Source organism: Amphiura filiformis, chromosome 15, assembly GCF_039555335.1.
Source record: "Amphiura filiformis chromosome 15, Afil_fr2py, whole genome shotgun sequence".
Lineage (NCBI taxonomy): Eukaryota > Metazoa > Echinodermata > Ophiuroidea > Amphilepidida > Amphiuridae > Amphiura > Amphiura filiformis.
The window spans coordinates 61,372,943-61,661,300 of NC_092642.1; the positions used below are offsets into that span (position 1 = coordinate 61,372,943).

Consider the following 288,358-nt stretch of genomic DNA (forward strand, 5'->3'; position numbering starts at 1 on the left):
TTCTAGTGCAGGGCGATCTATTCAAAATTGTATTCATCTATTGCTGTGGTAGTTAATCCTGTGACATCATCACTTCGACGGCAAATTGCTAACCACCGACTTTTTTTTTGTTATTTTGCCGCAAAGAAAAAAATGTGCAAATCATTACTCGTTGACTGCCGATAAACGTCCCAATAAATCGGACTTAGTCACCGGTCAGTTCTCATGATAGATATCCATGGCTAACGATGGTTAACTATGAAAACATGTTAAAGGACATCAAGAAAATTTTCTAAGTTATTTATTTTGAGCTCTTTCGAGTATCGACGAGTAATGGATATATTCTGTAGATTTAGGTTTTGTCTGTGACTGCTAATGTGAGGCCGTCGTAGGTCGTACGGGGCTCAAACTCGGTGGGTGGGTGTAGCTCTGTCCTGGCAAGAAGAAGTTTATGTTCGTTAAGTCATCCGACCCCGGGGCCCCCTCCCAGGGGTCATTTGAGGTCAAATGACTAAAAACTGTCATATGGGCATGAAACTAGGTCGTACGGGACTCAAACTCGGTGGGTGGGTGACGTTCTGTCCTGGCAAGAAGATGTTTATGTTCGTTAAGTCATCCGACCCAGGGCCCCTCCCAGGGGTCATTTGAGGTCAAATGACTAAAAACTGTCATATGGGCATGAAACTAGGTCGTACGGGACTCAAACTCGGTGGGTGGGTGACGTTCTGTCCTGGCAAGAAGATGTTTATGTTCGTTAAGTCATCCGACCCCGGGGCCCCTCCCAGGGGTCATTTGAGGTCAAATGACTACAAACTGTCATATGGGCATGAAACTAGGTCGTACGGGACTCAAACTCGGTGGGTGGGTGACGTTCTGTCCTGGCAAGAAGATGTTTATGTTCGTTAAGTCATCCGACCCCGGGCCCCCTCCCAGGGGTCATTTGAGGTCAAATGACTAAAAACTGTCATATGGGCATGAAACTAGGTCCTACGGGGCTCAAACTCGGTGGGTGGGTGTAGTTCTGTCCTGGCAAGAATATGTCTATGTTCGTTAAGTCATCCGACCACGGGGTCCCCTCCCAGGGGTCATCTAAGGTCAAATTACTAAAAAGTGTCGTATGGGCATGAAACTTGGTAGGTACAGTCAACATTTAAAGCAGCATTTTTTGAAGGTCATTTTGGGGTCATCCAAGGTCACCACGGGTCATCTGAGGTCAAATTAGTAAAAGCTCATATATGGGCATGAAACTTGGTAGGTACAGTCAACATTTAGAGTAAAAGTTTAGGTCATTTTGGGGTCATCCAATGTCACCCTGGGGTCATCTGAGGTCAAATTAGTAAAAATTGTCATATGGGCATGTCACCATCAGCCTGGTAATCGCGCCCAGACGAGAACCGCCAAATATGGGTAACCGCCTAGTCTATTTTAAAACTGATGCATCAATGACTATGTTCATCATGTCATATAGACGAATCCAAGTAGCCAAGTCATGATCAGGATTTGGTCGGACATCTTTGGGTAGCCGCTAGCACCAACCTGGTGCTTTGAGCATCCAATTGTGCAAATAAAAGCCGCCTAACACCTAGAGAAGATGCAAGGACGAGGAGGGTTAATAGAATAATAGCTAATAATATATATAATGGAGATAATACCGCAGGTAATCCCGTCGCATCTATTCATACATGTAGCCCTTTTGTTCGCAAGTACATCAATGCATAGATACCGCGTGTATTAATCCGATTATTATGTCACTTCAACAGCGAATAGACCATGCTGTGTGTTTTGTCGAAGGGAACTGTATTGTGTTATTCTTTTGTCTGCCTGTGTTTTCGCGGAAGGTGTAAAACGGGTGATGGAATGCAGTTTAAAATTTCCGCCAAGGCCGAATCATTTCACATTTTGAGTGCATTGTAGCCGACGGCTACCCAACTAAAGGCTGCTAGTCAGGTGTAGGAATGCGTGTATTTGGATTCGTCTATAGACGAATCCAACGAGCCAAGTCATGGTCAGGATTTGGTCGGCCATCTTTGGTTTCCCGCTAGCACCAACCTGGGGTATTGAGCGCCCGATTGTGCAAATAAAAGCCGCCTAACACCTGGAGAAGATGCAAAGACAAGGAGGGTTAATATAATAATATATAGGCCTACAATAGAGGTAATCCTGTCGCATCTATTCAAACATAGTCCTTCTGTTCATCCATTTGTACATCTGTGAATACATGCGACGGGATTACCTGCGGAATTATCTCTATTGTATTATTCTATTAACCCTCCTCGACCTTATCTAGGTGTAAGGCGGCTTTTACTCATGATTTGCACAACTGTTGGAACTGTATTGTGTTGTAAACTTAAATCAATCTTTTGTCTACCTGTGTTTTCGCGGAAGGTGTAGAACGGGTGGTGGAATGCAGTTTAAAATTTCCACCAAGGCCGAATCATTTCACATTTTGGATGCATTGTAGCCGGCGGGGACCCAACTAAAGGCTGCTAGTCAGGTGTAGGGATGCGTGTATTTGGATTCGTCTATAGAGGCCTTGCATGCGACGTATCATCCCGTAAATATGGCGGACTACTCAAATGCATTCAACAAAAGCATGATTGCAATCTACCGTGACAGTTCGTCTCACACACATAATCCTGCACTACGATCAAATAGGTTGATGACAACATTTGGTTGAATGGACTGCACTCCGCCATAACTACGGTGAAGGACACCGGTTGAAAACCTTTGTTTGGAGCATCAATAATTTCATGCAGGGCCTCTATTGTATCATTCTCACATAGATATAGAAATACTAAATTCGTTCACTATCTATATTTTTACTTCTAGTAGAGCTCCAATCTAAGGGTTAAAGTTATGTTTTAGGTTAGGTTAGGATTTTTTAAAGTACCCAGTACAGTGAACCTTATGGTACAAATGCGCGCGAAAATTTTAGCATAGGCCTATTGAAACTAAACTGGTGAAATATGGGACAAAAGTGGAATAAATTCGCACAAAGCGCTAAAAATGGCATTCTGTGGCTATAAAATGGCCAAATATGAGGTTAATTTCGACACAAACCAATACACAGGCGTCAATATTGGGGGTGATTATATTGACCATCCCCCTTGCAAAATATTGTGGCATTTATCCCCCCGATCTACGCCTATGTAATTTAGAGCCCTGTGACTCCATCGGTCTCCCTCTCCTCTCTCTCCTTCCCCCCCCTCCTTCCTTTTTTCTTCCTCCCCTATGCGATACGTAATCTATTTCCTCTTCTTTCTATATCTAACCTCCTTGGGCCTACATATTAGTACTGATATATCATACGCTGGCGAAATTACGTAATTAATCGGATTAATTAACATACTGAGAAATAGGTGAAAACAATTTTGACAAAAGGAGTTGTCCTTGTCAATTTGTAGACATGTACTTTTGATTATTTACATAGCTTCTTCTCCAATCACTGTGTAAAACATCCATCCAAAAATCTGATTGCTATTATTATATGGATGAATGGACATATCACAAAAGGATTGCTTATCTCAATAGGGCATGTACTTAAGCATTTTTTTTAACTGACCGGCGTTATTGGGCGTTTTATCGGAGGTCACCGAGTAATGCCGAAGATCAAAATCGATTTTATGTATTGTGTAGGGGCCTATGTATCATAGGACGCTCGTATTAATTGTCTCTATGCGCTTGAGAATTCAACAATATAAATAATGGTAGCTCTATTATAATACACATTAATGTTTTAAGCAGATAAAATTCCAAAATATAATACGTTTTCTGCCTTTGCTTGTCACGTGGTAGGCCTATGTTGAAGTTGCGATTATATTTTTAAATAAGTTTCAGCTGAATAACAAGAAGACAAGTGGCCTAGTGGTCTAAGGCGCTAGGCTCATAGAGTACTAAGCGTTGCGCCGTGAGTTCGAACCCCGCCTCTGCCAAACTTTAAAAGAAGTAAATTAAAATTTGACTTTTTTTAATTTCATATTTGGGAAATGTGACTGGGAGAATTTATGTATGGTGTGGAGTGGTGTGATAGGGCATGTACTTTAACTGGCCGGCGCGGTCCGGTGACTAAGTCTTTATTGGGCGTTTTATCGGCAGTCAACGAGTAATGTTAACCCTGAAAAATCACTCAATTTTCGAAACCCGGACATTGTTCAAATTCGCGCCGCTTAAGGGAGGTGTAATGAGCGTGAACCTGGTTTGGATGCAGAGGGAGTGTGCCTGTAACAGACACAGCCACCAGAAAAGGACCAGCTCAGATCGCGCGCCAAATAAGTTTGCAGTCCAGAAATTTCATTTTTTTTCTCAGCCTTGCAAAAAATAGGCAGAGGTGGGAATCGAACCCGGGACCTCGGTGTTGTAAAACCTACTGCGTTACCACTGAGCCAACTGACAATCAGCTATGAGAAGTTTGATAGTAATCCTTGATATTGCTGAATAGAATAAATCAATACTGATAGGTCTATTTATCTAATGTACGATGTTATTCAAATTGGCCTATTAACTAGGAATATAATGTGAAATGACTATCAATCGATCAATCAATCAAGTTGTCAAGTTATCAACAATCAATAATAAACCGACGTAGGCCTATCATGGAATATTACTAACTAGGCCTACTAACTAATATACCAAATAAATAAAATAAATAAATAAGTCAGTAAATAAATAAATAGGCATAGGCCTAAATAAATGTGGCTGGACGCGGCGAATGAGCCGTAAACTCGGCAAACTTCATTTCGAGCTCGAGGTGAAAATATATGCAAATCTCGTATTTTGGCGAAGTTAAGATTTTTGCAGATTTGAAATGTTTAAGCTTTCTTCTAAACACATACAAAGTTTTATTTTAAAGAAATAAGTGGAAATATGAAATAATCAACATTTTCTGAATCTTGTAAGAGAAATAGATAAGTTTGGAAGGTTGTCTGGTTTGAAGATAAATTTGGAGAAAACAGAATTGATGAAGATAGGAAGTCTTAGACACTGTAATGATTATGTTTATGGTATTAAACCAACTAAGGAACCTGTAAAAATATTGGGCTTATTTGTTGGTTATGATAGTAAAAAATGTAATGAGTATAATATTCAACCAAGACTCACAAAATTAAAGGACAAATTAGATATTTGGAGACAAAGAGATCTAACACTTAGAGGAAAGGTCTTATTAGTAAAAAGTATTGGTATTTCACAAATGACTTATTTAATGTCCACAGATTATGTGAGTGGAAATGTGTTATCTGATGTTCAAAAGATACTGTATAACTTCTTATGGAGTGGAAAACCAGAAAAAATCAAACGTTCTGTTTTAATTGCACCAAAAGAAAGCGGAGGAATAGAGATGGTAAATATATTCAATACAGACAAAGCATTAAAGATAATGTGGCTAAAAAGATTTTTGAGTGAAGGTTATGCACCGTGGAAAGATGTCCCAAATTATGTCTTTAATAGAATGGGAGGTCTGGAGTTCCTGTTACAATGTAATGTTGATGATTCTGTTTTTCCTGCAAATTTCCCCAGTTTTACAAAGAAGTCATTTTAAGCTGGCAAAGTTTTAAACAATGTAATAACAAAGAAACAATCAATTTGGAAGATGTATTGCATATGCCACTAAGTTATAACAAGTTGTTTTCAAAAGATGTAAACAAGTCTCTTAATAGAGCTCGAACAAGACTAATAAAGATTAAAGATATATTAGATGATAAAGGTTCATTTTATTCATACGAAAAGCTTTGTGAAAAATATGGACGATGTATTGATTTTGTAACATATTACGGTGTTATAAATAGTTTACCAAGGGAATGGAAATTAGAAATAAAGAAACTTTCTGAAACAGATATGGGAAAACTTAAAAGTATTGAAAAAAATATTTCGTTAGAAGTAAAGAAGTTAACAACTCGTGATGTATCTAAACAATTTAACATGTCACAATCAACAAAACCAGTAAATCAGAATTATTATGATCGTTTGTTTGATCATTTGGGTAATCTAAATTGGGAATACATTTGGACATTACCTTTTCAAATTACCACTGAAGAAAGAATGAGATTTTTCAATATAAAATCCTTCATCGAATAATTCCAAGCAATAGTTATTTAAAGCTTATTAATCTGAAAGAGAACGAAAATTGTCATTTATGTCAAAATAAAGAAACAATTGATCACATGTTCTGGGAATGCCATCAAATAAACTCTTTTTGGATGGAGATAGAGACATGGTTAAATGGAAAGATACAGACTCGAATACATCTATGTTATAAAGATATAATTTTGGGACTGGAAGGACATTCAAGGTTCAAAGTGCTTAACTATATTATTCTGAGTGCTAAGTATTATTTATTTAGGAACAGGTTTTCAAATGAGAAACCATATATCGCCACGTTCTCACATTTTTAAAAAAAAAAATTGAAGAAGAAAAAGCTTGTTTTCAGAGAATAAATAGATTGAATATCTTTCGTATGAAATGGGAAGGTTTTGTGTAAGAAAATAATGTAACAACAAAGTAATTATATATAAATATAACATATTAATTATTATTGTCTTTCTCATGTGCCCACGGACAAACAAAGTATTTAAACGAATTAAAAAATATGCATAATATTGTATTGTACTAGTGATATAAGAGATGCTTTTGTATTTTGTGTGTGTTGTTTTTATTCTTTCTATCTTTTGTTTATTTTTTCTCAAGTTATTTGTCTTTTGTCCTGTTTAATCTAAAAGCAAAATGAATAAAAAAAACAAACAAAAAAAAACAAAAAAAACAAAAAACATTTTCTGAAGCCCATCTGATGAAAGAAAATCCCAAATAGATAAAACAAACATACAACAGAGCTCATTAAATGTGCAAAACAATAAAATATCAGTCTCAATCTTGTTGTATTATTGTAATAATACCCATAACGTGTCTGTGTAAAATTTGAAGCAATTAGGATGTAAGAAACATACTGGTTACTACGGAAATATGCTGGTTTTCATTTCAAAAATGGTCATTTTGCTTCCCTAACTTTGAACGCGGTTTTCTTGGTTTCGCGTTTTGATTCATGACAACCTATAACAAGCCATAACTTTGCTTCTGATTGTCATATGAAGTTCATTGAGGTGTCATTTTAATCCCTGAAACATGCTCTTTGCAAATATGTAAAAAAGTAAAAATGACCAGAGGGGGACTTTACGGCTTATTCGAGGTGTCCAGGCACAAATAAATAAATACATAATGCAGAATGCAGTTAGTATTTTAGTTGCAAAATTCCAAACATTCTATTCACACATTCTATTTTAATTTTCTGCTATACACGCAAAGGACCTGTGCCTTTAATATGTCCGCGCCTAATCAATAATGAGTCTTTCACCATGCTCACACACCATGTTAAACTATTGTACCCCTGCAAGTATTATCTATACTGACCAAGTCCTAACACCTCAATGAAATGGATGCTATAACGTACCCAATCAAGCGAACATATCAAGGTCATATCAGGGCGTTATACAAAGAATGGTCAAAGGTCAACGTTTCCAAAGAAGTATAGTAATAGATGTAGACACAAGCTTTCGTGCGGGAAACATAAACACATAGTCGTCAGTCGTGTGGTTTTTATGAGATTTGATACGGCGCTGAAGTATATTGGCTGTCCCAAAATCAGTACCAGACCCGGTTTCCAGACGGCAATGTGTGTGTTGTTACAAGGAATGCAAACTCATTTTATCAATGAGTGAACCACATAGAGGAATACGACATCTATCGTGAGCCAATCTGCATTCTGTTGCCTGCAAAAGCCGACGATCAGGTAAAAATTCTAAAAGCAGCGTGACTAGATATTTGCGTTAATTTCATGATACGTGTAAAACGCATTGAAAACGCCAAATTGCAGTCATAAAATATATAATATTAGTAAATCACCCAATCGAATGTTAACGTAGGTATGTGGAAAAGAACTGCAATAACAATAACAAACTATGTGCCCAAAGAGTTGTCTTTGGCATGTCGCTTTTTTTGAAATATGACCAAAATATCAAATTTTGGAAAAACGCCCCAAAATTTAAAACAAACACGAACCTTCCAAAAAAAAAATATATATATTAGCACTCGGCGGCCCAGTCACTACCTGCCGCTGTGATTTGGGGTAACTCATTGCTTCCCCTCTCCAGATACCGGAACTTCAAGGTCGCTCATACCCCAGCCCTTAATCTCGGAAATTAAAAATGGGGCCCTTTTCTCAGATTTCATGTGTACACTTGTCGGAAGCAAATGCTGAAAACGGGCAAATTTTGACGATACGTTTAGAACCCAGGGGGGCCACTGGTCATTGACCAGGGGGTATCATGCGTGGCCAAAGATTCAAGTAAAAAGGGTCTTTTTTCATGATCAGGCACTGTACTTGCGTATCGTGAATAGGGTATCTAAAACAAGGAAATTTGAGAAAAAGGGTATACCTTGTACAATAAATCAGTGTTTAGGGTCCTTTGAGACAAATGTTGTATGTAATAAAGGTTAAAAATTATGAACTTTTGAATTTGTGTTTTCCCAGTTCTCATGAAGGATTTTAGAGTCAAAATATGACTGATTTACTTGCTTCTAATGGGGGCAAAAATAATGTCAATACTTATTTAGGGTATGAAATTGCACTTGTCATACTTGTTCAGGGGTGCATTTTCAGACCTCGTAAATACTTGTTTAGGGTGCTATTTGAAACTTCGTGGCCACGCATGATACCCCCTTGTCAATGACCAGTGCCCCCCCGGTTTAGAAAATAAAATCATAACAAGCTCAGTTAAGCTGTGTCTATTTCAACCGAATTTTACTGGTATATAAACTGGCCTCAAAAAGAAACTTATAATTTTTCACAAGGTCATATCTTAAAATTCTCTCCATAAAAATGAACAAAAATTGTACACAGGATTACTTCAATACTCTACTCTAAACACATGTCAGTAACCAAGCAATTGGTCAACTGACACAACAGCAAAATGCACTGACATGGAACACCTTTCTGGACCAAAATTCACATCCCAACAGATGTCTTTTGTTGGGTTGCAGTTATTCGCCTGTGAATGTGGTCCCGGAAGCTGTTCCACATTGCATGTTGTGTCAGTTGGACAACTGCTTGGTTACTGACATGTGCTTAGAGTAGAGTATTGAAATTATCCTGTGTGTAATTTTTGTTCATGTACAGGCGAATAATTGGAACCCAACAAAAAAAATCTGTTGGGATGTGAATTTTGGTCCAGGAAGGTGCTCCATGTCAGTGTATTTGGCTGTTGTGTCAGTTGGACAACTGCTTGGTTACTGACATGTGTTTAGAGTAGAGTATTGAAGTAATCCTGTGTGCAATTTTAAGATATGACCTTGTGAAAAAATATGAGTGGTATCACTCGTATTGAACAGTTAGCAAAACTAACGGCGTCGTTATTTGCCAACCTTAAAGGATGGTGACCTGATTATTTGGAAAATCAAATTCTTTAAAACTAATTCATAACATAAAATGTCGTCCCTTTCAAACATGCATGCAAAAAGAACACGTAAATGCAGGGGCTATTTTAACGTGTCTCACTGTCACGTTCGTGCAATGAGATAAAAGTGTTGATGAAGTAGAGTGCGTTTCAAAATAAAAAAATTGACATTTTTACCTGAATGTGACCGTATGAAAGGCTCTACCATTGTCTACTATTAAAGCATATCTACACGGATTGTTAATTGTCACTGCACAAATATTTTATCTCGTGACGAACGTGACAGTGAGACACGTTAAAATAGCCCCTGCGTAAATGTACCTTGTAAATGTGACTACTTCCTTGTGGAATTAGGCTACAGATGATACAGCGTGATGCTGGTACGGTCTACAGAGTTTTTACATAATGATAACCATGCTGTAATAAACTTTATCAAATGAAGGATCCTGTTTTCTAAATTAACATATTGAAATTTGGAGTTCCAATTCGGAGTATTTCCGAAGATATCATCAAAAAAAATTCGCAGGTTTCTGATGATTTCTTCGGAAGTATACAGATATGGAACGCCTAATTTCAATATGTTAATGAGAAAAATATGAGCTTTCACCTGATACCAAAATCTGCATTTCGATAGGGTAAAGTGGGGGATGAGGTTATTAATCAGGGTACCCACTTTTAATTAACATGTTCAAGGCCAGGGGTCGATAGCTGGCCTCATTTTCTAGCTATACGTTTAAGGGACCTCAGGACTTTGTTTGCATAGAAGGCTGGCTTTGAGGTGCATGTGCTTGGTTCAGAATGGTATTAACATGATTAAAGGGCATGTCTATTGCAAAAACAACATCATATCATTGGCAAGCTAATATTATGAGGACAACGAAAATTACTCCTTTTTTGATAAAATAAGACGTTTGATATTCAGCAAAAACCAACTTAAGCGGTGAGTTCCTTCGAACGAGACAGATTTGTTCGTCATGAAATGAGATGTGCCCGCTGTGAGAAAAGGAACTATAAACGCTCTCAATGGACAGAACGCATACTGTTGTTGTTCACAGAAAAAAAACCTCCAAATTAAGTATTACAAATTTAATGGTTTTTAAACATATGGATAAAATCAGCCGCTTCTTTTTTATTAGTAAATTACATCTGAGACTAGCATATAAACCGTGTTAAGTCCACAAACTCATGTATCTGATAGCTATTATAGTTTCAGTTGGATGAAATATTACAAAGCAAACTCATAGTAACAATACTGTGTGAGCTTTGTTCCCGAAATGAGAACAATAGTCTGCATATTGTTATGCAACATTGTTATGGTTAATGATAGTACAACTCATTGTTGCTAATGTGAAACTTGTCAAAGTGATTGTGATTGTATGATGATAGTGCCCGCTTCATTTACCTACGTCATCAGCCAAACGGGAGGAGAACATGTACGCTTCAAAGTTCAAACGGGGGAAGAACACGTTCGAGGCTGAACTTTACCCACACAATATCTCCTTTTCAGGAGAAATACGCATAAAAAATTGCAACAAGTGTCAACTTGTAATGTAATAATTATTCTCTTCGAATAGGCCTAGCGATCAACTTGTTTTTGCAATACACCTGCCCTTTAAGCGGGCCTTCAAGAAAATCAAATGAAAGTTCATACTACGTGTACCAGCACCTATAATGGGTATCTGCAGCCCGGGATCTGCAGACGTGTAACGATGTTAACCTTTCGTGCATGCTCGAAAGTCTAGCATCGGGCGGCGACGTAACCATTCAAGTACAGTATATATTATAACGGGAAGTTCATTGCCAGTTCGTTATATTTATCATAATTTATCATAAACCAAATTAGGCCAACAAATTCTTCAGTCCCAAGGTATTTCATTTAGATCATGTATTTTCTCACGGAAATAGAAGTTTAAAACTTTGGTTAAAAACACCTAACAATAGGTACATATTTTCTACCAGAGTTTCCGTGTTCATAATAATAGAAGACTATTATGATAGTAACCCGATTTAGGGCAATTCAAACGGATAAGCCATGTTACTGTGTGTTAAGATTACTAATTATGATTATGGTTCATATAATTTAACAAGATAATCTACGGGTGATATCAGGAATCAAATTGTTTTGAAGGTACTAAATATATAAGCTCCACGTCATCAAATTTCATAACTATAAGTTTTGCTGAGTAATGGTTTCGTAACCAACATTTCTGCTGACATGGCAGCCTCCAAAAACAGATAAATAGCTAGGTCCCAAACTCAAGAAGAGTCAGTCAGATCCTAGACTGGAGTCAGACCGTTGGTCTTAACCGAGAGAGTAGCTCTCGATAGCCTTACCGATTCATGATATTCAGGTGAATATCAGTAATACTTGGAGAAAACGTAGTGCATAGGCCTGCGTGCCGAAGAGTTACAACATTAAAAGGAGCTGTGGGTATTAACGTAAAATACTTGCGTGTATTTTTGTCTGATTAATTGTACTTTGCAATTAATTCCCGTAACCCAGTTGTGAGCCCCGCACAGGGGCGGATCCAGGAATTTTCAATAGAGGGGGCGCCGAGCCACCGCCACCGCCGCCGCGGCTCGGCGCCCACACAAAGTCAGGCGCCACTCTGCAAAAATACACAGAGTCAGGCGCCGATCTGCACAAAATAGAGGGGGCGCGCGCCGCGTGCGCCCCCCTCTAAATCCGCCACTGCCGCACGACCGGCGTTATAATATGTTATAAAAATTTATTTTTTTATTTATTTTAAATAAAATAAATAAATGAGTAAAATAAATGTTTATACTGATTTCATTATATCTCGATGTATCATTATTTTGTGATTATTTCGTTTCTACTGTAAAGCGCATTGAGGAAGCTGCGATTTACAATGCGCTATATAGGCCTAAATGCTGATTTATTATTATTAGTATTATTATTATTAAATATTATTAAAACGAATGAGTAGGCCTACACATTATCTAAACACTAGATAAAAAGATTTTCCACAGACCTTTTGTTCGGGCCACACACACAGATTATTCTGTTACTCCCCGACGCGACGTAAGCATCACAAATGCACAAATTGTTAAACACAATAACGAATTCGAAAAATCCCCAAAGTAACACTTATTTCATTGTACGACATTAGGCCGTATAAAATTAATGTTTTGGTTCTCGTCCAGAGGATTTTCATGAATTGATGAGGGAGGGAGGTGTTTTTTTTTTTTTTTCCAATGTAAAATTAGCATTGTCAGTAGTTTTCGATTTTTTTCAACAGTGCTCGAGGAAACGATGAGGCCCTTTTTTTTTTTTTCAAATGTGAGATTCTGAGGATAAACCCCTAGAGTACCACAAAAGACTTGGAAGTGATGCTTGTTCTCTAATAAACTTATTTATATGTATGAAGATTTCATAAATCATTCCAAAGTCTAAAAAATTGAAAAATCTAAAAAAAAAAAAAAAATCTGACAAATCCCAGAAATTGAGGAGGGAGGGACGAGAACCAAAATATTAATTTTACACGGCCTTATATTAGTAATTAGTAATATTATTACATTATGTGTGAAGGAAACAAGAAGGTAGGCCCATAATATCAAATTCAAGAATAATTTCAAACAAATCCTCTTATTCGCACATTTCTGATTCAAGCCTGTAGCCTAATAGGTAAAAATGCTTGAAGAGAATCCCGAGAAGAGAATCAATTTAAAAATACTGGAAGTAAAAATATGGTAAAAATACTTAAGGGATCTAGAATGAGCGTTTATGGCGTTTCGACAGTATTTTTTGGGACATGAGAGCACCTCAGACGTATCGAATTGCATTCTGAATACGAAGCATGTCTTTCTGATATCAAATAATTTTCATTTTTGAAATTCACGATATAATACAAATTTTATGACAAATTATTAAAATTTGATATTTTTCAAATTTTTGATATATAACAGTCCTCGAAATAAATTTTATAAATCTAATGATATATTCTTAAAGTGTATGTAGCTGGGAGGAAAAGCCGACGATCAATTGAAAATGTTGACCTTTTATATTGAAGATATGGATTTTTTCCCCAAAAATACCTATTTTTTGTTTGTTTTTGGTGTTTTGGGGAAAAAATCCATATCTTCAATACGAAAGGTCAAAATTTTCAATTGATCGTCGGCTTTTCATCCCACCTACATACACTTTAAGTATAAATCATCAGATTTATAAAGTTTACTTCAAGTACAGTTAAATATCAAAAATATCAATTTTTAATGATTTGCCATAAAATGTGTATTACATTGCGAATTTAAAAAAATCTAAATTATTTGATATCAGAATGACATTCTTCGTATTCAGAATGCAATTCGATATGTCTGATGTGCTCTAATGTCCCACAATAAATACTGTTCAAACATTCATACCCCTTTACTTCCCTTAAGAGAATCAATATGCTAGTTGTGCTAAACAAGAAACTTTTTGTGCTTGGCTGATCATCACTGAAGCGAGTCGCCTCCTCTTCAGACCAATGGTACCAAGTCAGTAAGTCACCATGGTCACCCTTAAAAGCAGTGAAGGAAGTTTTCACTTGGTCAACGGGTACAGTGGTCAACGGGCGCAGGCGAATCGTGTTGGTAGATCGAGATTCCATATACACTTTGGAGCGTTAGAAAGCAGGTTCAAGATCATCAGTCCATTGTCTGATACCGGAATTAACTGTTATTGGTCTCGTCCTAACTACACGTACAGTTTGGGGTAAGTGAGCTGTCATTATAACATTATCATACAAAATAGATTAGCAATTCTTTGACATAAAATGTTAGTTTTTACTGTCAGATACACAGCCGTTTCGCGCATCCAGTTGCCCACCAGATGTCACGACATCCGGTGGGCAACTAGGTGCACCACTAGTCGGGATTATGCACTTTCAGTTTCTCACGCGTTTGAACGGGAATTGGATTGCGTACTTTTTCGATGTCTAGTGAGCAAATTTCTTCAATATTTTGAGAAAATGATGTCAAATTTTCTATTCTATATTGTTTGGTAATAATGTCTTTTGCCAATAGTATGTTTAAAGTTGTAATTTTGTGTTTTTGATCGCAAAGATCGGATATTTTCGTTCCCGATTCGAATTCTGAACCCTTCGCAAGGGTGCCGATTTCGGCAGAACTTTGACGATAATTTTGCCTTTTTGGACACTAAAATGCATTCGATCCTTAATTTTGTTTCAACCGAGTCTTAAATTAGCAAGCACAATAAGGTTGGCACCACTTTTATATACATTGATAAAATTTTAAAGATTTTTTTTCAAGTTTCTAACCGGCGCAAATCGTTAAGTGTGTATTTCCCATTGACATCCAAAATGGGAAATACGAGTCTGATGGACATAGGAACGGCGTCCATGAGACTCAGCGAGTCTAGTGCACCACTAGTTGCCCACCGGTTGCGGCAACATCTAGTGGGCAACTGGATGCAGCTACACCAGGTGGACATGAGGATGTGGTGACATCTGGTGGCCTACCTGATGTGGACAACAGGTATGCTGACAGATGTTCACATGTAGTTAGAATTCAGATGTAGACATCTGCTAGCATTATGATTGCATACATGCGATTGCACTGCAGATGTAGACATACCGTGCACATCTACATGCAGTCATCAAAAATATTTTGGCATGATATATATTTTTTAAGTTTTTGGCCGATTTAATTTCCAGATGGCTCCTGTGGTGGTTCCCATTTTCTTTTCTTTTCTAACACTGTGTTGTTTGGATAGTACGTATATGCGTTGGTGGATCTTTTGTTTTCATGGGTTTTGTTATTTTGAATGTTACAAATTATTTTTTAAACAAAAATCTACTTTTTGATGGTTTCCACTTTCCATTCGTGGTTCGCGGTTTTATTGGCTCCAAGTTGTTTAGCTATTACTAATGCATTGCTTGATCTTTTTTTTCATGGATTTTTGTTATTTTGGATGTTGCAATTTTTTTTTATCAATAATTATACTTTTTGACAGTTTCCACGTTTCAGTAGCGGTTCCCAGTGTTATTGGCTCCGTGTTGTTTAGCTGGTACTATAATGCGTTGCTTCAAGATCTTTTTCATGAATTTTGTTATTTTTGATGTTGCAAATTATTTTTGATGTTGCAAATTATTTTTGGAACAAAAAAATCATCTTTTTGATGGTTTCCACGTTCCAGTGATGGTTCCCGGTGTTATTGGCTCCATGTTGTTTAACTGGTAGGCCTATACTAATGCATAATTGCTAGATCTTTGTTTTAATGGATTTTGTTATTCTCGATGTTGCAAATTATTTTTTTGAACAAATATTAATAATATAGGGGTGGTTCCCAGTGTTGTTGGCTCCAGCTGGTACTATTTTTAAATGCATTGATTGATCTTTATTTTCATGGATTGTTATTTTGGAAATTTTAATAATTTTGATGTTTTTGCTCTCCAAGTCTCCAGGGGTTGTTCCCTGTGTTATAAAAGCTATATGTTGTTTAGCTAGTACTAAGGGGCTATCATTTTCTTCGGAAGGGGGTCTCAAATATACAGAGGGGTCATACATTTTGAAAAGTAAAATAGGGGCGCCATACAATTTTTGATGACCAAAATGTAGGAAGTCACAAGATGACCACAGATAGTTTAGGGGCTGTGCAATAATGTTGAGTAAAATTTCCAAACGGCTTGCCAAAAATCGCTTGCCCCCCCCTCTCGGCCCGCCAAAAATCGCTTGCCCCCCCCCTCTTGCCATGCCAAATAATTCCCCCCCCCCTGAACATGCCAAATCCCAAATCCCCATCCCAAATTGCAAACTTTAAATGATCTAGATGTACGAGGGGCGGTCAAAAAGTTCGTAGAACTCGGTATGCTACTTTGTCGCACGGTATTGAGTTTGGTCTTATTTGAAAGCTTGTTCCTTCAAAACATTACTGTATAGTTATTAGATTTTTGCATCACTGTATGTGGACAGGACACTCTTCAGAGGAAGCCAACCTCCATGAATTCACAGGTACTACCAGAAGTGAATACAGGGTCATTATGGAACAATGTACCGTTGCTGTAAATGGTAATGAAGTCCTTGATATTCAAAAGCAACGAAATAGTTCTTAGAGTTCAAGAATGGAATGAGCGTCCTTGAAGATCATCCAAGGTCCAAAAGACTTGCTGACGTTACCACTAACGATATACGTGCTGGTACAGTGGTATTGTTAATGAATACAGAGCAAAAAAAGAAATATGAGATAGCCACAAAATATGACAACTCTGTTGAATGTGTTTTCAACATTAATCCATTAACATTGGGTATTCCAGGGTGTCTTCTAGATGGGGTCTCAGAATCTTCATGTACAAATTTGATACCAATTGACATATTGAGGATTTGAGGTCCACACCTTCTATACACTTAGAATGAGGACCGAGGCAAGTTTAATCTATATGTGGCTAAAGGTGATAAAACATACATTAATCACTGGAATTACGAGAGCATTTAGTGGAAGCACCTGGATCTCCCACACCTAAGAAGATCATCACTCGGTCACCAACTCACCATAGTGCAAGGTCTTCATCGCCGTTTCTGAGATCCAGGGAGAGTCTTGATGGCAGATCATTTGCCGAATGAAAGTACAATCATAGGCATATATCATACAATTTTGATAGCAAAATTGAGGCAAGCCATCATGTGAAGAAGGTTGATAGTAGGAATGTGACTGTTCTCGGATTGTGTCCTGTACGCTATTCTTAGTTTGTCAAGCCGCCATTCACGACAGAGGGGTCAGTTAATTAAAGTAACCATATTGTGGTTCAGGCATGGCCTCCAGTTAGTGAAACCTATTTTAGAATTTTAAGTCCTAGCTTCATAATATCAGGTTTGCTGGTGATCAATGCTGGTGAGCCTTCACTGAAGAGTGCTCAAGGAGCTATCGGAAGACTTCCATTTTTGACATAGAAGGCTTCCAGAAAAATTGCGACAGGTGCATTAAGGTTTGCAGTGATCATGCTCAAGAGTGAGATAGAAATAATTTGGTTAGTACTCTTTCAAGTACCTTGTTCTACGAACTTATTGACCGTCCCTCGTATGTTGCGAGCGCAGCCTCTCCTCTCCTCTGCGATTTGCCGAGAACGGAACGATTTTGCTGACAGATTTGACAAGGGAGGTCTCAGCCCCCCCTCTCCCCTCTTATCTCCCCTCTAGCTGCGGCCATGAGGCCTATTGTTAAAAAAAAAGGATAAAGTTTTAGTAAATTAATTATTTCTAATCCTCGAAAAGCTACAGAGTGCATCTTATTGTAATGCATAGATAAAGGATGTTATGAACAGATATGCCGAATCCTACTTTTGCCACAAAATGAAAATGCTGCTATGTGTGTATCATGTTGAAAATAGGTCAAGAAATGTCACACTTTTAACTAACATTCCACGACAATAACAATGTACACTTTACAGTGTGGTCCAAAAACAACTTTACCCAATTTCATAGGTTGATTTCTCACAGTTTAAAAAATCTGTTTCATTTTTTTTCTGTGTTACCTGGGTAACAAAACATCTTCTTAGATGGTGCAATCCTATCCTTATTTGAATTGTTTTATCAAAACGAACAATTTGCTTAATCAGGAAGCTCCCTTGGGCCAGTGGTTAAGGCACAGATCCCGTAAACCTAAGGTCGTGGGTTCGATCCCGGCCGGTATCACCTTTTCTACCTGGTAAAAAATTATGTTTATTTATGAGCATTCTCATCAAAATGACCAGAAACTCAAGTTTAATATTTGACATGTCAATTAATTGTCAGCTTAAAAATTAATAGGATTCTTGTCAAAATGATCCAACTTATCAAATAGGCCTATGACCAAAAAAGAAATCAAATTAGAATAATTCTTGCCAGAGGGGAACATAACAGAATCTTGTCAAAGTAAAATGGATGATCTTGTCAAGTAATAAGGTCAACATCTTATTAATTTGAATACTTGTTGAAATAAAACGGACATTATAATAAGATTGTTTTTTGTTGTTGTTGGCATCGGTCAGTCTTCGCAGGCAGACTATGGAGTAGCGTTGTCTGAGGTGGTTGAAAAGCATCGTCTTGTGTGGCTGAATAGACCAATGGCAGATTTTATTGCAGACCTGACATATGAAGACTGGTTCATCTGGTAGGGTTGGTTTGAATGTGCCTCACTGACTGGCTTTGCGCCTTGCTCGTTTGTCATCAGCAGCAGCAGCATTCTGGATGAGGTCTTCTCCCCTTTTCAGGCCATCAGAGAGATGTTGCTTCCAAGTTTTCCGATCCCGACACTACCAATAGATTCCCAGTTGACCCAGTTCATGTCAAGTGCTTATCCTTGAAGCGGAGTAGCGATCGACCTTATCTTCTGTGTCCTGATGACAGTTCCGTAGAGGAGATCCTTGGGAATGCGACCATCTTCCATTCGACTCACATGTCCTAGCCTTTGAAGGCGACGTTGACATAGTAGCAATGATGGGATACCCGCATTGATGGGATACCCGCCTTGTGCATGACTTCATTGTTTGTGACCTTGTCTTTCCAGGAGATTTCAAGAATGCGGCGTAGACATCTCAAGTGAAATACTTGCAGCTTCCGTTCTTCTAGGTCGTCCATGATTCACTACCATAGAGGAGCGTGCTGATTACACATGCCTTGTAGACCTCCATTTTTATTGTATTGGTGAGCTGTTCTCCCATACTTTCTTAGATAACCTGGAGAGAGTAGAGACCTCCTTGCTGATCCTTTTGTTGAGCTCATCATCCAGAGATAGATCATTGTCTGTGGCAGTAGAGCCTATAGGTAGGTGAATTGATGAACTACCTCAAGTTGCTGATCACTGATGATGTGGATTGATGGTGGAGCTATTATCCCATGGCGATATTAGTCCGATGGTGGCCCGATGTATGTTCAATAATGGCCCAATATCATTTGCTCATGGGCCCAAGATTGGGCTTGGACCAAATATTGGGCCTATATTGGACCAACTTAGGCTGCCACTGTGATGCCAATATAAATAAATAAAATAAAAAATCAGTTACTGTAGCTCAACTTCAGAGTGGGCAGCTATCGCAGCATCATCAGCAAATAGCATGTCTCTAATCAGTACTTCCCTTATTTTGGTCTTGGCCTTCAGACGTGTAATGTTAAAGAGTTTACCGTCAGATCGTGAGTGACGATACACTCCCTCTGTGGATGACTTGAAGGCGTGATTGAGTAGTTGGAAAGAAAATGCCAAACAGTGTTGGTGCGAGTACGCAGCCTTGCTTTACTCCACTTTTGACACCAAATTCTTCAGACATTGAGCCATCAAACTGGACTGTATCATCATCCCATCATGGAAAGAACGAGTTATGCTGAGTAGTTTGGGTGGACAGCCAATCTGAGGAAGCATCTTGAATATACCATCCCTGCTAACAAGAACAAACGCCTTGGTCAAATCAATGAATGCCAGGTAAAGGGGTTGTTGCTGCTCTCTGCATTTTTCTTGCAGTTGCCGTAGCGAGACGATCATGTCAATTGTTGATCTCTTGGAGCGGAACCCGCACTGTGATTGTTGGTTCACAGCAAAATCACAAATGACCTATTCCAATTGAGGAAATATGATGGAAAGAGCCACCAAATGTCCATTTAGGGAGTGGTAAAATCCAAATTTTACACCAAATTTGAGCTGTTTTTGTTTTGTTTTGGGTTGTTTTTTGTCACATACATGCGCATATTTATGGGGCTTTGGGGGCGTGAGCAGGGCGGCAAAAAAGAAGGGGCGTTGGAAGAAGGAGCGGTAAAAAAGAATCATTAAACAAAAAAGGGTGTAGAAATTATGAAAAATGTTTTAAAAATGTGAACAATACATACAATTTTGGGCTTTTAGCTAGCGAATGCCTATAACCCCCCCTTTTTTTTTTTTTTGCTCTTCACTTTTTCAAACCACCGATAAAATGGGTCAACCTTTTCGGGATGTTGATGAAGCGGGCGTCAAAGTTTATCTTTTCCGCAGCCCCCCGTTTAGGATCGGCCGCGGAACGCCACTGAAATAGGCCTAGGTCTAAATTTCAGAAAATGCAAACGTATGGATGCCATTAATTTCAGCTGGCCACCCAGTAAATTATTTTCCCTAATCGCCCACCCAATAAATTATCCTTATTTACCTCCCTACTTGCCCCCCCTCAACCTGCCAAAAATCGTTTGTCCCTTCCCCTACCGACCTGCCAAAATATCCCCCCCATTCCCCTGCCAAAATATCTTGGCCCCCACCTATAGTGCATCACCCCGGGGTAGGCCTATGATCGTAAAAATGATCAAAATTCAAATCTTGGTATACCTTTGTCATTACCCACAGTCATTGCCATAGATGTACTAACATAGCCTGTTAGTGGTTCAGCCGAAAGCCGTGTAGGCCTAGGCCCTACTTATAAAAAAATATAGCTACATGTATTTGAATGAGGCTTCAATTTCGTCAATCACTACTGGTCGATTACGATGACATTTCGGTTCAGCGGTTCTAAGAACTTGGAAACTTTTCTGATGAGCGTTTTGATCTTGTTCCTCTTTTAGACTTATTTTTTACCAAATCTGTGGATTTTAAACACGTTACCATGGCACAGCGTCATCATCCCTATATCTTCATGTCAAAAATTGCCGTGATAGTACGGCGAATCCTCTCGTTTTTCAATAGCTACGCATGGCGATTTTGTTCCAGATAGGCCGAGCGACTCAGGCTAAGCATCATACGTCTTATCATATGAGATACCACCAAGTTTCTATTCTACATATTATTACGATTTGCGTACATGCTCTAGTACCACATGTAGTGTTGCTATTACAAGGAAATTCGATTTCTTTTCAGGTAAAACCCAGGTTTTGTTTTTAATACACTAACTTGAAATTAAATACACTAATAGCGGCCATTGTTGTTGGCTCTGGAAATATTTTTACTGCATTTTATGCGTAACAATTTTTAAATCGCAGGTTGAAATTGTGATATATTTCATTTTGAGAATTACAATTATATAAAGGAACATTTAGCCCATTCACCTAAGATCCAGGTGTTGTATAGAATATATTCAATCACAAGTCTATGTCACAATGCATATGTAAACTTTCTTTATCCATGTCAACAATAGAATATTGATCACCAATGGGGTATGGAGCTGTATGAAAAAAATATTTATAATATAGGGTGTTGACATTGTGCATGGCATCAGAAGGTAGCGAAAATATAGGTTTCACTTTTTTAAAAACTATATATGTATAGCTTTTATCAACCTTGCACCTGCAAAGTTTCAGGTTCGAATTCCTAAAAATAATGGAGTTAGACTCATTTTTTTACCAAATCTCAGGATTTTAAACACGTTACCATGGCAACAGAAGAGAGCGAAAATATATGTTTCACTTTATTTTACTATATATGGTTATAAAATCCCTAGTCACTTTTGACTAGAAACTAGTCAAATTTGACTAGATTGCGGGTGCAATAGGATCTTACTAGACTCTAGTCATTTTGACTAGGATAATCTAGTCGACAGGAACGACTAGGGAGTCTTGTCAAAACATGACCAGAATATCTAGTCATTTTTTTTTCACTTCTGACTAGAAACTAGTCAAATTTGACTAGATTGCGGGGTGCAATAGGATCTTACTAGATTCTAGTCATTTTAAATTCTAGTCATGTTAATTTGGGAAATGCATCATCTACGCTAAGAGAGGAACACTACGCCTCACTGTGGTGTTAAATAGCCATCAAGTGTATTTGATAGCATGGTGACACGTATTACAGAAATTATCTATAAAATTACGGTCTTAAAAGAGGATGGCAGAAAATTATAATGTATTTGCTTGAAAATATAAAATCTATGGTGTTAAATAGCGTTTGCCCTGTGTTCTTCATCCGTGGTTTTGTTTCCTATTATTTCAACTGAGTATAATATTTATGATTTAGAGAAGGTCCTCCAAACACTAGCACTCATCACAATAATCATTTGTTACAAAATTGTTACCCAATTTGTTACCGAAATTGGTGTGAAAACTCACACCAAATTCTGCATCCTCGACTTGGAATTGACTAGAATTTCTTGACTAGAATTTATGACCAGACGTAAATGACTAGATATGCGTTGACCAGGCATAAATGACTAGATCAGCGTTGAAATGATTAGAAAATGACCAGAATCTCGTCAAATTATTTTGACTAGGATTTCTAGTCGAAAAAACGACTAGGTATTTTTAAGAGTGTAGCTTTTATCAACCTTGACACACCTACAAAGTTTCAGGTTCGAATTTCTAAAAATAACGGAGTTAGACTAATTTTTTACCAACTCTGTGGATTTTAAACACGTTACCATGGCAACAGGAAATCATGAAAACATGTGTTTCACTTTATTCTACTGTTTATGGTTAGATTTTATCAACCTTGACATATTTGCAAAGTTTCAGGTTCGAGTTTCTTAAAATAACGAAGTTATGACTCATTTTTACCAAATCTGTGGATTTTAAACACGTTACCATGGCAACAGGAAATCACGAAAACACATGTTTCACTTTATTCTACTGTTTATGGTTAGATTTTATTAACCTTGACATATTTGCAAAGTTTCAGGTTCGAGGTTCTAAAAATAACGGTGTTAGACTCATTTTTTAGCAAATCTGTGGATTTTAAACACGTTACCATGGCAACAGAAGATAGCGAAAATATATGTTTCACTTTATTTTACTATATATGGTTAGCTTTTATCAACCTTGACACACCTGCAAAGTTTCAGGTTCGAGTTTCTTAAAATAACGACGTTAGACTCATTTTTTACCAAATCTGTGGATTTTAAACACGTTACCATGGCAACAGAAGATAGCGAAAATATATGTTTCACTATATTTTACTATATATGGTTAGTTTTTATCAACCTTGACACACCTGCAAAGTTTCAGGTTCGAGGTTCTAAAAATAACGACGTTAGACTCATTTTTACCAAATCTGTGGATTTTAAACATGTTACCATGACAACAGAAGATAGTGAAAATATAAGATTCACTTTATGTTACTTTATATGGTAAGTTTTTATCAACCTTGATATATCTGCAAAGTTTCAGATCCAAGATTAAAAAAATAACGGAGTTAGACTTATTTAAAACCTTTTTTCCCCATTGATTTTCATCAAAATCACAAAAATCATGGTTTTTTGACGTTTTAGCTAAGATTTTGGTCACGTGACTTGTAAATGAGAATTGGTATGCCCAAATATGGCATCATTGTTGTGTTAGCTTTCCAAATAACCACATCAAGCAGGCCACCTAATGTATGCAAACAGCAGACAACATGATGCACACTTTTGGTGGTCCGCTTGATTTCAAATACTAGCAGTCCACCACATATTGACATCTAGTGTCACACCAGATGTCAACATCTGGTTGTCAACTGGATGTGCCTAAACCGGAGTGACACCGGATGTCACATCCAGTGGACCACCAGTGGGCATCCAGTGGGCATCTGGATGCGCGAAACGCCTGTGTATATATCCCCTTTTATTTTTTGAGCCGAACAACTACGGCAAAGCAAAGTAAATTGGAATTTACTACCAGCGCGTATGTCGCCAATACGTACCACTCCTTCGGTCATGTTATGGTACGACCCTTTGTTGTGTAGATCACCGTCCTGCACGCCGTGTGTACTGTGTGTTATGAACATCGTGTATGCGTTCGACTAATAATTCCATCGTAATAATAAGACGCCGGTTCCGGCGCTTTATTCAAAATCTCGGATTTTGACAAAACTACAGCACCTAGAGTCTTGAATTTTGCAGGGTATATTGGTTTAATAAAGTACAATATAATCGTGTAAAAAAGTGAATTTAAAAAAATCAGTGAGGGCGTCCTCCTCAGCAAATGTTATAATATGGCTTTAAGAATTATAACAAAAGTTCCGCTGGACATATTATATTATTCTTATTCATCCTAAAGTACGGCGTATATAGGACTGGCAAGCGAGTCTATGTAGGCCTATAATAATATATTTATTATCAATCCAGGAAGTTAATTATTATTATTATTAAAATATCAGCTCTTCCATTATATGTTATTGTATTTATCGTCAGTTCAACAAATATTTAAAAGAAGGGCCTACATAAAAAGGCAGAAAACGATCGTGTAGTTTACACTTTCCGATACATTAAAAAAAAAAAAAAAAAGAATTATGTATGTATTTGATGGGATGGGGTCAAATTTGCAAAAGCGTACAAAAAAGTTGCGAGCGTAGCAAAAATACAGTTTTTTTTAATGCTTTTTGGATCAAAAGAACAAAACCGCCCCCTGGAAAAAAGGTCAAATTTTCAAAATTCACACCCCCAAGAAAAAAAACCAAAATCCTGCGTATGGGCCTGACTATGTCCTTTTATGAAAGGGTCACATATGAGTAATAATAATGTCCTTGTATGTACCGGTAATATTAAAAGCACTTACGTTTATTTTTGCATTGAAATGTACAGGAAAACTATAAATCCTTGCCTATGGCCACTTAAGGGCTGGGGTATGAACGTTTGGACAGTATTTATTTTGGGACATCAGAGCACATCAGACATATCGAATTGCATTCTGAATACGAAGAATGTCATTCTGATATCAAATAATTTTGATTTTTGAAATTCGCAATTTAATACACATTTTATGGCAAATCATTAAAATTGATATTTTTGATATTTAACAGTACTTGAAGTAAACTTTACAAATCTGATGATTTATACTTAAAGTGTATGTAGGTGGGATGAAAAGCCGACGATCAATTGAAAATTTTGACCTTTCGTATTGAAGATATGGATTTTTTCCCCAAAACACCAAAAAAATTAGGTCTTTTTGGGAAAAAAATCCATATCTTCAATATGAAAGGTCAAAATTTTCAATTGACCGTCGGCTTTTCCCTCCTGCTACATACACTTTAAGAATATATCATTACATTTATATAATTTACTTCGAAGACTGTTATATATCAAAAATTTGAAAAATATCAAATTTTTATAATTTGTCATAAAATTTGTATTATATTGTGATTTTCAAAGAATGAAAATTATTTGATATCAGAAAGACATGCTTCGTATTCAGAATGCAATTCGATAGGTCCGAGGTGCTCTCATGTCCCACAAAACAATACTGTCGAAACGCAATAAACGCTCATTTTAGATCCCTTAATATACCGATTATTTCTATTTAATCATCCTCCGTACAATTACAAAGAAGGGTATGTAGACTCATCATGCTCATTGTCCTTGTGCATAACTGCGTTTTATAAGTTTTTAATGCCTTCATAATCACTTTTCATTTCATTCATTGTCAACAATTGACGCGATTCCAAATACAGCGCGCCACCTACGATCACGCCCTGCTGATCTACTTCGCGCAGAGCATCATGGGTAAAAGTCGACATCCATGACGCGTCGACGATGAACCATCGACCAAGGAAACGGAAACGAGTGTTGCTATCGATTAGGCCTACTCATTACTCAACCACTTTTGTTTATTTACGTTGATGATGATCAGCTGTTGATTCAACCCTCCGACGATTTTTTTTCATTCCTGCCCCCTTTTTAAAGTTAATTTCGACAGTCATGGTTTAGGCCTACCTCTGTGAATGTTCAGAGTGTTAGGCTTATTCCCACATAAAATAATGGGCATCAATTAAACCCTTATTAATTTTCAAACTTTTCCGAACTTTCCGAGGCGCTTGGGAAAATACTTTAGGCTCTCGTTTACAAGAAAAGAAAACACTTTCAGGTCTTTAAGCTTTGTTGTAAGTAGGGCTATAATAGACTTGATTTAAAAAAAATAATATGATTGGGGATAGGCCTACTTAGATCCTCATGCATATAGGCCTATCCTTAAAAAATCCCAATTTTAAAACCTTGTTTGTTTTTAGTAAAGTAGGCCTAATTCTCAATATTTAGAATATCGAAATATTTAATACATATTTTAACAGCATGGACATCGTAAAGCATTTTTTTTTAATGTGTTTTCTGCCTCCTTTTTAAAGTAAATTTCGACAGTCATGGTTTAGGCCTAGCTCTGTGAATGTTCAGAGTGTTAGGCCTATACCCACACAAAATAATGGGCATCAATTAAACCCTTATTTTCAAACTTTTCCGAGCCCGATCCGAGGCGCTTAATTGGGAAAATACTTTAGTTTAGGCTCTCGTTTACAAAAAAAGAAAACACTGAAAAATATGATTGGGGATAGGCCTACTTTATATATATCCTTTAAAAAAAACCCAATTTAAAAAAAACAACCTGTTAGTTTTAAGTAAAGCAGGCCTAATTCTCAATAGGCCTATTTAGAATAACGAAATATTCAATACATATTTTAACAGCATGGACAGCGTAAAGCATTTTTTTAATATGATTAAGGGAACGTTCATAAATACTTTGGTAGGGGGGGCTGGAAAATTTTGATTTCGGTATGTCAAAACTTTTTTGACCCCCCCTCTGTCTGTATGTTAAACTTTTAGAACCCCCCCTCTTTATGGACTGAAAACTTTTTGACCCCCCCTTTGTAAACACCCAAACTTTTTACCCCCCACACACACACACATAATGAAAGTATACTAGTACTTAAAATACTCCACTCTTGTTTCCACTATAGGTAATGCTTTATTTTACTAGTACAGTGGATTAAACTATACAGTTTCAACCTTGTTACAAATTCAAGCAAACAGATCCGCAATAAATTAATCATTTATCAGTGTCACTCTTACAGGCCTTATTAGGCCTAAATTGTCAGGACATCATAAAATATAAATAAATTGCTTTCAAATAAGGTCTCAAAAGTTATTGCATGGATGTATCAGGGGTGTATCCAGCTTTCTTGGTGTGGGGGGATGACATTTTGCGGCACAGACGAAAAACAATTGCAGTTGCTTTACATACATATATACCGGAGCTTTAAAAAAATGCTTTACTGCGCGCGTAAAGTGCAAAAATTTTGTATTTTACTCTATTTACGCCTATGATCGGGATGAAAAGAGCTTTATTGTGACAATGTGCGCGCGTAGCGCGCACAAATTTGTATTTAACTTTTTGGACCCCCCCTTTATGGGTGTCAAAACTTTCTTGACCCCCCCTTTTGCCATGTCAAAACTTTTTTGACCCCCTTTTTGGAAGGTCAAAACTTTTTTGCCCCCCCTACAAATTTTCCAGCCCCCCCACCAAGGTATTTATGAACGTTCCCTAAAACGTTTTCGAATTTCAAATGTACTCTATTCCTATTCAACCATCTACGGTTAAAACTCGATGTCAAAAATGTTGATGTCTCTGATCGACCATCTAGGCCTATAAACCCGATGTCATGTCAATTTTCGAGTTGATAATAGCAAATGCTTTTGATGCAAGACAATTTCAAACAGGTAATTTAATCTAAAACTCAAATTCGTGCCTTTTTTATTTCTTGATTGGATAACTTTTCCCATAATTATTACCATAGGCCTACATATGATTAAGATAAAAGCGTTTGGTTTTCATAAATGTTTTGAACGCTTGTCTTATTTTTATTTTTATTATTTTTTCTTTCTAACCTAGGCCTATCGAGATGTTTTACATTTATAACCTTTTTAACAAACTTGAATAGATATTATAAGCATTTTCGTGTGACGTTTTGAAACGCTCTGTGTAGCATGATGTAGGCCTACTGTATGATCATGAAAGGTCGTAAATTTAGAAGCCATTTCCTTCTAGGCCTATATAGCCCTATAAACAAAACACTTCGGCCCCAATGTATAATGTCGGGAGAAAATACTTGCACTAAACAAATAAACCTGTTAATTTTTAAAATAAACTCTCGTGGTGCAATTCTGTCAACAAAATTACATAGGCTTATGAACCAGGGGCTGGGGACTCAGCCCCCTCAATAAATTTGGTGCGGGAGCTCGAATAGGCCTACCCTTCTGTATGAATAGGCACGTTTTCATTTTCAAAGTCCACAATGCCGTAAAGGTTGGACTACACTACAGTTCAGTTCTTTTCACAGTGTTGACTTATAATTTCATGAGAAAGAAAAAGAAAATGGAAAAATTAAAATCTTTCCCATTTTCTTTTTCTTTAAAAAAAAACATGTATAGGCATAGGCCTAGGTGTTTAAAATTGTCCAATTGAATACGCTCGTATTTAGTCGAAAAAGTTTTTGATTTTTCAATGTTGTGCCGACCGATAATATGACTAAAAAGAAACTCATTCCAACCAACGTGTGCTATTTGGGAGTAGGTCTAGGCCTATACATTAAGAGCAAATTTCCTTGGGTTATGAATTATTAAAGGGGAAAGATGAAATAAAGATGGTATGACATGCAAGAAAGCGGAAGTAAAAATAAATATGAAAAAGAAACATGAATTAATATTAAAATCGGGCATGACAATTGTCAAATTTAAACCTTAATTGTGACACGATCTGGTTCATGGGGGCCAAAGGAGGCATTTTTGAAAATTGTGTTACTGTAATTAGGCTATCATTTTAAATTGAAAACACCAAAGGTCTAGCATAGGGCCTACTTGGTTCTAAAGTTATAAAGTTTTTTCATGCAGATTTTCTTGATATGCCTTAAAATAATGATCTTTTAAAATTCATGTACTCTTTTGCAGTTTGAAACTTTCTTCATCTTTATTATAATGCTAGAACTCTATGAGGTATTGTTGAACTTATGCATTAAAGTCTCAAATTGAAATATTAACAAAAAATAAATGCTATTTTTATGCGGTAAGCTATGCCTACAAAGTGTTTTTATTGCGATCGTAATTTTTTTGAATGTTTGATAGTAATATAATTAAAAATACAAATTTAGGCTAAACATAAAATAAGGACAAATCAAACAATTACAAGAATAACAAAAGCGGTAAACCAATGTGATGCATGTTTATAAGTAATGAGTATTAAGAATCTTTTTAAAATTTACTTGAATTTCTTTGCTGTAGGCCTATGCCGCGCGGCGGGCCGCTATAAGCGCCTTCGTGCAAAAAAACCCCCACATTTTTAGTAAATGTAGGCCGATTAAAAAAACGCAACACCTATAGTATGGATGTTGGTGTTATATTATTATCGTATTGAACAAACAATAAATTCAGAAAGAATTAAAACAATTTATTCTAATAACCAAAATAAAACCTATGCGTTTTCCATTTAAAAAAAGGACAGGCCTAGGGCTACTTCGCATTGACTAGGCTCGCGCGTATCGGGCTGAAAAGCATCGTAAAGTTTAAAAACAAAAAAGGGCGGTTTTAGAAAATGGGATAACAAAAAGTTAACACCTAGTATCAACATCAAGTTTGCGGGTTTTAGAAAAGGACATCTATGAATATCAAACTGCAATATTTCACTTCAACACAGAAAGTCTCAAAAAATTTCAAAAAGTACTACAAAACATTGTGTTTTTAGAGTAATAATCACAAACATGGTCAGCTATGGTTGATGAAAAAGGATGTCGACCCCAGATACGGGAAATGCCAATTTTCACTGCCGTCGTTGGTGGCGCGCTGTATTTGGAATCGCGAGAATTGAAGACCTGAGCGCAAGAAGACCGTAAGTCCACTTGGCCCCTCAATATGTATACACTAAAGTTACGTATAGTTTCTTAGGGTTTTATAATGTTTAATACATGTTCCAGGGTGAAAACATCATGAAAGGTTGTGAAAGATTTGTTTTGGCCCTGAACATGTATAAAACGTTATCAAACTATATGAAACCATACGCAACTTGAGTGTATACATGTTGAGGGGCCAAGTGAACTTACGGTCTTCTTGCGCTCAGGTCTTCAATTGAATCCAAAAGAAGACATGGGCGTTGAACAATAAGCGCATGTCCGCATAAATTTGACCGGTATTGCATAGTCTTGCCCCTGGTACGCCAGCAACAGAAAGGAAAACCCTTGAGGAAAAGGAGGGCTACCAGGAGCCTGAGGAAAAAGACGGAAGTAAAAAGATTGAAGAAAGTAAGGGACCGTTCATAAATACTTTGGTGGGGGGACTGGGCAAAGTGTGGGGGACACAAAAGTTTTGAGTTGCACAAAGGGGGGGGATCAAAAAGTTTTGGGTACTAAAGGAGGGGGGTCAAAAAAGTTTTAACAAGAAATACCAAAAGAACAAGAGCATACAATTTTTTTGCGCGCTACGCGCGCATATGTACCAATTAAGCCTCTTTTTACCCCGATTATGGCCAAAAATAGTGTAAAATACATTTTTTGCTCATTACCGATACGGATATCCCATAAAAGCCTTTTTGGAATATCAAAGACTTTACATGTATTCTACAGTCGCTACAAATAAAAAGGTATATGTATGTATCCCACTGATAATACTGGGTCAAAATGATGCAACCATTTTTTTTTTTTTTTTGCCACGAAATTTATATTTTGCCCCCCTGACCAACAAAGCTGGCTACGCCCCCTGATAAACAAGTCTTATGTATTAAAAATCTTGAGTATGTGCCCGGATGTTGCTCTCAATTTTCAGTGGCATAAAGACGGGCGGGGCAGGTGGGGGCATGTGCCCTGGGAGCCACTCTTAGGGGACGCTGAATTGGCCAATTTAGCATCCATTCTGCGCCCCTCTAAGCGATGAAAGTCAAAATTTTCGCGCGCTTCGCGCATTCCAGGGCAAAGTCATTTGAAAGATCAATTTAAGACCGATATTCAACTTTATTATAAATTATATGCTCCGTGCGCAATAATTATTTCAACAATCGGGATCGACACCTATCCTTAGCCCTGTGCGCCACAAGCCCTATTAGCTACGCCATTGTCAATTTCCCTTTCTTGTGTAACTTTTATTTATTTAATTATTGGTTATAAGAATTATTGGTTATAAAAATTGAATGCATAAATTGAAATTAAACTTCATACAAGTCACAGCATGTGAAAAACACCTTCAATTTTCATGTTTTTAGGAAACAGGCTATTCTAAATAAATGTGTGAACAAACTTGTAGGCCTATAATTTGCACAAATGGAGTAGCCCCCTCCCCAGACTGTTTTTAACCTCTTGGAAAGGGGGGGGTCAAAAAGTTTTGTATGTCTAAAGAGGGGGTCAAAAAGTTTTAGGTTCTCTGGAGGGGGGTCAAAAAAGTTTGACTCCAAAAATTTCCAAGTGCCCAGCCCCCCCCCCACCAAAGTATTTATGAACGGTCCCTAAACAAGACGCAGATAACATTATCTGTTATATTCATATGTGTCTATTCAAACGTATTCAAATATTGACTTATTAAACACAAAATAATATTAAATGACATAATTATGAGCTATTATTATGTTGCATTTATTTTGCACTGTAAATTGCAGTGGTTTTACACCTCTGATATCGATCACACTTATTTTACCTTTCGATTGCTTTTGTTTATGAATTAATAGGAACTGCCATCACATACAACTTTCTTATAAATGATGATTACCTCCAACAGCACCCCAATTATATATTATCGAAACCATCATGATAACATTGATAATATGGCATTTCATTGCATAAAGGCCTACCTATGTAAATAGGTATCATGAAAAATAAATAATAAATAATGATCAAAATGTATGAACTTTATCACAAAAATAAATGATATATTTCAGTCAAGTAAAACCTAGACAACACATTTATGGAGGTGTCCATGACTCATCCTTACCATATGTTTTAACCACGTTTTGTCTTAGGCCGTATAAAATTAATGTTTTGGTTCTCGTCCAGAGGATTTTCATGAATTGATGAGGGAGGAGGTGTTTTTTTTTTTTTTTTTTTTTCAATGTAAAATTAGCATTGTCAGTAGTTTTCGGTCTTCTCCAACAGTGCTCGAGAAACGATGAGGCCCTTTTTTTTTTTTTTTCAAATGTGAGATTCTGAGGGATAAACCCCCTAGAGTACCACAAAAAGACTTGGAAGTGATGCTTGTTCTCTAATAAACTTATTTATATGTATGAAGATTTCATAAATCATTCCAAAGTCTAAAAAAATTGAAAAATCTAAAAAAATCAAAAAAAATCTGACAAATCCCAGAAATTGATGAGGGAGGGGACGAGAACCAAAATATTAATTTTACACGGCCTTATACCGAACTATAGTAGGCATATCCCTACTTCTGATGCTGTTTATCATGCTTTGCAGGTATTCACTTCTCAGCAGCACGGTCCAAAGGGAGGTCTCAGCATTCAGAATGCCGGCTGAAGAAAAGGTAGGAATGACTGTGTTACGTGTATTTCAATCTGTTCAACCTACACTAGCGTTGCTAACACAATTCAGCCCAAAATCGCGGGTCAAATGCGACGCGATCAAGCAAAATCAGTCGGAAATCTTAAATTTTCAGTTTCTTATAGGATTGTAACAAGCATTTACAAAGCTGGATTTTGCAGAAAACCCCATTGAAATTTAACAACCAATTCCAAAGATATGAGTAATTAAAGAATTTCCAAAATAATAGGAAACAAAAAGAAATATTTTCTTAACTGTTTGTTTCTATAGGCCCTATGGGACAGGGAACTATCTGAAGTCACGGGAGCCAACGTTAAAAAGTTGCCCAATTTGTTTTCTTAACCATTGGTTTCTGTGGGACAGGAAATTATCAAAAGACATGAAAAATAAACATGAAAAAAAAAAAGAACATGAAAATTAAAAGCTAAAATAGTTAAATATTAGATTAATTTTAAACTGGGACAAATATTGTTCACCCTTGACCCTTTTTTTGGTCCGATTTGGATCAAATTTTTGTTGTTGCTCATAATAGCGAGACATCTACCAACCTTGAAAGGCCCTTTAATTATGCTTAATTTGCTCTACTCTGCTATACTTATTATAGGCCTCACTAGGATCCACAACATGCTCATCTATCAGGGGAACCGTTCTTAAACCCCAATACATTTGTACATTCATTGAATGACCTTTGAATATTTGGGTACAAAAACTCATACTCTGCAACTTGAGGTCAAATTTTGCACTATGATTATGTAATTGAAATTATTGGACTTTGCCATTGAGATGAGGCTCTTGTGGTCCATAGTGCCTACATGGTCTGATGAACCTCAGCAATTTAGCAGTGATTATCAGAGCATATCCCTGATTAGGCCAAGGCCTATGATCAATGAAAATGGATATTATTGAGTTATGACAAAAAAGGAAACATAAAGGACCGACAAATCTAATCATTTTGCAAGCTTTTTGATGCATTTTATTCCATGACGTCAAAATCAGACTATAAGTATAACGAAGCTAAACAATACAATTGAAGACCTGAGCGCAAGAAGACCGTAAGTCCACTTGGCCCCTCAACATGTATACACTAAAGTTGCGTATAGTTTCGTATAGTTTGGTAATGTTTTATACATGTTCAGAGGCCAAAACAAATCTTTCACAACCTTTCATGATGTTTTCACCCTGGAACATGTATTAAACATTCTAAAACCCTAAGAAACTATACGTAACTTTAGTGTATACATGTTGAGGGGCCAAGTGGACTTACGGTCTTCTTGCGCTCAGGTCTTCAATTGCATTTTTGTTTTACATTTTAAAACTAGAGCGACCGCACCGTACCATAGCTGAACCACGGGGCTTCGGCAGTAGGCCTACATTGTGGTAATGTTATACCACTGTCAGGAAATTAATTTTGCACTTTTTTCTTTTTTCTTTGACATCACTCGGGGTCATACCTTCTTGTCATTTCAGGATATAAAAGGGACCCACAAATATGAATAATGACTCAGGTGTTATGAGGAGTGTCGCCTCGATATGGAAATTGTTTTTTATTATATTAACTTTTTTCACTCTCATTTGACACCACTCGGGGGAGGGGGGCATACCTTCTTGAGATTTCGAAAAGGACCCAACATAGGGATAATCGACGCGAATCTTATGAGGAGTATCACCCCCGGTGGGGGAAATAATTTTGATACGTTCTATAATACTTCTTTATTGTTCATTTGACACCAGTCGGGGGATCATACCTTCTTGGCATTTCGAAATATGAAAATGACCCGAAATTTTAATATTGACCCACAATGCTGGCCATAAGTGTTGGGACGGTTTTGATATAGGGTTGGTCAATGTTGAATCGTACTCATTTGGTCACGCGCCCTTAGTGGCACCCAACATTGATTGGTGGGGAAGGGAGAGGAGTGGGGTATTAGGAAAATTTATAGGCTTGACACCACAGAAACTACCATTTCATCATGTTACAAATTACGGGAAAAGGCCATGATAAAGTGTACGTTTTCCATAAGTGTCCAACACATTTTAGCCAGCATTGTCTCTGTAATCTGTCAAAATATGACCCATTCATATAGTGGCCTCGATCAAAATGGCAAATTTCTGACTTTCACCGAAGTGCTAGTAACCAAATTTAAACCAAAAACTACCCAATTTTAGTCAAATTGACAAAAATGACACCTTGTTTTGTAGTAAGAGGTGAAAATGCGGCACATACCGGTGGCACACACCGACATCGCCTGGTTAATAATTACATTGTACAGTAGAGACACTAAAATGAATACACGGGATCGATACACGTGAATAGCACATGATGCACGATTTTATATTCAGACGATAAATCTTTGGATACCGGGGTAGAAAATGATGAATATCTCCCGTAATTTGTTTATTCTAAAGAAGCCATATTTTTTTCCTTACACTTGAACATATGTGTTGAAAGGATATGATAGTCGTTAGCTTGCGTATTGAGAAAGAAGCGTGCGTATTGAGCTCAAAAACTGACACAAATTCTGATTTTATAATGTGCCGAACTATAGCGCAGCGTAGGCTATAGCTACACTCACTCGTGGAAGCAGTCTAAATGAAGATGACCTCATGGCGTATAATTCTCACTCACACAGAGAGAGGTCAGTTACCAGGCTATTGTCAGTAGCCTTAGTCGGATGTCCCTCGGCTCATTATGCGTCTCAAAACTATTAAACAGGTCGGAACAAAATGGCCATGCGTGGCTGTGGATTCAACCTACCATGGCGATTTCTGCCATGAAGATATCAGGGGCGATGACACTGTGTGGCACATCATGTACCTACCCTTTTCTATATACAGAGGGTACCCCCTCTGAATCTTTTAACTTCTTCTTATTCCCGGTTGTTACTTTTTCATCATATCCAGAATAGAATACGTCAATCCAAAACTGGTTATGGTTCCATGAAAGGAAGATATGACACCGCGCAGACTGGGAGGACTGGTTCTACTGTGTCTTTTCATGATGTAGACTATGTGATCCAGGTGAAAGAAAGCAGGAAGACAACAGTGAACAAGTATATCTTGCGTGATGTCAAGTAAGGCTAATTTATTGATTAATTAATTAATTAATTTTATATAAATTAATTAATATAATATTAGTGAATTTCACTATACATATATATACAAATTTGAGCACTGTACCCAGTGATGTTTTCATTGTAATTTTCACTATAGGCCTACTTTGATCTGCTCGTAATAGGCGGGAATTGTTAGGCTTTTACCACTACGCCGAAAAATAGACTCACGTTAAGGGCTGGGGTATGAACGTTTGGACAGTATTTATTTTGGGACATTTAGAGCACATCAGACATATCGAATTGCATTCTGAATACGAAGAATGTCATTCTGATATCAAATAATTTTGATTTTTTGAAATTAGCAATTTAATACACATTTTATGGCAAATCATTAAAATTGATATTTTGATATTTAACAGTACTTGAAGTAAACTTTATAAATCTGATGATTTATACTTAAAGTGTATGTAGGTGGGATGAAAAGCCGACGATCAATTGAAAATTTTGACCTTTCGTATTGAAGATACGGATTTTTTTCCCAAAACACCTAATTTTTTTTTGTCTTTTTTGGAAAAAATCCATATCTTCAATATGAAAGGTCAAAATTTTCAATTGACCGTCGGCTTTTCCTCCCTGCTACATACACTTTAAGAATATATCATTAGATTTATATAATTTACTTCGAGGACTGTTATATATCAAAAATGTGAAAAATATCAAATTTTTATAATTTGTCATAAAATTTGTATTATATTGTGATTTTCAAAAATGAAAATTATTTGATATCAGAAAGACATGCTTCGTATTCAGAATGCAATTCGATAGGTCTGAGGTGCTCTCATGTCCCACAAAAAATACTGTCGAAACCCAATAAACGCTCATTTTAGATCCCTTAAGAGAGCTATTTGTTGACCGGTCCGGTCTTTATTTTGTGTGTTAAAGAAAGTAGACAAAGTATAGGACTTGCATTAATTATTCGTGATGCTTCTGGAGAAGTGTGACAAGAAAATTCTCAAAATAAAATATTTTGATATCAATCCGCGATGTTATAAGACCCGCCGATTACGAGCTGATCAAAGTATATGTAAGTAATATTAATTAATTGATAATTATTTATCTATTTATTTTACGCAAATCATCATATTGTCACAAACCCCTCACGGAAATATCCTGAGCCTCCTCTAGCCACTTCTGGTCCTGCCGCGACTCGAACCCACGACCCTGGAATTAAGAGGCGAGCGCGCTAGTGTATAGACCAAAAGAGGACTTCCCGTCAGGTCTATAACAACGCACTTATACCTCCGTGACAATATAATGAATAAATTAAGGCTACATGCTCTTTTTGGTTGAAATTTGTGGTGGGAAATAATCCCGCCAAAACATTAAAGTAATCTTTTCCCACAACTAAATATCATAGTCAGGAAATTAATGATGCATCTGGTAGCTTAGATCATAACTTTCATTATACTTAGTTGCAATTATCCCAGAAAATTCTTGATTTGTTTTTACAGAGTCTTGAATTGTCGATGTTTTTGATCAAAAAACATCACTCGGTGTATTTTGAAACTCGAGGCATTAACTCTTCTCAAATTAGCCCCAAATCATAATTTAGTATATGCACGGTAGCAAACACCAATGGGAATAATTGGACGTTTTTGCGGAGCCTAAATTTGGTTTGATTTTATTTCACAATAATTCTAAGGTGAGAATTTTGACCTGACATTTCCTTTTTGGATTTCAAATTTAAATTCATTGATATGTGATATTTTGAATAAATAAAGAGTACGCTTACCTTTCTGCAACACTTCTCGGTATCATTAAGCATCTGCTGATAACCAACATTTTAGCTGAAAACAGTCCCTTCCTATCATTTTTGAACAAAATATGGTTCAAAAGTGCGTACACTACGCGTATAAACTAGCACAGCGAGGTAATGAACAGAGCTATTTACGGTGGGGTATCTATTGTAAGCTATTAGGGTAGGCCTATAGTATATCTTCCCGCAAGTGACAAGATGTGTCAAGCACGGCGGTATATTCAAACGCTATTGTCTGGATCATTGAGTATCGATTGCGCACGTATACATGCAGCACGGATGTGTGTGGTCCTCCCCAGGTTTTGACATAAATTACAAATGACGTCGTGAATGACCCGGCGTTTTCATTTTATTATTACTAAATTAATCGTCGTTTATCACGAGTGCTAAGAGTCGTACCAGTTCAATTCATCAAAATTAATTTGTATTAAATGAAAAACAAACAGACAAGTAGAGTCATATGTCTTTCTATGACCCTATTCCTACCAAAATCTGATTTTCAATACACTAGAAACGTGTTGATATGTATATCTTTGAAAATCGCCGAATGTTAACCACAGTCACCGTGGCACAGTATAGGCATCTTTAGCATTCATAGTGCAGTTGGCAGTGGTTCGAACCCCGGTGAAAATTTTAGTATTTTTTATTCTTTTAACTAATGCGCTGTGCCGTTTTTCAAACACGCCCCTGAATGAAACTCATGGGCAAGTACCCTTAAGGTTATTACTAATTCTATAATTGGTATTGACTAATAAATTGATTACCATGTAGACAGAAGAAATTAAGGGTAGACGATGTATTGTTGGTCGAAGCAACAAAAAATATCGATTTTCATTATCTAAATTTGCTGTAAAATTGCTATTAATTATTATTAATTTATTTATTATTGTCATAATGTTATCATTAAAAATATTTAAATAATTAATTTATTCAATGATAATGTTTTTTTGGGTTGTTTTCAATTTTGTAAAACATTTTAGATTATATTTTGTACGCACAAAAACAAACTTGTCTGAATTTTGTCATTAGGTCAGAGGGCAAAGTGTCCCAAAACTGCAATAACGATCCCACAATGCATTGCAAACTTCCAATGCAGATTTCGCTTATTGCTGTCTGTCCAACAGTTGATAAGGTTCAAGTTGATTTTTCACATTGTTTTTTCCTCATTACAGCGGCTTTTTCAGTCCTGGTATGAATGCTATCATGGGACCAACAGGAAGTGGTAAATCATCGTAAGTATTCAACCTCAAAGGAGCATAATGGGTACAACTTGGGACTACTCGATGTTCACTTGTGAGACGGGGAAAAATACCTCACTGATGAGTTAAAAAGACCCCAACTCGGTATGAAGTATATTTAAAAATTGGAAAAAAAACATCCGCCTGAACCAAACTCTCATGCACCCCTGAGGATCAAATGGTGCGTCCCTAATAGATGTCGATTGCATGACTTCATATTGATTGGCAACATTTTCCACTATGTCAGAGCTCAAATCGGACACAATAGATGAATAAAAGCTTCAGTCGTTGTGGGGGAAATGCCTGTAGCTCTGTGGGACTAAGAAATAATTCGTCTTAATCTGATGTAACTATGTGATGTCAATGAGTATCACTTCAAAATATACTCATCGATTTTTCTATTAACCCTAACACGCCCGTATATACTACAAAATACTACTTGATATAATTATGCGCTGTTCGTGCGTGCATCCCACGTGGTGTGATGATGCAATCGCCCAGATATATAGGTACGGTTAACGGTTTCGCTGGCCAGCGAAACCCAAGACCTGTGGTAAAGTGTCGCCGACCCAGTGCTTGGCATGCGAGGGGTCTCGGGTTCGAACCCCACCCAGAGCAAACAACTTCTTTCTTTGTTTTCTCTCTTTTTTCCTTCCTTATTTTCCTTCCCGTCGCCAAAAAGCCCCTGGCGGGTTAGGGTTAGGTGACCACTATCGAAACTCAATATAGGTTTATAGCAGTGGTTAGTCTTACATTTTCAATATTTAGTAACATTGTTCTTAAATTTTGATCATTACCATCATGACCATTATCTAAGTAATTATTATATTACTAATAGTATTTGTGACATTACTTTTGTAACTTATCTGATCTTTGTTATAATAATAATGATATACTGCGCTATATTACCTATTTTGATGTGTGGCGAAATAAACAACTGAACTGAACTGAACTAAGAGATACAATTAATTTTGCTTCAGATTACTTGATGTTCTTGCAGCCCGTAAAGACCCCAAGGGTCTCAGAGGGATGGTGCTCATTGATGGCCAGTCACAACCAGCGGATTTCAAACTCATATCTGGATATGTGGTACAGGTAGGTTCCGTGTAAATGTCTGGACCCCAACATGCCCAAGGGTCTCGGAGGGATAGTGCTCATAACCATATGATATCGGCCAGTCACAACCAGGGGATTTCAAACTCATATTTCAAGCATTTTAAAATTTCAAAATAATCCCATTCAATTACACGGTTGTACTGAATTTAGAGAATTTGTGGCGCTCACCACCTGATCAGTCATTTGAATTATGGCAAAATATCCATTTTCATGACTGCCAATCTTTTATTTCTCATAGTTATTTCGCTTTTATCTTCTGTCATAGGATGATGTTGTCATGGGAACCCTCACTGTACGTGAGAATCTGGCATTCTCTGCTGCCGTGCGGCTACCAAGAAGTGTGAGTGCGGAAGAGAAAGCTGATAGAGTGGATGATGTTATCTCAGAGCTTGGTCTCAAATCATGCGCTGATACAAAGGTAAGACCTTAGATTAATAAATACACAGATTGGAAATTTCCATGCCTATGCCCTCTAAGCGTACTTGAATTCAGCTTGTCATCTTACAACGAAAATGGCGTAAAAGATAGCCTACATATATAGAGGGTTTTGAGGAAGGGAGAAATTGCCAACCTTGTAACTTGGAAACGATAAAAAAAACCCAACACTACTTTGCTAGGAGTATAAGGAGGAAAGAAAAATTGGTCCTTCCTATGTCTATGGCTAAGAAAATGGGTTCTCCCTATGTCTAACCCATAGTTAGACCAGGTCTAACGTTAGAAATGGTCTAACTTGTCTGTAGACTATGCCATAGTCGAATTTTGAGAAATTTAGAAATAGGCCTATGTTATCAATCTCGATATTATAATGTAATAAATAGTCTATAAACAAATCTAGTTGCCCTAGATGTAGGCATTCTAAGTGATCATTTGTGTCCTGCCTTACTTTTGTTTTTTAATATTTTTTGAAAGAGGGCTCCCTTCATGCCTACCAGTGATTTTCTATAGCAGTCTGTTTTATTTTGGAGAATTGATCACGTTTCTCACTTGGGTATCAAGCTAACAGAGGGCGTACGGTGACTGAATAGATCAGGAAAATCTATCAATTGTGCACACAATCGGAGTTTTTAAAAATGCAAAGGTAATTCTGAATATGCACAATGGCAAGTGGACTACGGAGAAGTCTAACTTGTCTGGTACATACGGACTTTTAGAGTATACAAGATACATGCATGTACAATGTTTCTTAGAATCCTCTTGAATGAGTACACAGGGACATCAGATATTAGAACATAATGTCCACTCCTTCACAGTCACTGAAGCATCTGATACTCAATCTGATGGCCCTTAAAAGACCATTTGTTCCCACTGGGTGTAATTTTATTTTGAAATGAGAATTTTTAAAAACTGATCCTAATTGGTTTTGCGGTTTTCCAAAATACAACTTTAGATTGGAGATGAGTTTACCCGAGGTGTTTCTGGAGGAGAGAGGAAGCGAACTAACATTGGTATGGAATTGATCATTAAACCCAGCATCTTATTCTTGGATGAACCCACAACAGGGTTAGATGCTAGCACAGCTAATGCTGTAATGCTGCTGCTATCAAGGTAAGCACAGAATGATCTTCAAGCCTAGGATACTATTCTTGGACGAGCCTACAACAGGGTTAGATGCAAGCGCAGCTAATGCTGTAATGCTGCTGCTATCAAGGTAAGCACAGAATGATCGTCAAGCCTAGGATACTATTCTTGGACGAGTCTACAACAGGGTTAGATGCTAGCACAACTAATGCTGTAATGCTGCTGCTATCAAGGTAAGCACAGAATGATCTGATCTTCAAGCCTAGTATACTATTCTTGGACGAGCCTACAACAGGGTTAGATGCTAACACAGCACGGTTGTTTGAAGTGATCATTTATTCTAACAAAACATTACATAATTTGCAATTCTAGACTTTTACAATACCAACAGCTATCACACTCATACACATAGGTCTATAGCTATTTTTAACTCAGATATTCTTTTCTTCATCAAAATTTTCATCTTTTTCTGCCTTTTTGTGGTAATCTCTAAACTGTATATTTGTGTGCAAATTGAGGGCGCTATTTACATATATTTTAAATTTAATTTAGCCCACTAATATGTGATAAAAATAGTATAAAAATTTCCTTGCTATATGTTACTAATATTTCTATGATGTTTTAATGTCATTATACAAGTGTCTACCACTTGTAAACATGCAAATAAAATTTTAGAAAAATAGCGCCATCAGCGTTCAACTGCTTAGGCCGTATAAGATTAATGTTTTGGTTCACGTCCGCAATTTCTGGGATTTGTAATTTAAAAAAAAAATTGTTTAAGACTTTGGAATGATTTATGAAATAAGTTTATTAGAGAACACGGAACATTTCCAAGTCTTTGTGGGGTACTCTACGGGCTTTATCCCTCAAAATCTCACATTAGAAAAAAAGGGCCTTATCCTTTCCCGTGCACTGTTGGAAAAGACCGAAAACTACTGACAATGCTCATTTTACATTGGAAAAAAAACTCCCTCCTTCATCAATTCATGAAATCCTCTGGACGAGAACCAAAACATTCATTTTATACGGCCTTAGTATGATAGGCATAGGTATAATAATTATTCTCATGAACCTTAACAGATTGTCACAAAGAGGGCGCTGCATCATCTTCTCCATTCATCAACCTCGTTATTCCATCTTTCGTCTGTTTGACAAGTTACATATGCTGTCTCAAGGAGAGACGGTCTACCATGGCCCTTCAGACAAGGCATTAGAACATTTTTCAAATTTGGGTAAGTGAGCAGTTGACATTTTAAAGCACTTTGAGGGGATTTACCGAAGGTTCAAACTGTGTAGACTCTCATTCATCTGGGTATGTTGAAATTCATATCTATTTTTGACGGACGGACCGACGTTGCGATTGAAACCTTCAGTCTTCAGCTGGGTTGTGATGCAAATGACCTTGAGTACCGGACACGTCCGGTATACATGACAATCGGCGAGGAGTGTCCTTTATGATTCTGTCCCAGCCGTGTGAAAGTTTTTCTTCATCTGAAAGCAAGCGGACACCATTTTGACACCAAAGGACGTCCGGATTTGAGATCGGGAGCAGCGTTGGTTTGAGCGTGGCGTGAAAGAGGCCATCTGGGTGAGGGCCGAGCAACCATCACGCAACCGTGGAAGAGGCGTCCGGGCCAAACTTTCACACGGCTGGAACAGAATCATAAAGGACATTCCTCGCCGATTGTCATCTATACCGGAAGTGTCCGGTACTCAAGGTCATTTGCATCACAACCCAACTGAAGACTGAAGGTTTCAGTCGCAACGTCGGTTCGTCCGTCAAAATAGGTATGTCTGGTTGACTAGATTTAAATTAAATCGAAGGGTATTTTCGAAATTTATATTTTACAGTAAGAAATTGAAAAATGCTGCAAACCATTTTAACCATTTATGTTTTCTCGCTTTAATTGATAATTATTATTTGTTAATCTGGTTTCATTTCAGGTTATATATGCGAGGAACACAACAACCCTGCAGATTTCTTCTTGGATGTTCTCAACGAGGACTCTTCAGCGGTACAAAGTGTCACTGATATAGCGGACGAAGCACGTAAGTTTGTAATTATTATATGGCTCTTTCGAATCATACTATGGAGGACGTATCTGGCAGGGGCGTAGCAAGAGCATTAGGGGCCCATGGACAAGGATCAGTACGGGCCCTTTTAACCAGGGCGGGATTTACCTTATGGGGCCCTGGGCCAGGCCAAAATTGGGAGGCCCGAACTCACGTGCTGAAGAAGGCATGTGCACTCAAGTCAGTGGCCAAGTTTTGGTTTGCGTATTATATCCTAACATATCTTGTTCTGATGTTACTAGGACATTTGCGCGCAAAGCTCGCGAACAAATTCAATTTCATACTATTAGCCCCAGATCAACATGAATCTAAATGCGCGAGAGGCGCGGAAAATGTTACAATTTTCACCAAAATCATGCTGTTATTGGGGTTAAAAGAAAGATGCATAGGGGAATTTGGGGGGCCCTGGACCCAGGCCCATCTGGCCCAATGGTAAATCCGGCCCTACTCTCCATTATCATGATTATCAGCCATTATTTAATTTTCGCTTTTGTGCTCGGGGCCTCTGAATCCTCAAGGCCTTCGTTCACCCTGTCCCCCCGTTTGCTACGCCCCTGGTATCTGGTACGTCTAACACCTAATAGCGGTTTCTCGAGTGGCTTAACATAAATATCATACACGGAATAAAGCACAGCTCATAGACCCCTGACGATGTATTAAAATGTATGGTACCTTCAGGGTCTTATGATAGTTCGAGCCATCAATTATATTTCGGGGCACCGATATCATTATAGGACAAAATTATAATGTAAATAACTTTAAACTTCAACACTACTTGTTTATTTCGCTTACCGGGAGCGCTTTCGAGGAACTTCCTCGTCACCAGGGCTATTCTAACGTGCTTCCTGGCACGTTTGTGCAGTGAGATTAAAATTCCGTGCAGTGAGAATAAAAAACCGTGCCCCTGTCATCAGGCGATGTTGTAACTTTCCCCAGGAACAAAGGAACGAGGGGGGGGGGGTGAGCAAATTTGGGAGCAGTACCCCCATGCCGCCATTGGCACCACCATTTCTCTATTTTCACTCATGTATGTAGAAGTGCAGGCAAAAAAACCCTCAAAACCTTCAATTTTACAGAGGAAAATGAAGATACTATGGAAAGAGGGTTCCGCAAAGAAAGTGGCTTTGGTATCGATAATCTGAAGGATTCACTGGTAGAGCAGTACAAGAAATCATATCATTACAGTGACATGCAGACATCCCTGAGTAAGCTGTATGATAACTATAGAGGAACTGAGGACCCTATGATTAATCAGGCTGTTTATCCTACGTCGTTATTTTTCCAGGTAGGTCACAGGGTGAAAGGTCAAAGCATTTTGTCAGAGGTCACAAAATTGCTCTAGTTAGCATTTTACAGGAGCAGGATTTTTGTGTTTTTCCTGACACTAGCAGTCAAAGGCACTTGACACAAACATGACAAATGATCTACCGCGTACCGGGTATGCACCCCAGATAGACGGACCTCTGTCATTGGGCAGAAATTGGAATGAATTTTACCAAAACAAGAGTGCTGAAAGACCCTTGATGGTGATAATTTTAGCTCTAAAAGACTCCCAAATTCAGGCGATTTTGTGCTACAAAGCCAAGAAAGATCCCAGTTCGCACCTCTGAAATACCTCCAAGCCAAAAAATATAAATAAATAGTAATAAATATTATTGTTTGCTTGTCCATAGATGGGTCGGTCGGTCGGAGAATATTTTCTTCTTATATCTTTACCAAAAGTATTATGTTAAGTAGCCCTCTTGTTTCTATGTAAAACACTCACTGACCACAGATTTTTCACCAAAAAACTTAAAGTACTGCATTTTTTAGTTCAACAAGCAATGTTTTACGAGTAGACGCCGATGATGATAATACGATGAAAATTCCTGACTTTTTTGGTAAAATTGTAAAAAAAACAACTTAAAAAGTACTACGGTCGGGACTGCCGAGACGGCCGGTTGGACTAGCACAAGCAAACAATCTCTTTGGCCTTATACCGGTTTGCCGTCAGCTCCAAAATACCCACCATTTCAGAAAATTGACCATGTGCTCCATTCATCATTTTTATTTTTCAGTTTCTGTACTTATGTGGTAGAAATGCAAGAAATATTTGGCGTAACCCACGGGTATCAACGGGACAGGTATGTGAAATTATTTCCAAAATCATTTCCCAAATATTTAGGGAAAAGCTGTAAAAACTGTGACAATTTGTGTTCAATTTGGCCGAAAATTTTGTATACCGATGGGTTCACTAGTTGGCCTCAAAAATTTGCATTACAACGACTATAATGACTATTTTGAAAATCAAAATTTTAATCAAGCCTATAAGTGCCAAAATACACAAATGAAGTTTGTACTAAGAATGAACATATTATACAAAAGCACCCAAAACACTGTTAAATTATGCTGTGACCCGCCATAACGAAATGAGTATAAAGTCGCAAGTTGGTAGTTTCGAGACATCCTGGCTGACTGAGTTGATGGCTTTGTTTGTGGCCGCGCACTTGTTCAAGCCAATAGTATGTCTGTATGTCCTTTGTGAATTGGGGGCGCACAATGGGTCATTCACGAAGGAAACAAAGACCACCAACGCAATAGCCAGGGCGTTTCGAAACTACCAACTTGCGACTTTACGCTCATGTCGTGATGGCAAGTCACAAAATAATGAGCTTATATTTGACATAATAAACTTTCATCAACATTTACAAAGAAGCATGACATCATTTCAAACATATATTGCAGTCTACATGCATACTGAATTACACGGCCCAGCTAGCGCCCCGGGGCTAGAGCACACAAGAATATACTGTTCAACTTGACATTCTTGTTTTTCTCATGATCAATGATGAGATGAGATGAGAGAGATGAGATGAGATTTCTTCATATCTAAATTTTTTGAAGTACTTCTAAGTACTTCTAAGTAGCTAAGTTTTTAAGTTTTTATATATTTTTTTGTAATGTCTTTGATTTTTATGGAAATAAAATATGAAATGAAATGAAATATGAAATAAGTACTTCAGTGATTAAAGGTACGAACTCCCCGGGGGCACTTAACACAAATGACCATACGGGTATGTTCCCCCTATTTGGGTTTTGCAGCTCCGAAAGTCCCCCTATATTTGACCAAAATAGAGCTCCGAAAGACTCTTGATTTTGATCATTTCATCTCTAAAAGACCTAAAACTTGCTCATTCCTCATATTTCTGGTTTTTCAGGCGATTTTCAACCAGAAAGCCAAGAAAGACCCTTGATTTTGACTGTTGGCAGCTCCAAAAGTCCTCATTTTACTTGTTCGCAGGTTGGGCGTAAGACCATCCTCTCTAAATGTAGCAGGTCACGCTAAGGTAGTTCTGACATTGGACGGAAAGGTTGCACAGTGAGCAACTCTGTACTAAGTGTTGCTGAGTGTGAATGACCATTTGACTACTTATTCTAAACCATTGAAATGGAAAACTGTGCATTGTGTTCAATAGAATAAGTTTCTTATGTAGCATTTATGTAAAATATTCCCTTTTTTGCCAACATAATCGAAAGTCACAGTAGTGGACCAGAGATAATGGATAATGTGATAAGACACCTATACCGATTTTGAGGACCGGTGTGCGGTTTGCCGAGACGTCATTGTGACTCTTAAAGCCATAGTGTACGATCTTATAATATGAAATTGGTTAATTTTTTTCAAACCTGATTTTGTTTGCATATTTGTAATGTTTACACATGTCCCAACTTGCACCTAAATGGAATCGGCCAAATTTGTTGTCTTTGTAGGTCAACAGAGCAAAGTTCGACATATTATCATAATTTAAAAATTATGATAATAATTATGTCCTCCCATAGAACTGAATGTTAAATGGTCAAAATAACCAGTTGGGTTTTATTATTAATATAATTTCAACATTTTGAATAAAGAATAACAAAATTAAAATTTGACGGAAATCGTACATTAAGGCTTTAATTAATTATAAGTATCCAATCGTCACATAATGGCGGCTCGGTAAACCGTACACCGGTCAGGTCCTACTACGTACCGTGTAATAAAACGATACCGTAGAGCCCTCTACAGAGCTCTGCTGAAGAGATGATTTCGATGGATAAGTTATTATAAATTATTTAACTTTATAACTTATTAAGAGTCACAAAAATGGCGACCCGTGCTAGTTGTCCTCCAACTAACGATCGAGTGTCGTAGGCCTGAGTCGTGTAACCCTAATATTTACTATGGTTTTTCGTTTTATAGATTTTTGTTTCATCCGTGTTTGCTCTAATAGTAGGTGCTATCTACTTCCAACTTGACAAGACAGCTACTGCTGGAGTTCAAAATAGGTGAGCATGTCCAGAGACTCTAGAGAAGCTATCCTGAGCTAGCTGATTATATTATCCCCATCCCGGATGTATTCGTGTTCCATTTTTTAGGTTTTTTCTAAATATCTGGAAATCCCCTTTGCAAGAGTTGGCGCGTAAAGACATTTTGGGATTCCCTCAAATCACTATAAACAAAGTCTGGACTAGTTATGGATTGGGTATTCCCCATAGATTGTAAAGTGAATATGACATCATATTGGATTTCCCCTGGGAAAGGATGTGATATGAAAGGTTAATATTTATAATCTTTGTTTCCCGATTACATCATTATGTTATGAAAAAGTAGTAATTGGCTATTAATATGATGGGATTTTTTTGTGCTTGGTATATAAGAAAATGTAAACACAAATTGCGAATCAGACATATCTAATGTAGACAATGTATTACTTACTATCCAGTAATATCGGAGAAGAATACGTCAAAGTGCGTACTTCTTTCAAGAAAGGAATTTATACTATTTTTATTCTTCTGTCCACTTGCTGAAGTCTGGTTTATGAATCAACACATCTGTCAATATTAGTGGAAACAGAGCGGATAAGGAGGCAGGCCTGTTTTCCTGATGAAATTGTGTGAAAGGTAAAAATAGCACCATTTTGGAGATAGTCAGCTGTGCGAGGATTTTATGCAAAGGATATAAAAGTCGTCAGTGGACTTCGTTGAACAGTGATCATCGCAGGACAAGTGAATCAGGATAATACATCAGAACATTGAAATTAACAAGAAGAAGAAGGCTGCGGGCTAGTGACGGGGACTTATTTTTCGCACCGCGTAAAGCTAAATTTATACTCCATCGCTAAGCGATAGCGATTGGTTTTCAACCAAATGAGGTAGAGCGCTTTTTGTTGGGTTGAGAAAAGCACGCTACCTCATTGGTCAAATACCAATCGCTCGTCGCGCAGCGATGGAGTATAAATTCAGCTTTATTTACTAATCTACTTGTTTACCTTGATTTTGTTTATCCAATGTGTTTATTACTTTATTTGCAGAGTCGGTGCATTTTTCTTCATCGCAATGAACATGCTATTTGCAAACACCAGTGCAGTAGAACCATTTATTGCAGAGCGAATCGTCTTTCTGTAAGTAAACAATATTGCAATATGGATATTTCAAAATATGACACTGGAATTAAAGTAATAGGCAGGGCCGTCGCTAGACCATTTTCTCAGGTGGTGTATAGAAATAATATTATAACATTATAGAACTCATACAAAGATTCTTATCATTTGATTGGTCAATTACTATTGATTATTCTTGCTATTGCACTCCGCGCCCGCGCAATAGTCCTTTTTTCACTGCACTCACTCGCAGCTTCCATGGCAACGCTGACAGACGCGAGCGTATATCTCGCACAGAGACTACCCCGATTTGCCTGTCTGTAAATATGCGATTTCTTGATTGGCACACCACACGCTGCTCTACAGCTAAAGGTCAAATACAGTGTGGTATTCACATCAATTTTACACTATCGGAGGGAGGGGGTTAGGGGGTTGAAAATTTCTTTTGGGGTTGGTTTTAAGGGGGGTGAAGATATTCTATAGGGAGATTGAGTTAGCAAGCCAACTCCCTAACCCTACCGCCACCCCGCAAAGACCACACTGGTCAAAGGTCAGCCGACGTGAAAGGTCTTACTTTTCGTATTTGACGGTGTTTTGGGATTCGCCAGTGAAGACTCGTTGGTAACTGGATCACGCACCTTTTGGAATTGGCAGTTCATGCCATAGACTTTGTGTTGCGATCATTTCGATCGTGGTGCAGAACTCATTCGCTGGCGAATTGCTAATGATCCATTTTTGTGTTATCTTCAGACATGAGTCTGCGAGTGGATTTTACAGAGTATCGGCTTATTTCCTAGCCAAGATAACAGCAGATTTGATACCAGTTCGATTCTTACCAACCGCAATATTTGCTACCATATCATACTGGATGCTTGGTAAGTGAACATCCCACAGCAGATAATGATTCCTTTAATTTTACCCTCTCCACGCATGCCGGGGGGCACTAACACAAATGACCATACAGGTATGTCCCCCCCATTTTTGGATTTCGCAGCTCCAAAAGACTCCCTATATTTGATCAAAATAGAGCGCAGAAAGACCCTTGATTTTTATAATTTTAGGTCTAAAAGACCCCAAAATCGCTCATTCCTCATATTTCTGGTTTTTTCAGTCAATTTTCAACCAGAAAGCCAAGAAAGACCCTTGATTTTGACTGTTCGCTGCTCCAAAAGTCCTCATTTTTTACTTGTTCGCAGCTCCGAAAGACCCCCCATTAACCAGTTTGCCGTCAGCTCCCAAAGACCTACCACCTCAAAATTCCGGGGGAACATACCCACCAAAAGTTTTTGATGTGCTCCCTCCGGGCACGCAACTGCAACTTCATATTCCGTATACAAACCGCTGCCTAAGGGATCAGGCTTTCCATATTGCTGGCCCACGGATATGGAATACTCTTCCACAGCATATTCGTGAGGCCCCTACCCTAAACAGGTTCAAAGAACTCCTCAAATCACATTTATTTCCTGTTTCATAATACTGTTTTTGTTTATATTCATTTGCATATGCATGTTTTTGTAGCGTAAGTCTATTGTAGTTTAAGTCCTTTGTAATGCGCTTTGGTATTTTATGATAATGATAATACAAGAAACTAACGATGAAGGTAAAAACTTTGCTGGGTATGAAGCTGATGAAAATGGTATCATCATAAAAAATATTCAGACTTGCTTGAGCAAGTCAGCCTGGGTTGAGTTAAACGAGATCTGCTCAAAATTAGCCATCGAGTTGGTTAAATCAAACAACGAAAACTTTGCGTATGCCATAAAGGCAGGTGAAACTGTTATGGTTTGTAACAAAGTATATAATTTATCATTTTATCATAAAGAAACTTACTGAAACTGAACTAAGCAACTGGAAAAATCTTGAATCACAGGGAAGACTTGCGGACCTCGAGAAAGCAGATTATGCATGTTCATGGAGCATTTAAAGAATGGTGATTTAAGTGTCGACCTGATTAAGTTTATCACCAAAGCTAGACTCCAAATCGCTGAATCAAATTCATTGCTCCATGTAATGTTTCCTCAGGTCAGCAAGTCGTGCCCTCTTTGCAGAAATCCATTTGATACAATTTCACATGTAGCAAACGGCTGCATGAAATTTCGTTACAATTACATTTCAAGACACAACCGGATCATGAATATCCTTGAAAAGGAAATTAAAAAATACAACAGGTGTGATATCTACCGTGAAAAGATCATCTCGGGTGCCCTGATCACGAATGACGATGATGAAATTGAATTCGCAAACATCTTTCAGGACATTCAAGCAAGAAAACCAGACTTATTTCTCATTGATCACGAAAACATGAAGTGTTTCATCTTGGAAGTAACTTGTCCTTTCGATGCTTTCATTGAGGAAAGTTACAACACAAAGTTCCAAAAGTATACTCCTCTTTGTAACTTGCTCACATTGTGCGGATTTGATTGCACAATCCTTGTCTTCGTGATTGGGTCACTCGGCCATATTCATCACCGTTTCCGAAGTGGGTTGAAGAAACTTGGCTTCCCCAAACGTGTTGCCAAGGCTGTTGCCAAGTATGCTTCTGTCAGTTCCATGATTGGAACCAACATCATTTGGAGACTGCGATACAGGCTAACCAAAATCAATTAATTCTTCCTGTTCAATTTCATGTTGTTTGTAATTTATTCATGTAATGATTTATAATGCCGCTTTGGTGGCCCAAATGTATTTGTTCATTATTGAATAAAAAATTCGTATATGTATGTATGTATGTAACGATAAGTTTCAAATTTTCTTTAAAAATTCAAAAAGTCTACATTTACATATATGACCATATTTTGAATCGGCATGAAAAATGCATTAAAATGAGTACAAACAAAATATCGCAAGACTTATGTTGAAGCATATGGTAGCTCGAGATACCCCTATCTAAAATACAAGTATACATTTACTATCTAACATTATCTTGCTATGACCGATGGCTAGCCGAATAGTCCTTGCTCAGATGATAATTCCCAAAGAGTAAATAGAATAGTGTGGAACAAGACCTGTTTCTTAAAGAAAGTGCGTGAAAACCAGAAAGCAGCACCGTTTTGTAAGTTATCTTCTGTTCAACGATTCTCACAGATTTCTAGTGCTGGGTGCCAATTATTTGGCTGTGAATGTGATCCAGAAAGCTATTCCATATCAGTGTATTTTGCTGTTGTGTCAGTTGGACAACTGATTGGTTACTGATATGTGTTTAAGAGTAGAGTATTGAAATAATCTTGTGTGTAATTTTGGTTCATTTTGATGGACAGGATTTTAAGATATGACCTTGTGAAAAATTACGAGTTTCTTTTTTGGCTTAGTGTATAATGATAGTCTGTTGATCTGGGTACCTCAGTGACAGATACTAAACTGAGGAGGGAATTCAAGCTGGGATCAATTCTTTAAGGAACTGGCACCTTATGTGGTTTTTTTTTGCATAATATCTGACACATAATGTATTTTATATCATGATACAGGTTTGAAATCAGAAGCCGCTTCGTTCTTCATCTTTTTCCTCAATCTCCAGACGAGTACCTTTGCTGCATGTGGCATTGCTTTCTTTATTGGAGCTAGCACAAGGAATATAGGTGTAGCAAATCTTGGAATAGCTATTGCCTATGTCTTGATGATAGTAAGTAGACTTATACGTTTAATCTCGATTGACATGCTTGAGGAATTACCAGTAACATACTGGGTAAACTTAAAACCTATTTTATATTATATTATCGCGTATCGCTCCTGGGCATCGCCATTCACATTCCGAGGGGTATATATGCTACACGTAAAAGGCAGTATATTTATAAGCGAAGGGCCAAATCTCATGAGTCCCATTGCAGCATACAAACTAAGTGGGCTACACCTCGTTAATCCTCTTCCTTATTGCAAATGACCCAACATTTGCTTCATGTACTCTTGCGTATTTACTTCTGTCACCTCTAAATCCAAGATGGCGTCCAAAATTATCTCCTCTTCCACATACTGCAATATTTTGATCATAAATTGGACGGATACTTTCGCATGATACCTGAATTTATCGGTCTCGCTGGAGTTTTCAAATATCACGCTGAACTTTGTCTCGCATGATATTTGAAAACTTTAGCTCGACCAATAAATTCAAGTATCATGCTCAATCCGTCCAATTTTATATCAATACAGTATACAGCGTATTGGTACCAAATATGACCTTGGGCAGCTTGAAGGTCATGACCTAGTTTTACCATACTTCTGGTCTCTCCACTAAATCTAATCGCGGGGAGTAAATTAAACCAGCCTTTTGCATATTTGAATACGGTGACGCAATTATAAGCCTTTTTGAAATATGGCGGACACAAAAGAAGAGGGCGCACCTTTGATTTGGGTAATCTTTTCTCAGCTGAGAAGCATACAAAAGATTACCCAAACCAAAGCACGCCCTCTCCTTTTTTGCCCGCCATACTTCAAAAAGGCTAATTATAAGAGGGCGCAACACTAAATCACTCCGCATTTTATGTAACAACGAAATTCGGCTAATATAGTCCATATTGAATATAAGATTGTAGCGACCATATTTACCGACATGTTCACTTTAAATCACTCAATATCGGCTCATATGAATTCGATAAGTGTCTTTAATGATAACATGCAGAACAAAATGGACAATTGATCTCAAAAGCAATTCTCTGTGGCGGATTAAGAGAAAACCCGATTTTGAAATGTGAGTGTAGTATATTTTTAGCTCTTTTTTTGCACCGCAAAATAGCGAAAAAAGTCAATGGTCATCGATATATGCCGACAAAAGTTTTGGAATCTAAAGAAACAGAGCTTTAATTTGATACCAAATTTATTTTGCCAAGTATTGCAGGGACTCCAGAAATGGCGCTTGAAGTAGGTCGAATTCACACGTTATCCTATGGGACGCTGAATTAGTGTTGTGCCCCCATAAGCGTGGTGATGTGAGGTGTGCAATTCAAATATGTTCCTTGTAATATTATTGTTTGTTTTTCTACAGATATTTGGTGGTTTATTGGTTAACATAGCCTCCTTAGGGGCGTGGATACGTTGGGTCCAGTATCTCAGTGTAGCCAGATACTGTGTGAATGTGAGTAGTGATTTAATGAGAGTAAATTAGGCTCATCTCGGCAGGTACAAAAATTGTGATTTTATTATTATCTTGTTCTACATGAAACAACGAACATTTTAATACCAATATTCTATAGTAATGAGTAATTAGAATATATTGTATACTGCTACAATAAATACACTTTCTAGTTATGACCAATTTACACTAGCAAGTTCCATTTTGTAACAATCAGTGGTAAAAATATAAAAACCGGAAATAAAATACAATTGTCAGAAAACAAAGTTATCATGGTCTGAGTAACATTTTCAAAAGATCGCCGGCCTGTCCTTCCAGCTATATACATATCAGTATACAGTAGATTTATAAATTTTACTTGGAGGACTGTTAAGGGGTGGGGTATTGACAGTATATATTGTGGGACATTAGAGCACATCAGACATATCGAATTGCATTCTGAATACGAAGAATGTCCTTCTGATATCAAATACTTTTGATTTTTTGAAATTCACGATATAATACAAATTTTATGGCAAATTATTAAAAATTGATATTTTTGATATTTAACAATCCTCAGAAGTAATTGTAACGGGATTTCCCCCCTATAAATAGCTTGTTTTTCCATTATTTTGCAAGCCAAATAATCACGTGTTTTGCGGCTACATCAAGGTATTTCTGTTGTGTACAACTCCTGCTCGTGTACGGTACTTTTTTTAGAAGTTTCCATTGTATTCAGCGCGAATAAGCACCGTCAATCAGGAAGCGGCAAGTCCTTTGTGAAGATTTACCAAACGCGGACGCTGATTGGTTAAAGGTCAGCTGATCCAAACTTTGGCGTGGGTTTTGAGTGCGCGGATTGAGAAACTTGTCAGACCGAGAGACCGACCGACTGAGTGCAGACCGTGTGACATGATGGACAGGGGAGTGGAGGACGACCTAGATGAAGACAATTTCGACGGGTGGACAGATAATATTTACCTTTGTGTGCTTTTCTGAAAGAAAGACGAGAGTTTAGAAGAGATGGAAATTACTGGCAATATTTTCGTATGGAATTGGAAAAGACCGAGCAAAATTGACAGCAGCGAATGGACGATACAAATTTACCAAGTTGACGAGTTTTAATAAATTAATTGTGACGACATTTTTTACTTCGTAATGTGCTGAGAAATGGGGAAAGATTCGCATTATTTGAGTGGATATTATCGCCTAGATTGGAGTTATATCTTCAATGGAGTTTTGGCAGCTCATGACGTACGCAATGGACATGATATTTTCAAGTGATTTAGCGAAGACGACATTTTCTTGCATCATCGCATGTATTTCTGCAATTGACATTTCGCAATTAAAAAGCTGGCCAGCAAAATGTCGGATTTATAATTTCTTCGATAAGTGCACCTCGCGACAACGTTAACGACGGACAAGCATCATCGACAGGCGAGGACATGGGACATTGGACATTGTGTGTATATTTTTAATGTGAGTTTATGATTTTGATATGCAAATGTAAACAAACAATTTGTGCTTCTTGAGGGGGGATGAGTGAAACAAAATGTTTGCCAAATTGGGATGTGTTTGTTTGTAGCAATGTTTTGGCTTGTATTGTTTTGAACATTGTTTTGAGAGTCAAAATATCTGAAATTGGGACAGAGTTCAAGTTCAGGTCATTGTTTGGCAGGGATTGGGTCAAAACCTTGTGGAAAGTAAACTGGGTTAAAATATTATGTTTTGTAAAACAAGCAGCACAGATGATTGGAAATTGTCATGACATTTTGTGTACAGAAAGTCAAACTTTGTGTAAATAAGCTATTTCATCATGTTGATTGACATTTTGTAGCAAAAGTATGGTGCGCCAAAAGTGTCATAATTGCGATTGTGAGCATGGTTCAGATATTGTGCACTTTGCGTAAAAGTAGGCCAGGTTAAAATAATGTGTGACTTTTGATAAGTAGTTGCATAATGTACCAAATTTGTGCATGCTGATTGCGTAATTATATTTTGGTTTAGGATAAATGCTTTGTGTAGAATTATATAGTGCACCATTTGATTCAAGATTTGTAGGCCTATAAAAATGTTTTGATAAAAGAATGTGTATTCATGCTTTGTAAATAACTTTTGTAGAAGTAGCAAACTATGTTGTGTACTTTGGCAAAACACTGGTAAATACAATTGTGTATTTATAACTTGAGTATGGCAAGCCATTGTTGACAAAATTAGCATTGAAATTGTTGATTGGTGTGTGACAAAAATAGATCATTAAAGATGTGATAAATGACGCAGCCATCGTTGAAATGTTGTACAAGTGTGTGTTGTAATATGTCAAGTTGAGCATTGGATAAAATCACACGGGATTTGTGTATCAACTGAAAAATGTGTGTTATATTAAAAGATTGTCTTTCAAGTGGAAATCTGCGCAGTGGTGCAGAATGTGTTGATGTGGCTCTCAGCATCAACTCCCGAAGGTTGTGTGCAACATAGATTTCCATGAGGACATTCGTTAAACATGTGTTCAGTGTGTAGGCGTAATATGGTTTCAAAAATAATGCTTGCAGTGTGCATTCATAATGTCATTTGTGTGAAATAATTGTAAAATGTAATATTAATGTTGGCAATTGCACTTTTGTGGCTTATGCATTTAGGAGTTGCAGATTAGGCGAGTTGTGAGAGAGCTTTAGTGAGAGTTTAGAGACGCGAAGGTTTGAGGCGCTCAAATTGCGAGTTAACATTGTGTACAGTGTTAGAGTCGTAATGGATTGTGTGGTATTAAAAGATTTTACATGTACGTGAAAGAGTCGTAATGTAAATGTATTGCATGGGATTGTGGATTAAAACAGTTATCGCGGGTACGGATTTAATAGTGAAAAATGGTTTGATTCATGTGTTTGGCAAACTTTCGGGTCATGTGACCATTAAAAATGATTCAACCTACGTGTTTTAATTAACTTTCAGGTGTGACATTAAACATGGTTCGACCCACGCATTTTTGCCAACTTTCGAGTGAGACCATTAAAATAGTTTAGGCCCAGGTGTTGCGGGTAAAATTATTAAAGGAAAGAAGGTGATGAAGTTTCGAAACAAGGGTTTCGGGCGAGAATATTGGGAAACGAGAAGTACAGTTGTAGTGAAGCCATATTGAGTATAAGAGTAAGGAAAAAATCAATTGTTGGAGGTTTGGCATTTTAAATAGTTTGTGCATGAAGTTAATAGTGCAGTGACCTTTGTTTATGTATTTACTTGTCATTGTGTAGGATGCTTTGATGAACCATATAAAAAGTATTCTTTGTAATGTAAATTGTGAAACCTTGTGTAAAATGATGTAATGTGTTAAAACAACATAAAGTATGGTAGGCCATTTGCGTCATAATACAGCAGATAAAACACACTGTTGCTAATTGTTTAATTAAACAGCTGTGCATTTTAAAATCAAATCATTCCTTTCAGCCAGGTATGGTAAGCCATTAGTGACATAACTGATGTTGTTCATGTAGTAGATTAAGATGTATTTTGTAGTGTAAGAACTTTAATAAAACGTGTTAACAAATTAATAATATTCATTGTTGTTGTGTTTTTAAGCCTAACCAGGATTCCTTTGACGGATAACTCGGTGTGTTCTGCCACACCAACTTACCCTGATGGTGGCAGTATTTCTGTTCGCATAAATCTGCGCTTTTAGAAACCAGTCTTCGCTACTTTTATATTTTACCCTAAAAGGAGGGGTGGCGCTGCTCCAATTAATTTGGCAAAACCGCTCGGCCATTCAAAAACAAATAGGGTCAGCCAGCGCCCGCCCCATCCCTTTTACATAATGATCATTTGACCATAACTTTGGAGCTTTCTAGCGTCGTTGTGAAAGCTATTAAAATATATTAAAAGTTGCTCGTCGTATGGCTATATAATAGTTGTTTTTATTATGTAATTGGTGCTTTTATTGTTCCTGGTTACTGTATCTGTGAGTGTATTGTTATTGTTCTAAATGATGTTTACGCATTGCATGCAACAACTTATTTTTCTTCCACTTTCATGTAGACATTATACATCACCGAGTTCAAAGACAAAACCTTTTGTGATCCACCCATCAATAATGGAACATCTCAGTTATGGTGAGTGTATTGTGTGATAGGGGTGAGTTTATTTTGTGTGATAGGGGTGTGTGTTGTGTGTGGGATTACCGTAGACCGTGAACACACACTCCTGAATAAAACTTCATTAATAGGGGACAATTGAAAACCGAGAACATTCCTTTGAAAAAAGTCTGATTTTCAATGTTTTTACAGAAAAAAGGACCCTTTTCGGGCTGGCTACGGCTTTGTGCATTACATAATTAACATAGCATAATTAACAACTGGTTTCCTTTGACTTTTTACTTTCTTTTCAGTATTGATGGCAATGAATTCCTAGAGTCTCAGGGCATAGACTATTCCGATTGGGGACTGTGGCAGAATCAAGTGGCATTGGTCGCCATTACCGTAGGCTTAATGTTTTTCACATACGTTAGGCTACTAAGAATGCCCAAGTTGAAGTAAACATGCGCCACAAAATAAAATTGTAGGCTTAATGATATGAGTAATGTCCATATCATACTGGCAAACGTAGCGTACAACAAACAAAAAAAATTTTGCCGACGACATTCACTTTTTGCCAACAAATCTATACATGGAGTAGACTACTGCCCTCTTTCGTCATCCTTCTGATTCACTACGAAGCACAACATAGCACATGCGCAGTGTAGACGGCTGGTGGAATTAGTCTATACAAGGTGTGTCTCACCCCATACTGCCAGAGATTGTACCTACTATGAGATAAGACACTCTGTACAAACGACCTATAAGTACCATGCATGCATAAGTTGAGGACAGTAAAAATGTGACTCTTTAATGAATCAATAATTAATAAATTATCCATAACGTGATTGAGCAGATGGACAGAACCAATCACAAAACAAGAGTTTTGCTTAGAGCTAGTCTCGGACCAGACTGTGTGTCAGGACCGGCACAACTGGTTGTGTAAAAGACTAGCACGGGTTTGCACGATAAATATTAAAAATCACATCCATTTTGTCGGAAAAAAAATTTAACTTAAAATGTCACCTAACCTAATTTGTTTCAATAGTAGCTATTACATTAACAATAGGACTATTGTATTATACAACAACGATATGCACAAGTTAATAATAGGCCTACATTTAATTTTATATGACTCTTGTATATTGCCGACGACCAAATGGTTTTGCCGACAACGGTCAACTTTAGCCGACAAAATTATGAAGGGGGGGTGGGAGATCACACCCATACCCCCCTCTAGCGGCGGCCCTGTATACGGTATTGTATTAATATCTATCATGTTTTTATTGTATGTAATTGATGGTATAGTGGGATTAAGCATAATGCTATAATAATAAAATTTAATAATGTTTGTACTTGCTGAGTACATAACACAATGTACAATATTGGTATCAGCAGGAACAGCTTCCTGGACAACGTTTACATGATAAAACATTTAAGAATAGCTTTTATCATTCAGATGTTACGTTTTTCGAAATTGCTTCACTGATGACGAGTACCTGACAACAGAATGAATAGCATTCCAAAGCTTTACACCTGCATATTTAATAGATTTTCTTAAGACTTTCTTAACTCGAGGTAAAATGAAAGTCTCTAAAATATCTATACATATAGCGTGATAATCAGAGTGCTTTGTAAAAATATCATCAACAACATTTGTATGTTTATTCAATGAATGTCGCACAAGACCTAGAGCGTATATATCTTTGATGCTTAAGGGATGGGGTATGAACGTTTGGGCAGTATTTATTGTGGAACATTAGAGCACATCAGACATATCGAATTGCATTCTGAATACGAAGAATGTCCTTCTGATATCAAATAATTTTGATTTTTGAAATTCGCACTGTAATACACATTTTATGGCAAATGATAAAAAAATTGATATTTTTGATATTTAACAGTACTCAAAGTAAACTTTAATCTGATGATTTATACTTAAAGTGTATGTAGGTGGGATGAAAAGCCGACGATCAATTGAAAATTTTGACCTTTTGTATTGAAGATATGGATTTTTTCCCAGAACACCAAAAAAAAAAAAGGTCTTTTTGGGGAAAAAATCCATATCTTCAATATGAAAGGTCAAAATTTTCAATTGATCGTCGGCTTTTTCTCCCAGCTACATACACTTTAAGAATACATCATTAGATTTATAAAATTTACTTCGAGGACTGTTATATATCAAAAAATGTGAAAAATATCAAGATTTAATAATTTGTCATAAAATGTGTATTACATTGCAAATTTCAAAAATCAAAATTATTTGATATCAGAAGGACATTCTTCGTATTCAGAATGCAATTCGATATGTCTGATGTGCTCTAATGTCCCACAATAAATACTGTCCAAACGTTCATACCCCATCCCTTAACTCGAGGTAAAATGAAACTCTCTATAATATCTATACAGTGTTTATAGCGTGAATATCAGAGTGCTTTGTAAAAAGATCATAAACAACATTTGTATGTTTATTCAATGAATGTCGCAAGACCTAGAGCGTATATATATTTGATGCTTAAGGGCTAGGTCACCCGCCGTTGCACATTATTGTTTTTAGGACCTGAGTGCACGTCAGACACACCAAATTGCATTTAGAATACGACGAATGTCCTGATGATATCAAATACTTTCGACTTTTCGAAATTCGCAATATGATACAGGGTGTCCCTGAAAGAACTGTATCGTCGGAAACTGAATCTTTTTGGGCATTTTAACGCGTAAACCAAACATAACTTAATAAATGATGTGGTTGAGGAATATATCAGCTATCACATACTTTTTGAATTTTGACAATTGACCGCTCGGTTTTGTATTAAAAGAATTCTACGAAAATACCTCATTTTCAGCCCGTTCCTCGGAGTCAAATATCTGGGAATTCCAAGCATCATTCCGCAACGCGAAATTTGCATATGCAAATTAGGGTCGTTTGGAAACGTTTCTCCCACCTTAATCTTTCACTTACCAAAAAAGGTTTCCATTATACTATTCACCTACCTAATTGGCTGCTGCATTAAAAAGAAATCATGTGCAAACTTCGCGTTGCGGAATGATGGCGCTTGGAATTGCCCAATGGCAATAGACTCCTCATGTGCTCATGATGCGCAGTGATTAGCACCCCGAATACAGACCATTGATTTGAAAACCGTGGAAAGGTTTGAAAATGAGGGAGTTTCGTAAAATTCTTATTCACAAACGGTGTGGTCAATTGTCAAAATTCATAAGTATGTAATCCGGGGGGGCACTTCAATATGAAATGGGTATAGGTTTAGGGCTGGCACTTTCGCACTAAGGGGAATTCGGTGAGATCAAAATGTAAAAAATATGGGGTCATTGGGTGAGAGCATGATTTTTGGTATTCGGTGAGAGCAAAATGTAAAAAATATGGGGTCATTGGGTGAGAACATGACCTTTTTTAAATGGAATCTATGGGTGAGAGCCAAAACAGCGCCACAAAAACCTCGAAAATCGAATTTCTAGTTCTAAATGGCTTCAAATTTCATTGTTTTTTCAAAATAAGTAACAAAATCAGTGAAAAATGAAAGTTGCTGTTCAAATTGAACTTGAAGTTGTAAGGGTCTTTGGGTGACAGATCAAATGGAAAAATAGGGGGGGTCTTCGGGTGACAGAGCATGTGTTCGTAAAAATATATGGGGTCTTTGGGTGCGATGCTGAAAAATGGGGTCTTAACAGCCCTACATACGCGTCACCTCCAAAGTTGGAGTGCCCCCCACCCCCCACCCCGGTATGTAATCTGATATGACGGTGGCGGACCTCTCCTAGATCATTCAAAAGGTTTAAATCATAATATGTATATGTGAGTGGGCGGGTTTATGATTGCATCAGTCATATCCACTAGGTGACACATTAGGGTGAATTGGAAATAATGTCCACGAAGAATTGCGTGAAAATTTTAGTCTTCAAGTCCAGTCGCTTGACAGCTGACTTCCCATAATTTCTTGGCCAATCCAGCATCCCGAGCAACTTCCGTCACTTTAGTTAAGCTACAATTGTCGAAATAACTTCCAGATAATTTAGTGAGGGATTCCTCTAGAGCACAGTATAAAGTTGTCTGCGCACCGGACTCTTCATCACTTCCAATCAAACTGCAATTAACAAGTAAGTAACGGGTAAAGCTGACTAATTGTTCGATCCATATTGCAGCATTTTATCAAAATAATATCTATATAATAATATTGATAGTCTGTATGTGTGTCTGTCTGTGACTCTGTCTGTCTGTGACTCTGTCTGTCCGCCTATTTTCTCGGAGGCTAGGGGTCGCACGTTCCTCAAACTTGGTGGGTATGTGCAGCTTGGTCCGAGCCAGACAAAGTTTGCATTTGTTAGTGGGTTAAGGTCACCCGAGGTCATCCAGGGGTCACCTGAGGTCAAATTACTAAAAACTGTCGTATGCGCATGAGACTTGGTGGGTACAGTCAACATTTATGAGCCAAAATTTTGGAAGGTCATTTTGGGGTCATCTGGGGTCACCCAGGGGTCATATGAGGTCACATTACTAAAAAATGTCGTATAGGCATGAAACTTGATGGGTGCAGTCAACATTTGGAGCCAAATTTTTGGAAGGTCATTTCGGGGTCATTAGAGGTCACCCATGGGTCATCAGAGGTCAAATTACTAAAAATTGTCGTATGGGCATGAAATTTGGTGGGTACAGTCAACATTTAGAGCCAAATTTTTTGAAGGTCATTTCGTGGTTATCCAGGGGTCAGTTGAGGTCAAATTAGTAAAAACTGTCGTATGGGCATGAAACTTTGCGGGTGCTGCCAACAATTGGAGCCAAATTTTTGGAAGGTCATTTCGGGGTCAGCTGAGGTCAAATTAGCGAAAACTGTCATATGGACATGAAACTTGGTGGGTATAGTCAACAATTAGACCCACATTTTTGGAAGGTCATTTTGGGGTCAACAAGGGTCATCTGGGGTCAAATTGTAAAACAAACATCAGCAACAATAAAAACCCACAAACAATTCATACTCACTTAAACAATGCCAAAGCGAAATACAGAGTCAATATTGACGATCCTGCGTTTTCCACAGATTTATTGATCAGCCTAGTTGTGATTGCTCCTGGATGCAATGCGAAAGCAGAGACTCCGGTCCCTTCAAGCCTCCGAGCCAGCTCTTTGGTGAACAAAATATTGGCCATTTTACTCCTTTCGTATTCACGTAAACCGGGATATACTCTTCCCTGACTATCTTTCTTCTCGAAGTACATATCCCCACGTTTGACCGTGGTATGAGCAATGGAGGAGACATTGATGATTCTGCTTGGTGACGATTTCTTGAGAAGATCCAGTAGTAGTAGGGTCAGAAGGAAATGTCCAAAATGATTGGTGGCGAAGACCATGTTGTAGCCTTCTGCTGTGCGATGACCTTTTGGTGATTTACCAATACCTGTATGAAGACATTATTAACCGTAAAATGGGATAACCTTTGAACTTCTACTTATAAATCTATGAGAAGTTGGTTTTCTTTCAATCTCGTTCTTCAAATCTATGCAGATGACCTGATGGATTTACCATGAGAGGTGATAACAGATAGGAGTTATATATTCTGTTTTTGATACGCTAATTGATAAGGCCGACATCTTTTGTTACTTCTCTCGTAAGCTGGGTCTGTGCCCAGGGGATATTGGATTCTAGAAGGGCATTCGTCAGTATACAGAAGATTAGTCTATTATCATTACAAATATGAATGGAGACAGAACACCACCCTGCAGAACTCCGGTGAAGACACAACAAGGATCGGATCGGATATAATATAAATACAACATGTTTTAGCGGAAGAAATGAAAACTACTGATCCAGAGGTATTGGCTAATTTTGACTACTTCCTGATGCGAGGGACCAGTAGTTTTCACTACATGTATTTCTCATGCCATCGCTGCACTAAATGTTCCCACATTGTTATTCTTTTTTATTTTGCCCCCCTCTTCCAAACTCCAACCACCTCCGCCATCTAATCCTCATAAATGCGGCCCTACGAGCAAAGTATGAACCTTGTACGTCACTTCCCCATTCTGCATACTGGATATTTTCACAGTAAAACATCGATAATCAGGTACCAAATAAAAAATTAATGACTCGTAACTTCTAGCAAAAATAAAGTACGATACATGTTGTTGGTATTGGTCAAAAGGTCAATACCCCAGCGATTGAAAAATTATTTATGTTTAGGGAGTAATATTTACCTGCATTGTTAATTAAATAATCCAATCTAGGCTCTTCTTTTAGGTATTCTTCAGCAAATCTTCTCACTGATCCTTGGTCAGAGAGTTCCAGATGTCTGTAGACTACATTGGAACTTCCAGATCGTCTTTGAATGTCTTTCACGGCTTCCTCTGCTTTCACGGGATTACGGCAAGCTATGATGACTCGTGCACCACGTCGAGCCAGGTCAATGGCAGTCTCTTTACCAATCCCAGCGTTACCACCTAATGGTAATTGAAAAACAATATTGAATGAAATAATTGAACGACCGGAATATTTTAAATACAAAGTCATTTGGTCGTCTGCTTTTTGGTTTACTTTTTCATACATACACCCACGTTTTATCGGCATTATTTCACTTTTATAGGTATTCATGATTTTGAGATAAAAATATAGGAATTTTCTGATACATCAATCAAAATATTACGAGAACAACAAGCATGACAAGACTTGCCGAAGTGAACCTAACATATCAATACCCCCAAAGAGATTTGAGGATTTCCGGGGACGAATTATTGAAATGAATTTACTGAATGCTCACTAGAAGTATTCATAATATTGATATTAATATAAGGAATACATTTTCTTATACTTGATGTGCGTGTACCAATCTGGTTTCCTTGAGTCTATGGCAAACTATCTCTCCTACTATACCCTGGCTTACTTAAAGTTTTTTGTTTTATTGTTTTTTTTTAAAACATTTAAGGTCTTATGGCCACAAATTTAAAGTTGTAACACTGATGCCACAATGTTACTGGTTCCGCGATATCATAAAGCTGTTGCAATGTTGGTCTCTGTTAATGTATATTACATTTTACATGTAAAAATCTTTGGATCCCTGAGGCCTACCGCTTGTACAACAAAAGCAGCACAATGTCAGTCGTTTTGTCTTCTATCGTTTTGTGATTAGCTTTATTAAAATAAAAGTAGGGGTCTGAAATCCAAATAGCAAGGGGACCTTCCCAGCAAACACAAAAACGTTTTAATAACGTTTTAAATACGTTATATTTTGGCTTTTGGTTTAGGTAAAAACGTTTCAATAACATTAAAATGTCGGGTTATATAAAGGTCATGATAACGTTTTAAAACGTTTTGTATGAAAACACACTACAGCAATATTTTTAAATGTTTTCAAAAAATGTTATTGTAAACTATTTTTGAAAACATTTTGCCAAATATTGTGTCAATACTTAAATAACATTATGTTAAAATGTTTGAACCCAGCAAACACAGAAATGTTCTTAAAATGTTTTTTCTAAAACCTTTTAATAACATTTAAATGTCGGGTTATATAAAGGTCATGAAAACGTTTTTAAAACGTTATTGAAAATATTTTGAGCAAACATTTTTAGCAAAATATTTTTTCAACCCCAAAATGACATTCTGTTTAGAATGTTTTGTATCAAGTTTTCAAGAATGTTTTTGGAATGTTATTAAAACGTTTTTATACCCTTTTGTTTTTTGTTTGCTGAGCAGTAGATTATCAAAAATTTTTTTTTAAGGTTATGAAAACGTTTTATACTGTTAATATACCCTTTATATAACCCGACATTTAAACGTTTTCTGACAACCTTTTATAACCTTTTGCGAATGATGTCGAAAACGTTTTGTGTTTGCTGGGTTGTCATCAACTGTTGACTTGCTGACAGTTTTTTACACTCATGGATATGGACGTTGAGAACCTGCAAATCTCCACTAATGAATTGGAAAAAGCATGCAGCAGCTGGGGAATGAAAATTAACCCAACCAAATGCAAGATCATGTCTGACGATCCAAGTGATCAACATCACTAGCTCCATCAATGATGTTATCTCCGGAGATGTTTGAAATGAGCTGGGCATATCGCCAGGATGCCTCTACACCAAGCCTACATTAATGACTTCAGAAAGAAAAGACCACAAGGTTGTCCACCAACCAGATAGAAGGACCAAATTCAAAGGGACTTGGGAATGACCCCACATGAAGCAAAGACACAAGCAACAGACAGAACTGAATGGACGAGGCTTACTCAGAGGGCAAAGGGCCACAACGGCCTGGGCATATAAGTCAAGTAAGTCAAGACTGCGAGTAACATGGAATTGCCCATATATGCACATTCAATAATTTTACCACGTGTGTTAACTTACCGGTAATAATGGCCGTTTTCCCATGTAACTTCACTTTTATATGCTTACAGTTCCTACGGTATAACCCACCATTTATGTAGTATCTCCCCAATAATATACAGATCACAAACAAACTTAATCCAACACCAAAAACGGTCATGAGAATTGCCATTGTGTGGAAACTGCATAAAATTCAACAAAATCCTATAATTCATGTAGTTGGACAATACAATTCTTTAGCTCACAGTTGATAGTTTAACTATGCCCGGTCCTGTTATCCTAGTGTGCAAACACTATTGTGCAAACTACACTAGTTAGGGATGCACTATTGGACTTCCAGGGGGAGTCAAATGGTATACAAATAATATTGACTGCTATGAGGGACATGGTTAAGATTATAGGCCCAAGGTGATCTCAAATCCATGCTCGGCGCAGCCGAGGGTCATAGCATGGTTTTGAGATCACCGCGGGCCTATAATCTTAACCATGTCCCGAATTTAAAGCAGTCAATATTTGTTTTATATACCGAATGGAAACGTGGATGTTGCGATTGCGCAGTTTGATCGGGACGCACGTGACCGGTCCATAGTTCATTTCCATTACCGGTCCATAGTTCAGTTTGAGGGCATAGTTAGTTAATTCAATGACTGCACTTTCAACCAATCAGATGACAGGAATCTATATATGAGGTATATACGTTATATATATGTTGTACTCTGCATTATTTACCATGTTTACTATGTAAACATTTTCAACTTTATTTCCGGACGCGCAATTTCTTTCTCCAACCATAATGGGCCACAACATATGAGTAATATATGTAATTTTTGTATATGATGAATATTCATTTATGCAAATTAGTATAAAATTAATACCGTATGATAATTATCACATCCTATTTTCACGGTTGTTTGATACCATGTAAAACTGAGTCATTTTAAAGAAAAGTTGAACAATGATGGCGCTATTTATCTAAAATCTTGTTTGCATCTTTACAAGGGGTAGACACCTGTAAAATGGTATTAGAACATCAGCAAACAGACTAACCAATGACAAGGGGATTTTCAAAATACTTTTCATTATAAAATGTAAAGTATAAGTCATATTAATTGGCTAATTAAAATTTAAAATATACGTAAATAGCGCCCTCAATTTGCACACAAATGTACGATTTATAGAATCAAAATTACCACAAAAAAGCAGAAAAAGCTTGAATAATTTGATATAGAAACGAAAATCTATGTTAAAAAATTGTTACAAAATATATGTGTATATACATTATTTATTAGTGTGATAGCTGTTGGTATTATTTAGGTCTAGAATTGAACAATATAATAATGTTTTGTTAAAAAAATTAATAAATGATCACATCAAACAACCGTGTTTTAAATCTATTATATATCCGCGTTATTTCTTTAAGCAACCATAATGGCTCGCTGCAAGCATATGGGCCGCAATACACCTAAACCATTAGGGTTAGAGTTTAGGGTTGGGGTTAGCGTATAGAGGTTATCCACTTCACTCATGTGTGACTTCTAACAAAAGGCGCTGGTTTCCGTAGTATTCCTCATTCAATTCAATGCACGACCTCGGAATTACCTGCATGACTTTGGCGGGCTATTTTGAAACAGTCATGGTTGCACATGAAGGTACTTCTTTTGAAAGTCCTAAACAAGGTATAGCAGTCGCTGATAGGATATGCATCTATAGAACACGGATAACCTCTATTGCGGCCCTTTACGGCCGAACTTGAGTTTCGGAGCGAACTTTCGACCTAACTTGTTACTCATTTGTGAGTTCACACGAGGCAATTCCCTAAGATGGTTCGTTCTACCATCAAGAACATTTCATTATCTCCATGATAAGTTGTGTCTAGCAGTAGCAGTGCCATAGCGCGGTTCATCATATGGGGGGGGGCACCGACCATGATGGGATGCACCGGGTCTGATTGGGGGAAGGGATACGCCACTGATCAGTAGGCGTTCAATCAAGTCAATTAATGAAGCATTTATTTTAATAGCAAGGGTCATACAATTATTTCTGACCCTAGAAAGATACCAACCCCTCATAATTAGAGTCACTCGGTAGCTGTGACCAGCAAGTTTTAAAAATAAACGACTGATAAAGAATACTAAACAGATATTCGGGGACTATATTTACACGAAACACTAAAAGTTCTATTGTTCCATGATTCTTTTCGCTAGGTACAAAATATATCTAATAGCATGCTAAAAATTCAAAGAACAGACCTTCCAGAATAGGTAGTCGTTACTCTGAGTTTCATGCCTAAAAAGCAATCGTCAGCATGCTAAATATTATTTACTGTCTCAAGTTTAATATTTAAAAAACCCATTGCTTCAAAAAGTGACACGAATCCTTCAGTCAATTATTGTTTGATAAAATACCAAAGATTCTCGTTTCATTCCACCCGTTATTTTTTAGCCACAATAGTTGAAATGATACTGATCATGCTGATATCCAGAGTTTTTGATGAGTGCTACAACCCTAGCTACGAATCACTTTCGCACTACTTTTTCATTTTAACTTTCAAATACACCCAAACATATTCTGAAATACCCTACATACAATTCTGAACTCCATTTGCCAAAGTCTTCGCAATTCTGTTATTCTTTCCGGACAATAGCATCCAGTCATATACCACACCACTCCACGCCATACATAAATTCTGCCAGTCACATTTCCCCAATATGAAATTTCTTAAAAGTAAAATTTCAATTTTAATTTTACTTCATTAAAGTTTGGCGGAGGCGGGGTTCGAACTCACGGCGGCGGCGGACTGCTTTGGATACACCATCAGTGAACCCAGCGCCTTAGACCACTCGGCCATTTGTCTTCTTGGAATTCATTTGAAACTTATTTGAAGGTATAATCGCAACTTCAACATAGGCCTACCACGTGACAAGCAAAGGCAGAAAACGTACCATATTTTGGAATTTTATTTGCCTAAAACATTTATGTGTATTATTAGCGCTCAATTAAGTTAACTGCGTGTTTTATACAAAAAAATCCAATAATAAACAGTGATAACTGGGCGTCTGTATGGACAATACATTATATCGATTTTGACACGTGCTTGTGTCTCAGTACATTTCCATGGTCAGTAAAATACTATAGAGGAAAACCTACCATTTTCTTGTATACACGTTCGATGTTTTTATCAATTACATAAAAATTCCATTTTAGACCCCAAATGTTTTTTCGGGAAATAAAAGATTAGATTACCATAAAAACGAAACAGTAATCTTTTGCCGGGTCTAATGTAATATTCACATAGGATTTTCAACGTTTTTTCTATCCTTATTTTTGCTCAATTAAAAAAATATTTTGGCGTATATAAAATTGAAATAAAATTCTCTGCTTCTTAAACGACATCAAATGTGCCACAATTGGGTATCACGAATCGTTATATATGATGTGCAGTTAATATTCATATTTTCTTTTATACAGAGGATGCTTCAGTTTTGACAGGAAAAATATTTTCTTGAAAACCCTCTCACTCGGTTATTTTAAAAGGTAACCACGCTTCCTAGAATGTGCAATAAATTAGCAATTAGCATTAAATTTTTCCTATTCTAACAGCAAGCGTTTCTAGAATGTATTATGGCGAAATGTGGTGTGGTCATATACACTCCACTTTCACACGGTGATCTATCACAATGACCCGTGGTCCAGTGGTTGGGGTGTTTTAGCAGTCAAGTTAGCTCAATCGATAAGGCGTTCGACTATGGTGCGAGAGGTTGCGAGTTCGAACCCTGGTGGTGCCTAGTACGCTCTCGTGGAAAAATTGAGTTAGCTTGAAATTCCCCTGGACAAGGAACTCACTGCTAATTTGTCTTGTTGTAACCCGTACGAAACTCAGGGAGCTAATCCTGGTTGCGAAGGTTATTTGTGGAATGTCTAGGGTGTGCGCACTTGAAGCAGCAAAGTCCCTGAATTGTTGTTAAATGGTTTGTGGAATGATGTGGGCCATAGTGGTCAGCGACAACCTGTAAAGTGTGGATCAACGTCTAGGCGTTGTGCCTGTGCGTAGCGCACTATAAATCACTGCGCTTTTTTTTCTTTTTTAAAACTTCTAAGCTTCTGATTTTGTCTCTCCAGTTCAAAACCGCGGACCACCTGATTTTTTTCCATGTTTTATCAAACAATTTATAATCATAAATTGCACGTTTCAATAATAGAGAGATTGCGATGCTACATACGCGCTGCGTGGACCGTACGTTTATACGGCGTTCAAAACGTCGTTCTATATTACTGGCTTCCGTTCCAAGCTGGATTGTGTTCATTCTTCACGAAGGAATAAGGTGGATGGAACAAAGACTAACATCTGATCTGCTCAAGCGATTTTTGGCAGGCCGAGAGGGGGGGGCAAGCAATTTTGGCGGGCCGTTCGAAAATTTTACCCGGGGGGGGGGGGCTCATAATTATTGCACAGCTCCTTATATAAAGGGTATAAAAAGGTATAAAACGTTTTCATAACATCAAAACATGTTTAATAACCTACTGCAAATATTAGAACATAATGTTTTTTTATTTAAGTGTTGACAAAATATTTGGCAAAAGATGTTTGCAAAAACTAGTTTACAATAATATTTTGAAAACATTTTTAAAATATTGTTGCAGTGTGTTTTCATACAAATTGTTTTAAAACGTTTTCAGAACCGTTATATAATCAGACATTTAATGTTATTAAAGCATTTTTACCTAAACCAAAACACAAAATATAACTTGTTTAAAACGTTTTAAAATATCTTTGTGTATGTTGGGTAGATAGAGAGCCTTAGACAAGGCTATGAAGTGGCAGACCTTTCTCAGATCATTCAGTTGATTTAAATCCCCATAGTATGTGGGCGGGTGGGTGGGGATGATTGCATCGGTCAGTCCGCGTTCACGAAAAGTTGAGTGAAAACTTCAAGTCTTCAAGCTGAGCGAGGATTTTTAGTCTTCAAGTCCAGTCGCCTGACAGCTGACATCCCACAGTTTCTTCGCCAATCCAGCATCCCGAGCAACCTCCGTTACTTTAGTCAAGATACAATTGTCGAAATAACTTCCAGATAATTTAGTGAGGGATTCCTCTAGAGCACAGTATAACGTTGTCTGAGCACCAGACAAAATTAATAAGTTTGAGAGTATAGGGGTGACTATTATTAGTTCCACCCAGCATGCAAGAATTTATCAAAAATAAAAAAGATGGTAAGTCATCAATATCACCATCATCATCATCATCATCATCATCATCATCAACATCATCATCATCATCATCATCATCATCATCATCATCATCATCATCATCATCATCATCATCATCATCAAAGCAAAAACAGCAACAATAAAAACTCACGAACAATTCATACTCACTTAAACATTCCTAAATATAAATAAAGCCTCAGTATTGACGATCCTGCGTTTTCCACAGATTTTTTGATCATATCAGTTGTGATTGATCCTGGATGCAATGCAAAAGCAGAGACTCCAGTCCCTTCAAGCCTCCGAGCCAGCTCTTTGGTGAACAAAATATTGGCCAGTTTACTCTTGCGGTATTCACGCAATCCCGGATATACTCTTCCCTGACTATCTTTCTTCTCGAAGTACATATCCCCACGTTTGACATGGACATGAGCGAAGGAAGAGACGTTGACGATTCTGCTTGGTGACGATTTTTTGAGAAGATCCAGTAGTAGTAGGGTTAGAAGGAAATGACCAAAATGATTGGTGGCGAAGACCATGTCGTAGCCTTCTGCTGTACGATGACCTTTTGGTGAATTGGCAAAACCTGATGACAGGTGATATACCATAAAATGTGGTAACTTTGGCACGTTACTTCTCATAAATACATCAGTTGATTTGTCGGTCACCCACCTTTGCACAGCATTTTTAGTTGGGCCTAGAAAACACATCAGACACACCAATTTGCATTCTGAATACGAAGAATGTTCTTTCGATATAAAATAATTTTAGATATTTTGAAATTCGTGATATAATTATACAAATTTTATGGCAAATTATTAAAATTTGATGCAGACAAGGGAAGAGGCTTACGCATCATACACTGGAAAATGGAAACATTCATACTTGTGTATGTATATGGGAGGAGTAGCCGTCCATCATAAGAAATTGTGACCTTTCGTATTGAAGATATACATAAAGTTTCCCAAAAGACCTAACATTTTATGTTATGTTTTATGAAAATTCACTTCGAGGACTGTTAAATGTCAAAAATATCATTTAAAAAGAAAACTAATTTGCCATAAAATTTGTATAATCGCAAATAAAAAATCAGTCATAAATCTATCAGAAGTTGGATTTCTTTCAATCTCTTTCTTCAAATCTATGCAGATGACCTGATGGATTTACCATGAATATATACTCTGTTTTTGATCGCCACTTATGAGGCCGATATGTTCTGCTGCTGCTCTGCTCCGCTGCACCTGTGACCAGGGAATAGTGGATTCCAGGAGAGCAATGTCAATAGCCACGTCATTAAAACATTGTATTTGGATTTACCATTAGTTATATACTCTGTTTTTGATCGCTAATTATAAGGCCGATATGTTCTGCTACTGCTCTGCTCCGCTGGACCTGTGACCGGGGAATAGTGGATTCCAGGAGGGCAATGTCAATAGCCACGTCATTAAAAACATTGTAGATGGAAAAACATTGTATATAGATTGAAACACAATGGGGTTCTTTGTAGAACCAAGAAAGGTTCTGTAGCCAAGAAAAAGGTTCTTTGTAGAACCTTAAGCTTGAAGAACATTTAAGGAATCTTAAAGAAAGAACCCTCAAATGATTTTTTAGTACCAAAAAGGGTTAACACTACGTTTTACTTTTCTTAACTTTGTGATGAGTCCCTGAATGAATGAATTAGAATGTCCCCAGGCCTATTTTTAAATCTTCAAGGTTCTTTATAGAACTTTTTAAGGTTCTTTTTAGAACCTTATTACTGCTTAGGGTTCTGCATACAGGACAAAAAAGGTTCTAAGTTGAACCTTTTTTTCTGAGAGTGTACGTCATTAAAAACATTGTAGATGGAAACCGTCAGCAGCCATGAGGACGTGTAAAAACTTCCCCCACCCGCTCGGAAGCTAGTGCCCTGGTCCAGGAGCCCCGGGCAGGAGCCACACCCTCATTAAGTCGACCCTAACTTGGGAGAATGGAAGTTTCCCCACTTGCCCTATTCTGTATTCTGGTTACAGTTAAAACACTATCGATAAAGGATTGATCAGTGACCAATGAAAAGACTCGTTGCTTCGAGTAAAAAATACCTACCAGCGTTGTTAATTAAATAATCCAATCTCGGCTCTTCTTTTAGGTATTCTTCAGCAAATTTTCTCACTGATCCTTGGTCAGACAATTCCAGATGTCTGTAGACTACATTGGAACTTCCAGATCGTCTTTGAATCTCTTTCACAGCTTCCTCTGCTTTCACGGGATTACGGCAAGCTATGATGACTCGTGCACCACGGCGAGCCAGGTCAATGGCAGTCTCTCTCCCTATTCCAGAGTTGCCGCCTAATGATTAATATTGAAACAAATATTGAATTAAACTATTGATCTACCGGAATTTAAATACAAAGTCAGTTGGTCTTTGCTTTTTTAAAAACATTTATAAAGCTTTTTATTTTATTTATTTTTTTATTTTATTCATCTGGCAATTAACAACAAAATTGAGACAAAACAACAAATTGGGTCTACTGAGCTTAAAGCTCTCTCGGTATTAATGACATGCTATCGACTTGTTAAAGTCTGGTTTTATGACAACCACTTTTGTCAATGTAATTAGTAGAAACATAGTGGGATATGGCCTGTTTTCTGAAGAAATTGAGTGCATGGCGAAAGCAATACCCTTTTGGAAATTATCATCTGTGCAAGGATATTGCACGCAGAGTATATATATTACGTAAGTCAACAGTGGTGTTACTGCGAGTAACATGAAATTGCCTAAGTGATATAAGGGCCTTTATGTTAACTAACCTGTGATAATGGCCGTTTTCCCATGTAACTTCACCTTTATATGCTTACAGTTCCTACGGTATAAACCACCATTTACGGAGTATCTCCCCAATAATATACAGATCGCAAACAAGCTTAATCCGACACCAACAACGGCCATAAGAATCGCCATTTTTGTGGAAACTGTGCATAAAATTCAAAAAATCCTATATATAATTCATGTATAGTTGGACAACCATGCCCCGTCCTGTTACCCAGTGTCCAAACACTATTGCGCAAACTCCGGGGGGCACTCACATGTTAAGGTGGTACGGGTATGTGCGGCGGTCAAGGGTCCCTTTTTCAGGCTCTCCGGCAGTTCCTTAAGCCCCACATTTGAATCTAATCCAGTTCTTTGAGCCTCAAACTCTGACAATTGTAGCTCTTTAAGCTCAAATTTGGAAAAAAATTGGAAATTTTTAGCTCGACAGCCTATAATTTGGCCCAAATTTCAGTTCTTCAAGCCCCTATTTTGCCCGAAAATCAGTTCTCAGTTCCCAAAGTTCGGCGCTCCGCGCCGCACACCCTACCAAAATTTAAGTTGAGTGCCCCCCCCCCCGGGCGCAAACTATTTGTACTATGCCCTATATACTATGTAAACATTTTCAACTTTGGCACTTATTCCTGGACAAAGATTACAGGGAGTGAATTTCCGCAATTTAAAAAATAATGGTTAATATGAAAGAAATCATTGTATTATTATAAAGGTCTGACATCAATTTAAACATTTTTTTCGCTTAAGCTCATGCTCTTTTTACAGATCGCCTGGAATTTCATATTCAGCGATTGCTGATCAAAAAAGTGATATGTTTTTGAAATGAATTTCCGCTTGGATTGTAGATACCTATTGTGGATCTTACTGTCCGTGATTTGAATTTATCAGTTCTTTCATCTAACAACTTGCAACGTCTTTTACACACCATAAGGGTCGCCTCACTCGCCTGCATTAATCCTAATATCTTTTGTTTAAAACAAAAAACTAGCAACATTACTTCCTTCCCTTGACTTTACTGAAACCATTCATTGTCAAATGTTAAACAGAGGTTGAAATTTTGGCAACATTTTAGCTCTTTTGAATGGGAAGGATATTATTTACTTACCCCCAAACTTCTCACGTATAGATATTCCTAATGTGTGTGCCAGTATATGTATTATATGATTTCAGATGAATACTGACATTTGAGTGAACAGAATCAAGAATGTATATCACATTTGAACACCGTATAGACCAACTCTTCGAAATTTGCGACACTAAATTCACGGTTTTTCTACTAGCAACGCAAACATATGACAAATTCGATGGTTTGTGAGCTAGAAAGTGAGCCACACCCTCATTAAGTCGACCCTAACTTGGGAGAATGGAAGTTTCCCCACTTGCCCTATTCTGTATTCTGGTTACAGTTAAAACACTATCGATAAAGGATTGATCAGTGACCAATGAAAAGACTCGTTGCTTCGAGTAAAAATACCTACCAGCGTTGTTAATTAAATAATCCAATCTCGGCTCTTCTTTTAGGTATTCTTCAGCAAATTTTCTCACTGATCCTTGGTCAGACAATTCCAGATGTCTGTAGACTACATTGGAACTTCCAGATCGTCTTTGAATCTCTTTCACAGCTTCCTCTGCTTTCACGGGATTACGGCAAGCTATGATGACTCGTGCACCACGGCGAGCCAGGTCAATGGCAGTCTCTCTCCCTATTCCAGAGTTGCCGCCTAATGATTAATATTGAAACAAATATTGAATTAAACTATTGATCTACCGGAATTTAAATACAAAGTCAGTTGGTCTTTGCTTTTTTAAAAACATTTATAAAGCTTTTTATTTTATTTAAATTCGATGGTTTGTGAGCTAGAAAGTGAGTCAAGGTCTGAGCAAGATATGGTGAGTGGAAGCGCCCTCAAACAAGGTCGAAAGATCGAATAATGGGTAGTCTCATGGCCTCTATGATTTGTTTTTGGAGAAAAAAACCCTAATCATTTGAGACGGGCATGCATTCTTGAAGTTTCGAAAGGGTCGAAAGACCAGGTGCTATTTTAACGTGCCTCCTGGCACGTTCGTGCAGTGAAAATAAAACTCCGTGCAGTGAGAATTAAGAATCTGTGCTTAAAATATTTCTATACTAGTTTCAGCCCGAAAAATGACCAGAAAATTAAATAAGTTCCTCCACAAAGTAAGACTGATCGACTGATCCTATATGCAAGAAGGGTATACTTGTGTAATCAGTCAAACATTCATTTGGCGGGGGAAAAGCGAGCAAATAATTGCCTCACAACGCCTCTGGCAACGCCCCTTCTGCCCAATTGTTCGGTCACTCGTGGAGGAAAGCCTCTGGGCGAGAAAATCCGCAACAGGGGTGGAAGGCAGTGGACCCAGACGGTTTTACCGGACTAGCCAGCTCCATCTAACGGACAGAAATTGACCAGAATTACCCTGTGTATCTTCCTTTATAGACCGTTAAACACCTTATTGTAACATTTCCGTAAAAATAGATTAGTATTTCTTGTCCATAAAATGTTATCCTTTACTATCAGATATGTCCCCTTTTAATTTTAAGCCGAACAGCTAAGGTCAAGCAAAGAATTTGGAAATTACTACCAGCGCCAATGCGTGTTACTGTTACTCCGTCTGTTGTTTTACGGTACGATCCTTTGATGTGTGTGTGTATATTTGCCCCATGTCAAAATTAACGTTCCACAATCAAGATATCGATAATGTAACAAAACGGTGTTTTGCGGTGCAAGATTCTCGTAAATTTTCCCCAAAATCGGGCTTCTAAAATGTAATCGGTACTGCAGTTGGTTCTGTTAAATGGCAACATTATTTCTTTGGTCGATTTGTAGTACAATACAAAAAAGGAGAAAACAATGACTCGGCGTGGTTTTATACGGGGCGCACATTTGAAGAAAAAAACAGCATGGAACGCGTTTTTGATCTTGTGAACATGGCGCGTAAAAGGATTTAAACGAATTATTTTCAAACGGATTCTAAACATTTGTATAAACAATGTTAAGCTACATCCATGCACCAACATTTGTCTCACTGCGATATTTGATTGCTGAGAAAACTCGGTTTTAGAGAACAACTTTATACGTCTTTTATACGTTTTTATACGTTTTTTTGTGTAACCTTAATAGCAATAGAAAGATTATCAACTCTTCATAATTATTGATTATTACAAATAGTTCTTTGTTAACATAATGGACATGGAATGGGTTAAATTACTCATTTTTCTGAACATTATCTAGCATGTGTGTACAGAGTGTATCAAAATGATTGGTACCTATTAGGTTCCAGTGATTTTGGACATGACTGCACATTAAAATGCAACATAAGATGTACCTAATTTGTAGATAACTGTTATACTATTATAAAAGGTTATAAAACTATAAATTCTGATCATTTCAAATAGGATCCAATGTTGCATTTGTTGTAAGCAGACTTGTCAATAAACTTCAATACTTTTGAAACATATTCATCAGGATCGTTCACAGTTCATTTGATTGATAAAGGTTCTTTTTCAGATCCATTTAAAATGATACTACTCACTCAGAAATATTTCTGAGTGAGTAGTATCACATTAATTGGATCTGATAAAGAACCTTTATCGATCAAATAAACTTCAATACTGATGGGTACCAATCATTTTGATACACTCTGTACAATTGCGCATTATTTAACAGGTCACTGTATTTGCAAGGCTGGTGTACGATCAAAATACCAACCAAGTATGAGAATTGTATTTCCACATCTTTATGATGTATTACCAAGTCTCTATAGATATAAATAGAACCCATACCTTTTTTTAAATATGTTGGATTTTACAGATCTATCTAGAATACAGAATAGTCGTGTTCAATGCATTTTATTTCTTTGAATCATTGTTACATGGATGCAGGTCACAGTTCTTTATAGTCCGACGAGTAGGACCGTTTTTTCTAAGTTACCATGATCACTATCTCACATGGCGCAAGAAAGACGAATCACGAAAGTCCAGTGACCGCGCTGCCCAATCGGGAGGGGCGGTTAGTGGATTTTTGTGGTTAATCTTTCTTGAGCGATCAGAGTTAGAGTATAGTTGGTAAACTAAGAAAAAAACAGGTCCTACTCGTCGGACTAGTTATTTATTATGCAATGAATTAGATCACAATCTGCATAGAAATGTTTGGTAAATATCACTGCAGGATCTACTATTAAGAGATACGCGAAATTTTAGTCTTCCATTCCAGTCGCTTGACAACTAACTTCCCATAATTTCTTAGCCAATCCAGCATCACGAGCAACTTCCGTCTCCTTAGTTAAGCGACAGTTGTCAAAATATCCTCCGGATAATTTCGAAAGAGATTCCTCGATAGCACAGTAAATAGTTGTCTGAGCCCCGCCCTCTTCATTTGTTCCAATCAATGTCAAAAGAGTACTGCAAAGAAAAAGATATTATGACAACCGCATCTATAATGTGTCTTCTAATCATAATGTTTAGTCAATGGGTGTGGTTTAGCTTGTAAGCGCAAAATGTCATTGGTTCCTATGTATCGTCTTTGACACGATAGAGGATTGTGACCATAGACATACTCGTTTGTCTGGGATTGTGACCATGACGTCGCGAAACACGCTTGCCGACGCGTGCGTATGTAGAACGTTGTAGAGCGTGTCAGCGTGATACGCAAACGCGATCGCAGGACTCGCAATTTTCTGACAACGAACAAACTGGTAATATGTGTGTTTCCAGCGCCTTACTTAGTTCAAGTTTTCTTGGTTTTATATATATAAATTTCGGGGGTTTATTCATTGATTAAAGTAAACAACAATGACGATAACATCAATTACTGCATTAACAATAACAACAACAACAACATTACCAACAACAACATTAACAATAACATTTAAAGGAAGAAGAACAACAATATCCAATACTCACTAAAACACTACCCAAAGGAAATAACGACCAAGTTTGGATGATCCTTGGACTTCCGCAAATTTGTTGACAACATCAGTGTTGACTGCTCCTGGGTGCAATGCAAAGGCAGACACTCCTGTACCTTCAAGCCTCCGAGCCAGCTCTTTGGTGAAAAGTATATTGGCAAGTTTACTTCTTTCATATTCACTTAAACCGGGATACACTCTTCCATGATCATCTTCCTTCACGAAATACATATCACCAGGTTTACATTTAGCATAAAGAGTAGAAGAGACATTTATGATTCTACTTGGTGACGATTTTTGAGAAGATCCAGTAGTAGTAGGGTTAGAAGGAAAGGTCCAAAATGATTGGTGGCGAAGACCATGTTGTAGCCTTCTGCTGTACGATGACCTTTTGGCACTTTAAGAACACCTGTATGGTAAAATCATCAAAAATATCTTTGTAGATAACGTGTTCATGCGCGTAATAAATAAGAATGACCAGCCTAAGAACAACGCCAAAATAATTTGAAAACTATGACCTTTGACCTTGACCATACATCAGCATGTGGTGATTATACAATGGGAAACTGTGCACATTTGCATAAAGCAGTCACATTTCTATCACATTGCTGCGAGCAATATCATTTGGATCTACATAAATTAATGATTACAGATTTGGTAAAAGCTTTAAAACATTGACAGAATCCGTTTCAGTTTTAAACAAACCAGAATGTTGTCTCCCACAGTAAAGTATATTGGTGCCGGGATTGGTGCATGTCCTTGATCCATACCCGGATACCTTGGCTTACCTTGCCTGGTTCAGCCAAACTGAACACATGCATGGGGAGAAAATGATAACTTAAATTAACATAACTTACAACAGTGTGGCTTTTCTAACGGCCTCAAAGCACAAAAAGCAACATACATAAAAAGAGCAGCAAAAATGATCAATGCAGTCAACAAAGGCAATAATATTTTAGAAAAAGATGTTTTGAGCATAGTTTAAAATGATTCTAGCCCGGGGATTCTAGAGTAGCAGCATTACTGACATCAACCGGTACGGTGTTCCACAACGTGGAGCTGCTACTGAAAATGCTCTATCCCCAGCTATACAGGACTAGTACGACGGCAACTTCGTGACCTCTTTTGTTCGACAGAAAATTTATACGTGTTGGTGAACACGAGTTACGTAACACAATGTTGAAATTTTAGCCGGCAAACACGTTTTATCAAAATAGCTCCAGAAATGGAAGACACGGGTCGTATATTGCTCCATTTATGTACCCTGACCACAGATAAGATATCAAACATTTGTGTAAAGCAACAAATAACTTGTAAAAGTTTAATTAAATGGAAAATAAAGAAGCTTGAACATGTCCAAAGTAGCTGGGAAAATGAGAAAAATTGCATGTCACGAACACAAAAATGTTCATATCATCAAGCAACAAAAAGCGCCGGAATCAAAAATGGGTGTCATGTTATAGAATAACTAAAGTTAGCTTGCCTGAAAATTTCGTGAATTTTGGTTGGGGTATATTCCCAGCAAACACAAAACGTTTTCGACATCATTCGCAAAAGGTTATAAAAGGTTGTCAGAAAACGTTTAAATGTCGGGTTATATAAAGGGTATATTAAGAGTATAAAATGTTTGCATAACCTGAAAAAAACATTTTTGATAATCTACTGCTCAGCAAACAAAAATGTTTTACAGAAAACGTTTAAATGTCGGGTTATACAAAGGGTATAAAAACGTTTCAATAACATTCCAAAAACATTCTTGAAAACTTGATACAAAACATTCTAAACAGAATGTTATTTTGGAGTTGAAAAAATAATTTGCGAAAAATGTTTGCCCAAAATATTTTCAATAACGTTTTAAAAACGTTTCCATGACCTTTATATAACCCGACATTTAAATGTTATTAAAAGGTTTTGAAAAAACATTTTAAGAACATTTCTGTGTTTGCTGGGTTCAAATATTTTAACATAATGTTATTTAAGTATTGACACAATATTTGGCAAAAATGTTTGCAAAAATAGTTTAAAATAACATTTTTGAAAACATTTAAAAATATTGTTGTAGTGTGTTTTCATACAAAACGTTTTAAAACGTTATCATGACCTTTATATAACCCGACATTTTAATGTTATTAAAACGTTTTTACCTAAACCAAAAGACAAAATATAACTTATTTAAAACGTTTTTAAAACGTTTTTGTGTTTGCTGGGTTCTTAGTCGTATATTGAACATGTTGAAATGTTTATCTTTGTGCGTGACTACTGTCACGCGATATATTGTACGGCCGATGTTTTTCCTGCAAAGAAACTTTCATTGTCATTTGTCCATTGTTGGTTATTTACCTTGAAAATAATACTCCCAACGTTCAAACAATTTTAAAGTCAGCATAAAGGTTTGTGTTACATTATTTGGACGGTGCTAATTCATTACAGAAATATAATACACGAGTGAGCCATGAGTGGGAATAACATTGCTATTATTACCGTATCTATCAAATCACTGGTATGGCTTTGTGGTAAATACCGGGGGTTAGGCCTAATATTTGGAAGTTCGGTCTTGGTTCGAACCCCGCTAGCACCTCTCTTTGATTTTTGATTTTATTTTATCTAATTTTTTTAAATCCCAGTTTTCATATTTTTATTAAAGCCATAATATACGATTTCGGGCAAATTTGAAGTTTTGTTATTCCAAAATTATAACAATATTTATAATATTAATAAATAACTGTCAGGAAGGTTTTCACATTACATTTGAAGCAGAAGTAGCGAGATATTATGAAAGAAAACACCTAATATCTTGACCGCTTAACTGTGGTGTTCTATGGGGGATTAAATAAGACATCAAAGTTAGTTGCTCTACCTAGAAAACGAACTTGGCTGATTCCAATTTAGATGTAATCCGAGATGTAAGTTGGACATTGTGTAAAAATGACAAATATGCCAAAATATTAGGTTTGAAATTCGTGCATCTCGTGATTTAATATGTATGCATAAAAGCTCATAAAATATGTTGCCGATAGGGGAGGGGTCTAGTCCAATTAAAAAAATCTGTGTTGACGTTCCTTTATTTGATAGGCCTGTAATAATCTTTTAAAAATTACTTAAGTTTGACATGCTTTATTTGAAATGATTTCATATTGAAAGCTACTGAACTTAAATGGAATTTTTAAAAAAAGATATCAAATCGAATGTAGGATTATGCCTAAATATGAAATACTTAGCAACAAGAAATAAATCATGAAAAAAGTGGGCCTTCAAGCTGACATTCATTAGGCTTATATTATTAAAGACAAAAGGAAGAGAAAAAAAGAAAGAAAAACGAACTGAAAAATTCTAAGAATAACATGGGAATCGAACTCCAAACCTTTCGCACTGCATACCGTCGCTCTGTCCACTAAGCCATCTCATCTTGTTCTTGCAAAGGGTATAATTTTGCTGTCTTATTTCTCGTTCAACATGTTCAAGTATCTCACTCAGCAACAATCTTTTCAAAACTGCTTGTACTTCAGTTAAATGAGATGATACTACCTTCTTTGACGACTACAATATTTTGTTACACAATAGAGTATTTGCATTAATAAAATATATAACAATAGACGTTTTTAATTGCTATATAATTGATCAATATAACATGTATAATAGACAGCGCCGGCTGGGATCCATTTCGTGAAGCATCGTGACACTTGCAACGTGTGCGTACGACACGAGGACTCAAAGAACGCAACTTTTCAACCTACGACTAGGTTATTCCACCGCTCATTTTCGCTGAAAATTTAATACAAGCTCTGGTTAATTAATGTTTATCATAACAGAAAAGCATTAGACCGGCGTTTCCTCAAAGCTGTAGATATAACCATTTTAGTGATCGTGACATGCATTTTTCTCATTTTTTAGGCTACTTCGCGCACCAAAAGCATTCATTTTTCCACAATAATTCAACTTTAACACGTTATTCTTTGCCTTATACTCATGTTTCATATCTTATCTATGGGCTCAATATGGAAATGAAGGAGAAACGACTCGTGTATTCCATTTTTTGATGTTTTCTGAAAAACCGTATTTGCCACCTGATTTTCAACATTGCGTTACGTAACAGCAGAGGTCACGCCGGTAAAAATTACCGGAAGTGAGCTAAGTTGCTGTCGTACTGTATAGACATGATAATAGAGTATACCTACCAGCGTTGTTAATTAAATAATCCAATCTCGGTTCTTCATTGAGGATTTCTTCAGCAAATCTTCTCACTGATCCTTGGTCAGACAATTCCAGATGTCTGTAGACTACATGGGAACTTCCAGATCGTCTTTGAATCTCTTTCACGGCTTCCTCTGCTTTCTTGGGATTACGGCAAGCTATGATGACTCGTGCACCACGGCGAGCCAGGTCGATTGCAGTCGCTCTGCCTATCCCAGAATTACCTCCTAATAAAATTAATACGACAATAATTGAGATGCAATCAAATATACCGAGTTCGTCGTGCAAATTCTAACCTACAACAATGTGTTGTGTGTGACGTATGTTATGGTCTAGAAAACACAAAACGTTTTCGACATTATTCGTAAAAGGTTAAAACAGAGAAGTCCTGGTTAAAAGGTTCCCAGAAAACGATTAAATGTCGGGTTATATGAAGGGTGTATAAAGAGCACAAAATATTGTTCAAATATTCAGAAAAATTGTTTTTGTTAAAAACTTACTGCAAAATAATTCTAACATAGTGTATTAATATTTGGCAAAATATTTACCAAAACTATTTTACAATAACATTTTGACAACATTTCAAAAATGCTATTGTAGTGTGTTTCATACAAAAGGTTTTGAAAATGACCTTTAAAAACCAGATTTAATGTTAATAAAACGTTTTTACCAAAACCCAAACCCACGATATAGCCCGTTAAGAACGTTTTGTGTTTGCTGGGTGGTGGATTAAATTGTAATTCGGCAAGATTTTAGAGTATGGTGACCTCATGTTCTATATAGTTCTGTGTTAAGTTATCATTTGCATGAATAATAATGAGCTTATTTGCATACTTTGCCTGAAATTCCATCAATCCACTGACGAAAATAAATATCTCTTTTGATTTGTTTGATTTGTTCGGGTTTTGACAACCCTGGATAACCCAAGAAAGCCTCTATTGAAGCTTATTTCCATTGGGGTCCATTTGAACACCGGGACGGGTTGGGAACAGTCAGGGGTTAACACCCTACTCTTTTCGAAACTGGCTGCGAGATACATGTACAGGTATGGCTCTCTGTACAAGGGACCGACGGCTTAACGTCCCCTCCGAAGGACGGAGTACTTTCATGATTCGTTTACCCAATTCTAAATGAACCATGGAGAGAGCGGAAGTCTGAATTTAATCTACAGAAGTTGCCAATTAATTTCAGACTGTTTTTTCCAAGTCAATATCCCAGCAAATCGCCACCGACGGGAATCGAACCCGGGACCTCATGCACTAAAGGCAAGTACCCTAACCATTGCGCCACGCTCTCCCTCTCATGCATGAAATAGATATTTACAAAAGTCTTACAAAATTCTGCTATCATCATGAACATTAGTCTGATAATAAAGACATGAACCACTATTTGTCACTTGCTGTTTTCAAATCAAGTTTCCTTGGTGTTCAGACACGAAGTGCCATTTCCATAACGTTAAATTGACTACAGTTTTTATCTTTTCTTTGTTAAATACGAAAGCTTTTTGTTGTGTTGAAGCAGTCCTTTTACATAATTTTCTATCCTTTCTTTTACGTCAGCTTTTAGCAATTTTAGCCGTCTGAATTGACCAAATAGTATTTTACGGTGATTTCAATTTGGTCAACGTATGCCTTCTTTGTAGGTACATGTAAAGATTTTCTCTATTTCCGCGACACCAGCTCCTGATTTCATTTTTTTACTTTCAAGATATAAAAAGATAATTTTCTCACAAGCGTGATACGACCCTAAGTTATAATCATGGGAAAAAATAAAAGGGCTACTATTTGCAGAAGCTGAGATATGTGGGTGGAGACAGAACTTTTTGAATGACCCTCGTATTTATAAGCGAGTTAATCAGTAAAAGTCTTCGATTTCGTCACGGTAAGATAACTATATAAAACCCCGGACAAAGACATAGCTGTTGAATAATTGAAAGGGATTTAATATGGATCAATTTTCCCTTTTACACTACATGCATGATAAAAATTGTCTCAGTAGATTGTCTACAGGATGTAAATGTTCCTTCTTCACTCGTACCTTACTCAAAATATATATACATATAAAAAATTGTGTGTTGTAGGCTCCAGCTACCGACGTGAAGTGATCTAACCCCGGAACAACCCTCCACAATCTCACTCCCGATGACGTAATCGTGAAGAAGTTTAATTTATTCTAATTCAACGAGGGCAGTATGAACCGAATAAATTTCCAATTCTCTAATAATGTTATGCAATTAGGACATGCTTTAAGCTTACCGGTTATAATAGCCGTTTTACCGTGTAACTTCACCTTGATGTGTGTGCAATATCTGCGATATAATCCACCATTCAGAGAGTATCTTACCCACATAATGCTGATTGCAAGGAAGCTTATTCCGACACCCAAAATTGCAGAGAGAAGCGACATTTTTTGTCAATGCATGTGCCGCATACAATTTTACACAGTCATTTGGCATTACTTTTATTTTTGCAAAAAAGAAACCCCGTGCAATTCGTGTTGACAGGGCGCATACTACATCACTAGCCCTTTATGATGGACATTAATTAAAATTAATAATTAATGTAGAGTGTCAAACGACGAGTCATATCCCTGGTATCACATGTATGCTGTAATATGGAGAAGCCGTATGGTCGTTCTGGATGACGGTACAGCAGCAGTGGCCGCGATCAGCAAGTGTTATCCACGACACTGAAATAAAGAAACCCTCACACCAATTTTGGACCTCTTGTCAGTCATTCAGAAAGAACGCATAATTTATTCGTGCAATGCTTTGAGAAAATTCATTGGAATCAGCCAGCTAATATTTATTGATTTATGGTCAACTTTTTCGCTCGCGGTAATTACCCGACCGAGCCTCCCAAACAATTACTTCGAAAGCCAGTTGCGCCTATAAACCAAAAGTTCCCTTAACCGGGAATGCACTATCTAACGATAGAGAAAATATAAAGACTCCATCTAACAATGGATAGAATATAAAGACTGCATCTAACGATGACAATATAAAAAGCCGCGGACTTACATATATCAAAAGAAATTAAATGGCTGACCCCTTTCTCATTTTCATATTATATTCATATTTAGATTACATGGTGGGCATCAGTAGAAACCAACGCCAAATCTTCTAGTAGGCAAATACCCCCGAAGATTGGAAAGACTAAATAGAATTTATTAATGTAATATATGTATAATTATGTACATTAAATTGATCATTTTAGAAAAATGATCCAAAAAACTGTCCCAGATTCCTTGACACACATTGTCATGCTTTGAAAGCTTATGATATCGTATACATCACTCGGTTATGATGCCTACTCTAAATACAATAGGACAGCCTACCCTAGAATTCAACGCGATAACTAGCCGGCTGCGCAACCTCATAAAAACTTGATTACAATATTTCCTTTTTATATTTTGTTGAACAAGAAAAATCTGAGGGCATAGTACTTGGCCCTGTCTAGCTACCCCATGCCAACCTGGTGTTGATTCCTTCCTTCCCGCTATACACAACATTCCTCAACCAAAATACCGCCCAAGACTGAAATGGCATAAATTTTAACAATTTTACTAATGCTTCTGAAGAAGAAGCAACTTAACCACTATTTTACAACGATATTTGAACATTTATAACTGCGCCACAGCATAAAAACGTGTTGCTGAATTAGAACTGAACCTGAAATGATCTATTAGCGCACTCTCACACCTTAGTCATATTATTACGCACGGAAAGAACATCAGTATATTCTAACCCGAGGGCTCTCAACCAATTATGTTTTCCTTTCTCCTTCCAGACTCAAAATGGTACAATTTAAAATTAATTGTACTAGTGCTTCTGAGGCAGAAGCAAACTTCACCACACTATTTCACTGAGAATAATATTACAGCTGCGCAACAGAATAGAACATGTTGCTGAGATAGAAACTGAAGCAGAAGTGAACTACTCACACACGTACATCCATGTAGTCACACTATTATGCAACACAAAGACCCGTGACATCCAACATATTCTGATTTCATTTCATTCTTAATTACATTTTGACTTAACGATGAAACCTTTATGTGATTTTTCTCACTCTTGCGATACTTATTTATGACGCCCAGTCCACTATTTTGATCAATTTTAATCCGATCAACCCTGACATAAAGGGAGTGGTGGGTGGGAAAATGTTACGCCCGCTCTGAATGCTTGACCGACAAAGAATGAATCCAAATAGCGACAACCCGTGCTGAAGTCCTGCCCGCGAAACTATCACGTGACTTCACTACGGAAGGCGATTCCAGCCACCGGGAAAATAGTGAAACTATCACGACTTCACTACGGAAGGCGATTTCAGCCGCATGGATAACTGTGTTTTCATTCGACAAGCGAATTAAACTGCATTATCCACGACACTGAAATAAAGAAACCCTCACACCAATTTTGGACCTCTTGTCAGTCATTCAGAAAGAACGCATAATTTATTCGTGCAATGCTTTGAGAAAATTCATTGGAATCAGCCAGCTAATATTTATTGATTTATGGTCAACTTTTTCGCTCGCGGTAATTACCCGACCGAGCCTCCCAAACAATTACTTCGAAAGCCAGTTGCGCCTATAAACCAAAAGTTCCCTTAACCGGGAATGCACTATCTAACGATAGAGAAAATATAAAGACTCCATCTAACAATGGATAGAATATAAAGACTGCATCTAACGATGACAATATAAAAAGCCGCGGACTTACATATATCAAAAGAAATTAAATGGCTGACCCCTTGCTCATTTTCATATTATATTCATATTTAGATTACATGGTGGGCATCAGTAGAAACCAACGCCAAATCTTCTAGTAGGCAAATACCCCGAAGATTGGAAAGACTAAATAGAATTTATTAATGTAATATATGTATAATTATGTACATTAAATTGATCATTTTAGAAAATGATCCAAAAACTACCAACCAAGTTCCTGGACAAGTCAAGGAACTTGCCAGACTCTCCGCCCCTCTGTTTGCAGTTTATGCTTTTCATGCCATCTACTCCTCCGCCGTGCTTTGCGGAGAAGAAAATGATTGACGGTTCATTCAACCAATGCATTAGCCATGTTATATTTGGAATACCCAAAAGTCTGACAGGTAAGTGCAATAAATACTACTAGGTGATAAAAGGTTTAGGCTTTAACTAGGTTGACGACATGACACTGGATCAACCGACATGAACATTCGTACTGTTGGAAATGAATTCCTGAATAATTTGTTTATTGGCTAATTCTTCCTATCTTTTGGGTAGATTTACGTATGCGAAAACCCAATGCCAAACAAAGCAAACAAACCCCATGATAATTACTTCATTATTGGAATTATTGGAATTTTCATCCCTCAGAGCCTACATGTGATGTTCACATGTAGGCCCTACATATGTCACTGTCGACTTCTCATAGCCATTGTTATATTTGCCTAGATTGGAATAACCCAACAAAAGAATATCTGAATAATTTGTTATTGGCTAATTCTTCTTATCTTTTGGGTAGATTTACGTATGAGAAAACCCAATGCCAAACAAAGAAAAAATGCCCCATGATTATTAGCCTAGTTCATTATTGGAATTATTTGATTTTTCATCCCTCAAGGCCTACATGTGATGTTCAAATGTAGGCCCTATATGCCACTGTCGACTTCACATCTTTTGACAAATACCCATACATGTTTCCTGCCCACTAAGGTGAATTTCCTTTTGTCTCTGGGGTCAACTAGGTGACCCTATTTAACATTCTGACGTAAATACACCGTAGAAGATCATACCGTAATTTGATTAATAAATAATATTTATTTCTTATATAGCGCAATTACATCAAAAGAACTCAAGGCGCTTTACAAAACATGGTATTAAATCCACATACATTTGTAAAAAATGAGAAGAATATTTGAGTTTACAATATTTAGAACATACAAAGAGTTCGAGCAAATATATTAAAGCCAGTTTAAAAAGACAATCAAAATATTGCACAGCGTAAGCCTAAATGGACATGATTAATCAAGATGCAATTAACTGTGAAATATACATTATAAACCACGCAAAATAGCAAACAATGCACATAGTACATATTGCACAACATAAATGCAACAGTAATTTCGAGATCAAAAAGCAAGAAGCCATGCAATATGCATTATGCAAAAATTTAATTTGTCTTCATTTAATAGACACAATTTAAAACCACAACTCTGTCTTACCAACTTGCGGTGAAGATTTCTGTTCTTTGTTTGATAGGTACAATAAGAGCATAAAATACCATAACTTGATAATAAGGATGAATTCTGGACTTAATTTGATAGATCCAACTAAACAAACTATTTACCTTCCATTTGTTGTGTAAAATCGCACTACTACATTTAGCCATTAACTATATATATGTAATATGTTACTATGACTTTTATGCTGCCTCTAAGTGAATACCTAAGTCTATATATAATAGCCCTTTTGATAGATACCATTAAGAAAGACCTGTAATACTATAAAATTGTTTAACTTAATGACCATGAAGAGATCTGGTCTTCGTTTGGTAGATACAGGTAAGAAAATATTTGCCTCCAATTTGTTAAATTTCCCAAAAGGTAAACATAATTCATCTTTTTTGTTTTATTCATCTGAACCCCGTCAATAATATATAGTAATAATAAAGAAACATTTATGAAGCGCTAAAACAGAAGTCGCTAAGCGCTTGCAAGGCATGCCCTAAATACCAAATTATACAACAAATTACAAGTACATCAACATCAACATGATAATTCAAATTCAAATTTACATATCAAAATAACATCAAACTACAGAAAGCATGATAAGCACACCAAAACAATATAAAGCAGGTAATATTGAAACAAAATTATAGCAATATCATCATAAAATCAATGTACATGAACATATGCCATAGAGTTAAAAAGAAAACCACCGGGTTTTTCGATAAAAGCAGAAGAAACATCCGTGGGCCCGTCACCAAGAAGCCACTTGCACGCTATTATTAAAAATGACGATGCGATAAAGAAGTAAGGGGAGAGGTTACTAGTACTTCACCCTTTATGGATACACAGATCCAAAATACACAAATGGCAAGGCATCAATATTTGCGCATAACGTCTGATTTGATGAGTAATATTCCAATCCCATTGTTTTCTGCCATAACGCTTGTCGCTATTTGTCCAACTCGCCAAAGTCAAGTTGTTCGATGTGGAATGACCCTTGTTTGTACCAATGTATCAAAGATAATTCATGCAATAACATAATTGGTTAGTCGAGGGCTTAATGTATGGAATTTTATTAATTGAATGATCCATTGATGGCACCAAAATTATTCTTCCATTCCCTCCAACTGTATCCTTACTATGCTTCCTGAATTGTTGAACCTGGATAGATTGCCAAAGATCTGTATAAGCTCCTTCCACTGATACCAACTTGATATTAAAGTGTTGACCTTTCCATCAAGCTATGAGCTGATCTTCGTCTATTGCTCACTGCCAATACCCATCCATAGCCATGTTAGAATTCAGTTCCATAATTGCTGATGCTATTTTACTAGCCCGAAGCACTGTATAATATGTTAATATTCGAGATGCAATAATACTCAATTTGAGGAAAACACTGTATTTTAATGAAGATGTAGTAGATCCTTTGTTATCTTTGCCTGTACTAAATATAGTTAGCTTGTTGTAGGCCTACATACTATAATTCTCCCCATATAGAAGTTCCCGTTCTTTCTTCTATCGTCCTTCCTTCTATCCCCCGTCTCATAGAATCCATACGACCTGCAATTAAAAGACAGAAGAAAAGGGAAGCAAATCCTGTCTGCAACTTTATAGCCTACACTGAATACTGTATGTCATATACATGTATGTATATTATGAACCTCATTATATATTCTACACTCCAACTCCTTTATTAATTTATACCACTTGCACTTTCAGACAACCTTTAACCTGCCAAATCTGTGATGAAAACAAATTCTAGTTGATGCCGAAGAATATCAAATTACATTTTTATTTAGTTTTGTTATTCGCCAAGACGGCTAAACTGTTTGAAATTGATAATAAAATTCGCTAAATAAAATAGCCCTTAGGCCTATATCCTCAGAGAAATTTTTCAATTCCGAACAGAAATTTTGAACATGATTTTTTAACCTCACCAGTATGGGATTCATAAACATCCATACGTATAACTGTGACAACCCATCATGATATGTTATAGAAAAGGCCACCCGCATGATTCATCAATCTTTAGTATTCATGAGTACCAATAATTTTGATAACACATTATAAGAGTGATCACTGTTCATGCTCCATCGGTTACGAGTTTATTACGTAGCGTGTAAAGATTGGTTACGCATTCATGAGGTTCTAATTTCTATTGTATTACTTTCTGATGTGACATACACGCATCTATTCAATTCTATGTCACTTCAATCATGCTTCAATGAACATGGTGCATAACATGATGACCATAGAGGTCATGATTAGATTACGTAGGCCTATTTGTATTGTTATAAGAAAATTAACCCAGGTTTTCTACCCATGGCCTCCGAGCTGAAATACAGCAAGATTATAACGTTAGATTGAAATGCAACCTTTTTTTTCGAATACTAAAGTAGTTATCTGGATCTATTCTCCATGGCTAATTTCTAAAGGTGGGCTAGAACCCAATTATTCACTGCTAATAAAACTGATTAACGGCAAAGTTTAACAAATTTATTGATGAAAGCAAATATCTCACCGATTTATCACCTGTTGTTAGTCATCGGTCGTTGCCATTATGTTCCAGCATAAAAAGGTCTCGTAACGCCTGGCCTCCTCAATATAGGCCTACTTGAATCGAGTAATTTACACAAATTTATGCAGACAACATCTTGATTATCTTTCGCCGTCACAGTTTATTCCATGTGAAGAAAGCTGTATTGTATACGCTTGCTGATTTAATACGGCCTCTTCGTTGTCCAATAAACATGATAAATAGAGAGAAAAAAATGTTACGCCCGCTCTGAATGCTTGACCGACAAAGAATGAATCCAAATAGCGACAACCCGTGCTGAAGTCCTGCCCGCGAAACTATCACGTGACTTCACTACGGAAGGCGATTCCAGCCACCGGGAAAATAGTGAAACTATCACGACTTCACTACGGAAGGCGATTTCAGCCGCATGGATAACTGTGTTTTCATTCGACAAGCGAATTAAACTGCATTTCTAAAAGGCTGCTAGAATAAGAAAAAAATTTAATGCTAATTTAATGCACATGCTGATGAAGCCTGATTACCTTTTTAAAATAGCCGAGTGGGAGGGTTTTTAATGAAATATTTTTTGTATAAAAACTGAATCATCATATGTATAAAAGAATATTTGAATATTAACTGTACATCATATCGTTATGAATTCGGCAGAGTGACGAATCGAGCATTTTGAGCAAAATGAGTTACTGTATGCTTGTGATTATGTATCACGCGGTCTTTCATTTCCACCAAAAATTAATGATAAATCTTGCTTCCCGACGTAGATATTGAAATTGTGATTTGGACGAATCGCGCCTAAGTGCGATTAATGAATTTGACCAAAAGACGAGTCGTATACTTAGCTGTACAAAACATGCTGATAAATTGTATAGTATAGCTGGAAACTCTGATTTTTTTGTATTACATGTCATATACGGTTATTTTTGATACCAATGGGTAGCTATAGGTATCTTCTAGCCAGTGATAGCAAAATAAGTACAAACATTCCCCACATGATATCGCTATAGCGTAATTATGTCAGAGCGCCGTCGCAAAATTGGGAAATCACAGAAAATTATACACAAAATATAGGCCAATATTGTTATATCTACTCTAAAATTCTTGATTTCAACTGGAGTTTTCACTAAATATTACGGGGATGACTAATTATAACTTATATACCAAGTTTAGGATCTATAGCCTTAGGACAACCAGCAATGTTAACATAAAATCCCCAAATCAAGGATGAGTGCTATAGTTTACACGTAGTTGAATGCGGATTCGTCCCCGTATACAACTTTTTGTGCAGCTTTTTGGATTTAGCATAAAGCCGAATAGCTGTAAATACCTGTTTTGAGGGAAATATCGATTGTTTCAGAACTTGCGAATATTGCAAATAATTAGGGTACATTCACTTCTATAATATACATTTCAAATGAATGCTCACGAATGTTCTCATATTTTAGAAGGGCCGATGGAATGGTACCAATATTTTCAAACGTCGTTTACTCAGAACAGCGATTTTACGTATTCGTCACTCTGCCGTATTCATAACGATATATAACGATTCGCGATACCCAATCGTACTCAAATTTACGTGGTTTAGGAGGCAGAGAATTTTATTTCAATTTTATATACGCCAAAATATTTTCTGTATTTAGTAAAAATTAACACTGAATTGATGGTGACGATTTTATGTAAATTTTACAAAGGTCCCAACTAAAGATTACTGTTTCGTCTTTATGGGAATCTAATCTTTTAATATCTGAAAGAAACCTTTGGGACCTATGTGGAGTTTTCCTATAAATTGCAAAAATTCAGACAGTCTTACAAGAAAAATGGTAGGCTGACTAGGCTCCCTACCTTGCAACCGACGCGATGTCTTGAGCACAGAGCACGAAATCAAAAGCGATTTATGTATTGTGTATGTATCATAGGCCCCTCGTATTGTCTGTATGCGCTTGAGAATTCAACAATTTAATGGTAGCTCTATTATAATACACATTAATGTTTTTAAGGGGGTACTACACCCCTGGCCAATTTTGTGCCTATTTTTGCATTTTTCTCAAACATTATAGCAAATTAGTGACAAGTAAGATATGTATATTATAGGGGAAATGACTACAACTACTGTACTGAAAATTCAGCAACTCAAAGCAAGTAGTTATTGATTTATTGATCAAATATTGGTTTTCCCTCATTTTTGACTGTAACTCCACAACTGTTGTCTGTGCTGAAATAAAATTTCCAGTGCAGTAGTTGTAGTCCTTGCCCCTATAATATACATATCTTACTTGTCCCCAATGCGCTATAATTTTTAAGAAAATGCAAAAATAGGCACAAAATTGCAGATGAAATTCCAAAATATAGTACGTTTTCTGTCTTTTCACGTGGTATGTTGAAGTAATGAAGTTGTGATTATATGTTCAAATTTTCTTGATTGCATCAACAAGTCAGGTGGCCGAACGGTCTAAGGCGCTGGTGATGATAAGGATAATGAACTGAGTGCAATGCATTAGTCAAGATAATCGCACGCGCCGTGGAGTTATTGCATTTAGCTCGAGAGCCGATAGGCTCGAGAGCTAAATGCAATAACTCCACGGCAAGTGCAATTATCTTGACGAATGCATTTGCACGTGTACATTATCCGTCATACACTTTGAGTGTATTAAAACAATAGGCAATATTAATTGCTGCATTCATTATATTAGTTTTAATATTAGGGAAAATATCTTACATTTTAAAAACACCGTCAGGTCATTGACCAGCTAGGTAAAATTTAACTGGTAAAGAAAATCAATCCCTGTATAAGTTAACTATCAATGGTATCGATTGCGTCATACGTCATACTTTAGTAACTTATTCACGCATGGTTTGTAACCAATGTTGTGATCATTTAATATCGTGGTTTTGAACACAGAGAGCACTGAACCAGTTCACCTGGAAACGATCAATTTAGATGTCCGACTAGTACTTCGGTGAATTGAGATGAAAAAAACCCCATATCAACTGGACTTTATAGCTCTATAATTTGAACTTTAAAAAATCTACTTATATTAAAACACACGACATTGGGATTTTACAATTTGTTCAGTATTATAAAGCATGATTATGATATTATGCGCTAGTGTGTTTTTCCCGGGCCCGGCCATGTTATTTTAGATATAGGCCTACATGTATTTCATTTATAAAATGCTGAATTTTTTGCAATGGTGTCATCTTGTATAATTATGATCCATCTGTTTTTGGCCCTTTTTAATTAATAGAAGCTCGATTATTCTCATTTGATGTTTGATTTATTTGAGGTCATTTATCATAATTTATGACAATGATATTTGCAAAATAGAACACCGTTTGTAACTATACCATTTTAACACCACAGAATGTATATTCGTACTTTTTTGATGGTATATATACCGAACAGACAATTATAAAGTTATGTGACCTCTGTGTCGAAAGCGCCACCTAACTCTGCTAATATAGTTATGTGAAAGTAGTATTTCTAGTATTTGAGCGTGCATGTATTATCTAGAATCTATTGTTTAGCGTGCGGGTTTTAGATAATGCATTGTTTAGCGTGCAGGTTTATATAATTTGGGCTATGAAGGGTAGTTCGCAAAAATAATGCACGGGAGAAGAATACATAACGATGAATAGAAACGGGCACTAGAAGTGTACATGTCGATACATGATAGCGGCGCAGCGTGGGTTCGAGCTTCACCTCTGTCAAACTAAATTTCCTTTTTTTTCCATATTATTATATTAGGGAAATGTGGCTGGAAGAATTTATGTATGACGAATAGAGGAGTGGGATGACGGTACATGATCTATGATAAACAACCACGTAAATCGCTGTGTGTAGGAAAACCGGCAGTCACGGACTTAAATCACTCATACAATTATATACCTTAGGTTCAAAGAATATGCGATAATTTACAAATGATTTAGGTTTATGAAGATACATATGATTGCTAAATTCATTTTCGTTATAATTTGAGTTGAGAGCTTTGAGCTCTCTACTTAATCATTGATCAAATCGGTGCACGTAATTTGAAATATGCACGTTATGACACGTTAGCTGGCATGATGCAGTCATGTCTACAGTAGAATTCATCTCGACCTTTGCAGGACTTAACCCCATTAAAAGCTATTAAACCAAGATAACACTCATTGAAACAGCTCAACTGATTAAATCGGATCTTCTCTGGCTGTGCACATGTGACTGTTTTCATGTGCGATATCGCAATATAGTTTGCGTATTATAGCTTCAGTTGGGTAACCGATTATAAAGGAAACGAAAGGAAACAATGGTATGTGTACTTGTGTTCACGAAATGAGACAAAGACCTGCTTTTTGTTAACCAGCATTCTTCAAAATGAGCAACATAATGATTGTTGACTTAACACGGTTTGGAAATAATTTCTTCATATTTTGGGTGTTATCTGTCGTTTACATATCCTTCCTAAAACACAAAAGTGCGACCCTCTCCAAACATCTAAATTAGCTAAAAATTTAGGACATGTTACAAAACTTTATTTTCTAGAACCTATTTAGAATAATTTAAATGTAGCTTTTACCGTTTTTTGTGGCATCCTTCAGAAGTGAGCGGTCCGATACCAATATTTTCGGTCAAATCTCCATTCAATTAACACGGGGAGTTGGCTAGCTATGCCTTGCCCTCACTCATATTTTACAAAAGTGCGACCATTTCTGAACATCTAACCTAGCTGTAATTTTAGGTCATGTTAGAGAAATATATTTGCTAGAAGTTTTGGAGAATAAATAAAATATTGGCTGGTTATTTTTCACACAGTGATGTTAACTAGGCAAGTGTCCATTCTCCCAACATACATCATTTGTACAGGTCACGGGTCAATGGTGAGAGCACTGTGTATTGTGTATAGGAAAACGGACAGTAACTGCAGTATGGTTCGTTTATTGCTGTATGCAACACATTTACGCTTCATAGTGATATCCGCCCTTAATATTCATTACACGAACTGCACCGCGCACACTGACATCGTCTGGTTAATAATTACATTGTACAGCAGAGAAACTAAAATCAATACCCGGGATCGATACACGCGTATGTGATATGCACGATTTGATATGATCTTCGGATACCGGGGTAGAAATTATGAATGATGAAATTTTTTTATTCAAAAGAAGCCAATTTCATGGCTTGCAGTTGAATATGTGTTGAAAGAATATGATAGTCTGATAGTGGCTAGCTTGCGTATTGAGAAAGAACCGTGTCAAAAACTTACAAAAATTCAGATTTTATATGTGCCTAACCAAAAAAAGACAGCGAGCGCCGTGACCCGAGTAAGCACTCGGGTCACGGAAGTATACACGGTACTATAGCGCAGCGTAGGCCACTGGTGGAGGCAGTCTAAAAGCAGATGACGTCATGAAGTATTATACCATGCTCACTGACATCTACAGCGGTCAGTCACCAGGCTATTGTCAATAGCCTTAGTCGGATGTCCCTCGGCCCATTATGCGTCTCAAAGCTATTAAACAGGTCGGAACAAAATGGTCATGCGTGGCTGTGGATTCAACCTACCATCATGGCGATTTCTGCCATGAAGATATCGGGGCGATGACACTGTGCCACGTGACGCAGCAAACTATGTAATTTTTCAGAGTGACCGGGTCGACCGTTGATACATGAAAAATTACATATTTTGCAAATTATTATTTTTTTTTTGAATTTTGCATAAAAGTATGCGGATTTCAATTTACATGCTGGCTGCACAGCAGGGTTCATTGATATTCACCTGAATATTTATCTTCAGATCATTCTACGGTTTCATGATATAATATGATGTAATACATGCACGGTCCGAGAAGGCATTGAGACAAACAGCATGCGCATGAAACGTATGAAATAGTATGTGGATATCCAACTAAATTGCCCCGCAGGGCTACAAAGAAGCACTAACCGCGAAATTATTGATATCCAACAAGCTTAAACTATAAATTAACCCCCGAAAGAGGGCAGGGCTTGAAGAATGAGGGAAATTATGGGGTAAAAAGTAAAAGAAAAAGTAGGGTTATGGTTAGGGGTTAGGGGTTAAGGTTTAGGGTTAGGGTTTAGGGTTTAGGGTTTAGGGTTAGTGTTAGGGTTTAGGGTTAGGGTTTAGGGTTAGGGTTTAGGGTTAGTGTTTAGGGGTTAGGGTTATTAATTATGTTACAATTTTAAAATACGTGCTACGTATTTTGACAACGGGGTACACCGTGCCTATACGTATGCTGTAATTACAGCATATCCATCCCAGCACGGTATTTACCGTGTCCATACGACATGTGTTACGTGTAGCCTACATATGTGTGTATCGGGTGTAATGAATGGATGATTAAAGATCTCGATGATTATAGGAAGTAATTTGCTGGTGATGTAATGTAAGTTAGTAGTTACATCGCTAGCAAATTAATACTTCCTTTACTATCATTTACATGTATTGAGATGAACTTCTTTATTTGACTCATGTGGCAAAATGTTGTAACATAAATAATGTTGCTGTATTTTGCATTTTTGACTGGTTTACTTTATAGCACATACTTTGGCAATCGAAAGCAACGTCGACTTATTGTCTTTACAAGTTACGTCCTGTCATCACGTGATGGTCATTGACAAAAAGCTGATCAAAGGAAGTATGTCCAATTTGGTTTAAGGAAGTACTAGGTAATATGTTAGTGAAGTAAATAAGATAAAGATATTAATCATAGCGCCGACAACATCCCGGGACAGCGGACAGTCAAACAGTCAAACACTAGACCTACATTTCTGAAAGGCAAATGTAGGCCTACATGGCATAATTTTATATATCGCTTTATTTTGTCTTCTGTTATGATTTATTGGGGGGGGGGGGGGGGGCGTCTTCGTTGCAAAAAGTTAGGGTAACGTCCGCCTTGCACAAATTTAGGGGGAATCCCCCTTGCACAAATTTAGGGGTACGTGTAGGCCTACCACTTACCTCGAATAGAATAACGCCTACTTGTAACGAACCGCTTTAAACTTACAACAGTCTTGAATTCTACACTCGTTTTAAGTTCAAGACTGGCTGTCGTAAGTGCAATATTGCACTGAAAAACAAATTAATTTGGAATACAAGACTACCTTAATGCTATGCATGCTAGCCGTATGCTTCAATCTTGAAATCAAGAACCACTGAACCAATACTAGGCTTGTTTGGACTCATTTTAATGCATTTTTCATGCCGATTCCAAATATGGGCATGAAAATTTACAATTTTTAATTTTTTTGACACTTGTCGTGTGCAATCGACACCAGCGTAGAGTTAAGTGCCACTTATGTTAGTCTTGCATTCTGCACTCATTTTGAATTTACTTGCAAGATTATCAGCATTTACGATAAGTTCAGCATTTACGATAATCTCGCACTCAACTTTGGAATAAGTCTGGAATGTAATACTATCGTAGTATTTCATGTAATAGCGAACATGAACTGCTAAAGCTGCACTTATGATATTGTTATTTATTTTTCTTCAATTATTATAATGTGAAAATTTTATTAAATAAACTATATAAAGAATTTTACTGACCCAAATAGTTCCCATTGTGTAACTCTTCACCTGAAAAAAGAAGAAAACTTCTCTTACGAAAGACTGGCATTCTACCGACGGTTTATGTGATTCAACGAATGGGTAATTAACTTTTGTGGTTAGCGAATAAAAGCGAGTAAAACGTATATTTTCTCGCAATTGGCGTAATGGTCTCATCAGAAACTATTGGTCGCAAATGCGGCATATTTAGTCGCAACCAAAATACAGAGTCTGGAATTTCTTTTCCATCATGCAAACCTCGATTAAATTTTTGAATTCCAGATTCAAATTGTGGTCAAATATTCAAAGAGAAGAATATACACTATGTTGGTGTGAAATCACTGATAATAAAGCACAGAGAGAGTAGCACAGTGTCGACAACCTGTATTATAAATTTTTCCCTGAAATGAATCACGTCTTAATACTCTGTTGGTGAGCGACGGGCGATTGGTATTTCACCGAACGCAAGAAAAGGAGTCCTACCTGATTGGCTAGAAACCGATCGCTAGATCGCTCAGTGATGAAGTATAAACTCAGAGATGTAGTGATGTATTCAATTCCATTTAAATCAATATTCTATCATTGACGCAGATAAAGAAAATTGTATATGTCTCACTATGGTGCATTGTATTATAGACTTGTGATTTAATATTCTATAGCCAGTGCTTGCGCACGTAGATCTGAGCTGAATGAGCTATGCCTGTTCTTTTGATATGATTATAATTCTCAAACAGTTGAATACGATTTAAAAACATTTCGGTGAAAATGCAGTAAAATATATGTGTTGAAAGAAAACGATAATCGTATCTTAGTTAATTGAAATTCCAGTGAGTTCATTGAAAACAAAACCTGGGTTTTACCTGACAACAAATCGAATTTTCTTGTAATGGCAACATCATATGGGGTACTGAGCATGCGCAGATCGTAAAAACGTGTATGAATGGAAACGCTACGGTATCTCACTGTGTAAGTGATATGCTTAGTCTGAATCGCTTGGCCTATCTCGAACAAAATCGTCATGCGTAGCTGTTGAAGAACGAGTGGATTCGCGGTACTATCACGGCAATTTTTGACACGAATATATAGGGATGATGACGCTGTGCGTAGTCTGCAGTCGAACGAGTTGCTCAAAATGTTATTCTTCAAGACCTGTCGCTTGACAGCTGACTTCCCACAATTTCTTTGCCAGTCCCGCATCACAAGCAACTTCCGTCTCTTTTGTCAAGCGACAGTTGTCGAAATACCCTCCCGATAACTCGGTAAGAGATTCTTCCAGAGCACAGTAAATAGTTGTCTGAGCCCCGGCCTCTTCATCCATTCCAATGAATAACATGCCAAATCTGCAAACAGAAAACAAACATGGTCAACCAAAATGTATCGTTAGATTTTCAGTTTCAATTGCTTTAGTGTGGTACTAGGCCTATTTATGATTTTTTTGTCCATCACCGTATTAACAAGAGCAAGAAAAACAACAACAATTATTGCAACAGGTGAATATAGCAGGTCAGCTTTGTCCAAATTTGGTTCAAAGCTGAATAGTCTAAATTATCGGGCAAAATGTAACCCAATTTGGTTACAATTTGCCAAACATTGTGTTAAGGGATCTAGAATGAGCGTTTATGGCGTTTCGACAGTATTTTTTGTGGGACATGAGAGCAACTCAGACGTATCGAATTGCATTATGAATACGAAGCATGTCTTTCTGATATTAAATAATTTTCATTTTTGAAATTCACGATATAATACAAATTTTATGACAAATTATTAAAATTTGATATTTGTCAAATTTTGATATATAACAGTCCTCGAAATAAATTTTATAAATCTAATGATATATTCTTAAAGTGTATGTAGCTGGGAGGAAAAGCCGACGATCAATTGAAAATTTTGACCTTTTATATTGAAGATATGGATTTTTTTCCCCAAAAGACCTATTTTTTTTTGGTGTTTTTTAAAAAAATTTCATATCTTCAATACGAAATGTCAAAATTGTCAATTGATCGTCGGCTTTTCATCCCACCTACATACACTTTAAGTATAAATCATCAGATTTATAAAGTTTATTTCAAGTACTGTTAAATATCAAAAATATCAATTTTTAATGATTTGCCATAAAATGTGTATTACATTGCGAATTTCAAAAAATCAAAATTATTTGATATTAGAAGGACATTCTTCGTATTCAGAATGCAATTCGATATGTCTGATGTGCGCTAATGTCCCACAATAAATACTGTCCAAACGTTCATACCCCTTCCCTTAAGTAAAACCAATTTAATATTGTTTTAAATATTTGCCAAATGGGTACATTGCAGCGTATTCAGAGTTTCATACTCACTTCATCATAAGTATAGAAAGAAAAGCACCAATTCTGGATGGTCCTATAAATTCCAAAGTGCTGTCAAGGATATTGCTATTGACTGCTCCTGGATGCAATGTGAAAGCAGTAATCCCTGTCCCTTCAAGCCTCCGAGCCAGTTCTTTGGTGAACAAAATATTGGCCAGTTTACTCCTGTCGTATTCACGTAAACCAGGATATACTCTTCCCTGACTATCTTTCTTCTCGAAGTACATATCCCCAGGTTTGACTGTGACATGAGCAATGGAAGAGACATTGATGATTCTGCTTGGTGACGATTTCTTGAGAAAATCCAGTAGTAGTAGAGTTAGAAGGAAAGATCCAAAATGATTGGTGGCGAAGACCATGTTGTAGCCTTCTGCTGTACGACAACCCTTTGGTGCTTTTTGAATACCTGTATATACAATATATGAAAATAAATATAATTGTATGCTTGAAAGGGCGAGATTAATCTTTTCAGATGACCAATTTACATTTTGGTCAGTTGGCCAAATCAAGAAGGGAAGATTGTGATCATTGACAATAGTCTGGTGACTGACCTCTGTATATGTCAGTGATCCTGGTACGTCATCTGCTTTAGAATGCCTCCACCAGTGGTCCCACTACGCAATAGTACAGTGATATGTTCCGTAACCCGAGTGTTTACGAATAAGGGCAGTTGTCATTTTTTGTTCTGTACATATAAAATCTGAATTTATGTCAGTTTTTGATTTCGACATTGTCGCTGTCGTCGGTAGTTTTCAACAAAACAAAATGCCCGCGGAAACTGCCGGGTAGATACTAACAAGAACTCCCGACCAACTGTTTGTTATGATGTCATATGTCACCAGGGGTTGGGGTCCGTGGCCCCCCCTAAAACTTGCTTTGTACATAAAGTGAGTGAGCCCGGGGGGGGGGGGGTCTGTATTGCTACCACAGTTGACATAATGGGCTACACAAAAATGCGTGATAGGAATTGAACATCGAATTTTGTACAGGGTCAAATTTCAAACTTTCGCAAATTGTGTTAAAAACCACACCAATGTATCCTCTAGTCATTAGGATTCAGAAAAGGTAATGCATCGAAATAGGTTAAGGTCAAAGGTCACAATGATTCTTCACCTATTTTGCTGTGTTACCTAGATTGTGCAATCTTATCTTTACTTGAAGTGTTAGGCCAATATTGAAAAGAACATTTTGACGAGCCAATGGCTTTAGTAACACGTTAATGGAAAACTGATATTTGGACGTCATCTTTAGTTATAGTTGATCTGAATTTTATACCTAAGCTTTTTGTGAATTTTTTGACACAATCATATAACGTGAAAATACAAAGTAAATTTCTAGAAGAGTCATGTACACGAAGTATTGTCTTCATGCTTTTATCATAGTGCATTTAGCTAAGATCATCGCACGAGTTATTGCATTTAAACAGGAGGATGAAACTGCACAGGGTTAAATGTAGAGATCCAGGTCACAGAGATGATATACCGCTACGACCATTTGAGGCAAAAAGCTACCCCCTGTGACCTGTACCATAGTCTGGCTATTCAGGAAGATGATTAATGTCCTGCATATTAAGCCTCATCAGTTACTTGTTATCAACGATTTATTCAAAACATTTTAATAAAATGTCGGGTTATATACAGATCATGAATACGTTTATAAAACGCAATTGTATGTTTATTAACAAAGGCAAGGGACTGGTATATCGATATGCTTGAGCAAACTGCATACAATCACTACATAATAACCCTTATTGTGATGTGGCGGGAGTTTTAAAACCACGAGCTCTGAACAAAATATACGCTGGCGAAGTGACGTAATAAATCGGATTAACTACTATAGCAATAAATGAAAACAATTTTGAATATATCGCACTGCACTACAAGCAGGTTGCATTCATCACCTGTGTATGTCTGCAATCACAGATTGAATACAATATCGGTCTTTTCAAAGATACTATTCTTACAATCCTTAATTCAGATAACGTAACTACATAATTAAAATGACAAACTGTAGTTCCATATAGTTTCCATAACTTATTCAGCACCTACCTGCATTGTTAATCAAATAATCCAATCTTGGCTCTTCTTGTAGGTATTCTTCAACAAATCCTCTCACTGATCCTTGGTCTGACAAATCCAGATGTCTGTAGACTACATGAGAACTTCCCGATCGTCTTTGAATCTCTTTCACAGCTTCCTCTGCTTTCACGGGATTACGGCAAGCTATGATGACTCGTGCACCACGGCGAGCCAGGTCGATAGCAGTCTCTTTTCCTATTCCAGAGTTGCCACCTGAAATGAGAAACAAGTATAGTTTTTTTTACTTTTCATGCAGCTGCAGAGACTAAGTGCACAACTGCTTTCGACAGATTAAAAACATCGGTCGATGTTTTGCCACAAGTTTAAAAAATAACGGTTAGTTCATGAAAAAAAAGAAGTGAAATTTAGCAAAACGCGACGAGGTTTATTTGCCCGTAAGAGAGCTCTATTGTTCCGCTATTGTATCCGCTATTGTATCCACTATTGTATTCTATTCATAAAAGCTACTGCAAGAATCGCGGCAATCCCTGATATTGCTGGTGTCTACCGACGGCGTTTCGCATTTATTAACATTCAAAATGATCCGATACTCTTACATTTATAGACTTATTACCGCTTTTTATATCATATTCAGAAATTGCAATTATGAAAACTACAAACTTTGAAAGTGAAATATATTTACCATCGAAAATATATCATACTTAAATTCTATAGAATCTATAGATACCCAACCCAGAAGTGCCAATTCATTTTCTAAATTTTTGAGTGAACACGATAATGCGATTGATTTTCTTACACGTAAAATACGGCCAATTCAGAGAGAAAATCTTGTTTCACGTATAGGGCCAGCTAAGGGCCTACTATAGACATTTTCTTTTTGTTGGCTGGCCGCTGAGCTACATCTTTTTACTAATTATAGATACGTCAAAACGTGTTCCCATGTTGAAAGTGTACAAGCTATTTCTACTTGCTTTAGAGAGAGCACAATTGAATGAAGACGATTTATTTATGCCAGGATTTCATTTAATATAACTATTTTTTTATTTTAATAATACCCGATACCTAACAAGAACATAAGGAAATATTGTAAAGGCCATAAATATACGCACTCATGCATAGGGAGACAAACATGATAAAGTTAATCTGTTCTTTTCATTCTCGTTCATTAACCTTTGGAACATTTCATATGCATGATGTTTGCATCAATCCTTCTCGGCAATCTAGGGCCATAGGCCTATAGTAATTTAAATCGTGAAACCGTAGAACGATTTGTTGGTTGGCATAGATATTGAATAAAATTGAATCCCATCACATCAATTCAAAGCTACACCCTTTTTTGAAATACTGGTTACCACTGGCTTAAAATGAATTGACAATAACTTTGGACATTTTGAGATAAATCCATATCATGGGTAATGTGAGGCCGCTCTTTTCATTGGTGACATCCTCAAATCACCACCATGCCACCAAATAATGAAAAGTAATTGAACAAAGTGGTGTTGTTCAACGATGTTTTAATATAAAATTATACACTGACGTTTCGTACAAAAGTACTTTATCAAAGTGAGCAAAATAGAGAATGTCTGCGAGCGCGGAAAATAAAAATGAGAAACGCGATGTTAAAAGGTGCGTACTAGAAATGGCGCAACACGCAAATTAAAGCAGCGCGAGCGAAAGCAGTCGCAGACAAACTCTAGATATTAAATGAAATGCAAAGAAAGAGGAAGAGAGACTGATGAAAATAAAGGAAGAAAGTAAAGAATGAACAAGAAAGAGAAAATAGAAAGAAAGAAAAAAAGAAAGGAGGAAAGAAAGAAAGGAAGGAAAAGAAATGAGAAGAAAGAAATAAAGAAAGGAAAAAGGAAAGGAAAGAATGAAAGTAGGCCTATGAAAGAAAGAAGGAAAGAAAGAAAAAAAGGAGAGGAAGAAAGAAAGAAAGAAAGAAAGAAAGAAGGAGAGAAAGAAAGGAAGGAAGAAAGAAAGAATGAAAGAAAGGAAAAAAGCAAGGAAGGAAAATGAAAAGAGAAGAAAGAAATAAAGAAAAGAAAAAGAACTAAAAAGGAAAGGAATAATGAAAGTAGGCCTATGATAGAAAGAAAGAAAAACGAAAGAAAGGAGGTAAGAAAGAAAGAGAGAAAGAAAGAAGGGAGAAAGAAAGAAAGAGAGAAAGAAAGAAAGAGAGAAAGAAATTAATACACAAAACTGCTATAATGGAGAGAATGAAGATCTACCAAATGGGCAGGGCGTGACCAAAAGGAAATTAAAGTTTGAATGCAGAAAATTGGACATTAAGTCCGATGCTATCAGGGCCAACAAGGGTGCCGTAATGGCATATAGTATGTATATGAATGGATGAAATAAATTGATTGATTGATTGATTGCATGTTGTTCCTTCAACCAACGCTAGTGATCTGAACCTGAGGTTTGGAGAAGGCCAGTGACTTTAAGATCAGACTGAATATGGGGAATCTCGTTGCAGTGGCGCGTGAGATAATAATGAGATTTATATATTTTCTAAGACATTAGATGTCTTTAATAATTTATTTTATTCAAAAAGAAAAACGTCAAGTGTAAAACGTAAAAAAAAGGGCCAAAGTTTAAAAATCTTTCCTGTGTGGCTTTTCTCCCTTTTTTAAACTTGGCCCCATTTATGAAAGTTTCTAAAGACCCATATGAAGTCATCTTTAGGCTACTTGTTTGTTTTCTTAGTTGTCATTGTTCATTTTGTAGAGTAAATGAATTAATGTTCGTGCGTGATTGAAGTTTTTCCGTAAAGACGTTATAATGTATTTTGATTTAAGCAAACGTAGCAAATACTCACTTTGTTAAATTCTTCATCGTCTTGTGCGATTGTGCGCCTCATGTACAGATGTAGGGCCTATATGCAAGTTGACAGACAGTCAATTTGCTAAGTATATATACTCTACTACTCTCTATGAACACGCAATATAATAAAACATAAACCTTCAAATGATTTTGATAATACATAGCCTATGCTTTTGAACAGTCTTAAACCTAATTGTAGAAATTACTACTATACTGAATGGGACCAACTTTAAAAAAGGGTGAAAAGCCACACAGGAAAGATTTTTTTAAACTTTGGCCCCTTTTTACGTTTTGAAACGTTTTTTGGTAGATATAGTAGACGTACAGGGTTCAAAAGAAATAACCACCCTAAAATTACAAAACATTTCTTTGCATAACTTGACATATATTTTGTTGATTTGAAAAATTCAAAAAGCTGTGAATAGAGGAATCGTTTTTCAACCCTCCCAAAGTTGTTTCATTTGCAAAAACATTTTCCAAAAATGATGCTTTCAGAAAAAGTTGCACTTAACCACATTATGTACAAAACATTCTCGATATTAATGTTAAGGTTGATTTAATTCTTGGTTTTTTCCTTCACCTTTCTTTCTCCGATCCTTCAGGCACCCATGCAATCATCATTCAGTCCAAAAACAGAGATTTGTTGAACTTAATTTCGGCGTAAAATGAGATTTTCTTTGAAGTTTTTAATCATCAGTTGTTTCAAAATGATAAAATCACTAGGAAGGAGAAATGAGCTCTCCACGCAAAAATTTGACCAAAAGGATGAACATTTACCTGTATTGGGTCAGTTGAAGCATCTTGCATTTTGATTTAAAAGGATGGCTTTCTTGGATAAAGGTGTAACACTCATGATGTGGCCACAAGAGATTGGCTGCATGCAGTTAATTGGCTGAATGCGGACTTCCAACCTCCAATCTTTGTTGGCCATTTCTTCTTTGTCATGTACACCTTTATTCAAGAGAGCCATTACTATAGATCTTTGCAACTGTTTCAGTCTACAATTTGCAAGTACAATTTTCATCTCTTCTAGCCAACGAAAGAAATAAGCATTACACGGGAAACCTTATTTCTACTCCTATAGTGATTTTAGCATTTTTGAAACACCAACTGAAAACCCCATTCATGTCAAATTCATGTTAATGAATATTGTTTTATACTGAAAGATGATTGCATGGGTGACTGAGTAATCGGATACATAAAATTTAAGACAAATTAACTAACAATTTACATTGATCACGTTGATATCGAGAACGTTTTTGTACATTACATGTATAGGATGTTGAAAAGTGCAACTTTTTCTGAAAGCATCTTTTTTGGAAAATGTGATAATTTTTGACCAACCAAAAATGATTTTCAAAAAGAAGAAAATTGGGAGGGTAGCAAAAAGATTAATCTATTCGCAGGTTTTTAAATTTTTCAAATCAATCAAATGTATGTCAAGTTATGCAAAGAAATGTTTTGTAATTTTAGGGGGGGGGGGGAGTTATTTCTTTTGAACCCTGTATATCACATTGTTATTGGTCAGTCTAATAATTATATAAACTCACCTGTTATAATAGCCGCTTTCCCATGCAACTTCACCTGAATGTGCTTACAATTTCTGCGGTAGAAACCACCATTTATGAAGTAGTTTGCCCCAAATTTGGCAATCACAAAGAAGCTAACTACACTTACGGCAAGTGTTATAAAAATCCCCATTTTGAAGTCTGGCAGTGACAGTTACGATATGCGCAAAATTATGCAAATAATTATCTGGAAGCTGTGTGCAGTTGCAAAGTTGTACCTAAGTTAATGTTATGTTTTTTTTCGCTTGGTTTTGCTTGATTTAGCTCAGTTCCTGTACATGTATAGCGTAGCGTAGCGCATACCAGTGTCATGGAACTGGATAGGGCACAGTAATGGTTGTGCTATGTCGCAATTCATACAGTTAAAGGCCCAAAGTGATCTAGATGCGAAAGTGTAAAAAAATTGGAATTGTGTATAAATGTCCTAAAAATAAAGGATAAGTCATTGAAATTGTCATTAGGTATTTTTGGTAAAAAATGGTAAAAACCCATGAATACAACATTAATGACAAAGCTGAATCCCCATTCAAATACATATAGCTACATTGTGTCTAGTAGAGAAATTAAAGATTCGCGTAAAATTTTGTCCTTACGGATTTCGGCGTAACCACAGGCAGGATAAATTTGAAATTTGATGGTCTTTACGGATCATAAGCAAATCACTGTATGGGCCTTTAACCCAGACGGCAATGAACGAATACAATAAACCGTAGTAACCTTGACCTTACATTGTTTCTGCACTGAACCATGTTCTGAATGCAGAACCCGGGCAGAATCATACTATAGTCCATACACTATAAGCATGATAAGATGGCACATGACCTTTGGAAAAGTACACGTATCCCCAGGGGAGACAAAGATCAAATGGTATACAAAACTTTGGGAAAATGTGTGGTATTAAATGCTGAAACATCTCGAACATCTCCTTTTCTGGGCTTTTCTGAAACAAAATTATTGACATTTAAGTGAAAAAAGAAATGGGTCATGTGTCATCTTGTACTGAATAGACTATAGAACAGCTGTGGCATTTTGGGCCGGAAACGATGATTTGAGTATAAAATGTATAATATAGAGGTATGCTGGTTATGGTTATTTATGTGACATGGAAATTAATTTGGTCCATGGGCCCTGTAGTTAGAAGACTCAGAATTTGTAACATTGCGTTGTTTAACGGTAAGAACATGTGACATGCAAAATGTTTGCCCCCTGGCCTGTCATAAATCGTTTGTTCCCCCCCTCTCGGACGGCCAAAAAGTCTCACGGCCCTCTTTGCAAAAGTTTTGGGATCCCAATTCGTAAACCTTAAAGTCATAATGTGTGATTTGCATATACCTCACATTATCCCCTTTTAATTTCGAGCCAAACAAATGAGGTAAAACGAAGAAAATTGCGATTTCATTCCAGCGCCTACAATGCGTGTACTAGCTCGCCGATACTGCACGGAGCATCGCCCTTGACGTGTTACACATAAGCTGACATCCGCGGGACATGCACCTTGGTCTGGGGCGGACATTTCAAAAATGAATTTAGAAGAGCAGCAACGACATCGCTTGCATTACATTCCAGATGTTAAATCTACATCATATGCAAAATGTGAGGAAATTCGCACGAGTCCGTTTTATTTTAGGGCCATTTGTCTATAACTTGTCTTTAGGAACAACAATGTGATTTAAAAAAAAACCGGACTCGTGCGAATTTTCTAAAATTTTCAGAGTATGTAGTATGAACATGTAGAAATATAATCAAGTAGTTGCCCTACCTGCTCTTCTCCGAAAAAATAAAAAGTCCTGTACCTCAATGATAATGAAACGTAGGTGAGCAAGTATTCGATTGGTGAACTCTGAATAAAACTGGGTATTTACGGTTTTAATATAAAAACTTAAATTTTACTGTTTTTAAAGCACTTCAGACTTAGTCTTTTACGTGGTATTTTAGCACACCACTGGGCATTCATATAATTATGCATAAAATAGAAATCCGAGTAAATAAGCCCAATCGGCATTGGAAGTTTGCAATGCATTGTGGGACAGTTTTTGCAGTTTTAGGACACTTTGTCCTTTGACCTATCGGGAAAATTGCTGTAATTATTAATAATTTATTTATTATTGTCATAATGTTATCATTAAAAATATTTAAATAATTAATCTATTTAATAATAATGTTTTTTAAGTTTGTTTTTATTCTAGTAACACGTTTTAAATTATATTTTGTACGCACAAAACCCGAATTTTTCTGAATTTTCCAGATAGGTCAAAGGGCAAAGTGTCCTAAAAAATTGATTGAGGGCGTCGCTCTCACACTTTGAAGCAAATCACACATTATGGCTTTGAAAGGAATATACGTGTATATTGCGAGCGCAGCGAGCAGGAAAATAGTAGTTTCCGTACTGTTTTCCAAAGTCTTTAAGAGCGTTTTATTAAAAGGCGCCCGTGAATCCCCCCCGGCTTTCCAAAAATTGCTTGCCCCACCACTTTCGACTAGCCAAACAATTCTTATATCGAAATAATGATACATTAAGGTGCATGCAGAAAGGAAAATATTTACTTATTGTCAAGTCAACAATCTGTTTTTCCATTTAAAATGTTCCAAAATACGGGCATATTTTAAAGATGTCGAATTTGTTCTTCAGTAGTGCTTCATCAGTACCTGAGCATAGGAGTGAATTTGCATATAATACCCATTGTTTAGATTGAAAACTCTATGTGGAAATGATTTCAATCTATATCCTCATCCAACTATATATAAATATAATGTTTTTACTCGAATGTCACTAATTAGTAAAGAAAGTGAAGAGCGATATTTATTTTCAATTTGACAGTTCTCAAGAAGAAACACATCCTTGTGAAAGATAAGATGCTGGGAAATAGTATTAAAGAGACAACTTTGGAGACAACTGTTTTGAAAACAAACTTTTAAAATAATATAAGTCAGTTACCTATCACCTGCTTCTTATACAGGGTGTCCCAAAAGTCTCGATACCTTTTTAAACCTTTGTATCTTTAGAAAGAAATGGTATACAGAAAATTTGAAAACATATTTGGAAAGAAAACACTTGGGCAATTTTTTTGGTACCAAACTTGTCCCCTTTTGTGCCTCCTAGTTAAAAATAATGTTAGATGAATGTACAGGTACATAACGCGTAGTACCATACAGCAGTTATTCTTTTTTTCTGAACATTCACAGATCTTCTTGGGCTTGCTAAGCAGGTCTTACTTTATCATGCACTGATCCTGTCTTCTAGAATTTGTTGACAATGTTTTTTATGCAGCATTTGGATGGTGCTTGAGCATGTCCAGTGAGTTGACAATATTATTTGAACTTCTTTTGAGTAAGTTTAACCGATTTCGTTTTGGCATAAAACCAAAGAATATGAATTCATTGTTGTATATTGTAAGTCATGTTGAAACAACGCCATTTATTATTTATTCATGCATACACAATGTCATCACTGCAAAAACAAACCGCTTAAATGCGCTTGAATGGAATGCCGGGGGGAGAACAATGATTTCAACAGGACGGTGCGACTCCACATACAGCGAAAGTGACTCTCGAGTGGCTTGAAAAACTTTTCCATGAGAAGATCATATCCCTCAAAACTGATCAACCTTGGCCACCTCTAGATTCTCTAGATTTAAGTCCACCTGATTTTTTTTCTGGTACCAAATCCCCCCCGGCTTTCCAAAAATTGCTTGCCCCACCACTTTCGACTAGCCAAACAATTCTTATATCGAAATAATGATACATTAAGGTGCATGCAGAAAGGAAAATATTTACTTATTGTCAAGTCAACAATCTGTTTTTCCATTTAAAATGTTCCAAAATACGGGCATATTTTAAAGATGTCGAATTTGTTCTTCAGTAGTGCTTCATCAGTACCTGAGCATAGGAGTGAATTTGCATATAATACCCATTGTTTAGATTGAAAACTCTATGTGGAAATGATTTCAATCTATATCCTCATCCAACTATATATAAATATAATGTTTTTACTCGAATGTCACTAATTAGTAAAGAAAGTGAAGAGCGATATTTATTTTCAATTTGACAGTTCTCAAGAAGAAACACATCCTTGTGAAAGATAAGATGCTGGGAAATAGTATTAAAGAGACAACTTTGGAGACAACTGTTTTGAAAACAAACTTTTAAAATAATATAAGTCAGTTACCTATCACCTGCTTCTTATACAGGGTGTCCCAAAATTCTCTATACCTTTTTAAACCTTTGTATCTTTAGAAAGAAATGGTACACAGAAACTTTGAACACATATTTGGAAAGAAAACACTTGGGCAATTTTTTGGTACCAAACTTGTCCCCTTTTGTGCCTCCTAGTTAAAAATAATGTTAGATGAATGTACAGGTACATAACGCGTAGTACCATACAGCAGTTATTCTTTTTTTCTGAACATTCACAGATCTTCTTGGGCTTGCTAAGCAGGTCTTACTTTATCATGCACTGATCCTGTCTTCTAGAATTTGTTGACAATGTTTTTTATGCAGCATTTGGATGGTGCTTGAGCATGTCCAGTGAGTTGACAATATTATTTGAACTTCTTTTGAGTAAGTTTAACCGATTTCGTTTTGGCATAAAACCAAAGAATATGAATTCATTGTTGTATATTGTAAGTCATGTTGAAACAACGCCATTTATTATTTATTCATGCATACACAATGTCATCACTGCAAAAACAAACCGCTTAAATGCGCTTGAATGGAATGCCGGGGGGAGAACAATGATTTCAACAGGACGGTGCGACTCCACATACAGCGAAAGTGACTCTCGAGTGGCTTGAAAAACTTTTCCATGAGAAGATCATATCCCTCAAAACTGATCAACCTTGGCCACCTCTAGATTCTCTAGATTTAAGTCCACCTGATTTTTTTTCTGTGGGGTTATCTCAAAGACCGAGTGTATAGCACAGAACCTCGCAGCATACATGACTTGAAGGAAACATAAAGAGTGAGATAAGAAAAATTGACAGAAACACTTGCAGAAGCGTCATTGCAGAACTTCACCGTCAGAGTATGCGAGTGTGCAAATTTAAATGGTGGACATCTGTAGTATATTCTGAAAGGCTAAACTACTTGAGGCAAAACATAAAAAACCCATACTACGGAAGAACAAAGTAAAATAATGTGAAGTTGTTGTGAATATTGTTTCAATTTGACAGTGTTCCTGGTTATTTATTGCTTTGCCATTAACCATTTTGCATATGCGCGACGCTGGTTCGTGCATAATGTCTTCTGACTGAGTATGAAAAAGGGAGTTTCAATGTGACAATTCAGTAATGATCGGGGTATCAACTCAATCAAAACATTATAAAATCCTTGAGATGAGGAAAATTACTTTACCAAGTTACTTTGTTAGATTGTGAGCAATTACAGAAGAGGGTGTTTTTTTGACAATTCGTTTGCATTTAATTAAGTGTTTTTGTTTATCCGCTTGAAAGAACAGTTTTTCAATATGATAAACATTCGCTCGTATCTTCGTATTAAAACATGCAAATATTAGCAAATTTGATACCAAAAAAATTGCCCAAGTGTCTTCTTTCCAAATATGTTTTCAAATTTTCTGTATACTATTTATTTTTTAAAGATACAGTGGTTTAAAAAGGTATCGAGACTTTTGGGACACCCTGTACTTGTTTAATACTTGCTTTAATATCAAGTTCCATTCCCAAAACTTGCTGTATATTAATATGCAATTTTGTCACCAGGTTCGCCGATAAGTATACGGTGACCGCTTATAGGTTCGAATTGACAAACATATCAATTTGTAAGCGCTCTTTTTTAAAAGTCATAGTTCATTGAATTTACAACCGTATGACAAAACAGGCGAAAATAGTTTTTGCAAGATTTGCAATTTAGAGAGAATTGACCATTGCTCATTCTAGTGACTCTAGTATATGGACAATATAAGTGTGCTTTTTCATTTATTGACATAAAATTTGAAAAATATTGTAAGGAACACTTGAGGTTTTGACTTTTAAAACCTACATTTTGGTCAAAAATGTGCTTGGATAGGTAGTTTTTCCACATTCGCCTTGCTATAACATTGAATTGTTGTACTAGTGACTAAAAGTGTTTTTAGGGGGAAGTGTTAGCTTTCGTTTGATATAAAAAAATCTGATTGGATGAAGGGAACACTTGAGGTTTCGACAAAACCAATCAAAGAGGCCCATTTTTAGCTAGAAGCTTCACAGCTCCTACATTGCTATGCACTCAACCGTGTAGTGAATCAAAGACTGTGGTGGAGACATTCGCTGCTTGCTGTTCTCTGCTTGGAAGCTCTTGGGACGAAAATATGTGCCCAGGTATATCGAGGTGGAAACTGTGCGCATGATAGTTTATAAGAGAATCGTTTTTGTATAGAAACCTTTCCATATGCTTAGGCCCATATCATGAACTGATATCCTCGCTAAAATTGCTGAGGGCTTCATCTCAAAATTGATTCTTGAGGATATTTCTGTCAATATTGACATTAACCAGTTTGGTAACATCAGTGGCATCTCTACTTCTCATTAACTGATTTATCTTATTCATACTATGTTCCTTGGTTCTGATTCACCTCAAAATATAGGCACTGTGGTCCTCACTGACTTCTCAAAGGTCTTTGACCTTGTTAATCATAATATTGCGATCGACAAGTTGTTGGCCTTGGGTGTCGGGGAGGATGGGGCTATAGTGCCTTAGGTCATCAATTTTCTCAGTGACCGTCGTCAATGTGTCAGATATAATAAAACATTGTCCGATTATGCTCAGCTTCATGCAGGTGTTCCTCATGGCACCAAAATTGGTCCTATCACCTTCCAGGGAGTCATCAATGATGCGGCTCAGGGCTGCTGATCTCATTACTAGAAATGTGTTGATGATCTTACCTTTGCGGAGAAACGCAACTATAATGAGGGCAGCCGTCTAAAGGTTGTCCTGGATTGGTTCTTCAGAAACCAACTTAAATTAAATCCTGGTAAATGCCAAGCTATCCACATCTGTTATATGAGAAATTCACCTCCACGCACTGTCCATAATATTGGTAACACTTCTCTGAAGTACTTGGTATTTACATCCAGGTTGATCTCAAATGAGATACTCAAGTTAATCATATTTGCCAAAATGCCAATAAAAGATTTTTTATTCTTAGTAAGTTAAAACGTTTAGGTTACAACACCGTTTAATTGATCACCATTTATTCTTGTTATGTTCACCCTCTCCTGGAATATGCCGATGTTATGGCATTCTTCTACAAACATGCTCTCAGTACTTGCATCTTGGAACCCCTTTCCACTGGGAGGGAAAGTCCTTGCCTTACATTTGCTCAGTCGCTTCCTTCTTGTGAATCATGTGTGTCCATGGTAGGAGTCTCAGGAATGATGATGAATTTACGAGGCTGACAATGCCCACAGAAAGATTCGCCAACCGGCCCGGTACCCTACTATATCCATCTTCTCAATAAGTAGGTTGACTCACCTCTGCTTTAGTCCAGTTTCTTCTCAGACACCTACAAAAGTTCTTTTTTTTGTTTTTTTGTTTTTTACTCACATTTTGACAGTTCTCATCTTGGTCTGTTTTTGCATAATATTGTATTTATGTATATTTATATTGTATTTTTGTATTATCATGATTATGGTACACAAATCAGCCTTTGGCTGCGATGTATTTGCTAATAAAACCTAAACCTAAACCAGAAGAATAGAGAATATGTTGGTGTGAAATCACTGATAATAAAGAACAGAGAGCGTAGCCTGCAGTCGAACGAGTTGCTCTAAATGTTATTCTTCAAGACCAATCGCTTGACAGCTGACTTCCCATAATTTCTTTGCCAGTCCCGCTGCTGCGTGCAAAACCACATACCTTTGCAAAATATGAAATTTTGCATATGCAAAATTACATACTTTCCAAAAGTATGTAGTTTTGCATATGCAAACTACCTACTTCGGCAAAATATGTAGTTTTGCATATGCAAAATATCATACTTTACGGTCACTATGAAAAAATACAAGTTTTGCTGGGAAACCCCGTGCAGTTCGTGTTTGTGAATAAGGGCGCATGTCACAATGATTGGTAACTTATATTTTAAAAGGCAACATATAGCGGACTGTGTATGTAACAAATGAATTAGCAATATCTGTATCTGTCTCCACAATCCTAGTATTAGGCTACATATAAATTATTCTTTGAAAGTAGAGAATATTAGAACAGTGACCGTAGGGATGGATCCATTCTGCCCCTCATCAAGCGGCCGATACCGAACAAGACATAGGGCCTACACGGCCTTGACCTGCGGTTGTTTAAATTCTGAGGTCAGGTAGAAGATAAATAACTGACTGTGACCTTCAGCTTCTCCGTGTTTGGTCAGACCTACCGTATAGGCGTAGGCTGCATGGGGTGTATCCTGCATAAATTAGTGTTCTTGTTCAAACCTGAGACTAGTATACCTCATGTTCAAACACATGTTTCACACTTACGTGTACGCTGCATGACTGTATGTTTCTGTTTTCAGGGATGATTATCCCAAAGTATTCTACTTTGATTATCCTAATGTCTAATAAATGATGAGGGACATTAATTTGGTGGTATGCACCCTTACAACACACATCGTGCGGTGTTTCTTTATGCAAAATAAAAGTTATGCAAAACATCATACTTTGTTAGTATGTAGATATGAATGCTATACCGCATCACGAGCAACTTTCGTCTCTTGAGTCAAGCAACAGTTATCGAAATATCCCCCTGATAACTCGGTAAGAGATTCCTCGAGAGCACAGTAAATAGTTGTCTGAGCCCCGGCCTCTTCATCGATTCCAATAAATAACAAACCAAATCTGCAAACAGAACATGAACATGGTTTATGTTTTCTTTCTATTCTCAGTTACAATTAATTGAGTGTGGAACTAGGCCTCATGATCTTTGTTTTTTCATTAATCACCGTATTAACAAGAGCACAAAAACAAACAAACAAAACCCCCAAAAACAACCCCCCTCATAAAAAACAAAACAAAAACAAAACACAAAAAAAACAAAAAAGGTGTAGAATTGCAGATTCATACGTAGTATTAATAAAATGAAAGTATTTTAAATTACACTTCAACACTACTTGTTTATTTTCGCCTACCGGGAGCGCTTTTGAGGAACTTCCTCGTCATTAGCCGATGTTGTTAGCTCTGATTTATTTCTTGGAAACGGCTAGAGAGCAACCTATTATCAATTGACATCACACTTGATGACGTCACCGAAGTCGGAAAGGTTCTGCCCCTAGTGCCGCTGGGTTTGTTCCAATTCTTAACAAAAAGAAACAAAAGACTTTCCCAGGAGGGTCCTGGAAGCCATCCAGATCAAGAAGCATGAACCTTCACCGAACCGAGACACAGAATTGGAACTAGATCCTGTTTGGGACAACCTGATCAAACCCAACGGCACCAGGGGTAGGACTTTTTCGACTTCGGTGACGTTATCAAGAGTGATGTCACCTGATCAGGTTGGTCTCTAGCCGCTTCCAAGAAATACATTAGAGCTAACAACATCGGCTGATGACGAAGAAGTTCCTGGTAAGCGAAAATACACAAGTAGTGTTGAAGTTTAATTTAAATTACTTTAAGGGGTTACTACACCCCTGACCAATTTTGTGCATATTTTTGCATTTTTCTCAAAATGATAGCACATTGGTGACAAGTAAGATATGTATATTATAGGGGCAAGGACTGCAACTACTGCACTGAAAATTCAGCAACTCAAGGCAAGTAGTTATTGATTTATTGATCCAATATTGGTTTTCCCTCATTTTTGACTGTAACTCCACAACTGTAGTATGTGTTGAAATAAAATTTCCAGTGCAGTAATTGTAGTCCTTGCCCCTATAATATACATATCTTACTTGTCACCAATGCACTATAATTTTTGAGAAAAATGCAAAAATAGGCACAAAAATGGGCAGGGGAGTAGTACCCCCTTAAAAACAACACCAATTGTTACAACAGGGTACTGCTGGTTAGCTTTGCCCAAGGTTCAAACACCAACAGTCTATCAATTTTTGGGTGAAATGTAACCAAATTTGATTAAAATTTGCCAAACATTTTGTTAAAGGAGTATTCCATGATCCTAGCATCCTCTTTTTTGACATTTTTCAGCAAAAAAAAAAAAAAAAAGCTTATTCCTAAAATTTCAGTTGATTCTTCATCCAGACAATGTACCAGACCAGGACGTAATTCAAATTTCAAGATATTTTTGCTAAAGGAATTACCTAATCAGCAAGAAATATTTTGTACATAAACATTATGTAGCCAGATGTTTCCAGTAGTATAAAAGTGGGCGGGGGACGATGCTGTGGATCACGAAATGCCCTTTTAAGTGAAAGCAAATGTTGGTTTGAATATTTGCCCAAATATTTCCAGTGTACACAGAGTTTTATACTCACTTATACATTAGCATAAGAAGAAAAACACCAATATTTGATGGTCCTGTAAATTCAAAAGTTCTGTTAACCATATTGCTATTGACAGCTCCTGGATGCAATGTGAAAGCAGATACTCTGGTTCCTTCAAGCCTCCGAGCCAGCTCTTTGGTGAACAAAATATTGGCGACTTTACTCCTTTCGTATTCACGTAATCCGGGATATATTCTTCCCTGACTGTCTTTCTTAACAAATTGCATTTCCGAATATTTAATTGTTGTATGGGCGATGGAAGAGACATTTATGATTCTGCTTGGGGAAGATTTCTTGAGAAGATCCAGTAGTAGTAGGGTTAGAAGGAAAGGTCCAAAATGATTGGTGGCGAAGACCATGTTGTAGCCTTCTGCTGTACGATAACCCTTTGGTGCATGAAGAATACCTGTATTAAAATAAATATATTTGCATGCATGTAGCCGGCTTTTGGCAAGAAAAGTATAGGGTCAAATGTCAAACTTTCGTAAATTGTGTTAAAAACCACACCAATGTATCCTCTAGTCATAAGGATTCAGAAAAGGTAATGCATCGAAATAGGTCAAGGTCAAAGGTCACAATGATTCTGGACCCATTTTGCTGTGTTAACTTTTTTGAAGTGTTAGGCCAATATCAAAACAAACTTTGTGACGAGCCAATAGCTTTAGTAACACTTTAATCATGTTAATGGAAAACTCTTATTTGGCGGCCATTTGAACGGCATCTTAAATTATAGGCTACTTGATCTGATTTCCCTACCCAAACTTTTTGTGCATGTTTTCACACATCTAACATGAAAATGCAAAGTAAATTTCTGGAAGAATCATGTTCCCGCCCCCCCCTTAGAACTTGTACTATTTTGAACTGAACCATTTAGTTAAGATCATCGCACGAGACCGAGTTAACCAGGAGAATGGAACTGTACAGGTTTAAATATAGGGAGGTCACAGTTCGAGAAGAGATGATATACCACCACGGCCATTTGCGAAAGCAAAAAGCTACCCCGTGTACCATAGTCTAGCTATTCAGGAAGATTATTAATTATGCCTCGTCTGTTGCTTGTTATCACCGATTTACTATAGAATAGTTCTAATACCATGTTTACTTTTTAAATATTTTATCATGTTGACACCCAGCAAACACAAAAATGTTATTAAAACGTTTATTCAAAACGTTTTAATAAAATGTTATATAAAGATTATGAATACGGTTTTGAAACGCTACTGTAAAATATGTTGGTCAAACATTTTTGCAAATGTTTATTAACAAAGGCAAGGGACTGGTAAATCGATATGCTTGAGCGAACTGCATACAACCACTAAACAATAACCTTATTGTGATGTGGCGGGAGTATTAAAATACTGCCAGGCAAAAAGCATACTGCCAGGCAAAAACTAATATTGTGATGATCAGTGATGATGCGTGCGCATACTGCCAGGCAATGACGTCACAAGTCAATCCATCTATAGATAACATCGTACGTATTGCACGTTTTATCGCATATTGTCCAATCATTATACTTCCGATAACGTAAATACATAAAATGATTAACTGCAGGTCCAAACTTTTTCACCACCTACCTGCATTGTTAATCAAATAATCCAATCTTGGCTCTTCTTTTAAGAATTCTTCAGCAAATCTCCTCACTGATCCTTGGTCAGACAAATCCAGATGTCTGTAGACTACATGGGAACTTCCAGATCGTCTTTGAATCTCTTTCACAGCTTCCTCTGCTTTCACAGGATTACGACAAGCTATGATGACTCGTGCACCACGGCGAGCCAGGTCAATGGCAGTCTCTTTCCCTATTCCAGAGTTGCCGCCTGAAATGAGACAATAATCAAATTCTAATTTTTTAAAATTGTCCTTGCAGCTGCAGAGACTAAGTGCACAATTGGATTCGACAGATCTAGTGGATATCACATTGTTGTTCTTCTCCTTATAAGTGCCTACCTCATATGTATGAGTATTATCGCACTGCGTACAGACAAGCTGTACTTATTTTTTTACTCTGGAACCTAGAGTAGATGAGTGTATTTTTGAAGTACAGTCAACAGTACCGGGATGATCCCCCTGTTCTTTTCGAATAGCCTGTGATGTTCTTTAACGTACACACTACATTAATGTGAGAAAATATGCATGTACACGGGACCGACAGCTTAAAGTGCCCTCCGAAGCACTAAGCAAGTAGAGTGAAGTGCCTTGCTCAAGGACACAAAGAGCCAGCCGAGCGCAGGCGGACCTGGGATTCGAACCCTTGACCCTTGGATTCACAGTCCAACGCCTTAACCGCTAGGCCACGCTCCCCTCTATGTTATTGGTCAGTCTATTATAAATAATTATATAAACTTACCCGTTATAATGGCCGCTTTCCCATGCAACTTCACCAGAATGTGCTTACAATTTCTGCGGTAGAAACCACCATTTATGAAGTAGTCTCCCGCAAATTTGGCAATCACAAGGAAGCTAATTACACTTACGACAAGTGTTATAAAAATCCCCATTTTGAAGTCTGACAGTGACAGTTACGGTATCCCTTACGAAAATGGCACGCAGTTTTTGAACGCATGCAGCATGCAAGCAGCACGCGTGCCGCACCGCATGCAGCACGCGTGCAGTTGGTAGCGTGCGGATGCGTATATTTGGAACAAGGCACGCATGCAGGAAAGCGTGCAGATGCTTGCTGCATGCGTGCAGGTCATGAGCGTGTGCAGTTTGCATGCAGCATGCAAATCCATGAGCGTGCACTGCATGCGTGCAGCACGTACTGGCCATATATATGCGAGACAAAATCATGAAAAAAAAAAATCAAAAATAATGGTTAACAGTGTATACTGTCCTTACAATTAGTCTTACATAACCTGGCTATCCATTTCACAATGAACCAAAATTGCCTAGCTTAATTTTATACAAGTCACTTATCTAACTTAACCTACCTGATTTTGAACCTGGGACCTTCTGCATGGGAGTCTGATGCTTTACCATTTGAGCTATTGGGGTATACACATTTGATTAAGTGTTTTAAGTTAATATAAGCAATATTTTGATGACTAAACCGGCCAAAGTGCATCATTTTATGAATATTGATCAAATTTACTGTGAATATTGATAACATTCACTATAAAAATGTTGAATTTTGTTTTGATTTTTTGCAGTGCCAATTAACTGTTGATTCATGAATGGCATACCAACATCGGCCCAATGTTGCAATGCCAACTATCGAAAAAAGAAATGGCATTCCAACATTGGGCCAATGATGCAATGCCTACTATTGAAACAGGAATGGAATTCCAACATTGGCCCAATGTTGCAATATCAACTTTCGAAACAGGAATGACATTCCAACATCGGCCTAATGTTGCAATGCCAACTATCGAAACAGGAATGGCATTCCAACATTGGGCCAGTGTTTCAATGCCAACTATCAAAACAGGAATGGCATTCCAACATTGGCCCAAAGTTGAAATGCCAACTATCGAAACAAGAATTTGCTTGCCCTCCCTCTAGACCTGCCAAAAATGCTTGCCCCTCCCTGTTGGCCTGCCAAAATTGCTTGCCCCCCCCCCTCCCTCTTGGTCTGCCAAAAAATCTTAGAAAATTTTGGTCCGAAGGCTAACTTATTTATTCATTGTAAACATTTAAATATTTTCACTTCTAGATCATTGCCAAATTGTGACTTGATGTCAGTTGTGTAAAGGTGAATTAGGCATTGAAAATCCTGCATGCATGCAGCATTTTACCTTCACTGCTTCTGGAAACCCTGTATGCGTGCAGCATTCTAACTTTGTGATCTGGAAATCCTGAAAAAGTGAAGGATAAGTCATTAAAATGGTAAAACACCATGAAAAAATACTATTAACAAAGCTGAATCCCCATTCAAATACATGTAGCTATATGGCCAAAAATAAGAAGATTGTTTGCTTGTCCTCCACCGACCGTATTTTATCGCCCGACTGAAAAACTTTTACCGACCGACCGACCCATGTTTGTAACTGTGTGTTTTTTTATATGTTTTTTAGTACTGCTTTTCAACAAAACCACAATGATAACAAACTCAAAAATTAAATAAGATGAATAAACGAATAAAATATTAAAAACAGTTTTCACCAATGGTTCTATATAGAACATCGCAAAAAATCGCTAAAACTCTCTCTCTCTCTCTCCAGGTAAAGCTTCGCTACAGCAAGTACTGGTTCAGCCCGTCGGACTGAGTAAGAGATAGTGGTTTCGATAAAAGAAAAATACTTGATGCAACATGCTATTTAAAAAAAATTCCAGACCGACTGATCCAACTCTGAAAAAGTTTTGTCTTTTATAGCTTTTGATATACGGATTTCGGCGTAACCACTAGCAGGATAAGTTTATGACACATTTATGACACTAACAAAGGTGCCCAAATTTGAAATTTGATGATTTTTACGGACCATGAGCAAATCACTGAATGGGCCTTTAACCCAGACGGCATTAAACGAATACAATAAACCGTAGTAACCTTGACCTCAACGTTACATTGTTTCTGTACTGAACCATGTTCTGAATGCAGAACCCCCGGGCAGAATCATACTATAGTCCATACACTATAAGATGGCACATGACTTTTGGAAAAGTATACGTGTCCCAAGGGGAGACAAAGATTAAATAGTATACAAAACTTTTGGAAAATGTGTGGTATTGAATGCTGCAACATCTTGAACATGTCCTTTTCTGGGCTTTTCTGAAACAAAATTATTGACATTTAAGTGAAAAAAGAAATGAGTCATTTGCAAGATTTGCAATTTAAAGAGAATTGACTATTGCTCTAGTGACTCTAGTATATGGACAATATAAGTGTGCTTTTTCATTTAATGACATAAAATTTGAAAAATATTGTAAGGAACACTTGAGGTTTTGACTTTTAAAACCTACATTTTGGTCAAAAAATGTGCTTGGATAGGTAGTTTTTCCACATTCGCTTTGCTATAACATTGAATTGTGTTATCTGTTGACCTAGTGACTAAAAGTGTTTTTAGGGGAAGTGTTAGCTTTCGTTTGATATAAAAAATCTGATTGGATGAAGGGAACACTTGAGGTTTCGACAAAACCAATCAAAGAGGCCCATTTTTTAGCTAGAAGCTTCACAGCTCCTACATTGCTATGCATTCAACCGTGTAGTGTAATCAAAGACTGTGGTGGAGACATTCGCTGCTTGTTGTTCTCTGCTTGGAAGCTCTTGGGACAAAAATGTGTGCCCAGGTGTATCGAGGTGGAAACTGTGCGCATGATAGTTTATAAGAGAATCGTTTTTTGTATAGAAACATTTCCATATGCTTAGGCCCATATCATGAACTGATATCTTCGCTAAAATTGTTGAGGGCTTCATCTCAAAATTGATTCTTGAGGATATTTCTGTCAATATTGACATTAACTAGTTTGGTAACATCAGTGGCATCTCTACTTCTCATTAACTGATTTATTTTATTCATACTATGTTCCTTGGTTCTGATTCACCTCAAAATATAGGCACTGTGGTCCTCACAGACTTCTCAAATGTCTTTGACCTTGTTAATCATAATATTGCGATCGACAAGTTGTTGGCCTTGGGTGTCGGGGGGATGTGGCTAGAGTGCCTTGGGTCATCAAATTTCTCAGTGACCGTCGTCAATGTGTCAGATATAATAAAACATTGTCCGATTATGCTCAGCTTCATGCAGGTGTTCCTCAGGGCACCAAAATTGGTCCTATCACCTTCCACGCAGTCATCAATGATGCGGCTCAGGGCTGCTGCTCTCATTACTAGAAATGTGTTGATGATCTTACCTTTGTGGAGAAACGCAACTATAATGAGGGCAGCTGTCTACACGTTGTCCTGGATTGGTCCTTGAGAAACCAACTTAAATTAAATCCTGATAAATGCCCAGCTATTCACATCTGTTACATGCAAAATTCACCTCCACGCACTGTCCATAATATTGGTAACACTTCTCTGACGTATGTTCATCAGGCCAAAGTTCATGGTATTTACATCCAGGTTGATCTCAAATGGAATACTCAAGTTAATCATATTTGCCAAAATGCCAATAAAAGATTTTTTATTTTTAGTAAGTTAAAACGTCTTGGTTACAACACCGTTTAATTGATTACCATTTATTCTTGTTATGTTCACCCTCTCCTGGAATATGCCGATGTTATGGCATTCTTATACAAACATGCTCTCAGTACTTGCATCTTGGAACCCCATTCCACTGGGAGGGAAAGTCATTGCCTTACATTTGCTCAGTCGCTTCCTTCTTGTGAATCATGTGTGTCTATGGTAGGAGTCTCAGGAATGATGATGAATTTACGAGGCTGACAATGCCCACAGAAAGATTCGCCAACCGGCCCGGTACCCTACTATATCCATCTTCTCAATAAGTAGGTTGACTCGCCTCTGCTTTAGTCCAGTTTTTTCTCAGACTCCTAAGTGTTTTTTTTTTGTTTGTTTTGTTTTGTTGTTTTTTTAGCTCACATTTTGACATTTCTCATCTTGGTCTGTTTTTGCATAATATTGTATTTATGTATATTTATATTGTATTTTTGTATTATGGTACACAATTCAGCCTTTGGCTGCGATGTATTCGCTAATAAAACCTAAACCTAAACCAGAAGAATAGACACTATGTTGGTGTGAAATCACTGATAATTAAGCACAGAGAACGCAGTTTGCAGTCGAACGAGTTGCTCGAAATGTTATTCATCAAGACCAGTCGCTTGACAGCTGACTTCCCATAATTTCGTTGCCAGTCCCGCATCACGAGCAACTTTCGTCTCTTCAGTCAAGCGACAGTTGTCGAAATATTCTCCCGATAACTCAGTAAGAGATTCCTCGAGAGCACAGTAAATAGTTGTCTGAGCCCCAGCTTCTTCATCGATTCCAATAAATAACAAGCCAAATCTGCAAACAGAACATGAACATGGTTTATGGTTTTTTTTCAATTCTCAGTTACAATTGGTTTTGCAAAGAACCTCATGATTTTTGTTTTTTCATTCATCACCATATTTACAAGAGCAAAAAAACCCAAAACCCAAAAAACAAAACAAAAACAAAACAAAAACAAACAAAACAAACCCCCCCAAAACCAAAAACACACACACACAAAAACGCCAACAACAACAATAATATAGAATTGCAGATTCATACGTAGTAGTAATAAAATGAAAGTATTTTAAATGAAACCTCAACACTACTTGTTTATTTTCGCCTACCGGGAGCACTTTTGAGGAACTTCTTTGTCATTAGCCGATGTTGTTAGCTCTGATGTATTTCTTGGAAACGGAGAGAGCAACCTAATCAGTTAACATCACACTTGATGACGTGACCGAAGTCGGAAAGGTTCTGCCCCTGGTGCCGCTGGGTTTGTTCCAATTCTTAAAAAAAAAGAAACAAAAGACTTTCCCAGGAGGGTCCTGGAAGCCATCCAGATCAAGAAGCAAGAACCTTCACCGAACCGAGACATAGAATTGGATCCTGTGTGGGACAACCTGATCAAACCCAACGGCACCAGGGGTCTCTAGCCGCTTCCAAGAAATACATTAGAGCTAACAACATCAGGTGATGACGAAGAAGTTCCTGGTAAGCGAAAATACACAAGTAGTGTTGAAGTTTAATTTAAATTACCTAAAAAACACACCAATTGTTACAACAGTTGCCAAACATTTTGTTAAAGGAGTGTTCCATGATCCTAGCATCCTCTTTTTTTGACATTTTTCAGCAGACATCCACAAAAAAGCTTATTCCTAAAATTTCAGTTGATTCTTCATCCAGACAATGTACCAGACCAGAACGTAATTCAAGATATTTTTGCTAAAGGAATTACCTAATCAGCAAGAAATATTTTGTACATAACCATTATGTAGCCAGAAGTTTCCAGTAGTATAAAAGTGGGCGGGGGGATGATGCTGTGGATCACGAAATGCCCTTTTAAGTGAAAGCAAATGTTGGTTTTAATATTTGCCCAAATACGTCCAGTGTACACAGAGTTTTATACTCACTTATACATTAGCATAAGAAGAAAAACACCAATATTTGATGGTCCTGTAAATTCAAAAGTGCTGTTAACCATATTGCTATTGACAGCTCCTGGATGCAATGTGAAAGCAGATACTCCGGTTCCTTCAAGCCTCCGAGCCAGCTCTTTGGTGAACAAAATATTGGCGACTTTACTCCTTTCGTATTCACGTAATCCGGGATATATTCTTCCCTGACTATCTTTCTTCTCGAAGTACATATCCCCAGGTTTGACCGTGGTATGAGCAATGGAGGAGACGTTGATGATTCTGCTTGGTGAAGATTTCTTGAGAAGATCCAGTAGTAGTAGAGTTAGAAGGAAAGGTCCAAAATGATTGGTGGCGAAGACCATGTTATAGCCTTCTGCTGTACGACGACCCTTTGGTGCATGAAGAACACCTGTATTAAAATAAATATAATTGCATGCATGTAGCCGGCTTTTGGCAAGAAAAGATCATCGAACTTTGTATAGGGTCAAATGTCAAACTTTCGTAAATTGTGTTAAAAACCACACCAATCCTCTAGTCATAAGGATTCAGAAAAGGTAATGCATCGAAATAGGTCAAGGTCAAAGGTCACAATGATTCTTGACCCATTTTGCTGTGTTACCAAGATTGTGCAAACCTATCTTTATTTGAAGTGTTAGGCCAATATTAAAACGAACATTGTGACGAGCCAATAGCTTTAGTAACACGTTAATCATGTTAATGGAAAACTCTTATTTGGCGGCTATTTGAATGGCATCTTAAAGTATAGGCTACTTGATCTGAATTCCCTACCCAAACATTTTGTGAATGTTTTCACACATATAACATGAAAATGCAAAGTAAATTTCTGGAAGAATCATGTTCACGACCCCCCTTAGAACTTGTACTATTTTGAACTGGACCAGTATTGTGTTCATGCGTTTAGATCATTGACCATTTCTTGCATTTAGTTAAGGGCTGGGTATGAACGTTTGGACAGTATTTATTTTGGGACATCAGAGCACATCAGACATATCGAATTGCATTCTGAATACGAAGAATGTCATTCTGATATCAAATAATTTTGATTTTTGAAATTCGCAATTTAATACACATTTTATGGCAAATCCTTAAAAATTGATATTTTTCATATTTAACAGTACTTGAAGTAAACTTTATAAATCTGATGATTTATGCTTAAAGTGTATGTAGGTAGGATGAAAAGCCGACGATCAATTGAAAATTTTGACCTTTCGTATTGAAGATATGGATTTTTCCCCAAAACACCAAAAAAATTAGGTCTTTTTGGGAAAAAATCCATATCTTCAATATGAAAGGTCAAAAAATTTTCAATTGACCGTCGGCTTTTCCTCCCTGCTACATACACTTTAAGAATATATCATTAGATTTATATAATTTACTTCGAGGACTGATATATATCAAAAATTTGAAATATATCAAATTTTTATAATTTGTGACTGGACGCGGCGAATCAGCCGTAAAGTCGGCCCGGTCAATTTTTTTTATTTCGTGTTTAGAAAATATATACCATAAGCTTTAAAATGGTATATCATTTGACTTCAAACGATTTCCAAAAGCGGGGTTATGATTTGTTGAACTCTGTTCCTTCGACAAAATTGTATTTTTTATCGGTTCTACGTGTGTCTCTTTTTCTACGTTTCTGGTAATAAATATCCAACAGTCATAATTGGCGGTCATTTCAAATCATCCCCAAGTTAACGAGGTTCAGAAATATCCTCTCATTGTTCATTGTTGATTATACATACCTAGACAAAATACAATGCTTTGTTATCTACCACTTGAACAGGATTTAGCCAAAGCAAACAAAGACAAGAACTAGTCTATAGAAATAGGTAGAAGCTTATTATCCTCTTCAGCAGTAGAATTATTGATTGATTTAAACTGCGTTTGATAAGATACTTGTCGCAACGAATTGATACACCTATGAATACGACCTTCACATACATTTTACACTTTAACTCAGAATACAATTTGCCGTAAAATTTGTCATAAAATGTGTATTATATTGTGATTTTCAAAAAATGAAAATTATTTGATATCAGAATGACATGCTTCGTATTCAGAATGCAATTCGATAGGTCTGAGGTGCTCTCATGTCCCACAAAAATACTGTCGAAACGCAATAAACGCTCATTTTAGATCCCTTAAGATCATCGCACGAGACCGAGTTAACAAGGAGGATGGAACTGCACAAGTTTAAATGTAGGGACCCAGGTCACAGTTCGAGAAGAGATGATATACCACCACGGCCATTTGCGGAAGTAAAAAGCTACCCCTCTGACCTGTGCCATAGTCTAGCTATTCAGGAAGATGATTAATATTCTGCATATTATGCCTCGCATGTTGCTTGTTAATATCACCGATTTACTATAGAATAGTTCTAATACAATGTTTACTTTTTAAATATTTTATCAGGTTGATACCCAGCAAACACAACAATGTTATTAAAACGTTTATTCAAAACGTTTTAACAAAATGTCGAGTTATATCATGAATACGTTTTTGAAACGCTACTGTAAAATATTTTGGTCAAACATTTTTGCAAATGTTTATTAACAAAGGCAATGGAGTGGTAAAATATCTGTAAGGGGCTCAGTGACAACAAATCTCATGACCGGGGACATTTTGCAGGGGTTAGGTCAAAGGTCATGCAGAGGTCAAATCTTAGAAATGTATTTTCTGGACATCTGTAATGGATACGGGCTCAAACTCGGTGCCAACAAACTTGATGACCAGGGGAACATTTTTGGAACATTTTGCAGGGGTCAGATACCTCCACAACACGAACACGCTCCAGATAGGTTTGTGGTCTATGACCACCACTTGCCACTATTTAAACTTCTGATAACGTAACTACATAAAATGATTAACTGCAGTTTTTCAGCACCTACCTGCATTGTTAATCAAATAATCCAATTTTGGCTCTTCTTTTAGGAATTCTTCAGCAAATCTTCTCACCGATCCTTGGTCAGACAAATCCAGATGTCTGTAGACTACATTGGAACTTCCAGATCGTCTTTGAATCTCTTTCACAGCTTCCTCTGCTTTCACGGGATTACGGCAAGCTATGATGACTCGGGCACCACGGCGAGCCAGGTCGATGGCAGTCTCTTTCCCTATTCCAGTGTTACCGCCTGAAATGAGACAATAATCAAATTCTATATTTTTAAATTTTCCTTGCAGCTGCAGAGACTATAAGTACACAACTGTTTTCAACAGATTTAGTGTATATCACATTGTTATTGGTCAGTTTAATAATTATATAAACTTACCGGTTATAATGGCCGTTTTCCCATGCAACTTCACCAGCATGTGCTTACAATTTCTGCGGTAGAAACCACCATTTACGTAGTAGCCTACCTCAAATTTGGCAATCACAAAGAAGCTAATTACGCTTACGACAACATAAAGTGTCATAAAAACCCCCATTTTGAAGTCTGACAGTGACAGTTACGATGTGCGCATAATTTTGCAAATAATTATCTGGAAGCTGTGTGCAGCAGCAAAGTTGGTTGTACCTAATGTTGATGTTACATACAGAAAATATTTTTTCGTTTGAGAAGTTAAAATGATTTAGCTCAGTTCGTGTATAATGTAGCCCAGGGCATACCGTGCCAGTGTAGAACTGGAGATATAGCAAAGTAATGGTTGTGCTATGGTGCATACAGTTAAAGGCCCATTCAGTGATCCCAGCGAAAGTCATGTAATTGAAATTGTGTATAAATTGCCTAAAAGTGAAGGATAAGTCAATAAAAAGTCATTAAAAATTAATTGTCATTAGGTATTTTTGAAATGAAAAAAATTGCAAAAAACAACGAAGACATCAGTATTGACAAAGTTGAAGCCCCATTCAAATACATGTAGCTAGCTAATGTCTCCACTTAAAGTAGAGAAATGACAGATTCGCGTAAAATGTTTGATTTTGTCTTTAATATACGGCTTTCGCGTAACCACTTGCAGGATAAGTTAGCACATCTATGACACTAACAAAGGTGCCCAAATTTGAAATTTGATGATTTTTACGGATCATGAGCAATGGGCCTTTAACCCAGACGGTATTAAACGAATACAATAAACCGTAGTAACCTTGACCTTACATTGTTTCTATACTGAACCATGTTCTGAATGCAGAACCCCCGGGCAGAATCATACTATAGTCCATATACTATAAGATAGCACATGACCTTTGGAAAAGTACACGTGTCCACAGGAGAGACAAAGATCAATTGGTATACAAAACTTGTGTGGTATTAAATGCTGAAACATCTTGAATATGTCCTTTTATGGGCTTTTCTGAAACAAAATTATTGACATTTAAGTGAAAAAGGAAATGGGGCATGTGCCATCTTATACTGAATAGACTATAGAGCAGTTGGGCCGGAAATGGCAGATTGTGGATGATTTGAGTATAAAATGTATAATATAGAGGGTATGCGGGTTGTGGTTATTTACGTAACATGGAAATTATTTAATTTCAGCCATGGACCCTGTAGTTAGAAGACGGGAACCTACTCTCTAAATTCCAGGGACTTATTAAAATGACAAAACTAACTATTACCTGTGAGAAGTTTGATAGTAATCCTTGATATTGCTGAATAGAATAAAATATACTGATAAAATACTGATATTTATTCAATGTACAATGCTATTCAAATAGACTTTCCATATAAACTAGGAATATATGAAATGGCTATCAATCGATCAATCAATCAAGTTTTCAAGTTTATCAACAATCAATAATAAACCGATGAATCATGGAATATTACGAATTACTTACTAATCTACCAAATAATAAGTCAGTAAATAAACAAATACATAAATAGGCATAAATATATAAATGCATAAGGCAGAATGCAGTTAGTATTTTAGTTACAAAATTCAAACATTCTATTAATAATTTTCTGTTATACATACAAAGGGGCTGTGCTTTTAATATCCGCGCCTAATCAATAATGGGTCTTTCACTTCATCAGTCACCATAGGCTATTTAATAAAAGGCGCTAAATTTAATGCCCACGTGACCCATGGGACTAAAAGAATTAAATTTTGATTTTTTTTACCCACGAAAACAGTTCTCGACGGATACTCTTACAATAATACTACAAAATTGCAAAAGAAATTTGCTAGTAAGGGAGTGTTGAGAAATACTCTGGTGGGGGGAGGGGGCTGGAAAATATGTAGGGGGGTCATAAAATTTTAGGAGCTCTGAATAGGGGGGGTTAAAAAGTTTTGGGTGTATGAAAAGGGGGGGTTAAAAAGTTTTTCGGCACGTAGGGGGGGGGGGGGGGGGGGGAAAAAAATTTCCCAAATGTTCAATTATTAAACCAGAACAAAAGTACATTTGCTCCAGTGTTAAAAATTGTCTTGTTTTAACTTAATTTTGAGGTTTGTGTCAGTTCTTTCTGGTCAGCTCTTTAAAACTGCAATATCTTTGCTCTTCTTTAGTATTAACAATTTTTACAATGTTTCATGTAGTACAGATTATTAATTTATTATCACTGATATACAACTTAATCATGTTGCATTACAATTATAGGCGGAGGAAGCTTGGAGATCCGGGGTAGGCCTACACATCCCCCACTAATTTATTCCATGGGGGACATAAAAATCCTAATAGAAGAAAAAATAAAGCATAATTGCCATGTGCAACTTTATAGCACATCCAAAAGCACCATGTTTTGGGCCCAAATAGGGTAAAATTGCAAAATTTTGCGCTTCGCGATCACGCGAACTGGCCCACCAATTAGCAAAACACACCATTTTGGCAGTAGCGTAGACAGGGGGCGGAAGGGCCCCCTGACAAAAAATGAAAGAAAAAAGTGCCCCTCTGACAAAAAATGAAAGAGAAAATCTGGAGGGCATAGAAAAGGAGCAAGGATCCCCTTTTCCATCCAAATTCACCCCGATCATGGGCCAAAATTGTGTAAAATACAAAATGTTTGCACGCTGTGTGCGCACATTGTCACAATTTAAAGGCATTTTCATCCCATCATGGGCGAAATACACACTTTTTGCACGCTTTTTGTCCCAATAAAGCCTTTTTTGAAAGCTCAAATACATGTACAGTCTCTCTAAAAAACAAAACCGGTATATGTATTTGCAACGGCAATTTCTTTTTTCGTCTGTGCCCCCGAAATTTTACCCCCCCCCCACGACCAAGAAAACTGGCTACGCCCATGTATTTTGGACTAAAATAGTCTAAGATTTGTGCGCGCTTCGCCGCAACAAAAAGTCCCAGTAAAACCAGAACAAAATATACTCGTCCCCCAACCCCCACCTAAATTGTAATGCTTCCGTCGCCACTGATTCCAATCATAAATGTATGGTTTATTAATACAGGGTTGCATAAACATACTTATGCTACTTTAAAACATTTCCTCAATTCCACATATTATTTTATATCAATGACATGGGTACACTTTCATTGCACATGAATACAAATTTTAGTATCATTTTAAAATATGTTTCCTCTGCCATTTGATGTAGAATGGTACATTATGATGGGGGGGGGGGGTCAAAATAGTTTTGAACCTATATGAGGGGGGTCAAAAAAGTTTTAGGTCCATTAAGAGGGGGGTCAAAAAGTTTTGGGTTCATGAAGAGGGGGTTAAAAAATTTCGACATGAAAAAAAAAATTCCAGCCCCCCACCAAAGTATTTCTGAACACTCCCTAAATTTGGGCTGTGCCGCTGTGCCAAAGGTCACTTTTCCAGACTTCAAGTCTAGAAGCTGTAATGTCAGCGCCCATCTGGTAACGTGAGCAATAAATTAAGTGCCTTCTACTGTGTTCCCTGTAGGATTATGTATTAACCAGGTCCTAAACAACTCAGTCGTAAACTGTATGCATTATAACAGATCAAAGTTCCCAATCAACCATACAACAAAGTCATTGCTGAATAGTAGCGCATTATACAACGAGATACCTTATGTAAGTGCCTATCACAACACAAGTTTGACATCAGTTTGGTATATCCTTAGTATAAATCAAAATAATTGTCAATAAACGTATCCAACGCAGTATAATATAGACGTAGACGCAAGCTTTCATGCCGGAAATATAAACACACTCGCTATAGCCGTGCTCTTTTGATGAGATATTGATACCGCACCGAAGACTCCAGCTGTTCCGTATTCACCTAGGAACCCTGTTTTCAGCCGAAAATGTTGATGTTGTCACAATGAATTCAAAGTATTTATATCGTCAAGAGACCCACATAGAGGAATGCGGCATATATCCTGAGCCAATCTGCATTTTGTTGCCTACAAAAGTCGACGATCAGACAATAAATTTTAAACGGAGCATGTCCAGATATCAGCGTTAATTTCATAATAAGCTTAAAATGCATTGAAAACGCCAAATTGTATTCATAAAATATATAGTACTAGTAAATCACCAAAGCGAATGGTAACATAAGTATGTGGAAAAAAACTGTTTTAACAATAACAAAGTATGTGCCCAAATACTTGTCTTTGAATGTTGCTTTTTTGAAATTTGCAGCAAAAATGTCAAAACGTCCCAAAATTTAAAACAAATATGAACCTTCCTAAATAAATACACATTCGCACTTGGCGGCCCAGTCACTACCTGTCGCTGTGATTTGGGGGTAACCCTTCACTTCCCCTTTCCAGTTACCTGTACTTTAAGTTTGCCCATATCCCAGGCCTTAAAGGGCACAGGTCCAATAAACGTGAAGTCCCGGGTTCGATTCCATGGCGGAATCACTTTTTATCCGATTCATTTTGATTCAAATATATGAATAGATTGCCTTGTCATTTTGAAAAGATTATCTTATGTCCCCTCGGAATAGTCATACTTGTCAAGTTTAAACAGATGATTGATAATAACATTCAAATTTTTTTTTGAAAACTTGGAGTAAAACATTCGATTATAATGTTATTTTGTAAATTTTTTACCAAAAATATGTAACAAATTTAGAAACGTTATCATGACCTTGACAGTGATTCAAGACAAGTGATTCATTATATGTTAAGAAATTAGGTACACTCTAGTGGTACCTCTTTTCTTATCATAAATAATGTACCGCTTGTCCTGAGTCACTGAAATTCCAGTGTAGTAACTGGATTCCTTGCCCCTATAATATACATAAATTTTGTGTAAAATGCAAAAATAGTCACAAATTTATCAAGGGGTGTAGTGCCACCTTAAAAACGCTTTTGTGTTTGCTTGGGAATACTTATGGCTGATATGAGCAGCCATTTTAGATTTCTGTTGACCTAGATCTCAGAAAGCCTAAAACTCATGCAATCAGTAAGATAATCTTGATTTATTAACACCTGAAACATCTCATTCATTGTTCTGTTTCAAATAGTCTCATGCGTTATGGCCATATTACCGGTTGGCGGATATATGGATTTTGGCAGCTATTAAGCAGCCGTCCAACAGGAGGCCATCAGAAAACCTCGAAACTCCCGTCAATCAAAGAAAGACAACCTTGATTAGCGAGGAAAGATAGTCATTCATCCCTCTAATACTTTCTGAATTATGACCATTCTACCGCTTTGATATGGGTGGCTATATGGATTTTGGCAGCCATTTTGGAACATAGATCTACGCCTACCTGTAACTATCCTGTTGAAATTCTACCAAAACTAAATCATAAAACACACATTAGGGGGGGGGGGGCTACTTATTTTAATTATTACAAAATGGAATAGAACTACGTCTATGCCTACTAATCGTAACAAAATACAGAGTCTGGAATTACATTTCTATCACGCAAACCAGATTCGAGTTTTGGTAAAATATACAAAGAGAAGAGTATATACTTTGGTGTGAAATGACTGATAATAATGCATAGAGTGCGTAGTCTGCAGTCGAACGAGTTGCTCAAAATGTTATTCTTCAATACCAGTCGCTTGACAGCTGACTTCCCATAATTTCTTTGCCAGTCCCGCATCACGAGCAACTTCTGTCTCTTGAGTCAAGCGACAGTTGTCGAAATATCCTCCCGATAACTCGGTAAGAGATTCCTCGAGAGCACAGTAAATAGTTGTCTGAGCCCCGGCCTCTTCATTGATTCCAATCAATAGAGCCATTAATCTGCAAACAGAACATGAACATGAATACGCTCAACTGAAATGTATTATTAGTATTTTTTTTTTCAAATTCTCTGTTTCAATTACCTTCTTGGCATTTCGAGATATGAAAAGGATCTAAAATATGAATTTCGATTTTTACCCCCAATTTTTGTGAGGAAATTATTTTTATATTCTTTACTCTTTTCTCTTTCTTTTGGCACCACTCGGGGTCACACCTTCTGGACATTTTTGGATATGAACAGGACCCAAAATACGGAAATTGACCCAGGTCTTATTAGGAGTATCACCCTCAGTTGGGAAATTAGTTTTTATTATATTCTTTACTGTTTTCTCTTTTATTTGACACCACTCGGGGATTCATACCTTGGCATTTCAAGATATCAACAGGACCCCATATGAAAATTATGATGAGTGTCACCCCCGGGTGTGGAAATATTCTCATTATATAAGTAAGTAAGTAAGTAAGTAAGTAAGTAAGTAAGTAAGTAAGTAAGTAAGTACTTAAGTAAGTGAGTAAGTAAGTGAGTAAGTAAGTAAGTAAGTAAGTAAGTAAGTAAGTAAGTAAGTAAGTAAGTAAGTAAGTAAGTAAGTAAGTAAGTAAGGAAAAAGGATGTAAGTGAGAAAGACTTATTTAGACTGAGACCATTTCATGGTTCAGCAAAAATATAGATTCCACTCAAAATGAGTGTAAAAGCTTGAGCATAAAGTAGGTAAAAGGATGTTCAAAAGTGTAGCATGAGTCACCATGGAGTAATATTTGCCCAACGGATATTAACGGTTAATAATATTTTGCAATTGTACACAGAGTTTCATACTCACTTAAACATTAACATAGTAAGATAAAGACCAATTGTTGATGGCCCTATAAATTCAAAAGTGCTGCTAACTATATTGGTATTGATAACTCCTGGATGCAATGTGAAAGCAGAGACTCCAGTCCCTTCAAGCCTCCGAGCCAGCTCTTTGGTGAACAAAATATTGGCCAGTTTACTCCTTTCGTATTCACGTAAACCGGGATATACTCTTCCCTGATTATCTTTCTTCTCGAAGTACATATCCCCAGGTTTGGCTTTCATATAACCAATGGAAGAGACATTGATGATTCTGCTTGGTGACGATTTCTTGAGTAGATCCAGTAGTAGTAGGGTTAGAAGGAAATGTCCAAAATGATTGGTGGCGAAGACCATGTTGTAGCCTTCTGCTGTACGAATTCCTCTTGGTGCGCTAATAATACCTGTAGTTTAAATTTCAATTGTTTACATAAAAGATGACCAATTAACAGTTTTGGTCATGTTGGCCAAATTAAGAAGATTGCGATGAACAACCGGCTCAATCATAATAGGGTAAGAGCTGGTATATAGATAATATAACAGAAAATAAAGGCAAGGGACTGGTATATCAACAGCCTTCGGGTATAAGCATACTGTATATTGCTATTAATATTATCTGATTCGGCGCGAGTTTTTAACACAACAGAATGCCTGCGGAAACCAAACTACCAGGGAAATAACAACAAGAACCCCCGACCAACTGTTTAGCATGACGTCACATGTTACAAGGGGTGGGGGCCCGAGGACCCCTCTAAAAGTTGCTTTGTACTACGAGAGGTGTCGCAGATATGATATAAATGGGCGATTTGGACACAATAACTGTTTTTGAGCGCCCCCCCCCCCCTTGAAAAACCTAACTCGGCGCAGGCATGTCACATCCGTGGAAACACATTCGGGTCCTACTGTAGATTTTTATTGCTCTGCTATAGATAACATCGTACGTATAACGTATTGCATATTGTATCGCATAGGCCTAAACAGCAAGTGACAAAATGTAGTTCAAAATTCAGCACCTACCTGCATTGTTAATCAAATAATCCAATCTTGGCTCTTCTTTTAGGAATTCTTCAGCAAATTTTCTCACTGATCCTTGGTCAGACAATTCCAGATGTCTGTAGACTACATGGGAACTTCCAGATCGTCTTTGAATCTCTTTCACGGCTTCTTCTGCTTTCACGGGATTACGGCAAGCTATGATGACTCGTGCACCACGGCGAGCCAGGTCGATGGCAGTCTCTTTTCCAATTCCAGAGTTGCCGCCTAAAGTTAGACAATAGTCAAAGTTACAAATAATTATATACATTTTTATACTTTTTCTTATTGCTTTCGACAGTTTTAGTGTATATAATATTGTCATTGGTTATCCTAAAAATTATATCTTTACGGGTGTACAAGATGTAAGTCCCCCAAGCCATTTTTGTATAATCCAAAAACTGCTTGATTATTTCTCTTGATTTAAAGTTTAGAACACAAACTGATTTGATATGCATCAAGTGGTCAATTTGATCGGAAATTTCATTTAATGGTTGTATTTCTCAGTAAAGATGATACAAACAAGTGGCAATAAAAACCCACCCACTTGATACAAAACTAATCAGTCTGTTTTCCAAGAGAATTTATCAAGGTGTTTTTGGATTATACCAAAAATGTCTCAGGAGCACAATTACATCTTGGAAACCCTGTTTATAAACCACCGTTAATTTATGTATGTGCAAATCACAAGGACGCTTACGATAACAAAATGTGTCAAAAGACTTGCTATTTCCAAGTCTGATAGTGCAGTTATGACAATGTGCAAAATTATGAAAATAATTATTTGGTTGCTGTGTATTTTTCAATTAAAAGAGCGCCTTAGCATGAAGTATGAACAAAGCGCTTTAACAAAGTGTTTTCAGATGATTAAAAAAGTATCAACAAAACCCCGCCCATTTGATGCATAACTAATCAGGATTATACCAAAATGTCTTATGAGGGGACTTAATTCTTGGGAACCCTGTGTATAAACTTACCCGTTATAATGCCCGTTTTTCCATACAACTTCACCTTGATGTGCTTACAATTTCTGCGGTATAAACCACCATTCACAAAGTATTTAAACCCAAATATGCAAATTAAAAGGACGCTTAAAACAACACAAAGTGTGATAAGAATTGCCATTTTGAAGTCTGCAGATAGTGACAGTTACGATATGCGCAAAATTATGAAAATAATTATCTGGTTGCTGTGTACAGTTGCAATATTGTGCCCATTGTTACATTTAAAATGAAATCTTCGGTTAACAGAAGTTACATAAGGGGCTGTGCAATAATTAAGAGCCCTGAGGGGAGGGGAAAATTGGGGGGGTGCAAGACATTTTTGGCGAGCCGAAAGGGGGGGGGCAAGAAATTTTGGCAAGCCGAGAGGGGGGGGCAAGCGATTTTTGGCACGCATTCACGCTAATAAAACGCTCTAAAAAGGCTTAGGAAAACAGTACAGAAACGCTTAAATATGCAAATTTTCCTGCTCGCTACGCTCGCAACATACATCTAGACAATTTAAGGTTTGCAAATGTGGGATCCCAAAAATTTGGCATGTTCAAGGGGGGGGGGCAAAGAATTTTTGGCGGTCCGAGAGGGGGGGGGGCAAGCGATTTTGGCGGGCCGAGAGGGGGGCAAGTGATTTTTGGCGAGCCGTTCAGAAATTTTACCCCCCCGGGGGGGGCTGATAATTATTGCACAGCCCCTAATGATTTAGCTCAGGTTCGACTGCTTACCGTGCCACTGTGCTTACTAGGAAAAAAAATCGGAATTTCAATTCGATATATTTGTCAGTCACGGCACAATAATACAATGCACACAGTGACCCCTGACGGTAGTGAACCGGTACACACCGACACCGCCTGGCTAATAATTATTTGGTGCAGAAGGGACACTAAAATGAATACACGGGATCGATACACGTGAATTGCTATGCACGATTTTGATATCAGACGAAGATCTTCTGATACCGGGTTAGAAAATGATGAATATCTCCCGTCATGATTTTTTTCTCAAGAAACCAGATTTGGTCTCATAAACTTGGAAATACGTGTTGAACAGATATGATAGTCGCTAGAATGCGCTTTGAAAATTGGCCGTGCGCTTTGAACTCAAAATTTGACCATTTTATATTGCGTTGGTCCTGTTATGGACTACAACGTGCAGTACAGCTGCACTCACTGTATGCAGTATAAAAGTCGATGACCATTGACCTCAATGGGGTATACAAGCTTAATCACGCACAACCAAGATCGATTACCCGGCTATTGTGAGTAGCCTTAGTTATGTCCCTCGACTAATTATTAGTTTAAAAGAGCTTTAAAGGTTTGAACCAAATGGCTAATCGTGGCTGTGGATTTAACCTACCATGGCGATTCCTGCCATGAAGATATAGGGTCGAAGACACTGTGCGGTATAGTAAACCAAGCTGTCCTCATACCCAGTGTACAGGTCAATTAATCGCAAATTAAGCGTCAAAATTTTACCAGACGTTTTCTGTACCGAACACATTCAAAGGTCATTTTACGAATGCAGAATCTAGTCAGGGTTAAAGAACTGTGCCCTGGCGGAGAGATTGTTTGCGAACCTGATTGTGAGGTAGTCAACCACTAAATTAAGGTCAAGTACGTATGCATTACCATTTTACCACCTCAAATACCAGGACAGAAACTGTACAATACAAGGATGGTACAGTGAGTCGCAAAATATGACACAACCAACAGAAAACAATATTAATTAGTCCCTGGCTATTTTCAATTTTTCTTCTCAAAGTACATATCACTTGATGACCTGAGCGCAAGAAGACAGTAAGTCCACTTGGCCCCTCAACATGTATACACTAAATTTGCGTATAGTTTCGTATAGTTTGGTAATGTTTTATACATGTTTATGGGCCAAAACATATCTTTCACAACCTTTCATGATGTTTTCACCCCGGAACATGTATTAAACATCATAAAGCCCTAAGAAACTATGCGTAACTTTAGTGTATACATGTTGAAAGGCCAAGTGGACTTACGATCTTCTTGCGCCCAGGTCTTCACTTATGCTTATAGAGTATAGGCAATGGTAGAGACATTGATGATTATGATTGTCGAAGATTATTTTAAGAATATTCAGTAGAGATGAAAGGAAATGTCCAAAATGGTACAGTGAGTCGCAAAAAAATAATACAAGCAAAAGAAAACAAAATGAAAAACAGGTCAAAGGTCAAAACGATCACGACCACATACAGTCACTCACTCGCTGATGAAAGATGGAGTACAATCTGAAAATTCCAAGGTAGGAATTATTTCCTTGTGTTTGGATCAAAAGTTTAAATCAAAATCATGATTTAAATCAACATAGATGAAATTTCATGAAAATTAAAAACAGTAGGCGCCATTTAAAGCCATTATTTTTTCTTCCAAAATGATAATATGCAATCATTGTGAAAGTTCCCAGTACAGTTGGACGCGAAAAACATTGGGAATTTGCAAAGAAACAACATCATAAACTTCACCTCTATCACTCGAAATATCTCGTACTATTTGTATTAGGACGGCGAGTGTGGTCTCATAGTTAGTCTCCTACGCAGCCAGTTTGATTACGCTCCCTCCACATGTGGAGGGATCGCAACCAAACTGGCTTTGTATATAGGAGACTACGATTTGAGATCGTTCCGACATTTTATCATAATCTAAAAATTATGATAATATGTCGGACCAACAGAAAATCATTCCGTTTTACTACAAATAGGGCGAATTTGACAGTTTACTCATAGATTTAAGTTGGAACATGTGTACGTATTACAAATATAAAGGTATATTCTGAAAAAAGATCGTACATTAAGGCTTTAAGGTTACGCTTGATTTTGCTATTATCGACCACAAAAATTGTGTTATTTATTGAGTTAACGTACGCTTAACATAATGGGCTCTCGATCATCATCATCATCATCATCATCATCATCATCATCAGTTGGGTGGGGATTTTTTTAGTCATCATTTATTTTTCGTCTCACGATTTGAACTTTTTAACACATTCGCTGGGATCACTGGATAGGCCATTGATTGTGTGTGACAGTGTAGATGTTGGCGCCTCGTCGTGATATCATTTATATAAAAAGAAGCACACCATTCGATTTCCGGCCACTAATGAGAAAAAAATTCTGCCTGACTCAAACTCCCATGCCTCCTGAGAATCAAACGGTGCGTCCCTTGCTATAACCAACAAACATGTTTTAGGAAGAAATATGCTATTATATACATCCAACTTGATTTGGTGTAAGGGTACACTATGTATTGTTGGTCGAAGCAGCCAAGAAAATCGTTTTGCAAAGGTTCATTCTACATTTATTGTTGTTAATGAGCTATTTACGTTTTACAAAAGTTTTGATGTTTCAGCCCTCTTTACAACATAACTCACGAACCAAAGTGCCTTCAAAAGTACACATGTGATATTTGAATTCTTCTACACACGCGCTATGAAATAATTAATGCAATTTTTGTCAAAGCTCGCTACCATTCGCAAGATGCTGTGAACTACCAAATCGCAACAGTTTAAAAAGTTGCTAACCTTATGGACCGATGTTTATAACAATGCTCTAGTATCCTACTACGTTGTAATTTCGCTCCGTTAAGGGGGTACTACACCCATTGCATTTTTTTTGCATTTTGTGAAGAAATGAGAAAAAGAAATTGGACAAAGTGGTATGCAAAATGAAGGGGCAAATCTTCTCGTTCAATTGGCATCAGTATCAATGAAGCGTACATGCTTCTAATGATATAAGCCAAAAGGTGGTACATCACTGATGTTTTAAATTCACTTCATTTTGGAAAGCTTACTATCAACGGATTTCGTTAAAATTTTGGATATGTGTTGCTAACACATTAGGGAAATAATGTTGATATGTAAAATGGGAATAAGTGGTCCCTGATTTCTTTTATGACTTCATGAACTTGGTGCTCCACAACTATCAAAAACGAACCGGTTAAAATGCTTCTATTTTCAATGTTGAGCTATATTTTGTATTTTGAACTTGCGACACTATTTCACTGAAACTTAATTAAGCCATAGGTAACAGGTTACCACAACCACACTACAGCAATGTTGAAAATGATTGTATTTTTTGTCACCTATACCACCATATTAGATAGTTTTCCGTAAGCTTCATTTTTGTGATTTTGGTAACTATTTTATATTTATTTGCCCAATCCATCTCAACTAGGCAATCTAAATTGTACTCACCATTTACATCCCAAGGTATTTTAGTATATCCACCTCACACATTTCCATTATATATCCAGTAACAGACAAAATATTAAAATTGATGCCTCATTATGACATGTATGATATCACAGACTATCACATGTATTCAAAATTGATGCCTGAATTTGACCTGAACCAATTGACCTATAACCTGACCTTTGATGACCTTATAGCCTTTTTTAATCTCTTTTCCTAACAGCACATTATAGAAGATAAATACATGGTGTAGTATTAAATTGTCTATGTGGAAGAGATTAGGCCTATTAAATTTATTCAGTGTTATAATCAGTGAGTACATTTCTATAGATGGTATAACAAAGGATTTAATGTATTCTATTCATGTACCCTACTTGAACATGTTGAAAAGAATAAATTATGGTTTGTTATTAAACACGCATCTGAGTTACTAGGATACATGTAAACAAAAAATATATAGGGCTAAAATGACTTACTATACAATGGTTTAAAAGCACCTTTTTTTTTTTCTTTTTTTTTATTATTTTTTTTCACATGATCCGTGCATATATCGCCTAGCTATAAATGAAAAAATATGTTTTAGACCAATCAAACCAATTGATGGGTATAGTATGCCCTTAAGCAGAATGTTATCTAAATACTATTAAATAAAACTTATCTTTTTCATTTCATTCATTCATTCATTCATTTTATTTTTCATCATGATCAATATATACATAATCAGCATAACAGAAATAAACAATGTTGAAAATAATGATGTGATGAGGTAGATGCATTACAAAGCCAAAGGCCTGAAAGACAATGCATCACCTTTACATTAAATAATATATAAGTTTAGATATTTACACAAGAAAGACAAAAATCAGTAAAAAAAAATTGTATGATATATTCTTTCACCGTCAGCACTTATTTGGCAAATATACGATTTGAGGTTAACGGAGATCCCTGAGAAAACATGCGAGAGCGAGCATGGATCGGGATATACCATGTACACATACTACCATGACTACCGTCCTTAGGAACTTAACGTTAGTCTTGCATTTTGCACTGTTGAATTTACGTGTAAGATCAAGATTAAGGTCCGCACTTACGAAGGCCCCATATCATAGGTGAAAGTACCAACATTGCTTAAAACTTTATCAAAATTGCGTAAAGTTGCTTAAAACACACTCAAAAAAATGCTGAAAATTGCACCCATTGTGAGAAAGCGTTCAAGGTTACCATAGGATGGTTATCATGGTCATAAATTTGCCTAAAGTTGACAAGTAATGTGAGGCAGCTTAAACTCTGGACAATTTCCCCTGTGGCGTTTACGACAGTCTCACACTCAACCTTGGAACAAGTCTGGAATGCAGTTGAATACTATCGTACCCGCTCTTAGTATTGCATGTAATAGCAAATATGAACTGCTTAAACTGCATTTATGATATTGTTATTTATTTTTCTTTAATTATTATTATTTGAAAATTATTAAATAAACTATTCTATAAAGATTTTTTTCTATTTTAAATATTTACTTCTTCGATCTCCTATAAACATGGTAAAACGTTAAAATCTGCACTTACAATAGTCTTACAATGATAATGCCTACGATCTATTATGTGATGCAACGAATGGATAATTTGAAGACCTGAGCGCAAGAATACTGTAAGTCCACTTTTGACGAAATAGAGTTACAGGTGGTTTTTTGACATTTGGTCCCTCCCCATAGGGGTCACGTGAGGGGTCAATAGGGGTCAAAAATTAAAAATTGTCCAATGTCGTCAAGAGACATGTCAAATTACTCGTCTCATCACAACGATTACGAAAATATATAATTTATCATACATTTTGAGCTCGGTTAATGAGTTGGAGGGTCAATTCCGGTTAAAGGTCAACTGAGATCAAATTTTAAAACAACCTTCAAATTCAACAAACAAGGTGACAAATTGCTCATCTTTGCACATAGATTACCAATATGGTTAAATATTTCCAACATCTGCAGTCAGTTTTGAGTTATAAGCTTTTGTTTCAATCCGAGCGCAAGAAGATTGTAAGTCCAAAAATGATAAATCGATCAATATTACAGATATTTACTTGGTTGATATACAAAATGATTCTCAAATGATTGGTTGATATACACAATGATTCTTCTTGCCTATATACCTGAAAAGTATCAATATTATGGTTTTTTTGGTTTCCAAATTATCTTCTTTTAAAAGATTAAACAATCATATCTCAAAATGCCAAATATGGAATTATGGTCTTCTCGCGCTCAGGTCTTCATTTACCGCTTGAGGCAATCTATATAGGGCATGGATAATCATAGCCAACGAATAAAAGCGAATAAAAGCGAGTAAAATAATACAGAGATTGCGATTTCCAAACGTAGCATCGAACGTACGTGGAATCTATTGAAAATCCCGCCACATGAGAGTGGTTTTGAATAGATTCCACGTACGTTCGATACGTACGTTTGGAAATCATAATCTTTCGACTATATTGATATGAAATCACTGATAATAAAGCAGAGAGCATCGTTTGCATGCTGCAGTCGAACGAGTTGATCGAAATGTTATTCTTCAAGACCAGTCGCTTGACAGCTGACTTCCCATAATTTCGTTGCCAGTCCCGCATCACGAGCAACTTCCGTCTCTTGAGTCAAGCGACAGTTATCAAAATATCCTCCTGATAACTCGGTAAGAGATTCTTCGAGAGCACAGTAAATAGTTGTCTGAGCACCGGCCTCTTCATCGATTCCAATCAAAAGAATACTTAATCTGCAAACAGAACAGAACACGATCAACCAAAATATATCATCAGGTGTTTTTTCAAATCTCTGTTCCAAATGCCTTAGTGTGGAACTAGGCCTCAAACATCAGCAGTCTAAATTATTGGGCGAAATGTAACTAAATTTGGTGACAATTATATTTTGCTAAACATTGTGTAAAGTTAAACCAATTGTTGATTTGAAATTTTATTTAAACTGTTGATATTTGACACAACTATGGGGATTTCCAAGCAAACAGGGACATGACGTTTACACTCCTTCATTTAGGTTTTATTTCATTTTTGTTTTTTAAATTGCTCAAGGAATATTGAAATTTCCATATTCTATAATGCGTTTTATATTTTTTTTATTCTGTTATGTATTTATTACTTAATTCGTTTCCATCATTTTGGGTGGACAAATTGGAGCACGAGTTACCATGTTTTTTGCAAGGAAATGAAAAACTATGAAGGGCAAATCTTTTTTGAGGTATATCAAGATCAAAATTGATATAGTGGTTGGTACTCCATCAAAATAGAAATGAGTGATTTTCAGCATGTCTTCTGCTCGTAGCACGAGTTACCGTTTTGTTTACAGCTGTCCCATACGTACAAAAGTTCATATCTTCACCACTACAGGATCCAGTCTTGGATGTTTGGTGTTCAAATACAAAAAAATAAAGATTCCACTCAAATGAGTTTAAAAGTTCGAGCATAAAGTATATAAAACATTGCCCAAAAGTGTAGCGTTAGCATGAGTTACCATGGGAATTGCACCTATACTATAAGTAATATTTGTCCAACGGGTAATAGGTAATTGCATTGTACACAGAGTTTCATACTCACTTAAACATTAACATAGTAAGAAAAAGACCAATTTTTGATGGTCCTATAAATTCCGAAGTGCTGTCAACAAAATTGGTCTTGACAAGTCCTGGATGCAATGTGAAAGCAGATACGCCGGTCCCTTCAAGCCTTCGAGCCAGCTCTTTGGTGAACAAAATATTGGCGACTTTACTCCTTTCGTATTCACGTAATCCGGGATATATTCTTCCCTGGCTGTCTTTCTGATCAAATTGCATTTCTGAATATTTAACTACTGTATGGGAGAGGGATGAGACATTGATGATTCTGCTTGGTGAAGATTTCTTGAGAAGATCCAGTAGTAGTAGGGTTAGAAGGAAAGGTCCAAAATGATTGGTAGCGAAGACCATGTTATAGCCTTCTGCTGTACGATGACCCGTTGGTGCTTTAAGAATACCTGTAATTAAATATCAATTACAGATATAATTGTATACATGAAAGGGTGACAATTTTTTTTTCAGATGACCAATTTACAGTTTTGGTAATTTTGGCCAAATTAAAGAAGATTGTGGTGAACAATCCAATCATAATAGGGTAAGAGCCGGTATATAGATGATATAACAGCAAATAAAGTTAAGAAAAACTTCTATATCAACAGCCTACATGGCCTACGGGGATAAGCATACCTAATATTGCTTTTATCGGCGCGAGCCCGGGCGCGAGTTTTCAACAAAATATAACGCCTTTGGAAACTACCAGCGAAATAACAACAAGAACTCCCGACCACATGTCACAAGGGGCGAGGGCCCGCGGACCCCTCAAAAGTTGCTTTGTACTTAAAAAGCCGGCTCAGATAATAAATGAGCGATTTGGACACACTACTATTGTGTTTTGATCTTCTCTTCCCTTGAAAAACCTGAATCGGCGCATTCATGTCACATCCGTTATGATGCGGTCGCTCAAAATCAACAGATGTTTGCAAAATTCATTAAAGTCGTGATTTTTTTGTTTGCTTTTTGTTTGTTTGTAAAACAGTCGTTCGTGTGGAAAACACATTCGAGTACTGCTATAGATTACTAGGGCTCTGTTATAAAGACTGCACAAAAAGTAACGCAGCTAATAATCGTGTTCACAATATTTCAACACAGAAAGAAGGATGATTTATTTACGCGCATTTTGATACCCCATTTCGTCGGCTGTATTCCATAGTGGCGTATAGTGATTTTTGGTCATTTTTTTGAAAATTGGCACATATGTCTTTAATGATGTTCTCTTTCATTTTTCTAAGTCTCATCAGTCATAATTAGCTAATTAATTAGTAATTGATTAATTAAATGTGGCGTATAGTTACAAAGTGACATTTTTCGTATTCCATAGTGGCGTATCGACCATACGCCACTTTTTATACACATTTTATAATTATGAAATATCGGCAAAATGAAAAACATCGTATGTCATAGTGGCGTACGCGTATCGGACCTATACGCCACTATGGAATACGATGTTTTTCATTTTTGCCGATATTTCATAATTATAAAATGTGTATAAAAAAGTGGCGTATGGTCGATACGCCACTATGGAATACGAAAAAGGTTAGGGTATTGCGTTTTGTTCGTTTTCCATAGTGACGTATAGTTTTATTGTCAGTTTGCCAGCAAAAGTATGTATTTATTTCTTTTGAAAAATATATAACAATAAAATCTATTTAGTTTACTACAGAAATTTCACATCATTTACAAAATATAATGAATGTCTGATTTACACAACTCGATTTTAAATTGGCATTTCTTCAAACCCGATTTTCTCGAAAAGTTGTTTATTCGCGGCGCCCCACTATACGCCACTATGGAATACGGACGACGATTTGTCCAATTTCGTTCAATATTAACAACACAGCAGTGTTTTTAAAGAGAAATAATCGAATTTAAAAGTTGGGAGCTGTTTGTATTTATAACAGCTGCGTTACTTTTTGTTCAGACTAGATAATATCGTACGTATTGCATGTTATATCGCACATCGATCAATCCTTACTTTGAACAACGGAAATGTATAGGGCTAACAGCAAGTGACAAAATGTAGTTCCAAACTTATTCGGTACGTACCTCCATTGTTAATCAAATAATCCAATCTTGGTTCTTCTTTTAGGAATTCCTCTGCAAATCTCCTCACTGATCCTTGGTCAGACAAATCCAGATGTCTGTAGATTACATTGGAACTTCCAGATCGTCTTTGAATCTCTTTCACAGCTTCCTCTGCTTTCACGGGATTACGGCAAGCTATGATGACTCGTGCACCTCGGCGAGCCAGGTCAATGGCAGTCTCTTTCCCTATTCCAGAGTTGGCGCCTAAAATGAGACATTAATCAAAAATTAATCTAAAGGTGAACTTGAGAAATGCATCACGGAAATTAAGATCTGGACTGTGGAAAACAAGCTCTCTCTGAATGACAGCAAAACAGAGGCTGTCCACATATCATCCCGCTACTCATATAACGTTGACATTAATTCCTTCACTGTGGGTGATACAGTTGTTGAGACTGTTATACAAGTTAAAGATTTTGGTTTCTCATTGATGAAAGTCTCTTCATGATCTCCCATGTTAATAACACTTGCCGCTTCGCTTCACTCGCCATTAGAAATATTGGCCGTGTGCGGAAATATCTCGATCAAAACAGTGCTGAAAAACTGGTTCACACATTCATCTCCTTAAGACACGAATCAAACAATAGCATTCTCTATGGACTTCCAAATATTCAGATCAGCAAACTGCAACGCATTCAAAATGCTGCCGCCCGGCTTGTTACATTGACTAAGAAGGGCGAACACATAACTCCTATGCTTTAATGCCTTCATTTGCTGTCTCTTAGCAACACCTTTCTTTGTGATTCTCACATTTGTACTCCCGCTCTTTCAGCCGATCCAGTTTGGGATGCTTCATGCATGCAATTGTCCATGTAGACCTCGTCTACGATACACAGCGTCATCATCCCTATATCTTCGTGTCAAAAATTGCCGTGATAGTACGGCGAATCCTCTCGTTTTTCAATAGCTACGCATGGCGATTTTGTTCGAGATAGGCCGAGCGACTCAGGCTAAGCATAGTACGACTATCATGTGAGATACCACCAAGTTCTATTCTACAAATTATTACGATTTGCGCATGCTCTAGTATCCCATATGGTGTTGCTATTACAAGGAAATTCGATTTGTTTTGAGGTAAACCCCAGGTTTTGTTTTTAATACACTAACTGGAAATTAAATACACTAATTAGCGACCATTGCTGTTGGCTCTGGATACATTTTTACTGCATTTTTGGCGTAACGATTTTTAAATCTTAAGTTAAAATTGTGATATACTTAATTTTGAGAATTACAGTTATATAAAGGAACACAAATAGCCCATTCACCTAAAATCCAGGTGCTTGTATTGAATATTCGATCACACGTGTATTCCACAATGCATATATGTAAACTTTCTTTATCTATGTCAACAATAGAATATTGATTTCACCAACGGAGTATGGAGCTATGAAAAAATATTTATAATACAGGGTATTGACACTGTGCGATAGTCATTTTAACATCAAATTCTGCTTACAGTTTCTTTTGATAAGAAACGGTTTTGCTCGTAGATTCTAAATATTTTTGGGCCGTTTGATGCAATTTGGCTATAGAAATATATTTAAAAAAAATGCCGTGGTGCGGTACATTTAACATAATGGTGCATTGTGTACCATTATGAATGTATTATCCAAGGTAAGCTATTGCCACTATGATTAATCATATCGATTATAGTAGAGATTCGGTAGTCTTCGGCATGAAAACACCTAAAAAGACACATTACTCAACATAAATGGGTCCCTGTCCGCAGAAAATCTTTGAAAAAAACACGTGATTTTGGTGGCCATTTTGAATTTTTACCATAATCTAACCTAAATATTCATCTGGCTATAATATTAATGGCAGATTTGGAATCAGCAGCCTCAAAAGTATATGAAGGCATATTACATGGTGCTTTTGCCTAAAATTATACTAATAGTGGTAAAATCACTAAAAACAACTATTTTGACGGCCCTTTTGAATTTTCTCCAAAACCCGACCTAAGAAATTCATCTGGTGAATTTTCTTTTTGACAGATTCTTTTTCCTAATGCAATTTGGCCATAGAAACACTGCTTCTTGAAAAAAATATGGGTTTATGCCCATCCCTAATGATACCAAAATGTCTTCGGAGCACTTACATCTTGGGGACCCTGTGTATAAAACACCATTCATGTAGTAGTTTGCCCAAATGTGCAAATCACAAGGACGCTTACGACAAGAAAAAGACTTGCTATTTTGAAGTCTGATAGTGACAGTAATGTGCAAAATTATGCAAATAATTACATACTGCAGTTACTGTCCGTTTTCCTATACACAATACACAGTGCTCTCACCATTGACGCGTGACCCTACAAATGATCTACGTTGGAAGAATGGGCACTTGCCTAGTTAACATCACTGTGTGAAAAATAACCAGCCAATATGTTAGCTATTCTCCAAACTTCTAGCAAATATATTTCTCTAACATGACCTAAAATTACAGCTAGGTTAGATGTTCAGAAATAGTCGCACTTTTGTAAAATATGAGTGAGGGCAAGGCATAGCTAGCCAACTCCCCGTGTTAATTGAATGGAGATTTGACCGAAAATATTGGTATCGGACCGCTCACTTCTGAAGGATGCCACAAAAAACTATTCTCTGGCAATCATCATGATGAGTTTCTTATATAGTATGCCGAAATTGGGTACTGTAGGTGATTGACAAATGGTCGCACTTTTCTGATAAATAAGTGACAGTGAACATGAAATATCAGCGCCCATAAACCCAAGTTAGTAGCTAGTTAGTGGAGGCCGTCACGGACTGATTATTGATTATTGAAGTGCCTTATTAATAGATACGCACGATTTAGGGCAAGAAAAACACCCCGGGACACTTTTGGAGACATCATCATCATCATCATCATCATCATCATCATCATCATCATCATCATCATCATCATCATCATCATCATCATCATCATCATCATCGACATCATCATCATCATCACTTTCTACATTTTTCTAAACAACATAGGGCCTACCGTTTTAATAAGATTTTTTCTTGAAATGCATGTAACTATAATTATTGTTTAGAGCGTGATGAAATAAAACATCACGATTTTCATCACAAAACAAATATAATGCATAAGAAATCGTTTGTTTTAGAGCGTGATGATGAAATAAAACATCACGATTTTCATCCCGAAACAAAGTAATACATAAGAAATCAATTTTTCGTGAGTGATGAAATAAAACATCAAAATTGTCATCACGAAACAAAGTAATACATGAGAAATCGTTTGTTTTAAAACGTGATGAAATAAAACATCACGATTTTCATCACAAAACAAAGTAATAGGCCTACAAAAGAAATACATTTTTCAAGAGTGATTGAATAAAACATCACGATTTTCATCACGGAACAAAGTAATACATAAGACATCGTTTGTTTGATTGCAATCAACCGCGACAGTTCGTCTCACACACATAACAATGCACTGCGATCAAATAGGTTGATGACATCATTTGATTGAATGGACTGCACTGCGCCATGATTACGTGCACCGGTTCAAATCCTTTGTTTGGAGCCAATCAATAATTTCACGTAGGCCTACAGCCTCTATGCAAATTAGAGTTTACACACGCTGCAGCTGGGGTAATCGACCGAAGCTTGTTGCCGTTAGTGATCGAATGCATGAGCTTATTTGCTTTACTGAATCGATTTACTGGATTAATTTCCTGTTAACTGGGTTTAATGCCACAAAGGTCGAATCGCCTTTGCCATGGACCATGACTGCATCATGATCTAGTTGCTGTGTGCTGTGCATTTATCAGTATGAATGAGACAAAAAATCTTAACAAAAACCATAGACCTATCCAAAATACCTTTCACTTGATGCATAACTAATCAGTCTGTGTTGCAAACTTTAAAACAAGAGAATTGATCGAAGAGCTTTTGGATTGTACCAAAATGTCTTAGGGGTACTTACATCTTGGGAACCCTATGTATAAACTCACCTGTTATAATGGCCGTTTTTCCATGCAACTTCACCTGAATGTGCTTACAATTTCTGCGGTATAGCCCACCATTCACATGGTACTTTAACCCAAATGTGCAGATCAAAAGGACGCTTACGACAACAAAAATTGTCATAAAAATGGCCATTTTGAAGTCTAGCAGTGACAGTTACGATATGTGCAAAATTATGAAAGTGATTATTGCTTGCTGTGTGCAGTTCCAATGTTGTACCAATTGTTATATTCAGAAACTAGTTCTTCGGTTAACAGAAGTTACATAATGATTTAGCTCAGATCCGACTGCTTACAGTGCCACTGTGCTTACTAGAAAAACGCGTTCAAAAACCTGAAGATTTATTTGTCAGTCAGGGCACATATATAATACACTCAGTGAACCCTGACGGCAATGAACCGGCATAATAAGCCAAACTGATCATATTTACAAAATCACAGTTCAATTAACCACCACAGCTCCAAATTTGACCTGACGTGGATTTAAGGTGGTTCGTACGGCTAATCAGGCTTACAGCAAAATAGCCACAATAGCGAATCAGAATAATTATGTATTAACTTAAGGGGTGGGGTATGAACCTTTGGACAGTATTTATTTTGGGACATTAGAGCACATCAGACATATCGAATTGCATTCTGAATGCGAAGAATGTCCTTCTTATATCAAATAATTTTGATTTTTTGAAATTCGCAATGTAATACAAATTTTTATGACAAATCATTAAAATTGATATTTTGATATTTAACAGTACTCGAAGTAAACTTTATAAATCTAATTATTTATACTTAAAGTGTATGTAGGTGGGATGAACAACCGACGATCAATTGAAAATTTTGACCTTTCGTATTGAAGATATGGATTTTTTTCCCCAAAACACCACAAAAAATTAGGTCTTTTTGGGAAAAAAACCCATATCTTCAATATGAAAGGTCACAATTTTCAATTGATCGTCAGTTTTTCTTCCCAGCTACATATCAGAAAGACATTCTTCGTATTCAGAATGCAATTCGATATGTCCGATGTGCTCTCATGTCCCACAAAAAATACTGTCGAAACGCTCATTCCAGATCCCTTAAGGGGGTATAATACCCTGATTTTCATCAGTACCCCTCTTCTTTTTTTTTCTTGCAAATTTATGAAGTACATAAATATGTTCATCACCTCATGTCCTGAACTTATAAAATATCTCTACCTACAAAGTGCTTTTAAACCATTTTAGTATATCATTTTTGCCCTGTATACTTTTTTGTTTACCTGTTACTATAGGATTATAGTAACTCAGAATGTGTGCCTCATAACAACACATAATTTATTCTATTCAAGTAGTAATTGAATAGAATAGATTATATCTTTTGTTATACCATGTTCAGATTGTGATCAACCAGGCATGCTAAAATAGCTTAAAATATTTCTTCCACATGAATGGTATAGCAAATTTAATACTATATAGCCTCTATCATGTGTTGTTTGGAAAAGAGATAAGGCTATAGGTCATCATGGGTCAGGTTATAGGTCACCTGGTTGAGGTCAAATTTAGGCATCCATTTTGAAAAACATGTGATATATAAACATAGCTATAATGAGGCATCAATTTGGGCTATAATGAGGCATCAAAGTTTGACTTTTTACTGGATATCATTTTTGGGAATGGCTAGTTGAAATAGATTGGAAAAACGAAGGTAAAATTTGTACCAAAATCGCAAAAATGAAACACCTACCTAATCTGATGGTATAGGTGAAGAGAAATACAATTTGTTTCCACATAACTGTAATTTGGTTGTGGAAACTTTTTACCTATGGCTTAATTAGGTTTCAGTGAAATAATGTCGCTAGTTAAAAATACAAAATATAGCTCAACATTGAAAATAGAAGCATTTTAACCAGTTCGTTTGTTGATAGGTGTGGAGCACTGAAAATCGCCAAGTTCTTGAAGTCATCAAGAACCACTTATTCCCATTTTACATATCAACATTATTTCTCTAATGCGTTAGCAACATGTATCCAAAATGTTAACGAAATCCGTTGATAGTAAGCTTTCCAAAATGAAGTAAATTTAAAACATCGGTGATGTACCACCTTTTGGCTTCTACCTGTAAAAGCATGTAAGCTACATTGATACCGATGCCACCAACAGAACGAGAAGATTTGCCCTTCATTTTGCATACTACTTTTTGTCCATTTTTTCTCATTTCTTCACAAAATGCCAAAAATGGAACAAAAATGCAATGGGTGTAGTCCCCCCTTAAAACAAACTAAAGATAAGTCTTCACTCCATGTATTTTTAGAGATCAGAAAACTCTAACATTTCTTATGCATTTCTTTATTTTTTGAAAATTACCTAAATTTTTCCACAGTGTGCTATGGTTTCCGAACTTTCACAGATGGTATATAAACTTAGTATCTTAATTCCTAACTTAACACATAATTGAAAAAAGGTGGTGAGAGAATTGTCTAAATATGACTCTTGTTTTTGGAAATTTGATCTTTCATCAATTCATAAATTGATGATCTTGGCAACATGCCAACAACACTTCGCGTATAATGTCTATGGGGTTTTCCAATCACCAAATATTATGTAAGTCAAAAATATTCTTTTGGAAAAAATTATAAATTGGCAGGTGAGTTTTACTCACCCATCTACACATCCTATATCATTTTCAAGCAAATAATGTCCATAACACCATGGCCGTTTCTGTACTGAAAACATTCATTTGGTCATTTGGACGAATCAGAACCCTATCAGGGTTAAAGAACTGTGTCCTGACGGAGAGTATGCTTGCTATAATGGAGACCGAATTAAAATGACTAGTTTGCGTCTGACGTCAGGGCAAAGGCACGACGTGATTGGTTACAGACCTGCGCAGTACGGCATTTTTGGTCTGGTTAACAGGCCGTCATACGCAAACTAATCTTTTTAATTCGGTCTTCAATTATAACTTTATTGTGGAGTAGGAAACCACTAAATTAAGGTCAAGTACTGTAACACGTATGCACTATCATTCTTACCACCTTAAATACCAAGACAGAATCTGTACAATACACCAATGGTACAGAGAATCGCAAAATATGATTCAACCAAAAGAAAACAATAATACAAATACAGGGTGAGTAAAAAAAAGTGCAATAGAGAAAAGAATCCATTTTTATTTAAGAACGGAGTTGAACCTGTTAGGTTTTAAAACATTTTATAAATGATATATCCATTAGTGAACTTGTGTGAAAAATTCAAGGAAATAGCATTTAACGTTGTGTTTTTATGACACATTTTATAGCGATACCCAATTTTAATGTTTGTCCAAGACACATCTAAAATTTGAATGTCAGCCCGCTCTGTGTAAGGTAGATTTGGAACAACTGCCATTTTCTTAACCTCATTGGCATGAAAATAAAATGGAGCACCCAAAGTATTATTGCACTTGGTCTTGTTTAATTTATTTGTTGTTATTTTCATTTTACCTTTACATAAAGATGTTTATTCTCTATCAAAAACATACAAATTTGTAGGCGGAAATTTTGTAAATGTCGAAATGAAATGCGCTTATTGAAGTGGAGTGAATTATAAAATATCCAGTAAGTTGGACATATTGGGATTAAAAAAACTGGAGTTGGAGTCGAGTGAGGTATGACGGACTTAAAGTAATGTTAGAAAGTTTGTTTGAACAGAAAAAAGAAATAAAAATAATGCAAAAATCATCCTAATTTAAGCTAAAGTCAGTTTCTGAGCTGGTGCCAAAATGGATGCATGTAACCACCTTAAACATGTTTTTACGTAATTTAAAAAAAATACGTACCTATTTCTGGAAATAATATCCTAGGGAGTAAACGCATAGTGAATATAAGAATACAAAATGCACTTCTCAAGTGTTTGAATTTTTATTCAATTTTATGAGGATTTTTGCGAAAATGACCGTAATTACTGAGTGCATCCGCCAATTTTGTTGGTAATTCGGATTCTCTCCGGTTTGGGGAGTTTAGGGATGTGCCGCTGAGAATTTGAAAGTGTATGGCTAATGACAAAAGAAAAATTGTTTTGCCAACGTTAACACAATTCCTATTTTGATAAAGGAATGTCTTTTTGTTATAGTAATGTCCAAATTAGAACTTACTGTTAATAATACGATGAAAATGCATGACGGGTATAAAGATATGAAATTCAAACACTTGACAGTATAGTTAACTGGTGCAATATTAACAAAATGTCTTTAAATCCAGACAAGTGCAAGGTTATGAGATTGTCCAGGAGAGTTGGTGTTAATAGATCCACTCCACAGTACACCTTACTTAACAAACCCTTAGGTGTAGTTCATAGTTATAAATATCTCGGCATTATGATTTCTTCAAATCTGAAATGGGGGGACCATGTTAAATCAGTCACTTCAAGAACCTTATATACCTCCCTCTGCCGTCCAATTCTTGAATATGGTATCCCAGCCTGGCTTCCACATCAAAGTGGACACTTAAAATCCTTGGAAAAAATACAGGGACGTCTGGCACGTGCCTGTATTCCAGCACCCAGGGGCGAGCTTGAGTATGGTGTACGCCTTGAAAAACTAGGTCTGATGTCTGTGTGCAATAGATACAATTATCTTGCTATTTCTTTTATTGCCAAGTGTTTTTACTGCAAGCATGATATTGATCATTTGGAGTATATTTCCATCAATACTCGTCATAGTAATTCTCTTAAGTTCTCCCATTCTTATGCTAGAACCGATAGTTTTAAATACACTGTCTTCAATCGTTTTCCAGTTTATTTTGATCAACTTCCTCCATCTCTCAAAGACCAATTCTTGTTTAGTATATTTAATTTCCTGGACAATCTCAAAAAACATTTCAAAACAATTAGCTGGAATTCAAAATAGTTTTTAGTTGGGCTTAGGCTTATTTTTTATTTAAAGGTTGTGCTTACATTGTATTATCATGCCTCATCTTATGTTGGAGAATGTAGGTAGATTCATCCTTTGCCCTGTTCCCCTGTGCTGATTGTCTGTGTTCTTGTGGGAATCAATTAGGTTTAGCCACTTTGAAAGTGACTTTGTCACTATCTGGCTATCCCTGCCAGGGGTTCTCTTGTCCTTGGTTTAAATTGTTCCTGGTTAAGGCATGCCATCTCTCTATTTTCTCCAACATGGGTCAATTCAATTTCAATTTCTTGCTTTATGACCTGCCATGGCTTACATTTTTATATCTTTGCATGTGTAATTTATATATTTATGTGTAATTTTGATATTGTGCAATATTTTATATGTATATGTGTCTTTTTGCTGGCAAATAAAATGATATGATATGATATGATATGATATTTGAAGTCACAGAAACATCTCACGTGAAATTGATTCATGGGCACTAATCAGTCATAATGCTACTTGGCTACCGGCATTAATTATTGATTTATATAAGTAGGTAAAGAAAATCACACAATATTGACTACGGTGTTACGGAGAAAAGCACCAATTAACCAAAAATTGGGAAAGTCTGACTGAGGTCGCAGTAACGTGACATTCACGTGATATCGCGTGGAGCAGCATTTTAAGATTCGTGACTGGTTTAGCCAGAATTTCCCAATTATACGACTTTGCCGAACTTTATGACGACATAGTAATCCCTGTTTGGTCCTGCAGAAAAGTGTGTTATTATTAGAATATTGAGGACCCTATTTATTTTAAGCCTAATTTGCAGGTGGTAAAGTGTTGTAAACTGCCCATTCACTAAAGGAGAACACAAACAAATAACCAAGTCACAAAATAAGTCCACAAATAATGAAACCAATGTTTTAATGAAAATAATTAGCGGCCTCAATTTCTACAAAATCTACAATTAATTTGTGAATAAATAGAAAAATGAAGTAATATGTATATGGTGAAAATTATCATCATGAATAACGCAAAAATATCAGGTGTTTTATTGTGTCATTACCCAAGACTAAAGTTGAAAATTTAATATACTCTTGTGCTTTTCAAATTAAATAATGTTACAACCAAACAGCGATGATGACGTCAAGTGAACAATGACGTCAAGTGAAAAATACAGAGACCATTAACTATCCTTTATTGGTTGCATGTTAAGTCAGATTCCACTTTAACCTTTGTAAACCAAAGTCCAGATTTGCTGTAAAAGCAGCTTAGTCTTGCATTCCAGTCGCCTCACAGCTGACTTCCCATAATTTCTTAGCTAATCCAGCATCACGAGTAACTTCCGTCTCCTTAGTTAAGCAACAGTCGTCAAAATATCCTCCTGTTAACTTGGTAAGAGATTCCTCGAGAGCACAGTATAAAGTTGTCTGAGCCCCGGCCTCTTCATCGATTCCAACCAATGTTATAGCAATTCTGCGAACAGAATGAGACTATATTAATTATACTATAATGGTATTCGAACATGTATTATGGCTCCATAAATGGGTAAGAGGCAATAAATTATTAATTACAATCTGGTAACCACGATAATATTTGTACTAATTTGAAAATACTGAAATCTATTATTTTAATCCCGAATATACAGGGGTCAACAAAAATATGCTCCAAATTTATTCTGAAGCATACCAAACTATTTGCCTGGTCCGAATGATAGCAGAAATGTAACATTTGTGCGCGTACGTACGACCTATAGTTACGGGAGATATGGGGTATTTTGCATTTATATTTTGAACAGAAGTAAAAAAATATAGGTTAGTCCGAAAAGAATAGTTTGCACTGTTTGTGATGTTAAGTGACGATAGCTCTGTTATCTCGTTGCTGCGAAAGTTACCAGATATTGCAGATACAGTACAGTGTAAACTACAGCATTTTTTTCTGAAACCCCTAAGCTATAAAACAAATTACTTCAATTTTACAAAGAGGCATCTACGTAGCATTTTTATTTATGTGATCCGTGGTCAAATAATTTGACATGTTTCAAGTTGAACTTGTGCAATTGAAATACGTTAATTAATTTTTCCCTTTACGATCATGCGGGACCAATTTGAGGGTCCTCTAGTGCCGTAGTGTCAAAGTGCTGCTTGGGCAGTGACATATTGGAATTCATCATTTCACTACCACCACCATCACCACCACCACCACCACCACCACCACCACTACCACCACAACTACTAACACCACTACCACCACCACCATAACTACAACCACTACAACCACCCCTACCAGCACCATAACCATAACCATAACTACAACCACCACCACCACCATCAAATACAAATTCGAAAAAGTTTTACATTTACCTAGTAGCGATACAAAGAGCAAGTCTTGATATTCCTACAAATTCCGTAGATATATTTACAATATCAGTTTTAGTACACCCTGGATGCAATGCGAAAGCAGATACCCCCGTCCCTGCAAGCCTCCTAGCCAGCTCTTTGGTGAACAAAATATTGGCGACTTTACTCCTTTCGTATTCACATAATCCGGGATATACTCTTCCCTTGCTACTTTTCTTCTCAAAGTGCATATCCCCAGGTTTAACATAAGTATTGGCAATGGAAGAGACGTTGATGATTCTGCTTGGTGAAGATTTTTTAAGGAGATCCAGTAGTAGTAAGGTTAGAAGGAAATGTCCAAAATGATTGGTGGCGAAGACCATGTCGTAGCCTTCTGCTGTATAATGATCTTTTGGTGCTGCGATAATACCTATAAGTAACCATATATATATATTTACTCAACTGAAATTGTCAAGTCACTGTACCTTTGCATGTAGCAACAGGTTTATGGGTTACCATCCATTTCTCATAAACAAACAATTTGCCTAGTAATTATGTTTATCAAAAACCAGAATAAATCCATATTTGCAACCAGTTGAAATTAAGCTTTACTTGGTTTGACAATGTTGTAAACACAGAAGACAATAGCCAACATTCAGCATTAGATTCAAAACATCCCTAGTAAATTTTATGTAAAACGGAGCATATTAACAATTAGAATATTTCAAATTAGACTCTGTTCCACAACGTGGATTTTACTAGACTTTTGACATGTTTTTGTGAGGCGGATACACGTAGAATAGATTCTTTTGCAATATGTGATGGGTCATTTCATTGTTTGTCTGGACTATAAAGTGAGTACCTACCAGCGTTGTTAATTAAATAATCCAATCTCTGTTCTTCTTTGAGGAATTCTTCAGCAAATCTCCTCACTGATCCTTGGTCAGACAAATCCAGATGCCTGTAGACTACATTGGAACTTCCAGATCGTCTTTGAATCTCTTTCACAGCTTCTTCTGCTTTCACAGGATTACGACAAGCTATGATGACTCGTGCACCACGGCGAGCCAGGTCGACAGCAGTCGCTCTGCCTATCCCACTATTGCCACCTAAGTAGGTCAACCACAAACAACTATTAATAATTGTATGCCGTAAAACATCGTCTATAAGCATATAGAGTGCTTCTGATGAAAGCTAAACTATTCCAGGCGCCATGGAGTTTGAGCAAAAAAAATACAGATCCAAGCATATACAAACAAGTATTATTGTAAGACCAATCTATTGTATTGGTATGTTTACGCTTGTTTCGTATCAATTAAGCTTTCATCAAAAACACATATAATGATTATAGACAAGGTTTTATGGTATTTGTTTTTCCTACCGAAGATACTATAAGGTCTTTATAAATGCTATTAATTTCAACAGATGCTATAAAAACCCCGAAAATGATTATAATATGTATCACGCGATCTTCGTAGTAGAAGCCAGGATCAGGCTATAATTAGGGATGACCATCATAATTTCATGTTGCCGCTATTGCTACAAAAGATTGTTTTCTGGAAAGAACTCATCAACAGAGGTATTTTGGTGGTTAAATGGTCAAAATCGGTCAAAAACTTTTCGAATTATGACTTTTCAAAGTTTCCCATTCTGACCGGTCATTGGAACGAAATAAATTGACGAAGTCTAAAAATACCAATGTGAGCAAAATTGGTATAAGCATATATTTACCTTTTTATATTTCTTTATTTTAATATATATATGCAAACATGAAACAAGCATATTGTGAAAGTATCAAAGGGGTTTCTTATGAAATGGCACTTTACTAGTCAATAGCATTAAGTATTTCTTCAAACCGAGGCACTGAAATCATGCTTTTAGAAAACATTTGCCAAAAAGCATCCATAATGGCCGAAATGGCACAAAATCAAAAGTCCAGGTGAACTTTTTTTCCACAACAATATACACTACACATAAGAAAAATACTAATGTACTACAAGGGATTTTCAACATATCCAAACAATCAAGTACCAACATGCACAGCTTTGTCCTGATATCACTTCTAGGGTTTTAACAAAATGTTTAACCTCTATTGTGATTGGCAGCAGCATAAGGTATCTCTTTGATAGCTGATAATGCCCAGCCATTCAGCAAGTGGCTAATAACTGACCTTGATAGGCTTGAATGAATACTGTCATCTGCTACAAAACCATCACACTCTAGGAACTGGTCACTCCATATGCTACAGGGAGCACAGTACTTTAACAATGGAGTGAAAGACTTATTATTGATTAGGCGCGTATTTTAAAAGTACAGCTCCTGTGCGTGTATAGCAACAAGTCAGTGCAGATGGTATAAATATAAGAAAATGTTTAGGGTTGAAATCAGGTGAAAAATACATCGAATGGGCACGAAACTTCACATTTATGTTCAGAAAGGTGTCTTCTTAGCATGATTCGAAAGGAGTATGGAAATTCCAAAGGGAAGCTGGTGATTTAATTTGTAACTCGAGATCTACTTGTTCAATTTTTTAACCTTTATACAGAGGGTATGATAGAGGTATTGCTGGCAACTCTGCCAAATTACAGCTCAGTAGGCCACGTTTTTCACCTGAAATTATTGACATGAATATTTTGTGCCATTCTTGAGCAGTGCTGAACTCAGCCACGGGCAATTAAGCGCACTGTGGCGATGGACCAATTTTGACTCGCACTTACAGGAAAATGATATAAGTTATGTTGCTGTAATTTGCAAGATAGTTACAAATTATAATTGGCATTAACATCTCCAATTTTTACAGAAAAATTATGAAAAATAAAAGAATGAGCTCAATTTAGAAATGTATGTGCAAGCAGTGCACAGTTGAGCTCCCTGCATGTATATGGGAGTGTTCTAATCAAGTTGATGGTTCATTGGTCATCCCTACTATAATTATTTGATATAGCCGGCCGGGGGAGAATAGTGGACCTGGCACCATGAAGTGCGCAAATACATTCAAATGTCAGTGCACATCGCAATGCCGTTGCTTAATGATAAAGCTATAAGTATATGCTATAAGAAGTAATAACTAATTTGATATTCATTCAATGTATACACCTACCTGTTATAATGACCGTCTTGCCTTGCAACTTCACCTTAATTTGCTTACAGTTTCTGCGATATAAGCCACCATTGAGGTGGTATTTTAACCCAAATATGAAGAATATAAACACGATTATTCCGACACCAAGGACTAAAATAAACGCCATTTTGAAGCCTTACAGTGACAGTGTTATATGGTCAAAACACTGAACAATTAATATTTTTTGCTCAATGCTGCATTCAGACAAAATATAGCCTATAAGGTTCATTGGGTTGTTCCAAGTTGTGCTACGTGTGGTAAGCTACGTGTATGTACAGCCTCGGGTGAATACAACTCTCGGCCGGATATAACTTCAATAAGTACTTGACATTTCAGGTTTGGTTTGAAGTCGTCACTCAGAACGTTACTGACCAACCTCTATTGTTATGCATAGTCGTACTTTTCTCGGTCAAATAAAACACAATAATAGTATTATTTCAGTAATGTCTGGTAAAACCACAGTACTTGGATATACCTTTATAAAATCTGGTCTTAAACTTGGGCATGAAATTGTGTCTTTTAGTGCCAGACCTTTTCGACGTAATATCTGCAGAGTATGATATGAGGTTTGGTGATATCTCAACGATATCTCAACGATCTCTCTTGTACCGTTTTCTTGTGGCATTCTTCAGAAGTGAGCGGTCCGTTTACCAATATTTTCGGTCAAATCTCCATTCAATTAACACGGGAGTTGGCTAGCTATGCCTTGCCCTCACTCACTATTTTACCAAAGTGCGAATATTTCTGAACATCTAACCTAGCTGTAATTTTAGATCATGTTAGAGAAATATATTTTTATATTTATATAAGGTTTTGAGAGTACTTTTAATATTGGCCGGTTATTTTTCAGACAGTGACGTTAACTAGGCAAATGCCTATACTTCTACACTATTTGTGCAGGTCACACCTCAATGGCAGAGAGCACTGTGTATTGTGTATAGGAAAACGGACAGTAACTGCAGTATGACTCTTTATTTTTAATGTTAATTCCATTCTAGGATCTAAACAAGCTTATAGGATGGCTCGTTAACGATTAAAATGATTAGTTATTATAAAAGAATAGTTCATGGAAGCGGCAATCCTCATTAGCATATGCCGCATTGTTATTAAAATGGGCAATTGTGTCATTAATTCATATTCACATGTTATGGGTAGCATTTTACACCACTACGTAGGGCAAGTCATGAATAATTTAGCGTTGTGAACCACTATGTGTCGAGAAATATAGTCGAACGAATTCATTGGAATTAAATTAGTAATAAAAGTATCCCTATGTACGTTTTTATTTAGGGCTCAAATTGGAGATACTAGGGGAAAGGGAATGATTCTAGTGACATGTCTCTGTTCTAACGGTATTTAAGCCTCTATTGACACACAAAAAAAACGTTGAAATTAAAAGCAATGTAGACAAGATATCATCACAGCATCACCATCTGCTGAAGACGCTAGACGAACTAGTGAAAAGATTCCAGGTGAGCGCAAAATAGTGTAGTGTTGAAGTTAAACTCTTTAATCATTATATTTACCACTACGTATGAATATCCACTCGTATAAAAACAACTTGCCTACACTTTCTTTGAACAAGTTCATTTGGATTGTTAGATTTAACTGTTAATATAGTTCTTTTATGCAAATCCAAAAATAATGCAGATGTTTGAACAGTTTAAAAACTGGTGACGTCTCAGCACTACTGGTTTTATCAGACTGACAACTCATCATATCTGACCGTTTCCTTATGCAGGCAACAGGAACCACTATAATGCATAGAGGTCGAACAGTGGTGTGACCTGGAGTCCCGACATTGCTCTTATGAACTCACATCTTTGTCCCTGATATTATGGGCTGTCGCGTCCATAAGTTATAATAAAAAGCGCATTTTAAAGCAACACTGCGGTGACAAGGAAATCAAATAATTATTTACATGCATAACAACCATCGTCAGTTTCTAATAAATAAACTCCACGAGATACAAAGCTACACCTGAGTGAAACTGTCAACGGAAATTGTTACCACAATTTAAAACCAAGCAAAATGAGACGGAAAAGTAAAACTTTGATTGCTGCAGTTATTTTTAGTAAGAATCAGGCCCGTACGCAGGATTTGGTGGGGGGGGGGGGCAGAGGATGCAAATTGTGTGGGAGCGGGGAGTACCGCTCCTAGGAAAATGACAGTCATATTTTTAATACTTGGATAAAATGTTTGTCACAATAACTTACTTTATTGCTTTTGTTGCCACATTTACTGACAGAAGTCGTTTGCAAAGGGAACAAATCTTTTCTGGCAATTTTTTTTATCATGATTAAGGGGGGTACTACACCCATTGCATTTTTTGTGATTTTTTCCATTTTGTGAAGAAATGAGAAAAAAATTGGACAAAGTAGTATGCAAAATGAAGGGGCAAATCTTCTCGTTCTATTGGTACATGTAGCATCTGTATCAATGTAGCTTACATGCAGGTAGAAGCCAAAAGGTGGTACATCACTGATATTTTAAATTCACTTCATTTTGAAAAGCTTACTATCAATGGATTTCGTTAAAAATTTGGATATGTGTTGCTAACTCATTAAAGAAATAATGTTGATATGTAAAATGGGAATAAGTGGTTCTTGATGACTTCATGAAATTGGTGATTTTCAGTGCTCCACACCTATCAACAAACGAACTGGTTAAAATGCTTCTATTTTCAATGTTGAGCTATATTTTGTATTTTTAACTAGCGACATTATTTCACTGAAACCTAATTAAGCCATAGGTAAAAAGTTTCCACAACCAAACTACAGTTATGTTGAAAACAAATTGCATTTCTCTTCACCTATACCATCAGATTAGGTAGTTTTTCATTAGCTTCACTTTTGTGATTTTGGTACCAATTTTACCTTTGTTTGTCCAATCCATTTCTAAATTGTACATTTACATCCATTCCCAAGAAATGTTATTCTATCCATCATAGCATTATATATCCAGTAAAAGACAAACTAGACAAAATATCAAAAATTGATGCCTTATTATGCTATGTTGATATATCACATGTTGTTCAAAATGGATGCCAACATTTGACCTCAACCCAGTGACCTATAACCTGACCTATGATGACCTATAGCCTTATAGAAATCTCTTTTCCAAACAACACATGATAGAGGCTACATAGTATTAAATTTGCTATACCATTCATTGTGGAAGAGATATTTTAGCATGTCTGGTTGAGCACAGTCTGAAGATGGTATAACAAAAGATATAATTTATTCTATTCAAGTACTCTCCTTGAATAGAATAAATTATGTTCTGTTATAAGGCACACGTCTGAGTTACTATAATCCCATAGTAATAGGTAAACAAAAAAAGTATATAAGGCAAAAAGTATATATACTAAAATGGTTTAAAAGCACTTTGTAGGTAGGGATGTTTTATAAGTTCAGGACATGAGGTGATGAACATATTTATGTACTTCATAAATTTTCAAGAAAAAAATGAGTGGCACTGATGAAAATCATGGTATTACACCCCCTTAAGTCTAGGTAAAGTTATGTCGACGTAAATGGAGGATGGTCAAATTTCGTTTAGTTTTTGATCAAGACAAAATTCACTTAGGTATAATTACATATCTTGACTCCGTGGTAGAGTAAGAGCTAATAAAAATTTATATACTAGCTTAAATGGCGGATGGATATGCAAGTCGGTATTTGAATTAGCGTGTATAGTAAACGCATTCTGGATGCGCTGAAGCTTGTTAATGTAACTCATGGGAAGACCATAATACCAGGTTCTCATATTTATAATCTTCAGGATATCGCATAGATAGCGAAGTTATTGAATTTTAGCAGTGCAAATCCGGTTTTAACATTGTCACTACCCGCGCGCTTGACGAAATATATCACTGAGTTTAATCAGTTCAGTCTAGCTTGAAAAAAAAAGGCCTTAGCCTGAGTCTCTCTTGTACTTAAAGTCACCTGATTGACCCATGCTTTTCTACAAAACATTTTGATTGACATGTCAGGCAACAATAAACAAAAAAGCTAGACTGTACTACGTACGAATTATTTCTCTCATGGAATTTTTTTCCCATGGTATAAAATATTTCTCTAGTCCTTACTTGATAACGGTTCAAGTTATCTTTTTTTAAGAAATCATGTTGCAATATTGTCCCGACATGATGCACTTATGGTCCACGGCAAACCCGATTCGACCTTTGTGGCATTAAACCCAGTTAACAAGAAATTAATCCAGTAAATCGATTCAGTAAAGCAAATAAGCTCATGCATTCGATCACTTAACGGCAACCAGCTTCGATCGATTACCCTAGCTGCATCGTATGTAAACTCTAATTTGCATAGAGGCTGTGCGTGAAAATATTGATTGCCTCCAAACAACAAAGGCATGATTTGAACCGGTGTCCTTCACCGTAATCATGGCGCAGTGCAGTCCATTCAATCAAATGTTGCCATCAACCTATTTGATCGCTGTGCATTGTTATGTGTGTGAGACGAACTGTCGCGGTTGATTGCAATCAAACAAACGATATCTTATGTATTACTTTTTTCCGTGATGAAAAGCGTGATGTTTTATTTAATCACTCTCGAAAAATTTATTTCTTTTTGTAGGCCTATTACTTTGTTTTGTGATGAAAATCGTGATGTTTTAACTTATCACGCTCTAAAACAAACGATTTCTTATGTATTACTTTGTTTCGTGATGAAAATCGTGATGTTTTATTTCATCACTCACGAAAAATTGATTTCTTATGTATCACCTTGTTTCGTGATGAAAACCGTGATGTTTTATTTCATCATCACGCTCTAAAACAAACGATTTCTTATGCATTATATTTGTTTTGTGATGAAAATCGGGATGTTTTATTTCATCACGCTCTAAACATATTGTAGTTGTTATATGCATTTTAAGAAACAATTCTTATTAAAACAGTATGTTGTTTAGAAAAAATTTAGAAAGTGATGATGATGATGATGATGATGATGATGATGATGATGATGATGATGATGATGATGATGATGATGATGATGATGAATGATGATGATGTCTCCAAAAGTGTCCCGGGTTTTTTTCTTGCCCTAAATATGAGCTGCTCTCATGTCTCAGACCAAATAAGGCACTTCAATAATCAATAATCAGTCCCGCGACGGCCACCACTAACTAGCTACTAACTTGGGTTATGGGCGCTGATTTTCATGTTCACTGTCACTTACTCATCAGCGAAGTGCGACCTCTTTGTCAATCACCTACAGTACCCAATTTCGGCATACTATATAAGAAACTCATCATGATGATGGAACAGAGAGTACTTTAAATGTAGCTTGTACCGTTTTCTTGTGGCATTCTTCAGAAGTGAGCGGTCCGTTTACCAATATTTTCGGTCAAATCTCCATTCAATTAACACGGGAGTTGGCTAGCTATGCCTTGCCCTCACTCACTATTTTACCAAAGTGCGAATATTTCTGAACATCTAACCTAGCTGTAATTTTAGATCATGTTAGAGAAATATATTTGCTAGAAGGTTTTGAGAGTACTTTTAATATTGGCCGGTTATTTTTCAGACAGTGACGTTAACTAGGCAAATGCCTATACTTCTAAAGTACACTATTTGTGCAGGTCACACCTCAATGGCAGAGAGCACTGTGTATTGTGTATAGGAAAACGGACAGTAACTGCAGTATGACTCTTTATTTTTAATGTTAATTCCATTCTAGGATCTAAACAAGCTTATAGGATGGCTCGTTAACGATTAAAATGATTAGTTATTATAAAAGAATAGTTCATGGAAGCGGCAATCCCTCATTAGCATATGCCGCATTGTTATTAAAATGGGCAATTGTGTCATTAATTCATATTCACATGTTATGGGTAGCATTTTACACCACTACGTAGGGCAAGTCATGAATAATTTAGCGTTGTGAACCACTATGTGTCGAGAAATATAGTCGAACGAATTCATTGGAATTAAATTAGTAATAAAAGTATCCCTATGTACGTTTTTATTTAGGGCTCAAATTGGAGATACTAGGGGAAAGGGAATGATTCTAGTGACATGTCTCTGTTCTAACGGTATTTAAGCCTCTATTGACACACAAAAAAAAAACGTTGAAATTAAAAGCAATGTAGACAAGATATCATCACAGCATCACCATCTGCTGAAGACGCTAGACGAACTAGTGAAAAGATTCCAGGTGAGCGCAAAATAGTGTAGTGTTGAAGTTAAACTCTTTAATCATTATATTTACCACTACGTATGAATATCCACTCGTATAAAAACAACTTGCCTACACTTTCTTTGAACAAGTTCATTTGGATTGTTAGATTTAACTGTTAATATAGTTCTTTTTATGCAAATCCAAAAATAATGCAGATGTTTGAACAGTTTAAAAACTGGTGACGTCTCAGCACTACTGGTTTTATCAGACTGACAACTCATCATATCTGACCGTTTCCTTATGCAGGCAACAGGAACCACTATAATGCATAGAGGTCGAACAGTGGTGTGACCTGGAGTCCCGACATTGCTCTTATGAACTCACATCTTTGTCCCTGATATTATGGGCTGTCGCGTCCATAAGTTATAATAAAAAGCGCATTTTAAAGCAACACTGCGGTGACAAGGAAATCAAATAATTATTTACATGCATAACAACCATCATCAGTTTCTAATAAATAAACTCCACGAAATACAAAGATACACCTGAGTGAAACTGTCAACGGAAATTGTTACCACAATTTAAAACCAAGCAAAATTAGACGGAAAAGTAAAACTTTGATTGCTGCAGTTATTTTTAGTAAGAATCAGGCCCGTACGCAGGATTGGGGGGGGGGGCAGAGGGGTGCAAATTGTGTGGGAGCGGGGAGCACCGCTCCTAGGAAAATGACAGTCATATTTTTAATACTTGGATAAAATGTTTGTCACAATAACTTACTTTATTGCTTTTGTTGCCACATTTACTGACAGAAGTCGTTTGCAAAGGGAACAAATCTTTTCTGGCAATTTTTTTTATGATGATTAAGGGGGTACTACACCCATTGCATTTTTTTGTGATTTTTTCCATTTTGTGAAGAAATGAGAAAAAAATTGGACAAAGTAGTATGCAAAATGAAGGGTCAAATCTTCTCGTTCTATTGGTAGCATCTGTATCAATGTAGCTTACATGCAGGTAGAAGCCAAAAGGTGGTACATCACTGATGTTTTAAATTCACTTTATTTTGAAAAGCTTACTATCAATGGATTTCGTTAAAAATTTGGATATGTTGCTAACTCATTAAAGAAATAATGTTGATATGTAAAATGGGAATAAGTGGTTCTTGATGACTTCATGAAATTGGTGATTTTCAGTGCTCCACACCTATCAACAAACGAACTGGTTAAAATGCTTCTATTTTCGATGTTGAGCTATATTTTGTATTTTTAACTAGCGACATTATTTCACTGAAACCTAATTAAGCTATAGGTAAAAAGTTTCCACAACCAAACTACAGTTATGTTGACAAAAATTGCATTTCTCTTCACCTATACCATCAGATTAGGTAGTTTTTCATTAGCTTCACTTTTGTGACTTTGGTACCAATTTTACCTTTGTTTGTCCAATCCATTTCTAAATTGTACATTTACATCCATTCCCAAGAAATGTTATTCTATCCATCATAGCATTATATATCCAGTAAAAGACAAACTAGACAAAATATCAAAAATTGATGCCTTATTATGCTATGTTGATATATCACATGTTGTTCAAAATGGATGCCAACATTTGACCTCAACCCAGTGACCTATAACCTGACCTATGATGACCTATAGCCTTATAGAAATCTCTTTTCCAAACAACACATGATAGAGGCTACATAGTATTAAATTTGCTATACCATTCATTGTGGAAGAGATATTTTAGCATGCCTGGTTGAGCACAGTCTGAAGATGGTATAACAAAATATATAATTTATTCTATTCAAGTACTCTCCTTGAATAGAATAAATTATGTTCTGTTATAAGGCACACATCTGAGTTACTATAATCCCATAGTAACATGTAAACAAAAAAGTATATAAGGCAAAAAGTATATATACTAAAACGGTTTAAAAGCACTTTGTAGGTAGGGATGTTTTATAAGTTCAGGACATGAGGTGATGAACATATTTATGTACTTTATAAATTTTCAAGAAAAAAATGAGTGGCACTGATGAAAATCATGGTATTACACCCCCTTAAGTCTAGGTAAAGTTATGTCGACGTAAATGGAGGATGGTCAAATTTCGTTTAGTTTTTGATCATGACAAAATTCACTTAGGTATAATTACATATCTTGACTCCGTGGTAGAGTAAGAGCTAATAAGAAGTTATATACTAGCTTAAATGGCGGATGGATATGCAAGTCGGTATTTGAATTAGCGTGTATAGTTAATGCATTCTGGATGCGCTGAAGCTTGTTAATGTAACTCATGGGAAGACCATAATACCAGGTTCTCATATTTATAATCTTCAGGATATCGCATAGATAGCGAAGTTATTGATTTTTAGCAGTACAAAAACGTTTTTAACATTGTCCCTACCCGCGCGCTTGACGAAATATATCACTGAGTTTAATCAGTTCAGTCTAGCTTGAAAAAAAAATGGCCTTAGCCTGAGTCAAGATGGTTGTCAAATGTTGACAGTTGGTAACAGGTGTCATGATGGGCAATCAGTTCCATCATATGACATTATTAAGTCCAGCTTTCCAGGAAGTGTCCTTTGCCTGAGGCAATTGGTTGTCAAATATTGACAGTTGGTAGCAGGTGTCATGATGGGCAATCAGTTCCACCATATGACATTATTAAGTCCAGCTTTCCAGGAAGTGTCCTTTGCCTGAGGCAATTGGTTGTCAAATGTTGACAGTTGGTAACAGATACTGATACTGATTTATATAAAGAGTCTGTAGTGTAATGTCATTATTTATGTGAAAAAAAAATGACAAAAATAAAAATGAAACCAATGATTCATATGTTTCGAGGTTTCACTGTAACATGGATTCCTTTTGGTGAACGGAGCACCAAATTATACGTAGGAGGAGGCGACTCGTCCAAGGAGAGGTAAAAGTTACGCAATATTATGGCAGTCACCATCTTGGTTTCGTTCAGAGCGAAGTTCTGTCCAATACAATTCCTATGGGAAAAACAATTGTTTGTCATAAAGTGAAGGTTTTTTTATCAAACCGGAATAGTAGAATTTGATTTCACAAAGTCAATGTCTTTATAATAATAACACCATCTTAATACAAATAACCCGGCCGCCAAACACAAAACATGTGACTTAAAGATTGGGTTACAATAGTTCTATTGAGTTTTGGGTTTTGAGTTGTGAAGAAAAACACTAGATTATCTTACCTTGGTCCTGCAGAGAAGGGGACGAACGCAAACGGTGTAATATTCTTTATGTTTTCTGGTGAGAATCGCTCAGGGTCATAGGTCATCGGATCTGACCAAACGTGAGGATTGTGATGTAGAGCATCGATCACAATGGATATACCGGTACCTAAATTGTGAAGGGAAACAAATACCAGTTTTACAACAAATTATTGATCTGTCCAATAGGGTTAAACTGAAGTATCGTAATCCCCATACGCTGATAAAAGTGATCAGAAGTTATTTTTATTCACATGATTAAATGCAATCATAGTGAGACTTAAATTTCATTTGAGCAATTTTCGGGTGATTTTATTTGTACGTTTATTTTGTTTGCGTTTGTTTGTTTTTTAAAATGCTCCTCTGAAAACATTATAATAATAATAATAATAATAATAAAACAGCATTTATATAGCGCATTGTGAATCGCAGATTCCTCAATGCGCTTTACAGTAAAAACGAATTAATCACAAAATAATAATACATCGAGATAAATGAAATCAGTATAAAAATTAAAAAGCCTTAAAAATACTACACCTATACATCAACAAGCATAATAAAATATATCTTTTAAAAGCCAGACCAGCTGTGAATACAATTATTAATTACAGAATTAAATAGCATATTTACTAGTACAGAATTGCACAACATGATAAAATAGCACAACATTAATAAATAACAAAATTATGCCATCTTTATCTCTATATTAACATGATTCAAAGAAGAAACTGAACGTTTTTCATTCTTTTTGAGAGAGGTATTTTACCTTCCGGTACTAATCTGCCATCAGGAAATTTGAGTGGTCGAGTTGTCACTCGTCTTATACTAGGCACCGGTCCTCGAAGACGCATACTCTCTTTCACACACATCGTCAGGTACGGAAGTTTAGCCAAATCATCCCTTGTGTTGTGAAAGAAATGAAAGAAATGACCGTTATTTCTTGACGAAGATAATATTAAACATGATGGTATTTCTTTTTAAAGAACGAGTATCTATTTAATATTTGATCTCAAATGTTGCATCTATAGACCACTTGACATGTGACGTCATTGCCCGGCAGTATGCGCGCGAATTATGGCAATTTCCATTGTTCTTTGCCCTGCAGTGTGCGTACGCATCGTAATTTGCTCAGGGCACGTGCAGTTTAAATCGCCCACCACATTTTATATAACATAAGAAAGCCATTGAACAGTCTAACGGTTCGTTCAATCATATCGATTGACCAGTCCCTCGCCATTGCTATCAACATCCCATCATTCTGATCCCGCATCGAAGGTCGAAAGTTAGGTATTTTGTAACAATTTTCCGAAAAACAATCTTCTAATGTTCTAATCTTCAAACATCTTTTAATGGCAACAACTTCACTGGCTTTGGAAAAATGTTAAGAATGTCAGTATTTTCTCTCTTCCAAATCGCTATAGTAGTTACTGTGTACCGGACATTTATTTGCCCGTTATCTTGAAATAAAATAAAATGCAGCTTACCATTCCAATTTTTCTGATTTGATTTCCATTAATTCATCAACTTCTTTCCTGCATTTACTTTGATATTCAGGGTGCAGGGCCATATTGACCATCATCCAGGATAAGCCACTTGCTGTGGTATCATGGCCCTCGAACATGAATGTATCCACCTCGTCTTGGATTTCCTGATTAGATAAACCACTCCCGTCCTCATCCTGTATTATAATAGGAAGTGATTCTGTGTTGATCATTACGTTACAAATCCCTTCAGTAATTTGCCATATCTTTCAAATCCCATAATTCCATAAAAAGGAAAATGGAAAACTCAAGGTTGGTCTGAGGTAAACATGATCTGGCTGATGAGTTTGCACTCAAATATTGAGACAAAGAAAGCTGACACACAATATTAATAGTAGGAGTCTATAAAGGAGATACCAAATGCTTGATATAAGGGGTGTTATTTTTGCTTCATGTACGTGATTTTTCTCGGGAGGGGAAAAAAGCCCGAAATTTTGTTTTGATATCTTATTAACATTAACTCTAGAACCGCAACCCCTATGGAAATATAAATGCGATTATTGGCTTTCTTGACTCATTTCCTAAGAGATCAATGTATTAATATAAAGAGGTGCACTGTAGTTCTTTAGCTAAATTGCTCAAATTACACCATGTAGACTAAAATGAATAAAACCCTTGAAAGTAAGCGAACCAGTTACTGTAACAAATAATCTTACCCTCGCACTCAGCAAAATATCCAAAAAGTCAGTCATTTTCTTATTGCTCCTCGTTAGTCCAACTTTAACCTCTTGGCTTCTTTTCTTGATGACACTCTGAGTGAAGTCGTGTGCCATGTTCACTGCTTTTCTATGTTTGCGACCAGTAGGACTTAATTCAAATATGAAATCGATGTAAAATGGTAGAAATCCAACTCGTTGACCGATGGCGTCGCTTATGTCTTGCACTCCCTGTAAATATGGGTGACTAGAACTGCAGAAATAGACAACAAGTCGAAGCACTTGAAGTTAAGTCGATTGACAAGCTCCCCCCGCCACACTTTATCCAAAATGCAGGCGCAGAATGTTGGTGTCAGGTGAAAGTTCGATTTTCTCATAATCCTCGGAATACATAATGGTGCAAAAAAACTTGGAAACACGTGGAATACAATTTTCCTTTTGGTAAAATTTTGCCCATTAAGATTAGGAACTATTTTAAACTGTTGCGATTTGGTAGTTCACAGCATCTTGCGAATAGAAGAATTAAAATATATATGACAGATATACTTTTGTAGGTCCTGTGGTTCTGGAGTTATGTTGTAAAGAGGGCTGAAACAACAACACTTTTCTAAAACGTACATAACTCACTAACAACAATAAATCAAGCAAGTTTTCAAATTGTGGTATAGGCTTTTAAAGTATGGTTTGTAGAATGAACTTTTGCAAAACATCAAAGTGTTATTTGTCAATAATATTTGATTTATAATAATATTGATTTGGATAATATTTTGGCAATACCGCGTCTACCCTTAAGTACGAACAGCATAACTTGGTAAATTAACAAAATATTTCAGTTTCGCTGAACTTATCAGTTGATATTGGGGGTTGGAAAAATTTACTTGAAGTATAGTGAATCCAGCACCTTTGGCGACAGAATAAGTTTATGCTACAAACATTTTGCCATATTGAAGATAAACAGATGAAAAGTGGAAAAATTGGTACTTTTGGGTTAATATGGCCAAATATGAGGTTAGTCTGGTCATAAACCCACATACAGGCGTCAAATTGAGTGGGGTGGATGATTGTATGGACCATCCACCCCTAGCAAAATATTCGGGTGATTTACCCCCCCCCCCTCCATCCCCCGGATCTATGCTTACGGAACCTTGTCGGCCTGATCACGTCACCCATCATGGCAATCATTGTATTTGCCTAATACAATACAAATATTAACCGTATCATTGTTTTATTATGTCAACAGAGGGCGACATTCACGTGTTAAATAGGGACGGCTTATAATAAATTGTTATTCGTCATTCTCAAAACGTATTCTTACCTCAAGTTCTGGCAGTCTGTTTCAATGGAGAAGATACATTTGAGTAAACCGTCCAGGGTTAGAAGACTTACGTCGGCAAACATCTCTATTGATCTCTCTCCACCATTACATTTTCCATTCCACTTTGACTGAACAACATTAATAAAAAAAAATCCTTAAAGTAATGATTATTGGGGAAGGTTTTTTGATATTGATGACAAGTACCCATTTTAGCTCATTTTATACCAAGGATCGACGTGACTCATGGAATTACGAATACTTCAATGACGTCATGAATTATCACAAAAGCTTCGGAATGGTCTGGTGATTTTCCGAGCTCCATCAAGTTTGGAATGCAGTAAAATACTATACAGTTAAAATCGTTTACAAAATGGTGCATGGAAAAATTGCGAAATTATGTTAATATTAATAGGAAAGTGCGTGAAAAGTTAACATTTACACTAAAATTTTTAAGCTTTACAAATATTTTTGCTGCCAGTGATATCATGCAATAAATGCAACGTACAATTGAAATGTTGCATATTCAAACCATAATTCAAAATTATTTATAGCAAAGAAAGATAAAATTAGCTTTATTTACCACCAGTGTTTCGGCTGATTCACGGAATATTGTTGTAAATGGTCTCAACACTTCAAAGTGAAAAGCAGGCGTGAGAAGACGTCGATTTCGGGCCCATTTCTTGCCTTTACTTAGTAGCAGCCCGTCACCAATCCATGGCCGAAGCAAGCTGTAATTTGCCTCGTCTTTTGGTTCTGAAATTTATTTTAAAAAAACCAGTATATCTTTAGCATTGTTTAGTAGACAAAAATACAATTTCAATGTAATAACGATTTTTAGTTTGGAGTTGGTACGTCTTGATGGTCAGATTAGCTCTATCGGTTAGGTGTCTAATGATGTCCCAGGTGTTGCAGGAGCGCCGAATCGGTCAATTTTTATATGGCCAATCCCACGAGAAGGAGGCAGCCGCGACGAGAGCGTCAGAGCATTTCACATATCCACCCAGTTGCCCTCCGGATCGCCTTTTAAAATAAGGGCGACACGAAGGGGACATCGTGGCAATTGTGGGTGACTGTTGAACCTCTGTGTTGTGTTGTATTGTATTGTATTGTATTGTATTGTATGACGTAAACCCCTCAAATAAAATAATTTCGCAGTTATATAACCCGTCCTACACAAAATCCTGTTCTTGTCATTACAATTTGATTGATGGGGTCGTATGCAGCGCAGAATCTTGTTAGCTTCAATTTGATACCAAATTTGCAGTGTTCGAATTTAGGAAAAATAAATGGTTGTCCCACGGACAACCAGATTACAATTTCTGGTTGTCAGTCTAAGTTTTTGGTTGTCCGTAGGCCTACAAATGTGACTTTTGGCTAGATTTATGGTTGTCCGGCGGACAACCGAATCAGTATTTTTGGTTGTCCGGCGACTTTTTTAGTTGTCCCGGGCAACCGGACAACCAAAATTTCGAACGCTGCAAATTTGCTACCAAACACTCTGAATTAACAAAGATTCAGGTGCCAATGGTATTATTGGCCAAAATGGAAGGGTTAGAAGAATGGATTAAAACAGTACTTTATCAATTTCAAAACCCTAACAAATTATATATTTTTGAAAAGCTCAGATATTAAGCTAATCAAAAATGTAACATTTGATGTCCTTTGAGCTTGAATATGCTAATTAGCTCAATTTCCCCCAAAATGAGGGAAAACAAGATTTTTTAATCCAGTTCATTCAAAATCTCCTCCTACATCTTTTGAGGTAGAAGAATTCTACCTATCTAAATATTTAGTATAAACCTTTTCCAACAGACCTATGATGTTTTTTAAAACTTGTTATGATAACGGGAAAAAACGGTTAAAATAAAATCAAGGTTAAATAAAACCATGATACCCGAGCTCTCTAACTATTTCAACTTTTACCTGGGTATTAACAACTTTCTTTCTACCATTTAAGACAACATGGTAGATGCAATTAAAAACACACTTAAAAGATTCGAGGAAGCATGTAGTCCGAATTTATTAAAAAAGTTAAATCATAATAATGAGTCATTTGAGTCCTGGTGCTGTTTGTGGTTCAATTCAATATCCTATATGTCCACAATAATTGGTGTTTACCACGGCCACACAGTGGCACCTCATTCTCATCTCTCTTTCAATTATAAAAAATTGAATAAAACACGCATTGTACCGGTACTGAGGATAGTCGTCAGGGGCTCATTGCAGGCAAGTAAGCTTGTCCACGCTTTCAATAATTTTAGACTGCGTGCATCGTTTGGACTTGCAACTTTTGAAAATGCACCAACTTTCATAAACTGGTATCAATCTTTGTCAATTTAGAGTGTTTGGTAGCAAATCTGGTACATGTATCACATTGGAGCTAAATATTATAAGATCTTACACACGACCTATTAATCGAATTGTCGTAACAAGATCAGATTTCGGCGTAGGACGGTTACATAAGGCACAACATCTTTTATGGTCCTATAGCGCTATCGGTGCCCGAAGAGGTTCTATAGTTCTATAGGACCAAATTGGATGTGATGCCTAACTGCGGACTTCCTTTATAGCTATACAGAGAGGTTAACTTATTTTAGCTTATATATGTGCTTTACCATTGGGATAGATCTTGCTTCAATTATTGTTGTTGAAAAAGTAATGTGGTTATAGAATTGTATACTTTACCAGCGGTAGAAAGGATAGCTTTGACAGTGTCTGGATGGACAACAAGAAGAGATCCTGCGAAAGGTCCTAACCAAAACTGAAAAGCATACTTGGCACGTTCTGCATATCCTTGAATCAGAGACGGTATTTGAGACCGATCACCAGACTGAAAACAAGAACAGATCCATAGAAAGTTAACCTTTTTCAAAATTTTAACCAAAAAAGAGCTAAAAAACCTCTATTTTTTGGCTCGCCACTCTAGCAAATGGGACTTTTGGGGCAAAAAAGTGGACTTTTTTAGTATCTGGCGATTCGGTGGAGTTACGCCACTGTAGGGCATACAAGAAACACAGCAGTGGTTTACCATGAGTGGATTACAATCGAATGTAAAAACTTGACGAAAAGTCCGATTTTCCCTTAACTGCCAGTTATACTTTGTGAATCAAAGACTTGAAACAATTCATTGTAGGCCAATAGGCCGGTGGTTCTTAACAGGTAACCCTTGAACCCTGTGCTAGCCAAATGCATCGTATGGGTTCATACACGGGGTGCATTATGACCGACCCATTATAGGCCTAAGTTGTCTGCTGATATTTTCTTCAGCTTAAAACTGCCGTTCGTTAAGATAATATTTACCATTGGTTACAATATCTGGGGTTGCAATTGAATAAGAAATCGCAACTTATCCCTGGACACTTACCAGCCTAAGGTGACCCAACAGCCAGTGTCGATCATAACATGGGAATTGGTTTAGCGCTTTCTCAATCTGCCTTCGCTTATTAATCAAACCAGCTATCTTGGCTACCGCTATAGCAAGCAACATAAAACTAATAGTCAACAGCACAAAAGTGACATCCATGTTGATTTACTCTAAACACACCAACGTGCATGTAATGTGCATGCCTGTGTTGATAAAATTATGGAAAATGGTCCCGGGCAATGGCTTCAGCATCAAACACAGTATATGTACACGTATTTTGGTAAATATTGATAAGGTTCAAGTAGGTTTAGAGCTGTTTAGTTTGCTAAATAATTCCAGATAGTGTGGCAGCGATTATCATATACCGGGCTGCTTAATTTCTTTCTGCAACCATAATGGGCCGCAATATATCACTAACCGCATAGTCCGAGGCAAGGTTCATTATTGTCAGGGTTAAGGTCTTAGGGTTAGGGTCTTATGGTTAGGGTAAGGGTTAGGGTTAGGGGTTAGGGATATGGTTAGGGTAAGGGTAAGGGTTAGGGTTAGGGTTAAGGGTTAAGGGTTTAGGGTTTAGGGTTAGGGTTAGGGTTTAGGGTTAGGGTAAGGGTTAGGGTTAGGGTTAGGGTTAGGGTGAGGGTTAGGGTTAGGATTATATTCGTATTTATTAGTACCAATATACTAGTAATAGTATATTGTGTGTATGCACTTTATTCCGTAATCAATAAGTATCACAAACACCTTTCTGGCACAACGAATCATAGCACAGTCATGTAGGCATTAGACTATGGGTACATAGATTGTGAGTTCGAACCCCAGGTAAACCGTTGTAGAATTTTAATTCTATCGATTTCCTTTTATTTTATTAAGTAAGAGGAAATAATAATGGTAACAAACTATGTACTATGTGTTATCGCATTGCGGCCCATTAGGCTGCGATCACATAGAAGTATACGGTATATGGTATTCGCTATACGAAATACGCTCATTCGATCAGGCTGAGTTCATATAGGAGTATACTATGTGAACTCAGCCTGATCGAATGAGCGTATTTCGTATAGCGATTAGCGAGTATAGGCATGATAGGTCAGTTTACCAATTTTCTAATCAAATGCTTGTAACTTTACTTCTTGAGGTCACATTGCATTCAATGAGGTGTCATAATGTGCAGAATTAGGACGGTATAGGCTACGCTGCCTTTTCGAATAGTCTGAATAGTGCCCTCTTATGTGACCCGGTACTATGAAATTACCTTGCTCGATTTAAGCTATACGCGTACACCTGCAAAACGTGCACCGTATACCCGAATAGTATACTTCTATGTGATCGTAGTCTTATGTGACCCGGTACTATGAAATTGCCTTGCTCGATTTAAGCTATACGCGTGCACCTGCAAATCGTGCACCGTATACCCGAATAGTATACTTCTATGTGAACGCAGCCTTATGGTTGCAGAAAGAAATTACGCTACCGGGCTAGTAAGTTTATTTTTAATATATGTGACCGTACACCACGAATGAGCGGTAAATTCAGCCCCGGTCAATTCTGTGTTATTTCGTGTTTAGAAAATATATATCACAAGCTTTTAAATGGCATATCATTTGACTTCAAACTATATTCAGAAGCGGGGTAATGGTTTATTGAACTTTGTTCCATGCGAGTATTTTTTTTTGCTCTTCACTTTTTCAAACCACCGGAAAAAAAAATTGGGTCAACCCGGGTTGTTGAGGAAGGGGCGGCAAAATAGCCACTGTGTTCCTTCAACAAAATGATCCAATTTTTCGGTTCTACAATGTCTTTTTCCACATTGCTGGTAATAAATATCAAACAGTTATAATTGGCCGTCATTTCAAATCATCCCCAAGTCAACGAGGTTCAGGAATGTCCTATCATTGTTAATTGTTGGTTATACATACTTAGACAAAATACAATGAATTGTAACCCACCATAGGATTTATCCAAGGCAAACAAAGACCAGAGCTATTAAGAATTCTATAGACATAGGTAGAAGCTTATTATCCTCTTCAACAATAAGATTTTTGATTGCTTTAAAAGGTGTTTGACTAGCGCTATCAAAATGAGATACATGTCGCACCAACTTTTTCACTATGCTCGTTTGTTGTGTAATGTGTAAATGTTTACTCCAGTAGTGTTTTATGTTATTTTTATTAAATTTTTTTCATTGTAAGTGAAAAAAAATTCAAATGCGCACAATAAGCCGTCAAAAACGAAATGCGCGCTACAGGAAACATACTTTTTTTTTTTGCCTAATACCCTGTTCACGGGGGACTAGAAATTCTCAATAAGTGTAAAAACATCGCTGACTTGAAGGCGTCAAGGAATGGAATATTGTAACATTACCATGATTACAGTCCCGGATCAGTGGCGGCGCTGGGGAGGGGGGAAATGGGGGCCATTTACCCCCAAATATTTTTCCTGCCCCCCAGTTTGCCCTCCCCACTTTTAAGGCAAACCCCCTAAATTACGTAAATTTCAACTTTTTCGATTCCCCCTGAAATTCACTTTGTCACCCCCCCCCCCCACCCCAACCCATGCCCCTCCCCGAAAAAATCCTAGTGCCGCCACTGTCCCGGATGATATGTGGGAAGGAGCTGGTATACACAGAAGAGCCTGGTGTGAGGAATGGAGAAGCGGGAGCTATGACTAATACCTACCTTCAATTTGCGTGGTCATTAAAAGACTCCGAAGCAAATTAAAAGATAACTATAATTCTACATGCACTAGGGTCCACAACATGCTCATCTATCAAGTCATAGTTATTTAACCCCAATATATTCGCACATTCATTGAATGACCTTTGAAAATTTGGGTTCAATTTTATTTTATTTATTTTATTTCAGAACTATTTAAAGAGGGTAGCCAAGATCAGTGATCCAGCACTGCTTTACACAAGGGCCCTCTTAATAATAATACAAGTACAAATTAGGTTACAAAGTTACATTATAAATACATTATAAATATGCATTAAAAGATACAGACATTTTTTTAAAGCACATAAAAAATAAGTAGCACCAAAGGGATACAAGTATCATACAACAATACACAAATCATTTAAAAATATATTATAGCACCCAGACAAAAAATAAAACAGATACAATCACTCTTTACTTCATACCCGATAAAATACACATGCACCCTGACACATACCAACCTCTCCAACCCCAACAACCACAAGACAACAGAGCACCAAATATACACCTAACACCCACATTACACACACCCCACCCCCTCCAAATACACACCCCTGTCACAACACACTAAGCCGAAAAAGACATACGATATCCGCACAGAAACACAAAACTTTGCTACACACCCCACGACATACCTGACACACCTTCATGGGCACCCCACTAAGGCACCAGAAACAAATATGTTCGATCTTTGGATCGACCGTCGATGCTGCTTCGATGCTTGTTATTAATGAACTATCAACTAATTAATCAGAATTAACGCTAAATGTATATTGGTCAATATCCCTATAGGCACAAATAACTATTTAATCACAATTAACAATCGTAAATTAATTGATTTCATAAATAATAAGGATCGACCAAGCATCGATGGTCGATCGAAAGATGGAACTCATTTGTTTCTATTGCCTAACGTTCATCATTCACCACCAAGGCTCAACACACACCAAAAATATGCACACAAGTCCTTCATACCTCCGCATATATGGTCGAATCCAACCAAAAGTGTCCACGGGCCAAAAATAAAAGTCCGAAATAAAAATGTCTCCACAATTTTTTCCTTTTGCCCATTGATTGATGACATATTGGCCTTATACTAAGGAACCAAAAGTGCCATTACTAATCTTGAAAAATAAATCCAGGACGTGTGATAGTAAATGTGATATCAAAACCCAATGTTACCTACGAATACCACTAGGATGCTTTCACTATCGCAATACTAATCAACCTAAAACAAATGGAATATTCCCATTAACGCTTTTTTTCGTGTAATGTAGACCACAGGGTGTCAGGAAAATGCTAGCTCAACCAGAAAATATTTGTTTTTATTTTTATAACGCGATCAATATGATCTTAGTCAATTTATGCTAGTTTATTTTTGAAAATGAAGTTTAGGTCAGTTTCTGTATTTTATTTATCAAATGAGTATGAATCAATTTACACATTGTATAAGAACGAGTAGGATATATGTTTTCAAGAATATTAGGAATTATACGCATACACCTAACGCTTTATACAATGAAAAGGTGAAGACACCCGGGTATTCGTAGGTAACATGAGCAATTTAACAATATCTATATTGAGTTTAGAGGTTTAAATTTTGCTATTATGGTAATGAATTAATAAAATGGTAGTTTTTAGATCTCTTTCAGATGGTACGTCCAAATGAATAAATGCTATTACCTTAGATCAAAAGAATTTTGATGCTTTTAGCAAGATTTTGACCACTTCATTTTGATATACAAGTAGTTAATTAGCAATTTTACATAATAAATAATTGTTGAATGAATCCGTATATTTCATTTCATTTCATTTCATTTCATTTTATTTGCCAGATAAAAAACATTAAACATACAGTAAAACACATACAATGATTGCACAATATTAAAAGTATATAACATTTTCAATTGACCAGCAATTAACATGAGTTATTTTCATATAGTTATTAAAAGGCAAGACTCCAGTCCATGATGAGGAATCCAAGACTCCCTCGGAGTGCAAAAACAGGAGAACAAGACACAGAGCCTCTGGCAGGAATAGCCAAGAGTAACAAAAGTCACTTTCAAAGTGGCTAAACCTAAAAACTCTGCAAAAACAACACATCAAAACAGAGATCACACCGAAGGAGACAGGATTTCTCCCCATGAACTAGAGTGGGGTAAATGAATAAACTAAACATATTACATAAGAAACACTCTATAAAAATCAATTCCAGCTGAGATTTTTGAAGTACTCTTTGGAATTTGTTAAAAACCCATTTAAACTGAAAAGAAGTTGACTTACGGAGATCTTGAGGAAGTTGATAAAAAAAACCAGGAAATCTGTTGAAAACAGTGAATTTAATACCATCTGTGCGAGCATAGGTGTGACTAAATTTTAAATTCTCGTTGTGGCGGGGATTCACTGAGATAAACTTAAAGGGATTGATATCATACCTCCCATACAAACATTTTGAAACAAAAGACAAAGCAAGGTAAATATATCTGTTACGCATTGAAGATAAACCAAGCACTTCTAATCTGAAATTGTATATGGTTAATAATAGTGTCCTGGGGTACCGCTTAAAGTTTTTGACAATAAATTTCCATTGGTAGGGACACTTCATTACACATGTCATGTATTATGCTGTATTCGTAAGTAACATTTCAGTATTTGTAGGTAAGAATTCACCCATAGTGGGTAGGAGAACATGAAAACTAATATGAGATACTGTATTAGGATCACATATTAAGTATCATGTGAGAGTATACTCTTGTACTCAGAAGACAGGATCACATATTAAATATTTGACACCATAGAATATAAAAACTAGTAATTTGATAAGTTAAAATAAGATTTTTAACGGAATAAATCTAAATAATATGATTATGCAGTTTATTCCGTTAAATATTTACCCCATAATTTCCCTCATTCTTCAGGCCCTGCCCTCTATCGGGTGCTAATTTAAAGTTTAAGCTTGATTGCTATTGTTTCTTTGTAAGCCTGCGGCGCAACCTTGAACAATATTGTCTCTTTGTAAGCCTGCGGCGCAACCTTGAACAATATTGTCCTTGAGATAACGCCCCGTAGCCACCCCCAGCCAGCCCCATACCTCATTGCAATTTTTAACATACCCATATCCTGCTTTTTTATATTCCATAGTGTCGCACATTTAATATGTGATCCTGTCTTCTGGAGTACAAGAGTATACTCTCACATGATACTTAATATGTGATCCTAATACAGTATCTCATATTAGTTTTCATGTTCTCCTACCCTCTATGGGTGAATTAGACTTTTGGTGGATATCGCAATCAAAACTTCATTTTATAAAGCACTTTGAACGTATTATTTTCTTTATGTGCGTTTATTGATACTTTAGACCCTATCATGTATTAATAATGTCGGTTCACAGCGGTTGAAAGAGGATTGAAGTAAGAAACAAAGGCGTTAAAGTGACTTTAATTTGCTTAATTGCACACAAATCGCTTAAAACCGTTATTGCAGACTTGTGAAGTCCATCTTGGAGTCATATGGGCAATATGGGCATTGGCATGAATGGCGGTGTTTCACAATACTGTCATGATGTCAAATTGTATTCGTAGGTAACATTCGGTTACCGAAATTTACCTACGAATACTTGCTTTTATTGTTGACATCTCAGAAATATTTAAACGCAGGTTATTGAAACTTGGTAGAAATAAAGAGTGTATTACCCTGCACCTATTGCTTAACTATTGTTTACTATTCTCTCACTTTGTGGAAATGACACAGCTTTTAACATGTATTCGGAGGTAATGCATATTTTTTACCAAACCTACCTTTGTGCCATTTAGAATTTCTGGCAGCTAAACACAATAATAAAGATGTCCGAATACAATGCATTTCAGTATTGGACATATCAAAGCTTGTATCAATTGCGCATTTATTAGTGATTTCCATTTTTTAAAAATAAAACTAGTGCTATGAAAAATTGTATTCGTAAGTAATGTAAAAAAATACCACTCAAAAAATTATCACAAAAAATTCATAATTATGTACAAATATGTGAAAAATTGAACAGGCAATCTTTGAATACACACCTTTCAGGAAATCAATTTAGATTCAATCCAATGACTTCTTTTCATAACTGATTTAGATGTTTTTAAAAATACATTAAGAAATATTTTGAAAAAATGGGTTAAAATAGCATGTTTTAGGGTCTCTGTGTCTAAGTTTTTCACAGAAGGGGGTCTTATTATATATGGCGCGAAGCGTATGATCAAGGAGAATAAACACAATACAAAAACGAATGCCAATTGATTAATACTTTTAAGTTATGGCCCTGAACATGCCGTGTACACTTTTCGTTGGATTCGACCATATACGCCCATACAGACATCACCTGTTCACTCACCCCCACCCCCCCCCCACCCCCCACACACACCCCATCCCACCCAAGAAAAATACAAAAACTCATACTCTGAAACTTGAGGTCAAATTGTGCACTTTATTTGTTTAATGGAGGTTATTGAACTATGGCATTGGGATGAGGCCATTATAGTCCATAGTGATGGCAAATCAATGATTGAAACCCAATCAAATGGCCACTGGCCAACAGATAAATGACTGGGCAAGACTAGCTATCATCGAAGACCGAGTTTCGGAATATATATTCGGGTAGGTAAGGATACAATGGCATTGGAAACGGGGTAAGAAATCGCAACTTAATAAACAAAAGCGCTCTGATACTGGGCTTCTTAGCACTCAATATAAATGCATTCATTATGTTATATACCGTAAAACCTCGTCTACAAGCATATAGTGTTTTTGATGAAAGCTAAATTAATACGATACATTCGTAAATATGCCAAGACAATAGATTGGTCTTACAATAATACTTGTTTGAATATTCATGGATCTGTAATGTATTTGCTCAAATTCCAAAATGGCGCCTGGATTCATTCAGCTTTCATCAGAAGCACTTTATATGCTTGTAGACGAGGTTTTACGGTATACTTACCAACTTAAGGTGACCCAACAGCCAATGTCGATCATAACATGGGAATTGGTTGAGCGCTTTCTCAATCTGCCTTCGCTTATAAATAAAACCAGCTATCTTTGCTACCGCTATAGTAAACAACATCAAACTTATAATCAACAGCACAAAAGTGACATCCATGTTGATTTACTCTGAACACACTGACCGACGTGGGCAATCGCGCCCGCATGCATGTAAAACAATCTCTTTTGTATATTATGCTCAAGTTCATATGCATGACTGTACTTATCAAATACGGGAAATGGTCCCGGGAAATGGTCTCAGCATGCAACACAGTACGCATTAAATGAACCGGACGTCTATTGTATATATAAAGTGCAATGTTTTGTAAGTAATCGAATACCTGAGAGAAAGAAGGGCCCAACTCCATCAAAACTGTTTTTGAGAAAATTAAGAAAAATTTTAATATTTGGAAAGGTTTCAGTGACATACTGTTATCATCTTCCGAGTTTCCATAGCAACGGTACAGGGCTTAATATGAGCCGGAGTTTCACTACTACAAATGCTAGTTCAGTAAGCTGATCCCGGGAAGCTGATGTGTTATAATTAGCTACATAAATTTGTAAATTATTTATTAATTGCACAAGTAGAAGATAGTGATATGTTAACAAGAAAGAACACTGTAGTAAAAGCAGATTTCATGGATAAACAAACCTCCACTTTAAACCAATATTATTTTGTGCTCTCAGTTGTGTTATTAAGAAAACAAAATCCTGAGACCTTACAAATGGACTTACTCTCTCTTTCTGTTTTTCACTACTACAAATGCTGGTTCAGTAAGCAGATGTGTTATTATTAGCTACATAAATTTGTAAATTATCTATTAATTGCACAAGTAAAAATTTTCAAGTTCGATTTTCTCGAAATGCGTATTTTGCAAAAACGTCAGTATACGAATTGTCGCTACCCGCGTGCTTGATGAATTATATGACCCAGTTGGTGAATCAGTTTAATCCGTTCAGTCTAGTTTGACAGAAAGCGGCCTCAGGATGAGGCAAGTTGGTTGTCAAATGTTGACAGCTGGTAACAGATACTAGGCTATATAATGTTGATATAGAGTCTGTAATGCCATTTTTTATGTGAAAAAAATTGACAAAAATAAAAAATGGTTTATATGTTTCGAGGTTTCACTGTAACATGGATTCCTTTTGGTGAACGGAGCACCAAATTATACGCAGGAGGAGGCGACTCGTCCAAGGAGAGGTAAAAGTTACGCAGTATTATGGCAGTCACCATCTTGGTTTCGTTCAGAGCGAAGTTCTGTCCAATACAATTCCTATTTTCATCAAACCATAATTGTATAATAATAGTTCACAAACTCAATCTCCAGGTTATTGTCTTGGCATACTGATGATAGTCCTTGATCACACCCTCCTAATACAGATACCCCACCACTCCACCCAATCAGTACATCCCTTCACACACCCCCACCAACACCCCCACCAACACCCCGACACACACAAAACCTGTGACTTAAAGATTGGATTAGCTCTATCAAGGTGTGGAGCAATAGCTCTATTAAGGTGTTGGAGACAAAATAAATAAATGAAATCATTATTGATATTGTTCTTGCTGATAGTAGAATTAATTTTATGAGCCCATCACTACAATGTATAATACTTCTTTAAAGGAACACTCCGTCAATAACAAAACTATGCCTTATATGTTAGAAAAACAATTATCAAGCACGAATCACATGGTTTCATTAAAAACAAACTCATATTGACCATAAAAACGAATAAAAACAGCCGGCTCTTAACATGCGATATTCAAATTTCCCGCGCCGAAACTGTTTGGAGCAATGGTATTTTGTAGCACTGAGGCATTTAAGTCATTTTTTTTCAACCGCATTATATCTTTGTTGAATCAGCTTCCCCCCTAGTACTATATAGGTCTTCTGTATCTTTTTCTATTTGTAAAACTAATGCGGTTCTTTTTTTTTAAACTCAAAATTTGAATCAAATTTTGAAGCTAACAGTACGGTTTATAATAATACGGATCTCGTCAGCATGAGCAAAAACAACTATATAGTTAAGTCAAAAAACTCAATTTGGTGACCACTCTCTGGCTAGTAAGGTTTGACGATTGATTCGACTTCTATGGACCATTTAGAAATAAAATAGCCTCCATGTCGCTCGCCAAAATCCCGGCATTTTTCGCTAGAGGCCAAAATCCAAAATGGCCGCCGCCACCATTTTGAAAATGTAAGTTTTGAACCAGAGAACCTATAATCATGCACAAAGACACTTTTTCGGATATGTCGAGTACAAGGATTCCGATTCTGACATTAGTTTGACATTACGGCATCATTTTCACCCAGAAATCCAAGATGGTTTAGTTGAACCAGAGGACCTAAAATCGTGTACTAAGACACTTTTTTGCATCAGTCGACCACAAGGATTTTGAATCTGACATTACTTTGACATTACGACCTCATTTTTACCCAGAAATCCAAGATGGCGGCCGCCGACGCCATCTTGAAAAAATAAGTTTTGAACCACAGTACCAAAAATCGTGTACAAATCGAAGTCGAATCAATCGTCAAACCTTACTAGCCAGAGAGTGGTCACCAAATTGAGTTTTTTGACTTAACTAATAATTCAGGCCCTCGGGCTATCTCACCTTGGTCCTGCAGAGAAGGGAATGAACGCAAACGGTGGAATGTTCTTTACGTTTTCTGGTGAGAATCGCTCAGGGTCATAGGTCATCGGATCTGACCAAACGTGAGGATTATGATGCAATGCATCGATTACAACGGATATGACGGTACCTAATGTGTGAAGGGAAACAAAACAAATAGCAGTTGTAAATCAAATTGATCTGCCCAACATGAATAAACTGATGTATCCTAACCCATATGATTGTTATATGAGAATTTCAGGTCAAATACTGAGATCGGGAACAGAATGTTTGAATTTCGAAAGAGTTTGAATGTAAATAGCAACGGTTGGTATTAACTTGAAACGAGAAATAATTCGTATTTGCGAAATATACCGGTAGTTCTGTCGCCCCTTCTAGCCACAACACTAAAACAACCCTAATTCGAGACCCTAATCCCACCTTTTAAGTCTAACCCAAATCTTAAACTTAGCCTTAAAATAATCCTAATGCTGGTTTCATACTTTCCTGCCTCATGCCGATCTGAAGATGATTTTACTTCACTGCGTAGTCGCACCAGAAACGCTAGCGATAACCAGCGGCAAGCCGATATATCGATCACTCCACCACTTTCTGGGAGTTGAATTCAAATCAACTCGGAGCGGTGCCGCTCTGCCGTATGAGAAGCGGAGCGGTGCTGAGCGGCAAGAGTGGCTTTCAAAATCATTCCACTGCCGCTCAGCGGTGCGCCGCTCAGCGGTGCGCCGCTCCGCTTGCAAACAAGTGCAAGGGGCATGATGAAACGTCACGTCGCTCAGCGGCAAGCGGCAGAAGGTATGAAACCCATCAATACACCACGGTAATTAATACCATTAATCCATCCATTATAAAATATCAATTTCACAACCTTTCATGAAATAAATAAAATAACACCTTCCCATTTTCGATCTTATCTGGATAAAATGCACATTTTCAGAAAAACTTTTCTGAGTAAGACAATTTATTTGATATCAATTAGTATGTCACGTGATGTTGAAAGCAACCTGGTATTCCATTCGAACCATCAAAAACATAATTGTTACTAATTGATTGTATCGATATATAATTATACCATTAATTCTTGCCTCATATTTCGTATTAATTTTGACTATTCATTATATCAATGATCATTCATATATTTTGTATAATCTAATGCTTGCTTAATCTTGCTTAATAATTAATCATGTAGTACTATATTGTATTATCATTATTATTATTATTATTTGTGTTATTATTATTATTATCATCATCATCATTATTATTATTATTATCATTACTGTCATTTAAAATGTAGTCTGCTTAAGCATGCATTATTATATTACTGTATTGACTTACATTATATTGATTTAATCGTAACTACTTGATTATACTATTGATTCCTGATTGTATTTAATATTCTAGCTTCATATATTTTGTATTACTTTGTTGGCTTTTATGTATTACATGCATTTTGATGATTGACGAAAATAAAATATGAATGAATGAATGAATGAACAAAAATAGCTAGAACAGAGCGCTCTATGAGAGGACATTTCATAAAATCACGTTTTTCTTCAAAATGATTCCGCTCTCACAAATGAAAATTCTTAAGAACACATTCTTGGACTCCAAATATATGAGTTTTCTCTTTCCAAAAATGTCAAGCGAATCGCTTTCGGCTAAAAGTGCGGGAATGTAAAATATATAAGGCTGGGGCCTATCCTTGAATACTTCTAAAATATTTCTAGAACATATCTAAAGTTTGTGTAGAAATAAGACAAAACTATGCTATTTTATTTATATGTTTATTTTGTTTGCGTTTGTTTTTGTTTTTTAAATCCTCCTCTGAAAACATTATGCCATCTTGATCCCTGTATTAAAAGAAGAAACTAAAAATGTTTCAGTCTCGTTGAGAGAGGTATTTTACCTTCCGGTACTAATCTGCCATCAGGAAATTTGAGTGGTCGAGTTGTCAATCGTCTTATACTAGGCACCGGTCCTCGAAGCCGCAAGCTCTCTTTGACACACATCGTCAGGTACGGAAGTTTAGCCAAATCATCCCTTGTATTGTAAATATTAAAAGAAATGAAAGAAATGACTGTTATCTCTTGACGATGATGATATTGAATATGGTTAGGTATTGTATATATATCACACGTATTGATTTAAGGTTAGCAACAACTTTAAACTGTTGCGATTTGGTAGTTCACAGCATCTTGCGAATGGTAGTGAGCTTTGGCAAAAATTGCATTGCTCAATTCATAGCGAGCGTGTAGAAGAATCTAAATATCACAGATATACTTTTGTAGGTCATGTGGTTCTTGAGTCATGTTGTAAAAAGGGCTGAAACAACAACACTTTTGTAAAACGTAGATAACTCATTAGCAGTAATAAATGAAGCAAGTTTTCAAAGTATATGATTTGTAAATGAACTTTTGCAAAAGATCAAAGTGTTATTTTTCAATAATATATTGATTTAGATAATGAAAATCGATTTTTCGGTTGCTTCGACCAACAATACCTCGTATACCCTTAATGAGATGGTATCTGTTGAATATTTGATTACAAGACCTCTTAATTAATCTCGAAAATGAAAATTTAAATGCATCAATCTAACCATTTGCTCCCATGCTTACGACTATTTGAAATCCGTTAGCTTAAAATAAAATACATATTTGGAAAATGAAGCTTACCATTCCAATTTTTCTGTTTTGATTTCCATTAAGTCGTCAACTTCTTTCCTGCATTTACTTTGATATTCAGGGTGCAGGGCCATATTCACCATCATCCAGGATAAGCCGCTTGCTGTGGTATCGTGGCCCCCGAACATGAATGTATCCACCTCGTTTTCGATTTCCCGAGTAGACAAACCGCCCCCGTCCGCATCCTATGTTATTATATAAAGTGATTTTGTATTGATCATTACGTTACAAATCCCTTAAGTAATTTCCGATATCTTACTAATTCCATATCTGGTTCAAATACTGCACCTGATGTTTATAAGACAAACTGGAATACTTATCATCTCAGGGACAAAATAAAGAGAACGCCCCATGTAAGGGAGCCGCGTATCAAGATTGGGATCTTAAGTATTTAGGGACGTTAAGCATTGTTAAGGTCCGAAAAAATAAGTTAGACCTGGTTAGACCGACTAACTTTAGACCTGGATTAGCTATGGAGATTATTCATAGGGAGGAGGAACGTTTTGGTACTTACATACCTTATTTTACATTACTGTAGATCCTGTTAAGGGCAAATACATGAAGCTTAATATTAGACATGTTAGATGACTGCATTTTAAATTTTTGACTTTGGAAGACGTGAAGGAGTAAAAAAGAAGAGTAAAAGAATTCCTCCCTAATTATAACATCCGTGGTTAGACCTGGTCTAACTTGTTTTGTGTATACAGGCCTTACATAGGTTTGTTATCGTGTATACTTAACTTAACTCTCTTGGAAAACAAAGTGAAGACTTAAGGTGTATCTGAGGGGAACAGACTTAGACGATGTGTTTGAACTCAAAATATTAAGACAAAAGCATTAGGAATATTTGAAGTTCTATAAAGGTGATACCAAATTCAGTTTCGCTCCATGTACGTGGTTTTTCCGGGAGGGAAAAAACGCCCAAAAGTTTTGTTTTTGATTCATTATTGACCTTAACTAAACATTGGAAAAACGGTATAAATGCAATTATTATTGCCTTCCTTAACTCATTCCCTATAAGATCAATGTATTGATATTGAGAGGTGCACCGCAGTTTTTTTAGTTACATTGCTCAAATTACACCATGTAGACTGAAACGAATTGTCCCTGTAAGTATTAAAAAGCAAACAGTTACTCTAAAATAATCTTACCCTCGCACTCAGCAAAATATCCAAAAAGTCGGTAAGTTTCTTATTGTTCCTATTCAGTTCAACTTTGACCTCTTGGCTTCTTTTCTTGATGACACTCTGAGTGAAGTCGTGTGCCTTGTTCAACGCTTTTCTATGTTTGCGACCAGTAGGACTTAATTCAAATATAAAATCGATATAAAATGGTAGAAATCCAACTCGTTGACCGATGGCGTCACTTATGTCTTGCACTCCCTGTAAGTATGGGTGACTAGAACTGTAGAAATAGACAACAAGTTTGAGATAGCCCGAGGGCCTGAATTATTAGTTATGTCAAAAAACTCAAGCAATTGATGGTAAGCCGATTGGCATTCTAACTTTACACTTTTAATACACAAAATGCCGGTGCAGAATGTTGGAGTCAGGCGAAAGCTCGTAGTTTCTCATAACCCTCGGTATACAAACGTTATGAACAAAACATTTTGGTTACCACTCTATACATTTTTCCTTTTAAAGTTCTAACGGCTAGAGCAATGTCAACTAAAACATCATATGTTACAATACAAATAGTAATATTTTGACAATTTAGTATGAAAAGCATAACTTGCTGGTAAATTAACAAAATATTTAATTTTTTAAAAATATAATTTAGTTTATATTAAAAAAAATATGCATTGAAGTCTGTTTTCCTCAATGAACGTGCAATCTTCAAAGAACATGTTTGTGCTCTCAAAATTAGGTACTGTTATCTCATCTACACTGTAAATAATTATTGTTTGTTTGGTCTCACCAGAATACTTTAGTTTCACGATCTGACCCTATTTAAAACATACTTTTTTGTTATCGGTATCTGTTCTTGAGACTTGCTGTTGCGGTATTTTGTGGTATGGACATTTTGGTTATTATGTCAACAGAGGGCGACATTGCCGATTTTTTTTATCAGTGAATAGTCATGTTTGTCTTGATAACGATCTAAATCCTAGCCCTACCACAGGGCCTTTTTTAAACAAACTATAATACTCCTAGACACCATCCCGAGAACATTTTGGTTACCACTCTATACATTTTTCCTTTTAAAGTTCTAACGGCTAGAGCAATGTCAACGAAAACATCATATGTTACAATACAAATAGTAATATTTTGACAATTTAGTATGAAAAGCATAACTTGCTGGTAAATTAACAAAATATTTAATTTTTTTTAAATATAATTTAGTTTATATTAAAAAAATATGCATTGAAGTCTGTTTTCCTCAATGAACGTGCAATCTTCAAAGAACATGTTTGTGCTCTCAAAATTAGGTACTGTTATCTCATCTACACTGTAAATAATTATTGTTTGTTTGGTCTCACCAGAATACTTTAGTTTCACGATCTGACCCTATTTAAAACATACTTTTTTGTTATCAGTATCTGTTCTTGAGACTTGCTGTTGCGGTATTTTGTGGTATGGACATTTTGGTTATTATGTCAACAGAGGGCGACATTGCCGATTTTTTTTATCAGTGAATAGTCATGTTTGTCTTGATAACGATCTAAATCCTAGCCCTACCACAGGGCCTTTTTTAAACAAACTATAATACTCCTAGACACCATCCCGAGAACTGAAAAAAACCAGTGACAGCTCACAACCCAGTGACCGCTTACCCCGGGGTGTGCGATCCATTTCTGGTCGAATACGATAGAATTTCAGTCATAGGCACGTTAACACAGCTACCCAATAGGACTAGGGTCGAAGCAGGTAGTTGAAATCGGCAGACGATCATGCAAGGAGGCTTATAAACTTGAAACAGGCTCTGTCATTGATTGGTTAGGGTTAGTTTAGGGTTAGGATTAGGGTTAGAGTTAGGGTTAGGATTAGGGTTATGAATAGGCTTAGGGTTAGCTTACACAAAATAATTACTTGAAGGTTGGACACCGCCCCCTCAAGTAGCTTGTTGAATCAAAAGCTAGCTAGAGAGGGCCGCAAACATGATCAAAGCGCTCATCAGAAAAGTTTCTAAGTATTAAGAACTGAAATCTTATTGTGGTCGACCAGTAATGCACTGGGTTTAGCAGTTCTCATGATTTGCATGGTGTCTTGGAGTATATAGTAACGACGTATTCTTACCTCAAGTTCTGGCAGTCAGTTTCTATTGAGAAGATGCATTTGAGTAAACCGTCAAGGGTTAGCAGACTTATATCGGAAAACATCTCTATAGATCTCTCTCCACCATTGCATTTTACATTCCACTTTGACTGAACAACATTAATAAAAAAATAAAAAATAAATAAATAGGCCTTAAAGGGAATATCGGGGCATACTGCAGTTACTGTCCGTTTTCCTATACACAATACACAGTGCTCTCACCATTGACGCGCGACCTTTACAAATAGTGTATGTTAGAAGTATATGCATTTGCCTAGTTAACATCACTGTGTGAAAAATAACCGGCCAATATTTAAAGTATTCTCCAAACTTCCAGCAAATATATTTCTCTAACATGACCTAAAATTACAGCTACGTTAGATTTTCAGAAATAGTCGCACTTTCGTAAAATATGAGTGAGGGCAAGGCATAGCTAGCTCATAGCTAGCCAACTCCCCGTGTTAATTGAATGGAGATTTAACCGAAAGTATTGGTAACGGACCGCTCAGTTCTGAAGGATGCCACAAAAAAACGGTACAAAGCTACATTTAAAGTATTCTATGAAATTCTAGAAAATATAGTTTTGTAACAACTTTTTTAGCTAATTTAGGTGTTTGGAAATAGTCGCACTTTTGTGTTTTAGGAAGGATATGTAAACGACAGATAACACAAAAAAATATGAAGAAATTATTTCCAAACCGTGTTAAGTCAACAATCATTATGTTGCTCATTTTCAAGAATGCTGGTTAACAAAAAGCAGACCATTGTCTCATTTCGTGAACAAAGGTCCACACACCATTGTTTCCTTGCGTTTCCTTTATAATCGGTTACCCAGCTGAAGCTATAATACCAGCTCATTGCGATACCGCACACATGAAACATACACATGTGCACAACCAGAAGATCTAATTTAATCAGTTGAGCTGTTTTCAATGAGTGTTATCTTGGTTTAATAGCTTTTAATGGGGTTTAAGTCCTGCAAAGGTCGTGGTGAATTCTACTGTAGACATGACTGCATCATGGTTGGTTTTCAACGAGAATGATTTATAATGTATGATTATAAAAGAGAAACGCGGCTACGATAGATGTCGCTAAATACAGGGCAGGAAATCATAAAAACATAATTTATTATCAATTTATAAGCGCTCTTTAGCAAAGTCATAGTTCATTGAATTTACAACCGTATGACAAAACAGGCGAAAATAGTTTTTACACAAGATTGGCAATTTAAAGAGAATTGACCATTGGACAATTTAAGTGTGCTTTTGCATTTAATGACATAAAATTTGAAAAATATTATAAGGAACACTTGAGGTTTTGACTTTTAAAACCTACATTTTGGTCAAAAATGTGCTTGGATAGGTAGTTTTCAACAGATTTACCACATTCGCCTTGCTATAACATTGAATTGCGTTATTTGTTGACCTAATGACGAAATGTTTTTAGGGGGAAGTGTTAGCTTTCGTTAGCTCTTACGATGCTATGCACTCAACCGTGTAGTGTAAGACTGTGTGGAGACAATTCACTGCTAGCTTGGCAGCTCTTGGACGAAAACGTGTGCTCAGGTGTATCGAGGTGGAAACTGTACACCCGGACTGTACATAGATGGTTTATAAGAGAATTTTTTGTATAGAAACCTTTCCATATGATACGTTTTTGTTGATACGCAAATCGTTAATGGGCACTCTTGATGACTCGAACGTGCGCAGTGACGACGTGCGCATCGATGAGATCGTGGAATAACGAGAACTTCCATGACGTCATGTATTATTGCAAAATCCTTTGGGAGCTTCCGGAATGGTTGCTATCTTTTGTCTGGTCATTTTTTTAGCTCCATAATATGAACTTCAAGTTTAGAAGGCAGCAAAATACTAGTAAAAATCGTTTCAAGAATGATGTGAATGTAAAATTGCAAAATTCTATTAATATTTGTACCATGTTTACAAGAAAGTGCGTTAAAAGTAATTATCAACAATGCAATCTTTACTAATATTTTTGCTACCAGGGAAATTATTATGCAACAAATGCAATGTGCAATTGAAATGTTACATAATCAAACTCGAATTCAAAATTATTTATAGTAAAGAAAGAGAAAAATTAACTTTATTTACCACCAGTGTTTCTGCTGATTCCCGGAATATTGTTGTAAATGGTCTCAACACTTCAAAGTGAAAAGCAGGCGTGAGAAGACGTCGATTTCGCACCCATTTCTTGCCTTTACTTAGTAGCAGCCCGTCACCAATCATTGGCCGAAGCAAGCTGTAAAGTGACTCATCTTTTGGTTCTGAAATTTGTAAAAGTAGATCTTTAGGAAATAAAAAATTCAAGATATTTGTCTTTTTGGTACAAATTAATCAGGCAATTTTTATAGACTTTCTATATTGAAGGTATTTTGACTATACCATATGAACAGTCATGCAAAATGTAATAACGATTTTTGGTTTGGATGGTGTTGGTAAGTCTTGAGGGTCAGGCTAGCTCAACCGGTAAGGCGTTTAGAATCTGGTGCATAGGTGTCCCATGGTGTTGCAGGAGCACCGAATCGACCAATGTTTATATGGTCAATCCCGTAGGAATGGGGTAGAAGCGAAGAGAGCGGCAGAGCATTTTGAATATCCCCCAGTTGCCCTCCGGTTCGAATGTCAAATTAGGGGTGGCACGAAGGAGACATCGGAGCAGTTGCCTCACAAACAACTGATGCGCAGTTATAGCCTAGTATAATGAGTGGGCTGACTTTAGTGGGTGACTGTTGAACCAGGGACCTCTATATTGTATTGTATTGTATTGTATTGTATTGTATTGTATTGTATTGTATTGTATTGTATTGTATTGTATTGTATTGTATTGTATAATATGTCAGGTCTGCTGATGCAGTTTGAAGTATTGAATGTCTACACAGAGAGCTTATTTTACCTTATATTAGCTTATATCTGTGTTTTACCATCAATGGTGTAGCCAGCACTTTATCAGAGGGTGGGCAAAGAGTGGGCAATGGGAAAAGCCAACTTTTAAGGGGACAAACTTTGACGAAAATGGCCAAAAATGGGCTAAAAAGTACAGAAAAAAGGCTACAAATCTTACATATCAGGGCGGCCAGTATCCCACGTGGGCAAGATGGGGTGGGTGCAAGACTTGTAAGGGGTGGGGAAGGGGTACCATTGGTTCTACTTCTCTTCTTGATTTCGAAAAAATAATGCGGTTATAGAATTGTATATACTTTACCAGCTGTAGAAAGGATGGCTTTGACAGTGTCTGGATGCACAACAAAAGAGATCCGGCAAAAGGTCCTAACCAAATCTGGAAGGCATACTTGGCACGTTCTGCATATCTTTGAATTCGTGACGGTATTTGAGATCGATCACCAGACTGATGATAAGAATAGATACATACGGTAGATAAGACGAAATTGTGTATCACAAGCATGGGGTATCATAAATAAGCTGTGTCATCGTGAAACTATTGAATGAGAATTAAACTTATTGGAATGTGTCAGATTGGATACAAGTCAATGATAGGAATCCTGACTCTGGGCCTTTGACTGCGCCATATTACATTACATCGACGTGTCCAAATTAAGTTTTAAGATTCTAATATACATTTAAATACTACATACATTAATCTTGAAAAATTACACCACATGTGTGCATGTACTTGATAAATAATTTAAACAATTAGGCCTATCCTTCCTGATATGGATTTACTAAACTTGTCCTGAATTTGTAAAAGTCCCATTCAAAATAATAGCTTGGAATTTTATACGCGGAAGAAAACTTTCATATACCCTGCAAAACCTTGAGTGAGTGAATTGAAGGGAAACAAATATCGGATTTAATATTTTTTGTTATTGTGTTAAAATTATGCATCCATCGGATATTTCCTGGTAGGTATAACATACCCTCATTAGCCACAATCATATTTTTTGCGATGCCTACTTCCACAACAATAGTGCCTGAAAGGTGTTGACAGAATGAATGACAGCTGTATGATTGTAGGGCTTACTAGAAACGCACCAGTTTACCATGAATGGATTACAATGGAGTGTATTCGCCGTAGAAGTGATGATGTAACAGGATTAACTACCATAGCAATAGGTTTAAACAATTTTTGAATATATCGCACTGCACTAGTACGTTTACGCGGTATATCTGCATTGAAACATAGATGTCAAAGAACAGGGATAAACGACCTGGATCGTAATTCTATAGAATATTCATATAATGCTGAGCAATCACACCTGTAAGATTAGTATCTTTAAAAAGAGCGGTATTGTAGTGCAGGGCGATATATTCAAAAATGTTTAAACCTATTGCTATGGTAGTTAATTCAGTTACATCATCACTTCTACTACGACGGGCCATTTTGACGAAAGGCCCAATTTTCCTTTATCTGTGAGTTACACTTTATAAATCAAAGACTTGAAACAACCCATTGTATAGGCCAGTGGTTCTAAACAGGCAACCCGTGAACCCTGTGTGGGCCAAATGCGGCCCGCGGGTACATTTCATGCATCGTATGGGTTCATCCATGGGGTTCATCATGACCGACCCATTATAATAGGCCTGATTGTCTACTGAAATTGTCTTAAGCTTAAAACTGCCGTTAGTTAAGATAATAGTTGACGACCTAAGCGCAAGAAGACCGTAAATACATTTGGCCCCTCAACATGTGTACACTAAAGTTGCGTATAGTTTCGTATATTTTGGTAATGTTTTATACATGTTCAGGGGCCAAAACAAATCTTTCACAACCTTTCATGATGTTTTCACCCTGGGACATGTATTAAACATTATAAAACCCTAAGGAACTATACGTAACTTTAGTGTATAATACATGTTGAGGGGCCAAGTGGACTTACGGTTTTCTTGCGCTCAGGTATTCAGTTACAATATCTGTGGTTGCAATTAAAGACGAAATCGCAACTTCTCTCGGGATACTCACCAACCGAAGGTGACCCAACAGCCAGTGTCGATCATAACACGGGAATTGGTTGAGCGCTTTCTCAATCTGCCATCGCTTATGAATCAAACTAGCTATCTTTGCTACCGCTATAGCAAGCAACATAAAACCAATAGTCAACAGCACAAAAGTGACATCCATGTTGGTTTACTCTAAACACACCAATGTGCATGTAATGTACATGACTGTATTGATACAAATATGGGAAATGGTCCCGGGCAATGGCCTCAGCATCAAACACATAGTATAATACACATTTACCCTTTAGTTGATAAGAATTCTGTAATCTCAGTGGTCAAACACCACATGGATATAAATCCGTATTACCTGCGTACTCCTCATTAATATACAGGCAGGTAATATTTCCCGTATTAAGCTGACTTTATACTACATCGCTGAGCGGTAGCGATTAGTTTTTAACCAATGAAGTAGAGCGCTTTTTGTTGCGTCTGGAAACTCGCGCTACCTTATTGGTCAAATACAAAATCGCTTTACCTGCGTACTCATAACATGCGAGCACATGCGTAACATGAGTCGCGCGATATCCTAAGACCAGCGCGCATACTTCACGCGTAGCATGGCTGCACTGTCAAAAAGCAAGGAAGAAACTGGGAAGAAAACCAAGGAAGAAACTTACTTTTCAGTAAGATTATCAAATTCAATTCCTTCAGCAAAGTTTACGAACAAGTCAGAAGATAATAGAATTTATGTTCACTAAAAGATAAAGTTCTTACCCGCTGCTCATTCAGGCTTCGGCTTCATGGAATACGGCACCAGACTGTAGATATTTTCCCGTATTTCGTGAACAAACAGGGGTCACTAATAGTATTTTGATAATAACTGATAAGTTGAAATAGGTTTTGTTTGCAGAATACACTAGGATCCACAACATGCTCATCAGCTCTCATCTATCAGGGGCACAGTTCTTTAACCCCAATACATTTTTACATTCATTTTGACTGCCATCAAAACCAGATCAAAATTATCGTGATAAGGTGTAATAAATCATTAAAAAAGATGTTCAACTAACAGTATAGTATACGCCATTATACAAGGTGTCTCATAAAAAGGTTATGAAATTAATAACAATCTTTTGCATTTAGATTTAGTTTGGGTTTTGTTGAGTTGAAATCGCTGCTGTTTTAAATACTGTAAGAATATTGTATTTTTCTGACTGAACTTTTCAGTTTTATTCTCTGTTTATCAGAATAATATACTGCATCTGGCATTCTATGGTTGGACCTATTCAAATGCCCTACCAAATGACCGGTGGTAATGAACCTAGTGTTGTAAAATATCACATAAACAGCTTGCTCAGGAATACGTGAAATGCGGACTAAATACGCAAGTTATGAACTTGATATCCACATGGCTATTACTAAAGGGTACATTAATTAAGTCATGAAAAGGAAATTTATATTTGTTAACGTTAACTTAAGATTATTTTCAAAAATCAGTTGGATTTCAAGACCAAATATAATTGCGTTTATTACATAAAATCATATCAAGATAACAACGGAAATACCTGTCGTGTTCCACAAAATGAAACATTACAATACATTCATTTGATTTAATATGGTTGCACTTATGTTCATTTCATGCTCGAAGCGTCTCATATTATTTTCCTAATCTACATATCTATAATTATACATTTAAAAATAGACTTGGTGATTTATTAAAGCATTATTTACAATATTGTTTCATGCAAGCCAGCCGAAGCCGACCTACACTCGTCAGAATATGCTTATCACTGGAAACTGATTTCTATTTCTAGCGCGGAATGCTCACGCCGCGAAGTGGCGACGGCGAGCGCGAAGCGCGATCACCGAGCGTGACGCGCGGAGCTAGTGCTAGATCTTTAGACAGTTTAATTGGCATACATTTACAGTCAAAAATGGTTACATAACATAATATAAGCAATTCAAGTTCATGAAGACAGTCAATACTTGATATATTGATCAGTTGTAGTTGATCAAGAGATGCTTCTTCCTGTGTCTACAAGTGTTTATTAGCTCATTCCTTTTGTTCAGTGAAGAGAGATGGGGTTTAAATATGATGAAGTATTTTTCCTCTAGACAAAGTCTGCATAGTTTGTTGGTAGTTGAATAGGCCTTAGCCCGACTGATTAATTTCCATTCAGTTGAATAAGGTATTTTCTTATCCTTTAATTTCCAAATGTACTCGCTTAATGTTGTTGAATGCCTTTTGTCACTGTTATTAAAGTCACTCTTATGGCAACTAAAGCGTGTTTTGAACGAGTTAGCGGTTAGTCCAATATATGTTTCATGATGTGAATTGTCAAGTCGAGTTACCGTCGCCTGGTAAATTATACTGGAAGCTAAACAATTGCCTTGGAGGGGACAGTCAAGTTTCACTCTACAGTTGCAAGTTTTTCCATCTGGTTCCTTGGGTTCTGCTTTGCGCAAAATTGATCTGTTGTGTGAAGTTATGATTTGTTTTACATTGGTCATGCAACAATAACTCAGTTTGACAGTATTTCTGTTTAAGAGTTTGTGCAGTTTATGTCCAGGGGGAAACATCTGTCCAGCAAGTTGAAGAACTTTCTTCCAAGGTTTGTTGATACGCTTTCGCTATATGGCGGGTTGAACCAAGTTGTGTTTCTTGAGCGTTGTCGTTTATTGTTGTCTTTATTTGGTTTCCGGTGGTCATTGAATGTGAGAGTCTCACTATATCCGCTATTCTGCAAAGCTGCTTGATATGGCGGAATGGCAGACTTGAAGGCCTGTTCATTTGCAGAAATTTTAGTGAGGCGTTTGTTTATACTGTCCGGGATATTCTTTAATATGGATGGTGGGTGGTTGCTGTCTCTATGTACATAAAGGGGTTATTGTTGGCCTTCATGTAGGGTCTATATGATCCATCGCGCAAGTCAAGAGTAATATCTAAGTAATCAACCGTTTTCTTGTTGGCTTCAATTGTTATATTTAGGTTGTTTTTGGAGAATACTTTGCAGATCTCTTTTTTTTTTTTTTCTACTTGCCGTGGTGTTTTCTTACAAATGGCGAGGCCATCATCGCGATACAATCCGACATTAATGTCGATATGTTGCAATTGTGACAGCAAATACAAACCAACGAGCTCGCAAGTTTCAGCTCCATCGAAGCTGCCCATGGTGACATCAAACTTTGAGTTACTCTTCTTGCACCATGGGGTTTGGGTATTGTACAGTAACGATTTCTTGGTCTGGAATATGATCTGCGTTTCATCGTCTGTGATATGATCATACGTGGCTGCAAATTTTAAGGCATTCGACAGTAGATCTTCAGTAATTGAAGGGTAAAATTCGCATACATCGAAGCCGATGAAAGAATGGCTTTGTTTATCTTTGATGTTTGTATACCAGGAGATGACCTCATCTGTGTTCTTCCATTGGTTTAAGTTTGTAGCGCTGATTATTTTTGCGTTTATGCGTTCCAGTATCCGCTTGCTGATTTTACCAATTTCTGGTTTGGATGGGTTTATGAGTCTGCATTTAGGGTTATTGTTGAAATTTGGCTTATGGTCTTTCAAGGTTATAAAGGCTTCATTCTTTGCTGTCGTATCTATTCTGTTTTCAAGTTCAAGTTTCGTAGCAATGTTTTTGTCAACTTTTGTATATCGCTTCTCAGCGGATACGGGTGCTTTCCTGTAGTCTTTAGTTATGTTGTTGCCAAGTAACTTGTTGTACTGTTCAGGTTTAACTTTATAAAAGTTGGTGGTTTTGTCTGCTGGAACAAACAGGTGCTCATCTTCTTTGATGTTTTTAATGTCTTTTGACAGTTGTTTTTGAAACGGTTTGTTCACATTTCTAAATTCAACATTTTGGATAATGTTCAACATACCATCTTCGAATTCCTTTAGTTCTGGAACTTGCGGTGGAGGTTTTGTAGTTGGAAATCCATATGTTTCTTTTCTCCTGGAAGACGCATCTGGATTGAAGAAAAAAGAATGTTCTCCATCTGATGTTTTTCAGGAACTTCTCTGCTTTGTTGGTAAGACATGTTAGGTAATCCTTTTTGCCTGGTAAAGGAATGTTTTTCGTTGAGTAGCCAAGGTTGATCTTTTCAAGTCCGTTATCCATGGTGATTTCAAAAGTGCTCAACAATATTAATTGGAGCGTAAATAAATAAATCCAAGTAAGGTAAATCATCCACAGTAAAGTGCTCAACCAAGAAGGGAGCTGGAATACATTTAAAAATAGACTTGGTGATTTATTAAAGCATTATTTACAATATTGTTTCATGCAAGCCAGCCGAAGCCGACCTACACTCGTCAGAATATGCTTATCACTGGAAACTGATTTCTATTTCTAGCGCGGAATGCTCACGCCGCGAAGTGGCGACGGCGAGCGCGAAGCGCGATCACCGAGCGTGACGCGCGGAGCTAGTGCTAGATCTTTAGACAGTTTAATTGGCATACATTTACAGTCAAAAATGGTTACATAACATAATATAAGCAATTCAAGTTCATGAAGACAGTCAATACTTGATATATTGATCAGTTGTAGTTGATCAAGAGATGCTTCTTCCTGTGTCTACAAGTGTTTATTAGCTCATTCCTTTTGTTCAGTGAAGAGAGATGGGGTTTAAATATGATGAAGTATTTTTCCTCTAGACAAAGTCTGCATAGTTTGTTGGTAGTTGAATAGGCCTTAGCCCGACTGATTAATTTCCATTCAGTTGAATAAGGTATTTTCTTATCCTTTAATTTCCAAATGTACTCGCTTAATGTTGTTGAATGCCTTTTGTCACTGTTATTAAAGTCACTCTTATGGCAACTAAAGCGTGTTTTGAACGAGTTAGCGGTTAGTCCAATATATGTTTCATGATGTGAATTGTCAAGTCGAGTTACCGTCGCCTGGTAAATTATACTGGAAGCTAAACAATTGCCTTGGAGGGACAGTCAAGTTTCACTCTACAGTTGCAAGTTTTTCCATCTGGTTCCTTGGGTTCTGCTTTGCGCAAAATTGATCTGTTGTGTGAAGTTATGATTTGTTTTACATTGGTCATGCAACAATAACTCAGTTTGACAGTATTTCTGTTTAAGAGTTTGTGCAGTTTATGTCCAGGGGGAAACATCTGTCCAGCAAGTTGAAGAACTTTCTTCCAAGGTTTGTTGATACGCTTTCGCTATATGGCGGGTTGAACCAAGTTGTGTTTCTTGAGCGTTGTCGTTTATTGTTGTCTTTATTTGGTTTCCGGTGGTCATTGAATGTGAGAGTCTCACTATATCCGCTATTCTGCAAAGCTGCTTGATATGGCGGAATGGCAGACTTGAAGGCCTGTTCATTTGCAGAAATTTTAGTGAGGCGTTTGTTTATACTGTCCGGGATATTCTTTAATATGGATGGTGGGTGGTTGCTGTCTCTATGTACATAAAGGGGTTATTGTTGGCCTTCATGTAGGGTCTATATGATCCATCGCGCAAGTCAAGAGTAATATCTAAGTAATCAACCGTTTTCTTGTTGGCTTCAATTGTTATATTTAGGTTGTTTTTGGAGAATACTTTGCAGATCTCTTTTTTTTGTTTTCTACTTGCCGTGGTGTTTTCTTACAAATGGCGAGGCCATCATCGCGATACAATCCGACATTAATGTCGATATGTTGCAATTGTGACAGCAAATACAAACCAACGAGCTCGCAAGTTTCAGCTCCATCGAAGCTGCCCATGGTGACATCAAACTTTGAGTTACTCTTCTTGCACCATGGGGTTTGGGTATTGTACAGTAACGATTTCTTGGTCTGGAATATGATCTGCGTTTCATCGTCTGTGATATGATCATACGTGGCTGCAAATTTTAAGGCATTCGACAGTAGATCTTCAGTAATTGAAGGGTAAAATTCGCATACATCGAAGCCGATGAAAGAATGGCTTTGTTTATCTTTGATGTTTGTATACCAGGAGATGACCTCATCTGTGTTCTTCCATTGGTTTAAGTTTGTAGCGCTGATTATTTTTGCGTTTATGCGTTCCAGTATCCGCTTGCTGATTTTACCAATTTCTGGTTTGGATGGGTTTATGAGTCTGCATTTAGGGTTATTGTTGAAATTTGGCTTATGGTCTTTCAAGGTTATAAAGGCTTCATTCTTTGCTGTCGTATCTATTCTGTTTTCAAGTTCAAGTTTCGTAGCAATGTTTTTGTCAACTTTTGTATATCGCTTCTCAGCGGATACGGGTGCTTTCCTGTAGTCTTTAGTTATGTTGTTGCCAAGTAACTTGTTGTACTGTTCAGGTTTAACTTTATAAAAGTTGGTGGTTTTGTCTGCTGGAACAAACAGGTGCTCATCTTCTTTGATGTTTTTAATGTCTTTTGACAGTTGTTTTTGAAACGGTTTGTTCACATTTCTAAATTCAACATTTTGGATAATGTTCAACATACCATCTTCGAATTCCTTTAGTTCTGGAACTTGCGGTGGAGGTTTTGTAGTTGGAAATCCATATGTTTCTTTTCTCCTGGAAGACGCATCTGGATTGAGGAAAAAGAATGTTCTCCATCTGATGTTTTTCAGGAACTTCTCTGCTTTGTTGGTAAGACATGTTAGGTAATCCTTTTTGCCTGGTAAAGGAATGTTTTTCGTTGAGTAGCCAAGGTTGATCTTTTCAAGTCCGTTATCCATGGTGATTTCAAAAGTGCTCAACAATATTAATTGGAGCGTAAATAAATAAATCCAAGTAAGGTAAATCATCCACAGTAAAGTGCTCAACCAAGAAGGGAGCTGGAATACATTTAAAAATAGACTTGGTGATTTATTAAAGCATTATTTACAATATTGTTTCATGCAAGCCAGCCGAAGCCGACCTACACTCGTCAGAATATGCTTATCACTGGAAACTGATTTCTATTTCTAGCGCGGAATGCTCACGCCGCGAAGTGGCGACGGCGAGCGCGAAGCGCGATCACCGAGCGTGACGCGCGGAGCTAGTGCTAGATCTTTAGACAGTTTAATTGGCATACATTTACAGTCAAAAATGGATACATAACATAATATAAGCAATTCAAGTTCATGAAGACAGTCAATACTTGATATATTGATCAGTTGTAGTTGATCAAGAGATGCTTCTTCCTGTGTCTACAAGTGTTTATTAGCTCATTCCTTTTGTTCAGTGAAGAGAGATGGGGTTTAAATATGATGAAGTATTTTTCCTCTAGACAAAGTCTGCATAGTTTGTTGGTAGTTGAATAGGCCTTAGCCCGACTGATTAATTTCCATTCAGTTGAATAAGGTATTTTCTTATCCTTTAATTTCCAAATGTACTCGCTTAATGTTGTTGAATGCCTTTTGTCACTGTTATTAAAGTCACTCTTATGGCAACTAAAGCGTGTTTTGAACGAGTTAGCGGTTAGTCCAATATATGTTTCATGATGTGAATTGTCAAGTCGAGTTACCGTCGCCTGGTAAATTATACTGGAAGCTAAACAATTGCCTTGGAGGGACAGTCAAGTTTCACTCTACAGTTGCAAGTTTTTCCATCTGGTTCCTTGGGTTCTGCTTTGCGCAAAATTGATCTGTTGTGTGAAGTTATGATTTGTTTTACATTGGTCATGCAACAATAACTCAGTTTGACAGTATTTCTGTTTAAGAGTTTGTGCAGTTTATGTCCAGGGGGGAAACATCTGTCCAGCAAGTTGAAGAATTTTCTTCCAAGGTTTGTTGATACGCTTTCGCTATATGGCGGGTTGAACCAAGTTGTGTTTCTTGAGCGTTGTCGTTTATTGTTGTCTTTATTTGGTTTCCGGTGGTCATTGAATGTGAGAGTCTCACTATATCCGCTATTCTGCAAAGCTGCTTGATATGGCGGAATGGCAGACTTGAAGGCCTGTTCATTTGCAGAAATTTTAGTGAGGCGTTTGTTTATACTGTCCGGGATATTCTTTAATATGGATGGTGGGTGGTTGCTGTCTCTATGTACATAAAGGGGGTTATTGTTGGCCTTCATGTAGGGTCTATATGATCCATCGCGCAAGTCAAGAGTAATATCTAAGTAATCAACCGTTTTCTTGTTGGCTTCAATTGTTATATTTAGGTTGTTTTTGGAGAATACTTTGCAGATCTCTTTTTTGAAGTTTTCTACTTGCCGTGGTGTTTTCTTACAAATGGCGAGGCCATCATCGCGATACAATCCGACATTAATGTCGATATGTTGCAATTGTGACAGCAAATACAAACCAACGAGCTCGCAAGTTTCAGCTCCATCGAAGCTGCCCATGGTGACATCAAACTTTGAGTTACTCTTCTTGCACCATGGGGTTTGGGTATTGTACAGTAACGATTTCTTGGTCTGGAATATGATCTGCGTTTCATCGTCTGTGATATGATCATACGTGGCTGCAAATTTTAAGGCATTCGACAGTAGATCTTCAGTAATTGAAGGGTAAAATTCGCATACATCGAAGCCGATGAAAGAATGGCTTTGTTTATCTTTGATGTTTGTATACCAGGAGATGACCTCATCTGTGTTCTTCCATTGGTTTAAGTTTGTAGCGCTGATTATTTTTGCGTTTATGCGTTCCAGTATCCGCTTGCTGATTTTACCAATTTCTGGTTTGGATGGGTTTATGAGTCTGCATTTAGGGTTATTGTTGAAATTTGGCTTATGGTCTTTCAAGGTTATAAAGGCTTCATTCTTTGCTGTCGTATCTATTCTGTTTTCAAGTTCAAGTTTCGTAGCAATGTTTTTGTCAACTTTTGTATATCGCTTCTCAGCGGATACGGGTGCTTTATAATTATACAAATACGTTCCCCATTAAATAAAATATTTAAGTATACAATAACCTGTTTGGAATTATTGTTTTGAACCTTAGAGGACTTCAGTATTGATTAATACCGAAAACAATACAGATATTACAATTTTGCCAATACCAATTACGCCTAAGGCTTGCGCGATTCGCTACACACCGAAGGGCATTAAAGCTAAACCACTTGACGGATATTTTTTGTACTTGCTGTCAATCAAGAATAAAGTATACATTACATGTAGGCTAAAAACTGAGTATGTGGGGCATCTGCAAATGTTCGTACCACCCTGATATGTAAATGACAGATAACAGCAAAAACAGCTCCCATATCTGTCCATAACTTTGGTCAGTGCAGCGAGTCAGGGATTTCAAGTGGGTGATTATTGATTAGCAAGTGCCATATTTGGGCATAAGTGCAGTCCACCATTCAATGTGGAGGATAGACTAGACTTTTCGATTGATTTTGCTGGACATGATGCAGTCATGTCTACAGTAGAATTCAACTCGACCTTTGCAGGACTTAAACCCCATTAAAAGCTATTAAACCAAGATAACACTCATTGAAAACAGCTCAACTGATTAAATCATATCATCTCTGGTTAAATACACACAACATATGTGCCTGCTTTACACGTACAATGGAGCAATGCGCTGGGATTATACTTTCAGTTGGGTGAACGATTATAAAGCGAGCGCTAGAGAACAATTGTGTGTGGTCTTTGTTTACGAAATGAGACAATACGTGCTTATTGTTAACCAGCGTTCTTGAAAATGAGAAACATGGTGGTTTGCAGACTTAACACGGTTTGGAAATAATTTCTTCATATTTTTGGTGTTATCTGTCGTTTACATATCCTTCCTAAAACACCAAAGTCCAAACATCTAAATTAGCTAAAAATTTAGGACATGTTACAAAACTATATTGTCTAGAATTTTAGAAGAGTACTTTTAATATTAGCCGGTTATTTTTCACACAGCGACGTTAACTAGGCAATGTACTATTACCTATAACATTAACTAAAACACCAAAGTACGCATATTTCCAAACATCTAAATTAGCTAAAATTTAGGACATGTTACAAAACTATATTTTCTAGAACTCTAGAAGAGTACTTTTAATATTGGCCGGTTATTTTTCACACAGCGACGTTAACTAGGCATATCCCCATACTTTTAACGTAGGCTATTTGTAGAGGTCACGCGTCAATGGGAAAGAGCACTGTGTATTGTGTATAGGAAAACGGACAGTAACTGCAGTATGAATAGTTTCCTGTTAACCAGGTTTAAGTACTGCAAAGGTCGAATCATGTTTGCTGTGCAGTATAACTGCATTATGAACTATTGAACACTATTTCGGTTATGAATCCCGGAATCAGCTGAATGAAATAGAGGTTGGGTATCATCGCGTTCATGATCTTCGTGGTGCACATCAACAATTTGCGTTTCATCGCTGTTTCTTGCGCTGGGTTTAAGGCAACCATAGGTACAGTACCACAACAAATCTACTTTTAACATAGCCTTTCTAGTCATTATTTCACAAACTTTTGAGGTAGGATTTTGGAATAGATAGACAAAGCAAGAAACTGATCCTGTGACGAACAAAACTGAAAATAAGTTTAGTGTTTCAAAAAGTTTATCTTGCCTGTCAATGGCTTTTAAAACTGTCCAAAACATCATTGCTAAGAAGCAGAATGGACCAAATCGGACACCACAAGAGTTGCATACGATCTGAAAAGAGGTTTATAGCGCTGGACAATTTTGGAAAATAAATCAATTTCTATTGTCATTCTGCCATCATCATCTGACAAGATGACTTCTTTTTGGAGGTTTTGATTCTCTTTTTGAATTTCGATGTACTGATGCAAATACTGTCTTAAACAATTGGTGATATTCGTCATACAAATTGGTGGTACTGTAAATGACATAACCAATTATGGCAAAGATAACTGAAAGTCGAGGGACCATGGCGGACGCATTGATGATTAAACCGATGAAAGTATAGCCGATAAGTTCGGTTAAGTACACAGTATTTGTTATGCCAACGAACAAACCTGTATATAGAAGGGTGTATGCGAGAAATAAGTATTTTAAAATCACTAATGGTATATCAAACTTAGTAGTAGCCAAGTATATCGGCTTGCTTAAGTAGGTAAGAGTAGGAATACCCAAGAAGCTCCATAACAATATCCACAACGGTATGTATATGGCTAGCAAAATCAGAACAGCTAGGGGAAATGTGGTTAACAGAATAAGCTTAAAGACGAACGAAATGCAGGATTGTGTTTGCGTTAATTGTACAAATAAATATTTGTATTTGTGGATACATTTAACAAATAACGAGTTATCATCGGGTTTAATCATGTGATAAAATGTAATCGGGTTGTAAGCAATCTGTAGACTTCTCGTCAATCGCACGTACATGTTCTCCAAACTCGAAGGTGGGCTGCAAAGATTTCCATCAGCTGTGTGTCTAATTGCGAATGCTTCTTTCAGATAATCCTTCCCAAGCAATCTACGGCTTCCCCATATTAAAGGGTCACAGCAACGAAGCTCTTTAAACAATATAGATATGTAAAAGTATTCACCAACCAAAATAAGCATTATCGATATGGATACACATCCAACCAGTACTATCATAGTAAAAAGCATGGAAGAGTCATCTGCATGTGGGTTGCTTCCTTTGTATAAACTCAGTGCGTAATTGTATGCATTTAAACGGTCAAAATACAGCTGTTCTGTGTTAAAATGTGCAATAAAAACCGGCAAAAATGAAATAAAACAAAAAAGGCATATTATTGATAAGCTTCTGAAGAAGTTGATGATAATTCTTGTACGAAGAGTAAATCTACCACGTGACAGGCCTTCACAGTACAGTAAAAGATAAACGAGGCCAATTGGGATCAAATCTGTATCTAGTTGCATTCGTTCGGTAGTTTCGCCATTTCCATCTTGTTTTACTTGCCGCGGAGGTTTCTTCCATAAAAACAAATGTAACAGAAGAAGAGGCGAGAAGAGGCTAATTGCTAATCCAAACCATTGTAAGGTGCCAACCCAAGAATTGTGGTATACATTGTATGTTTCATTCTGGTTATGCGTTCCCCAACATTCATAATATGTTGTCGATTGCAATAGAGTATTCAATCCCGTGATACTCCAAAGCGCAGTCAATTCGGTAAGCTGCTTTTGTCTTTCAAAACAGACTAATTCCATGTTTCTTTGATCTTGTGATTCTTCTGAGCAAGGAAATGGGTTTGGTTCAGTGCGTGTTGTATTCAACAAAAGCTCACTTACAGCACGCAATCTCTCTGCATCATCTATTTGGTTTACAAAGCAATCCGTATTATCTTCTGGTAAAATTGTTATATTTACTGTACTACTCTCAACTCCAACGTTTAATGTCCCGATAGAGTCTGAAAGTCAAACGGTGCTTCCAGAAGGAAACGCCCTTTACTTCCACGCGACCACACCCAATGCCCCGCGTTAATGACGTCAGTGGTATTTTGAAGATACAAGAACCGATCATGTTCGAAGAATCCATTGAGGAAATTCAACTTGATGTATATGAAGACGGTTTCTGTTTTGTTAGCAAGACTAGCAAGATGGTTTGAATCGGATGATTGTAATTCAAACCAACAACTCGACGTTGCCATGGTTGCCGCTGTTGTAGTAAGAAGGAAGTCATCGCATGCTCTCGATTACAATCTTTTCTCCTTTAGGCCAAAGTATCAGTTTTAACATTGGCCCTTCCAAATGTTTGTAACTTTTCTTCTAGGGGGCGCTTTGGATTCAATACAGTGTCATGTAAGATAAAATAAATTTACCTAAATATGGTTTAGTTTTAAAATTATGATTGTTTAGGATACTTTCTGGGTCCAGTATAAAACAGATCTGGGATTGAAATGGTGCTGTGTGTCAGCCGAACATAATCAAGCTAAGAAAATAATTCGGAAATGCCCTATACCTCTAACATACACTGTTTGTAGAGGACACGCATCAATGGTGAGAGCACTGTGTATTATGTATAGGAAAATGAACAGTAACTGCAGTATGTGATAATAACAGCCAACGAAGAATAGCTATCAATAATGTAGTTTTTATCTTTAACAAATCTCGTTGCAGAATAATTAGAAGATTACAGAATAACACAGCCATTTTCCCTTCACAGGACGCGTAATTGCTTGTTGCAACTATAATGGGCCGCAATACCCTAAACCTAACCCTAAACCTAACCCTAATCCCTAGCCCTAAATCCTAACCTTAAACCCTTACCCTAATGGTGGATGTATTCCGGCCCATTGTGGTTGCAGAAAGCCATTAAGCTTCCGAAACACCCTGTATGAAAAGTTCTACTCCAAATAGTTTTTATTGGCAATTAATAAATGTTTTCACATAATAATTAAAGGTACTTGCCAATGATACGATAGCCTGTAAATATAATGTGTTTATTAATATATCTTGTATTATAATTCACATTTTTCATATTTCAGTTCCCTTTTCCATAATAAGTTTTGATCGTAACTGTACTTTTACCATTTTTACTTCCCCTTCTCATCATTGAAATGTATCTTGATGCAACCCATCTGAAATCTTTATTCTCAAATTGAGAAAAACTTAGTCTTCTTTACAGCGTGTTTCAGTCGTTCCTAATAATGTATGTTCGCCATTGAGCCACACGCAATCTGGGCCCTAGACCAAGAAATACTATAACTATAACTATAACCATTTTGGTGTTCTTCTATCACATTACATAATATTAAAGGTACACCATGCTATACATAAATTATAAAGGGGAAAGGTTTTAATGAAAGTGGTAAAAAGTTTTAAAAACGCTCTAATTGTGGCAAAACAAATGTGTGCCCCGTATAAAACCACACCGAGTGATCGCTTTCTCCTTTTTTGTATTGTGCTACAAACCGATCAGAGAAATAATGTCACCATTTATTAGAATTAAATATAGTACTGATGCAATTTTAGAAGCTCTTTTTGGGAAAAATTTGGAGAATCTTGCATGAGAAAAAACTGGTTTGTGAAATTATCGATATCTTGATTATGGAACGTTAAGGGATCTGGAATGAGCGTTTTGAGCGTTTCGACAGTATTTTTGTGGGACATGAGAGCACATCAGACATATCGACTTGCATTCTGAATACGAAGAATGTCTTTCTGATATCAAATAATTTTCATTTTTGAAATTCACGATATAATACAAATTTTATGACAAATTATTAAAAGTTGATATTTTTCAAATTTTTGATATATAACAGCCTTCGAAGTAAATTTTATAAATCTAATGATAATATTCTTAAAGTGTATGTAGCTGGGAGGAAAAGCCGACGATCAATTGAAAATTGTGACCTTTCATATTGAAGATGTGGATTTTTTTGGTGTTTTGGGAAAAAATCCATATCTTCAATACGAAAGGTCAAAATTTTCAATTGATCGTCGGCCTTTCATCCCACCTACATACACTTTAAGTATAAATCATCATTTTCTGTCCATTGAGAGCGTTTATAGTCCTTTTTCAACGCGGGCACATCTCATGTCATGACGTCACCTTTTTTCTAGGCCAAATCTGTCTCGTTCGAAGGAATTTTGTGGAATATCAATTTTAAACGTCTTATTTTCTCAAAAAAGGAGTCATTTTCATTGTCCTTATAATATTAGCTTGCCAATGATATGATGTTGTTTTTGCAATAGACCTGCCCTTTCAAATATTTTTTTTCCAAACTTCACGCTTGGTTTTGTGTGTGTTCATCTTGTACACCAAATTAGTTTTACCTCTTCAACTTCAAGAAGATAAAAGTTTCCGTAAAAATGGCCTGTTTTACTTCTGCAAGCAGTGTGCCACACTTCTGGAAGAGTAAAGCAGATGCATAACATTTTTAAATATAACATGTCATAGGTTGTGCCTGGTAAGAGAGGGGGTAGGGAGGAGGAGAGGGAGGGTATTGTAATTGGACAGGGAGGTGCATTGACGGTAGCCAAAGGGGAGGGATGGCATGGGACATCTTGTCTTCCTTTTTGACCCTCCCCTGTTGGATGCTGGCCGCCGTGATATTTTACGCTTTTAGGCCTTTTTCTGCCATATTTTGCCCATTTTTGTAAAAATGTTTCCCCTTGAGAATCGCCCCACGTCCTTCTAACAGAAAAACCATGACAAAGTCACTGGGGAGGGGGAAACAGGAGTGCAGTGGGGTATTATAGGAGGGGGTTAAGTTTGAGAGAGCGAGTACAGACAGAGGAGAGAGGGAGGGGGAAATATGGAGAAGGTAGGTGAGGGGAAACAGGAGGGGAAGGGGAGAGAGATTGAGAAGGAGGGGAAAGAAATAGGTATTTCATTAGGCTTTGCTTAGTAAATTAGAATATGAAATTGACAAAGCTGACGAGCCTTTATTAAATAATATATATAGGCCTATGTCTATCTTAAGAATATTAATTGAAACGTATAGCTATTTTCAAAATAATATGATAAGGAGAGTAGCGCTGGGTCCCGACATAATCCCCGTTGAGTGGTATCGCGAGTTCATTTATGTTTATTCAAACTAAGCGCCTGAGATAGTCTTTTGTCTTGAAGTGGGACTAATAACCACTTGACTAAAGAAAATAGATACATTTTGATGCAGTCGGTTACAAGCTCTTACACAAGCCATTGTGTACACATGTGTCGAGTGTAAGCGACAAGACGCTGTTGGTGCAGTAACCGATCATACGTTCGCGTTGGAGTAAATTTGAGCAAGAAATCCAATCGATATTTCGTTCCAGTTAAGGGTAGACGAGGTATTATTGGTCGAAGCAACCTAAAAATCGATTTTCATTATCTAGATCAATATATTATTGAAAATTAACACCTTGATGTTTTGCAAAAGTTCATTCTACAAATCGTATACTTTGCAAACTTGCTTAATTTATTGTTGTTAACTAGTTATGTACGTTTTACAAAAGTGTTGTTGTTTCAGCCCTCTTTACAACGTAACTCAAGAACCGCAGCACCTATAAAAGTATATCTGTGATATTTTAATTCTTCTACACGCTCGCTATGAATTGAGCAATGCCGTTTTTGCCAATGCCGTTTTTGCCAAATCACAACAGTTTAAAATAATTAATAACCTCAAAGCCTTATTGTACGATTTCCGTCAAATTTTGATTTTGTTATTCTTTATTCAAAATGTTTAAATAATATTGGTAATAACTGACAACTGTCCATTTTAGGTTGAAATAACAAGATAAAGTGAAAGAAACCCCACTGATTATTTTGGCCATTTAACACATAGTTCTATGTGAGGACATATATAATCATAATTTTTAAATTATGATAATATGTCGAACTTTGCTCTGTTGACCTACAAAGACAACAGATTTGGCCGATTCCATTTAGGTGCAAGTTGGAACATTACAAATATGCAAAAAAATCAGGTTTGAAAAAAATTAACCAATTTCATATTATAAGATCGTACATTATGGCTTTAAAGTCAATTTTCAAACTTCATTTCGCAAACTCTCTACTACCAATTACGGACTTGCAGCAACAATTCCCAATCTACTCTCTTACATTTTCTGATTGATTTTTCTTTCAAAAAGATTGATTTTTCAATCTTTTGCCGATTGCAGTTGGACAAATTGTTTGCACGTAATCTGTAATTTTGCCACCGAAGTTTGAAAGTAACGGGAAAGCAACACAATAAGCCCAATCGCCATTCTAACTTCCGGTTTTTGAGAGCAGTTTTGGGACACTTTGACCTCTGACATATCGGGAAAATTGATGTTATTATTATTAATTTTTCTTATTATTGTCATAATGTTGATCATTAAAAATACTAAATAATTAATTGATAAAATACTAATATTTTTTACATTTGTTTTAATTATTGTAAAACATTTTAGATTATATTTTGTACGTACAAAACCCAATATTTCTGAATTTTCTGAAAGGTCAAAGGACAAAGTGTCCCAAAACTGCAAAAACTGTCCTACAATGCATTGGAAACTTCCAATACCGATTTGGCTTTTTACTTTCGACTATGAGGTTTGAGGAAGTATTTTCGAGATGTTATAACTGTCGCATTCATATTTTCGCTTTTAGATCAGTTCTATTACTTTCTGACCATCGACCTTTCTACCACCAGATATTGAACAAGGTTCTAGTATATGCTTTATATGTGATCCTCAATTGCATGTAAATCTCTGTACCTTATTTTAAGAAATGGTACACCATTGTGTGCAACTACAATGAATATAATTTGGCACTTTCCTTGTTCCGCCTAATGAGATTTATTACATAAACAATTAACAAAGTTGTCACCGCATCTACCGGAATATCATGTCTGATATGGACAGAATAAATGAGCTCCCAGTTCAGGTAACATTGCACTTTTATTCCAGTATTTCGTCTCAGGTTGTCGGAAAAAGAAAAATTGATCATTAAGTTGGACTATGTTTTGCAAAATTCTTGGCGCTTTTTAACTCCCGGAAAACAGGCGTCTAATATTATTTTGGTGTGGGTGGGTGGGTGTATAACGCATGTATGTAATTATTCCTATTATTATTTTATTTGAAGGAAGATTGGGGAAATAGCACATGGTGAAATCGGATTTGTAGTAATGTTGAATTTCTATAGTGTGTTGGGAATTTTTGTTGTAAGTTGTAATAAAAGCTGATAAATTAATGCCTGAATAAAACGGGGATATCGATGTCATTCTCGACATGTCTGTATAACCTCTATGCCTTTACGAAGAGCACTAATTTTCCCGGTAATTTTTTCATTAAGCAGTAATGAAAAAAACGTAGAAAACTTAATTTACTATAATTCAGATACTATTGGTAAATTATGTTTTACAAGTCCAATAATTTACTCACGTTTTAGACGTTTCATCTTCCGATCAGAAGACTTCTTCAGTAATGCAATGAACCAGCAACACTCCAACTCTCATCTCCAGATTTAATTCAGATGTTATTTAACATTACGGTATATTCTTAACCCTTTGTTCGAATTATAGGGAGATGATAGGTACATCGGACGTTCCCGTAAAGGTCATGGGAATTACCACTCCGCAATAAGCCCAATCGGCATTGGAAGTTTGCAATGCATTGTGGGACAGTTTTTGCAGTTTTAGGACACTTTGTCCTTTGACCTATCAGGAAAATTGCTGTAATTATTAATAATTTATTTATTATTGTCATAATGTTATCATTAAAAATATTTAAATAATTAATTCATTTAATAATAATGTTTTTTAAGTTTGTTTTTATTCTAGTAACACGTTTTAAATTATATTTTGTACGCACAAAACCCGAATTTTTCTGAATTTTCCAGATAGGTCAAAGGGCAAAGTGTCCTAAAAAAAACGGAAGTTACAATAGCGATTTGGCTTATACTCTTGGTGTTTCTTCTCGGCACATTAGGAATGGCACTCGCTTTTGCTCCAGTTTTGATCTTGCCATCTTACCATCCAATTACTTTTGGGGCGCATGTTACAAATGTTAACAAAATATTAGGAGTAATTTTGGCTTTGACAGTGGCGACTTCTAGTTTGTTCCTCGTCGCCAGTAAAAGAAGGCTTGAAGAGAAAGGATACGTACAGTTTTCAATCACGAGTAGAACGAATCGCCATGTCAGCCATTCAACTTTAGGCGATAACAGGCATCATAATTCACGTTCCCGAGTATACACGAATGTAAATCGGTTTCAAACTGTAATATTTGGAATAGGAGGTGCTCTATATCTTGTTATCGGTTTAGTTCAGAATATCAGTGAAGATACATTTGAAGAAATGGCTGCTTCAGTAACAGAGAAAGTTATGCACTTGATCTCGCTAATGACTCAAATGGTCTTCCTTATTAAGTATGAAGGTGCATTATTACAAAACGTCACTCTTTTGCACTACGCCATTGCTTTGATGATTGCTGACAAAGTCTGGATGTGGGTATCTCTTACACTCAGTAGCGTAGCCGATATTGCTTACCAAAACCAAACAGATGCAAACAATTCAAAAAGCACACATTGGTCTCCGTTGGAAACTTCAGAAAGCTTTCTAGAACCAATCTATATCGAGTTCTTAATCACATGTGTAGGTATCCTTATCTACATGTGGTCATCAATGGGAAAGAATGTACAGACACGATTTGAAGTTGAACCAGAATCTGATGACGAAGTCTATTCTCCATATCATAACTGTGCTTCAATTATCACGGAAAGCGAAGAGCGTCGTCGCCTGCTGTCTAATGACGGCGATCCTGAATCACAACGCGATTCGTTTAGTTCAAGAAGCAGTATCGAGTTACAAGATACAAGTGCTTTGTTTTCAAAAATAGCCAAACGAGTTGGTGTCTTACTTGTAGTTATTGTAAGCGTAAGTTATTCAATTGTTGGTTTAATTTTACGAGATGGGCCATTGGAATACGAAAGTATTGGACCTTACTACCGAGAGATCATTTTGATGGGGATAAAATTCGTTCTTTTTGGTCCGCTAACTATCCTTTGTATGATATCAGCGTATGTAATGTACAAAAAAACTACACATTACCCCGCCACTATGTCCCCAAACGAATACTTGTTGCTTGTGACAACTGCTGGCTCTTCCTCTGGTTTATGTTTAAGATAATCGCAGCAATAACTGTGGTCACAATGGAAGAAAACCGTATTGTATATATCGTAATGCAACTGTTATGTATACTACATATTTGGGTTCAAACTCAATTTCTGCTAGGCGCTCAGAGCATTCATGGCACAGGATATCTGTTGTCCACATTGACCAAAGCTTGTTTGATATACCTGGCTGGTAGTAACGCATCGGAATGGTTTCAAACTGCGTTAGAGCGAGATACATTAATACACCATCAAATTTCAACAAGCCAGGTATTAACTGCAGTGTACGGAGAAAAAGGTACCCGCATTTTAGTATATGTGCTCTATCCATTGATAGAATTAATCCGATTTCATTCTGTGGTCATGGCATACGAAATCTTTATTTCAAAGTGAAAACAGGATGATAGTTTACGCACCAACTTATGCATCGTCCCGGGGAATCGTCACCGTTATAATAATACATCCACAGGGACCAATAGCCAGAATGTTTTGCGTCCAAAATAGGGACCTTTTCCAAAAAATAGATTTGCTTTCATGCGAAAAGTGAACCTTTAAAATTTCTTTTGTAATTTTGACTTTCTTGGGTGCATTTCAACATTGTTTTGCCGATATGGCTGGCTATAGCCACACAACTTTACTAATTAAGTTTTTATACATTCTCGCGATTCACAATACCATGAATTAAACTTTTTAAAGTAGTGAAATTTTAAACATTTAAAGTTTATGTCAATGTCAATGTTGACCTATTTTGTTTCATTATCTTGGTAATATAACGATACATTCTAGATAGAGTACACTATTCTATTAAAGTTAAGGCTAATTAAGGTATTAACAGCAGTTATCTATTTACTGATGTAGTACTGACGGGTTGGCGCCAAGTTTTGCACATCCTTGTTAGAGACAATATGTTCAGGAAGGGCATTACATATTCTGGCTGAAAAGGGGGAAATGATTTCTGGTGGCTGAATACGTCAGACATTGAAACATGTCTTTTGTTTTTTATTGTATTATGAGGAAAATTATGAGAATTGAAAATAACCATCTAGAAAAAAGTCATTCTTACGTTTGACTTTGTTTTATTAGGATCTGTAAATATATTTCTTTTGTTTTTCATTATATTATGAGGAAAATTATGAGAATTGAAAATAAGCATCTAGAAAAAAAAGTCATTCTTATGTTTGACTTTGTTTTATATATTAGGATATGTAAATATATTTCTTTTGTTTTTCATTGTATTATGAGGAAAATTATGAGAATTGAAAATAAGCATCTACAAAAAAGTCATTCTTATGTTCGACTTTGTTTTATTAGAAAATGTAAATATATTTCTTTTGTTTTTCATTGTACTATGAGGAAAATTATGAGAATTTAGATTTACAACCCCTTATAAAACAAAGTCAAACATACGAAGAACTTCTTTCTAGATGCTTATTTTCAATTCTCACAATTTTCCTCATAATGCAATGAAAAACAAAAGCAATAGCTTTACAAACCCTAATAAAACAAAGTCAAACATAAGAATAATTAAAAAAGAATAAAAAATATTTCTTTTGTTTTTCATTGTATTATGAGAAAAATTATGAGAATTGAAAATAAGCATCTAGAAAAAAGTTATTGTTATGTTTGACTTTATTTTATTAGGATTTGTGAATATATTTCTTTTGTTTTTAATTGTATTATGAGGAAAATTATTAGAATTGAAAATAAGCATCTAAAAAGTCATTCTTATGTTTGACTTTGTTTTATTATGATCTGTAAATATATTTCTTTTGATTTTCATTATATATTGAGGAAAATTATGAGAATTGAAAATAAGCATCTAGAAAAAGGCATTCTTATATGTTTGACTTTGTTTTATTAGGGTTTGAAAATCTATTTCTTTTGTTTTACATTGTATTATGAGGAAAATTATTAGAATTGAAAATAACCATCTAAAAAAGTCATTCTTATGTTTGACTTTGTTTTATAAGAATCTGTAAATATATTTCTTTTGTTTTTCATTGTATTATGAGGAAAATCATTAGAATTGAAAATAAGCATCTAAAAAGTCATTCTTATGTTTGACTTTGTTTTATTAGGGTTTGAAAATGTATTTCATTTGTTTTCATTGTACTATGAGGAAAATTATGATTTAGATTTACAACCATTATATAAAACAAAGTCAAAGATACGAATAACTTGTTTCTAGATGCTTATTTTCAATTATCCCCAGACAGAATAAAACAACACGTTGACAACATTTTTGCGACTTCTGTCGACATAAGACATTAGAAAAGGTCAGTGAATTTATTTACCAAATTGTTTTTTGAAAAAAGAAAACTGGAATCAGCCATTTACAAGAGCAGCCCAACAGCGATTGCTGGAACTTTACTTTTCTGGTGGTTACCTAAAAGTAGCAAAAAGGAGCAAAACATTGCTAGCAAGCAAGCAAGAGACAACTTTGTTGGTGTGAATATACCTCATGACGAACTCCGCCGGGACATCCTGGAGTCCATGTAAGTTGACTCATAAAAAGCAAAGATAAATATTAAGGAGACAACTTTACCCGGTATGAAAATACTTGGTGAGCTCAATTCGTGATTACCTATAGAGCCGGTTGCTCACTAAAATGCCGCGGTCTTTGCAAAGCTGAGGCCTTCAAAATATAAAGATATTGATCAAAGCATGATCTCAATAAAAAGCAAATGGCTTTTAAAAAGCAAATGGCTTTTAAAAATTGAATGGCTGAAACCTTTGTTTTTCAAAATACATGGCGTGCTCCAAGAGAATTCTGAAGCCATAATTGCTATTCAGGAAGATTACCTGATAGAAAAATAATTGTTTTTGAAATAAGCTGGTTAATTTTAATCTGAGAACTACACTATTACATTAAAAATCAAAAATTTGGACAGAAAAACTGCCTTTCACACACGTCAATTCTGCAACAAGTATCGAGTAGCATTGCCATCAATTTTTGGTGAATATTTCTACTTGGATGGCATTGCTACTAGCCTCGTAATAGTAATAACCACACGCTCGACCTTATCACGAAGCCTCAATAATGACCATGATTATTCTTATACTCGCTAATTGCAAATATTTCTAATTTTGTTTTGAATAAGCATAATATCTTGCAATGAAACTGTTTTCTCCTCCACCATTAATGGGTGTGGTGGGTGGGAGAAAAATAATTTTCACCAATCTCCTCTAATGCTTTACGACAGAATGATGCTCCTGTTCACGAGCATTGTGCCGAGCAAGCGATGCCGTCACACGTGATTGAAACCCAACGCGCACCAACGGATCACGCCATTGGCCAAGGCTAGTTCCCCGGGAAAACATGACCTTTGACCCGGCCTGAAACTTTTTTCTGCAGGTGATAAATTGAGTTTCACCGCGATATACGCGATGAAACTGTATTATCCCCAGACAGAATAAAACAACACGTTGACAACATTTTTGCGACTTCTGTCGACATAAGACATTAGAAAAGGTCAGTGAATTTATTTACCAAATTGTTTTTTTAATTTAAAGAAAACTGGAATCAGCCATTTACAAGAGCAGCCCAACAGCGATTGCTGGAACTTTACTTTTCTGGTGGTTACCTAAAAGTAGCAAAAAGGAGCAACACATTGCTAGCAAGCAAGCAAGAGACAACTTTGTTGGTGTGAATATACCTCATGACGAACTCCGCCGGGACATCCTGGAGTCCATGTAAGTTGACTCATAAAAGCAAAGATAAATATTAAGGAGACAACTTTACCCGGTATGAAAATACTTGGTGAGCTCAATTCGTGATTACCTATAGAGCCGGTTGCTCACTAAAATGCCGCGGTCTTTGCAAAGCTGAGGCCTTCAAAATATAAAGATATTGATCAAAGCATGATCTCAATAAAAAGCAAATGGCTTTTAAAAAGCAAATGGCTTTTAAAAATTGAATGGCTGAAACCTTTGTTTTTCAAAATACATGGCGTGCTCCAAGAGAATTCTGAAGCCATAATTGCTATTCAGGAAGATTACCTGATAGAAAAATAATTGTTTTTGAAATAAGCTGGTTAATTTTAATCTGAGAACTACACTATTACATTAAAAATCAAAAATTTGGACAGAAAAACTGCCAAACAAGTTTTTTGACATTTATGGAAAAAAATTGCCAAACTCCCCCCCCCCCTCCCCCGTTTTGACTGATCCGGATTTTTTATTTTTTAATATCAGCTGATCTGGGAGGGTATGAAAATGCATGGGGGTTGGCGTTGAAATAGCCTAGCGCATTTGCATACGTTTGCCTTAACAGTAACAGCCCAAATTCTGACGGATGCACGCAATCCCAATCAAATATAGGCCTATTATCTACGTTGCGTGATCGCCGGTTGAAAATGTCAAAGTGTGTGATGACGTGAGTGTCTCCCCCAACTACTTCCCTCAATACCTTGTGTGCATACTTATTTATATTTCTTGTGCATTCCTTCCCCGCTCCCTCTTTCATTTCATCCGGATATCCCAAACGTATTAGAATATCAGACCATATTAATCTGGCAGATGGTAATAATGCCCTAAGCCCTTCTAAGCACTCAAGCACCTTGTTTCTGATTTCCCATGTGGGCCTCTTTAGGATATCATTCGTCCCAATGTGCAATATTACCGTTGTGGGAAAGGGGTTCTTATACATTAAGCGTGCTACTCTATTTACTACATCACCATGTCTTGAGCCTATTAATTTATCTCCTGGTTGACCTTCCCATTTTACATAGCCTCCGCCGTGGAGTTGTGTTTGCTTCGTTCCTGCACGTTTTATGATACTGCCCCTACGACCCACGTTCTCCTGTTAGACTCTGTAATAAAGCAAAACAGAACAAAAAACAGCAAATTGTCTCTACCAAATTTAATAAATATTACAACAATGCCGCCGCACTAATACCCTTAATTTGCTGTATCCGTTCCTCTGCTATACCACGACAAGGATCTATGTGAGATAATACAAATTTTTTCTGTTAAATTCCTCAATACAATCGTATATACTACTGCGCCAAATTATTTTTTCTTCCGCACCTATCCGGCGATTACCGACAGCCTACTAGCGAATAGCTGTTAGGGAGCAAAAGAATTAACATATAAATTCATAGATGTATGGTTTTACATTATGCATTGCACAATGGCTGCTTTCAATAGTCTCTTTAGACTTTACAACCCATAATCTGTATGAGTTCTTGCCTGTGATTACTGCAAGGTCTGCCCAGGAAGACTACCTGAAACATACAAAAGTTACAGATTATTACACATGTTGATTGGCCTAATATATAATCGAAAGGCTGAAGATTTCCACCTTCCCATTTCCTTGATTTTTTCGTCATTGATGCCCCCCATAGCCGCTGCCGTCGCTGCGCCAATTCTAAAACTATGAGGACTAAAATACTCTGGATCTAAGCCTATTAGTTTGATTCCTTGCTTCAAGATTTGTGAGAATTGAAATGATGTTAGATAGTGACCACCAAAGTGAATGAATAAAGGACCCGGTCGTGCCGGTCTGGATTTCATGTATTCTAGTATCGCCCTAACCGGACATAATAACTGATATGATGAACTCTCCAACCTTAACTTGACCGTTGACCCCCTCTGGTCCGTTTTTGAAAACCTAATTGCTACTTCCAACACTTTTGGATTTGTATCTAGCCCCTATGTCCTGTTTTAATATTACTCGCGAAAAAATACCTTGTTTCCTCTGGCATGTCAATTCACCTACCCTTAAAAATCCGAAAAAGGCTAGCAAAAAAGCTGCCTTAAATAGTTGCGCCTCATAGCTGGAACTACATATAGATGGCAAGTGTTGTACTAATTTATTCAAAATTGGTGGAGTAATAGGTAACCTACTATCCACTCGCGGATTCAAACGCCTACAACCTTCCTTCAATTTTTTGATTAAAAAGGAACATGTCGGATCTAACCACCCATTTATATTGTGTACGAAAGCTATCGCTGATATATTCGAATTTATTGATGAGGGCGCCCAACCTTCTGACGATAGGAATGAAATGAATGCCACTATGTGCGATTGATTCGCTGGCCATGATGACCCCAAATTAAATTTCTCCCTAAAATCTATAAAATTTTCTATACCTTTACGGTATGAAGCCCATGTACTTGAAGCTACTGACGCCCGTACCAATCGATGCGACTCATCCCTTAAAGCTTCCATAGAAACTGGGGCACCAACGTGGACACTGGTTCTGCTCGTGGTGCCGCCTCCCGAAAACGTTCCATCTGGAATCGGGAAAGGGCATCGGCTATATTATTAAGTTTGCCTGGAATATGCTTAGCACAAAATGTTAGGTTCAATTTTAAACATTGTAACACAAAGAACCGCACTAGCCTCATGATTGTAGGACACTTTGACGTTTGTCTATTGATGATAGATATTACTGGCAAGTTATCTGACCTAATGATGACCCTCTTTCCCTTCAACTTATCTCCCCATAACACTACTGCCACCACAATGGGGAAAAATTCTAACCATGCAATTGAATATGACGAGTAAGTTTCATTGGGCCATCTACCTTGAAACCACTTTCCTCCAAAAAAACCCCGAATCCTATTTCCCCACTGGCATCAGTGAATAGCTGTAGATCGCTTTCATCTGACCACGCTATTTCCGGTATAATGGCTGCCCCATTAAAATGGCGCAAGAACACCAGCCACATTTCTAAGTCGCTTTTCGCCCCGGTGACAATCTGATTTTGTACCAGGATTTTTGCACCCGCACGTTAAGTCTATTAAGCGCCGCAAGAAAGCCCTGCCTGGATTAACGGCTTTACATACAAACGATAACGATCCTATGATCGATTGCAGATCCCTTAGTGTTATTTTTGTCAGCTTAAGCGCATTCTCAATTTTACTTCTAATATTGATCAATTTGCTCTGTGGTATTGCTATTATTTGTTTGACCGAATCAATCTCCAATCCCAAATAAACGATCTTAGTTGTTGGGCCTACTGACTTATCTGGGGATAGTGGTACGCCTAATTTCTCACAAATCTCTTCAAAACATGAAACCAACTTTTCGCATGATGCATTTGCCCGAGTTATCAGAATGAAATCATCCATATAGTGGCTAATTAAATCAGTAGCTGCCGCTCTTTTTACCGCCCATTCCAAAAAGGTTGAAAATGTTTCGAAAAGTGCCGGAGAACAAGACGCCCCCATGGGTAAAGCTTTGTCCACTAAGTATTGGTCCACAACTTTAATACCCAAAAGTTGAAAGTCACTTGGATGAACCGGCAGCAACCTGAAAGCCGACTCGATATCGGCTTTTGCCATTAAGGCGCCTTTCCCAGCCCTTAATACCAATTGCACAGCTAGGTCAAAACTAGCGTATTTAACCGTGCACATGTCTGGATCTATCCCATCATTAATGGATTCACCATCTGGATGCGAAAGGTGTTGTATAAGCCTAAATTTGCCTGGCTCCGCTTTTGGAACTAAGCCTATTGGCGACACAATTAAATCCGCAATGGGTTTGTAAGCAAATGGACCCGCTATTCGTTTTAACTTAACCTCTTTAGAATCTTTCGCCAATGCCATTTCTGGATCATTTAACACAGATTTGAGGTTAGACGCTTCTCGTGCATTACGTTTCCCTAAATAACCTAATTTAAATCCATTTGTAAAACCCTCCTTCAAAACTTGGGCTGATTTTGAATCGGGGTATGAATCTAACAAAGGAATTAATGCTGCAAGTTTTATAGGCGAGGGATATTTGCAACAAATACAAGTATCAGTGCAAAATCCATTTGAAGCACCCAACCCTGACTTAATTTCCCTTCTTGCAATTTGTTGCTCCATGACCTTGTTCTTTGCACCGTGTGCAATTGTGGCTGTATGCCCAATTTTTGCGCATGCACCCGTTGATGTTAAAGTCGTAGCAAATTCGTCTGGCCTGTGGTGTGCTACCCCTATATGCTTGGCCCCTGTTCCCAAATTGCTGGCGCACTCCCCCTGAGTATGATCCCCTTGTATTTGTACGAAAGGAACGAAAATTGTAGTTCCTGTTCCCTGCTGTGACCGGTGCCGCACCCGCATGTACATAAAGGGCCCACAATTCCCCATCTAATACCGCCCACGATCTTTGTGGCTGCCCTTGTTGTCTCATACGAAATTGTTGGTCGTACGACCGCCAACCCCAGCCCCGAACCTTGATGCTGCTGTCCGAATGAGATGCGCATATTTTAGCATTTCTTGGGCCCTATTTGGTTGCGCTTCCAAGTAAATGGAACTGAACATCAGAAACGCATTAGTCCATGAATAAATTGATGTAATAAACCGCTTTGGTTTATTGCTCTTCCAAACAATTTGTCCCCCTTGATTAACAGCAAGCGCCACCCCCTGTTCATCAAATTGCTTCCATTGCTGATCAGGGTCGCTTTTTTCTAACAGAGTAGCGAAATCAACATACTCCCCATTGATAATTTTTTTTCTAATTTTTTGCGGTACGGTTGACCCCAAGGGACTACATACAGAAACTAGTGGTTCAAAACCCAACTGCTGTTGTGCAATAGCTTCACTACTCATGGCTGCCGCATTTGCATCCACATGAAACGGCACAGTGTTAATACCCTCACCCCAATTCACGAATGCTGCATTTGAATTCATTGGTTGTGTACTACACCACATTTCGCCATAATACATTCTAGAAACGCTTGCTGTTAGAATAAGAAAAATTTTAATTGTAACTATTGCACAGGTCACGGTGACCCTGTGACCTTTCCGGAAAAAGCCGAGTGGCAGGTTTTTCAAATAAATATTTTCTGTGTAAAAACTGTACCATCAGATAGGTAATGGAATATATGAATATTAACTGTACATCTATCACAACAATTTTTGATAACAACTTGCGTCACAATTGATCTAGTATAGAAGGTAGAGAATTTATTTCAATCTTATATACGCCATTTTTTTTTGGAATTAAGTGAAAATTAATTCTGTAAAAACTGTATTTTTTTAATGTAATTTTCACATTAGACCCGACAAAAGATTACCGTTTTGTTGTTATGATAATCTAATCTGTTGATTTCGTAAATAAAATTAGGGGTCTAATGTGGATTAAGGATGCAAACTGGAACAATCCAATGCCTTGTCAAAAGCATTTGCTTCAAAATGGAGTTCGGATGCACTTCGTAATACAACTTCCGCCACTACGGGAAACCACATGCACAGCAGAGCACGTGGCCGATATCAAAATCGATTTTATGTATTGTGTATGTAGGCCTATTCATAGGACCCTCGTATTAATTGTCTCTATGCGCTTGAGAATTCAACAATATAAATAATGTTAGCTTTATTATAATACACATTAATGTTTTAAGCAGATAAAATTCTAAAATATGATGTAGTAATGAAGTTGCGATTTATTAATATTATATGTTTAAATTTTCACGATGACACTATCAAGTCCTTCGTGGTCGAGCGGTCTAAGGCGCTGGTCATATACGGTGGGCCGTGAGTTCGAACCCCGCCTCTGCCAAACTTTAAAAGAAATAAAATTAAAATTTTACTTTTTAAAAATTTCAGATTGGGGAAATATGACTGGGAGAATTTATGTATGGCGTGGCCGAGTGGTGTGGTTGTGTACTAGAAGGCAACATATTAATTGACGATGCATTTGCATTATTATTTGATAATGCATTGATTGACGAAGCACTCGCATTGGGTAATCTATTGATTGCAAATGCCCCGCTATTATTATTGGGTAGCCCATTAATTGACATGATTGACGAGGCACTTGCATTGTTATTGGATGAGGTATTGATTACCGAAGTACTCGCATTGTTATTGGGTAACATATTGACTGAATGGTTGAATGAAGAAGCACTCGCATTGTTATTGGGCAACATATTGATTGCTGAAGTGCTTGCATTATTATTATTAACAATTGACAACGGGTTCACTCCACAAGCTGAATTAAGATTATCATGGATATTGCTATTAAATATACCTGTTAATAGTCTATCTGCCATGCTTGCTGCTTGTTGTGGTTGCCCTACTACTGGTGGTACTTGTATTGGTAATTGAGGCTGTGCCTGTTGTCCTTGGTTCTGCCCTATTACTGGTATTGGTAGTGCTAACTGAGGCTGTACCTGTTGTCCTTGGTTCTGCCCTTGGTTTTTCCCGTATCCATCAACTTGCACCTGTTGTTCAGCATGCTGATTCACATTCGGCGGTGCTGGATGTTCGTTGTGTTGCTGTTGTTGTTCAACCATGGCGGGCTCATTCAAACTGTCTATCCCCGCATTTCTGGCCTGGCTTCTCGTCAAACTTCCCCTTCCTCGTCCACGACCTCGACCTCGACCTCGACCTCGCCCAGTCCTTTGTTCAGTTTGTAGGTCTACCCCTCTCAGGTTTGAACGTTGGTTTCGATTAGTCGCCTTACGTTTCCCCATGATAATTGTTTACTTTTTTCCAAAGTAGCAACATGATATATTCAGAATTCTCCACTTATCGAAAAATGTATTTACCAAAGTAGCAAAATGATGTCCGTCTCTTGAACGAAATTACAAACACACTTCACACGTCCAAACTCGATGAACTCGATTAGGTATGCTGTTGGTATTTCTGACGGAAACTGCTGTCAAAACTGAACGAACTTGAGTCCCAATTGAGTATAATGTGACTGAGTTTGACGATGATGAGCTATGAGCTATGATGATTCAATGTAAATGATGAGAGAAAAATAATTTTCACCAATCTCCTCTAATGCTTTACGACAGAATGATGCTCCTGTTCACGAGCATTGTGCCGAGCAAGCGATGCCGTCACACGTGATTGAAACCCAACGCGCACCAACGGATCACGCCATTGGCCAAGGCTAGTTCCCCGGGAAAACATGACCTTTGACCCGGCCTGAAACTTTTTTCTGCAGGTGATAAATTGAGTTTCACCGCGATATACGCGATGAAACTGTATTCTCACAATTTTCCTCATAATACAATGAAAAACAAAAGCAATAGCATTACAAACCCTAATAAAACAAAGTAAAACATAAGAATAATTAAAAAGAATAAAATATATTTCTTTTGTTTTCATTGTATTATGAGGAATATTATGAGAATTGAAAATAAGCATCTAGAAAAAAATTATTGTTATGTTTGACTTTATTTAATTAGGATATGTAAAACATATTTCTTTTGTTTTTCATTGTATTATGAGGAAAATTATGAGAATTAAAAATGAGCATCTAGAAAAAGTTATTCTTATGTTTTTCATTGTTTTATTAGGGTTTTAAAATCTATTTTGTTTTACATTGTATTATGAGGAAAATGAAAATAAGAATTGAAAATAAGCATCTAAAAAAGTCATTCTTATGTTTGACTTTGTTTTATTAGGATCTGTAAATATATTTCTTTTGTTTTTCATTGTATTATGAGGAAAATTATGAGAATTGAAAATAAGCCTCTAGAAAAAAGTCATTCTTATGTTTGACTTTGTTTTATTAGGATCTGTAAATCCATTTCTTTTGTTATTATTGTATTAGGAGGAAAATTATGAGAATTGAAAATAAGCATTGAAAAGAAGTATCTAGAAATTCTTATGTTTGACTTTGTTTTATTAGGGTTTGTAAATCTAAAAAAAAATTATGAGAATTAAAAATTTATTGAAAAGTTAGAATCTTTATATTAAGTTTTGTATTTTGTCTTTTACTTTATCCCGCATTATACGGTATATTGTTTAGTGTCTCAAATGAGTATGAGGTATTAGGGTTTCTTTTCAAAATATGTCCGGTTTTTTTCCGACCCTAAATCGTGCCGTATCTACCCCCCCCCCAACCCCACCCCCATAGACTTTGATCAATATATTGCTCTTTAAATACACAATAATATTCCATGATACAACCAGTACATTTGTGATTCTTAACGATAAGACGAATAATTTGACTCACAAGAATTGGCGCTTATGAAACAATTTTAACAGGATGACCTTGAACCTTTTATTACTTTCTATTCACTATACTATTGTCCCTAGCAGTGGCGCCACCAGAAATTTTTTCAGGGGGCGGGGAATCAACCAATTTTGCACAAAAATTGCCACAAAAAGGGAAGGGGGGAGGTTCCCCTTGCTCCTCCGTAGCGCCGCCACTGGTCCGTAGATGTAACAAACTATGTAATTTTGGGTCCTTGTGACTAGAGGAAAGAGTTGAAAATAGCATGGAACGCATTTTTTGGTCTCATTGCATGGTGCGTAAAAAGGATATAAACGAAGAATTTGAAAACGGATTCTAAAAAAATGGATAAACACACAAAAATAATGTAAATCTACATCCAACGCACCAACATTTCTTGCACTGCGATATTTAATTGTTGAGAAAACTTGGTTTTAGAGAACAACTTTATACGCCGTTGTTTCGTTTTTGATACGTTTCTTTGTGTATGTCAAAGATGTTATACGCGTATGCACATTTATAATTACAATAGATCCAAGCTCTATTATATTGATCACACAGAATCCTTCGTGGAACTCTTTTCAACATTATTATTATCACACTCGTGTGAAATCCAGTTGTTACTAGAACGGTGATGTCGACACTGGCGGTCACAAATCGGACTGTCAAGAGCAACCGCTGGCGGCGCATGGTATTGTGAATCGCAAGGATATATAGTATACAATATTAATTAGTAAAGTTATGTGGCCGTAGCCAGCCATATCTACAAAAATTGTACACTTTTCAGCGTTAAAATGAACCAAAAAAGGTAAAAATTGCAATGGGAATTTTAAGTGGATTAAGTTCACTTTTGAATGTAAGCTAATCTATTTTGGATAAAGGTCCCTATTTTGGACGCAAAAACTTCTAGCTATTGGTCGCTGTGGATGTATTATAGCAGAGACGATGCAAAAGTTGGTGCGTAAATCTTTATCTTGTTTTCACTTTGAAATCAAGATTTCGTATTCCATGACCACAGAATGAAATCAGATTATCTCTATCAATGGATATGAAAATACGGGTAAAAACTATACTTTTTCTGAATCCGTACGATTTTTTTTAAATTTATAACATTCGGCCGAAGCCGGGCTAATCCCAATAGTGCTCAGAGGCTACTAAATTTAAGGGACGCCATCCGGATATGACGGGACAGGGATATGGGAAGAGGTCCGATATTAGATGCAGGAGGAAAACCGGAGCACCCGGAGGAAAACCTGCGTGGACGAGCATGGATCGGCAACCAAACGATGATAGCAATACATTGGAATGGTTGTTAACAAGATTTGACTAACTCTGAAATTTCACCCCTGCATAAGCGGCCATTTTGGATTTATGTAATTTAGGCACTGTTCCAGTACTTGGATTTTTTGGACTTTTGATGTGTTATTGAATATGCTTTTTCTGAAAGAACGGTGATTAAATGGATTCTTATGAAATTAGTGGTAGGTTAACCCGTTATTTTTTAAATTTAACTAGCCTATACCCATACACTACATGTTGGTAGCTTGCGGGTAGTAATCAGTTTCCCAGTCTTTAAAACAGACTACCTCAATAAGAAAAGCCGAAAACATATTGTCCACCTCAGTTTCTGCGAAGTCCAAGACAAATCCGGGGTCAAAGGCTAATTGCAAATTCACCTGGCATACAGGCCCAGATGCAAACATAGGACTAGGCCGGCTAGCCTAGGTCTAAGATCAGGCAAAAGTCGTGGTGTTTGCCTCGACACAGGTAAACTATGCCATAGGCTTAGCCGATTTTTTGTTAATAATAATGATGTACGCATGAACTCGAAATGATACTGATATTCATTACAACAAAACACTAGTCATTGGTTATGAAAAAGTTTATATAATTATATTAGTGACAGCAAAAGTAAAGTACATTATAATGTAGTCTTATATTATTGAATGCAACATATTTTAATCACATAATTATAATGGATCACTTCAATACTGAACAATTTTGATTTTAGAATCTACCAATATAAAAATCACTTGGGAAGCTAACAGAGGGAGTACGGTGACTGAAAAGATCAGATGTGAAAAACTAGTAATTGTCAATAGTGAAAATCTATTAATAAATCTATTGTGCACAAATTAAATAATACAAATCAGAGTTTTAAGCTTTAATGCAATAGCCAGCGTATGCACCATGATGCAGTCATGTCTACAGTAGAATTCATCTCGACCTTTGCAGGACTTAAACCCCATTAAAAGCTATTAAACCAAGATAACACTCATTGAAGCAGCTCAACTGATTAAATCAGATCTTCTCTGGTTGTGTACAAGTGTCTGTTTTCAATGTGCGACATCGCAATAAAGCTGGTATTACAGCTTCAGTTGGGTAACCGATTATAAAGGAAACGAAAGGAAACAATGGTATGTGTACCATTGTTCACGAAATGACACAAAGACCTGCTTTTTGTTAACCAGCATTCTTCAAAATGAGCAACATAATGATTGTTGACTTAACACGTTTTGGAAATAATTTCTTCATATTTTTGGTGTTATCTGTCGTTTACATATCCTTCCTAAAACACAAAAGTACGACCCTCTCCAAACATCTAAATTAGCTAAAAATTTAGGACATGTTACAAAACTTTATTTTCTAGAACCTATTTAGAATAATTTAAATGTAGCTTTTACTGTTTTTTTTGTGGCATCCTTCAGAAGTGAGCGGTCCGATACCAATATTTTCGGTCAAATCTCCATTCAATTAACACGGGGAGTTGGCTAGCTATGCCTTGCCCTCACTCATATTTTACAAAAGTGCGACCATTTCTGAACATCTAACCTAGCTGTAATTTTAGGTCATGTTAGAGAAATATATTTGCTAGAAGTTTTGGAGAATAAATAAAATATTGGCTGGTTATTTTTCACACAGTGATGTTAACTAGGCAAGTGTCCATTCTCCCAACATACATCATTTGTTGAGGTCACACGTCAATGGTGAGAGCACTGTGTATTGTGTATAGGAAAACGGACAGTAACTGCAGTATGCAATACGCATATGGGAGGTCGGGTTAGTGTAGTGGTCTTCTCGCTCGCTTCTCACCGCTGTAGCCGGTGCCACATGTGAGTTTGGTTGCCTATCCATGCTCGTCCTCGCAGGTTTTTCTCCGGGTGCTCCGGTTTTCCTCCTGCATCTAAAATCGGACCTCTTCCCATATCCCTCTCCCGTCATATCCGGATGGCAGCCCTTGAATTTAGTAGCCTCTGAGCACTATTGGGCTTAGCCTGGCTTCGACTGAATGTTATTTAACAACAAAAACAAAATCAATGGGCAAGTAGACTACGGAGAAGTCTACGACACATGCCAATTTGCAGACAATGGCAATACTACAAGAGAAGGCTACCTTCCAACGCCATTGCGCTGCCCGTGACCATCTTTTCGCCGGATAAAACACGTTGGTATTGTGCCAAAGAATTTACACTTTTGTGTCCTTTAATTGCAGTCACCTTGGCTGGCTGGAACCCACTTTGGCTAAGAACTATTGCCCCAGTGGTGCAACAAGAGTAGTTGGTATTATTATGAAGCTAAACTAGGGAATTAGTCAAAGGTAAGGCAGAGCGAGTTACCGAATTAGGAGTCCTAAAGGAGGAGGGATAATAAACGGAAATTGAATGGCTAACACGAAATGAACCAGATGAAACAGAATTACGTGCATGAAATTTGTTGTGATTTTACATCAATTTACACACGGATCAATCTTAACACAGTCACATTGCAGCATAATTGAATATATTTCACGTGCACGACACGACAACGGTATATTCGCTCCCATGGTGAACAACCTAAACTAAACATCAAGAGACGAGATGGTTGCGCCGTACCGTTTAAAGAGTCAACAAGGAGTGCCTAAATTATCTAAACATGGCAATAACTCGCCCCAGGGCGTGCAATTGATGCACGGATAATACGACGTTCACTCGATGAACGGGTATCATGGTTTACGGCACTATGATCAATATTCAATTATGTAAAGATGAATTATCGTCACAACAGTATATATTTTGGAGAGTCATCTGTTTTATTACTTATAGTGTTTTCATAAAGTCCCTAGGCCCTAAGAGTTTTCTCACCAAGTTATAGTACCACTCTGTTGAACTTGCTGTCCTTCAGTAGCTGCCAAAGACCATCGCAGCTGGTATTTAGCTTGGTCAAATACTAATTGTATTCTCGACTAACTTAATAACTGGGTATGAAACACTACAATGATTTGCCGGCATGAAACCACTGAAGGTTTCTTAATCCTGCCCACGGTGGTTTTGCGTGAGTTCATCCTTGGCTTTTACAACATACTTCGCACCAGTATCAGCATCAATTTCTACCTTTAAAGTATCTTTTGTCTGGCAGCGAATGACATTGTTCTCTTGACCTCTACGACAAAAATAGTATGGCACATCAAACTGAACTTTGTTAAAAAGTTCATTTGGAGTGTGAATGCTGAGCTCTTTGGATGAGTAAAGTGTCTGCAAATCAGCCGAAGAAATTATATTATATTGTATTAGCTTGCTTTACCTTCCGATTTTACATTTATATGTTTTAAATCACATAATGCCGCACGGAAGTTATCGTTTGCTTCCCGAAGTCTTTTATAATGTCAAACTTCTTATTTGAAGGTGGTGAACGTAGATAACAGACTATGCTGTGCCTAAAGGGGTTCAAACTTTACAGTTTGTAAAGTTCTCCGCCGACTGTACGAGCGTTGAAATAATAGGGAGCTAGATGAGTAACCAATTCGGCCTTTTGAGTTCGTGGATCTGAGAATGATGCCCTTTTCTGCTATTAATACGCTTGTAGTGCTCTAGCGGATTTCTCAATATATTTTCCGGGTTGCTGCAGGTATACCTTTCTCTCACTTTTGATCAATTTCTGATAAATGTAGTGTTCCAAACAGCGGTCATTTAGATCCATCAGGATGAACCATAAACAAAAAGTAGTAAATTTGTTGTTGTTTATCGTCTGTCAAGTTTTGTTGATCAACTAGGGTTGGGCGATATCAATATTTTGCGTACTATCTTTTATGCGTGACAAGATAGGGTACGTGTTCATTGAAAGGGAATGATCCGCCAAACCCAAGAAAATTGTCAGATTTCTCATTCGTACAATGAATGGTCCAAAATTCATATAATATGCTTTCATTGTATAGATATAAGGCGTAAATACGCACTTACTGACTATACGAAAATATACCCGGTTGGCGGTGTTCTTTGACGTTTCCCTTATATGGTCGTAGTGTGATAATTAATCTTATTAACCTTAAGTTCACGTTTTGCATGTAAGCAAATTTATTTTGAAAAAGGTCCACATTTTGGACGCAAAATATGTATGCTGGCTATATTGTATACTGGCCTGTGTGGACTTATTATAACGTGGGCGATACATATATAAGTTGGTGCATGAACCAAATTATTTCTTGTTGTCACTTTGAAATCAAAATTTCGTATGCCATGACCACAGAATGAAATCGGAATAATTCTATAAATGGATAAAGCACATATATTAAAATGAGGTTGCCTTTATCGCCATACACAGCATTTAATACCGGACTTATTTTACTACCGTGATGTGTATTATTGTCTCTCGCTCTAACGCAACTTGTAACCAAGTTGATGCGTTGCTACCAGCCAGGTATACCAAACAAGCTTGGGTCAATGCAGACAACCGATATCCTCTGCTATGAATGCTATTTGCGCCTAACAGAAATTGAGTTTGAACCCATATATGTAGTATACATACAACTTGCACAGCGATATAGCCTATAAATGTCAATGGGTTTTCTTCTGTGTTGACCGTTGCTGCAATTAACTTAAACAAAAACCAAAGGAAGATACCAGCAGTTGCGCCAAGTAACAAGTAGTCGTTGGGGAAAGAGGGCGGGGTAATATCTGGTCTTTTGTACATTCTATACGCTGATATCATACAAAGGACAGTTAGTGGGCCAAAAGAGCAATTTTGATTCCCAACAGAATGTTTAGTCGGTTATACGGTCCAATACTGTCAGTGATGTATTCTAATGGCCCATCGCGTAAAATAAAACCAACAATTGAATAACCTATGCTTACAATAACTACAAGTAAGACACCAACTCTTTTGGCTATTTTTAAAAACAAAGTACTTGTATATTGTAACTCGCTATTGCTTCTTGAGCTAAACCAGTCGCGTTGTGATTCGGAATCACCGTCATTAGACAGCAGACGACGACGCTCTTCGCTTTCCGTAATAATTGAACCATATGTATGATTGGGAGAATAGACTTCGTCATCAGATTCTGGTTCAACGTCAAATCGCCTCTGTACATTCTTTCCCATTGATTGCTTCTTGAGCTAAACCAGTCGCGTTGTGATTCGGATTCACCGTCATTAGACAGCAGACGACGACGCTCTTCGCTTTCCGTAATAATTGAACCATATGTATGATTAGGAGAATAGACTTCGTCATCAGATTCTGGTTCACGTCAAATCAAAATTTCGTATGCCATGACCACAGAATGAAATCGGAATAATTCTATAAATGGATAGAGCACATATATTAAAATGAGGTTGCCTTTATCGCCATATACAGCATTTAATACCGGACTTATTTTACTGCCGTGATTGTGTATTAATGTCTCTCGCTCTAAAGAAACCTGTAACCATTCTGATGCGTTGCTACCAGCCAGGTATACCAAACAAGCTTGGGTCAATGCAGACAACCGATATCCTCTGCTATGAATGCTCTGAGCGCCTAACAGAAATTGAGTTTGAACCCATATATGTAGTATACATACAACTTGCACAGCGATATAGCCTATAAATGTCAATGGGTTTTCTTCTGTGTTGACCGTTGCTGCAATTAACTTAAACAAAAACCAAAGGAAGATACCAGCAGTTGCGCCAAGTAACAAGTAGTCGTTGGGGAAAGAGGGCGGGGTAATATCTGGTCTTTTGTACATTCTATACGCTGATATCATACAAAGGACAGTAAGTGGGCCAAAAAGAGCAATTTTGATTCCCAACAGAATGTTTAGTCGGTTATACGGTCCAATACTGTCAGTGATGTATTCTAATGGCCCATCGCGTAAAATAAAACCAACAATTGAATAACCTATGCTTACAATAACTACAAGTAAGACACCAACTCTTTTGGCTATTTTTAAAAACAAAGTACTTGTATATTGTAACTCGCTATTGCTTCTTGAGTTAAACCAGTCGCGTTGTGATTCGGAATCACCGTCATTAGACAGCAGACGACGACGCTCTTCGCTTTCCGTAATAATTGAACCATATGTATGATTGGGAGAATAGACTTCGTCATCAGATTCTGGTTCAACGTCAAATCGCCTCTGTACATTCTTTCCCATTGATGACCACATGTAGAGAAATATACCTACACATGTGATTAAGAACTCGATATAGATTGGTTCTAGAAAACTTTCTGAAGTTTCCAATAGCGACCAATGTGTGCTATTTGAATTGTTTGCATCTGTTTGGTAAGCAATATCGGCTGCGCTACTGAGGGTAAGAGAGATCCACATCCAGACTTTGTCAGCAATCATCAAAGCGATGGCGTAGTGTAAAAGAGTGACGTTTTGTAATAATGCACCTTCATATTTAATAAGGAAGACCATTTGAGTCATTAGCGAGATCAAGTGCATAACTTTCTCTGCTACTGAAGCAGCCATTTCTTCAAATGTATCTTCACTGATATTCTGAACTAAACCGATAACAAGATATATAGCTCCTCCTATTCCAAATAATATTGTTTGACATCGATTTACATTCTTGTATACTCGGGAACGTGAATTACGATGCCTGTTATCGCCTGAAGTTGAATGGTTGACATCACGATTCGTTCTACTCGTGATTGAAAACTGTACGTATCCTTTCTCTTCAAGCCTTCGTTTACCGATGACAAGGCACAAACTAGTAGTCGCAACTGTGAGAGCCAAAATTCCTCCTAATATTTTGTTAAAATTTGTCACATTGGCACCAAGTTTAATTGGATTATAAGACGGTAAGACCAAAACAGGAGCAAAAGCGAGTGCTACTCCTAAAGTGCCGAGAAGAAACACCAATATTATTGCGGAGTGGTAATTCCCGTGACTTCCACGTGAATGTCCGATGTATCTATCATCTGCCTATAATTCGAGAAAGATATAAAAATATACCGTAATGTTAACATATAGAATTATGCATAAGTCATGGTGTTTTTTATTGCTGCTTAATGACCTTCCTATATGGGAAGATCTGAATTCACAAAGCATCTTCAAGCGCTGGTGCATGGTATCCCACGTGATGCGATTGTGTCATCATGCGAATGGCCATACAGGGTGTATCAAAATAATTGGTACCCATCTGCTTTGTCTAATAATGAAACGTCTGCTTCTTCCACATATTGAACATTAGATCCTCTTGGAATGAAATTTTTATAACATAAATCTACAAAAAAGGTGGATGTTATCCTACATTTTTATGTGACATTCTTGGCCATGTTCACTGGATATTGGTGGGTACCAATCATTTTGATACACCCTGTATAGGACGGTAAGCTTGACCGGCAAAGATAGACCCCCATAACAAGATGTGGCCGTGCGCGTGTCTGGTTCAAACCCACCCAAGAAAAAAATTCTATTCTTCTTCTTACTTTCTGGGGAGTTAATGACAAAAATGTAAACGCAGTGCTGTTAATAAATGCACAGAGGTAGTAGAGGCCTGCAAAGAATGACAAATTCTTTTCAACACTACAACAGCTCGAAACGTATCAAAATCCAAGAACATGAAGAACATGAAATAATATAATTTTACAGATGGATGATTCGATTTCACCATGTACTATTTTCCCCAATCTATACCGTTATTCCAAAAATGTGTATTTAAAGGCCCATATAATGCTGCGTGAATGACAAGTGTACTTTCCCAGCATTTTTCATGATTTGAGATCGCAAAAATCCGAACAAAACATTTTTCAGCTCAAACATGTCACTGAGGAAATTTGAGGTTCCCATTGATAGGGGAAAGTATTGGTAGGCTGTTGATCGAACCATTGTACTTTAAAATAAAAACAATAACAGAATTTAATTAAATAAACTGCTGCACCTACTTTAAAATCATGCCAAACATATTACATTTTTTCTTTTATCAAAACTTCTGATATCACTGACACGAAATACTGGAATAAAAATTTATAATAATACCTGAACGCGAAGCTCGTTTATGCTGTCCATAATGATGTTGCGGTAGATTGGATGAAAACTCTGTTGAATGTTTATGTAATAAGTTCTCATAGACAGAACAAGGAAAGTCTCAAATCACATTCATTGTAGTTGTTCACAGAAGAGAATCATATCTTAACATAATGATATTTTGTTGTAGAGTGGTCGATGGAGAGAACTGATAGAATATCTAAACGGTTTCGCATCCTTGTGAAATCGCGAAAGCTACCCTACTTCCTCAAACCTCGAAAGTAGTATTAACATGATTAATCGAAAGTAATCATGGTAATTGTCTTACTTTCCCACTTAATTTGCAGATTACGTGCCGGCTATATAAAGGTTCAGAAACAAGCCTTGATATGACGGAGCTAGTCTAGAAAGAAGAGAGGTTAATTTAAAAGGAACTTTCATGTTCCTATCACGAAATATTGTCCCAAGGGGTCCATGCTGACCCATAGGGTTATACTGGGGTCCAAAAATTTTACCATGTCAATAATATTCCTTGATCCTATCGCTATAGTAATTAACAGCTAATCAGCTAAACGGGGCGGGGACGGTCCCCGGTTGCAATAACGTCCACGGTTAAAATGTATAGTTTCAGGAAAACGGCCACGTTTGTCGGCAAACGCATACTGTGATGTGCCCTGAGTAATTTAATTTGATGATTTATCTTTGTTTACAAAGTTACATGAGTGAGACATTTGAGGGATTCCCCTTTCTTGCATCAACTTGATCAAAAACAAATTGAATCATTTCTAATTTGGAATATTTGGAAATCCCCGGAGGCTGTAAAGGGAAAGTGATGTAATGGAATTCCCCTAAGGAAGTGATGTAATGAGAAAGGTTAATGTTAAGTAAGACTTGGGAATTTCCCAGATTGAGCATAGTGTGAAGGCAGTAAATGGCCCAAAATAGAATGGGGTTTTTCCCAGGCTTGGTATATAATAAGAAAATGTAAACAATGATACACAGTTGATAGTGTTGATCTGGGCTAGCTAGCTAATATGCTTACAGTCCAATTCCTTCAATTAAAGACTTAGATTTTGTTAGCTTAAACAAACAGTGTATTTGTGTTGTGCATTCGTGTGAGTTCGGGTAAAAGGTGATTTTGGCCTTGAGTCAAGTACGATTCGTAACAAAATTGGGGGCTTGTCGTCCGGGAAATACACTGTAAAAAAAGTTAACATTCATATACTGAGTCTTGAAAGTGAAAGTACAGTATGGCAGAGTTCAAAGCAGAAGAGTTTCTTGAAGCTATAAATTGGGAGAAGTTTGATGAGTTGAAGAAGCCTGATTTATTAGCAAAGCAAGCTACAAGAAAGCAAATAATCAAAAATGCCTTGATTGATGTTTTGGTTGGGGAAGATATTTTTGATGAATCCTATTTGGAAGAGAAACTTGAAGTAGAAATTGGTGGGGACTCAGCATTTAAGTTGAAAGAGTTGGAAATTCAATTAGAATTGAGGAAAATGGAAATGGACCAAAAGAAAATGGAAATGGACCAAAAGAAAATAGAAATGGACCAAAAAGAAAAACTGGAAATGATCAAGTTAGTGAATGAAAATAAAGAAAAACAAGAACGGCTAGACATTGAAAAACAAAAACTAGCAATGGAAGACAAAGCACGCCAAGAAAAGATGGCGCTTGAGCACCAAAAACTAGAAATAGAAGAAAAGGACAGGCAAGCAAAGCTCAGTTTGGAAGCACATTTGAAAGAAAAAGAAATTGAGGAAAAATACAAGTTTGAACAAGAGAAGTTAGCAAAGCTAGGTGACAAATACTCATCAAGTTTCTCCTCAAAGTCAGGGTTTGATGTTACAAAGTATGTAAAGCTGGTGCCTAAATTCAAAGAAAAAGATGTTGACGAGTATTTCCAACATTTTGAAAAGGTAGCTACAAATTTGAAATGGCCTCCAGAGCATTGGACCTTACTGTTACAAAGTAGCTTTGTGGGGAAGGCCAGGGAAACTTACTCAGCTCTACCAATAGAGAAGTGTAACAATTATGAAGAAGTCAAACAGGCAGTCCTTAAGACCTGGTGCCTGAAGCATACAGACAAAAGTTCAGAGATTCAAGAAAGCAAGCAGATCAAACCCATGTAGAATTTGCTAGAGTAAAAGAACAAATGTTTGACAGGTGGCTTGGTTCAAAAGAAGTCAAAGATGATTTCGGCCAACTTAAGCAATTGGTTCTTATAGAAGAGTTCAAAAAATGTGTCCATGCTGACATTAAAACCCACTTGGATGAAAGCGCTAGCAAAATTAAAACGCTAAGTGACGCGGCGACAATGGCGGACGACTATGGCTTAACTCACAAATTGAATGCGAGTAGATTTAGTCATAACAGAAGTTATTCAAACAGGTTCAGCAATAACCAACCTAGAGCAAATCAGGGTGGTACACAAGAAGGAGATCTCAGTCTAATCACAGATCCTGGTCTAATTCACAGCATAGTGCTGGTGGTAGAGGGACCCCATGGAGTTCAGGTACCAGACCAACAGGTGGGACTGAATTTAAATCCCAATTATTTTGCAATTTCTGTAAGAAACCAGGACATACAGTGACCACGTGTCGGACCTTAAAAGCCAAACAAGATGCACAAAAACAGCAGCAAACTGCTAGTAATACTGTAGGATGTGCAGTGTCACTTGAGTCAAAGAAACAAGTCAGTCAAATCAAGAAACAAGAATTCCCACAAAAGGGAGGTGAGACAGACAAGGTGTGTGAAGAATTTGAACCATTTGTGTTAGAGGGAGTAGTATCACTTGGTGATAATGGTAGTCCAAAGCCCATTAAGATTGTACGAGATACGTGTTGTGCACGGTCTATGATTCTGGAAGGAACTTTGCCCTTTAATGAGGATAGTTCAGCTGGTAATGCTTTGATCCAGGGTATTGGGATGGAAATACTTAATGTACCTCTCCATAAAATTAACATGACATCTGACTTGGTTTCTGGTCCTGTAACCATAGGAGTTAGACACGAATTGCCAGTCAAGGGAGTGTCCATGTTGCTAGGAAATGACTTGGCAGGGGGGAAGGTTTTTCCTGACCCAATAGTTACAGATAAGCCCTGTTTACAGGATGATAGTAGTGAGGTAAATGAGATATTTCCTGCATGTGCAGTTACACGGGCAATGAGTAAGAGAGCCTCATTAGAAACAATTGAGGACAACCAAATTGATGACTTAGACTACAATTTGGAAGACACATTTGTGTCAAAGTTGAATGAGAAAGAAGATAAACTTCCTTCTCCTGTGGATAAAAATACCCCTCAAAATGACACAGCCTCTGAGCATGAACAAATTGAGGAAACAATGAGAGACCCATTAAGTCATGACAAGCTGATTCTGGAGCAACAAAATGACCCAGAACTCAAAGAGATCAATCAAAGGGCATTGACCCTAGAAGAAGCAGAACAAAATTCTGTATGTTTTTACAAACAAGATGATGTGCTAATGAGAAAATGGCGGCCCCCTGATGCACCTGCCGATGAAGAGTGGAAGGTAGTGCACCAAATTGTGGTACCAAAAGTATACCACACTGAAGTAATTAACATAGCACATGACAGTCCAACGGCAGGGCATCTGGGTGTTAAGAAAACTCATGAAAGAATTCTGAGACATTTCTGGTGGCCCACTCTCAGAAAAGATGTTTCTGAATATTGCAAAACATGTCACATATGCCAAGTAGTAGGGAAGCCAAATCAGAAAATACCTCCTGCTCCATTAAAGCCAATTCCAGCCTTTGATGAACCATTTAGTAGGGTTATTATTGATTGTGTAGGCCCCCTACCAAAGACTAAGTCAGGTAATCAGTACCTTCTGACAATTATGTGCGCGTCAACACGCTTTCCTGAAGCCATACCCTTGAGAAATATTAAAGCAGTGACTATAGTGAAAGCTTTAACTAAGTTCTTCACATTTGTGGGGCTCCCCAAGTCCATACAGTCAGATCAAGGATCAAACTTTACTTCTGGAGTATTTCAGCAGGTCATGTATCAATTAGGTATAGAACAGTATACCTCAAGTGCTTACCATCCAGAATCACAAGGTGCACTAGAAAGGTTCCACCAAACTTTGAAAAACATGATCAGAACATACTGTTTGGAATTTCAGAGGGACTGGGATGAGGGAGTACACTTGTTGTTGTTTGCTGCTAGGGAAGCTGTTCAGGAAACTTTAGGATTTAGTCCTTTTGAGTTAGTGTTTGGACACACAGTGCGCGGGCCTTTAAAGTTGTTGAAAGAAAAGTGGCTCAATGAGAAATCAGATATCAATTTGTTGGATTATGTCTCCAATTTTAAGCATAGGCTTAACAGAGTAACTGATATCGCCAAAGAAAACTTGAAACAGGGTCAGGCCAAAATGAAACAATGGTATGATAAAAATGCCAAAGAAAGAGTGTTCAAACCAGGTGACAGAGTTCTAGTACTGTTTCCAATTCCAGGACACCCATTGCAAGCCAGATATCATGGCCCATGTGAGGTAGAGTCAAAAGTGGGTGAAGTAGATTATATTATCAAGACTCCTGGTAGACGCAAGAGCAGGCAGTTATGCCACATAAATATGCTCAAAGAGTATGTTGAAAGAGGTGACAGTGGCATTCCAAAACCTGTGTGTACAGTAAAACATGCTGATAATATAGACAAACATGCCGATGTAGACAAAATTGCCAATGTAGACAAGAGTAAAGATGACAATTCTGATGTCACACTTGACCAGGATAAAGAGCTGGAGCACAAAGAGTATAATGTAAAATTGAACAATTCTGATGTGCTCACTAATTTGGACTCAAAGTTAGGTCATCTTTCTCAAGATCAACAAAGTCAAATTGCAAATTTGATTCACAAATTTGACAATATATTTCCTGATACGCCAAGTAGAACAAATGCTGCATTTCATGATGTAGATGTTGGTGATACAAAACCAATCAAGCAGCATCCTTACAGAGTCAATCCATTGAAAATGGAACATCTCAAAAATGAGATCAATTACATGCTAGACAATGATATCATAGAACCAAGTAGTAGTGAGTGGAGTTCACCGTGTATACTTGTTCCCAAGCCTGGTGGTTCACACCGATTGGTCGCAGACATGAGAGCTGCAATTGTTTATTCAAAGGAATACAAAATTTGTTAACAAATTTGATCTATTGAAAGGGTACTGGCAGGTTCCACTCACAGACCGTGCCAAAGAAAGTTCTGCTTTTTGTACACCATTTGGTCTTTACCAATACAAAGTTATGCCATTTGGGTTGAAAAACGCACCCGCAACCTTTCAGAGAATGGTAAATCAAATTGTGGCAGACATCGAGGGATGTGAAGCGTATGTAGATGATTTGATTGTTTACAGTCAAACTTGGGAACAACACATGGAACAACTCCATCAATTGTTTAAGAAGCTGTCTGAAGTACAGTTTACAGTCAATCTGGTAAAAAGTGAGTTTTGCCATGCCACAGTCACATACTTGGGATATGTTGTAGGTCAAGGTCAGGTGAAACCTATCAAAGCCAAAGTTGAAGCAATTGAGCAATACCCCACACCTGTAAACAAGAAGGCACTCATGAGATTTCTAGGAATGGTTGGCTATTATAGAAAGTTCTGTCCAAACTTTTCAGAGATAGCAAGTCCTTTGACTGATTTGTTGAAGAAAGATGCAAAATTCATTTGGTCAGAACAGTGTGAAAATGCTTTTCACAAAGTCAAATCTATACTCATGAGTTCACCAGTACTTACTGCACCGGATTTTCAGAAGCAGTTCAAGTTGACTGTTGATGCCAGTGACATAGGCTGTGGAGGTGTTGTGATGCAAGAGGGTGAAGATCAAATTGACCACCGCATATGTTACTTGTTTTCACAGATCATAATCCCCTCACCTTCATCAACAGGATGAAGAACAAAAATCAAAGACTGGTGAGGTGGAGTTTGACCTTGCAAGAGTACAATCTGGACATCAAACATATTAAGGGAAAAGACAATGTAATGGCTGATGCCTTGTCCAGAATTGCATAAAAACTGACAAACAAAAATTCCTTTAAAAAGGAACTTGTGTGACAAGTAGTCACTGTGTATGTTGAGTTAAGCACTCAAAGTTAATATTATGTTGAAGTTGATGTAAAAGAAGAAAACATTTAAGAAAGTTTTCATTACATTCAAACTTTCTTCTTTTAAGGGGAAGGGTGTGATGTGCCCTGAGTAATTTAATTTGATGATTTATCTTTGTTCACAAAGTTACATGAGTGAGACATTTTAGGGATTTCCCTTTCTTGCATCAACTTGATCAAAAACAAATTGAATCATTTCTAATTTGGAATATTTGGAAATCCCTGAGGCTGTAAAGGGAAAGTGATGTAATGGAATTCCCCTAAGGAAGTGATGTAATGAGAAAGGTTAATGTTAAGTAAGACTTGGGAATTTCCCAGATTGAGCATAGTGTGAAGGCAGTAAATGGCCCAGAATAGAATGGGGGTTTTCCCAGGCTTGGTATATAATAAGAAAATGTAAACAATGATTCACAGTTGATAGTGTTGATCTGGGCTAGCTAGCTAATATGCTTACAGTCCAATTCCTTCAAAGAAAGGAAATTGCAAACCAGAAATATTTTATGTAGTCAAAGTACTACTATTTGCCAGTGTTGTCGGAGAAGATCGAGAATACGTCCAAGAACGTACTTCTTCCAAGAAAGGAATATATATTCTCCTGCCGATTTGCTGAAGTCTGGTTAAAGGAGCAACACAACTGTCAAAATAAGTGGGAACAACTGCATCGCAGTCCTGCTTCCTGAAGATATTGTGTGAAAGGTGGAAATAGCACCAAGTTTGGAGAAAGCAGCGCAAGGAGTTAAATTTGGAGAACTGCGCAAGGAGTTTAGCATAGGAGAACGGCGCAGGAGTTTAGTATAGGAGAACTGCGCAAGGAGTTATAAACGTGTTTGGAGAACACCATTTTCGTATAAGGATTTTATACGTAAGGATTTATCAATGCAAGTGTACAAAGGACTTCGCTGATTTTCGCAGGACAAATGAATAAGGATATATTACAGCAGTCGTCCAGAACATTGCAAGAACTTTATGATCACCAAGAAGAAGAATGCTGGCTAAGTACTAAATAGATAAAGAGTGATTATATTTGATAATTATATATGTGCATTTGTTGTCATATAGTGTACCAAACAAAACTTGCTTTCAATTAAAGACTTAGATTTTGTTAGCTTAAACAAACAGTGTATTTGTGTTGTGCATTCGTGTGAGTTCGGGTAAAAGGTGATTTTGGCCTTGAGTCAAGTACGACTCGTAACAATACGCACACACAAAGTGATAGAAACCACTTTATATTATTATATTATAATTTAAAAGAGTGTCCAACCATCGCACCATCATCTTGATATGTCATGCAAGTAAGGTTCTGCTAAAGATCATCATCAGAAGGCTGCAGCTAAAACCAGGAGATTTCTGAGGAGCAGGCTGGAAGAGGGACTATAGAGGGACTATAGACCAGATCGTAAACACCAGGAATATAATTGAGAAGTGTAAAGATCACAGACTACCACTTTATATGTGCTTCTTTGACCATGTTGACTGTGTCAGTCATCCCCAATTGTGGAAGACAATGAAAAGGATGGGATTCCCTTGTCACGTTATTGATCTTATTAGTCAACTATATGAGGACCAGGAATCTGCAGTCAGGACAAGTAATGGAGATACTGAATGGTTCAATATTGGAAGAGGGCTGAGACAACAAAGCTGTTTAACATTTATTCAGAGGTCATATGAGAGAAGCTTTGGACGGGTTTACTGGTGGAGTCAAATTTGGCGGTAGCAGTATCACAGGATCACAAATCTACGCTATGCTAATGATACCATCCTAATATTATAGAGAGGAACTGCTGGCCCTTTTGAAATGCATCAAGGAAGCCAGTGAGGAGAAAGGCCTTCTTCTAAATGCCAAGAAGACTAAAGTAATGGTTATTGATAGAAATGGAACTGGAGAGGAGTTTTTGATAGATGGTCAAAAGATCGAGGAGGTTAAACAATTTGAATACCTGGGTTCAATAGACAACAAAGGTGATAGATCAAAAGAAGATTAGCTATGGGCAAGGACAACAACTCAGAGTATGTCAAATATCTGGAAGATTCGTGGTTTATCAATCAACCTCAAGGTACAGTTACTTCGTGCAACAGTCTTCTCAATTGCTACATATGGGTGCGAATCCTGGGCAATGACAAAGAATGGCAGGAAGAAGATAGATGCATTTTAGATGTGGTGCTATAGAAGGCTGCTGGGTGTATCTTGGAAAGACAAGAAGACAAATATCTGATCGAGTGATATGGCCGGCACATCTCGTGCACGTGTATCGTTGAAGCAGTGACGTATAATCTGTGCGTATATATCGCTATTCGTCTTACGTCTTATTTATACGTCCCAGCTGCATGAAGTTCAATAACGACCCAGCAAACACACGTTTTACAGAAAATAGTTCGGGTTATAAAGGATAGAAAAACATTTTAATAACATTCATAAAACATTTTTGAAAAAGTAATGTAAAACATTCAAACACAATGTTATGTAGTTATTGACCAAATATTTTGCAAAAATGTTTACCCAAAATTATATACAATTATGATTAATACAGATAAGTTGGGAGGAGGGAAAGGGCTGGGTGCGGGAGGGGGTATAAACAGTCTTCATACTAAAAGCTGGCTTTGTTATACTAAATTACAGTAAGTTATTTTTTCAAGGTACCCATCTGTAATTTTTAGCCTCCTCAGAGGGTCCATATATTCTATATATTTCCAGCCCCCGTTGCATCAGCCCCCTTCCAATCTATGAATCCTTATCGCGTTGCGGAATGATGCAATTGGTTGTGTTAGCTTGCTCTTTCATCCAATTTTACGTGTTTTAAATCACAGAATGTCGCACGGAAGTTATCGTTTGCTTCCCGAAATTCGACGTCTTTTATAATGTCAAACTTCTTATTATAAATAACGGACTATGCCGTGCCTAAACTGGTCCAAACTTGACCGTTTTGTAAAGTTCTCCGGCGATTGTACGAGCGTTGAAATAATACGAAGCTAGATGAGTAGCCAATTCGGCCTGTTTGAGTTCGAGGATCTGAGAATTGATGCCCCTTTCTGCTTAATACGTTTGTAGTGCTCTCGCTTTTGGTCAATTTCTGATTAACTTAGTGTTCCAAACAGCGGTTGTTTACGTGCCGACTTCTCCATCAGGATGAACCAGAAACAAAATGTAGTAAATTTGTAATTTATCGTCTGTCAAGTTTTGTTGATTGTTATGGTCACTAATGACCCAGGCCAAAATCACCTGCTTCCGAGTTCACGCAACAGCAAACACACAAACACACTGTTTATTATGTAGAGCAGCTTATAATTATTTATTAATTAGTGCAGCATGGCTGTCAGATCCTTATACAATATTACAACAATTACTTTACAATAAAGCTTTCTTTATGGCTATGGTTACTTAGCTAAGCCTGGAGATCTTGGTTGGCTGACTTTCTGATGAGATTCTGTTGATGGTCTCAGTTCTTGATCCAAGATCCGGCAATGTCCGCGATCCTGTCTATCCAAGGTAAACCCCTGGTTTACCACATTCTCAGTCCAAAGTCCTGATGCCTATATTTTCACTACCCTAGCTGCTATGCTGGTGTTCTCCAAATGGTCTTTTATGTTGACCATACGCTCCTCTCTCGGAGATCTCTTGAGCAAGCTTTCCGCTCCACTTGACAGACAGATAGCACACTATATTAGTCCAGCAAAATATCACAGTTCGGTGATGGAGATATTTCAGTCTGCTGCTTTTGTAAGTCGACAAACAATGAAGCACTCTTGGCTTTCACCACCGCCCTTGGCGTATTTAATTCTCTCCAACACACACACACACACCCCCCCACACACCCACCCCCCACACACACACAAGACTTCAATGGTAACTTTGTACCAATACTGGCTAACATAAGTTTCACAGAGTTTCCCGTCTGCTCAAGTCTGCTGCCAAGACAAATTTCTCGCCAGGCCTTATATCTAATTTTTACCTATTCTAGAACAATCTTAATATGAGCCAATCAGGCTCATTATTCTGTATAGTTAGTTAAATATCAAAAATATCATTTTTTAATCATTTGCCATAAAATGCGTATTGTATCGCGAATTTAAAAAAAAATCAAAATTATTTGATATCAGAAGGACATTCTTCGTATTCGAATGCAATTCGATATGCCTGATGTGCTCTCATGTTCCAAAAAAAAATACTGTCCAAATGTCCATACCCCATCCCTTAAGTTCACGTTTTGCATGTAAGCAAATTTATTTTGAATTTTGAAAATGTACACATTTTGGACGCAAAATATGTATGCTGGCTATACTGGCCTGTGTGGATTTATCATAACGGGGACGATACATAAGTTGGTGCGTGAACCAAGCTATTTCTTGTTGTCACTTTGAAATCAAAATTTCGTATGCCATGACCACAGAATGAAATCGGAATAATTCTATAAATGGATAAAGCACATATATTAAAATGAGGTTGCCTTTATCGCCATACACAGCATTTAATACCGGACTTATTTTACTACCGTGATAATCGTCGGCTGTATTCCATAGTGGCGTATAGTCATTTTTGGTCATTTTTTGAAAATTGGCACATATGTTTTTAATGATGTTCTCTTTCATTTTTCTAAGTCTCATCAGTCATAATTTGCTAATTAATTAGTAATTCATTAATTAAATGTGGCGTATAGTTACAAAGTGACATTTAATTAAATGTGGCGTATAGTTACAAAGTGACATTTTTGTATTCCATAGTGGCGTATCGACCATACGCCACTTTTTATATACACATTTTATAATTATGAAATATCGGCAAAAAATGAAAAACATCGTATGTCATAGTGGCGTACGCGTATCGGACCTATACGCCACTATGGAATACGAACGACGAAAAGTAACGCCATAGGGATTACACGGCGACCGAGGTGGCGTACGGTTAACGTAAGGTTATTGCGTTTTGTTCGTTTTCCATAGTGACGTATAGTTTTATTGTCAGTTTGCCAGCAATAGTATGTATTTATTTCTTTTGAAAAATATATAACAATACAATCTATTTAGTTTACTACAGAAATTTTACATCATTTACAAAATATAATGAATGTCTGATTTACACAACTCGATTTTAAATTGGCATTTCTTCAAACCCGATTTCCTCGAAAAGTTGTTTATTCGCGGCGCCCCACTATACGCCACTATGGAATACGGACGACGGATTGTGTATTATTGTCTCTCGCTCTAACGCAACTTGTAACCAAGTTGATGCGTTGCTACCAGCCAGGTATACCAAACAAGCTTGGGTCAATGCAGACAACCGATATCCTCTGCTATGAATGCTCTGAGCGCCTAACAGAAATTGAGTTTGAACCCAACAACTTGCACAACGATATAGCCTATAAATGTCAATGGGTTTTCTTCTCTGTAGACCGTTGCTGCAATTATCTTAAACATAAACCAAAGGAAGATGCCAGCAGTTGCGCCAAGTAACAAGTAGTCGTTGGGGGAAAGAGGGGCTGGGTAATATCTGGTCTTTTTGTACATTCTATACGCTGATATCATACAAAGGACAGTAAGTGGGCCAAAAAGAGCAATTTTGATTCCCAGCAGAATGTTTAGTCGGTTATACGGTCCAATACTGTCAGTGATGTATTCTAATGGCCCATCGCGTAAAATAAAACCAACAATTGAATAACCTATGCTTACAATAACTACAAGTACGACACCAACTCTTTTGGCTATTTTTAAAACCAAAGTACTTGTATATTGTAACTCGCTATTGCTTCTTGAGCTAAACCAGTCGCGTTGTGATTCGGAATCACCGTCATTAGACAGCAGACGACGACGCTCTTCGCTTTCCGTAATAATTGAACCATATGCATGATTAGGAGAATAGACTTCGTCATCAGATTCTGGTTCAACATCAAATCGCCTCTGTAAATTCTTTCCCATTGATGACCACATGTAGAGGAATATACCTACACATGTGATTAAGAACTCGATATAGATTGGTTCTAGAAAGCTTTCTGAAGTTTCCAATAGGGTCCAATCTGTGCTATTTGAATTGTTTGCATCTGTTTGGTAAGCAATATCGGCTGCGCTACTGAGGGTAAGAGAGACCCACATCCAGACTTTGTCAGCAATCATCAAAACGATGGCGTAGTGTAAAAGAGTGACGTTTTGTAATAATGCACCTTCATATTTAATAAGGAAGACCATTTGAGTCATTAGCGTGATCAAGTGCATAACTTTCTCTGCTACTGAAGCAGCCATTTCTTCAAATGTATCTTGACTGATATTCTGAACTAAACCGATAACAAGATATACAGCACCTCCTATTCCAAATATTACAGTTTGACATCGATTTACATTCTTGTATACTCGGGAACGTGAATTACGATGCCTGTTGTCGCCTGAAGTTGAATGGCTTACATATCGATTCGTGATTGAAAACGTAACGTAACCTTTCTCTTCAAGCCTTCGTTTACCGACAACGAGGCACAAACTAGTAGTCGCAACTGTGAGAGCCAAAATTCCTCCTAATATTTTGTTAAAATTTGTCACATTGGCAACTAGTTTAATTGGGTTGTAAGACGGTAAGACCAAAACAGGAGCAAAAGCGAGTGCTATTCCTAAAGTGCCGAGAAGAAACACCAAGATTATTGCGGAGTGGTAATTCCCGTGACTTCCACGTGAATGTCCGATGTATATATCATCTGCCTATAATTCGAGAAAGATATAAAAATATACCGTAATGTTAACATTAGAATTATTATTAAGTCATGGTGCTTTTTATTGCTGCTTTATGACACCTTAACTTTCTTCCTATGAGATAACCGACATCTGCAAGCGCGTATGAGAAATCCGCTCTCAACTATTGATATTAAGGGCGTTGGCTCTTACTAAAGTTTACGCTTCCGTAGCTTCTACACAGAGATTTAATACGGAGCTATCTTTTTGTTATTTCCCTTTTCCACGTGCATCAATGCTGTTTCTATACAGTTGAATGAACATGTAAACAATCTTCCGCACGACTAATACAGTGCGAAGTAAATATCATATTTGTATACTCATGGAAATGTAATGCGGGTATCCCACGTGATGTGACTGTGTCATCATGCGAATCAGTCATACAGGGTATATCAAAATACCCATCAGCTAATGAAAAACATAAATCTACAAATAAGGTGGATGTTGTCCTACATTTTTATGTGGCATTCTTGGTCCTTGGACATGTTCACTGGATATTGGTAGGTACCAATAATTTAATACACCCTGTATGGGTGCGGAAAGCTTGACCGGCAAAGATGAACCCCCGTGACGGGGTGTGGCCGTGCGCGTGTCTGGTTCAAACCTCACCCGAGAAAAATGTTTTCTCTTCTTCTTTTCCGGGGCGTTAATGACAAAAAAGTAAACGCAGTGCTGTTAATCAATGCACAGAGGTAGTAGAGATCTGTTAAGAATGACAAATTCTTTTCAACACTACAACGGCTCGAAACGTATCAAAATTCATGAACATGAAATGATATATATCCGATTTCACCATGTACTATTCCCCCAATCTTAAATGGCCTTAACCCCATGAGAACTACCTGCCGAATGGCCAAAATGAATATTGTGTCCAATTTTGAACCAATCAAGGAGAGTATTAATAAGATCATCTGCAAATGCAAGTTTGACCATAAATAGTTTAAAGTCTAGTCATAATTGGCAATTGAAATCAGCATTTCAAGTTATCACCAATCAGAAATGCTGTTAGATGACCAATAGTGTCCAGGGGGTTAACTTACTGCCTACTAGTATAGTCACCAGAGGGGGTTCCCATGCACCGAGTGCTTTTTTTTTCTAACTTACATTTTTGTAATCCTGAAGGTGTATAGTAAATGAATTTTGATGTTCCCAAAATTAAATATTGTCCCATGGGGTTCATTTGGCGGCCATCTTGGATTCCGACAAAATTCAATTAAATTGACATAACTTTTGAACTAGACATCATAGGAAGACAAATGACCCCATTTTTCGGGATAATGTGGACATGAGCAATCAATTAAAAGGGTTATTTTCATGATTTAAACATGTTGGATACATTAAAATGCAAAATATTATGTCTCATGGCGTTCATTTGGCGGCCATCTTGGATTCCGACAAAATTCAATGAAATTGACATAACTTTTGAACTAGACATCATAGGAAGACAAATGACCCCATTTTCGGGATGATGTGGACATGAGCAATCAATTAAAAGGGTTATTTTCACGATTTAAACATGTTGGATACATTAAAATGCAAAATATTATGTCCGATGATATGGTGTTCATTTGGCGGCCATCTTGGATTCCGACAAAATTCAATGAAATTGACATAACTTTTGATCTAGACATCATAGGAAGACAAATGACCCCATTTTTCGGGATAATGTGGACATGAGCAATCAATTAAAAGGGTTATTTTCATGATTTAAACATGTTGGATACATTAAAATGCAAAATATTACTAAAAATATTATCTTCGAGGCATACTCGTCTGTATATAATAGGAGCTCTTTTTGGTACATTGAGAAGGATATTTTGATGTTATTGATTTATTTACTATTTTCTCTTCTAGGTGCATGACTTAACTTATTATTAACTAGAACTGGTGTAAGTGAACTAAAAATCGTAGCATAGTTATTATAATGAAGTGGTGGATAATGATGCCAAAACGCAAGGGTGATAAAGGTACTGAGTCAGACTCACTGCAGAAACGTCCTCCTGTAAATTGTATTTTACATGTGAGTGGTATTGAGCATCTAGATTTTACGCCGCTCAGTAAAGTAAGTGGCTCTGCCACTGACAAGCTGGCTCAGCTACATATGACATTCGCGACAAAAGACACATTGAACCTCATGATTCACCCTATCGTATGGATGATGTCTGTAATCACATTCCGGAGAGTCTTGCTGGTGTAGATTCAGAAACAATTTGGATATCATCGAGGCTGCTACCAAAACTTTACTAAAAATCAATATCGTTTGAAATGTAGTGCAGGAACTAATGAAGCTTCAACATCACAATCCTCTTGTAACCGTAAATTACCATTATCAACTGCCATGCGACTGTTCCTCCAGAATGTATCTTTTGTGAAAGACTGGAAATGAAAGTGTCTGGAAAGACTGAGAGATGCATCAAATTCCCAGCATTCAAGGACAAAGACGGAGCATTTAAGGAGCCTAATTGGAAACAGATTGAGCCTCGGACACTAGAATCGACTATATCGTCTACATAGCATGGTGCAAGGTGAGGACCTGTTTGCAAGAGAGGCGAATTTCCACTATTCCTGTCGCGATTCTTTCAACACGAAGTACACAACTTACCTGTGTAATGAAGCGAAAGCGACAATTGAAACAGAGCAGGATCGTAAAGCTGCTGCACATCTGCTAGCATTCACTGTTGTCCTTGATTTCTTTCAAGACCGAGTTGTTGGGCAGAAGGTTATGTTACTTACATCGCTGAGTCTTCTGTACAATCATACAAGAGTTTGAAAGAAGTGGCTTCCCCAATCCAGTGACAAGCTGAAGGTCCGACTTGAGAACCATGATATTCATGACTCGATCACCTTTGCCAAGTTTTATCCGGGTGACAAAGGCTATATCACCTACAACCTGGTCCACGGTGCCATCATCTCTGTCGCAGACGCGGTGACTTATTCATATAAGCTGGGGTTCAAAGATAAGTATAAGGATGTGGTCCTGTTTCTTCTACCAAACTACCAAAGCACATGCTGCACTAGTATCGGGCACCTCTATAGAAGCAAACAACTCACCACTATCTTCAGTAATCTGGGTCACTGTGAGACATGCAACTTCGCCTTAGGAATTAGAGACAGTGCTGGCTAAGGTTTCCACATAATACTCCGCAGATCATTACCAGCGCAGCAAGGGAAACGATGTGTTTCATCTCGTATGGGACAATCTAAACAAAACAATGACGAATATCCATGGCTAAAATGTTGTGAACAGCACTGGTGGGATGTGAAACCCGGGTTTGATACCACTAACCAGGATCGAACTCTCCCTTTCTACGCGCGGAGCAAGGTGCGCTCCTTAAGGTAGATACACCCAAGACCATGGCTCCTGATCCTGTTCACATCTGTGGAAGCTATTGGGAGAAGCAACCTGTCCCAGGGTTTGGTGGCTGATCTCATTACCAGTGGCTGCCTACGTAGTGTATTGACAGGGAAGGCATATGCAAAAGCACTGTTCTGCCTCTAAACATTTGGTGAAGCCGGTAAAGCGCTTGTTAATTGAGCGATTCATTGAGGAGGAGAACGTTGAGGTCACCAACCCCAAGACCTTGCTGAATCTCGTACAGACATGTACTCCTCGTGAGACCCTCGACCTCGCTTTACAGGACCCCTCCACTTTTCCCACGCTTGTGAAGTATGTCACATGAAGATAAGGACATACTCCTGACCCACTTGGATGGTGGCATCCTCTGACCATTTTAGAAACTCCTTGAAAGTCGAGTATTCGGTGAAGGGGTGATGGATAGGGGTGAAATAGGTGATAGTTGACTTTATTTGGGGTTTCACACCGGTAGCTGAGAGGAAGCCACCAAACCCTGGGACAGGCTGCTTCTCCCCACTGCTTCCCGTGTAAATGACCAGACACGATATTCTTTGAGATGCATGTTGAGTACATTTCGCTATTTATCGTGGGCGGAGTGAACACGGTTCCCTCAGGAAATTTGGGCCCGACTTGACTACAGATATGAACAGAAGCCATGGTCTCGGGTATATCTACGCTCGTAGAGAGGGAGAGTCCGACCCTGGTTAGTTAGTGGTATCAAACCCGGGTTTCATATCTTGTATCGTTATCCCACCAGTGCTGTTCACCACGTTTGACCCATGAATATTCGTCATTGTTTTGTTTAGATTGTCCCATTCGAGATGAAGCACATCCTTTTCCTCGCCGGTAATGATCTGCGGAGTAAGGGATGTGGAAACCTCATCAAGATCCTTGGCCAGCACTGTCTCAAGTTCCAAGGCGAAGTTATATTGTCTCAGTGTCACAGTTATATCCAGCTTACTGAGAATAGTGGCGAGTTGTTTGCTTCTGTAGAGGTGCCGGATGATAGTGCAGAGCAGTATATGTGCTTTGGTAGTGTCCAGTCACCGCGTCTGCGACAGAGATGCTGCCGCTGTAGACCAGGTTGTTGGTGATATACCCTTTGTCACCTAGATGAAATTTGGCATAGGCGATCGAGTCATGGATAATGTGGTTCTCAAGTAGGACCTTCAGCTTCTCATTCGCCTCTCTTGCAAAGATGTCCTCACCTAGCACCATGCTATGTAGACGATGTAGACGATGTAGTCCTAGTTCTAGTGCCCGAGGCTCAATCTGTTTCCAAGTAGGCTCCTTAAATGCTCCGTCTTTGTCCTTGAATACTGGGAATTTGATGCATCTCTCAGTCTTTCCAGACACTTTAATTTCCAGTTTTTCACAAAAGATACATTCTGGATACATAACTATGCTACGATTTTTAGTTCACTAACACCAGTTCTAGCTAATAATAAGTTAAGTCATGCACCTAGAAGAGAAAATAGTAAATAAATCAATAATATCAAAATATCCTTCTCAATGTACCAAAAAGAGCTCCTATTATATACAGATGAGTATGCCTTAAAGATACTATTTTTAGTAATATTTTGCATTTTAATGTATCCAACATGTTTAAATCATGAAAATAACCCTTTTAATTGATTGCTCATGTCCACATTATCCCGAAAAATGGGGTCATTTGTCTGCCTATGATGTCTAGTTCAAAAGTTATGTCACCAGAAGTTGGAGGGATTTTATCAATCCCCCTGGTTGGCTCTTGAAGCGTTTCCATCTCAGTTTTTCAGCTGTGTTGGCCTGTAGGTCATTTTTTGTGCCCATGATTCTGCACAAAAACCTCTCACAGCCTGAAACAACACTTTGAGAAGGCATTTCTACATCACCAAGTTCACTCAGTGCTGTGAGTTCTTCAGGTGTTGCTTCAGTGAAGGCCTTGAAGGCAGTATTCTTGTCTATACCTTTGATATGTCCACACGTGTCGCATCCGGTTAAACAATGAAATCCCGGAAGCGCTGCTGCTGAACGGGTCTGGAATATTTGGATTTACCAAAAGGTTTTGACTCCAAACATATGCGCCCGCAGAATGCGTTGATGCCACGCACCAGAAGTTTGAGGGATTTTATCAATCCCTCCTTGTTGGCGCTTGAAGCGTTACCATCTCAGCTGTGTTGGCCTGCAGGTCATTTTTTGTGCCAATGAGCCTGCACAAGAACCTCTCACAGTCTGAAACAACACTTTGAGAAGGCATTTCTGCATCACCAAGTTGACTCAGTGCTGTGAGTTCTTCAGGTGTTGCTTCAGTAGAGGCCTTGAAGGCAGTCATTTTGCCCATACCTCTGATATGTCCACATGTGTCGCATCCTGTTAAACAATGAAATTCCGGAAGCGCTTGATGTCCCAAGACGGATATGTATTGGCTTCAGCAAGATTTTCCTTATGTTGTCACCTGTTCCCATAAGCATGGTTGTCGGTTGTCTGAAGACCAAGAACCGTGAGTCTTCGAAGAGCAAAACGGCAAAACTTCAACGGCAAAACTTTGTTTGCCAGGTAGATTGAGAGCATGTAGCATGATTAGAGTGTCTGCTTTCTCTTGTGTACTAACACCTGTCGATGGCTGGCATCATTCATGTTGGTTTTCACATGCAGACGTGTTATAGTGACTATGAAGGTTGCCATGTCATCTTTGATAATTATGGAAGAGAAAACTCAATCAAAGATATAATCAGACGTCGCAAGTTAGGAGTCCAAGAATCAGCGAGAGCCTACATTGGTGCTGACACAACCCTATTTTTGGCTAACAATGAAACTAAGGACTCCCTCACACTCTACCTGGCAAACAAAGTTGGAAGATTCCAGTAGTCACTGTAACATGTGTACATGTGCACAGCAACATGAATGATGCTCAGCCATCGACAGGTGTTAGTACACAAGAGGAAGCAGATACTCTAATCATGCTACATGCAACAGAGATCGCTGAAGCTGGAAAGAATGTCCATATCATGACCTAAGATACAGATGTTATGGTCCTTGCTCTTCGAAGACTCACGGTTCATGGTCTTCAGACAACCATGCTTATGAGAACAGGTGACAACAGAAAGAAAATCTTGCTGAAACCATTACATATCCGTCTTCGGACATCAAAAGCAGCAGCACTTCCGGGATTTCATTGTTTAACCGGATGCGACACGTGTGGACATATCAAAGGTATAGGCAAGAAGACTGCCTTCAAGGCCTTCACTGAAGCAACAACTGAGGAACTCACAGCACTGAGTGAACTTGGTGATGCAGAAGTGCCTTCTCAAAGTGTTGTTTCAGGCTGTGAGAGGTTTTTGTGCAGGCTCATGGGCACAAAATATGACCTACAGGCCAACACAGCTGAAAAACTGAGATGGAAATCCCTCCAACTTCTGGTGCGTGGCATCAACACATTCTGCGGGCGCATATGCAAGCATATGTTTGGAGTCAAGACCTTGTGGTAAATCCAAATATTCCAGACCCGTTCAAGCTTGAATGGTCGAGTGATGCAGATAGCATTCCAGTACCTATCCTGACAGACATTGCAATAGTTCCTGTGTCTGTTGTCAAGCTTGTTAGGTGCGGATGTGGAATAAGCAAATGCTCCAGAAGATGTTCCTGCAGACGACACAATCTGACTTGTACAGAAGCATATGCTTGTGAAGCAGATGAAGAGTGTATCAATACAGCTGTGCACCAAACTGAGGAACTTGAAATTACTGATAACGTAGATGATTATAACTAGGCATTTAAATGCCTCAAGGTCAGCTCTATCATAAATGTCTAAAAATGAATTACAATATTGAAATTTCAGCTTTTAAAAACATGATTTTCTGCATTTCATTGCATAAATGCTGAAAAATTATTCTTAGCCAATTTCAAGACACTTTGGCGGCCATTTTGAAAGGTGAAATACGCCTATATTCTCCTTAAACAATGTTGTTGCACTACTTTAAGATGTTTACAATCATTTTCTTATCTCTGACAGAAATGAGATACATGTATTTTACTCTCAATGATAGTAATTGCCTAAAGCGGTAGGCCATATTTTACTTAAAGGCGGCCATTTTGGATTTAGAGGCCATCTTGGATTGGAGAAAATGGACCAAATTAAGTTTTTAGTTCTCAGTGGATTCTCAGAAACATAAGTAGTGAAAATAATCAGCAAAAAGGAAAGAAATCAATGTCCTTATAGCTGGCAGACCATTTTAGACCAATTGGCGGCCATTTTGGATTTGGCAGCCATCTTGGATTCTAGAAAATTACCCTAATTATGTTCTTAGTGGATTTTGACGATCAAAATAATAAATAATCATTAAGAAAAATATGACTTTGTGTGCTTTCGGGACAAATATGACTTAAAAAAGGCTAAATATAGTGGCCATTTTGAATTAATGGAACCAACTCAGGTTTTGTTCGTAGGGGTATTCAGAAGCTAAAAAGCATTGGTTCCACTAATGTAGCAAATTTTGCACTGGGTTACGTAACACCATGTACTATTTATGTAATAAGTTCTCATAGACAGAACAAGGAAAGTCTCAAATCACATTCATTGCAGTTGTCCACAGAAGAGAATCATATCTTAACATAATGATATTTTGTTGTAGAGTGGTCGATGGAGAGAAGTGATAGAATATCTAAACGGGACAATTTCGCATCCTTGTGAAATCGCGAAAGCTACCCTACTTCCTCAAACCTCGAAAGTAGTATTAACATGATTAATCGAAAGTAATCATGGTAATTGTCTTACTTTCCCACTTAATTTGCAGATTACGTGCCGGCTATATAAAGACTCAGAAACAAGCCTTGATATGACGGGGCTAGTCTAGAAAGAAGAGAGGTTAATTTAAAAGGAACTTTCATGTTCCTATCACGAAATATTGTCCCAAGGGGTCCATGCTGACACCATGCTGACCCATAGGGTTATACTGGGGTCCAAAAATTTTACCATGTCAATAATACTCCTTGATCCTATCGCTATGGTAATTAATAGCTAATCAGATTTCAAAGTTTTTCATAGTATAATTCCAAGAAAAAAACTCCCTTTTTTCCATACAGTTTCGGCAATCCACTGTTGACGCCCTCAGGATCAATTGGTTGTAGAGTTTTTTTCTTGGAATTATACTATGAAAAACTTTGAAATCTGAATATTGTATTCCTGATGAATCTCTTCAAAAAAAAAAAATACAAAAATGATAGCTAATCAGCTATACGGGGCGGGGACGGTCCCCGGTTGCAATAACGTCCACGGTTGAAATGTATAGTTTCAGGAAAACGGCCACGTTTGACGGCAAACGCATACGCACACACAAAGTGATAGAAACCACTTTATATTATTATATTATAATTTAAAAGAGTGTTCCAACCATCGCACCATCAGCTTAATATGTCATGCAAGTAAGGTTCTGCTAAAGATTATCATCAGAAGGCTGAAGCTAAAACCAGGAGATTTCTGAGGAGCAGGCTGGCCTTCGAGAAGGAAGAGGGACTAGAGACCAGATCGTACACACCAGGAATATAATTGAGAAGTGTAAAGCTCACAGACTACCACTTTATATGTGCTTCATTGACTACAGCAATGCCTTTGACTGTGTCAGCCATCCCCAATTGTGGAAGACAATGAAAAGGATGGGATTCCCTTGTCACGTTATTTATCTTATTAGTCAACTATATGAGGACCAGGAATCTGCAATCAGGACAAGTAATGGAGATACTGAATGGTTCAATATTGGAAGAGGGCTGAGACAACAAAGCTGTTTAACATTTATTCAGAGGTCATATGAGAGAAGCTTTGGACGGGTTTACTGGTGGAGTCAAATTTGGCGGTAGCAGTATCCCATTATCACAAATCTACGCTATGCTGATGATACCATCCTAATATGTAGCAGTAGAGAGGAACTGCTGGCCCTTTTGAAATGCATCAAGGAAGCCAGTGAGGAGAAAGGCCTTCTTCTAAATGCCAAGAAGGCTAAAGTAATGGTTATTGATAGACATGGAACTGGAGAGGACTTTTTGATAGATGGTCAAAAGATCGAGGAGGTTAAACAATTTGAATACCTGGGTTCAATTATAGACAACAAAGGTGATAGATCAAAAGAAGATTAGCTATGGCAAGGACAACCACTCAGAGTATGTCAAATATCTGGAAGATTCGTGGTTTATCAATCAACCTCAAGGTACGGTTACTTCGTGCAACAGTCTTCTCAATTGCTACATATGAGTGCGAATCCTGGGCAATGACAAAGAATGGCAGGAAGAAGATAGATGCATTTTAGATGTGGTGCTATAGAAGGCTGTTAGGTGTATCTTGGAAAGACAAGAAGACAAATATCTGGTCGAGTTCCCCGATCGAGTGATATGGCCGGCACATCTCGTGCACGTGTATCGTTGAAGCAGTGACGTATAATCTGTGCGTATATATCGCTATTCGTGTTACGTCTTATTTATACGTCCCAGCTGCATGAAGTTCAATAACGACCCAGCAAACACACGTTATACAGAAAATAGTTCGGGTTATAAAGGATAGAAAAACATTTTAATAACATTCATAAAACATTTTTGAAAAAGTAATGTAAAACATTCAAACACAATGTTATGTAGTTATTGACCAAATATTTTGCAAAAATGTTTACCCAAAATTATTTACAATTATGCTCAATACAGATAAGTTGGGAGGAGGGAAAGGGCTGGGTGCGGGAGGGGGTATAAACAGTCTTCATACTAAAAGCTGGCTTTGTTATACTAAATTACAGTAAGTTATTTTTTCAAGGTACCCATCTGTAATTGTTAGTCTCCTCAGAGGGTCCATATATTCTATATATTTCCAGCCCCCGTTGTATCAGCCCCTTCCAATCCATGAATCCTTATCGCGTTGTGGAATGATGCAATTGGTTGTGTTAGCTTGCTCTTTCATCCAATTGTACATGTTTTAAATCACAGAATGTCGCACGGAAGTTATCGTTTGCTTCCCGAAATTCGACGTCTTTTATAATGTCAAACTTCTTGTTATAAATAACGGACTATGCCGTGCCTAAACTGGTCCAAACTTGACCGTTTTGTAAAGTTCTAATACGAAGCTAGATGAGTAGCCAATTCGGCCTGTTTGAGTTCGAGGATCTGAGAATTGATGCCCCTTTCTGCTTAATACGTTTGTAGTGCTCTCGCTTTTGGTCAATTTCTGATTAACTTAGTGTTCCAAACAGCGGTTGTTTACGTGCCGACTTCTCCATCAGGATGAACCATAAACAAAATGTAGTAAATTTGTAATTCATCGTCTGTCAAGTTTTGTTGATTGTTATGGTCACTAATGACCCAGGCCAAAATCACCTGCTTCCGAGTTCACGCAACAGCAAACACACAAACACACTGTTTATTATGTAGAACAGCTTATAATTATTTATTAATTAGTGCAGCATGGCTGTCAGATCCTTATACAATATTACAACAATTACTTTACAATAAAGCTTTCTTAAAAAAAGGTTACTTAGCTAAGCCTGGAGATCTTGGTTGGCTGACTTTCTGATGAGATTCCCTTGATGGTCTCAGTTCTTGATCCAAGATCCGGCAATGTCCGCGATCCTGTCTATCCAAGGTAAACCCCTGGTTTACCACATTCTCAGTCCAAAGTCCTGATGACTATATTTTCACTACCCTAGCTGATATGCTAGTGTTCTCCAAATGGTCTTCTATGTTGACCATACGCTCCTCTCTCGGAGATCTCTTGAGCAAGCTTTCCGCTCCACTTGACAGACAGATAGCACACTATGTTAGTCCAGCAAAATATCACAGTTCGGTGATGGAGATATTTCAGTCTGCTGCTTTTGTAAGTCGACAAACAATGAAGCACTCTTGGCTTTCACCACCGCCCTTGGCGTATTTAATTCTCTCCAACACACACACCCCCCCACACACACCCCCACCCCCACACCCCCACACACAAGAACCGCGAACCGAAGTTTGAAGACTTCAATGGTAACTTTGTACCAATACTGGCTAACATAAGTTTCACAGAGTTTCCCGTCTGCTCAAGTCTGCTGCCAAGACAAATTTCTCGCCAGGCCTTATATCTAATTTTTACCTATTCTAGAACAATCTTAATATGAGCCAATCAGGCTCATTATTCTGTATAGTTAGTTAAATATCAAATATATCATTTTTAATCATTTGCCATAAAATGCGTATTACATTGCGAATTTAAAAAAATCAAAATTATTTGATATCAGAAAGACATTCTTCGTATTCAGAATGCAATTCGATATGTCTGATGTGCTCTCATGTTCCACAAAAAATACTGTCCAAATGTTCATACCCCATCCCTTAAGTTCACGTTTTGCATGTAAGCAAATTTATTTTGAATTTTGAAAATGTACACATTTTGGACGCAAAATATGTATGCTGGCTATACTGGCCTGTGTGGATTTATCATAACGGGGACGATACATAAGTTGGTGCGTGAACCAAGCTATTTCTTGTTGTCACTTTGAAATCAAAATTTCGTATGCCATGACCACAGAATGAAATCGGAATAATTCTATAAATGGATAAAGCACATATATTAAAATGAGGTTGCCTTTATCGCCATACACATAGCCGAGAGTTTTTCATGCGCTTGATTTCAGAGGGGCGTAAGTTCATAACAGAAACAGCCATGCAGAAAATGAACAAGCGTACCGGGACGTAGGCCTACTTACAATAGAATATCGATCCACGGTCAAGACATGAAAAGGCTATGAAACTTGGCTTAGCTCGTGCCCGGAGCTCGGATGCCGGGGGGGGTGGCTGGCACAAGCCGTTTTCGGCAATGTTCACAAGGATTTTATAAATTTTAAAATTGATTGGGGGCACTTCGTCAAGCTACGCTCTGGAAAATGTGTTGATTTTGAATTTATAGCCTTGATATCTTTGATGAAATCAATGCTGCTATTCCCCTGATTTATACAATGTAAGGGTAGGCAACAAAAAGCAATTATTTGTAAATCGAATTTGGGATGAAAATCAACAAGACAGACTTAGCAGGCCTACAAATTTATGAATTATATCAAGTGAAAAACAATCAATCACGATTCACTGCACTCAGCGAATCAATCAAATAAAACTAAAAAGAAAGGAGCAAGAAAGAATAAAGAAATAGTGAAAAAGAGAAAGAAAGAGAGAGAAAGAAAATGAACGAAAAAGAAAGAAAAAAGAAATGAAAAAATAAAAGCAGAAAAGAAAAGAGGAAAGAAAGGAAGTAAAAATGAGAAAAGAGAGAAAAAAAAAGAAAATTGAGCCACACGGAGACTCGAACCCACAAAAATAGTTCATATTAGATTCCCAGTCCAACGCTCTATCCACTCGGCCATAGATCAGCTTACGCAATTGACTGTTCTCAAAGCGGATGATATAACTATAATTGGATGCAACAATTACATGATTACAATCGCGTCCGCATTATGGCTCTTAGAATAAACACGCATGTCGGCGCTGAAATTTTGAACGAACTGATGGAGAAAAACCTCGTTTTTTGCAAAACTAGCTTCAATTTGGAGTGAAAATCAAATGGAATAGCAGTTGGCAGAATGTTGAGAAATAATGTAGGTATTCAGATGTCTAAATTAACGTCTCGTAATCAAGATATCGATAATTTCACAAACCAGCTTTTTCTCAAGTAAATTCTCCAAAATTTTCCCCCAAAACGGGCTTTTAAAATTTAATCGGTACTGTATTTGGTTCTTCCCCATGGCAACATTATTTCTTTGATCGATTTGTAATACAATACGAAAAAGAAGAAAACAATCGCTCGGTTTGGATTTATACGGAGCGCACATTTGAAAAAAAAAAAACCTCATGGAACGTGTTTTTGATCTTGTGAACATGGTGGGTAAAAATGCTTTAAACGAAGGATTTTCAAATTTATTCTAATAATTTGTATATAACACACACAAAAATGTTAAGCTACATCCAATGCACCAACATTTCACTCGCTGCGATATTTGATTACTGAGAAAACTCTGTTTTAGAGAACAGCTTTATACGTCTTTTATACGTTTTTTATACGTCTCTTTGTGTAACCTTAATACCGGACTTATTTTACTACCGTGATAATCGTCGGCTGTATTCCATAGTGGCGAATAGTCATTTTTGGTCATTTTTTTGAAAATTGGCACATATGTTTTTAATGATGTTCTCTTTCATTTTTTCTTTTCTCATCAGTCATAATTTGCTAATTAATTAGTAATTAATTAATTAAATGTGGCGTATAGTTACAAAGTGACATTTTTTGTATTCCATAGTGGCGTATCGACCATACGCCACTTTTTATACACATTTTATAATTATGAAATATCGGCAAAAATGAAAAACATCGTATGTCATAGTGGCGTACGCGTATCTGACCTATACGCCACTATGGAATACGAACGACGAAAAGTAACGCCATAGGGATTACACGGCGACCGAGGTGGCGTACGGTTAACGTAAGGTTAGGGTATTGCGTTTTGTTCGTTTTCCATAGTGACGTATAGTTTTATTGTCAGTTTGCCAGCAATAGTATGTATTTATTTCTTTTGAAAAATATATAACAATAAAATCTATTTAGTTTACTACAGAAATTTCACATCATTTACAAAATATAATGAATGTATGATTTACACAACTCGATTTTAAATTGGCATTTCTTCAAACCCGATTTTCTCGAAAAATTGTTTATTCGCGGCGCCCCACTATACGCCACTATGGAATACGGACGATTGTGTATTATTGTCTCTCGCTCTAACGCAACTTGTAACCAAGTTGATGCGTTGCTACCAGCCAGGTATACCAAACAAGCTTGGGCATACTGCAGTTACTGTCCGTTTTCCTATACACAATACACAGTGCTCTTTCCCATTGACGCGTGACCTTTACAAATAGCCCTACGTTAACAGTATGGGGATATGACTAGTTAACGTCGCTGTGTGAAAAATAACCGGCCAATATTAAAAGTACTCTTCTAAAGTTCTAGAAAATATAGTTTTTAACATGTCCTAAATTTTTAGCTAATTTAGATGTTTGGAAATATTCGTACTTTGGTGTTTTAGTTAATGTTATAGGTAATAGTACATTGCCTAGTTAACGTCGCTGTGTGAAAAATAACCGGCCAATATTAAAAGTACTCTTCTAAAATTCTAGACAATATAGTTTTGTAACATGTCCTAAATTTTAGCAAATTTAGATGTTTGGAAATACTCGTACTTTGGTGTTTTAGGAAGGATATGTAAACGACAGATAACACCAAAAATATGAAGAAATTATTTCTAAACCGTGTTAAGTCAAAAATCATTATGTTGCTCATTTTCAAGAATGCTGGTTTACAAAAGCACGACATTGTCTGATTTCGTGAACAAAGCCACACATAACATTGTTTCCTTTCGTTTCCTTTATAATCGGTTACCCAACTGAAGCTATGAATACCAGCTTTATTGTGATATCGCACATGAAAACAGTCACTTGTGCACAACCAGAGAAGATCCGATTTAATCAGTTGAGCTGTTTCAATGAGTGTTATCTTGGTTTAATAGCTTTTAATGGGGTTAAGTCCTGCAAAGGTCGAGATGAATTCTACTGTAGACATGACTGCATCATGGTCAATGCAGACAACCGATATCCTCTGCTATGAATGCTATTTGCGCCAAACAGAAATTGGGTGTGAACCCATATATGTAGTATACATACAACTTGCACAACGATATAGCCTATAAATATCAATGGGTTTTCTTCTGTGGTGACTGTTGCTGCAATTATCTTAAACATAAACCAAACCCGGAAACCAAAGGAAGATACCAGCAGTTGCAGTTGCGACAAGTAACAAGTAGTCGTTAGGGGAAAGAGGGGCGGGGTAATGTCTGGTCTTTTTGTACATTCCATACGCTGATATCATACAAAGGACAGTAAGTGGACCACAAAGAGCAATTTTGATTCCCAACAGAATGTTTCCTCGGTTGTACGGTCCAATACTGTCAGTGATGTAGCCTATTCTAGTGGCCCATCGCGTAAAATAAAACCAACAATTGAATAACCTATGCTTACAATAACTACAAGTAAGACACCAACTCTTCATGATGCAGTCATGTCTACAGTAGAACTCATCTCGACCTTTGCAGGATTAAACCCCATTAAAAGCTATTAAACCAAGATAACACTCATTGAAGCAGCTCAACTGATTAAATCAGATCTTCTCTGGTTGTGAACAAGTGTCTGTTTTCAATGTGCGACATCGCAATAAAGCTGGTATTTATAGCTTCAGTTGGGTAACCGATTATACAGGAACCGAAAGGAAACACTTGTATGTGTACTTTTGTTCACGAAATGAGACAAAGACCTGCTTTTTGTTAACCAGCATTCTTCAAAATGAGCAACATAATGATTGTTGACTTAACACGGTTTGGAAATAATTTCTTCATATTTTTGGTGTTATCTGTCGTTTACATATCCTTCCTTAAACACAAAAGTGCGACCCACTCCAAACATCTAAATTAGCTAAAAATTTAGGACATGTTACAAAACTTTATTTTCTAGAACCTATTTAGAATAATTTAAATGTAGCTTTTACCGTTTTTTTGTGGCATCCTTCAGAAGTGAGCGGTCCGATACCAATATTTTTGGTCAAATCGCCATTCAATTAACATGGGGAGTTGGCTAGCTATGCCTTGCCCTCACTCATATTTTACAAAAGTGCGACCATTTCTGAACATTAGTTTTAGGTCATGTTAGAGAAATATATTTGCTAGAAGTTTTGGAGAATAAATAAAATATTGACTGGTTATTTTTCACACAGTGATGTTAACTAGGCAAGTGTCCATTCTCCCAACATACATCATTTGTAGGGGTCACGCGTCAATGGTGAGAGCACTGTGTATTGTGTATAGGAAAACGGACAGTAACTGCAGTATGTTTGGCTATTTTTGAAAACAAGGTACTTGTATATTGTAACTCGCTATTGCTTGTTGAGCTAAACCAGTCGCGTTGTGATTCGGAATCACTGTCATTAGACAGCAGACGACGACGCTCTTCGCTTTTCGTAATAATTGAACCATATGTATGATTAGGAGAATAGACTTCGTCATCAGATTCTGGTTGACGTCAAATCAAAATTTCGTATGCCATGACCACAGAATGAAATCGGAATAATTCTATAAATGGATAGAGCACATATATTAAAATGAGGTTGCCTTTATCGCCATATACAGCATTTAATACCGGACTTATTTTACTGCCGTGATTGTGTATTAATGTCTCTCGCTCTAAAGAAACCTGTAACCATTCTGATGCGTTGATACCAGCCAGGTATACCAAACAAGCTTGGGTCAATGCAGACAACCGATATCCTCTGCTATGAATGCTCTGAGCGCCTAACAGAAATTGAGTTTGAACCCATATATGTAATATACATACAATTTGCACAGCGATATAGCCTATAAATGTCAATGGGTTTTCTTCTGTGTTGACCGTTGCTGCAATTAACTTAAACAAAAACCAAAGGAAGATACCAGCAGTTGCGCCAAGTAACAAGTAGTCGTTGGGGGAAAGAGGGGCGGGGTAATATCTGGTCTTTTTGTACATTCTATACGCTGATATCATACAAAGGACAGTAAGTGGGCCAAAAAGAGCAATTTTGATTCCCAACAGAATGTTTAGTCGGTTATACGGTCCAATACTGTCAGTGATGTATTCTAATGGCCCATCGCGTAAAATAAAACCAACAATTGTATAACCTACGCTTACAATAACAACAAGTAAGACACCAACTCTTTTGGCTATTTTTGAAAACAAAGTACTTGTATATTGTAACTCGCTATTGCTTCTTGAGCTAAACCAGTCGCGTTGTGATTCAGAATCACCGTCATTAGACAGCAGACGACGACGCTCTTCGCTTTCCGTAATAATTGAACCATATGTATGATTAGGAGAATAGACTTCGTCATCAGATTCTGGTTCAACATCAAATCGCCTCTGTACATTCTTTCCCATTGATGACCACATGTAGAGGAATATACCTACACATGTGATTAAGAACTCGATATAGATTGGTTCTAGAAAGCTTACTGAAGCTTCCAATAGGGACCAATGTGTGTTATTTGAATTGTTTGCATCTGTTTGGTAAGCAATATCGGCTGCGCTACTGAGGGTAAGAGAGATCCACATCCAGACTTTGTCAGCAATCATCAAAGCGATGGCGTAGTGTAAAAGAGTGACGTTTTGTAGCGATGCACCTTCATACTTAATAAGGAAGACCATTTGAGTCATAAGCGAGATCAAGTGCATAACTTTCTCTGCCGTTGTAGCAGCCGTTTCTCCAATTGTATCTTGACTGCATATATTCTGAATTATACCAATTACAAGATACACAGCCCCTCCTATTCCAAATATCACAGTTTGACATCGATTTACATTCTTGTATACTCGGGAACGTGAATTACGATGCCTGTTATCACCTGAAGTTGAATGGTTGATATCACGATTCGTTCTACTCATGATTGAAAACTGTACGTATCCTTTCTCTTCAAGCCTTCGTTTACCGACGACGAGGCACAAACTAGTAGTCGCAACTGTGAGAGCCAAAATTCCTCCTAATATTTTGTTAAAATTTGTCACATTGGCACCAAGTTTAATTGGATTATAAGACGGTAAGACCAAAACAGGAGCAAAAGCGAGTGCTATTCCTAAAGTGCCGAGAAGAAACACCAAGATTATTGCGGAGTGATAATTTCCGTGACTTCCACGTGAATGTCCGATGTATCTATCATCTGTCTATAATTCGAACAAGATATAAAAATATACCGTAATGTTAACATTAGAATTATTCATAATGGTGCTTTTTATTGCTGCTTAAGGGATGTGGTATGAACGTTTGGACAGTATTTATTGTGGGACATTAGAGGACATCAGACATATCGAATTGCATTCTGAATACGAAGAATGTCCTTCTGATATGAAATAATTTTGATCTTTTGAAATTCGCAATATAATACACATTTTATGGCAAATGATTAAAAATTGATATTTTTGATATTTAGCAGTACTCGAAGTAAACTTTATAAATCTGGTGATTTATACTTTAAGTGTATGTAGGTGGGATGAAAAGCCGACGATCAATTGAAAATTTTGACCTTTCGTATTGAAGATATCGATTTTTTCCTCCCAAACACCAAAAAAAATTAGGTTTTTTGGTTAAAAAGGTCAAAAGTTTCAATTGATCGTCGGCTTTTCCTCCCAGCTACATACACTTTAAAAGAATATATCATTAGATTTATAAAATTTACTTCGAGGACTGTTATATATCAAAAATGTGAACAATATCAAATTTTAATAATTTCTCATAAAAATTGTATTCTATCGTGAATTTCAAAAATGAAAATTATTTGATATCAGAAAGACATTCTTCGTATTCAGAATGCAATTCGATATGTCTGATGTGCTCTCATGTCCCACAAAAAATACTGTCGAAACGCTCAAAACGCTCATTCCCGGTCCCTTAATGACACCTTTATTTTCTTCCTATATGAGAAACTTAACCCTAACCGAACCAAACATCAAAAGATCTCAATTCACAAAGCATCTGCAAGCGCGGGTATCCCACGTGATGCGATTGTGTCATCATGCGAATGGTCATACAGGGTGTATCAAAATCATTGGTACCCATCAGCTTTGTCTAATAATGAAACGTCTGCTTCTTCCACATTCAACATTAGATCCTCTTGGAATAACTACAACTTATAGTTTGTTGACCTTTTATAACATAAATCTACAAAAAAGGCGGATGTTATCCTACATTTTTATGTGGCATTTTGGCCATGCTCGCTGGATATTGGTGGGTACCAATCATTTTGATACATCCTGTATGGGCACGAAAAGCTTGACCGGCAAAGATGGACCCCGTGACAAGGTGTGGCCGAGCGCGTGTCTGGTTCAAAACCCCACCGAGAAAAAAATGCTCTTCTTCTGCTTTCATTCTGGGGCATTAATGACAAAAAAGTAAACGCAGTGCTGAGAGGTAGTAGAGACCTGCAAAGAATGACAAATTCTTTTCAACACTACAACAGCTCGAAACGTATCAAAATCCAAGAACATGAAATAATATATTTTTACAGATGGATGATTCGATTTCACCATGTACTATTTCCCCCCAATCTTAAATGACCGTAACCCCATGAGAACTACCTGCCGAATGGCCAAAATGAATATTGTGTCCAATTTTGAACAAATCAAGGAGGGTATTAATAAGTTCATCTGCAAATGCAAGTTTGACCATAAATAGTTTAAAGCCTAGACATAATTGGCAATTGAAATGAGCATTTCAAGTTATCAACCAATCAGAAATGCTGTTAGATGACCAGTAGTGCCCAGGGGTTAACTTACTTCCTACGCATTATGTTTCATATACAGGTATTTCAATCCCTTTTGAAATGCGAACCAATGTGTATTTAAAAACCTATATAATACTGCGTGAATGACAAGTATACTTCCCCAGTGTATTTCATGACTTGAGCTCGCAAAAATCCGAACAAAATATTTTTCAGCTCAAACATGTTTTCACAAAGTCACTGAGCAAATTTGAGATTTCCACCAATACCAAATCGCCATTTTCATAGGAAAAAGTATTGGTGAGGCTGTTGATCGAACCATCGTACTTTAAAATAAAAACAATAACAGGATTAAATTAAATAAACTGGTACACCTACTTTAAAATCATGCTAAAACATTACATTTTTTCTTTTCCCAAAACTGATATCACTGAGACGAAATACTGGAATAAAAATTTATTATGTTACCTGAACGCGAAGCTCGTTTATGCTGTCCATAATGATGTTACTGTAGAATCGGTGACAACTCTGTTGAATGTTAATATAATAAGTTCTCATAGGCAGAACAAGGAAAGTCTCAAATCACATTCATTGTAGTTGTCCACAGAAGAGAATCATATCTTAACATAATGATGTTTTGTTGCAGAATGTTCGATGGATAGAACTGATAGACAGTTATAACAAATCTACCCTACTTCCTCAAACCTCGAAAGTAGTATTAACATAATTAATCGAAAGTATTTAATTGCCATACTTTCCCACTTAAGGGGGTACTACACCCATTGCATTTTTTTTTGCATTTTTTTGCATTTTGTGAAGAAATGAAAAAAAAATGGACAAAGTGGTATGCAAAATGAAGGGGCAAATCTTCTCGTTCTATTGGTGGCATCGGTATCAATGTAGCTTACATGCTTTTAAAGGTAGAAGCCAAAAGGTGGTACATCACTGATGTTTTAAATTCACTTCATTTTGGAAAGCTAACTATCAACGGATTTCGGAATTTTGGATATGTGTTGCCAACACATTAGGGAAATAATGTTGATATGTAATATGGGAATAAGTGGTCCCTGATTTCTTTTATAACTTCATGAACTTGGTGCTTCACACGAACTGGTTAAAATGCTTCTATTTTTCAATGTTGAGCTATATTTTGTATTTTTAACTTGCCACATTATTTTACTGAAACTTAATTAAGCCATAGGTAACAGGTAACCACAACCACACTACAACAATGTTGAAAAAAAAATGTATTTCTTGTCACCTATACCACCATATTAGGTAGTTTTCCGTAAGCTTCACTTTTGTGATATTGCTTGATATGGCAACGTGTATCGTTGAAGCAGTGACGTATAATCTGTGCGTATATATCGCTATTCGTCTCACGTCTTATTTATACGTCTCAGCTGCGCGAAGCTCAATAACGACCCAGCAAACACACGTTTTACAGAAAAGAGTACAAAATCGTTTTAATAACATTACTAAAACATTTTTGAAAACGTAATGTAAAACATTCAAGCAGATGCTCGCATTCTCCCTTTGAAAATCAAATGATGGTCATTACATTCCTTGACACAACTATCGCGATATTTACATCGCACGTTATACTCGTGCGATACACTCTAGAAGGACCTTGTGCACAGGAAATAGGGAAACAATTTAGCATAACAAAGAAACAAGCTCCCAGAGTGAAAGTCACGGAACGTGAAATTGTCTTATTTGCATAACAAGGCCTAACATTTTTAGAGCCAACGCCCTTAATATCAATTTAGTTGAGAGCGGAATTCTCATATGCGTCACCAATATAAGTGGTACAAAACAATAATATTTCATTTTCATTTGTAGTCCTCATACTCATCGTCCCAAATAATATCTTTATTGCCATAATAGATATGCCTAGCTACTTCACCAAAAGTTGTGTTCATTGTTTTGATTTGTTCCGGGTCATGTTCATCTTCATGGTAACTATAAATCCAGTGTATTGCGTAACTATGAGACCAATCCACAAGTGCGCCATCTCGCCATGCTCTGTTCATGTCCCACCAATCAGTCCATTGAGGGCGGGAAAGTGACGATGGTTCAATATGAATTAAATTGGGGTGTTCCCTTGCTAACCGATACGATTCTTCGCATGAATCCCACTCCGTAGCATCATCAGAATTTTTATACGAATCGTAGTATATTTTCAAAAACGGTGAGTGTGGAGCTGATAAAATCACACCGTTATTCAAGCAAGTCCTCTCTGAGTCCATCCCCATGCTGTAGTTGTATTTACGTATAACGTCCATGTTACGAACAAACATGGCGTCTGATTCGAGATAAATCCCTCCATACTCGAGGAGCACCTCTATACGAGATACATCTGATTTATGCGATATATTATCCACAGCGGGTTGAACGCGATGTACAATTTGGAGAATTTCGCCCGCTTGCTGCTTAAAACTATACCACCATCCACCATCCGGTTCAACATCCGTATGAAACATAATCTTGTCTGGTTTTTGAAATTTAAGCGCGCTCAAGACGCTTAAGAAATGGTGAAATTTGAATTCATGAGCTCCAAACCACACATAGTGAACTATATTTGGCACAACGTATTTTTTAGAACCAGAAACACCATGATCACGCGGTTTTATTTTTGGCGATCCGTAGTATATACTTCTCGCGATTTCACCGAATGTAGTCCGCATTGTATTAATGTCGGTAGGATGCAGTCTCTGTCCATAAAAACTGTAGTACAATTTCAGAGCATAGTTATTATCATGGCTACAGTTCCCATGAAATATGTTACTTTTACAGCCGTTTCTGTTAAGATCTCTTCGACTAAATTTATTCTTCTCCACATAAGCCAAATATCTGTTTTGTGACACTAGCGTTGATAAGGCCTCATCAGACCTGTAAAAATCTGCATCGTAATCTTCGAACGTACTCAACCATTTCTGCACAAATGGCGCGTTTTTCTTCGACAATATGACCGCCGGGCTCACACACGACATATCTTTACCAATTGTAAAATCATAGTAAAATAATCTATCCATAGAATCGGTAATAATGACGTCATTATCTAAATATATACCGCCATATTGTTTCAAAGCTTTCAGCCTACATAAAATCGATTGGTGATACGGATCTGTAACATTTTTACCAAAAATCGTCCAATCCATCGGGTCGTCTGGGTTCCTTCGTGCACGTGGTCCTAAGTAAGTTCTTAATGCAACTTTAATGTTTTCCATTTTCTTTACTTTGTCCCATGCGTTCCCTTCTAAAAACATCTTTTCAGCCAATATATGAAACATGATGATCTTTGGACGTAAGTACCTTTGGACACTTAAAACGCTCAGTAAATTATGGAATTGGAAGTCGGACTTTCCTTCTGTTTTTGTCCACACGTAATGAACATATTCTGGTACAACGGGTTTTTTAGAAGGTTCCATTACATATCGTCTTTGTCGTCCAAAGCCGTCGTCAGAGTTCGACATTAGGATTTCTTGGATTCGGACCCCATTCCATATGAAGAGAAAAGCTGGTATGACAACAGCTATGACGATGAGGAATATCTTTAACGATTTTGTTCCTCTCAGTCTCCACGCCATAGTGTGATCAGTGGTTACAATACGAAGACCTTGAAGTACAATGAACCTGTGTAAATTGAACGAAATAAGATATATCAGGGTAACATGTATAATGATGAAGCGTAGTATTGACATAGGTTTGCGATGGTTACAGTACAATACCTCAAACGTTTTTTAATTATATCTACAGAGGGAAGATTTATCATCAGTACCTTAACCTAGCACTGAATACTGCTTTTTGCTATCGGAAGTTAAAGAAGAAACGAAAAAGGAGAGAAGATGTCACTTGGTACCCCCGGGATTTGAACCTTAGACCCTTCGCGTGCCAAGCACATGATCACCGACCGGTAGCCACCCGGGTTTGGCAGGCCCGGCCAGCGATTCCCTGAGAATATAACACTTGGGGTGATTGCGTCATCGCATCACGTGGGATTCATGCATGCGCGGTGGTTATCATCGTGGCATTTTGTGTCTAGCCGTGTTAAAGTTAATGGATAGATTGGGACAGTGTAATGTATATTTCTATCTTGGCTGTGCCAGACTGCATGTATGATGATCCGGCAGCGTGAATTTGTTCGAAGTACAAAGCACTCTCATGACTCAATTAAAAAATAAAACAATTGAACCAAGCCCCTGACAGAACGCGACTTGTCGTATGCACGATACAAAGTTTTTTCAATACAAATCATGGATAAAAAAAGAAAACACCGGTTACCAGAAATTTGACACACGTGTACGGGTTGTTGTACAGTAGGATATGCGATGAGAGAATAAAGACGGATTACATAATAGCGCTGTACTTCCGCTGAAGTCCGCTTTAATTCCCTGATTGAACTTAAACAATGTACTAATAACCCAGACGTATCTGAAAAGGTTTTGGAATGTATCCGTACCCATTTTGGAACATCATAAAAACATTCTCCAGTGACCCGTCACCATTAAAACTAAAAATAAATGATTCAGTTAACATTATTTAAAAACTTATATTACTCTATATAATCCTACCTTCTTGGTGTGGCAGGCTAGTGTGGTACATTTTTTCCAGTCAGTCCAGCCAGTCTTGTACTATATTTTTCTTTCAAAATTATGCGCTTTAACTCCGTAATACTATTTTGTTTGTATGACCATTGCAGTACAAAGAGCCATCTTGAAAGTTCGAAGTCCACATCCATGATATTTACACAACGGAGCAAAACAAAACAAACCAGTCCGCAAAAGCTCACGACCAATAATTGTCATACCACTTACATGACTAATAAAACCGTAATAGCTTTATTTTTTTATTACATGTAATATGTTGTTATATCTATCATGTCTATGGGACACTTTTAACATTATCTTGGGACACTTTAAAAAAACCACACTTTTAACACTATCCTGTGTTAAAAAAAGTCTTCATATTTTTTACGTGTTTCAGTGTTTATAAATTTACAGCGCTATACCTTCTCTGTACACACCTTAGCCATTTAGTGTTCAAGTGTTCATTAAGGGGGTGTAATACCATGATTTTCATCAGTACCCCTCTTCTTTTTTTCTTTCTTGCAAACTTATGAAGTACATAAATATGTTCATCACCTCATGTCCTGAACTTATAAAACATCTCTACCTACAAAGTGCTTTTAAACCATTTTGGTATATCATTTTTGCCCTACTTTTTTATTTACCTGTTACTATGCATGGGATTATAGCAACCCAGATGTATACCTCATAACAAATCATAATTTATTCTATAGAATAGAATAAATTATATCTTTTGTTATACCATCTTCAGACTGTGCTCAACGAGGCATGCTAAAATATCTCTTCCACAATGAATGGTATAGCAAATTTAATACTATGTAGCTGTGTTGTTTGGAAAAGAGATTTCTATAATGCAACTCTACGTTTACAACGTTTTGTGAATCTGATTACATAATCAAAACTCTAGTAGCGATTACCCATTGTTCTTTCTTCTATCGTTTATTACTGGTTACATAAGTTCGTGTTAAAACATGTTTTATCATTCTCTTTTGATAAGAAGATTTATTTGTCATTTTGACATAATTCACAATGTTCAGGGTGATTCAATATGCACATTAATTATAGTATTTCGTGATCTCCATGATTCAATGTTTACATAATGCTTTACGGAAGTTCTGATGACACTATGTCTTAAACAAGAAAACCGCGGGCCTAGGGTCAAAGTCCAAGCTAATAAAGCTCATAACATCTACTATACAGGCGGTATCAAAATAATTGGTACCAATCGGTGATTATTGAAAAGCCTTCTTCAATTTATGCAACATTGTAGGCTTTTGTAATTTTGTAACATTTAGGCCTATAAGGTAGCTCATATGTTGCAATTTAATGTAGACTTGTGCATACTGGAACTTGATGGGTACCAATCATTATAATACAGCCTTTACTAACTACAATACTTCTCCTATGAACACCATGTCATTGCAGAAATCAATTTAAGACTGATCAACTAACACTCATTTTGTAAGTGCAATAGCTGCCCTGTGAAAATGTGGCTATTTACCCACAATATATTGTACTCATCTACACATGGCAGCTACACATGGCAGCTATTGCATTTACCCACTTCTGACACCGAGCAGTCGATTTAGCCGAATGTCTGTTGAATCCCTATTCCTTCCAAAATTATTATGTTCACAATGTCCTTTTGTTCTCTGGACGGTGTATGTAGTAGAGGTCAGGTTTATAACTATAATTAAAGACAGAGTTAAAAAGACTAGTTTGCGTCTGACGTCATCTGTCAATCAAATTCGGTAAGGTTTGTTTACAAGTGTCGTGATGATGAGTTGCTATACGCGGCGGTAAAACAGGACGCCTTATTGTTAATTTTGCACCTTTAAATATACAAACCGTCTCAAAAGTTAGGTCTTTATAGTAGGAAACTTCCTTTCCCGAACACACCATGTCAACAATGCCTAGAAAAGTTGGGTTGCCTTGTAAAAGAACGCAATTTTTCGCCATATTCTGCTCTTCCTTTCCTCCGATCAGCACCAGACGAGTCGACCTTCACTTTACTAGCTCTAAACCAATCGAGGGTCGTAGTGAGTTTGATTGACACTGACGTCAGACGCAAACTGAAGTTACAAACACAGTACAAGTACGTCACGAGTCAGGAATCGCTTACCACGTGCCCTAAATGTCATAGTAGATGCCATATACATTGAAAAAGAGACCAATCCAATGCGAATTCGAGACAGGCAGTATTTCTAGTAGATACTAGAAAGACCACCCAAAAGAACAGAATAAATCTTTGTCAAAATATAAGTGTTTAATATTTTTTAGGTTTTTAATCTGCTTGTGTATACAAACACATAAATTTATAAATCACTATAATTCTATAGCGCCGCATCGTTTCAACGGTGTGCAGAGCAAAAAATGATAAAGGTTTATCTAATGCTAATAAAGATTAGATTTCACTCAGAATGTTTCGTTACCTAAGTAACGCACATAAATATTTCAACATTAATAGGACTCACTGGGCATTAATAGCTGTGTTATCGCAGTATTGAGTGATTATAGGTAGTTCAAACTATTCTTTACTATGTTTTTAATGACAGGAAAACCCCAATTTGGGAGTGACTATTTTCACCAGCATTTTATACCTTGACATAGAGATAAAATGATGTGTTCGATTTCAAACAAACTTATATAATGTATTAACCCCGCGACCCATTATTCTATTACCATATTATTTTTCAATAATCACCCATTATTTGTTAAAACGCATCCCGTGAAAGCATTGTATTTGAAATCATGTCTTTAATTGCCCATTATTTTTGTGGTAAAGAGAAATAAATGTTGCCGCATCTCATATCCAAATAATGTGTGCTCGGCAGTTTTCCGTTCAAATTATGGGCTCGGCTGCGCCTTACCCATTATCAACGATTTTACGGCTAGGACACATTAATTATATAGATGTAAAGAATAGAGCATTACGCTCTATTTCTTAATTAGCAGGCATATCGACTGCTCAGTGCCAGAAGTGGGAAGTGCAATAGCTGCCCTGTGAACATTTTGCAATTTACATACAGTATATTGTACTCATATACATATGGCAGCTACACATGGTAGCTATTGCACTTACCCACTTCTGCACTGAGCAGTCGATATCACCTTTGGCACGATTCTTTGTTTATTTTACTGCGCAGAATAATATAGACTACCAGTTGCTTAGAAATTCTGTGTACTTACGGTTGTCCCCGAATGTCATAACGCACTGGCAAATGATAACGCTAACAATTACGTTTATCTTCGAGGGAAACTCCCAAGTGCAACCCTTGATGATAACGTAAAAGTTCATGCCTGTATTTTACAAGCCGGAGTGCCCATCTCTCTATCGAAGACTCCTCCGTGCATAAATGTTATTGTGGGTGCCCGCCACTCTTCCTTGTCAATGAGTGAAGAGAGACATAAAAGTGCAACCCCGGAAAAGTGCATCCCCGAAAAAACATGTTTTGGGGCACAATAGGGTAAAAGTGCAACATTTTGTGCGCTTCGCCCGAACTGGCCCCTTATATAGCAAATTCACCTTCCATTCCCGCCGCCACTGTCGATCTTATACCGAAACCAAAACTTGACCACTTGAGTACACATGCTTTCCTCACGGTGACTTAGGGCCTCCAAATTTGGTAGACAGTAAGTCTCCTCATGTGTAATAATTTTGCTATTCATTAATACTTAAATTTAATGATATTTATCTACAGAGTTCCTATCCTTTTCCATATAGTGGTCAATGCATGAGGATTTTGTCACGCTTGCTGGTCTTGGCATTTCATACCCATTGATCACGTGCGTATTTATAAAAACGCATCTATAATCGAAGCATACTGACTTACAACAACAAAATTATTATTAACAAAGATAGGAACGCCAAATCGGGACAGATGAGGGGAAAATTCTGCAATAATTGTTTTACGATCTCAAAGTTTACTTTGGATAATTGACGGTCACAATCTATGTAAATGCAATGTAACAAAATTGCGCCGCATGACTATTGTCGCTTACCAGATAAGACAGACCATTGTATATAAATATCCCAAACGTAGCGTCGAAATCGAAGAGATTTGGAAGACATCCCACAAATAAAAGTCTTGTCTCAAGAACTACTGAACAACAAATAAGCATTTTTGTATTCATTTCAGTGCATTTCTCATTCAGAATTCAAAATTGAACTCATAATATCAAGAAATTTATAAACAAAATTATTGTATAGTTTAATGTTTATTATCTGCGAGCGACTTGCGCATCGAAAGGGTAAAGTACATAGATATATAAGCATGTGTTACTGGTCGTTATTGAGATAAAGGGATGTTCAAACAGTGGTTCACATTTGAGTCTGGTACAGTAGAGATGTGACTACCGATGCTAAGATATGTGAGCTTAACTAAACATTATATTTGATCTAAGGAAATAACTGAAAAGAAGCCAGCGACAGAGCTGTTGAATATAAGGTAAGTAAGTGTGTTATTAACGCCGTTTATTTATTATTAATCTAAATGTATCTTATATTGGAGGAGCTATAGCTTCCAAGACAATTATGGTAACATAATATATTAAGTGTAACAAAGAGGGTCAGATATGAATAAATACAAGCAAAGAAGAAACAATGAGAATGATATAAAAGTGTATAATTATGTAACTTACATTGTCCCTGAAAGAACTGTATCGTCGTAAACTTAATTGTTTGAGATTAAAACGCCACAACTAAACATAAAACTGGCGTGGTTGAGGAAAAAAAATCAGCTATCATATTCATTTAGAATTTTGACAATATTTACCACGCCGTTTTGAAATCTTATTATCATTCAATTATTATAATACAGGGTGTCGCTGAAAGAACTGTATCGTCGGGAACTGAATTTTTGGGTATTCTAAAGCACTTCTAGAATTTTGACAATTGCTTGCTCCATATTTGAAATAAAAGAATTTTACGAAACTCCATCATTTTCAAAACTTTCCACGGATTCAAATATCAATGGATGATCTGTATTCGGAGTGCTAATCGCTGCGCATGAGGCGTCTATTGTCAGATATTTGACTCCGTGGAAAGGGCTGAAAATGAGGTAGTTTCGTAAAATTCTTTTATTTCAAAAACGGAGAAAGCAATTTTCAAAATTCCAGAAGTGCTTTAAAATACTCAAAAAATTCAGTTTCCGAAGGTACAGTTCTTTCAGGGACACGCTGTATTAGGGGGCTGGCATTTTCTTCGGAAGGGGGGGGGTCCCAAAAATACTGGGGGGTCATAGAATTTTCAGACCAAAAATAGGGGGTTATAATTTTTTAACACCCAAAATAGGGGGGGTTATAGAATTATTAAGGGCTGGTGACTTAAAATTTTCGCGCGCTGCGCGCGCATTCTTTAACTTCGCAGTCGAAATGTGCGTACAATCTATGCAAAATTTTTACACGCTCCGCGCGCCTTCTTTACACTTACAATAAAAATTTTACCGCGCTCCACACACTTTCTTCACTTTTAAGTTTTGACGCGCTCCGCGCCTTAGTTCCGGCAATAATTTTTCTTGAGTCTGTGTAGTTGGAAGGGGGGGGGGGGTCATAAAATTTTTCGACCCGCGATAGGGGGGGTCGTAAAAAAATTTTTTGCCCGCGATAGGGGGTCATAAAAAATTGACTCCGGTCACCGACATATTTGGGACCCCCCCCCTTCCGAAGAAAATGCCAGCCCCCTAATAACTGAATGATAAGAAGGTCTATCCAGTATATCATGCATATGACATCTTTAAGAGAAAATTGGTTAATTGAATCAAAATTAACACAAACATGAGGCAGGATGTTTCGTAATTTAGGTGTTCTAAATTAAGTGTAGAATGCCGAAATGATTATATAGTTTAAAAAAATTTATGTTGGTAATGGTCACTATCTTGTTACTGGACAGATGTTTAGTTATCATTGTAGCTGACACATATAGATAATTAAATGATTTAGGTATAATCAGTTGGCGTGGTTTTATACGGGCCACTCATTAAAAAAGAAGAACAAAAAAAAAAAAAAAAAAAAAAAAAAACCGACAACATAAAAACGCGTAAAAAGGATGTAAATGAAGGGTATTCAAACGGATTGAAACAAGTATGAATAAACATACAAAAGACACAAAAATAATGTAAAGCTATATCCAACGCACCAACATTTCTCTCACTAGGATATTTAATTGCTGATTTTAGAGAATAAGTTTATACGTCTTTTATACGTTTCTATACGTTTTTGTAGTATCCTTGACTGCTACGCTGACGCTTAAGAGCTATCTAATACTTGTTGTTGATGAAATGCATGGCTCGGTTCAAATCTCCTATATTGAATAACAGAGGTTTTTGTAACAATTGTTTTATTCAGTGTATCACACAGAATTTATCAATACGAATAAATGAATTCAAGGTAAACACTACTGAAGGTCGCCATATTCCGTCATTCAGGTTATAGAAAGAAAATATGGGAAAACGACCTTGTAGTATGCATGAGTGATCACCATCACATTTGAATGAAAGACGGATAGCTTTTCCAGTTCTGATACACAATTTTGTTTGTGTGTTTATTGCAAGAGTTTGGATTAATAGATTTTGATTCACCAGAACAATAATCATTTCATACACCAATTTGAAGTGATTTTCATGAAGTTTGTTCTTGAGGGTACACGATGTATTGTTGGACGAAGCAGCCAAAAAAAATCTATTTTCATAAATCTAAATTATAAATATATATTATTGAAAAACAACACTTCGATGTTTTGCGAAAAAGTTCATTCGACAAATCATATACTTTGAAAACTTGCTTGATTTATTGTTGCTAATGAGTTATGTACGTTTTACAAAAGTGTTGTTGTTTCAGCCCTCTTTACAACATAGCTCAAGAACCACAGGACTTACACAGTTATATCTGTGATATTTGAATTCTCACTCGCTATAAAAGGATCAATGTATTTTTTGACAAAGCTCATTACCATTCGCAAGATGCTGTGAACTACCAAATCGCAACAGTTTAAAATAGTTGCTAACCTTAAAATTCCTATAGTTCCTGCGGTAGTGGATCACTCATCATTTGCTCAGTAACTGTCTGGTTATCGACGAATTAATCAATAAATTTCATGTGATCGACTGTTGTTAGGTTTCAGATTTGCTAGACACGAACAACTGAAGTACTGGATACGTGAAACATCTCAATCATTGTCAAAAACGTACTTCAATTGTTCAGACTTGACAAAGTGTGGTTTTAAAACAACTTTACCCCAATTTCAAGGTTTAAAAGCTTGTTTAAAATTCAGTTGTGTGATGTGCCCTGAGTAATTTTATTTGATTATGTATTATTTGTTTACACAAATTAGAATTATTTCATGAGTGTTGACATTTTGGGAATCCCCTCTCATTCATCAAGTTGATCAAAAACAAAATTCTAGATTGTTCATTGTGTTGCACAATTGGGAAAATCGCCAAGATTACAAAGTGAATATGACATCATGTTGGGAAAAACCCACATGAAGTGATGTAATGAGGAAGGTTAATTGTTATGCTTATTCTTGGGAATTTCCCAGGTTACATATATTGTGAAAATAGTAATTGACTATCAATATATGAGGGGATTTTTCTGATGCTTGGTATATAAGCAAATGAATATATGAATACAAAAGCCACATAAGTCCATACTTTGGCCAAATTGAGTTAAGCATGGGAAATTGTTGCTATACATAGGCCTGTCATATGCATGAAAGAACAACTCAAATTCATTCTCTGTGTCTATTGGGTATATGAAAAATAGCATGTATGAAAGAATCACCCAATTCCATGATTTGAGTCTTGTAACACATTGATTGAAATCCAGTATGTATAAAAGTCCACTTGTAACACATTCATTGCTAGAGAATGACTTTTGAACAAAAAATGGGTTTAATAAAGGAAAGTGTGTGGTTTATATTACATGGCAGAATGCTTATCAACATTATACAATACCTGTGTGCTTTATTTTGTATTATCTTACTAGTGGTAATCTCATTCTAACATTGTTGTCTTTGTATATGATCAAAAAACACCAAAAAGTCCAAAATTTAAAATGAACCCCACGAAGTCCCTGAAATGCTAATCGTCATACCTAATACAGGTTAATCCACTCATTTGCACGTAAAACTTACCATATTGACCAGGTAAATCTAACTGAAGGAATTAAAATGATACACGGGTTTTTCTCTCAAAATAACTTCGCATGGACTTAGGTGGCTTTTGTATTCATGTATTCAAATGTAAAGACAATTCGACACAGTAGAGTGTTATTGTGGACTAGTAATAGCGTGCTTACAGCCAATTTACTTCAAAGAAAGGAAATTACGAAACAGAAATATGTTATGTAGGCAAGGTACTACTAGTCAATGATATCGGAGAAGATCTAGAATACGTCAAAGTACGTACTTCTTCCAAATAAGGAATATATTCTTCTGTCGACTTGCTGAAGTCTGGTATATGACACAACACATCTGTCAATGTTAGTGGAAACAGGGGGAAACTGCAATGCAGGCCTGTTTTCCATTAGAAATTGTGTGGAAGGTGAATAGAGCACCATTTTGGAGATAGTCAACTGTGCGAGGATTTTATGCAAAGGATATAAAAGTCTTCAGTGGACTTCGCTGAACAGTGATCTTCACAGGACAGGTGAATCAGGATATACATCAAGAGCATTTACATCAGAACTTTTACGTCAACAACAAGAAGAAGGCTGCTGGCTATAAGTAACATTATCAAACGTTCATAATATTTGATTGCATGTATTTATGTTTATGTATCGGATCATTATAAATCACATTTTGCTTCCTTTACGTCTTCAGACGTTTTCTAATTTAAATTGCTTTACTTTCCTTTTCTAGACTCGTTTCTTGTGATGAAACATAATGGCTTGTCAAGACGGATGCGCACTTTGGATAGGGCTATGGATTACTGCTTGTGCTCTATGTATTCAAATACCTGTAGTTCAGTCACAGCGAGGTACGTGTTCAAACAATAATATAATAGAAAGGATTAGGTGGTCACAGAGGATACATTGACATCAACATGACGTCACGCGTTCACGTACCGCGTCTACGTACGAAACTCTAAACCTGTCTACTATATTTTCGCCACATCTATCCTAATCCCACCACTCAGGCATATTGACAGCTAGTTTCTGGAATTTCTAGTATGATGACGTCATATGGGGTTTGTTTGTACTTGAAATTCTAGCAGCTACAATACTCTGAACAATATTTTATTCATTGTGTCAAATTAGGAGAAGGATTATCAGTAGCCTATGCTGTCATAACAGCGTGTTCACTGTTGGACAAGTTTAGAACTGCCAAGCTTTCGTCAGGAATAGCCCTGACTTCTTAAGGACAAAGTACCAAAGACATGCAGGCCACCCCTTGCCTACTGATGGCTCTGAAAAGAGCCGTTCACTGAAACTGCCCCTTGTGAACAGTAAACACGCAGACCTTGTCTATCTGGTAATATAAAAGTTTTAGTGGCTCTGAAAAGAGCCGTTCACTGAAGACTGCCCCTTGTCACCAGCGAACAGTAAATAAGTGGTGGATTTGAAAAGAGGCGCTCCCAATGCTGTCATAGTTAAATATTTATCGATAAAAAATGATCGATAACAAGAGGAATAAAGAAATTAAACTCACATGTCGAACACCAAGCCAGAATATTTTTTAATGGTATAGCTTTGTATTTTCTTTCTTACAAATAGGTTGCACAATAACACATGCCAATGGTGATGGTAACAATGGATATCTAACTATGGCAGAGGAAGAACCTAAAGGTAACGTGCTTAGTTAAGGGGAATTTGTTGTTGTTGTTGGTTTTTTGCCTGTTTGTGTAGTACATCGATAGTTTAGCATTTCTGATATGATATGAAATTCATAATTCAGAGACCTTGAAAGAGCTTTAAAGTAGCTTATTTTCAACGGGCTTCAATTGTTTGTACCGAAGTGTGCCGTTGTCATGGGTGGATGTTAGGGTGATTCACCAAAACCAAATCGAAAGTTTTGATCTTTAACGGGCCAACCTCTAATTGTTCATTTTTGTGTAAAAATACATCATGCAAAATTGAATGACAATTTAAAACTTTAGAGAATGCGCTCGGGTTTGAAGTTTTAGGTATGGATTTTTGGTCATTTTTACTCAGACACAAGAAAGTAATATTCAACTTATTCGATGTTATAAAACTGTTATCATATAATCTTGTGTGTTCATAAAACAAATATGTATAGTATGAAAAATTAAATGTAAATATTGTCAATTATTGTTTCAATAGGGTAAAGCAGTACACAGAACAACCAAAATATTTGGCAGTCCTCTTCTATTATAATAAGGATAGCCTATATAGAATGAATGAATGAATGAATAATA

The 288,358-nt window shown here is 37.0% G+C and overlaps 11 protein-coding genes across 12 annotated transcripts; 1 reads left to right on the plus strand and 10 right to left on the minus strand.

Moving 5' to 3' along the window:
* Window positions 1-13,925: 13,925 nt before the first annotated feature.
* LOC140171916 (broad substrate specificity ATP-binding cassette transporter ABCG2-like) lies at window positions 13,926-59,646 on the plus strand. Of its 2 annotated transcripts, XM_072195263.1 has the most exons (18): window positions 13,926-14,133; window positions 32,473-32,539; window positions 35,458-35,627; window positions 38,598-38,657; window positions 39,644-39,758; window positions 40,045-40,197; window positions 41,167-41,324; window positions 42,378-42,529; window positions 43,242-43,346; window positions 44,447-44,655; window positions 45,428-45,493; window positions 47,590-47,675; window positions 48,701-48,790; window positions 49,520-49,644; window positions 52,234-52,388; window positions 53,745-53,834; window positions 57,837-57,910; window positions 58,186-59,646. In XM_072195263.1, the coding sequence occupies exons 1-18, from the start codon at window positions 13,931-13,933 to the stop codon at window positions 58,331-58,333; spliced, it is 2,226 nt and encodes a 741-aa protein (XP_072051364.1). In that variant the 5' UTR covers window positions 13,926-13,930; the 3' UTR covers window positions 58,334-59,646. The 2 variants fall into 2 exon arrangements, with proteins under 2 accessions (XP_072051364.1, XP_072051365.1); XM_072195264.1 differs by lacking the exon at window positions 32,473-32,539 and having other exon boundaries at window positions 14,069-14,133.
* A 40,100-nt stretch (window positions 59,647-99,746) lies between these two features.
* Window positions 99,747-108,834, minus strand: LOC140171920 (retinol dehydrogenase 12-like). Its single transcript, XM_072195268.1, has 4 exons — window positions 108,382-108,834; window positions 104,015-104,257; window positions 101,958-102,372; window positions 99,747-100,959 (listed from the first exon to the last, which is right to left on the minus strand). Exons 1-4 carry the CDS (start codon window positions 108,530-108,532, stop codon window positions 100,755-100,757), a joined length of 1,014 nt encoding a protein of 337 aa, XP_072051369.1. The 5' UTR covers window positions 108,533-108,834; the 3' UTR covers window positions 99,747-100,754.
* An 8,181-nt stretch (window positions 108,835-117,015) lies between these two features.
* LOC140171919 (retinol dehydrogenase 12-like) lies at window positions 117,016-121,341 on the minus strand. Its single transcript, XM_072195266.1, has 4 exons — window positions 121,167-121,341; window positions 120,394-120,636; window positions 118,808-119,222; window positions 117,016-117,218 (listed from the first exon to the last, which is right to left on the minus strand). Exons 1-4 carry the CDS (start codon window positions 121,315-121,317, stop codon window positions 117,065-117,067), a joined length of 963 nt encoding a protein of 320 aa, XP_072051367.1. The 5' UTR covers window positions 121,318-121,341; the 3' UTR covers window positions 117,016-117,064.
* Window positions 121,342-125,267: 3,926 nt separating this feature from the next.
* Window positions 125,268-130,469, minus strand: LOC140171918 (retinol dehydrogenase 12-like). Its single transcript, XM_072195265.1, has 4 exons — window positions 130,117-130,469; window positions 129,736-129,978; window positions 126,821-127,235; window positions 125,268-125,723 (listed from the first exon to the last, which is right to left on the minus strand). Exons 1-4 carry the CDS (start codon window positions 130,271-130,273, stop codon window positions 125,519-125,521), a joined length of 1,020 nt encoding a protein of 339 aa, XP_072051366.1. The 5' UTR covers window positions 130,274-130,469; the 3' UTR covers window positions 125,268-125,518.
* A 5,231-nt stretch (window positions 130,470-135,700) lies between these two features.
* LOC140171082 (retinol dehydrogenase 12-like) lies at window positions 135,701-138,891 on the minus strand. Its single transcript, XM_072194252.1, has 4 exons — window positions 138,744-138,891; window positions 137,752-137,994; window positions 136,724-137,138; window positions 135,701-135,905 (listed from the first exon to the last, which is right to left on the minus strand). The coding sequence occupies exons 1-4, from the start codon at window positions 138,889-138,891 to the stop codon at window positions 135,701-135,703; spliced, it is 1,011 nt and encodes a 336-aa protein (XP_072050353.1).
* A 4,755-nt stretch (window positions 138,892-143,646) lies between these two features.
* On the minus strand, window positions 143,647-152,991 carry LOC140171921 (retinol dehydrogenase 12-like). Its single transcript, XM_072195269.1, has 4 exons — window positions 152,625-152,991; window positions 148,631-148,873; window positions 146,571-146,985; window positions 143,647-145,735 (listed from the first exon to the last, which is right to left on the minus strand). Exons 1-4 carry the CDS (start codon window positions 152,770-152,772, stop codon window positions 145,531-145,533), a joined length of 1,011 nt encoding a protein of 336 aa, XP_072051370.1. The 5' UTR covers window positions 152,773-152,991; the 3' UTR covers window positions 143,647-145,530.
* Window positions 152,992-158,680: 5,689 nt separating this feature from the next.
* On the minus strand, window positions 158,681-163,181 carry LOC140171922 (retinol dehydrogenase 12-like). The gene is made up of 4 exons (XM_072195270.1): window positions 162,924-163,181; window positions 160,690-160,932; window positions 159,848-160,253; window positions 158,681-158,960 (listed from the first exon to the last, which is right to left on the minus strand). The coding sequence occupies exons 1-4, from the start codon at window positions 163,069-163,071 to the stop codon at window positions 158,756-158,758; spliced, it is 1,002 nt and encodes a 333-aa protein (XP_072051371.1). The 5' UTR covers window positions 163,072-163,181; the 3' UTR covers window positions 158,681-158,755.
* An 8,730-nt stretch (window positions 163,182-171,911) lies between these two features.
* Window positions 171,912-207,065, minus strand: LOC140171083 (uncharacterized). Its single transcript, XM_072194253.1, has 20 exons — window positions 206,003-207,065; window positions 203,466-204,377; window positions 199,388-199,441; window positions 198,715-198,828; window positions 197,604-197,776; window positions 195,475-195,602; window positions 193,390-193,642; window positions 192,230-192,423; window positions 191,464-191,597; window positions 189,543-189,690; window positions 188,040-188,196; window positions 186,882-187,046; window positions 178,514-178,658; window positions 176,409-176,581; window positions 175,829-175,956; window positions 174,514-174,766; window positions 173,801-173,994; window positions 173,083-173,216; window positions 172,299-172,446; window positions 171,912-172,077 (listed from the first exon to the last, which is right to left on the minus strand). The coding sequence occupies exons 1-20, from the start codon at window positions 207,063-207,065 to the stop codon at window positions 171,912-171,914; spliced, it is 4,836 nt and encodes a 1,611-aa protein (XP_072050354.1).
* A 17,805-nt stretch (window positions 207,066-224,870) lies between these two features.
* LOC140171084 (uncharacterized) lies at window positions 224,871-226,113 on the minus strand. Its single transcript, XM_072194254.1, has 2 exons — window positions 225,397-226,113; window positions 224,871-225,191 (listed from the first exon to the last, which is right to left on the minus strand). Exons 1-2 carry the CDS (start codon window positions 225,937-225,939, stop codon window positions 225,009-225,011), a joined length of 726 nt encoding a protein of 241 aa, XP_072050355.1. The 5' UTR covers window positions 225,940-226,113; the 3' UTR covers window positions 224,871-225,008.
* A 12,058-nt stretch (window positions 226,114-238,171) lies between these two features.
* On the minus strand, window positions 238,172-241,022 carry LOC140171085 (uncharacterized). The gene is made up of 2 exons (XM_072194255.1): window positions 240,890-241,022; window positions 238,172-239,833 (listed from the first exon to the last, which is right to left on the minus strand). The coding sequence occupies exons 1-2, from the start codon at window positions 240,977-240,979 to the stop codon at window positions 238,172-238,174; spliced, it is 1,752 nt and encodes a 583-aa protein (XP_072050356.1). The 5' UTR covers window positions 240,980-241,022.
* Window positions 241,023-270,175: 29,153 nt separating this feature from the next.
* Window positions 270,176-274,698, minus strand: LOC140171086 (uncharacterized). Its single transcript, XM_072194256.1, has 2 exons — window positions 273,865-274,698; window positions 270,176-271,843 (listed from the first exon to the last, which is right to left on the minus strand). Exons 1-2 carry the CDS (start codon window positions 273,952-273,954, stop codon window positions 270,176-270,178), a joined length of 1,758 nt encoding a protein of 585 aa, XP_072050357.1. The 5' UTR covers window positions 273,955-274,698.
* Between the last annotated feature and the right edge of the window lie 13,660 nt (window positions 274,699-288,358).

What these genes read in the sequence shown, in the direction of transcription:
- LOC140171083 (XM_072194253.1), bottom strand. Translation starts at nt 207,065, where the DNA reads ATGGATAACGGACTTGAAAAGATCAACCTTGGCTACTCAACGAAAAAC. An exon ending in AGCCATCCTTTCTACAGCTG is followed by an intron (nt 197,777 to 198,714) that starts GTAAAGTATATA and finishes TACAAATTTCAG; the next exon opens with AACCAAAAGATGAGTCACTT. An exon ending in TGGCAGATTAGTACCGGAAG is followed by an intron (nt 189,691 to 191,463) that starts GTAAAATACCTC and finishes TTCACACATTAG; the next exon opens with GTACCGTCATATCCGTTGTA.
- LOC140171920 (XM_072195268.1), bottom strand. Translation starts at nt 108,532, where the DNA reads ATGGGGATTTTTATAACACTTGCCGTAAGTGTAGTTAGCTTCTTTGTG. An exon ending in TTATTTGATTAACAATGCAG is followed by an intron (nt 102,373 to 104,014) that starts GTAGGTGCTGAA and finishes TTGTATATACAG; the next exon opens with GTATTCAAAAAGCACCAAAG. An exon ending in CTTTCTATACTTATGATGAA is followed by an intron (nt 100,960 to 101,957) that starts GTGAGTATGAAA and finishes TTCTGTTTGCAG; the next exon opens with ATTTGGCATGTTATTCATTG.
- LOC140171918 (XM_072195265.1), bottom strand. Translation starts at nt 130,273, where the DNA reads ATGGGGGTTTTTATGACACTTTATGTTGTCGTAAGCGTAATTAGCTTC. An exon ending in TTATTTGATTAACAATGCAG is followed by an intron (nt 127,236 to 129,735) that starts GTAGGTGCTGAA and finishes ATTTTAATACAG; the next exon opens with GTGTTCTTCATGCACCAAAG. An exon ending in CTTCTTATGCTAATGTATAA is followed by an intron (nt 125,724 to 126,820) that starts GTGAGTATAAAA and finishes TTCTGTTTGCAG; the next exon opens with ATTTGGCTTGTTATTTATTG.
- LOC140171919 (XM_072195266.1), bottom strand. Translation starts at nt 121,317, where the DNA reads ATGGGGATTTTTATAACACTTGTCGTAAGTGTAATTAGCTTCCTTGTG. An exon ending in GAAAGCGGCCATTATAACGG is followed by an intron (nt 120,637 to 121,166) that starts GTAAGTTTATAT and finishes GTCTCATTTCAG; the next exon opens with GCGGCAACTCTGGAATAGGG. An exon ending in CTTCTTATGCTAATGTATAA is followed by an intron (nt 117,219 to 118,807) that starts GTGAGTATAAAA and finishes TTCTGTTTGCAG; the next exon opens with ATTTGGTTTGTTATTTATTG.
- LOC140171084 (XM_072194254.1), bottom strand. Translation starts at nt 225,939, where the DNA reads ATGGAAGCTTTAAGGGATGAGTCGCATCGATTGGTACGGGCGTCAGTA. An exon ending in CTAGATACAAATCCAAAAGT is followed by an intron (nt 225,192 to 225,396) that starts GTTGGAAGTAGC and finishes CAAATCTTGAAG; the next exon opens with CAAGGAATCAAACTAATAGG.
- LOC140171916 (XM_072195263.1), top strand. Translation starts at nt 13,931, where the DNA reads ATGGTCACCCTTAAAAGCAGTGAAGGAAGTTTTCACTTGGTCAACGGG. An exon ending in GCAGAGCGAATCGTCTTTCT is followed by an intron (nt 48,791 to 49,519) that starts GTAAGTAAACAA and finishes TGTTATCTTCAG; the next exon opens with ACATGAGTCTGCGAGTGGAT. An exon ending in CATATCATACTGGATGCTTG is followed by an intron (nt 49,645 to 52,233) that starts GTAAGTGAACAT and finishes ATCATGATACAG; the next exon opens with GTTTGAAATCAGAAGCCGCT.
- LOC140171085 (XM_072194255.1), bottom strand. Translation starts at nt 240,979, where the DNA reads ATGAGAACTTATTACATAAACATTCAACAGAGTTTTCATCCAATCTAC. An exon ending in TAAACGAGCTTCGCGTTCAG is followed by an intron (nt 239,834 to 240,889) that starts GTATTATTATAA and finishes CTCGAATTATAG; the next exon opens with GCAGATGATAGATACATCGG.
- LOC140171082 (XM_072194252.1), bottom strand. Translation starts at nt 138,891, where the DNA reads ATGGCAATTCTTATCACACTTTGTGTTGTTTTAAGCGTCCTTTTAATT. An exon ending in AAAAACGGGCATTATAACGG is followed by an intron (nt 137,995 to 138,743) that starts GTAAGTTTATAC and finishes GTCTAACTTTAG; the next exon opens with GCGGCAACTCTGGAATTGGA. An exon ending in CTTACTATGTTAATGTTTAA is followed by an intron (nt 135,906 to 136,723) that starts GTGAGTATGAAA and finishes TTCTGTTTGCAG; the next exon opens with ATTAATGGCTCTATTGATTG.
- LOC140171922 (XM_072195270.1), bottom strand. Translation starts at nt 163,071, where the DNA reads ATGGCGTTTATTTTAGTCCTTGGTGTCGGAATAATCGTGTTTATATTC. An exon ending in TTATTTAATTAACAACGCTG is followed by an intron (nt 160,254 to 160,689) that starts GTAGGTACTCAC and finishes GGTTACTTATAG; the next exon opens with GTATTATCGCAGCACCAAAA. An exon ending in GCTCTTTGTATCGCTACTAG is followed by an intron (nt 158,961 to 159,847) that starts GTAAATGTAAAA and finishes TTCTGTTCGCAG; the next exon opens with AATTGCTATAACATTGGTTG.
- LOC140171086 (XM_072194256.1), bottom strand. Translation starts at nt 273,954, where the DNA reads ATGAGAACTTATTATATTAACATTCAACAGAGTTGTCACCGATTCTAC. An exon ending in TAAACGAGCTTCGCGTTCAG is followed by an intron (nt 271,844 to 273,864) that starts GTAACATAATAA and finishes TTCGAATTATAG; the next exon opens with ACAGATGATAGATACATCGG.
- LOC140171921 (XM_072195269.1), bottom strand. Translation starts at nt 152,772, where the DNA reads ATGGCCATTTTTATGACAATTTTTGTTGTCGTAAGCGTCCTTTTGATC. An exon ending in TTATTTGATTAACAATGGAG is followed by an intron (nt 146,986 to 148,630) that starts GTACGTACCGAA and finishes ATTTAATTACAG; the next exon opens with GTATTCTTAAAGCACCAACG. An exon ending in CTTACTATGTTAATGTTTAA is followed by an intron (nt 145,736 to 146,570) that starts GTGAGTATGAAA and finishes TTCTGTTTGCAG; the next exon opens with ATTAAGTATTCTTTTGATTG.